The following is a 288358-nucleotide window of genomic DNA, read 5'->3' as shown; positions in this document are numbered from 1 at the left end:
GAACATGAACAATGAACTACTCTAGTTTCTAGTAGTATTCCCAGGCAGAGATACCTTGGTGTTTATACAATAAGTTCCATCTCAATTCAAGCTTGCTTTCTTCCTCCAAACCCTGTCATCCACCAAAAAACTCTTTATTCTAATTTGCCAAGGTAGGTACAGCTTGAGCTTTCTTTCATTTCCAGATGTGCTTCCATATGAGCTGCTATTAGCCTACCTACCCATAGCCATGAATCCTCTAAAGACATTCCCAACAATTTCTTGTTCATCTGTCTTCCAGTCCTGTGAAAACTTCTGCCTCCTCTTCCTTGGAGGTGGACTGGCACTTAATACTACTGTGTTCTGTTCTCAACCCTATCTAGCTTTGCAGATCACCAGGTAATGCTGATTTTGCCAAGCTGAGGGAAGCTACTTGGAAGAGAATAGTGTAAGAACCATGACTTTGGAATATAATTATAATGCCACCACGAGGATATTTTCTTTATCTGGACATTCAAATGACAAGTAACTGGACAATTTCATGAGTCTAATGAGAGTTTGGCTCTCTAGCACAAGCTCACTAGAAGTTCACTGAGGAGCTTCTGGAGCCAAAAAAAATGGCCCCACCTTTGGAGCCATTAGGGGAAAGCTGGTTCTACAGCAATAAATTATGGACAAATTCCTAAAAGCTCTCCATTGGGCATGTGCTGTGATGCAGCTCCAGAAACTCTAGACATACACCCCAGAGCAAGTGTGGGTGTCACCTGAGGGTAATACGTGAGAGGCAAGTGCAGAGTCACAGGGGACTTTTCCCACAGGAAAAACTCTGGCTCTTTCTGAACCAGAACAGATGGGTATCTTTCACTGTGAGCACCACATGAAAACTGGCAAAATTATTGTTGCTTTTCTTGGGCAGAGGGAGGAGTAAAGCATGAGAGCCTTCCCTGAGGAGAGCTCCAGCGTAATTCTCACCCTGTGACACCTGCATCTAGGCACAGCTGCATTTGGCAAATGCTATAAAAAGAAATAGTACAATGGCAGGGGCCTAGACCATGACTGAGGGGTGATCTGAGGTTGCTGACATACTGAAACACCGAGCACAACTGACTTCCAAATGGGAACTGCCTGGGTGTGGCAGGCAAGTATGCTCTGAGAAACTAAGGAAAACCCTAGATAGGCATCAGATAATTTCTTCTAAATTTGACCATTTTTTGCCTTTTTTCAATTCATTTGTACTAGAATTGGAATTTGTCTGACGCTTTTCCATGGGTCATTTGTAGAAGATTCAACTCAAGCTCAACATAAACAGAGAGCATATGAATATCATGCACGAGTGGTCTGCAAATCATTATAGTAGCTTTTGCTTAAATCAGAGGACACATCCTCTTCCAGATCCTGCTGAGCGGGGAGGTTGGACTAGATAATCTCCAGAGGTCCCTTCCAACCTTACCGATTCTGTGATTCTATGATTCTAAGATACAGTGAAGAGACAAATTAAGGCTGACTAGAAACCTGTACAAATGTAATCAGACCATGCAGAATACTCTCCCTATGTAAGTATAAAAGTCTTTTGACCTTCTGAATCTATGTCTTGACAAAGAGATAGTAATGCAAGCACATATCAGGCAGGGACAAGGAAAGGTAAATGCTGTATAGAAGAAAGAAGAAAGAGGAACACAAAAAGAGAAACATAGAATAAAAATAAAGTATAAAATAAAGAAATAATTCCATAAGGGTGGAATATACCTGAAAGACTTTAAAGAAACTAACAGGAAAAAAGGCCTGTTCATGAGACAACAAAAATAGCTTAAAAGTGCTTTTAAGATTTTTTTTTTTTTTTTTTTTTTTTTTTTTTTTGTGCTTATTTATATTTTCTGGTTTCAAAACACAGCACAAACCTAGACTTACTAATCAGCCTTTTGGAGCCTTGATGGTCAAGGTTACAAGTGCACACTGCACTTCCTTTGTATAACCTGCTCTGGGAAAGTAGGACTGTTTCATTTTTTTAAGTTTATTTTCATTTTGCCTCATATTCTTAAAATCTATCAGAAACTGGATACTGGAGGAAGTTAGGTTTTAAGGAAGCCAGTGGTCATCAGTGTTTTCTGGGCATCCAAACTTCAGTTTTGCCAACAATAGGAAATAAAAATGTCATTTTGTTTCAACTCTTTGGCACTTACGATCACAGCATGTCCAGTTGCTGGCAGAAAGACAGGCAACTGAAAAGCTTTGACATGCTGTAGTACAGGCATCCATCATTATGTCACCTTTTGCTTTCACCTTCTATTAAAAACTAAATTAGAAGACTGACTTAAATGTTACTAAATTTCATCAAAAGCTATCCTCTGGCCACAAATCTTACATGCAAATTTTGAAATACACAGAAAAATATCTAAGGATTTCTTAAGGATAAAGCATGGAAGGTAGGCTTATAATGGAAAACGACTACCTCTCTTTAGTAAGTGTCACTGGTGTGAAGCATTATTAACAGCTCTATTTATACTATAGCAAAAAACAGACCAAAAAGAGAAGGTGCAGGTGTTTAAAATGAAAGCCAAGAGTTGCACAAAGGCTAGCTCACTGAGAAATTTCACTCCAAAATATTGAAAGTCGAAGTCAAACATTGCTGCTAATAGGCATTCTTTTGATATAAGACAGGCTGAGAGAAAAAGATATAAATATAAAATAAATATATATATTTATAAAATATATAAATAATAAAATAAATATTTATATATATAAAATATATATTCAAATTTTCTGGAGCTTACCATGCCAGAGTCTCCTTTCTTGTGACACCAGTTTTCTACTAATTCAGAGACGCACAGCACAAACATTAAAGCCCTAAACACTAGATTGAGTGTACATGACCCCTGTTTCCTTCTCTCCTCGTTGACAGGAGGAAGAAAATGACTCTAGACCACTACTAGTAGCAAGCTTTTGGCTTTTGATATACTTGTTTGGCTGTTCCAGGTAGCACTCTGTAAGTTGAGATAAAATTCTGACTTAAGAGATAGAGCCCTTGCCCCTACCACTGCACTTTCAATACTATCATTAAACTCCATGATCAGCGTCAGTTCAGTAGTTTGGCTCAGGCAGTTTCACAAAGCAGATCAGGAAGAATTAGAATTTTTTTTTACATTATATATTTCCTTACAGGAAAGTCACTGTAAAATAAAATAAAGAGGCACAGAAGCTGGTTCCATCAGTTGATGGTATTTGGTTGGGGGGCAGTGTTTTTCTCCAGTTGGTTGATTTTTTTAATTTATAAAAAAACAAATATTTTATTTCTTAAAATAAAATTAAAATCCACTTTCACCCTTCTTAGGTGTGAGAGAGGAACTGATGGAAGGGAAGCCAGCACATCTTTCTGGAGTGCACAATATTCAACCAAAGGCAGGACAGAGTATCTGCAGATTGTTTGGTTTAGTTGTATTCATGATGTATTTAAACGTGTGTGGTTAACCATCACATTTGACTTTCACATGGGTTAGTTAACCATATTTTTAAACATGAAGTTAGCCATACTTTTAGATGTCATACTCAACCAAGGCCTAACTTTTTGTGCTTTTAAATTAAAGAAGAGTAGGGATAATGTATGCAATGGAGATGACAACCGCTACTCTGTAGCAAAAATCTCTTTAAAGTGCTAGAAGTAGCAGTTAGTAGCAAAGAAAAGAACAATGATCTTCCCACTGATTTGCCCTCCTTTCAAATAATGAAATCTACTTTTTTGAAATAAAAGGACAAAATTATATCCACAATGCACCTACCTCTATTTCTAAGTCCTTACTGGTTTTCCTAAGCCATGAGAAGCATATGAATTTTAATGATCTGTGAAACATCAGGCAGTAGGGAAAATTGACAGAAATCCATGTTGGTTTTCTTTGCTCTTATCTTCTTCAGTGCAACGGACACACTTTATGTGATATAACTAATAGCAACTTTATCTAAGGGTCCTAATAACAGCAAGAGAAAAGGCTTGCTACTGTCAGATCTTACACTACTATATAAAGCTGTTTAATCAATAAGCAACTCCAAAAATGGCATGCTTAAAAGAACTGCTCCTAAAATTTAGTAGCATGTACTATGCCATAGCTCCTGCTCCTGCCTGAAATTCTATGAATCAACTATGAGGCAAAGAGATGTTTTTTTCTAAATCGAAAGTGTGCAGCCACCAAAGTCACTGTAGGCAATCCGTATTGTCTTAATCCTATCACAGAGAGAACACCTTTTTTTTCAGAAAGTTAATGTTCCCTGTAGGGAACATAAAATACAATGAATTGGTACCCTGTAAAATTTTTGATAAATATCTTTTATCAGACCACTTTAGTGGGATAAATCTTATCAGAAATCAGGCTGTGTTCAGAATTGGCTGGACCTATCAGTAACTGACCTCCAACTAGCAAGAAACAGAGTGTGTTTTGTAAAGCATGAAATGTCCATTAGTTTCTCTGTATTTACTATAGATATGAACTGGGCAGTCCACGATGATAGGACTCCAGCCATTATTTCACAAAGAGAAGGGCAAATAGAAGATAAGTTGTCATATGACTGATGACGAAGGGCCTCTGATTTGGCTCACTGCTTGACCTGATGTGTGATAAGCAGCAGCTTCTTGCAGCAGCAATACCTCCAAATCATGTTTCAGGATAGGTTTTTATTGCTAAGAACTGGTCTGTTTTAGCGAATCTATAACATTACTGCTGTCCTGGCACAACTGTGTTGGAAATCACCTCCCTTCCAAAGCGGCTGGCAGCATAGCAACTGTGTCTACATTAGCAAATCTTGTAGACAAATAAGAGCAGAGGAGTGATGGGGACTGGATATCCACAGGGCATGCAAGTCAGGGTTGTTTTATTTTGGTCTTGCTTTAGTCTTGTTTTTGTGGCTGGGCCCCATCTTCCAGTTTCACTTTGTCCACAATCAACTTTTTTTTTTACTGAGGTCACCCCACAATGCGAACTCAGGAAAACAAGCAGAGAGGTCAAGAGATTCACTTTGAAAGTGCACTCCTTGAATGAAAACACTATTGTCAACATGCCCAGGATGGAAAACAGAAGGTGCTTTCCTGCTGGTGTAAATTTACTTCCTACCCAAATGGCATAAAGTCCATTACATTCTTTTCTGCTCATACAAGAGTTGAGATTTTTCATGCACACATTGAAAGCCAACTGGCAAAAGTCTATGTCATAAACCTTGTGTAGGAGTAACATCAAAGGCAAATCAGTACATACAATTCATAGACACAGGGCAAAAATTTCTGCACTACATCCCTTTGGTAAAAATGATAGATTTATTTATCCTGCCATAGACAATCAGAGCTGCTGAATTCATTATCATGATGCAAAATCAGAATTGGCATAAAATATCTATTTGGACATTCAACAGGAAAAATGAATAGAGAGCACAAAGCCTTTGTATGTATGTGTGCTTAGATAACCCTTTAAGCTTACATTGCTTACACATTACAACTATCATTAATTTTAGAAGTCATTCAACAATAATCTTCCACAAAGCTTTCAGAAGTGTAAAGGTGAGTTCACACCTACATGAGAATGATAAATGTTTTCCTCTGGCTCACAGATATTGCTTATATTTACCAGTGCAATGTCTATAATTTTTTATGTAATGCAATGCCTTGTAATGACATCTAGGTAAATAAATACTATAAATAAATAAATAAATAAATAAATAAATCAGAGAACTTCAGGCAAGAACTTACTAGATTTTTTCAATGAAATTTTTATTGTTAAGCAAAGCTCATTTATCAAAGGTTTTTGTGGGTACAATATAAATGATGCTCAGCCTTAATGAGAAACATTTCTAATATCTTATATGCAAATGCTAGAAATGCAGAAGGATAATCAGGCAAAAGAAGCATTTGCAATATAGTCTTTTAGCTACTGGAGATCTTTCACTGTATCACTCACTTAGGAACCCTTCTTTATTATGGTATTTTTCCCTGTGGGTGGTATTTTTCCTGTATCTACATTAATTGTTTATTCGTCCAGAGAGAGAAAAATGTTGTCATGCCTATAAACTAAAGAATAGACCTGTAAGACCTTAGTGCAACTCCCTGATCTGAATCTAAAGGGGCAGGGACTTGAAATTGGTTTCCTACAAAAACCTCTTCCAAAGGGCCTTGATTTCACAGTAATGACAGGTAAGATAGTAGTACCACATTCTTTCTGTATCAATTCTTCTCCCATACCACCAGGAGAAATGCATATTATCATTTCAGTAACTGTCAATCATTCACAAGACAATTCTCTAATTTTCAATTTGAAGAACTGTAATGTCATACCCATATTCAGTAAGACTGCTGTTGTCCCATGGAATGACCAAATAAGAGTTGTCTACCTATACTTCCATAAGAACAGCATCAAAGTTACTATCAAATTATTCTTGATTATCCTGTCACCTCTTATAAATATTCAAATAACTCTCAAACATAGATAATCATTCTTAAATCTGCACACATGAGAGGGTATTCAGTCTTGCTCAAGCTGAGACATAAATGCTTAATGCTCATCTCTAAGTCCCAAACCAAACACCAAGTTCTAAACAACATTTCAGGCTATTTTCTTTACTGGATGCCTGTCTCTGCTTGCCTGGATTCCTAGAGGCTCCATTTTATTCAGCCATGAATGTGCAGAGTGCATCTTCCACAGAGAAATGCACTTCACTTTCCCGTAATGTGCCAATGCACACAGGAAGCCAATCTCTACCCATATTGCAAAGTCTGAAAAACTATTTGCAATCCTCAGTACAACTAATCTTATCTGCTGTGATGGCAGGTTGTGCACTGTTTCTATAATGACTAGCTGTTAGAGAACTCACCTAAGAGTTAGGAAATAGAGCAGCCTCAGCTCACATCCCAGGAGTATGGGACTAACTACCTGGTTTTCCGTTACTGGGAGGTGGGAAGTATACCATCTGCTCTCAGAACTGAGCTGCTGGAAACAGAAAGGAGTCAGAAGGTGGGCCAGGCGAGGCCTGTTGCCTAATGGCTAGAAAATCCAGGGAACAGAAACTTAAGGCTCTGAAAATGGTCTGGAGCCATGACTTGAAAGTCTCTTTTTCACACCAAGTGTTCTGACAACTACAGACAAACTTATACCAGCTGGGTCATCAGCCACGCTGTGGTGCTCCCAGTCCTCACTGCAAAAGAGTTCAGATGCAAGAGAAGGAATGGAAAGTGCATTCATCTGTACTTGAAAAGAAAAAAAAATGTTACTTTTATTCAGCAAATATTGAGTCATGTAACACAAAAATATGAAAAATTACTGAGTTGAAGAGAAACATAACTATAGTTAACTTTTTCACAGATACTTGTGAAATTCTAGGTATGACACAAAGTCACAATTTAATCATAGAGGTAATAACATTAACTTTGGTAATCAATTAACACAATCAATTTTACACTGATGATATAAAATCATTAATATGACTTGTCATTCCGGTGCATCAGCAAGTAGCTAATTTTGTTATAGAGTTATCCTAGTACAGTAACTAACAGAAAGATCATTCCAGTGCTGAATTGTTAATTTGGGGTTCTCACTTCCAAAGGAGTAAATGTTTCCAGGCAGGTACTGAATATTCTGCCTCCCTCTTAGGTATCTAGAATTGCAGAGTGTTAACTCTAAATATAGAAAAATGATACTATTAAAAAAAATGTTTCATATAAGTTCACTTGGCTTTTACAATTATGTTTTCTGAACATTTGGGTAAGCAAAGCTTCATCTAGACAAATGCCCACAGAAAGCTATTTCTGAATCCATAAAAACCATGTATTTTAGCTCAATGCTAAAGCAAGAATTAAGTAGAAGCAGAAGTATTGGAGATAGGATATTTCAGGGGGAATCAGAAGGAGTAGGACAGGTTTTGGCTGACCAATTGTAGCCATATATGAGACTGCAATCATTCTGTTTATGAATTCTTGAAGGAAGAAAACACTCTCCTAGTTCTATACAAAAACTGAAATCTGATCACATGAGATCATCTTTGACAGCTTTGAAATGTAAAATATGATGTTAAAAATCATAGGCATGCACAATGGAAAGTCGTGAATAAACAAACTGTGCCCTGCTTTGCCCTCCCAGTACTCCCAATAATAAATAATTCAGAATCCACTCTCTGCCACAGAATCCTTCTAGAATATTACCGTGCAGAAAGGCCTAGACAAGTATTTTCTCAATAATGATGACTTTGGGTTACCTTTTTTCCCATACCTGACTTGCAGGCCCATGCAGGTATGAGGAGAGATGCCTGATGGCCTGTTATATCACACAGCTCTTTCTATCCTAAAGCACTTGATAAAATTGATAATCACCTCACACAGAGGTAGCACATCAGAGTGTACCAGTATATGCACCAAAGTTTGGGAAAAACATTTGTATATTTTCTATCTACAATATATAGTAACAATTAAGCAATTAACCTCAGTATACTCTTACATATGGATATTTACATAAATTACTTATGCATTTATTGCTTATCCTGCTTTCATAAACTGTTTATTCATTCAATGTAACACATCCATCTTTCACTAGGCACTTATTTTCAGTACATAAAAACTTTCTTCCACTGATGTATGTACGTGTTTTTGCCACAACTGTCTCCATCACTTACCCTGTTCTGTCTCTAATCTTCCATAAGTACTGAAGTTCTGATCCCTTCCTCCCCAGAGGCTATGGGGTAGAGATGAACATACAATTCAGAAATACATTGAAAGCAGAGAGGGATAGCAAGAAAGAAATCAAAAACAGGTAGAGAAAGCTCATGGGAAGGAACAGAGTGCATTAGGATAGGGTCTCAGAGCTAATTGGGCCTTTGTTTTCCTTTATTTCAGAACTAAAAACATGTATCAATTGAATTCACAGTAGCTCTCTCACACTGTATTGCTCAAAATGCATATCTTTCAGGGTAGGAAGTATATCTGCATCTCAGTCTGTGAAGCTCAAAGAAATCCTTGATGTTAGAAAAACAAAAACACTTATTGATACAATAATCTGTAATTATCTCTAGGCATTATTATGATGTCTAGTCTCACTGACCTGAGTAGCAACCTTTACTGAAGAATTGCTCACAATTGTAAACAAATGCACAACCTTTGTTTGTCAAAAGTGAACATGGCGGGAAGAGAGGAAAACAGAGAGAGCAGGCACAAGTAGCAGAACACTTCAGCACTCTCCCAAGCAGAAAGACAGCTGATGACTGGCAGGTCACCTCTGGCCTAGGCTTGAAAAGATCCATGGCCCTGGTACTGGTGACAGTTGTCTAAACATGTTCAAAGACATGTTCTCTAATAGAGCTTCCTCAAATGGTCATGGTTAAAATGCCTCAGAATACTGAAGCTAGAACATGTTCCATGGTATTTCCATTTGTAATGTCAAAGTTACAGACTCAACAAAAATTACATATTTTTCCAGTTCAAAATATTTGTCCAGTAGCAAGCCACAGATCAATAACAGTAACTGGCACTGTGATTTTTTTTCAGATACATTTGGAGAAAAATAAATATATATATTATCTCTATTCTTAAGCTTAGCATAATGGCAGCTACATCAAAAAGTTCACACATCTCTAGCCCAAGGTGCACTATTCTCCAGATAACTGAACCAAATACTACAGAAATGTTTCCAAATAAATATAACTAAGTATTTAAACGCTTACTTACTGGACAGTTTCTTTTTCTTTCCCCAGAATTATTATCTACAGTCTGTTTGTGAAAGCAGTGTCTTTGCTCCAAGTGGTTTTTGCAGTGCTTGCAAATTCTTCAGAAATACATTCCATTAAGAACACAAATAAAACTACATGTTGCTTCACCCAACACCAGGATAGCACTGCCCGAAAATAAAATTAAATCTAGAACTATTATGGCTTGAACACTATCAGTGTCATACTGATAACTGACTATCATCCTTTATGCTTGTGTTTTAGCACCGTCTCAAGCACAGGAGAGATGTTTCCTATTCAAGCTCCAGTCTTGATCCGATAGTTCACATTCAGTTTCAAAACTGTAATTCCCACCCACATTTGTCCCATGAGGCCAGGCTCTATTGTACACTTATGTAATTATCTTACATTTTCTAACCACATTTCCACCTTGTCCCATGTCATGTAGAATTAATTTTCACTGAATATCTGCACGGACTTTCACTGTTCTCCTTCAAGTCACTTGTTGAAACTTTGATTTACAACTAAGAATCCTGTCAGTCATGTTGATCAATATCTCACTGTCTTTTTGCTCATCCATTTCAAACACCCATTCTCTGGTCTTACGCATAGATTGCAGACTGCTTAGGGACTTTTTGTTCTGTGCTTTTATATTACCTGATACACAAATCATGCTTAGCATTTCTATGTGCAATGATAATACAAATCATAAAACACAATAATAAAACTGTTATCTAATTACCATATGGTCAAGAGCCCAGTTTTCTGAGGAACTTCAAGAAGAGAGGCATTCTTAGGAGAACTGTATTTTATAATGCCATATTGAAGCTGTACATCAGTATCTGCCCAGAAAGAAGAATGCTATTCAGTAATTGCTAACTCAAATAATCATTAAAGCATCTAAGAGATTATTTAAAGTAATCATTGACTGAAGCCAGGCAAACCTGAATAATATGTGAAAAAAATGATTAATTTGACTTATGAATGAGCTCTTCATGTTGCAAGTCATTCTAATGATGTAATTGTCATGCATGACTTGCAACATGAAGAGCTCATTTAATGCACTGTTGTTTACAGTGTTTAAAATTTCATGAACTTGTTGTCCACTTACTGAGATCCATGCTAAGTATTCTTCCCTGAAAACAATGGCATACCTACATAAATGAAAATTGTGTGTAGATTGGAGCAAAGTGACAGAAAAGGTTTATCAGAATGATGTGCAGAGCTGATACTGAACAATATTTACACATCTAAATCTGCACTGAAGAAAATACTGATTAAATAACTATAGAGTGTTTTTAAAGTAATTATTAGATAAAATTAATCTATATAAGATAATGGTACCCAAGAGGAACAGGATGTATCACAGTGCTTAATTCCCATGAATCCTAGTTTGCATATATGTTATGCAGTTTATTCTTCAGTAATAATAGATTTCTTGGGTTTTGCATGCAACACTAAGTATAAAGCACTCTTCACAGAAAGCATAAAGTTAAAAAAATATTCGAGAGTAAAATTGGAGAGGAATGTCAATGTGAAAAATTATGTTTTTTCTTTTCTATTTATCATGGTAGCATTTGGGCATCCCACACTTGGACCAGAAAATGCTTGTGCTTGGAACTGTGCAAGAATAAAGCAAAAAAGAAGAAAGCATTGTTGATCCTATAACTGCAGCTTCATCATAACTTGATTTTGATTTTATAACACATAAGTATGCTGAGCTTTGTAGTCAGCTCAGAATGCAAAGTACAGATGAGCTTTGTAGTCAAGCGCAATTGCAATTTTTTTTTTACTTCTTTACTTCATTCAGGCTATAATAAGAAAGGTTTGTTTATATACACAGTGGCTTCTAAAAGGTTTAGATAAAAGCACCTCTCATGTAATTCATGATACTTTTTACATAACAAGATGAAGATGAAAGAAGTTTGCTTCTCAAAATTGGGACAGAATATCAAAAAAACAATTGCTTTTCTGTATATTTGGCTCTATATGCAACCTGAACAAATTTTCAGTTTTAAAGATCATTAACACCTTGAAAATCTCTGATATGTTCAAAACGAGCAAAGTAAGGTAACATTATTTATTTGTAACATTGCATTACAAAAATATCCCGCTGTGATGAACCTTTAACTGTGAGATCACATGAAAAAATATTGAAAAAATAAAGACATGGCACCAACTTCAGGTTATTACTGCCTGTAGATGTGAAACATGTCAAATATGACTAAAATTGCAGTTTGTATGATAGCAAAAATATTTAAAATAAGAAGAGTGTAAACCCGTGAGGTAAATTAGTCATTGTGTTAGACTGAAAAGTCCTCCAGAAATTTCAGCAGGAATGCTATTTGCTAAAACATCTGCTGAAATAAGAGGTTTCATCTCCTTAGAGCTTTGGTTACTATATGGCTGAATGACTCCAGGAAAACAAGATTCTGCATTTAACTATCTCTGAAAGCAGGAAGTATGCAAGAAAGTTATTTTGGTAACCACTCAATAAATATTAATATTCAATTTTGTTGATTTTTTTCATATTCTTAATACTCTGAGGGCAAATACTGCTCAATCTTATGTATCAAATGTCTTCTTTTTTTCTCCGTATAAAATTTATTTTCAGTTTAGCCACAAAGAGGAATGACACTAACTTCAGTAAATAACTTACTTCCAATAAAATAGTGATTTTCAAGAACTTAGCACAGCAAAATTTTGAAACCATAATCCTCTGCAGCTGTCATAACCTGAATCAGAAGAAAAATCACAATATAGATGTATACATCCACACTGAATTTATGACATATTTATCATCATTATTATTATTTCACACATTCAACATAGTAAACTGTACACAGTTCATAGTAAACTGTGCACGGTTGTAAGTTCCCTTCTTGTATGTGATCAGGGAAAACTATAAGCTTGAACTTGTGATTTTATACATCATTTTAATGATCATATTAATGGAGTTACAGTTAGGGCCTTTACTGAACTCAGTACAGTCTGTCTATTTAATTGCTCACCAGTTACTGGAAAAGATAGAAGTAATTGTGGTAAAGAGTATCAAAGATAAAAGAAGAATGCAAAATTACTTTAACATTTTAGAAGTGCCAATAGGCAAACATTATCACTCTTGAGATACTATATTCCAAGAGCACTGTTTGTGATGCATGATGCTGCAATACTCCTTAAGGGTTAGGAGATCTGTAATTATTTTTCTGGCCAAATCAACCAGTCAAGTCTGCAAACAGCAAATCTTTCTTTCTTGCTGTTGGTCTCCCTTGTCACCATGTCTTGGCACACTTCCCTTTCCCTTCCTTGCCAACAGCTATTTGAATAGCATAGCAAGCACCAGTGAAGGTTGTCTTAAATTTTCCTATAGTGTTTCTCGTTTTTCTTTTGTTGATCAGACAAGTTAAATTGCAAAATTGTAATAAACAATTCCAAGTTGAGTTTCATAGATATCTATCATTAACTTCAGGGCCTGTCCAGTAAAACATCAAACAAACCTATCTAATAAGATATACTTCCGCAAAGAATTGTTAATATGTTTCATTTTACACACATAGTGATTGTTGTGGGTGACTCTCTGCTGCAGGGGATGGAGGCACGTATCTGCTGACCTAACCTCTTGTCTAAAGATGTTTGCTGCCTGCCAGGTGCTCAAATACGAGATGTCGTCGAAAAACTGCTACGGCTTGTCCACACATCAGACTATGACCCTCTTCTGCTATTTCACATGGGTGCTAAAGATACCAAGGGTAAATTCAAAAATATCAAACAGGATTTCAGAGCTCTGGAAATGGTGGCCAAAGGTCTGGGAGCCCAGGTGATCTTGTCCTCAATCCGGCCAGTGAGAGAGAAGTATGGGAGAAGAAGTAGATGGATTTTCCAAATTAACAACTGACTGCACCACTGGGGTTGGCAACAGGGTTTTGGTTTCTATGATCATGGGACCCTGTTTGAAGATCAGCAACTGATGGGGAGAAATGGGATTCACCTTACTAAGCGGGGTACAAGTGTCTTTGCCAGCAGGTTGGCCAGTCTGGTAAGGAGGGCTTTAAACTAGAAAAGATGGAAGAAGGGGACAGTTACAGAGAAAGGGTAGTCAACAAAACACAGCTCAAGTCAAGATGCCTCCAGGGGCTTCTTACAGCTGGGGAAGAGCATATGAGACATGGCTATGAAGGATCCTCATCCACCCCTCCTGGGAAACCTGCATGCACAACTACCTCTCTGAAATGCCTGTACACCAATGCACACAGCATAAGGAAAAAACAGGAGGAACTGGAGTTGTATGTGTGGTTGCAGGGCCATGAGCTCATTGCATTTACAAAGACATGTTGGGATAGCTCACATGACTGGAATGCTGTGCTTCAATGGCTTTGTGCTTTTTGGAAAAGACAGGCCAGGAAGGCAAGGTGGTGGTGGTGTTCTTTAGGTGAGAGAGCAACTGGAATGTTGCATTGACAGCCAATAACAGTGACACTGGCTCCCATAACATCCTCAGGTAAGCTCAGGCAGTGTGGGCTAGATGAGTGGGCAGTGAGGTGGACTGAGAACTGGCTGAAAGGCAGAGCTCAGAGGGTTGTCATCAGCAGCTGAGACCAGCTGGCAATCTGTAGCTAGTGGTGTCCTCCAGGGCTCAGTATTGGTCCAGTCTTGTTCAATTTATTCATCAGTGACTTGGATTGAGGGACAGAGTGCCTCCTCAGCAAGTTTGATGATGATCCCAAGCTGGGAGGAGTGGCTGATACACCTGAGGGCTGTGCTGCCATTCAGAGAGACCTGGACAGGCTGGAGAGTTGGGCAGAGAGGAACCTCATGAGGTTCAACAAGGGCAAGTGCAGGGTCCTGCACCTAGGGAGGATTAACGTCATGTACCAGTACAGGCTCGGGGCTGACATACTGAAAGCAGCTCTGCAGAGAAGGACCTGGGAGTCCTGGTGGACAACAAGTTGACCATGAGCCAGCAATGTGTCCTTGTGGCCAAGAAGGCCAATAGTGTCCTGGGATGCATTAGGGAGAGTATTGCCAGCAGGTGGAGGGAAGTGATCCCACTTCTCTACTCAGCCATGGAAAGGCATCATCTCGAGTATTGCATCCAGTTCTGGGCTCCCCAGTACAAGAGAGAGATGGAGCTACTCGAGAGAGTCCAGCATAGGGCTATGAAGATGATAGAGGACTGGAGAATCTCTCCTGTGAGGAAAGGCTGTGAGAGCTGGGCCTGTTTGGCCTGGAGAAGAGAAGACTTCTCAATGTCTACAAATACCTTAATGGTATTTATCAAGAGGGTGAGGCTAGACTTTTTTTAGCGGTGCCAAGTGACAGGACAAGAGGCAACGGGCACAAACTGAAACACAGGAAGTTCCATCTGAATATGAGGAAACTTCATTACTGTGAGGGTGACAGAGCACTGGAACAGGTTGCACAGAGAGGTTGTGGAGTCTCCTTCTATGGAGATCTTCAAAACCTGCCTGGATGCAATCCTATGCAACATGCTCTAGGTGACTATGCTTGAACAGAGGGGTTGGACTAGATGATCTCCAGAAGTCTCTTCCAACCTCAACCATTCTGTGATTCTGTGATTCTATGATAGCGTAAAGCATGTGAGTAAATTTCTTATCGAAAATATTTTCCTGAACAGATGTTTTCTTCTGTAGCACATGCATACTAAAATGTTCACTCAAATACACATTTTCTTTTTCAAAGTCCATAGAAATCTCAGTAGACAATGTTTTCGATTGCTCAAAAAGTACAACTTTGTTTTAATTGCAAATAAAAGGAGTTTTCAAAACAAGTATTTATTTATTTATTAAAATAAAGAAGGCAGACCATATTTAATTTTTCCTTTTTAAAATAAATTGCTTTTAATCCACTACAGAAGCCTCTGAATCACTTAGTTCATGCATTTTATTTAATAATTCTATTTCTATGACTGTGTTGGTTTCTGCTATTTATAAACACCTCTCACTGAAATGTAATAACATTTTTTTTATAGGACTGCCCCCAGGTAAACAACTATAAATAGATTTAAATACCTGTGTGTAAAAAGTACATGGGCAAAATGAATGGCATACATAAATCCGGTGATCAAGGTGTTTTTATCACTATTCACAGACATTTTGTTTTTAAAAATAAAAGAATTCAAAGCCCATGCAGTGTTGAACAAAATGTTTCCAGAGTCAGGATGGGAGAATAATTGGAAAATAAATCAAATACTAACAGTGTGATTAGCTCTGATGCATGGTATTCAAGACAAATGCATTTCTTTCTTCACACTTTGTGGGCCTAATTGGGAATACAGGGGGAAGGATTAAAAGGTCAGTGCTGTTAACCTGGCCAAAATTCTTCCTTTGGAGCAGATCATGAAACTCATAGATACATTCCAATCATCAGCTGGGATGGCTCCCAAGGAATCAGAAACAAGTTTCCAACAGCCCGCAGGTACACTCTGTACCTTGAGGCTGGCTTCATTCCACTAACAAATAGGAGATTGTGTCACATTTTTCTCTGGTAAGAAATCCAATTGAAACTGTGATAGCAGTGGCATTTTGACAAGTTATTTCTCTGGAGCACCTGAAAAGGTAGTTTTTACCTTATGAATGTATTATAGCATCTTTTCCAAAATGAGGTCGTCAGGGCTGGTTGAGAATACCTCCAGCATACATCCCCTGTGCTCCCTTAGGTGCCACAGTCCATGGCAGGAGGAGAAGGCAGGTGCAGGAGAGCAAAATTCTTCTCACCAGGAAAGCTGTCTCTGATGGCTCCCCCTTTGCACATGGATAAATAAAAGCAAAATGGTTAGATCCCTTATAGCTATACACTTAGGTAAAATTATCCAGGTAACAAAGTTGAAGAACAAGCCTTTAAGAATTATGTGAACAATGGTGGTTAATATAGCCTTTTGGATAAATCAAAGCTAAGTTTTCTCTATGATTAAATTGTTCAGTGAGTACAAGCTGAACTAACCAGGATTTTACCTTAAATATACATTTCTCAACTAACCTATCAATATTGAAGAATTTTGTGAATGATTTTATTAAACCTCTTGTGAAAGTATTGCTTCCATTTTTTGGTTACTGCTCCATCACTGATTTACATCTCTTGTAGCCATTAACCAGAATAACCTGTGTATTTTTTAATATTGCAAGGATATTTTAATTCATAATCACCAAAATCTTACCTTCCTTGCATTTTTTGCTGCAAGCCACTAACAGGTATCAACAATCTGTTGTGACATTTACACAGATCTGCACTGATTATTGTATTCACTTGTCCTTTGCTTCTCTGCATTTCAAAGATTAACAAGGAAAAACGTGTTAGGGACAAGAGAAAGGCTCTAGCATATTTATTTCTCTTTGGCTTATGTCAGGATTGGATAGCCAGGAACCAGTGATAAGCATTAGATGGACTGTGGCTGAAAACAGTATTTTTGAAAGCAGATTAAAAAAATCAGCTGAAGATGTGAAGCCTTTGAATGTTTGTGAAAAATCTGACCATACAACGTTTACTAGTACTTGTTTTAATTCTGTTCCTGCTGATGTTATGCTGCTTAGTTCATCCTCCCATGCACAGTCACAGAAAAAAACCTACTCTAGTCCAAGGATGCAGTAAATCTCATGGCTAAAACTCTACTATACAATTGTGAGCAAGTGATAAAGCTACCTACTGGCTCAGATGTAAAAGTATGTGGGAGTGGGTTTTTTCCTTCCCATGGAAGGCTGTGAATAGTGCTGTGATTGCCACCTGTGGAGTTTTATCCCACAGAACAAGATGGTTATGTTGAAGTGCAACATTTCATCAGTATGTCATCATTCTTTATTGACATATAATTATATAAATTTATGTGTCATGACACCTCAGAACTGAGTGGCAACATTCCTTTGAAATACGATGATGTCAGGGAGCCTGACGCTGCTCTAGTTCCTTCCTTTTGAACTGAACGCTCAGTACTGTATGGCCATTTACTTACTTCAGTGGACTTCATGTGAAAGCCTATTGTGCTGCCAGATTTTTAAAAGCTCTAAAAGTGGTCCTCACTCCATTTTCACTTAAGCCAAAAGGACATTTCACCAAAGACAAAAAAGTCAGACTAGTGCTAAGTATCTTTAAATATACCATCCTACACTCTTTTAGAGAGACGGTTTGTAATTGTCAGTCATGACTGTGCAATGATAAAGATTTTACAGACTGGAACCTATATAAATATAAATAATCTGCTGAATTTCATGCAGCACAACTGCATAAAAGTATACGCAGGCCATGGAGAGAGCAATACTCATCATTCAGCAAGGTACCATTTACAAATAAATTAATTTTTACACTGTGAACTGGAGGTTGCTTAGCAGCAGGCAAACACAAGATAATGTAAACTGATATATTGTATTTTGGAGCTTCGGAGAGGCTAATTTTACAAAGCTTAGGAAAATCTGAACACAGACAAATACAACTCGGGACAGTGTTCCAGACGAGGGTCTCACCCTCTGTGCTGTGCACTCTACCATGGAACTGACGTTCACCTTTCTCTACTGGAACTACTTTGTCAGATACATCCTTGGGTTATGAAAGGGCAGGCCCTTTTCACAGACTACTCTTATCATCATACTCTGCGTGACCCAGATCACTCTCCTTTGTTTTCATTTCCAACTGATGAGTCCTCAGCACAGGGCAGAAGTTCTTATTAGTCCCTAAATGCATGACCTGGCACTTTTCATTATTAAATGTAATCCTATTCTATTACTGCAGTCCTTGAGGTCATCCAATTTCTTTTTTGTATTGATAATACTTCCTAAATTTTGTCATCAGCAAATTTCATTACCACATTCCTACTATTTCTGCCAAGATCATTAATTAAACTATTATATGAGATCATTTACAACACCTATCCTTGAGGAGCTCTATAGCCAATCTCTTTCCATCACAGTTCTTCTTTCAACGAACTTGTTGGCATGTTCTCATTAGCTAATTCTCTTCTTAGCTCCTTTTCTATCTATTTTTACCATTCTTCATTTTAACTAATATCTTCCCACATGTATTGAATGCTCAAACAAGGATCAGATAGAATGCACTGAATTTCCATTACATAAAAATCATCTAAGAATTATAAAGAGTTTCACATTGTCAAGGCTCATATTCAGGAGTCTTAAACTGGTTAGCTGGAAAACCCACTGTGATTTATGTTCAATATAACAAACACTAGGATAGTTGGGAAATCTTGGAAGAATAGAAATGTGATCATCTCAGGTAATATCTCTAAAGAAATAAATGTTATAGACATATAAGTAATTAGGTTGGCATCAAATCCAATAAAAATTGTGCAGAAAGTCAGAAATGTTGATAAGAAGCTCCTCCAAAAACTTGAAATAGGATTATAATTAATGTCAGTAATTGCAATTTTATGGGGAACAGATCTCATCAAACAAGATTGATTTCATTCTTTCACAAGACTGATAAATGGAATTATATAGATGTAATATACAGACTTGGAAACCATTTGATGTGTACTACATTCCACTCTGATTAATAAATGAGCCTCACATGGTATCAGTAAAGTGCATGGTTAATAGGTTAAAAGCTAACATGGAGAATGTATACACTGAATCTTAGACTGAAATCCTGAAAGGACATGAGTTGCTCCCTCTGCTCTGTATTATGCATTCTAGCTCCCAGAAAAGCTACCCAAGTTATGAGGTGGTGCTTTTCTTTTATTTTGTGGAGTGGAGTCTTTCTTGTAATCAGTCTGGGGACTACTTCTGTGTTTGTCTCTGTTAATGGGGAAAAGAAACATGAAGTAGGGTGCAAAGATGCCAGAAACCATTGTTATTTGGGAACTTCTAATACTCAAAGCTTGCATACACAAGTGAGCTCAAAATAGTTTTTGACAATGGATGAAGCTATGAAGCAAACAGATTCAGATTCATCCTGGAAATTCCAAAGAGTATCTGAAGTGGGACTGAACCCACCTTGTGATCAGGCTAAAAGACTGGCAGTAAGAAGGTTAAGGACTTGAATCTGAGAGCAACCTTGTAAGGATTCAGTTTTTGATGCTGCTTTACTGAATCACCTTCAAGAACTGTTGTCAATGAAAAGTTTTCCATTGACTGGGAGTGTTTCTCATGTAACCCTAAAGGAACTGGTTCAAGGGCTGATGTTATTCAACATTTTCATCAATGAGCTAGTTAAAAAAAATACTACAGATGACTGTACAGTTAGAAGAGAGAAAAATAATGATGAGGAAAAAGTAGTCATACACTGCAGTCTGTCTCACTTGCTAAATTGGGCTATTTAAATAGAATATAACTTAGTACAGCAAAATGCAAAATCATATTTGTAGAAACCAAGAACAGAGGTAAAACTGACAAGCATGACAATCTGTATTCTGGAAAGCAGCAACTAAAAATCATTTAAGAGTCACAGTAGACTAAATATAAACTCTTGGTGCATTCTATCACATGCGTAAGTAATACAAGATTGCATCCAGATCTGGAGTCTATTTCTAGAAAAAGTTGTTGAAAATTCAGTGGTATAAAAAAGAACACAGAATAATTTGAGGGCTGTAGAAAATGCTTTTCAGTGAGAGATGAAATAGCTCTATCCAGTTTTATCAAAAGATGAAGTGATGGTCTGATTACAGAATATAAGTGCATTTTCAGGCAAAAAACACCAGGAACTAACAAGCTATTTAATCTAGCAGAAGAAAGTAAAGTGGAAAACAGTGGCTTGAAGTTGAATCCACACAAATTCATACAAAAGATAAGTAAGAATGAGAATAAGTAACCATTAGGTTTTCCTATTATTGGCAAAAATATTCAATTAAAGATTTGATCCATTTGTGAAATATGTGCCTTAGAAAAACAAGGCTGAATGCAACGACCTATTATGAGTGACTAGATGATCTAGTAATTCTAGCCTTAAATTGAAAAATACCAAACAAATGACAAGCTATTCTCTCTGTCATCCATGAAGCATTCTATATATTCCTCAGACTTTACCAACGAAGACTTTGTAAATAGTTTTTGTGTTTAAGAAATATTATTAGTGTCACTTTCATCTTTCTTCAGCAGCAAAATAAATCCTCTAATATCAGCAGTATAACTGCAGACATCTAAAGGAGAGCGAAATGATCACTAATACATTTTAGAAATGCAATAATTACATATAAATTGCTTTTTTCACCCAAAATATGACAAGTGTAAGGTCTGATATTTCAGGAATGACATGACTGATAGAAAGTACTGTACATATTCCATTACCTTTCCAATGATCTGCCCTGCCAATTGTATACAGCTCCCATTTCTACACTGATGGATCACAAACTACTGAGTCTTAATCCTGTCACTGGTACATTACAGAATATTGCCTGTCCTGGGCTCCAGGCCATACTGAAAGAAATTCAGCATTTGTGGGGGGAGTAGAGAGAATGAAATATTTCTCTAGCAAGATATGTTTTTCCTTCCATTTCAAGAGAGAAAGAACAACCTGAAACTAATCAGTAGTTTAGAATGTTAAAAGAAATCCCACTAGAACTTTATGGGAAAAATGCTGTGCCACAAATATGTATTATATGAATCTAAATATTACAACCACATCACCATCTCTGGTACATGCCAGGCATAAGAAAGCGTGTGTTTAGGCATTAAAATAAAGCCAGCAATGAGATTTGAAGTGCAGAGGAAGTATAGAATTACTATTCACAGTAATATTTGTTATATGATGTAAAAAAATTACATAGTGTGTGTGGTTTACGTCATGTATGGGATTTAAATTCATATATAATTTATTCAGAAAACATGTGACAGAATGCAACTATATTTTCCACTTTAGGAATAAATATCATTGAATTTAATGAAGTACTACACATAAAGATTATGTCTCAATACAAAATTAACTTACAATTTGGAAAAAGATTTATTTGCACAAATACTATAAGGTAATAATTACTTATTGTAGTAGCACTTAAATAAAACAGTCGAAACACCTATAATGTTAAGAAATTTCAGGACAAAAAAGTTGAAATACATTTCATTTCAAATGTGTTTTTGCAAACCAGTTTCATATTCTTCAAAATTAGGTAGATAAAATAAATATTCATTTTTTCATGTCTCACAATACAGAGCCAAATGCTTATCAGGAGATAAGTGTTAAGTCCAACCAAGCCACATTGATTCAGAGCAGTGCAAAGAAGGGTCCATAACCAGCCAAGGAGGCTAATCTAAAATAAGATTACTTCCTAAAAACTACACCACTGACTTATGTCCAGGCACATAAGGACGTGTCAGAAGCAAGGGTGAGATACAGCAATGATTGAGACAGCACTGCAGAGTTTCTATCCAGAAAGTCAAATCTCTTGCCTTGCCTAGCGGAGCCTTGCCTTCCCTTCCTCTTTTCTTTTTTTTTTTTTCTTTGGTAGGAGGAGAGGGAACAAGGACTCCATCACCGATTATACTCCCATTATGCATAAAATGAGAACTCTTTCTAGAAGAGTCACTCTGACACTTTTAAGAAAATTTTAAGATTATTTTTAAAAACAATCAAGCACTCAGTTGAGATTCTGCTGTGAGAAAATCCAGTGAGGTGCTTAGAAGTGCCCCTTGTAGACAAGTAATGGGATCCACCTGAGTAGGAATTTAGAAGAAAGGAGGGCAGGTGAACTTAACACAAAAGATTGCCTTCCTAACCTTCAAAAATCCTTAGGTCAGCCATCAATGCAGGATAGGTAATGTTTGGAAGCAAACAACATCACTAAACCACAGTTAGTTTGCAAAGTCACTCCAAGGAGCTGGAACTAGTTGTGGAAAGCACATCTCAATGGTTAGAGGTCTTCAGGACTCATGTTCAGTAAAGAATTTATATCAAGTATTAATATTTCACAAAAGACCATATGTGCCTTGAGCATGTGTTGGAATAGATTAAAAGACTTTATGGTATTGCAGAAGCTTATTGATGTACTTTACGTTTCTCATGAAAATTCCCCTTTAATTAAATGTTTTATAATGGATAAAGAAAAGGCTATTTGTCTCTTTTTCTAAAATTAATGTTTTGTTTTTTCTGACAGGTTCACATGCACAAAGATTAGTGAGCAAACAGCATACATTAACAGTAAAAGTCACTTCTGTCAAATACAAAAATAAAAGGAGAGATAGAGGGAGAGAGAAAGGGAAAGCGAAAACTCTCCCCAGCAGTCAATGAGGAAGAGAAGTAATGGGAGTCCCCAGGCAAGTGTCTTCCTTCAGCTAACCAGCAGCTTGGGTGCAAAGTTTGCAGAGCTGCAAGCGAAAGGCAGGCAGAGAATTGGAAATAGAAGGCTAGAGTTTAGAATTACAAAGGCTAAGGTACCCAGAGCACTGTGCAACACAATAAAAATATGCCAACATTAAATTATACAAAATATTTTTGTAATAGTGAGGAGCAATCAGATTTTGATCTCAAAGCTTATTGCTTTTTTATCAATTAATTTAACACCTCAACCATTGGGGAAATAGTGCCTTTTCATTTGACTTCTCAGGTGCTAATCAATTCTTAATTATCTTTAACTGTATCAACCTGCTCCCACTGTTTGTGCCATATAGATCAATGAATGACATTATAAAGAACACAGTATCACACTTGGAAAGCAATGGATTCATGTGTTATTCACTCCATATACTGTTATCTCTTTTTGACCTAAGCAGTTAGCCAAAGTTTGTGGCTGGCAGGTTGCCCGCATAAGCAGATACTGATAATGGAGTAGGAAGTTTCTTTGATATAATCCTGTTTATTTACATCAGCAGTAGGAAAATACAAAATCTTTTTTCTCTGGACACAGAGAGAAATCAATCTCTTAGTTTACAGCTCTAAGGCTGTCCTGGAGGAATTCTCAGTCCCCAAAGCTGCCTTTCTCAGGACCACATTCCCAAGATTGTTCAGGCTGTGCCCGGTGCTCCCTTGGTAGCTTCTCTCTGATCTCCTTTGAGCTTTCTGCCTTTATAGCACAACAACTAGAAAAACCTTTCCAGCCTTCCATTGTTTCTCCTTCATACTCAGAAATACGCACCTACATCTGGGACTGAGGCTACAATCTAGTTCCATGAAGGGACTTAACTGCTTTTTTCCAGTAGTTACATTCCTCCCTCGCAATGGAGAAACAATGCGTTTGGGTGGGGAGTGCTGTCTGAGAGGTCAAAAGAAAGAGTACAAAAGGGATAGTGCTGTTGTGCAGACAGAGTAAGGAAGAGAACAGAAATCACTACAGACAAAGAAAGAAAAAAAAATACAGGCCTCTGGAAAACACAGAAAAGAAAGAGAATAGAATTGAAGAGATGAAACCGAAAATGGAGACTCACTTGAGCACATACCCATGTTTACAAGGCTTCTTTCTCCTTGGTGCCCACTGATATGTGCTGCAAGCTTACAGAAAACAACCCCTCCCAATATTTAAAAAACCAGTAATCCTGGCTTTGTCTGTAATGCTGAGAAAAAGGGGAATATACTGAATATTCAGTAATATATACTGAAAGGATATACTGAATTTGTACTAATTTGTACTTATTTTAACTGAAGATAAAAGCACATTTCTGTTTTCTGCTCTTCTTTTCCTAAGCTAACCTAATTTCTCCTTGTGATTTATTCCAGCTTCTGCCAAATGCCATGGCAGCCAAAAATCTGTCAGAGCCTATCCTCACCTCTTCCACGCTTTGCCAGCTCTACGAGGGCAGCAGGGACAAGTGCTTGGAGATGGGTATTCTGACTTTATGAAGGGAAAAAGCTGAGGTCCATAGGTCACATTTTTTTTCTGCAACTTTAATGGTTTGATAGCAAACAAGAGTCTGGCTTCAGAATTATGATGGATGAGTCCTTTGTCTGACTTGTTGTTCTGGACAGGATTGAGATAAGTGAGAACTGGTCCAGCATTTTAAACTAAGGTCTCTAAAGCAAAGAATCATTTTCTCCATTGATGTACATAAAATAAGAAGAAGATTACATGGAGGTCACACCAGACAGAAGACTCAGTGATACACCTATAAACAGGTACAGAATGAAAATAACCCTTGCCCACAGAAGCCACAAAACACCCTGTCTCACTTTATACTCATTTAGAACCTGTTTTGATGGATGAGGTGGGATTTAAGTGGCTACTTAAACTTGGTGCATATCCTGAGGTCTGCTCTAAAAGTGCAGTTATGTTGGTCCTCCTGGGCAGAGTACAAGTGCCAAAATGGCTTTTGAAGACTGCCAGGTAATAATATCATGCTAGGAAACATGTCACAGATAAACACTGAATTGAAAAAGCACTTGTACTGCCTTGGTATATCAAGCATTGATTCAAGTATTTTTCATGATTTAGAAGTCTGATCCTGAACTCTATACAATTTCAGAATGTAATACTTTGAATAGGAAAAAACCCTTGTCAACTACAGCCTTATTTAAAACCTTGGACTTTTCAAAGAATAGATACATATCTCTGTGTGTGGTGACATGAACAGAGTTAGCACAGTTCACAATCCCTCTGCTGAAACAGAGATTCTATTGCTTATTATGGATTTTCTAATGTTTTAAGTAACTTTAAATATTCTGCACTATACAGTTAATCTCTTTACAGGAACACACATGCTTATATAACTGTCACTGCACTAGGGCCCATATGCTTACTTTACTGAATGGAAGCATGAATGTGCTATTTTAATTCCCTCTTCACCGCTTTTATCTACAGAACAAGATTTTCTCCTTCTGGCCCAAGACTGGGTACGTAACTAGGGTTACTATAACCTAAAGAGAAGTGAAAGCCTGGGGGACAGGCTATCGCCAGGGAAGAGCATACTGGAAGAGGTTCTTGCACTCTGCATATAAGTACAGCATGCGTGTTGGCCTATCCCAAGTACCTCTACACAAATGGATGCAGCATGGGAAACAAACTAGAAGAACTAGATGGTTTTGCATATTTGTAGAGATATGATCTCATTGAGATTACAGCTATGTGGTGGGACAGCTCATATGACTGGAGTGCTGCAATGAATTTCCATTGACTTTTTATATCCAGTCAAGCTTTTCAGGAAAGACAGACTGGAAAAGCAAGGAGGAGCAGCTGTGGTCTATAAAATGGAGAGGATCAAATATACAGAGCTTTTCCTTAGAGCACGAGAAGATCTTATGAGTAAGGATGATTGAACAGACCAACTTGCTTAATACTGGAACAACTGCAACAGATCACCTTATCAAGAATAGGAGACAGATGAAGCCTTCTTTAGAAACTTCACAGGCACTTGTACTTATGGGGGACTTCAACCATCTTGATACCTGCTGGGAGAACATACAGCTGTGTGCAAGCAGCCTGGGCATTTCTGAAATGTATTAACAACTATTAAGTGATGCAGGGCATCAACAAACTGACTAGGGAGATGCTATGCTGGACCTGTTACTCTCAAATAAGTAAGAATTGCTCTAGCACATGGCAGTCAAGTGATCTTGAGACCATTCTGAGAAAAGTGAGCAAGACAAACACTGGAATCACAATCGTAGACTTAAGGAAATCAAATTACAGCTTTTTCAGGGATCTACCTAGCAGGATCTTAGGGGAGACATTTTCAAATGAAAACTGCAAACTTTGGGAAGTAGCTACTTATTTATTTATGTAAATATTTATGTATTTATATAACTTCTACTAGTATATGTCCATACTTTTACTATAGTGACAATAGAACAGAGCAGGAATCACAGAATCATAGAATGGTTGAGGTTGGAAGAAACCTCTGGAGATCATCTAGTCCAACACCCCTGCTCAAGCACAGTCACCTAGAACACTTTGGGCAGGATCATGCCAGGCAAGCCTTGAATATCTCCAGAGAAGGAGACTCTACAACCCGTCTGGGCAACCTGTGCCAGAGCTCTGTCACAGTAAGGAAGTCCTTCCTCATGAGCAGGAGGGTTGGACTAGATGATCTCCAGAGGTCCCTTCCAACCTTACTGATTCTATGATTCTGTGATGATTCTATGTTCAGATAGATCTTCCTGTTTTTCAGTTTGTGCCCATTGCTTGTTGTCCTATCGCTAGGCACCACTAAAAAGAGTCTGGCCCCAACCTCTTGACACTTTCCCTTCAGATACTTATACACACTGATAAGATCCCCCCCTCAGTCTTCTCTTCTCCAGGCTGAACAGGCCTAGGTCTCGCAGCCTATCCTCACACAAGAGACAGTCCAGTCCCTTAATCAGTTTAGTAGCTCTCTGCTGGACTCAGTGCAGTAGCTCCACGTCTCTCTTGTACTGGAGAGCCCAGAACTGGGCACAGTAGATGTGGCCTCACCAGAGCTGAGTAGAGGGAGACGATTACCTCCTGGCAATCCTCTGACTAATGCTGCCCAATATACCATCGGCCTTCTTGGCCACAAGGGCACACTGCTGGCTCATGGTCAACCAGGACTCCCAGATCCTTCTCTGCAGAGCTGCTTTTCAGTAGGTCAGGGATCAAATCACCGCACACTTAATTCTTCAAAAGCGTGGTGTTAAAATTAGAAATAATCCTATAGCAAAGTCTAAATATGAAGACAAAGTATAAGATATGTAATATAGAGACTATAGACAACTATATATAATTTTATATATACACATTTACTAAAGTATTATAATGCACATCTTATATAAATGTCAATTTAAAAAAATCCTTTTGTCAAAATTGGTCCCTAAATCTATATTCAATCATGTACACCAGAATAGGATGACCTTTACAAAGACATCTGTAAATGTTCATCACAGTGAATTCTGAGTTTTCAAGATTTTTGCAAGTTAAAGTATAGATTCAGAAACCTAACATCAGGTACACAGGAATGGACAGAGGGTGGGGCAGGACTAGCTGTGGGTCACAAGACTCTAAGCACATAAGCATGTTTTCTCCAGGCTTTTTGTATAGTCAGTAGAGAGAGAGAATTTTCTCCAGAGGGCACTTCAGAGCAGACTAAACTATGCTCCTACCCTGAAGTATTTCATAAAGGAACTTATATAATCTCTGCAGACAACTGAGGAACCTACGGAAAATTATCCTCCAATGTCTAAAGCTAGTTTTTGTGAATACCCCCTGATGTCCTGCTTTATATTATTTTTTATAAAGGTAGATCAAATAATTGGACTGTCATAAAAATATAGCAAAGCTACAGACAAGGAAGGCTTCTCTGATATAAATTTGAATCTTGAACTTCAGGAGATGCGTGATGATGTTAAATTAAATTGGAAAGAAACCCTATGGTTGGAAAGAAACAGAGATAAAAGCAGGGTATAGATTTTTATTTTATTCTGCCTTTATTTCTCTCTCTTTGACCATTAGTTGGAAATCTAAACTAACAAAAAACCCTAATTTTAATATTGAAATTATAGTTTTCTTACTTAAAAAAGTAGTCATTTTCTTACTTTTATTTACCAATTCCATTTCTGTAGTGTACATTTAGACCCTCGTTCTATGATACTTATACAGACAAAAAAGATTGCTTGAAACCTTTGTAAGTCAGAACAGAAAGCAGTAAAAATAATTTTATTCTAGATTGTAAGGCAAGTTAGACAAATGTCTAATGAAAATTGTTTATACAGCACTATAATAACAAAATTATAGATGTTATCTATATGTATTCTAAGTAGCACGTTATATCACCAATCTGAATCATTTTATGTCACCCTGAATGTCTTTTAGACAACAATTTAAAAGGGTTTTTTTTGCTTATTCAGGATTTTTTTTCTATCTATATGCCTTGAATATGTAGAGGTTAACTTTGAAAGAGGTAATGCATTCCCTTTGCGCTTTCCATATTGGGAAAGATATTTTGGATATGTACCTGTTTTATCCTCATTTAAAAGGAGTTCACAAATACTTTGTTTCATACTTCTCTTCATGATCAAAAGAAAAAAAGGCCTTGATAAGCCATGATCAAAAGAAATTAAAAAAAATCCCATAATAATTCATTTCAGCAAAAATATAAAAATAAATGAAAGTCGGATAAGACTGAACAGATAGATGGCAGATAAAAATCATAAATAAATAACAATAAATTTATGTCTGTGCATAAGACCTTTCATGCACTACAAAGAATCTACAAAGACAAAGTCAGGAACAAATAGTGTTTTTAATCTTTCTATGTAAAATAAAATGTTCTATGTAGAATTGAAAAGATGTTTAATAAAGATACTCTGTTTCTTCAATTTCACATGGACATTTTTGTCACATTACAGCTAGATATGCACAATGATTTTTACAAGGAAAACCATGGGAACAATCTGCATCCCAGCATCCACAGGATAGGAATGTCCATGGATTCATTAATAAAAAAAGCCAGAAAAATGTTTGAATATCAGTATCCTTACTGCAGCATATGATAAAAAAAACACTGAAATTAAAATACTGGTTAAGTTCAGCAACTGATTGAATACAGAGGCTGTGCCTTTGTCTTTAGAAAGTACAACCATAGTATAAAGTACACCAGTAAGTATACTAGAAAGTATACTAGATCTCAAACATGGGACTATTTAGAGATAACTCTTGCAGTGAGTAATATTATTGATGTCCATGGGATTATCAGGATAGAAAAGGTTATTTTGGCCATTATGCATGCTCTAAGGTAATTGCAATACTCTGCCTATTACCTAGCATTGTGATAGACCACTAATCAAGTTAATCAACAGAAGGTGATAAACACATTGTCCACTATTTACTTACCAATTTAAATGATCTCTGATATGCCCTGGTCAGTCATATTATGACATGGAGTTCAGTCAACACCAAACAGCAGATGACTGAATTTTTTAAGAGGTGAAGTAAAAAGCTATGTAAGAAAAATGTATTTGGTTCTTTCTATAATCAATAGAGAAAATAAAGTTCTCCAAGGGAAAAAAACAGAGCAGTTTAATTAGGGTCCAGCTCCAAAACATCTTCTGCAAGAGCCTCTCCTTTTCAATTATCTATAAAGAAAGCCTAGAGAAACTAGAAAAAGATTTATGATTTTATGAACAACCTCCTCTATCAACATAAAATTGGAACCATTGCTGCTGAATGGTTATTACAGCTTATGATGCAAAACATTAAATTAATTATCATTAGGTTTGAAAAAGAGAACAAAAGAAAAACAAAGGTTATAGCCAAATGGATTTCAGTAGGATGGGTAATAAATGCTTACTCAACTCCTCTAGTCTTAAATTGCAAAATTTCACAAGATGTCCCAATGTTTAGAAATACCTCATCCTTTTCCAAAATTAGTATTACCATTGAAACCTGAGGCCACAGTCAAGCTATTCAAGAAACACTGTTCAAACATCTTCATCCCCAGTTAAAAAGTAGGAAAACAACTAACATTAGAGTGGGAGATAGAAGCCTGAAACCAAAAACATGCATATTAAATTACTTCTCTGCATCTGGTAATTTCTTGTATTTTTATAGAGAAGATTAGAGGGGGTTGCTTAGTACTCAGGTTGGCTGATATTTCACATTATAGTATTCTGCTCTTAGTTGCTTATATAATTGCAAAATTTCATCCATTTCAACTGAAACCTTTCCATTATGAGGCCAAACACTTTGGGAAAATTTTTGTTTGAATGATTCAACTCTTTCTAAGGATAAGTATAGACAGAACAAATGATATTGTAAAGTCAAGGAAAAGGTATCCTGAGTTGTATTTGTCCTATGGTCCTATTTGTCCTGAGGTATATTTGCCCTCTGGTACTCACATGCTTTGACTTCAGGCATGTTTCCAAGATGTGCCTTATATAACTCCATGCAAATATTTCTAAAATTATCTGGGCTGGAAAACATAAAACCATTGACATTAGCAAGTGCTCTGTAGAAACCTTTGATCTTAACAGCTTTGCTTCTACGTAGAAGCTTTGCTTGGTGAGCCTCAGTCAGTGCAGAGTAATACTTTCTATGCAGGTACTAGTTTGGATGGCGGGGGGCCAGGAGGCGGCCAGGAGCAAAATCTGTACAAAGAGCGGGAATGCTCTCCTCGCTTTCAGTGAGCACTGAAACCACTGAACTGTGAACATTCAAAACTGGAATGACACAAGCTAAGCCTACAGGGGTACACAAAAGTGAGAGCAAGAAAAAGCTGACGAAGGCAATACACAAATTGGAACTGGAAGTGAGTACTGTGGGTAACAACAATTGTGTAAAAGTAGAAACTGGAAAGTGAAACTGCAACTACGCTGGCAAAGACACAGCAAAGCAGAAAAACAAGGAGCCAGCAGAACAGCTTATTGTTAGGCAGAGAATAAAGGAAGAGGATGAGCAGAGGGGATGGTGAGTGGAATTAGCAGGCAAAGGACTAGAGCTGCAGTTGGGAAGGGAACTGAAAATGGCACGTGTAAGGTAGCAGGACAGGTCTCAGGAGGAGCTGGGGTGCTGCAGGTAACCAGGGCAGGGGCGGCGCTAAGACTGAATGGCGGGCACGGCACGGCGCACAGTGCCGTGGCTGCAGGGGTGCAGGCACTAGAGGAAGAGACAGACTAATTGAGAAGTAAGGAAAGACAAACCTGGGACTAAGCATAGAAGCTGGGGAAAAGACAGGGTATGACTGGGCAAGAAGATTAAAAGTGGGGTAGAGATTGTGGTGGGAAGTCTGGAGTGAGCGGGCAGTCAGATAATACCCTTCTGTACTCTGTCACTGAGGGGTTCTGGATAAAGCTTCTACCAAACAGCTGAACACTTTCCTCAATATTCAGTAAGTTGCTTAATAAAGGAGTAGTTTGTTTGCAAGGTAATGTAGGTAAGGGGCCACGGAAGCAATGCTTCTTATTTAAGTGTTAATTTCAAAGCTCTTGTCATAATACCTCAGACTCTAAACTTGTGAAAAAAAAGATCCTGGAAGAGAACCCCAATGCCAAGTTAGGGTCTGTAAGATTTAAATCCACCTCATTCTCCACTTTTGATAGTGAGAAAAGACCAATTTGGAAAGAAAAGCTTAGATGGTACTCTAAACTAGGGCCACAAAGGGAAAAGGCAATATAATCCCATGGCGGAGTAGTACCAGAAAAAGGGGAGGGGGGTTGTCTTAGTATTATTGTACAAAGCGAGTCTGAGGCTTTATGAGAAATACTACATGCAGTTCTGGCTGCCCAAGGTGGAGGAATTTAAACTGGAACACACACAGAGAAGGGCTATAGGACAATCATGGAAATGGATTCAATTTTACAAGAGAAGCATAAGGCCTTTTTTTTTTTTAATCTGGTAAAAGGAAGGCTCAGAGAGAATATGATGTGTCTACAAAAACATCAGAGGGGTAAGTTTCAGGAAACACAAAGAATTATCTAAGCAATTTTGAACAAGTGCAAAACAGATACTCACTGGCCATGAATAAATGTAAACTGGAGCTTAGAAGAAGGTTTCTAACCAACTGGGAAATGAGGTTCAGCAGCAGTTTTCCATTAGGAGCTGCACAGGCAAGGAAACCTAAAATGGAGTTTGATCTGTTTATGAACATGATTATTTGACAGGGTTACCTGTAAAAAGAGAAAGTAATCTTAGTAGTGGCTTGAAAAATTCTGCATTTCTTCCTTCTGCTTTTAGTAAAATTACATGGATCTATACTTTCCCTTTGGAAAACAGCAAACTTCTCAAGCACATGCAGCAATATAGTAGAAATTCTGCATTCTCCTGTTTTATACTGGGGTTGTATTTTCTTTCAGAATGATAAATAACAAGTTCTATGCATCTCTGCATGTTAAAAGATGACAGACCATAAAAGTGGCAATGCTACTTTATATTACAAGAAAAATAGATACAATATAAGATACTTCAAAGTTGTTTCAGGAACTTTAAATTATATTATTGATACGCAAATAAGTGGTAAAACATGACAAAAATATGGCAATTTTCAGCTATAATATTTATGTAGAATAAATTAGTTTTATATATATGTGAATGAGATGAAGAAGGGGCAAGGCCTCAAAGATCAAACACATTACCATAATTTTCTACAAGCCTGTGATAGCTACACTGGCAACAAAACTTTCGTTCACTCGTTCAAAAGATTTCAGCTTTCTAACAGAACAATCTATACATTCCCAATTTCTTTTTAAGATTTCCTTTCTATCCATTATTAAAGATTTTCTTATCTTTCTAATATGTAAAGAAAGGTACTTAGAAGATCACAAAGAAAATATCATGAATGTCTGGCCCTTTTCACTGCTTCCATCAGTCTGTTTGAATATCCCTGCCTACAGGCTTTTCAGCTTGGCTGTTAATGGTGCTGTTAAATATCGTATCTAGCAAAATTTGAGAAAGTGATTATTCCTACACACATGAAGGAAAGAAATGACACAAATACTTACATGTATAGTCATTAAATGAATTTCATGTAATATGTAATCAGGAGCACATAACAAATTATGAGAAAACAGAGAAAAATACATGTTTTGTTTTCTTACAATGGTCTAGCATTTGAGGAGTTACTTGCAGTTACAGAATTTTAAATCGTAATTATGATTGTCAAGTTAATAATATCTGTTTGAATTTTCTACTTCATTTAAAGATATATACTTTAAGCTACAGGCTTCATTCAGATATTGTCATTGTTGCAGGTCTTCTCAATTTGTGAGTGTCGTTGCAACACGACTTGCTTTTAAAAAAATCATATAATTGTTAACTTGCTAAAAGTTCCCATTATAATTTTTTTAAATGTTTATAATGTAATTTTAAAAGGAATGCTGCCAACTATTACACTTAAGTTACGATACATGTATGTGGGGATAATTAGTCTACTAATTAGTCCACTAATTATCCAATTTACATTATGAAAAAGCTGCCGCGTTTTGCAAAATAATTGTTCCTTCTTTGCTAAATTACAACCCCAACTGTAACTCAGCAAATGTTTCTGGCCATCTTTAACAAGCATTATGAATGGATTGATGCTGATTACATGTTTCTTTCTATAGATTACATCTCCCTTCTCTAGTTCACCTGTCTTGCAGCCCTCACAAATTTCAAAGCTGAGGAGCACCATCTAGTTGTTTCTACACCAAAGCTCCCGCCCTTTTCTTTAAAAATATGTACTGTTTTTGGTAGCATTTGTTTCAGGGACTTATTAACAGTAAGAAGTTAATTTTAACAGCCTTAGGCATACTTAAGCATGAACCCCCTTTGCATTTTTAATATTTGTTTCTACATGCATAAGACAAGACATTCAAATAAGAAAGAAAGAACTTAGCACATTAGAATTTGTTTGGCTTCTTTACATGTGTTTGCAAGCAGGAACTGGGGACTATACAGTGGATATTTCAACATCATGGATCTGCAGGAAGGATCTCAGAAATCCGTTTGCCTTTTCTCAGGGATGTGAGCAAGACCTGCTAGCACATCTAGCCTCAGACAAATTCCTAAGCAAAGAGCAGAGCAGCAGATGTACAAGTTACAGCTTGCTAATATGAGATACAACCCCCCACAGTTCTTGTAGCCCTTCCCAAACTAAATACCTATCACCTAGGGGAGTTTAGCTTTTTCATTTTTAAATTTAACTGTGAATTATTTTTATAGTTTTGGGGGTAAGACAATCAGGATTTTTAGCTCTAATTTTAGCAGCATTCTTCCTACTGAAAACAGGATAGATATTTTATGTTGGCTGCAGAAAAGTGCAGAGTCAGGATCTTTGTTCTAACCAGCTCCCCAGCAGATTAATACTGTAGACTATCCACTAAAAATTAAGAAGGATATTTTTTTCCTTTGAATTACAGAGTTCATCAGCATGCCTCCACATAGTATCTGTATTAGTGCCCTGAAGAAAAGAAGTACTTTGCAAAAACGTAGTACCTGAAGAGCTATATGAGTCTGTCTCTAAAAGAATCTGGCAAGAGTTAAAGAAGGTCATTGTATCATTTTTACAGCTTCCCAAGTGAAAAGTATCTTCATCCTGAAAAACTTCCTAAGGCTGCATATCCAAAGGCACCTGGAGACCTACACTATATTCTAGATACTAATTTAAGAAATCCAAACAGACTTTAATACACAGAAGAAAATAAACTATCCTATCATAGGCATATATCTTTGCCCCAGGGCTGTGAAAAGCAAGAAATTCCAAGTTAAAAACTAAACTACATCAATTGCTAGACTGAGATAAATAAAATCAGCTATGTATTGACCTATTCTCATGCACAGCAGAAGCCAAGAAAACTGAAGGTGGAGAACTGTGCACTAGTCTGCAGACTAAATGAGAAAGTTGCTACGGGTGAACAAGAAAAAGCACAAATTAAGTCTAGATATGTCTTATTTATTATAGTAGAGCCTGCCAAGAATTACTAGTTGAATACAGGGACTAAAAAGTTGGAGAAATAACAATAAGTCATTCAGGGTAGAAGAAATTTGTATAACTTGTTACATAATATACTTCATAAAAGTTAGTACTCTGGGAAACCCATGGATGCTACCAAAAGCTGTTAGAAGTAGCTTTTCATGACTCCTAATGAGGTCAAAGTTTAATATGAAATGTGCTAAAGCAATCCAATATTGGAAAAGGATATTTAAATTTAAAATCCCCAAAATGTATTTTCATGAACTAGAGTTAATGGTTGGGGTGCTGCCCTTCTTGGGCTTTGTTTCTCCAGAAACCACTAAGCTAAGAAGAAGGCTGTAAGAACTGGAAGAAAAAATCCTTTAAAACAGTAGATGCCATCTCATTTTCTGTTAGGACCCTGGAACCCTGCTGAACTTGGATAATCTGGATCCTGCAAATTATCATGGCCAGACTAGACCAAAGGTGAAAAAAATGACATAACCATTATTACAATGTATTCTACGGATAGTGCTGTATATAAGAACCTTCATGTTAAGGCGAGGCAGACATAAATGATGTAATAATAATTAACTATCTGTAATGAATTTATACTTTTTGTAGAAGAGAGAGATTGCAAAACAATCTCTGCTACCACATGATTCTGATCATTCATAGTCTAAGGTGAGGACCTCTTTGAACAAAATGAAAACAATAACTTCTTACTAGTGGATTGCTGTGTGGGCTGTTTGTTGACTGAGCTATTGTGCAATGCATTGGTAACAACATATTAGTATGGTATAAATAAAAATTTGGTCACCAAAGATTTCTGAAAGAGTTTATCTATAAATTATAGCTGATAATTTGTCAAGGGTTCGTTTTCAGTAATTCTCTTCCATACACATTTTTAAATATATCACTGAGGTGCTGACTTCTGCCCACCCATCTAACTAATAGAAAAGTCAAATAAATACTAATAAAAAACAATAATAATAAACAAAAATATAGAAGATCAGGTACCTTCACATTTAGCAAAGTTAAAGTATTCAACACATTTTACAGATCTTTAAGACTACTGTGCCAACACCTACTATACTTCTTAAACCAAAGCTAGTTTACCTTGAAGTAGTTAAAAAGAGCCAGAAAAATAAACAGAAGAAATACTTCAATACGGATATCAGACAGCTACCCCCACTGGAAGTGGAACAGTGTGTCAGAATATTAAAACAAAGTCACTGGCAAATCTCCAAGATAACAGCTGGACCATACCCAGCAAAGTCATACATCATAACACAACATCTGTAGGAACAGATACAATCTAAATAAAACTGAAAATGAGGCTGATTCTCTTCTTCTTGGGAAGATCTGGAAAGTTAGCCAGCATCACACTGCTCCTGATGATGAGTCAAGCCACTATGCTATGTGCTTTCTGCGTCCATGGGGCAAGTCCTTAGAATATTTCACATAAACCTCATTTGCTTTGTCAGCTCCTGTTTATCTGTACTATACAAATAGGTGATCACTGTTGCAGATTCACACTGCCTTTCACCATCCACACTGACCACATTATGTCAAATAATGTTAAAATGTTAAAACAAGAGGCCATTTATGAGACTGGGAAAACTCAAGAAGGGTAGGCATCCCCTCACACCTCTAACTAAAGAAAAGCAAAATCCAGCATGGTAATATCCCTCTTTATCCCACCTCCAGTCTTTATTCACAGTGAAAGGCATGAATTCTGCCGTGCATCTCCAGTGGGATGTTAATGCCACATCCGCTGAGTGGAGAAATGAATATAATCCTTGTTGCAGACAAAAGAATAGAGTAGAGACATCTCAAGCACTCAAAAGTACCACAGATACTAGAACATTCAAGCCCGTTCTTTGGGGGCAGCATGTTGTGGAAGAGATTGCATTTATTCTTCAGAAAGAAGAAGGACAGCTATCACTCCTGAAGAGCTGAGAGAGCAGTAGAGTTAAGTTGTTTCCAGCGCTCCAATTTTCTACCTCAGCTACAGGTACAAATACCACAAGTACCCACTCTCTGTGCTTGTGACATGGTCCACAGAAGCAGCCTGGGAAGGAGAATGAGGGCTCTCAACAAACCTGCTCCGTCCCATGCCTCCACCTCCAATACTTGAGTGAATGGCTGGCCACAAACCCAAGAGGAATCTGCAGAGGAATTGGCACTGCTGCAGCTGCTGTTCCTGGTCCAGAATGAAGCTTCCGGGCTTTTTCTTTTGTTTTCCGGAGGGAAAAAGCAGGACAATGGTGAGGTCAAAAGAGCAGCGAGGGAGGAGTTGTGACCATGTGCTAAAGGAGAGTGCATTCAGCAACCTGGCAACGAGGAACAGCCAGATCTAATCTGTTAGGGAGTAATAAAATACTAAACTTTTTGGTTTATTTCCAGTTTTATTCATGGACTGCACTAATTCTTTTGGAGCCCAGCTTTCTGTTACAGTGTTTAGTTGAGGAAAAACTCAGGCTGGAGATAAAAAAGTCCCTACAGTGAACAGGGACTGACCTTCTTCAGGTAAGGGAGAAGGTAGTGTTGCTGGTGGGCAGAAAGTATTGAGACCCACATTCATGGTGCCATAACATATCCATTTGGCACTATATGTTTGTACACTGCATTTTCAGCATAAAAACAGTATTTTATAGTTTTCATTTCTGGTACTGAGAAAAGTCCATTCACTTCTTTGTGTAAAGTTTAGGAATTTAGATGAGAATCCGTACAGTCAGTATTATTGCTTTATCAGTGCAATCAGCCAATTTGGTAAGTATATTAAATGGCTGATGGTCCCCTTTCCATCTTAGTGAGAAATTTTTTCCTTGAAGTTTTTTTTTTTTAATATTGGTGAACAAATGTGTTAGCCAGTAGCCATTGCCAAAGACTTGTTTCCTTACTAAAAATCTTACCTGGACCTCAGCCATGTTTCTTCCCTGCTACTCTCATTTTTCTGAAACCCTCTTGCTCTCTCAGCTTCCTCTTTCTCTTCTGCAAATACAGCTGACAAGAGAGGAAACCTCTCTCTCTCCTTAAAGAATATGTACAACTCCATCCTGTTTACTCCAGTTCAGATTGACCTCCTGGTCAAAACCACAGAGGTGCATCATTTTATCACAATAAATTATAGCCCCTTTAAACAATGAAACTTGAGTTGAAATGTTTCTGCTCAGTATAAAAGGACATAAGGGCACCTAAAAAAAGCAATAAACAAACATTAACTGATTAATTCTTACAAAATTCCTATGCTACAGGGAAGTAGAAATGATTTAATCAAACTGAGAAAACAGATGCATCTCCTGACATCTTGAAAATACGTCATTTTAGGTATCTCACATTAAAAAAGTAAAGACATTTACATTAACTCCCTCAACCTTGCTGGTAAGTCTTTATATTCAGGAATGAAACCTTTTGGTCATTATCCATGAATCATTTTGTCACCCCTGAATTTAGTAAACAAGATCTTTATCTCTGTTGGTCAGATGGCCTACTTTCAGAGTGGGAAAGCAAGAGCAATGTCCCTATGATGTAAAATAAAACTACTGCAAAAATTGCTAGCTGTGTCCTTTCTAGTTTCTACGTGACTTTTGAAACTCAATTGAGATTGAAAAGTTATGTAAGAATACTTCTGAAAAATGAAGAAACTGCCTTCCCTGAAGCATTTCAGATTAATGGCACTCCTGATTTTCTCTTTGTAACCAGAAGCATTGATCAGCTTTGATTCACGTAAGGATAATCTTCTGGTGTGCTTCTCTCTGTGATGTGATGGATTTAATTTAATTTCCCAAAACTCAGTATGTTTCTTTTGCTAGGAGAAGCTTATTTCTTGATTTTTATTTTCCTCCAAATTATGCACATTTCCTGTGTTCACCAATCAAATAACTTTTGCAGCAATACATGCCACATTCTGGGTTCACAGTCTGTGTGTTGAGATCACGGACAGGTCTGGGACATGGATACAATTTTCTTTTTACTCTCTGACACCAGATGGGAAGAAGGTCCTGAATCATTTTTCTCATACAGCATAGGGTCATAGTCTGGAAAAAGCAAGGATCACCACTGAATAATGTAATGACCAGCGGGTATGTATAACACTGCTGTCAAAAATGAGGCTACAGTTCATAATATGCTGTCTTTAATGATGAAGCGCATTTAAAAATTTCTCATCCCAAACAACTCCTTCTGGCCCCTTCAACTTGTTGTAAATCAGATCACCAAAATGAAATAACACTCTCAGAAAAATGGGGCTTGGAGTGGAAGACAGTACTTCAGAACACAATGATGCATCATGAACATCAAACAATTGTAATGCCACACCGAACAGGCAGCAAACAACAATGGTATTAATGTGCATGCATGGAAGGGGTAATTTCTTAAGCCTATTTCACCTTTCATGATTTTATCGTGGTTGTACTGCCTGAAAAACTGTGTGCCCAAATTCATAAGGTGTCTCATGAAGTTTGAAAATGACTCTGATATTTACTATACTGAGAATTATGATGAGCCCAAGTGGTGGTGACCTTATTAAACTGTTAGAAAGCATACATCATCCACATAAGCTAGTAGTATTTCTCTGTGCTTCTAACAAAACATACACATACTGGATCCAAAGTTCTCCCTTTATAGCAGATTTCTTTAGTGTTAACTTCACCAAAAAAACCAAGACCTCACTCATCCTACTGTTTCTGCTGAGCTTTGGTGCTCCTGGAGTTTCTTTTTGTAAGAAGTCTTTGTCTTTTTCTCAGCCTCAAGAGGCATTCAAATCCTTTTTATAACCCAGTATACTGCCAGTAAGAACTTTTTGTTCCAATAGGAAGGGAAAGAAGATGAATTCTACATCTCTGAGTATGTTCCTAAAGTATAAATCCTTTTACAATCCCCTTTGTGAAAGACTTTATACACTACTTATTAATCAAGCAAGTATAATGATGCAACTTTATTCATGTTTTCATAATATTCATAATTTCATAATAATACATTCACTTGCTTTTTGTCTGATGAAGTTTTGCTGCTGCCCGTAAGTCTTACATGAAAGCATAATAAACGTATTTCTTTGCATTCTGCCATTCTTGAGTGTCTTGTTTTAGAGAAATGTGGACAATATTTTCTAAGATTATCAGCAAGTTACCAAGTTAAAAGAGGTTAGCATAGGGCGTGAACATGTAGTGAATTTGTCATACCACTGTAACTATCTGTGTACATACTTTGCCTCTCACAAATAACATTATCTTGCTAGTCAGCAAGAAAGGATCATCATTTACTTACTTCCAAGAAAGACAGTTAGCAGTAACGACTGAAGCAAAGAAAGTGTTAAGTAACTCTGCCTCCTCTCTATCTTTCATCACCAGGGCCCCCACCACACTCAACAGCAGGCCCACATTTTCCCTAGCCTTGCTCGTTACCAATGTATTTGAAGAAGCCCTTCTTGTTTGTTCTTGATATCCCTTGCCAGATTTAATTCCAAATGGGCCTTAGCCTTCCTCGTCACATCCCTTCATACTCTGACAATGTTCCTATATTCATCCCAAGTGGCCTGTCCCTTCTTCCACCTTATGTACACTTTCTTTTTCTGTTTGAGTTTTGCCACAAACTCCTTGCTCATCCATACATGTCTCCTGCCCCCTTTGCTGGACTTCTTACTCATAGGGATGCACTGCTCTTGAGTTTGGGGGAAGTGATATCAGAACTACATTATGTAAAAGAACATAAAAGCCAAAGTAGCTAGATAATCACATCAAAATAATCTCATTCTTTTCCTCAGGACTTTGTCCAAAATAATCTTTGCTCTAAAATTTTGGGATACCTTATAAAGGTCAAATAATACTCCTGCTATCAGTGAGTGGCTTTCAACAATTTCCAGTCTGTGAATCTGTAGAGCTTTTCCAGTAGATATATGTGTCACTTTAAATTTCCACATCCATGGATTATTGTATAACAAATACTGTTCATATTGCAAATCCCTAGGAAGTGATCTATGCATCTGTAGCCCACAGGGTAAAAGTACTGTCCTAATACATATAATGCATATAAGTATTCTGCAAGCGTTATGTAATACTGATCACTCATCTGGGAATACTCTTTTATCCCATTTCATATGTTTTGGACAGTTTGACAAAGTTGCTTACTTTTCTGAAACGTTTTGTTGCATTCCAATGATCCAAACATATTCCCTCTGTGCCTCACTGAAACAGAAATTTGAATCCAACTTCAAAAAGCAGAAAAGCAAATAGGTTAATCTTTAGCAATCCCAAGAGTGCCATTTACCTTCTTCTCCATAATCCATTTTTACATGATCTTCCACTTAATATTAGATTGGTCAAATTCATTACTGGCTGCAGTAGAAGTACACAAAAGATTTACCTGACCCCTGGATAATTAAATGTATATCATGAGCATTGGAAACAATCAAAACGCATTTGTTCTACTTGATCATAAATTAATGTTCAGCTAACATTTGTCATCTGTTCAGAGCAGCAACTTTTGCTGTTAGTCTATTGTCTGCTTGCGTATGTAACAGTACTGAGAGTTATACCTAATTCTGTCACATTTCTTCTACGTACTTATTTTGATAACAGATCAGGTTAACTAAACATAGTTAGAGGAATGCAAAAACATTTTGTAGTTCTTATTCCATATACTGTTTAGAGGTATTCAAAGAAGAGGGGGGAATGGACAAGCAAGATGAAAAAATACTTTATTCATTTTCCAGACTAATCGTTTTATGACAATGTACAGCATAAAAAGGCATTAGATAATAGGAAATCTGGTTCACTCTGTCAATATTATTGAAAAATATTTATTGTATTAAAAACTAAGTGATTTATAACATTCTGGAAGATGGCAATCTCAATGTTGATGTGTTTTTCTCTAAAAGATCAGATTGTAAGGGGTGGAAGGTAGAAAAATGTTTTTACTCCATCTTTGCAATGTTGGCCTGATATAGAGCACAAGGTGAAAGATGTCATGGATGCAGTTTCTCTACATCTTAAACTTCTTTAATTCAGATCTCCTTCAGCCTCTCCCTCAACCATGTGACCATGCCCCCTGCCTTGCACTTGCAGTGTTGCTCATAAATCATAGGATAATCTCATTCAGAAACTGATCTAGCTGAAAATTCATAGAACGAAAGAATAAATCAGGTTGGATGGGACTTTGGGAGTTCATTCAGTCAGCACTGAATTGAGACCACGTTTGCTTGGGACTCTATTCAGCTAGATCTTGAAAACCTCCAAGAACTGAGATTCTACAAAGTCTCTGGGTAAGCTGTTCCACTGCTTGGCCATCCTCACGGTAAACATTTTTTCCTTATGTGAAGTCAGAACTTCCCAGTAGGGAGGATTCCAGTTCTTACGGTGAAGAAATCTTTTTGTAGATCCAGACAGTATCTGCCCTAAAGCAACTTATGCAGGTTTCCTCCAGTCCTGCTGCTATGCACCTGTGTTACTGTACTGGTAGAAGCTCTTCCTGTGGCCCATGGTGTCCTATTCCAGTCTCAGCTTGAAATCAGCTCAAGCCAGACTCTTGATACATTTACTTGCTTTCCTGAGTAGAGGGATGGACCATTTTTAAACTTGGAAGATGCTGTCTTAAAGACCTACCAGCTTTCTTGAGCTTCTTTGACCTTCTCTGACTTGCTTCCCATGGGATCCCACCTACCAGTCCCCTGAATAAGTCAAAGCCTGCACTCCCGGAGTCTGAAGTCTGTACTCAGCTGCTTGCCTGCCCTCAGGATCTTGAACTCCACTATTTCATAGCTGCTATAGCAAAGACTGCCATTTATTATCATCTTGTTAGCCAGTTTTTCCTTGTTCATGAGTAGTAGATCATTCACTCAGCAAAATGAGTGCCTCTCAGCATTTCTGCCTAATTAAATTCCTTGTTTACAGCATCAAAGCTCTCACAAATTGGAACTTAAGAAACATAAAAATACGTATTCTAGGTGAGAGTTTATCTAATCCAGTAATCTGTTTTAGAGTCTCCACCTATTTATGGCTTCAGGGTGTTACGGAGAGGTCAAATCTGGCAGCTTGATAGAGATGAGGCTGATGCAGCTCCATACCCCAAGTTCCAATCAGTAGCAAGGCTGAGAATGTAGGCACATGCACACATACATACAGTGAATGTACACACACACATATATGTACATGGTCAGCCACACACATTAACAAAGCACTCACACAAACACAAACAGCACCAGGAAAGTCCATATAGATACACACACACATATGTACAGTGTGGATCCCTCTAGTAAGTGGGCTTAGATTTGTATTCACCCAAGAGCTGACTCCTGGATCCCCAGTCTCCCCAGTTTCTGGCACCTGAAAATACAAACCCCCAAGGTCCGCAGTCCCACTCCAGTTGCTGGCACAGACCCCCCCTTCCTCTCCCCACACACATTGAGGATCCCTCCAGTAGTGGTCCTTGGACATGTAGTCCATCCAGTAACTGGTCCTGGATCCTCACTCTCCCCAAGTGTCTCATCCCTAGAGAGAAAGTCTCTCTCTCTCTCTCTCTCTCTCTCTCTCTCTCTCTCCCCCCCCCAGTTGACCACTCCCCTGCCCTGCACCCAGACACTACATTTCCTCTGACAGTTGGCCAGGGTTCCTCTGGTCTCTCCAGTAGCCATATCCTCTTAGTCTCACCCTTAGAGACACACATATACCTGACTCTCAGGTCACTCAATCAACTTGCCAGCTAGTCCAGTTTGATATCCACCAATGATCACACACTGATTTGCATACATTCACTTGCACCAGTTGCTGGCCTTCTGACCCGTGGTCTGACTACAGTTCATGACGCTTTATTTCATTCACTCCAGTGTCTCCAGTTGCTGGCATCACTGCCACAAGTCTCCTATGACCCATGGTAAGAATCCAGTTATGAGCACTGAAACCTCCACACGCATGCATGCACTCAGAATAGAGTTCCTCACCAATGAAAAATAGTTAGAAAAAAATTAGTATGAAGACAGGAGACACACTGTGCTGATCAGGTGCAAAGCATGGCCAGACAAGCTTAGTGACCTGCCCCTTGCTTTTTATCCCTTTATACCTCCAGTTTCCCATGTTTGCTCCTCCTCTAATAATCTAGATTTCTAGCATTCTCCATCTTTAGTTCTTCCCCTAAACATTGCATAATAAATCTTGTGCAATCTCCAAATGCTGTTCCCTTGCATCTCATAATGTGTCCCATACCTGCAGGTAGTAACTCCCTCAGACTGAATCTGTCTCCAGGGACCTGCTTCCATTGACTCTTCTTGCTGGTTTTCACACTTAAGCAATGGGGCCAGGGGTCTCCTGGGACAACTGTGAGAGAAGCCAGACAAGGTGTCTGTTTCTCTGAGCAGGTAATTTGGGTTTCTCACCTGCTACTGTGCCTCTGCCCTCTTCTGAGCTTGTGGAGACAAGTCTGTGTGATGGGCTGAGCACTCTCCTGTGATGGGCCTGGGAGTAGCCAGGACAGAGCATTATTCAGGTTCCCCCACTTGCCATTGTCCCTCAGTGCTCCTTTGTGTGTGTGCAGATAAGCTTCTACCACATAACCTAACACAACGTTTCCCGAACTTAAGTTATAAGTTCAGGAAAGTATTTAAGTTAAACTTAAGTTTTAATACATTTAGTAGCCTCCAGTCTATTTTCCTTCTAGCCTCAATACTATGTCCACTTTTGACATTCACAACATCTGGCTGTTAGGAGTTCCACAGTTTAAGTTCCTCTTGTGTGAAGAACCACATTTTCCTGCTTGTTCTGAATCTGCTTTCTGCTTATTTCTTTTGATGTTCATACTTCTTTAATAGGAGGATAGAGTGAACAGGTACTCCATAAGTTCCCTCTCCAGGCCTCTCATCAATCCACGGCTTTCTAGTATCTCCCCTTAGTTGACTGTTTAACAGACTGAAGAGTTCTAGCCCACTTAATCATACAGAACCTACTCCATATCTTTGATTATTAGTTTCCTATCTCTGAATCTGAGTAGTTCTTCCTATTTAACTAGGGAGATGATCTGTGGCAGGAGACAGGAGGCAGCGAACTCTTAGTTACATACAAAATGATGTTCCTTATTTTGCTGCCTATTCCTAAGAAGATTGAAATAGAGGGTTCTTTTCTCATGCATACCATTTCATTTACAAGGTATGTCAGAAGAGCTAGGTGGAAAGCACCCTAGGTGCCTTCAGATGAATATTTGTCATTCATGGGGGGAGGGGGGATGTAGAAGTTCCTACTTCCTTTCCTTTGTTTTCTTTGCTAAGTGTATTGCTTCAGGAGCTGGGTCAGCACCTCACCTGCCTCAGTTCACAGCCTGAACTCCTAATTTACTCTCCCATCACTTTTACTAACGGAAACGGTGGAGCAGTTCTGGAACAGATAGCAGGAGTGAAGACTTCTTAAATGGCTCTCACATGTATCACCAAGATCTACCTACAGATGCCCAAAGAGAGGGTGTTTTAAATAGTCTCCTTAGGGCTGCTTTTCCAAGTGAGAACAGCAGGATCATGAAACATTTTGGATTCTCTTCTTTAATGATGTCATTCATAGTCCAGATCTGCATCTCCACAAAGAATTGTATGAAAAGCAAGCAACATAAGGTCAGTACTCCAGCTCTGCATTGCTTAGGGATATCATAAACTTCACTGTAGAATTTTACTACAGAGGTCAGATAACCTGGCTTTTCCATCCCTTTACAGCTGCTGTCATAGACAGAACAGCAGGCAGTGAAGGCTCTTTGGAGGACAGATGTGTAAGCTTTCCACACCAGCACGAACAACGCAGACACCTGTTTATTAGCATGTTGTTGAGTCATGCTCTCAATTATATGATGGGCTGTTATTTTTCAGCATGGTGCTCTGTTTTTCTTTATGCTAGGTCTTTTAGGGGCATAGTATGTCAAAGAGATGTCTTGCTGGGTGAGTTTAAACTTACAAGCGTAGGTCTTTATCCTATTATCAGCATTTCACAAACTCAGAATAAAGCTAGTGCTGTGTCAGCAGATTAGGTGTGGAGCTAAAAGGGATGATTTCTTAAATTGCAGGGTAGGAAGAAAAAATAAAATTAGTGTCACTGCCTAAGCTGAAAAAAATGAACAGCAGTTTCCTTTTCTAAAGAAGATCTCATACTTAGTACATGTCATTTTCTTGACTGTGAACATCAGCGTTAGAAAAAGAACAAAGCCATCTCATTGATGAAAATATTTAACAATTTTGTAAGGCTACATGATCCATAATATTCAATTTTCTTTGTGACAAGAAATAAATGTCCTTCATAATTTTTTCCATATACTGTCAAACACAAATAAGTAGTGAGGCTATCAGTAAAGGTTTCTGACAATGATAAATACACATCTATCTGACAAGCTTATGCAACACTTTTTCAATAATGCTCACAAAGATTCTCTTGCTCTGTTAAAAAAACCTCCACATTTTTTAACATAAGATACAGTAAAAGAAAGGGGAAACTATGAGACAAGAAATTCTCCTTGTCTGTTTAGATTGAATTACTCTGTAAAATGGAAAAGCTTTCATTGTTCTGTAGAACAGAAGTGCAAAGCTAAAACATGCTTTTTTAAGCAACAGTCAAATGAGGGAAACAGGAAAACAAACGTTTGGCAATCTCAGGAGGCATTCTGCTTGTGGAGAAGCAATGAGACTAGAATGTCTCTGAGACTATTGATGCATGACTTCTGTATCTTATTTACAACAGTGCAATACAACTATTGCCAGCATGGGCGTCAGATTACTCTTTGTTATGGAAAATGACAGTATCAAAGTATCTTTTCACTAATCTAGCCCTATTTTGTATTAGCACTGCTTTGGGCTGATTTTCTGGTCCACTCTGCATCATCAGAATTCAGTTCTCACCAGCCAGAGGTAGTCATTCCTAGGCTTAAAGATGTCTTTCTTTTGCAAACTGCTCAGGAATGATTCTGCTGACTTTTATATCAACCAGGATAGAAGAAAGAAAAAGGAGTTTGGGAACAAAGCATGACACAAAGGGACAAAAATTCTCAATGGCACGAATTAGGACTCCTGCTATCACTGTAACATAGCACTTCTCTTTGGTAAGGAAATAATTTTTTAGACAAATATAACAACAATTAAATCTATGTTACTTCAATAAAGCATTTGATGTGTGGTAAGTTATCATCTCATAAGAAGACTAAGAAGATAAAGACAAGACAAAGAAGAAAACAGAAGATGAAGACGACAAAGATGAAGAAGATGAAGACGATGAAGAAGCTGAAGAAGAAACAGGAAGAAGAGGGGGGAGGTTTTCTCAATAATTCTTAAGCGGGGAACGTAGATAGGGGTGAGTTGGATTGCAGTAGAAGGAGAAAGAGGTCCTCAATGGGCAGTTAAGATCCAGTCTTAGTTCCAGTTAAGTCTTAGATCCACTTAAGATCCAGTATTAGTTACTATTTCATTATGACTTTGGAAAGAAAGAAAGTGTGTGCTAATGAAATTTGCAGATGACCTGAAACAAGGTTTTATTAAAATAGAGGCAGACCAGAATATAGAAACAATTGGATAAACTCAGAGATTGGAATGGGGTGAAATTAGAAACTAATGAGCAGGCAGCCACAATTTGGAAGCTCATCAGTTGGAAATATTAGTCAATTACGGCATAATTATGTAGCCCTGAAAAAAAGGCACATATGATCCTGGGATGGATATTATAAAGTATATCTAGATATGCAGTACTAATGTGATGGTGCATAACAGCTGGGCCTCTGTGTACAGTTTTGTGTGCTGCTTAAGAAAGTCATTTCCAAACTGAAACAGGCAGAAGCAAGAACTGTTAGGGTTATCAAGAAAATGCAGAGCCTATTTTCTTAGAGGAGACTATGATGGTTGAAGTGGCCAATCAGAGCTATCAGGAGGCTTTCTGCTGCTGCTTCCTCTGTGCAGGTGGGGTGCAGTTTGCACCAAGTGTTTCTTCACATCTCTACATATAGATATGCCAAGTAAAATAGCTACCCTCCCCAAGTATGTTTTGGTGTACAGACATTCAGGTGTTATATACACAGACTGACTGACTGGGAGTCACTTACGAGCTACTTAAGGAGATGTAATGTACCCCAACTTTTTCAGTTTATCTAGGATTCATAGCTCACACTTGGAAATTTAAGAATGAATAAAAATACAAAAGGTTAAAACTGTTGTTTGTTCAAGTTAGAAATAACTCTATCAGAACAAACAAATAAAACGTTGATAATACATGATGCTAGACTATACTTAATAATAACATTCCTTCTTAATTGTTTTGGCTGTCTTTTGCATAGCTCAATGCTATGTCTCAGGGAGTAATTCATATTCCATCATCTGAACTCTGTTTCAGAGAAATTAAACTTGACTCTGTGTTATAGCCTTGCAAAGCACCACCCAAAGGTTCCTTCCAATTTGCCGAGAGGGAATCTTTTGAATTTTCAAATAAATTATTAGGAGTATGATGCTTTTTTAACCTATTTTAGGAAAATTACTGCACTGTAGACTTTTAAAAGCTGTTCAGGGTTGTTTCAATGCTTAGTAAATATTTAGAGATTTTTAGGACTATGTTACCTTTGCTATTCAAAGGATTCTTTGGGATATGGACTGTTCTGTTTGATCAGGAGGACAAACGAAATACAACTTTCACTGGTCCTTCCTTTTTAGACACATATAACCTGTAAAACTCTTCCTTCACAGTGCAGGAACCTATAAACTGTATGTCATATGAGATATTGACTGTAGGGAAACCATGTTATTCTTACAGTTCATGAAATATAGCAAACTAGGGAGTTTTTAGATACTAGAAAATCCACAGTCCTAACAACAAGCCTAGCAAAAGGGCACTTAAATTGACTTCCACTCCATTTGTTGTCATTTTCAGGAGTTCATTACATCACAAAAGCTAAAAGAGTTTGATACGTTCAAACCAGTAATATAATAGTTGCAAAAAGATATTACTGCTTTCTGTAAGTACAGGGCAATGAATGCTAAGCAGGTAGAAGAACTATTCAAACTGAGAGACAATATTGGCACAAGAACAGATAGGTATTAACTACTTATGGAAATCTGAAGTTTTGCCACCAGCAGTGAATGATGTAACGGTAAGCCTTGAGGTAACAGTGAGGTCAAAACTTTAGCAGTTGAAGCTAAACTTAAGCTCTGTAAATTCATGGGATATTTTTGGTATTGTTTATATTTAATAACAAAGGAAGGTGTACCTACTGCAATGTGGCTGTGGATAATCCTAGTCTGTTCTGACAGTGAGTTGTTCCATCCTCTTGTAGCCACTACTCTTCACTGTGTCTACCAGTGGAGAATCAAAGCAAACAGCTTTGATGGTACATTTCAGCATGCTTCCCGTTAAAGTCTATTTTGAACAACTACAAAACCTGCTGACTCATCTGGAAACTATTCATAAAAACATCTAATTTTTGCAGGTATAGTGAAGATAGGATCATCCTTTTCATAAATCAGCTTAAGGCAATTACAAATCATCAAAAGTTTTGCAGTTTCCTGTCCCCAGGCAAATCCACAGAGATGTGGCCAATTTATGAACTAATGTTATTTGCACATACACAGCAGAATTTGATCTGCTTGCTAATTTTCTGAACATCCCAGTTTCATTACATGCATTTTCAAACTCCATTGAAAGGCTCACAGCTATTTACTTATTCTATTCATAAAGACAATCTACTATAGGAATGGTCCTGAATCTAAGGAAATGCTAACTCAACGACAAGATTCTTACTAATTTCAGTGGGACCAGAGTTTCACTTTGAGAGATTAAATGCTACCTCTTCAGTTGTTTCAACTTATCTCTCTGCACTTCAGAACTCTTATCAAGCACGAGCTTATCTCTGATGGTGTTGAGAACAGAATCTCTCTGACATGGTACTTTTAAATCTCCATCACCTCCTCTTCCAGAATTGGTTTCAGACCAATGGTGTATAGCCACTGCATTAAGACTGGACTCCCCTTTCCTTGAGCCAGTGTTGAGAACCTTGGAAATAATATTTCATTACTGCATAACATTTATCTGTGTAACTTACTGACAGAAGTGTAAACTACAACTAAGTACACATATACACATATATATGTGTATACACACACAGACATATGTTCATCAGTCATTTTGTTCACATAGTGAATAGACATGTGAAAGGAAATCTGAAACAGTTTCAGAAGATGAAACTACTAAGAGATTTGCTCCAAACATGTCATAGAGCTAGGGTCATATTTATGTCTTAGAAATCAAACAGATTTTAGCAATGCTAAAACATTATATATTTAGATATCTTTGTTAATATTGATATAGCCATCTACTCAGTAGACTCCTAGGGGACAAGATTTAAGATTTCAGCCTGTCCATGAAAATGAGAATAAGCTTAATGGACCAGATCAAAGCCTATTGAGATAAGCATTCTCTCTCCCACAGCAGATGCCTAAAGAAAGAATGTGCAGCTCTGAGATTTACTTAAGTAGAGGTGGTTTTTGTATTTTTAATAGTCCTAAAATGGATTTAATGAATTTGCTCAATTTGTTGCTAGAACACCATGTTAGCCTTTGAATTTTAAATTCTTGTTTAAAATTCTGGTTTGGTAACATAGTGCACTGTAAGGGGTACGCAGGCTGATCACTGTAAGTCATACCAGGTACCACGACTAATGTGAGTGTGGATAGTACCAGGTACTGTGACTAGTGTGAGTGTGTATAACCTGGGAACCAAAGGGGGACCTGTTGGCTGATAAAGCTGCCCATTGCGAAAGAATAGTAGTCATAGAATCATAGACCTAGCAGTCAAAGACTTGGGTGGTGTGAGTACAGTTCTGAGAGAGAGAGTGAGCAAGTGTGCAGGAGTGTGCAGGAGCATGATCACACTGGCTGCAGGAAGTAATGAAAATTTAAATTCTGGTGTTACTGGAGAAAGGGTATATTGTAAGGAAGTGCACTGCCTGATCAGCATAAGACACACTTTTCAGGAACTCAATATGGGAAATAATATTTCGGCAAAAAAAAGAGGATGCCCTTAGCCAAAATTTTGCAAAACTGGAGTGAGAGTGATGGTACCAAGATCCTAAGAAAAAAAAATTGATCCAACTATGTCAGGAGGATTGGCCGTTCCTGAGCAAGGATGGTAGCCCAGTAGAATGCCCCCGCAGGGAACATTCGATCATCAGGAGTTAACCTTCCTGTGTCACCATTTGGAGGATAGTTTTCCAGACAAACTGATTACTTGTATGCATGGGCTAGGTGAAAAGAAGCACCTAGGTAAGGGGAAAAAATTCCTCTCAAAATACTGTGAGTGTATCATCTGCCAAAATGCTTGTGGCCAACTGAAGCATTCCAGAAACAAGATAACAGCAAAAGGAGGGAACATACTTCAACTCCTCCAGCACCAGCTCTCAGAAAGAGGGAGACAATCCCTTCCTCTCTGAGGGAGAAACTGCAGAGCATTAAAAAAAAAAAAAAAAAAAAAAAAAAAAAGTAATTCTTGGATGGTAATTGGGTCTACCTGTCCAGCAAGTGGAGGCTTATCAGCAGAAAAGTGATAATGGCCCATATCTTTTCATTCCAGTTGGTCAAGGACAATTGCTGAAGTTTTTCACAGATACAGGAGCACTGATTTCAGTACTAACACAACAAAATGCCAAGAAGCCGGGTGTGCAACCTGGACGACAAAGAGTTAAAATTACCGGTGTGAACAGAGCAAGTGTTGTGTGCCAAACTGTCAAGATTAATTTATGGTTCCAGAGCAAGAGGTGCATGTCAACTACTCGCTTTGCAGTTAAAGATCACAGTGAAAATACTACAGGTTTCAAGGTTTAAAATGGACGAACCTGGCACCTGCTGAATGGCAGTGTGTGGTCCTTCCGCTCAAACATCAACCCCAACCCTGGCAGAAAGATGAAGGCTACAGTGCATGTAATTTCCACAGCCCCTGCACTCCCTGATTTAAAAATTACCAACATACTGCAATATCTGATTCCTGCTGCAGCACGAAATGGAATTTCTGAAGTCATAGCTGGTTGAGAAAAACGACAAATTATCTCCAGAACTCGCTCCCCATTTAACTCTCCTGTCTGGCCAGTTCAGAATCCAGACAAGAGGTTTGACAACTGATTATCAGCATCTGAATGCTAATATAGGCCTGCTAACAGCTGCTCTACCAAATATTGCAAACTCAACAGCTATTTTGCAAGCAGCTGGACATCCATGGATGGTGGCACTAGATGTAGAAGATATGTTCTTTATGGTTCCCTTGAAGTAGGAGGATAAAAAGAAGTTTGCCTTTACTTGGAAGGGACAACGATTAACTTGGACTAGACTACCAAAGGGATTTACTGGGTCTCCAACTATTTTTTTTACATATACTTAAAAATGACCTTGCAGATATTGAACTTCCAGGATGTTCAGTATTAATACGTCTATCATTTGTTATTAGCAAGTAAAGATTGTAAGATATTTAAAAGACACTGTTTCTCTATGTAATGCTCTTGCAGAGAAAGGGCACTGAGCATCCCCATTCAAGCTTCAATTGTGTCAATGCGAGGTAAAATATTTGGGTTTATTTTCAAAGAAGGACACAGGTTAATTGATCTAGAACAAGTAAAGACAATTCTTTACATACCTTTACCTATAACAAAAAAGCAACTTAGGAGATTTTTAGGAGCTATAGGATTTTGCCAGCCATGGATTCCTGAGTTGGGAGAACTTACCAAACCTTTGGTCCAGGCAACAAAAAAGAAGGAAAAAGAAATTTGGCTTGGTGTCCAGAAAAAGAGAAAGTTTTCATATCTATAAAAAGGACATTGGTTTTAGCCCAGCCTCTAGGACTACCAGATTATGGTAAGCCATTTGAATTATTCATTCATGAACAATAGGGGGTAGCAAGTGGAGTACTCACTCAAAAACTAGGTTCTCACCATAAGCCAGTGGCTTATTACTCCACCCTGCTAGATGCAGTAACCAAAGGTACTCCAGGTTGCATCAGTGATAGCAGCAACTGCAGCCCTTATTGAAAAAGCACAACCTGTAGTTTTGGGTTACCCAATGACTATGTATGTGTCACATGAAGTAGAACTGTTAATGAAGCAATATGCTACTCAAGCACCATCCCCACAGAGAACCCACCACTATGAACTAATGGTACTATGTGCAGACAATGTGACCTTAAAGAGATGCGATATCATAAAGCTAGTGTCGCTATTGCCCCTATCTGAAGATAGAGAGCCTCATCATTCCTGTGACTGTCAGTCTGAGCAAGTTGTGGGAGGATCTTAAAGATGAATCTTTGGGAAGCTCAGACTTAGTTCTGTTTACAGATGGACTGTCCTATTATTCAGATGGAAGATGCCATTCGGGTTATTCTGTCTCCAACCTCTTTGAGGTATGGGAGGCTAATACTTCATCTCCGTCTGTAAGCGCCCAAGGAGCAGAATTAATAGTATTAACCCATGCAGGAAAGATAGGTAAGAACCAGTGAGTAAATGTATACACAAACTCTAAATACACATTCAGAGTATGGCATGCAATGGGAATGCTGTGGAAAGAACGGAGATTCCTCATATCTGCAAGGAAAGCAATCACTAATGGACAAGAAGTACAGGAATTATTAAAGGCGATAAAATTCCCCAAATAAATTGCAGTTATTTACTGTCCTGCTTATACAGAAGAAGCCTCTGATATAGCTAAAGGAAATGACTTGGCAGACAAGGCAGCTAAAGCTGCTGCTAGATAGCTTTTCCTTGTAGCCACTGCAGATCTGGTATAAAAATGGCCAGATGTATTGAATCTAGCAGAAATTCATGAAGATATCCCACAGAAGAAGAACAAGAAGTGGAAAAAGTGGGAAGTGGTTCAAGATGAAAAAGAAATTTGTATTATTGGGGGTAAGCCCATCCTTCCCTTAAGGTATTTACTTTCTATGGTTAGGTGGACATGGAGGAACATCGACTGTCGCCTCAATATTCTACAAACCTGGGCAGCTCTAGAAGCTTATGTTGTGGTGAAACACATAACAACAACCTGCCCAACTTGCCAAAAATGTAATGATACTCATCCAAAGATTAACAGAGGAGACCACCTATGGACTTATTTTCCATTCTAGCATCTACAAATTGACTATGCTGACATGCCAGCAGCAGGACTTAAACATCTTGTGATAGTTGATCAAGTAAGTGGATGGGTGGAAGCCTCTCCTATCTGCAAAGCAATACAGTTGCAGTGATTAAGGCCTTGTTAAAAGAAATTGTCCCTAGGTATGGAGTATCAGAAATTATACATTTAGATAGGGCTTTTCACTTTTCAGCAGGAATTTTAGGGAAATTATATCAAACGGCAGGAAACCATAGAGCATGACACACACCTTATCATCCCCAGTCTTTAGGGCAAATTGAGAGAATGAATAGAACTATTAAAAAGAAGTTAGCATGGGTATGTGCACAGACAGGTCTCAAATGACCTAACGCCTTAAATTTAGTGCTGTGGGAAATTAAACAACTCCTGGACAACTGGTAGGATTATCCCCAACAGAAGTCTCATTTGAGCATCAGTTGGCTATAGCAGGAACTTATACTCCAGCAAAGACCAGCCTCTTGGATAGAATGAACATTTGATCAAGTATGTACTAGCCTTACACATTTTTGTGATGCTTGGAACCAAGCCCAGTGGTCTCAGGCAGTAACTGTGGGTATTAGGGTCCATCACATCCAACTTGGGGATAAAGTCATGATTAAAGTATATTCTAGAAAGACCCAAAATGGGAGGCCCTTATATGGTATTATTATTTTGCTGTAAAGGTATTGGGAAGAGAGGCCTGGCTCCACAACTCACACACCAAATATCCCTGAATTGATGAGCCATAACAGACCACTAGGACATTACCAACCTATTCTCTGAAGGCTGAAGCCTTGTGAATTTCCAAAAGTTAGGAGAATACCAAGTACCACAATTGCTTCCTTTCCAGGCCTACCTGGACCAGAGAAATTCCAGGTGCATGGCCTAGTAAACCTCGGAGAATTGATAAAAAGCTCATCCTGCCTGGTGTACCCATCATACAATTAACTGTGGAAATTCTTGCTCTAGGGAGAAAGATCTGAGATTCCACTGTAAGGATTGAGTTTGATTGTCTTGTTACTTGTGTTGCCCATGCCACCCACATATCTGTGATTTATGTTTTAGTGGACATTGGAGGAATAATCCCCAGGGCTGGAGTTGGGGCAGTGTAACACCTGGGAAGAAAAAAAAATGAGCAACAACCCCCCTGCCGCCAGCAGAACATATTAATTAATGTTGCAGCTGCTAACTGCATCAAACATTAAGGGTACTTGAAAATCCCCTTGTACAATTTGAAACTGAAGAAAGATGAATTAATTTTACCCTTTTCAGACTGTATCAGAAATACTGATTAGTATGAAGGAGGCTCAAAATCTCTGGTTATGAAATTCAACATTCCAGATAGCGCAGAGTTTGGCACTCACAACAAATTAGTCATTATGCTGGGTATGTACTCATTTACTAGTATCAGTGGATAAAGGGATATCTATATATGCAACCCCACTGCATTTTAATTCCTCATTATCAAACCAACTGAATTTTAGCAAAAGCCCCCCAAGTCTTCCAATCCCTATGCCCATTCATGTTCATCCTATCTATTGAGAAAATCTGACATGTTTACATTTAATAAATAGGACAGCTCAAGGACATTGAGGTCCATATGTTGCAGCTTTGGACAAAGTAACTGACTGCAACAGCTCTATTACTATGCAAACCACAATCCAAGCCATCATCGCTAAGTATGGAAAGTCTCTGAGATTTACTCATCTCGGCCAGTGGCCGGCATCTGCTGGGTTAGGCTGGTATTGGCTTTGTGGGGATAGGGCTTACAGAGTCCTTCTCCCAGGGTGGTGGGGAACCTGTATCACCTCTGCAACAACTGTCCAGGAACACTGGAAACCTTAAGGGTGGTTAAGGCCCCAAACTCTCTTGGTTAGCACAGGCATGAAGTGAACTAATAACCCACTGGTGGAATGTCCTACAGGATTCCACTCCTTTGTTAGGGCAGTATTCCCCTTAGGAGTAGCAGCGTTAGAGAGAGCATATGGTAAACATAGAAATCCTAGAAAATGCCACTGCAGATGCGCTAGAAGGATTACAGGCTGAAATGAATCAAACAGCAAATATAACTATGCAAAACAGGTTAGCCCTAGATATTCTGTTAGCCTCCTAACAAGGGGTATGTGCGCTGATAATCACAGCTGTTGTATATATAAGGACCAGGAACAACATGTAAAACCAGATATAAATAGGATATGGGAGTAAGCTCATTTATTCCACCAAATCTCTCAGGATCAGACTACAGGTGATGGGCTGGAAATAATATTTTCTAAATGGGGAATAACCTCTTGAATAAGCAGTATGTTGAGCACATTAATACAAATCATTATGCCTACTGTATTTATCTTTCTAATTGTTTGTTGTGTTTTAACTTCTGTACAAGAATACCTGCAAAATATAATATGCTTCGTACAAGGCAAGCTTTAACATGGGGATAGTTTAGACCACTTAAACACGCAGGTACGCCAACAAAACAAAAAAGGGGGGATTGCAAAGAGAAATAAGCAGATTAGCATTAATCGGCACCAACAGGAAGATGGACTTTAACTGAGGACACAAATGAAAGAAAGAAAGTAACTACAAGACTGATTCCAGAGAACAAGATAAGGAAGTAAAAGAGCCAGGCCAGGCAACTATGCAGGAAATACGTAACCACAAACACTGGTTCTGAGAGAGTAAAAGAGTCAGCGACAACCATGCAGAAGTGAGGTAAGAAGTAAAGAACACACCTGGAAACTACAGAAAGGACCAACCAGGAGCTAGAAGACCCCAAACTCTAATATTATGATTGGTTCAGAACTACATGGTAGATACTAGACTGGAAGGGTATTTAATTACCCAGGGATTTGTTCAAATATCTCTTTTTGGAGGCACTCAGCTCAAGCTGTAATTACTACATGTGTGCCATTAAAACCTGTTTTGCTTTGATTTGGCTTTGAAACTCTGTCTCAGTGGAAATTTAGGGCTGGACCCTGTTATAGTGGCTGTCGAGCCTAATTTTCCGTAACAGTCTGCTTGTTTCATTCAATGTCTGCTGCTTCTCATATGGAACACAACAGTCCACATTCGCTTTCTCCATACTGCTTCTAATTCGGGCAACCTCTGGGACATCTTCCTTCTGCCATTTCTTTCCCAAGATGAAAAGTCCTTGTGTAAACAGTTACTTCTCACACAAAAACCATGTGATATCTTCATTTTGCTTCTCTATTTTCTTTGCAGTTCTGCTCAGATGAAGAAATGAGAACAGCACATTTAGATTTAGGAACAGCACTGATTTATATAATGGTATAGCAATGTTTTTGGTCTTGTCCTGTGCTTCTGAGTTGTGTAGATCGTGTAACAGTCGCAAAGCATGACTTTGCTTTAAAAAGGTATGTTGATTCTTTCTCATTGTATATCTACTTGTGCTGTCTAATTTATTATAAATTTTATCAATTCTCCTAGGGTAGACAACAAGTTTTCTAGCTTTTAGTTCCCTCCAGGTTTTGCTACACACCAACCTCTAGCACTATAGCTCCTAAAGTGCTTTTACTAAGGGTTAACTTAGATATTCAAGAGTTCAGTTGCCTTCAGGTAATTTTGAACTCTTGGGTAAACACCATCTGGTCTTGCTCATTTGTTAATACTCCTCTTGTTGGCTTGTTTAGTGTTTTTTTTCCCCCTGATACTGCAGTTTGAGCTGCCACAGACTTCAGCAGACAGCAATTAGATTCTCTGATGCACCTTTCTACAAAAAATTTCTTTGGTGAGGCCTCCGGAGGATTCTCCACGGTAAATAGGATCACAAAGTATTAACTTATCATTTACTTTTCAAAACAGTATTTTCAGCAGCATCCAGCTGACCTAAGGCTCTCTCACACGCACAAACTAACTCCACCGGAGCTGGACAAAACAAACACATTTCTAAAAAGGTTATCGGGGAGTGAGAGGTAACTGCTGTTGCTGACTTCGGTATCCGCTAGAGCAGTGATACTTCACCATCGTTCTCCACACCGCCCCCTCAGCGCACCCACCCGCCACCCGCGCCGCCACCGCCCGCCACGGCCGCTCAACGGCCGCAGGCACAGCTGGCCCCGCCTCTCCGCTACGCCGCCGCGGCGCGCACGGGGCCGGGCGCAGTGCGCAGGCGCGGGCGGCGGCGTGCGGGAGGCCGGGCGCAGAGCGCAGGCGCGGGCGGCGGCGTGCGGAGGCGGGTTTGAACAGTGGCGGGTGCGGGCTGCGGAGCGGAGCCGCGCCGCCAATGGAGCCTGTCCTAAAAGGTACCGGCCTGTGCGCCGTGCGCGGGCATGGCCGGCGGCCCGGAGCGCATCCCGGCCGGCCGGCCGGCCGGGCAGAGAGGAAGGGGCCGCCCTTCTCCCGGGCAGCCGCGGCGCTGCAGCGGGCCCGTTTCCCAGCGCCGCCTCGCCCGGTCCCCGGCCGTTCTCTCGCTGTCCCCGGCAGAGAGCGGCCCGGCCGGGCCGGGTCTGCCCCTGGGACCCACCTCGGGGTGGCGGCTCCCCTCCTTCCCCGTCCGGCCCTCTCCCGGCCTCCAGCGCGGGTTTGGTCGCCTCGTGGCTCTGCGGGGCAAGCGGGGGGCGGCCGGAAAGCGGCGGCGGGAGCGCGCCCAGCCCCGTCTGCCGCCACGCGGCCCGGCGCGGCGGTGCTGCGCCCTGGCTGCCCTCGCTTCGTCCCTGCCTCGGGCCCCCGCAGCCTCCTCAGGAGGCCTCCTTAGGTTGCCCTCACTATCACTGCCTTCTTCGAGGCCTCTCAGCATAAGTAGCTCTCTTAAAAGAACCTGGCTCTTCCCTTCCAGAGCTCGGTGTTCTTTTTTTTGTTTGTTAAAAAAAAAAAAAAAAAAAAAAAAAAACTCCCACTCCTTCCAAGCCCCTTTTCATCTTCATTTTTCATCTACTTTACCAGAACTGCAAGGTGTCCTGCCTGTCTTCTGTAGGAGTGGTTCTAATTTGCTAAGCTTGGCTAGTTAGAGTGCAAAATGTGCCTTTTAGCCTTCCTTTTATTCCCTCTTGTTTTTTGTTTTTTATTCTTTTTACCTTTTATACTAGGTATGCGTATTCCTCCAAGTTCCTTCTTAGAACTTTTCTGATATTTTCCAGTCTTTTTCTAGCAGACCTATAACAGTAAGAGTTATAAAAATATTTGATATGAGAAGAAGTTACTGTTTTTCTTTCTTTTTCTAGTATGCATACAACATTTTTTCACAATAGAGCAGCCAAGGAAAGTAAAACAACTCTAAAAGCTGCCTTTGTCCAGTAGTAAAATGAATACAATTAAAAAGGGAGAATTGGTAGTAGACTTGTTCAAAGTTCCCATGTGTATCTGAAGTCACAATGCTGATAATAATGATTTTTTTTTCTCTGGCTAAGACAAGGAAGTGCTCAATGTATCTTGTTTCTCTTATGTGGTAAAATTACCTAGCAATTATAGCAGGCTAATTAATAACATGTTAGTCTTTATAAAAGTACTTCTACTATTTCAGCATTATTCTGTCCTGTATTTAGAAAGGAGGCAGATGATGCTACATCCGTACTTTCAGTTCATTATTAACTAAGATACATAAACAATGTTTGCTGAAGATGATGCTTCAACTGTCACTTTCAATTTTGTTCATTAGTTCTGAGAGTTGTCTGGCCAGCAGTTTATTTAAAGTTATTCGTGGTGCACTAATGGCCTTACAGTTATCTGGAATTATCCTGATGAGTCACTAGTCAAAGAAGAAATTTTTTGACTAGGATAGCTGTACATCTTTTAGTCTACTGCCCATCCTAAATATAGCTAATGAGGGAATTGCTGTGAGTTTAATTTTTTCGTCCCTCCCTGTCAATACATCTGCATTGTTTTTGTAGGGAAAAAAAAAAGTCAAGTTGATTTATTCCTTGAAAAGATTCTGAATCTGATTGTTAAAGGAAGCTGTGTAAATGTACAAAAAAAGTCTTGTAAAACAGCTGACTTAAAACGTTGTTGCAGAACTAGTGAAATTTCACAAGTCAGTTGGGAGTTATTAAGTACTAATTCCATTACTCCAGAACATAATGGGAAAAACTTAACTTGTGTTAAAACTTGACTGATTCAAAGGTTAGCAGTGTTTAAATGATGGTAAAGATAAGCAGACACGTAAAGATACTGTATTGCTTGATTAGCAGGTAACATGTTTTTAAGTTATTTAACAAATATCAAATGTAATAGTTTATTCCATTACAACTAATTTGAGTACTCTTAAAAAGGAATTTTCCTTCTGCTGCTAAGGTATGATACTCAGTTTATTAAAAATTAATTGCTGGGGAATGCAAAAGCAGAACTTTGTTGGCAAGACAGTTGAACCAGTTGCATCTCAATATACTTAAATGGCTGCTTGTAACTTTTCTCTGATGCAGGTATTTCAGCATTTGTAGATGTTTGGTCATCTAACAGAACAGAAAACTACTCAAAAACCTTTGAACAGCAACTTCTTGATATGGGAGCAAAAGTAAGGAAACTATTTAATTTGAAACAAGTGGAATAGGAAGGCTCTTAATTACAAACTGTAGCTTACTTGTTCTCTTTGTCATGTATATTTATTTGTAGTTTGAGTTTATGAAGTGCAGGAAGGAAGATAATTGCAGACCTGAGAACAGATGAAGGTGCCATAGAATTTTGATTAGTGCCAGAATGGGAAATGCATGTAAAGCATATATGTACATATGTGTGTGTATGTATATATATATATATATCTAGAGAGAGAGAGAGAGAGAGAGAAAATAAACTCCTTGTATGTTAGTATGCTATATACCATGATATTTTATTCTCCCTGTCCTGCAAATCTGTTTCAATTACAGAAGGTGCCAGTAAAAACACATCTAAAAGTCTTTATATATATTTGAGTGATTTCTCCTTTTTTTTTTTTTTTTTTTTTTTTTTTTGCAATATCAAATATGCTTGACTTGTAACTGCAAAGGATGTTTAACTGCCAGCTAAAGTCAGACTAGCATCTCCCCTTCTTGCACATTATCACTGGTTAATGGAGATTTTTACAGCTCGCATTAACTGGGAGTTCACATAAATGTTAAAAGTGTAAATGGGCATGTTAGGTGTATTTCAATGTATTAAATTTTGCTTGTGTTCCTGAAGCCCATCTTTCTGTGTAAATTTAGCTGAGACATCATGACAGAATGTAGAAGAACTCTTTTATAAAAGCAAATGCAACTCAATATACTTTTTTTTGAGTAAGAAATATTTCTTGTTACGTTCTTTTAGACTGTTCTAACAGACATGCAGAATTCTGTTTGATGACTTCTGGTTTCTCTCACAGAAAATAATGACAAAACAAAAGATTCAAAAATCCTCTACCTATTTTGAGTTGGTAAGAAAGTAGATGAATGAAATAAAAAGTACAGACAGATGATACAATGAGCTTATTCAGCAGATCATTGTGACTGAAAAGGGGTGATCCTCCTCCTTCATCACTTGATTTCTGGCCAGGTGATCCATTTGCTTTTATTGGGCTGATATTATTATGTAATTCGTAATATTAAACTGAATTGGCTCACTCTAGCAGGAGAGAAAATTTTCTCATGAGATTGGTTGAGTGGTTGAGTCATCTCAGAGTAAGGTCAATTGAGCATCAGAACCTCTGGGGTTAAGGGAGGAGGCAGAAGATGGAAACTGCTGCATGCAGCTTCCCTTACTGTTGATTTTGTGATGAGAGGAAGGCATAAAGTGGTGCTACTCCATAAATCAGAGGCAAAGCCACATCCAAGGATCTGGCCTCTTCAGGACGTTGGCTGTGAGTCTGATGTAGCCTAAGTGACTTAAGAACTTATATCTGGAATAATACTTATTCCAAAAGAGGTTCATTGGTCCTGTATAACAGGATATTTTGAATCTTGTGGTTAGTGTCTTCTGTGAAGAAGTAAATCAGCTTGCAACTAGAAAAATCTTCATAAAAGTCAAACAATTTTTCTTCTCACAGCCAAAAATAGATCCAGTATACTAGGAACCAAATATATACTAGTGCGATTGAGAGTCACAACAGGAAGCTACACAACTACTGCTGTTTGGTTGTGCTGAAAAGATGCTGCTGTAAAATATGAATCGTTGTCATAAGTAGGATCACAACAGCTGATCAAACTATCCTATACATAGGATGTTTAATCCGCACAAAATGAAACTTTGGTTGTGAAGAATGGAGTAGCTAGAATTAAAAAGACTTTCATTTAGCTGTCAACAGAGATATCTGAAGACTTTTGAACAGTTGTGCAACATAATGAAAATGTGTGAGGTATGACACCAGCTATTCTGATTTGGTTTTTATATCTCACTTTTTAAGCTATAAATGTTCCCATATAACATTTTTGTTCATCACGATTCAACCCTTCCATGTGATTCCCTCAAAACTAAGTGATCTTGAATGATGAGAGTTGGCTGAAATGGTGATGTTAGCTTTTCTATTTAGTCCCATGATTTCTTTGCTAGTTAGAGGAGATAAAATGGGGATTTCTTGGGATAATGACAATTGATTCCTATATTAGCTGTTGAGTAAAATCATGTTGGGCTACTTAAAAATATTGAAAATTTAGTGATATAGCTACACTAGAGAGACGAAAAATATAATCTACAGAAAAGAAGCTTGAAATCAAAAGGCTATTCTAGTCTGCCTTGTAGTAGGAGCACCTGTTTCAAGGTATAAACATTTTTTTTTTAAGTAAAAAGGCAATGCATTGGCTTGACTAATGAGACTTGATTGTACTTGCTTCAGATTTTATTGCTGAGATGAGAAAGATCAAAACAGTCCTTGGCGTTATGTTTAGAGAGTGGTTTTATGTTAATTTCTTATGCGGAAAAAATGGAATACTCTATCTAGTTTCATTAGCATTTTCTGATTAGTAGACTGAAGAATGAGCTCTCTGTGTACTTCTGCAGGTTTCAAAAACTTTCAACAAGCACGTGACTCACGTAGTCTTCAAAGAAGGACATCTGGCTACATGGAAAAAAGCACAGAAGACTGGTGTAAAAATAGTTTCAGTACTCTGGGTGGAGAAGTGAGTAGTATTGAATATAATGAATGTGGCTCATTCTAGAGAGAATCTGTTCTAGTATTGTTTTATTTAAGAACTTAAAATACAGTATCTATTTTGGTTTTTTTTATATATCCGAAATAGTGATAAATCTATGGGTAAATGATCACTTTGCTATGATGGTGTTCCTATTGTAAAGCATATTACTTCTGCCAAGAAGGTAGAATGTTCTCTCTTGAAAAATAAATGTTATTAAAGTAGTTGCATAGTTTGTAACCATCAAGTATTTCAATCCTTTGCCCTCAGATGGCATTCATAGGCAAGGCAGTGAAGGCTCAATATTTATGTTGAATAGAATTCCTCCATTTCCCTATGAAAAGGAACATTTCGTCATCGATGAATAGCAGCTCCCCAGATTCAATCAGGGACGAAAATGAAGGAGGTAGTTGTACTGTTTCTGCACTTAATTCGCATAGACAGCGTGCCTGCTAGTAAGTAAGGAAAAAGTTCAGATGTCGTCTGACTTTTCAGAAATGTGGCAGGGTCAGAATGGAACTGCTTGAAAATTCTCAACTAGCATATGGAAAAAGTTTAAATAAAAAAAAAGATCAAATTTGTCTTGCTGCAAGCCTGTGAGAAAACTTGCTTGTAGTCCATGTTTCTTTCCTCAGAGTTTACTAAGTGGTTGTGAAGCTTAACTTGGATTTCAGATAAACTGTAACAATACTGAAAATCTTTAAAAAATGTGCATGTGTTCTACTCAAACACTCCAATGGACGAATTGCTGTGATAATGGAAAGAAAAATACAAGATGCCCTCTCCTATACTGGTGAAGTGCTACATGCACGAAGAAAGATTAACTGCCTAAGTGGAAAAAGAAGGGGGGGAGGGGGAAAAAAAAGCACCAGTATCTGTAGCCACAAAAGAAAATCGGGCAGTTATACTAATAAAAAAAATGTTTCTGTTTATGCATATCAGATGTAGTAGTTGAAGCTGTACAATCCAGCTGGCTTTAACACTGAGAGAAAATGTATTGTAAGCTCTCAAAACTGAGTATGAGCAATATAAAGTGTTGTTTATATGAATATTTCCTTCTGTGATCTGGGGTTACCTGAGTCTGTGTTAGATTAGTAGTAAGTCCAGCAATGAATTTCTGGATATAAAATTAAATATGCTTCTCAGATGGTGTATTTTTGGCTTATTGTGAAATTTGGAGCCTTAGTCAGAGGAACTGTATTCTAGGGCTTGCAAGTGTTATAGTGTTTTTTTTTTGTTTTGCTTTTTAATTCAGATGAGTAGCATCTGCAACTGAAGGATGAGACACTGCAAACGAGTCTCCAAGATGTACTGTCATAATGGGGATAGGGCTTCTGTACAGTAATCAGCTTTATAAAGGAGTCTGCGTAAAACTGAGAAAGTTTGTTAAAAAGAAATCAAGACAGTGAAGGGGAAAAAAATCCTTGCTGGTATCGTGGAGGTTGCTTAAAGCTCATGTCATGTACAATTGCTCTATCAAAACAGATTTTAGAAAGATGTGAAGGAAATTGGCATAGTAGAATAGTTTAAATAAAAGAAAAGAACGGATAAATACAATTGAAGGAAAAGTCAGTGCAGTTTCTGTTTAGGGAAGCTGTGGCCCGTGGCTATGCTAGACACCTTTGAAGGAATCCATAAGGGACTGAACAAAAAAAATCAGATATAATCTATTTGGGCCTATAAAAGGTAGTCAGTATGCCTCTGAAGGACTCTTTAATCAGCCATGTGGTGAAACAATGTCCACAAATGGGTAAATAACTCTTTTAAAAAAATTAAGATGCAGGAATAAATTGTTGGTTTTGCTAGCAGAAGCAGCTCATCAGTGGAGTCTTGCAGGGATGTGTGTTGAGAGTAGTGTGGTCCAACATATTATTAAATTGAGAGGATTAATAGTGAGTTGGAAATGTCTGCTGATGGTAATTTCCTTAAATTAGGACAAAAATATATCTACATGCATTGCTTTGCTTATTTAATTTTTGTGAAGTGTGAAGTGATGTGCATGTCAGGTGGAAGATGGTCTTCACATTATGTTTGATGACAGGCCTAAATTGGTTATTGACAGGGAAAAATAAGATTTTGCATGTTGCAGTGATAATGCTATGAAAAATTTACTGAAGCGGTAGTCAAAATGAAATAAAGTAGAATATAAAACTTTGATTTGCATAATGAGAAGATTGTATTCTGATGCATACAAAACTGGTCTTTCCTTAAAGTTCTGGCCCCTCTCAAAAAGAAAGTAGTAGAAATTTAGTAGGTTCAGAAAATGGCAATAAGGACTGAAAGTATAAAACGATTTTCTGACAAGACAGGATTGAAGGACTGAAGAGACAATTCATCTTTGTGTGAACACAGAGGGTAATAAGGGAATATTGAATAAGGAATGAACCTACATTGTCCTTTCCGGTACGAGAATTAGAGAGCATTAAAGGAATCTGGCAGGAGGCAAGATTAGAGAAAAAAGTAGTTGATGTTTTTAGTGTAATATGTAGTTAAGCTATAGAACTCCTTGTTGCAGAATAATTGCAGATGCCAGAGGTTTAAATGAGTTTGAAAAGATGTGGGAAGAAAATAAAGGAAAAAATTCAATTAATGTTATCAAAGATGTTATTACCTTAGACTGTCCATAAACCAGAAATCTATGGAATATGGAAGAGTAAACTGGGAACATGTAACTGTTTTCATGTTCATACATACTGTAGGGCATTTTAATATTGGAGACAGGATGTGGACTACTTAATCTGGCCTCTTCTCTTAGTTGTTTGGTGGTTGATCTCTGAAACCACTAGACAAGGAAACAAGTCATAAATAATGACTCTAGCATCTCCTGACTTTTCTGCTTTATGCCGCATACTCTCAACCTGACAGCTAATGGGCCCCTATTTTGAAACTGATAGGTGTACACTGGTATTATTTTCCCCTGAGCACTGCTTGTGCCTCTAAGAGGAACATGCCCTACAGTTTGAGAAATGCTGTGATACTTCTGTCCATATAATTTGCACTGTTTTTTCAGAATGCAAAATCATGTTCAATTTTCCTTACTGAATGATATCTTGTTGGACTCTCGGTAGATTTTGAGTGTTCTACCTCCGATGATGTTCCTGAAACTTGTGTTGGAAGCTTCTACCTTTTGGGCAAGCCTCTCTCTATTTGCATGTAAAGTGAATGCAGTTTTACAGTTTAACAAGAAGTAATTTTGTTGAGAGGGAAAGAAAACTCTTACAAATTTATAAAAATGACAATTGAAATTGCATAAGGTTCATAGCTACAAAGAGCAAAGTTAATGTATTAAAACATCTTTCAAAAGTTTTCCATTTTTTTCTAAGAATGGTAGATATGTATCTAAGAACAGTACACAAGAATCATGGACTTGCTGTAAGATTCATTCAAATGATTTGCAAATTTAATTCAAAATGAGTGAAATTTGAGTTGAAGTGCTAAAAATTTTTTCAATGTGCAGTTTAAAAGAAAAAAAAAATGCTACATAAAATAGAACTACTGAAATCTGTGTGTCAAAATTAAGTCCAAGGGGACTTAATGCTTGCAAGTCAAATGTGCAGTTGGGGAACTCTGCCTGTGTTTCCTTAATAAGGTAACTTGTTAGTATCACAAATGATATGCATTTACACTTAGAAGAATTTTTTGCTTTGCAAAAAATCTAAGTTCTTTGATACTTAATTTTTTTTTCTGTTTAGCTTCTATGAGTATCAATTTAAACTTTAATGTAGCCTGCTCCTGTGTAACGTTTATTAACCAGAAGTTAATAGTCCCTGAAGTCCCAAGTTGTTGAGTACCATCTCTATTTGATACTCCAGGGAACTCTACACTTAATTATTTGCCAAATATATGTAGTTATTTGGCTTCTTTTACTCAAAACTGAGTAAGTCTAAACATTAGATTGTAGTTCTAAAAACATGAATTTAAAAGCAGTTAGATCACTAGGTGTCACTAGAATCACAGTTTTATGTGACTTCTAGAGAAATTGTAGTGTAGGTCTGTAAGGTTCCATACTCTTTCTCCTAATCAATTTAATTGGTGAAAAAACTGTTCAAGAATGAAATTATATCTGGCTATTTTGGTCAAAAAACATTAATTTTTATTTTTTTAAGATGTTCTATATTAATAATTTATCTCAACATTATCTACAATGTTCACAACTATGATTGTATCATATCCCAAGGTAACACTTGTTCCAGTGTTCTTAAGTCAGTCTGTGAATGCAAAGAGACAGGAAAATCTAGGAGTAAGGTGTGAGTTCAGTTGGAAAAAATAAGTCTGCATAAGTATAGATTGCCCCTAGACAAAAGGGGGTTGGTGGAAATCAGAAAACTGATAATAATGGATAAATTATAAAAGCCAGGATCGGGTGAGGCCTTCCTTTTCACTTATGTGAATATAAGTATTTCTTTTTTCTTTCTATTTTCATGATATTCTGTAGATTGTAGTTGGGAAATTACTGTCAAAGTGTACATATTAAGGTTAAGTATTTCACTAGCCAGACTAATGCTACAGTCCCCAAAAAATTCAGAGCAAAATTTGACATTCACGCGAATCTGGCCAGAAGAACCAAATAAAGGGAATTTTGAATGCACAGGGAATAATCCACAGCACTGATGCTGTGATTTTAGAGAACATCATTAGGACAGAAAACATTGTATGATATCCTTTATTAGGCATGTATGGTGTAGTTGTGTGTTTTGGGTTTTTTTTAACATGACAGTAGAAATGCTAAAGACAAACTTAGGAAGGTTGGTGCTTCGCGTATAGGACTTGGACAATTTTTTTGCAATCAAGATTCTCATCCTAAAAAGGATATTGACTGTTCTAATTTATTATACAGATGTCGAGAAACTGGAGTGCATGTTGATGAATCTTTATTTCCTGCAGTATGCACTAATGAAGGATTACCCTTGCTGATTAAAAAAGTGAGTATGTTGCTTTAAGAAAAAGGCCCAGTGCAAGCAAACTTTGATTTTTAAACTTTTCTTCCTGGACTTAAGCATTTGAATTTTTGTTTCCAAACATACTGTAAACTGTACCCATTTGAGCAGGGTTTTAAAGGCATGTTATAGCTGTGATGATTTGACATCTTACCTGACGAAAGGGTAATAAAAGTGGAGATTTTTTTTATTTGTGAATAGAGATATGGAAATAAATGTTTAATTTAAAATTTAATGACAATTGGCTATTAAAAAAAATGCCAGAATGACTTCAGTGTGAGTAAAGTTCCATTGAGTTGCAGCAAATCTTAAAATCCTGGTAGTCCAAAAATAAAAAATCCTTTTTAAGCTTTAGCTTTACTGCAAGAAAAAAAAAAAAAGGTGACATAGTTTAGATTTCAGAGAAGTAGACTTAAGTGCTTTCAGTTAGGGCCTTTTCTACTTGGTATTAAAATTAATTTTGGAAAATGTTAACTTCTACAGCTAGCTGTGACTCTCAGAGATGATTATAAGCAGTATAGAACAAGAAACTAATAATATTATGATAAAGTGGTAGGCACGTAAGTACTTTTAGCAGTCTTGTAGTATATTCTTAATAATTTTATATATCTTGTAGCACAAATGTATGCAGCCAAAAGACTTCGTTGAAAAAACTCCAGAAAATGATAGAAAGCTGCAGAGAAGACTGGACCAGATGGCTAAAGAATTAGCTCTACAAAAAACAGCAAGTAATGCTGGTAAGAACTACTTTAGAGTGAGATTCAAATATCTTGAAGTTATTTAAATTGCTTAGAGTAGACTTCTGTATGGCTTTCATGCATTTAACTATAAAAAGGTAACTAAACTCTCTTTTCTGTAAGAGTTGTTTGCAGGGTTGTGGTATTATCAAAGCATCAAGGCACATGTAGTGATATTAGTATGTAGAACTTAAGTTCAATTCTTCAAAAGACTTTTGAAAAAGTTAATATGTACATGCTATGGCAGCCTCAGATTAATGTACAAATTCATTTTCTTTGTGTAGAAACTGATATACCAGTTTTATTATTTGAAGATGATGGTTCGCTTGTATATAGCCCTGTTAATAAGATAAAAGATCAATGCAGTGCAATGGAAAGAAGAATAAAGGAGATGAAGGAAAAGAGAGAAAATCTGTCTCTTACTGGTAAGAAATTAAATTTTATTTATTCATAAACAGGCACAAATGGCTACTATCTTTATTGATGAATTTTGGCACTTTTGTCTTGCTTTGTCCTTTAGGCACACCCCCCCCCCCATACATTACTTATCTTGAAACACTTGCTTACCTTGACTTGAAATGAAATATTTCATTAGAAAGGTGTACATACTTAAACTAGATGTGACTTACTATTCTGTCTACCTTACAAGGATGTTATCTTGAGCTGTTACCGTCAAAGTCAGTTAAGGTTTGTTATTACATGGATAAGCGTTTCTAAAGGCATTAGTCCAGTATTACATCCATAATGCACTAAAACAAAGGCTTGCTAGTTGGAGCTTTGAATCTTTGACCTAGCTAGTGCTAAGGGATGCAGTTGTTGTTCTGACTGTGCTCCTCGTCTAAATGGTATGCGCAGAATAGGTGGTACTTGTTTCCTCCTGCAGTTTAGTATTAGAACTATGCTTCCGCCCATTTGAAGAATTAAATATTTTTTATCTGTTGCTTTGTGTTATGATTTGACTTAAGTGCCTCTTATGTATGATGACTGGACCCAAAAGCCAGTTGTTTGGATTGAACTGAGCTGAACTTCAGTAAGCTCTTGAAGCTGAGCTCTTCTGTGGATTCTATGCCCCTGACCACCTTATCAGTTTGGCTGCACGTTCTTCTTTCCAGTAGATTGAATGTTTTAACTCTTAGTTTCCTTCTATTGCAATGGTATGAGAAGGAGTTATGGAATGCAATTTTTGTAAAAAAGAATTGCTGAACAGTCATAGGACTCTTCAAGAGTACTAATGTATAAATTGGACTTTTTAAACTTGTGATTTGTTCCAACTGTACAGTAAGATTTTCAGTCTTACTTCCCGTTAAGTTTTAGTACTAACACTTTAATGGACAAAGATTTTGATTTTTGCCTAAATGACTTTACAAAATTAAAGTTACAAAGTTTAGATAGTAAGACTGATTCTGTAAAGTACTTCAGTGTGGTGTGCAGTGTTCCGTTGAACTAGTGGGAATACTTAAATACTTAATTGATCAGATATAAACTATTAAAAGCACTGAGACTTAATTACATGTTCCTAAGTTTTATTTTATTGCTCAAGCAGTATTCACTTCAACAAATAATTAGATTTTTCAGTATTTACAAAAGGTTGAGTGCTTCCATGTTCCCAGGCCAACAACTTAAAAGGAGTCCAAAACTGATGAGCTATATGTCTTAAGTAGTGAAAAAGGGGATTTAAAATTAGACTCAGCTGAAGAGATCTAGATGACTTAATACAGATCCTAGTGAATTATATCTGGATTTCAGCTTTCAACTAATTTGAGCACAGATATTTATTTTGTGTTAGCATTTGTGTTACCTTTCAGTAAAAGTATGAATAAGGTCTAAATTTAGTTGTTTAGCATGTGTGTGTGTATTTAAATATAGATCATATTTTATAGTAATATTTGAAGCTTCAAAAAAAAATCTTCTATCTACAGTCTTTTCACATTCTTTCCATAACAATTTAAGTGATGAACCAGTGACATGCGGATGAGGAGTTAAACCTAATTTATTTTAGCATGGCTTGTATTTTGTTTTGTTTTGAAGTGTTAAGGTAATACTTTCAATGTTTTTGAAAAGAATTTCCACTATATCAAGGCATTACTGCTAATTGTGGAATTTGGTAGTTTTTATTAAAAAAATCCTCAGATGACTTAGAAATGTCCTTATACTTAATGCATTGTATTTTGTTTTCAGGAAAAAAATGCTACTGAGTTTTTTTAGAAATCAGCTAAAAATTTTAGACTACCTAATGGCTTTTTTGTTGGTGATACTAATTTTAAATACTGCCTAAGCAGCCTTAAGTATTCATATGCTTATAGTTGGTTGACAAAGCAATCACTTATCTCTTACCATTAAGCTGTTTGAAATATGATTAGAGGCTATGAAAATCTGTCTATTTGCAAATAGGGCTAACTGATCTACTTATTAATTTCTAGCTTCACAGGTATCTCAGATACCTCCATGTAATTCATCAAAAGACTGCCACCTGTCAACTTGTAATTTAACTGATTCAGCAGACTCATTGCCAGGTAACTAACACCATTTTACTTCTGTTTTTACTTTTTATATTTCACTTTAGAATATATGGTGATACAATTATGTGCTGAAATAGAAACTTTGTGTTTGCTGTATTATTTATATTTAAGGCTGAATTATTTTAGTTTTTTTAACTGATAAAGAGTGTAGAACTAAAAATTCAGGGAAAATGGAGCATGAGATATCACTTAGGGTAAATTACTGCTGTGTTGATTATGTTGTTTTCCCTTCTTTCCTTGCCCCGTTCCCCATTAGCTTGTTGTCCTAGCGTTCTATCAGTTCTTTTGTTTTTTTCAGTGATCTGGTATAGAACACCATGTGTATATTCAACAGTATCGCTTGGGAAGCAAAAAAGAATTGAAGACAATTGTTTGACACATTAATGCAGATATTGAAGACAGTGGAAAATTTGAATTTAGAAGAAAACCAAATGTGTTATCCTGCTCAGATTCTCAGAGTGAAGACAAAAGTGCAAATAACAAGAATGAAAATAAATTAATTTTTGATTTTTTTTAATGGTTGCAGATGAATTAAATAGTTCATGTTATCAAGGTTCTTACTCTGATGCTCAGGAAGCTAGGCATTTGTTCATATGCTTTGTTGTGGTAGGACCTAAGGGAGACAGTTACTCTGAACGTGGTTGAGCTACATCAACATGCATCTTTATTCATTTTACTTTTGCTGTTGTATACTTCAGATCTCTTTGCTAATATGGCCAACATGAGACATGAACAGTAATCAAATGCTAGTGATTGACTGCAGCTTTTAGAATTCATTATGAGCAGCCCTTGGATGGCCTGACTTGTTTTCTGTTCTACTATGATAGTAAGCTATAGCTTAAACTTTTTTCGAATATTGTATTTTATTGACAGCATACAGAAATTCTCCCACCGAGTCTTAAGTGAAAATAAGGACAAAAATTATACAAAGCAGGGTTCTGTAGCCTTTATTGAGACTGGCTGGTATTTCTTAATGCAGTGCTGTGGAGAAGTAATAATTCAATTCTGAAAATAGCATAGCTATGCCAACAAACTCTTTGTCTTGGTGAATTAGGCCTGTTCTGATAAGGTTGACATTATTTGAGAGCTTTATCTTGAGTTTGTTCCCCAGTATTTTGATTTCACCATGTGATTTTACATTAAGAAAAAGAGATCCAGCATAGCTTCTTTCTTATGTGTTATGATGATAATCCTTTTGTTTGCACTTGTGAGACATAGGAGACTATATTAGTTAATAATGATTGAAAGAATTGAGGAATCCAGTTCTATCAGAAGAAATAAATTAAGTCTTTTTCAGCTGTCATTTTGGGTGTCTGATCATGTTATGTGAAACCTTTCCATGTCTGTCTTTATTCTGAATTTAGCTAGCTACACTGTATGTTTAAAAATTTTATTTATATTTAGTAAGCAAGACTTCCTCTAAAACCTACAGGAACAATTACAGAGGGAGTTTTGCTGAAGCTGTGCACCCAACAGTACATATTAATATAAATATTTGTTGCAATAAATACTAGAGTGCAGGAGAGCTAGATTTTTAAATACATATTCTAAATAAAGGTTCTAGCCTGTTCCAGAGTATATTTTTGCAAAGAGTTATGTATAGATCGTCACCCACATTTCATTACAAAATTCCTTTATGAAAATAGCTATAAGAAACAATACTTTTTTCCATATTAGAGTAGTTTTAATATATTATTTTGATGTCTGTGGTACAGTAATACCACATTGTATTTAATTTAAATTTAAAGAGAGAGTACAAGGTGGTGGTAAGGCTGTAAACCCCTTTTACAGGGTAGCAAAAATGCTCATTTAATTTCCAGTATTATTTTAGTTAGCTTTATCAATGTAAGTATGCTCTACGTATGCTATTTGCTCCACATAATTAAGAATGACAGTTCCTCTACTGCCTTGTTTTACTGAAGCAGGACAGGATTTGGGGATACTTATTACCGCATAAGAAGATATGCTAGCCAGTGCTATTCTCACTCCTTGCCAGCATAGAACTTGCTTTGTTTCCAGTCCATTTTCTGTTTAATTTTTGTTATCAACTTAGTGACAATTCAGACATATATGACTAAATTCTTGTTTACTTCTCAATAACTTCATATTTGTTTTACTAAGAAATTTTGAACTTTCTGCTATGTTAAATGTTTATATTGTTGCTCTTCATATTTTGCAGAAAAACAGACAGAAGACTGTTTAAACTCAAGTTTTGATGATCTTTGGGGAACTGATAAATTCAAAAGACAGAAAACAGAGGTAGCTGAACACTACTGTGATGCTCAGAGCGATACACATACTTGCGTGAGTGCGTCACTGAATTCTCCCTCGTGTAGCTCTGACCACAAGACCTTAACTCCAAAGCAATCTAGGAGGAGATGCATAGGTAAAAAGCAGATTTTGCAAACTACTTTGGATCATAAATTGTCTTCAGAAAAGAAAGATTGTAAAAAGTTTCAAAACAAAAATCAGATTGCAACTGAAAGATTTATGATATTTTCACCAAACAAAAGTTCACTTCTCCAAATCAAGGACTTGGGTCACGTTACTCCTTCCAGAAAAATAGTCCAGTCAAATACTACTCCTGCTTTGATTGGCAGTGACTCTAATTCACCAGTGAGCACTGAACACTTAAGTAAATGTTCATTTGGTAGACATTTTCCTGTTGACATAAGCGATTGTACTTTTGAAGACAAAAAGAAGAAGAAACCGAAAGAACAATCTAGTTTGAAACTGGCCACCTCGGAACTGTGTTCTAAAAAGGAGTTCTTGCAAGCACTTACTGCATGCAACAAGCCCTTGTGCACTGAGGAAGTGTCTTATGAAGACTACTTTTCATCATCTAATTCAAATGCAAATGAAGTACAGATACGGGTACCAAAGAAATCACAGAGTCCTCCTGAAGTTTGTTGCAATGAGTCTTTTAGAAAAATAGAGTCACTTGATGTGAGTTTCTATAAGCTTCATACTGCTTCTGAGAAAAGTAGGGAAAAATCTGTTCCAGCAAATAATGTTTCATTAGAAAACAACTTCAAACCAATTGAACATCAAGAAAGCATACTATTGAATTGCATGTCAGATAGTGAAAATGCTGAGAATACAGAAGCTCTAGATTCTGACACTGTGAATAGGCATGCTGTCGACAAATCCTACAGAACCAATATGAATTACTGTACTCACACTACTGGTAAGTTGCTACATAGAGCTGGAAAATGAAAAGATATTATCATGCTTCATTAGAACTACTTAGGCAACTAAATTGCAAAATTTTCATTTCCGAGGGAAATATTTCAGAATTACATCAAAAGAAGAAAATGCTGCAGTGGTAACTTTTTTCTGAATAAAATAAGTGAGTGCATGGGAGCCAAAAGGACACCTATTTATTTTCCTATACCTTACAAATATTAAGAAGGCACCAAGAGATAAGGGAACTGGGCTCACAAAATGCAAAAAAGGATGTGAACCTTCTTTTTCCCCTAGTTCCTGATATGTCTGCTGAGTATTTTTTAAAAAACATGGTCTGCTAGTTTTAAATGCTATGGTTTTCTTCTAAATTGATTATCAGTAATTCCTAATCATAGTGTCTCTTGCTTAGATTATTTTTATTTCACAAATTAAAGTGGCAACTTCAAATTAATTGCAATTAAAGACTTAAAAACTCTAGGGAAACCTAATTTTGAATTTAACAGTTTCTAACTTGTGTTATAATGAAGACTGAGTTATAAATTAGAGAGCATGTGCAAGAGTTAAAAACAAACACCTTTTTCAACCAAAACTTTTTATGTGGAACTGATCCTATTTTTTAATAATAATTCAAAGCGTACTTTTGATACTTGAGCATTTTCAAATTGGTTTAGCCTCAGCTATTTGAATATAATTGTAGACTAGAATAGCACATCTCGAAGAACTTCACTGAAGAATGCTCCTAACTTGTATTGTGGTAATTACTTCCAGGTGCTGGTATTTTGATGTCTTTCTGTCAGCCTTTACCTAGGGTTAATTATTTGTAATTATGATTGTGTATTTTAGCTAGATTTTTTTTTCCTAGAAAATTCTGGAACAATGCATTAATAAATTATGGTAAATTTAATACTAGTTTAAAGAGCTTGACAGACTTGGTATCAGACTTACTAAATCATCTGATGGAAAAGTTGAAAGGTAGCTGTACATATATCTGGAATTTAAGTTGCTGTGAACTGTGAGCTGTTATGTCCAGTTCACTATATCTGTATTTTAATAGCTGGGGCACATCATTATACCATAGATTTTAAAAAATTGTTGATGCAGGTGTATGCTCATGCAAGTGTATGTGTACATCCACATATGTATGAACTCACTGTATACATTTTGTGTCATATGGACAAGTGTTAGAAGATGATCCTTAAGTATATTTTTTTAACATCAGAAACAGTTTTTCTTTAAACAATCACAAGAACTAATGAGGAGACTCAATTCAAACTGATTAAAATTTAGTGATTCAATATGAACAGTATTTCAACATGCTACACTTTCATTTCCTCACTGGTCAATGTGCTTAAACCAATGGATTTTGGAGGGGAATTATAAACTTTTGTTTGTTGGATACTCAGATATTTATACTTTTTCTCCTTTTTGATTAGTTAGGAACTTCTGTAAATCCCAAGTTGTCTCTCTAGTGATTTTAATAATGTCATTTTTCAGTGATGGCCATTTTCCTTAAAGGAAAATATAATTTAATCAGCTTTGTGCATGTACTGTGTAGTCAAATAGAACCTAGAGTGTGACAGCTCAAGTCAGCTGTCTTGAAAATGGGAGAGACTGATAACAAAAGGTGAATCTTATTTTACATAACAATAAAGTTCTGTGGGAAAAAATGAAAATCTTGTTTTAAACTTCTAGTTATTTCAATGTTGTCATGTTGAATCATGTTTTATTAATATGAACTTAATATATTTTTTATTTTTATTTTACTTGAATGTAAGTTATTGTCCTTGTTAATGAGTAAATAAATAGTAATTGTGTTGACTTTTTTCCATGTTCTAGGTGATTTGAAGAGTGATAAATACAGTGCATTATTTTTAAGAACTAAAGGGATCTCTGCTTATCATATGGATAGCAGTATTCAGATACACATATAAGATTTAGTTAAATATTTGTATATATTTTAAATATCAAACATTTTTTGCCTGATTTCTTGTGTTTTTAGTCAGTGATGATCTTACCCAATGTCTTTAATAAAAAGCAGTAAGATTTTGATAAGCATTCTGTATATAAACTAACTGCTTTGATTTTAATTTTGATTAGTTTGATTTTAAAACCAACTAATCTTTGATTTAATGTAGAAGTGTAATATGTAGGCTAACCAGAGACTGACTTTTTAAGTCTTAATACTTATGTTGAAGCAAACTTCGCAAGTTCCTTTTTAGGGCACACTCATGGCCATCCATTTTTTCTGGTGAACGGCACAAGCATAAATCTGTCTAATTTTCATCTTGCTCAAGTCATAAATTATGTAGAGATCTGTCACAGATGGAAGAGTTGAAATTAACTAGGAGTTATAAGAACACATAAAAAAAAAAATCTTTCCTACTCAGATACCTTTTTTCACCAGAAATAACCATGTGGAAGAGGAAATGAGTTTTCTATCCTTTTGATTAAAGCAGCCACATTTGATATATTTCAGTGCTCTATAATCAATAACTGTTGTGTAACTGGTTTTTGCATGTCAGTACCAAGATTTTCAGCAATTTCAGGGTGAGAAATGGGTAGGTTTTCTCGATCGTGAATATAAGTTTATGGAAATGCAATAATGCTACTTTCTGTGAAAGTTAAAGATCTTTGTTAGAAGGGATGTCTAAAAATTTGTGTCATTCAAGCTCTGAATTGCATTGCTTCAAAGTCCGGTTCATGTGCTTATCATTTCTTTTGGTAGGGTTGATGGTAAGGTAAGTTGGCACTTGAGCTATGTGGTTTAAAATGCTGACACTTGCTCAGACTTTTGAATTCCTATGTCTCTTCATCTGAGAACACTAATAGTGTTAGGTAAAGGTTGTAAAAGATTACTCCACTTCTAAGATTTTATCGTATAATAATCACTTAGAAACTTGAACCTGGACTTACTATTATTTCTAGTCTCAACAATAAACTTCAGACTCAGTTGAGTGGATTTTAGATATGTATGGTGCATGTTGGAAAGAAAGTATCATCTTATTTGGCAAGAGATGCAAACTAAGATCCATTATAGTCTAGTGGACTTAATTCAAGGTTCAGATGAAGAATCTGGAGTATATTTGTTACTTGTTGCAAAATTGAGCAAGTTTCATTGTGTAGATGAATGAGTTTTACCTGAGATTCTAGGTCTAGAGTTTCAAGATGAGTGCTTAACACTGCTAAAATACTATTTCTTGTAAAACACACATTTGACTCTGCTTAGATTTGATCTGCCTTTTTTTCCCCAGTTTTGGAAGAAGAAAAACTCTCAAAAGTGTTGTATGATATCCCTTACTGACCTTATTAATGTCCTTTACTAAGCAGATAAGGGATGAATACAATTATTTCTTACTTGATTTCTTATTTTGTCTTTGTGAAAAAATTGTAGCTAGTTATTAAAACAGAAAGGACAAGCATTTCAGAACAGAGAAATAGGTTGAGGATTATTTCAGTGTTGTGAGAACAAAGGCTGATGACACTTGTCTTATAGCAGATTACAGACTAGATAGAATTGTTTCCGAACCATTAAGAGGTTCTCTTTGAGAGAGGCATTAAAGATGAAAACCCCCTACTTGTGACCAAGAAGGTGTTCTAAAAAGCTGCAGTTGGGGGGTGGGGGGGGGGCAGGAACAGAAAATAAATAGCTTTTCCATCTTCTAGCTCTAAAGCCTATGAAGTGCTGAGAAATTCTGCTAGACAGAAGAGAGGAAGTAGGATCTGAATTATAAAGAATGGAACTTACGTAATGCGTAACTCAAAAGAGATAATGGATCTGGTCCCGTACTACTGCTTTCCTGTAAATGTAAAGAATCGAAGTAGTGAAACCGAACTGGAAAGAGGCCCAGGCATTTGGGCTTTTGGACAATATCCCCAAGAAGGATAAGAGCTGAGAAGCAAAAGCATTCAGGCCAAGAGTTGCAAAAGGGGTAATTTACACTTTCTGGTCCCCCCCAAAAACAATAGAAACAATGCTTGATCCTTTCACAGTGACTGCAATAATTGTGGGATCCTTACTGGAATTTAACAGATACATGCTTTTCAACAAAGATGTAAATATATTATTCTGCTCAGAGTACAGGAATGCAGTAGATCATTTCTTGATACACTTTGCAGTTCTGTTTTTTTGATTCAAAATGCATCTTTTAATAACAGCTTTTAGACATCCTATTTTTACAAATAAAAGGACTTAAAATTTACTTCTTTTTAGCAATGTTTATTCTCCTTTGGCACATCAGATTATCTTCTCTTCCTCTTGCCATTGGTCTTGCTCTGTGATTAAAGATAAGCCTTCGTGCAATGAGAAATAAAGTTAATACAACTAATTAATCAGTTTTCCATTTGTTAAATGGCACTTTTCATCTAAATACAAGGTTTAAATTAATGACTGTACGTGAAAGCCAGCCAAACATGACAGCTGATTTGTGAGTTCAAGAAGGATTATTCTTTGTGTAGATACATCTGCAGTTTTGGAGCTAACATGCTCTGGTTTTCTTCAGTTACACAAAACTACTGTGATACAGAATATAAACCAATATAAAACTTGGAATTTCAGTGTGAAGAAATGATGAAATCTTGACTAGTTTAAAAGCTTTAGCACATTTTAGGAAATTAGTTGGTATTGGAAAACGTTTGCTGTCTTTTGTGGCATTCTCTTTTTTTTTCTGTCATTTCACGGATTAAGAGTTTAAATAGCTGAGAGGAAGAGAAATAAATCACTCTTGGTGAGCTTATATATGTATCTTTAATTCACTTTGGAGGACTTATGTGACCACATTAAGTGCAGTTAGGTTAGTAAATGTGGATATAGTATCCTTCAGTATTTTCTAAAAATGATCAAAACATCGTATTTGAGAGGAGATGGATTTAGATCACTTAAACTTTAGTAATTAAACTAGTTTTGCATATTTTGAAATTAAAAAAAAAGGAATTTCATAAAGTAGATTTGATTGAATTAAATTTGGGAAAGATTACTTGCTTTAAATCTTCAGTAATTAAAAACTTAATTGATCAAAAGATAGATCAAAGAAGTTTATTCATCTTATGCAAGCAAATTATCTCAGAGGAATCCAGAAGTTTTAGTCTTTATAATAGTCATCCTGACAGCATGGAAGAATTAAAAGTATATATTCACAAAATAGGCAATGAGAGTACATACTGCTTTGTGGTAGCCACATTAGAGTACACTTTAATACATGATGCCTTTTTAAAGGATGAGGCTGATAAGTGTGCATATGCAGTTGTTCCTTACCTGCTAACAGTTTGCTAGATGTGCGTGTAAAATGTCATTTGAAAACATTTGACCTTCCAGTCATTACATTCCAGATGCACATAGTGGGTGCACTGAAAGTGCTGACCTTTCAATAAGAAAGGAAAAATCTAGCCAACAGTGCTTTAAACCCTCAAATATCTGTATTATGTGTTCAGAGAAGTTACAAATTTTGTAATAAATAAAACTAATTAAACTGCTACTTTAGTTCTGACTGATACATAATGTTAAAAATACTGAAAATAGGGAGTTTTGCAACAGGTTTGCTTCCAAGATCAGAAACTGAAATACTAACTTAGATGCTTGAGCGTCATTGTATTTTCCATAATTAAAATAAAATTGAAAAATAATCGGTACAGATTATTAATTTAGATTCTTAATTGTATATAGCTCTACTTAAAATACTTAGTGGCAATTTCATTTTGCGGGATCATATTTTATTTCAAATTTCTAAATCTAATACACTTGGTTTCTAGGTGATGAAAATGAAGTTTCAGTGTGTCATGTTACTGATGGCTCTTGCAAACTTTTTAATGAACGAGAAAATAAGTTCAATGAGGGGTTAAGAAAAACTAGAAGACTTCAAAAGGTCAGTTTAACTAGACATTGTTAAACTCTTTTTCTTGATGAATCATTGAGTGTATTAAAAAGCATTGAGTGTATTAAAAAGCAAAAACCTGCATTCTTTACGCATTATCAATTTAAAAACCTTTTCTGAATCTTATTCTTGAAATACGTGAATTGTGTTTAAAAGCAATGTATACAACCATGTACCTCAGCTTTCTGTGTTAGAAACTTGTATTGGCAGAGTTCTCAAGTTAACATTGTAAAGGAGGTTAGAAGACTGGCTTAGTCCCATCCTATTACCCCCTGGAGGGTATGGGGGGAGGGGGGAACACACATACCTCCCCCCCCCCAAAGAAAAAAAAAAGGGGGGGCACAGTAATGGTATTGCTGCACAAAGAGGGTCCTGAGGTAGACCACAGAATTTGTAGTATGGCTGCGAGTCTCTGACCTGAAAAGAGATTTATCCTTTTTGAGAAATTATTAAATGTATCAGTTTGGAGGGGGGGTGGTGTTATTTTTGGGGGGAAGTTATTTTTTTTCTTTTGTAAATATGAAACTGATCAGGAAAATAAATAGTTCTTTTTATCAATAAGTAGCAAGTACAGTTTAAAGGAGAGTACTGATTTGTCTTGAGAATGGGAGGTCTCAAAGCACTGAAAGAAATATGTAATTTTATGACATAAGTTAGAGTTAAATGTTTCAGTGGTAGCTGTTGGTAGAGTTTCAAAAAGATTAATCAAAGATTTTGATCCTCATGTTAAGGTTCTCAGGATGTGCAATTAGTAGGCAGTTCAACTTTTAAGCTGTTTGAAGGTCGAGTGCCAATCTCTGTGGCCCAGTGATCTGCTCTGGAGTAAGAGTATGATTTGACTTCCTGTCTGTATCTTACTACTAGATACATTTCTTAACTATTTATTTACTCTCTCTAAATATCAACATATATATCGTTTATACAACTAATAACTTTAAGCACTATATAAGGTGGATCTAGAATTGATTTATATATTCTATTTTAGCTACATTAAGGTTGCCTGTCTTTTAAGCTAAAGCATCTGTCCTGAACAGCTTCGTTTCCTGCAGTAGAAATATGACTAAAACTGCTAAACATATTGCATATCCACAGACTCATGCATATCCATGGCTCTTCTTAAGGCTATCTGCAGAAGTAGTGCTTAGATTTGTCAGATTTGATAGTAGTGATTCCTTCTCTTGTGTAATTATGTTACAAGAGCATTTTACAATATTGCTAACTTTTATTTCATTGTTACTAACATAAATGTCCCAGCATAGTTCTTATATAATAAAGAGAAACAAAGAGCAATAAAATGTTCTTACTGTTCCTGGCTTTCAAACTAAGGGCCAAACATTGGTCTTCAAGTGAAAGGTGGTTGTCTGAATGTTGCTCTGTGGTATATATTAATCTTTCTCTTGCTTGTTGCAAAACTTCTTTTGTGAGGTACATGAAGGTAGCAAAAACTAAGTTATAGCTGAAGAAAATTCATATTTACTGCCTTGAGGTATCTTCTTTCATGCATCTGTTCCCTGATGAGGAAACCTGAAGAATACATTCACTCAAGGGATAATATAGATCAATTCAGAACATAGCAGCCCACTTTTTCTCTCAAGTCATGAATGCTTTGTTTTGTCATTTTGAAGGCTTTCTAGCACATTCTGTTTGTACAGTTCTTTTTTTGATTGTAACATTCAAACTTTACAAAAAGATTGTGACATTTAACCAACTAATTTGCACTGATAAGCTTTTAATACATATTTAATACATACTACAGACAATTGGTGGAGGAAGGGAAAATAAATATGAATTAATGTTCATGAATTTGTCTGTTGGAGATCTGTTATCCATGATTTGTATGCAAATATGCATACAAAATTTGTGAAAACCAACAGTGGAGATCCCAGAAAAATTCTTTGTGAAGAAGTTTTTAAGAGGATTTTGTTGGTCAAAATTAGTCTAATTTTGACTAAATTAGACTAAATTTTTGTAAAACATGTCAAAGCTTCTTTGGTTTCAATCAAGATATTTTCATGAAGCTTTTTAAAAAAATGAAGAAAAGGTGTTTTATAAATATGAACACTTTCTTTGAGAGCAACTTAAACATTGCATCATTCTACTAACATTAAACAAGCTGAAGGTGAAGTTAAATTAGAAAGTATTTTTTTCTTTACCTGAAGCAGGAAGTGTGAGAGGATTAAAGGATTAAAACAAATATTAAAATAATATTAAAAATGTGATTGTATTGACTCATAGGATAATCATAGGATTATAAAGAGCATTTTAATGCTTGTTTCATACTTGAAAGGAAGCATATTAGAAAATTATACACATAAATGTCATTTCATAGCTATTTTAATGGAACAATTTTTCCAGTATTATGAATCTCTAAACCTTTTCTTTCTAAAAAACAATGCTTGAAGTAATATTTTAAATTATATTAATTGTCAAATAAATGTGATTTTAGAATCTGAAGTCCTATAGTTGAAAAATATTATATTACTAGTGTTCTAAGAATATTTTAAAGTGAAAGCTGCTATTTTCATTATTTAGCTTTAAGTTTCTCAATCTGGAAAGCCATATAAATTGGCCATTTTTTTTTTATGTTTCCAAGGAAATTACATTGAGCTATTTGCTGAATGTAATTTTTAAAGAATATCCGCATTGAAACTTTACATAGTACTTTTATAACTCCATTCTACAGTGAATATTTGTCAGGTGTTTAGAGTTTGTGATAGTAAAACTCAATTTACAAAGGGCCTACAAATATCTTTAGGAATTAAGGCCAGAGTTAGGTGTTTACATTACTTAATTTCTTTTGATGTGGTTTCTTTATAAATTAAATTGTAGATTTTGTTTTTCTGCAGTCGTGGTGTTATACGTTTATTTTCTTGAAAACCTCATTGAGTTTTAGTTGTTTCGTTTATTTCTGCAGAAATTGAGGTAGAGAATGAATTTGTTTAGGTACATTTATATCAGAATTGTAGATTGCAGGTTGGGGGAAGATAAGTGAGACTTTAAAAAAACCTAAGCATCAGGAACAAGTTTTTTTGTAACAAAATCAAGAGTTTTAAAGTGTTGTACTTATTCATGTTCGCACAGAGGTAGATTTAAAAAAAAAAGCCCTATATGTAAGCATTATTAAATTATGGGTTGTTGTGCCTCAAAACTGAGGACAATTCCAGATTGTTCACATGCAGAGCCTAGTAAGAACAAGTGGTGTGGGTAATACCTATGAGTGTCAGCAGGTGGCTTCCCTGGTCTAGAAATCTAAATTGACAACACTGGTGTTCAGGGATGAAATAAACCCTTTACATACTGTGGTGCATTTTTCAATTATTCCATGGATTAAATACATTGCTCTTGGCTGCTATGCATAAGGATGATTCAGTGATATCACTAAAAACCATAAAGCCAAAAATTTATTCCAATAAACGCATTTCAATAGTGTTAATTTGTTGGTATGAGGTTGAGTGCTCATTTCATTGCTTAATACTACAAAACATTTACATTCATCACCACATGTGTCACATGTGTTCCAAATGTGTACATTTTGCACTTTAAATGGATCGGAAAGACTTATTGTGAATAACCAGTTAACTACCAATTTTTCAACTAAGAAGTTGTTTGGAGTTTTTAAGTGTTATGGATGGTAACAAACTTCTTTTTAAGGACCTAATAGTATCGTGTCACTTAGAAATTCAATTGGAATAAATTTTACATTTGAAATCAACTAAGAAACAACAGTCTTTGAGTGAATAGAGCAAACTGTTCAACCATGTGAGAAAGCAGTTGAGTATCATAAAGGGTAATTAAAACCATATTTTCTCAAAGAAGACAGCATAGACTTAGCTGAAATTCCCTAAGTTTTGTTTTTAAACAGATTCATCTTGGCTCGTATTTCTGTAGCTCTTGGATTTGATACTGATCTTGGATTTTTAACACTGAACTTGTGAGATTTTTGAGACAAACTTTCCTTTTTTTAAAAAAGAAACAAACAAAAAACTCCTACTAAGGAGAAACTGGTGCGAAACAGGCCATCTTTGGATCCCGTTACCAACATACTGCTTTTTGAAAATATTTTGTTCATGGCAAAACAGATTTTAGTGTCCTGAAAAATCTGCAACTATAAAACATGAAGTGTTTGGCCAGAAGTACAAGAAAGCAACTTTACGGCCATAAATACGTACTAACGAAAACAGTTTTTACATCTCAACAACATTTATTTTATGTTTTCCTTCAATTTTGATTTAAGTCACTGAATAGCTAGCTAAGTATTTTAAAAACTGATACTTGAAATGTTACTAACTTCTAGTTGCAAATGAATGTTAAACTACTCTGAATTAGACATGGTGGGAGCGCTCAAGTTCATTTATAGTTAACATTGATGGTGTTGGCACTACCTGTTTGTTTATAGTCTGGGGAAAATGTTTGATTTGATGGGGACAGGTGAACAGACTGGGCAGTGGGCCTGGAGAGTTACTCAGATTGATTGCTTCTGGGAACAGGGTTGAGACAAGTGAGTGAAGCTATGAATTGTAAGAGCGCTTGACTGACTAACCTTAAAGTTAAGTTTTAGAATATTGATTGAATGTCTGATGGTATGATTTTACACGATTCTGATTAGATTCTGGAATGTTTCAAGTTCAGCAAATATCTCATCCTACATGAAGTAATCATGACTGTCTAACCAACATCTAGCTGCAGACAACTGTATAGCTGATTGTTGTTTAACTGTATCGAGCTGACTTAACAGACTGAGTGTTGAGGAAAGGATGGGAAACAAGTTACTGAGCATACTGCATTGTCGGACAATAACTTTGAAAGGTAAAAATGTCTAGTGATAAGAAAGATTAACTATTATACAACTGCAGAAAATGTGCTGCCTTAGAATATCTGAAATAAGCCATTGAATGGGACATTGAAATCCAGCAAGATGGTTTATTTTTACTGGCAAGATGCGGCTTATGTCATTGTTATATTCAAAATACAGATCCAGTCATTTGTTCCAAACCTCTGGACTTCTCTCTCAAATGTTAGTGTTATTATGAAGTCAGTCCCTTCTATAGCAAAAGGCATAACCTTCTCTCAGATGCTGAAGTTGAGTTTTCCTGTCTTGCCAGTGAGACTTGCATCTGCTATCCACACGGTGATTGGATTGCTGTTTGAAACTCTGGAAACATATACCATACCAGTGATGTAGGGGATGATTGACTTTGAACCTTTGATCCAGGGAGCAAATTCGGATTCACCCGAATTCTTACTGAAAGTTATCATTGAATTTCTATCCAGTCAGCAGACTTGCATATTGGATCTCTTAGAATCTTAATCAAGAAATAGTGGCATAAGTATATAGAGGATTTTGATTCTATCTGTATAGAATAAAGAAAAAAATACTTTTCTTGTTGTCTTCTTTTCATAAGATACACAAGTATGGTGATTTTTGGTCCAGAGGCTTGTATGAAGTCAGAACATAATCACTTCATCATAATCCAAGTGGTTTTTGGTTCTCCGTCTTAATTCATATTTGCAAAATAACTACTTAGAGTTTAACATCTGCCTTTACCAACACCTGTGCAATTATGGAAACTTTCAGAGAAACACTGCGTTTTTGGTTTTGTTTTTTTTTTTTTTTCTTTAAGATATTCTAGGTGCTATTCATTAGGAGTCCTTCACTTTAAAGCAAATGGGAGATGGTGTTAGAGCCAATTGTGGTAAAAAGTATGTATGGATAAGCGCAGAAAGAAAACTTGAGATTTTGAAATTATTTGAAGTATATCTACACCCTCTCTGTCCTTTTCTGTAGAAGTCCATAGCATTCTTGAATGTGGTGGTGGAAGAGAGGCTTACGCAGAAGAAATGGATGCAATTCTTTTTCTGGCCCTGTTCATGAGGGGAAACTCTGCATAAGTACTGTAGGAGGTATGAAGGCAAAATATTCTTCATGTTTGAGTACTTCAGACATATGCCTGCCTCACTAGAGAGGGCATGTATGTAGGGTATGACTTAAATCTAGTAAATAATAATTCTCTATTTTCTTGGTGCACTGTTGTATTTAAAGCTCTAGATCATTACTATCATGCCCCAAAACCAAATAATCTACTGTACTGCAGCTGGCTTGGCAATGAATCAGTATAAAACAGCCTATTTTTCCTCTTGGCATCAGAAACCACCAGGAGGAAAAGCAACTGCTGCAAGATCCTCTTGTTTGGGAAATTTAACTCTTGGAAAAATGAACATCCTATGTAAACTTACTGATACCTGGCATGACTCTCTAGGCCGGAAATCCGTTAGTTGACAGAACTGTTCTCTAAGTGATATCCTCACAGCTCTTAAACTGTTGTAAATCAATCTGAACAAAAGACTTCCTAAACTATTTCATTAGCATTTGACGTATCTTTTCATTAATGGATTTTTTTTAGTAAACTAACAAATAACTTCATTCTTTTCTATGTCTAAATCATTTTATGGTTTCTAGGTGTAATCTATGTAGAATTATAGTATGAGCTCACAGAAGTCTGAATGGTACAATAATATTAATATGCAGTCTGTTAAATAACAGAGGTCTTGTACCATATTACTCTTTAATAGTTGTACATCTTTATCCTAAAGAATCAGAAATGCTGAAATCTGTGGCCTTTCATCATGGGAACACACTCCAGGATTTTTTTAAAGGAATTGGCTATGCATGACTAGTTTATCCTTTAGGAAATGAAAATTCCATAATAAGCTTTATTTAGAGAATAAATTGTTAATACAAAATGGATTTAAATAATTTTCATCTTGTTTCTATGCTAAAAATTTTTTCTTTTACTCTTAATACTGCTGCATGTCAAAGCCGTCAATAAGTACAATTCAGTTAAGTTGCTTATCTTATTGTCTAGAAGGCAGTAAGGCTTTAGCTCAGTCTGACTCTCTGACACAGGTGGATTAGTCTTCTTAGCAAGAGCATTTACTGCAGTTTGCCATCTTGTATCCTAACCTAGAGCTAAAATCACTCTGAGGAGAGGGAGGGCTGCAAACTGTGATGGTCAGTATATTAATCTAATTCTGCTTTGCTGCTGCATGATAGGAGATCTTCAGAAGATGTAACAGAATAGTTGAGGTTGGAGGGACTTCTGGAGGTCATCTACTCCAACACCCCTCCACACACACCCCCCCCCCCCACTCAGCGAGCGTCACCTAAAGTGTGTTGCATGGGATTGTGTCCAGGCAGGTTTTGAGTATCTCCAGAGAAGGAGACTCCACAACCTCTCTGGGCAACCTGTTGCTCTGTCACTCTCAGTAAAGAATTTCTTCCTCATGTTTAGGCGGAACTTCCTGTGTTTCAGTTTGTGCCCATTGCCTCTTGCCTGTTGCTTGGCACCATTGAAAAGAGTCTGGCCTCACCCTCTTGACATCATCTCTTAAGGTATTTACAGTTGTTGATAAGATCCCCTCTCAGTCTTCTCTTCTCCAGGCTAAACAGGCCCAGCTCTCACAGCCTTTCCTCATAGGAGAGATGTTCCAGCCCTCTGATCATCCTCGTAGCCCTACGCTGGACTCTCTCCAGTAGCTCCATCTCTCTCTTGTAATGGGGAGCCCAGAACTGGACACAGGACTCGAGATGTGGCCTCAGCAAGGCTGAGTAGAGGGACAAGATCACTTCCCTCGACCTGTTGGTAACACTCTCCCTAATGCACCCCAGGAGACCATTGGCCTTCCTGGCCACAAGGGCACATTGCTGGCTCATGATCAGCTTGTCCATCAGCACTCCCAGATTCCTCTCTGCAGAGCTGTGTCGTACATGGGGTTATTCCTCTCTATGGGCTGGACCCTGCTCTTGACCTTCAGGATGTTCCTTTCCACCCAACTCTCCAGCCTTTCAGGTCTCTCAATGGCAGCGCAGCCCTCAGGTGTATCAGCCACTCCTCCTAGTTTGGTGTCATCAGCAAACTTGCTGAGGAAGCACTCTGTCCTTTCATCCATGTCGTTGATGAATAAGTTGAACAAGATGGGACCCAGTACTGAACCATGGGGGACAACACTAGCTACAGGGCTCCAAGGAGACTCTGGGCTGCTGCTGCTGACCCTCTGAGCTCTACCTTTCACGCTGTTCTCAGTCCCCCTCACTGGCCCCTTATCTAGCCCACACTTCCTGAGCTTCTCTAGGAGGATGATATGGGAGAGAGTGTTGAAAGCCTTCCTGAAGTCAAAGCAGATAGTGTCCACTGCTCTGCCCTCATCTCCTCAGCCAGTTATTCCATAAGCATGATTTCCCCTTGGTGAATCCATGCTGACTACTTCTGACCACATTCTTTTCCTCCATATGTTTGGAGATGACATCCAGGATGAGCTGTTCCATCACCTTTCTAGGGATGGCAGTGAGGCTGACTGGCCTGTAGTTTCCTGGATCCTCCTTCAGAACTCTCCAAATTAACCTCACTTTGTTAATTTAATTTAATTAAAGATGGTTCTTTCCCTCTTATGAGAGTTTTCCTCTTATCTCTACAACCAGTGCAATGGGACTGTCTCTCTTTGTGCCTCGGTCGCTTATGTCCACTGCCGAATCTATCATGAGCTGTGCTATTGAACCCCTGACCTCTGTAAGGAAGTGGCTGAGAGGCAGGGCTGGTTTGCTCTTTTCCATCCTTGATGGGTGGTAACAACTGTTACCAAGACAGAATGGATGGCTGATGAGGGCTTAAAAACCACACCATTAATTTCACTAGAGGTACTCTACTATTGTCCTCTACTTTTGTAAACAGTTTTTTTATCTCACAGTTAGGATGTCTCAGTTGAAGCCATATGGAAATTTTTTTAAGACTTATTTCATTTTTGTCTGAACAAATTGTTCACTTTATCAGATGAAATTATAAAAGTTTAAACCAATTTTAATGTTTAATCAGATGAAACTTTCACTCTTGATTACATTTTTCTTGAAATAATTGATGGAAGAGCACTAATTGTATTTCTGTTAATCTTGGGAAAAGGAGTAAAATTTCATACTGCTTAAGATTTCAGCAGAAAAGAATTAGCTATGCCTGACAGTTGCACAGACTGGAAAGGTGAGTATATCTTGGAAACTAATGATAATTATAGAATTTATTTTTGGTTTACTGCAGTCTTTAACATATTTCTGTTTGTATATATGAATTTTCTCCTTAACCCTGTGTTGCGCTTTAACAACCCTTGTTCCTCTTTCTCCTGCTATGTGACTTTTTGGGTGGTGGACAGGGGGGGAGTCCTTTCATGTGAGCTTTCTTTTTCTATGTCAACTACTTCTTAATTTAGATTCTTTCTTCACCTTTAGCATCCCACTTTTTGAACTTCTCTTTTATCTTACATGGGCAGGCTCTCCTTTGCCTCCTCAAATTTCACATTATAGAGTCTACAGGCAAAACTCTACTAAAAAAAAGGCAACTGAGAACTATGCTGCTTCTTCCTGAGCAGTACCAACCAGGAAACTAAACATTAACCTCTACCTGTTGGAAGGGCTTAGGCTTCAGTCAGAGCTAGAAGCACTCTTGCCTGTGCTTGCTAGAGACTGTAGAAATGGTAATCATTGGCTTTTGGCTTTTTATGTCTTACTGATTGACTTTCACCTTTCTGATTGCAGTCAAAGGAGTGAGAAGGAGCATATTTGTTACTCAGCTCTCTCCTTACTCTTTGTCTGTGCTATAGGAAAAAGACAGTTTCTAGTTTTGCTATTGGTCAGACAGGTACACTGAAGTTGCAGAGGGCTGAGAGCTCTGTCCTTTGCTGCAGAATTTCACCTAGAGTTGATTTTACCCCCCCTGTATTATTGTTTTTAGCCATTATGATGGCACCCTGGCACCTGTCATGTCATTTTTATTTTTCTGTCATGTTATAACCTGCTTTGTTTTTCATCTTTCCCTATAGTAGGATTGATTTGATTAGAGTTGGCACATCTTTCACATCTCTAGGATAAATGCAAAGGTCCTATTTTTGGTAGGGAAGTTAAAGCTGAAATTTACTTCGCAGCCAAAAGAGTCTAGAAAAATAACAATATCAAAAGACTGATAAGGAGAGGGAGGCCAGCCAGAAAGTAAATTATAGCTTTGAGTAATCACTGTGTAAAACTACTGAATGGTAATTATCATTCACTACAGTTACAGATTATTGTCAACTATGATCTGTGGTTACGTGAATAGAATAAGGTAATACAATATAGAGATTTTTTTCTTAGAAACAGGCTTAAAGTTTTGGAACTTCATTATAACTTTTGTAGATAAAAGCTGAGTGAAATTATGTTGATTCCTGAATATTTCCATGCTCCATATAATTCAGTTTTATGGCTCTGGTAATAGTAGGACTAAAGAATGTGGCTTCTGAAGTACAGCTGTAAAGATTAAAAGCAAATATAAAAGCTCTGAATCAGTCTGAGAACCTTCTGATGAAACTACGACAGCCAACAGAAAAAGTGGTCGAAAGAGTGCAAAATGGGTAGGGATAATACTCTTATGTTCTGTCTTACTCTTAATTTGTGCATTTGCATGAGTGCACACACTCGCACACTTTTTCTCCTCTCCCCCAAAGTCGTTGATCCCTGGCATAAGCCAAGGTGCACGGAGTATCTTGTTGAGTCCTAAAGGTGAAGGTCTTTTTACACTGTAAGGGTATATGTCTGATATCCTTTCTTGGAGCAGGGGTAGGAGGAAGAATCAGAGGCCTGGGGCTTTGTTCCAAAGACAAAGTAAGATCTAATTTACTTAGCCAGAAGTTAAGCAGTGACAAATACAAAACATTGATTCCTATCAAGTAAATTCTGATCATGAATGTGTTTTATTTTGAGAATTAGCCTGGAAGGACTTTTTATGGTCAGTTTTTTAGTTCATTTTGTCACACGTGGTATGGAAACAAAACTTGAAGTCACTTTTTTGAAAAGCAGTTTGTACAATTATTTTTGGTTGTTTTTTTTTTTTTTTTTTTTTTTTTTTTTTTTTTTTTTTTGTCCTTCAGCTCCAAGAAACACCTGCTGAAACTTAGCAGTAACAAAGAATGTATTTTGAGGTTGGATGTCTCTTTTGTGGTGTAGGTTAGTTAGCATACAGGAAGTATTGCATTGTGTTTTAAATATTGAGAGGATTTAGAAGTATTGTTTCCTTTGAGGTATTGAAATGCATGTTTTATATTTCATATGACTTGGAAGAATTTGATTCTTGGCAGACTCTGAAAAGAAATATTAATGCAACAGTATTCCTAAGAGATATATAAAGGAAAGATGAAACATATAGACATTCTATAGGTACATAGTTTTATAACAGTCTGCATACCAGACCTAAAAAAATAATTCAGAAAGAAACATGTTATGATTTAGAGTACAAATATGCAGTCTTACTGTAATTTGTAGATTAATTACAAATAAAAAGGGCCATTTAATACCACTTAATACCACCTCTTCCAGTGTTTTATTAATTGTAATCCTGCTGCAAATGTGCCTTAGTATTCACAATGGTGCTCACCATGTCTTTTTGCTAGTCAGAAATGAAAATATTAACTCAAATATTTTGCAATAAAGCAAAATGTAAAATAAAAGAGACACAAGTAGTATAGAAGAAAAAATGTATGGCAAGGGAGGAGAGAAAGCAATTAACCTAAAGGATGTAGAGCTGAAAATAAAAGCATACTTTGGCTAAGTTTTCAAATGAGTAACTAACCATCTTAAAGAAGACTGCTTGTCTTTATTGAAGCAGTAAAACAAAATGTTGTCTGCAAGTGACCTCTAACTTGCTAAAGATACACTATTCAGAAGGAAGATGGAGTAATAGTTTGGAAGAAATTAAATGTACACCAGTCTCTACCTTTTGTATGCATCCTTCTGCATTCTTGAATCTTTGAATGTCTTTAAGAGAGCACTGACAGAGGCGGAGCATAGGAGATATTTGCACAGAGTATTCACTGTACTCCGTGATGTACTCTGTACTCTGTGCTATGTGTTGTCCTAATAAAAGCTGATTTTTTTTCAGGGTAATGTCAGGACAGGCTGTGGGTTTCCCAATCTGTGTGAATCCAGCATATTTACTACTTTGATGATGAGGTATTAAGGAACTACAGGTAACAAACATTTCTGTTCTGAACCTGAGGAAACAGCTGTAGAATCCAAAGCTACTTTGTTGGCTTTTGTTTATAGCAATGCTTTTGTTAACAGAAGTCTTGGCAAAACTAGTGGTCTGATCATTAGTTTAATGTTCTTGATATTTTAGTTGCAAGCGTGGATGCTTTTCTGCACATTCCTCAAACTAAACAGGTGCATCAGGATCTGAATTTGGGGCAGGTGCTATGTAAGGGCCCCAAGGATCTAGTGCAGTTATTTGTGTGGGTTAACTCCAGACTTTTAGCCGAAGAGCTTTATTCAGATGGCAGTCAGGTACCTTCACTTCAAGTACCGAAGGAAGACATCAGGGTCATACTGAAGCAATCTGTAGAATTGAGGTCAGTCCTTCTGCCAGGAGAACCTTTACTGGAGAGAGGTCTTTTTGAGTGACTAATCAAAATGATTAAATTTTGATTAACCACTAAAATTAAAATGCAGAATTGAAACTATGAAGGTCTTGGAGCTTCCAGGAACTATTAAATGTGACTGCTTGTTTAGAGTTGAAAGTAGTGAAGTAGAAAGTCTTTTCGCTAAGAATACAACTGTTTGGATTAGCCTAAGACATCATCAGTATTTCCGGTAATGTTAGGAATTTTGAAACTTACATTTCTAAAATATTATCTGGAATTTCTCCTGAAGAAATATGAGACTTAAGACAACAGGTTTCTAATCTTAAAATTTAATATGAGAAACATCTGTGTATTTTTTGCTGTAGAGCTCAGCTGTAGCTCACTGCTTCTGTATCTTCCTCCCTACCTTACTTAGCTCTCTAATCTTATTTTCACTTTTCTCATTTTTCATTTCTTCATGTGAAGTTCTATTCCATTCTGCAAATATTTTTTACATTTCCACACATTACAACATTTCAGAACTGAAAATATATATAGCTTATGTAATGTTTGCTAAGCATGTATTTATCATGAACTAAAAATTATTTGAAAATGCTATATTATTTTACTTCTAGATTTAAATAGCTTTTATTTTTATGTTCCTCTAATCTGCCCAGCTTCAGGGTGAAATTAGTTTGTGTATGTTAATGAAAATACCTCCCTCCTCCTTACCCCCCAAATCTTACTGGTGCTGTATGATGTTTTCGATTAAAGCATCTTTGGAACAAAGCAAAGCATTGCTGTAAAGCAGAAAATACTAGCATGTATACAGCACTAGTTTTTAATATCTGACTTCTCAAGAGTATCTAAATTGTGTTTGATTTATGCAAAGGTTGTTCATATGGTGAACACCTGTAATAGTCATGGTGCAAACTAAAGGCTGTTAGTCTACAGAGCTAATTCTTAGGAACTCTGTTCTTCTTAAATGTGACAAATTGCTTGAATATTTAATGGAGAATAGTTCTGTACTGATAAGAAAGGAGGGATAGAGTTATATTAGAGTAGGTTCTGTCTTCAATTCTGTGATTCATTACTGAGCAGTTAGTTGCCTCTTGAGTCTGCTTTTGGCCTGTGCTACTAGCTGTAAGTTGATTCAAAATTTTTTTGTGCTTTCTGCTCAATACATGAACTCAAAGGAAACTGAATTTTAGGAGAGGTTCTGGGAGCTTACTATTTGCAGTTGTGGTAATATGCGGAGCATGGGAGAGAAATGGGTAAATATTTGATTCTTATAGAACCATAGATGCCCAGGGAAATAACTTGAAATACAATTTTAAAAATCAATATATGAGTTAGAAAACTGTGAAGCAATGCTTCCTAAAAGTTAATTGATCTACTCTTTCTACAAACTTAAGGTGTTTGCATATGCATACCTGTGCATGCTTATGTACTTATCAGTAATTCTGAGACAAGCTTTTCAAAAACTCTTCTTGCGTAGACTTTTTTGGTGATTGTGTTATGTTTAGTTATTTATTTCTCTGATACAGCTAAAATTCATATTCCATTCTACCTGCCTGCTAGAGGCTTTCATACTCATTGCTGTTCACTAGAGGACACCCCTTTCTCTTCTGACTTATATAATCAAAATGCTGATGTGCCTGTGTGGGACAAAACCTGTTTGCATATAAGCTAAGGTTTCTGTTGGGGAGGGGGGACGCTTCTTAAGGTGTCTCCAAGATGCTGATTTGAGAACTGATACACTCTTTGAGTGTACTTTATGTATTATATTTCTTGATCAGCTTTTTTTCACTAGATGAGATTTAGGAGTGAAACAATATTTGATTAAAAAAACAGATTTACACTACTGAAGTTTCCACACAAAAAAAGCTTCAGCAGCAAAATAAAATTAAAAATATTCAACTTAAATATGTTCTTTTGTTTCTTTAGCATTTCAGACAGTTTTTGCATTTCATTTGAAATAAATTAGAATCACTTTTACTTAAGGATTTTTTTTTGAAGTTGGGCTGCTTTTTCCTTTTTATTTGAGAAGGAAAAGTCAAATATGAAAAAAAAATAAACTCTTTCTGTGGCATCTCTGGCTGGAAAGCCTTTGCTTTGTTTTGATCTCACTGATGAAAACTTCAATTTTTGTTTTTTGCTATGGGATGGTTTGATACCAGCTGTGATGGAGACACTTCCTTCCTTCCTTTTCCTTGAAGTTTAACATTTTTAGTGTGTGTGTTAATTAGTACAGCCTCTGCCTCAGCTGACACAGTAAGTATGAAGTAGTTCAGTCCTTTTAATGAAACACTTTATAATTTAAGTTTTTTCCAGAGAAAACTTTACAGACTTTTGATGTTTTCTTGTCTCTTCTTTTTCACATCTGTAGCCAACAAGGACACTAGTTATGACGAGTATGTCTTCTGAGTAAGTACTAAACATTTTGTCTCCTTAGTCAGCATATAATTTAAACTTGAATATTGTTAGTCTTTTCATATCTGTAAAAAAAAAAATCAAATTTATCTATGCAGCATCTGTTAAAATATTTAATTCTATCTTTTAGCTGAAAACATACACACAAATTTTGTTACTATGTATGCTGTATAGACACTTTTGTGTGTACATGTATGTGTTGTCATGGTATAGATAGAAGTAGTTTTTCGATAGGTGAACTCAACAGGGCTTCAAGGTAATAAAATTAAAAAGAAAAAAAATTAAGCAAACTTTGAATTTTTTCTGAAGGAATCATAAAAAGTGGAGTTTTATACAATAAGTGGTTCAGACTTTCAGCCCAAGAATTAGCTTTTTCTGCATAAGTTTCATTTGTTTTTATAAAAATGTCATTATGATCTGAAACATCAGTTTAAAATGTTTTCTTTCACATAAATAGTTGCAGAGGAAATGTCAGTTTTAGGCTTTTTCACTACTCTAATTGCAAAACATTAGAGGCAGCTGCCACTGCATATTTCGGGAAGAGTTAGTATTTTTCTAGCTTGCTCTTATCATTCTCTTAAAACTCTTTGAAAATAAAGTACATCCAACAAAAACATAATTCTGTATTTCTTACTATGCTTGGTTACAGTTTTTGAATTCTTTTTCAAAACTCAACATATTAGTACAAAATATTTCAAGTTTAAAGAAGTATAATTAAATCATGACAGTTGCATAGATGTAAGCACTAAGAAGGAGCTCTCTGACTGTCTTTTTAGAAATTCTTTGTAAGTGGTTGTCAGTAACTGTTGTCAAGTATACTATACTACAGGTCAGAAACAAAACTGATAATAAATACTTTTTGTTTAATAAGAATTGATACTAATAACACTGATACAGTAAGTGCACTTAGAAACCATGCAATACAGTATCACTGTAAGGGAGCTAAAGATAATGGCTGCAGTGTAGATCAGAGGTGGTGATCTGCATAAAATAAGAGAAAAATCCCAGCAGACCTAGGAAAATAATTTATTGAAAGAATGTTTGATGTGTGGTGATGTTTCTTAATAAATAGTTTTACTTTATTAAATAATTTAAAAGTCTGGTGAAAACAATTGCTATTATTCAGAACTTTTTCATCAAGATCGTGCTTTTGGCTGCCTAGATTTGTAGACATTCATCAACTTGTAAGTGGGTGAAAGGAAAGGAAGTGCTTCTGAAAATTTAAAACCTGAAAACATTTCTCCAAAGAACAAGCCAACAGACAAAAGCCAGTTATGTTCAAATTGGCCAAAAGTAGCCAAAAGCATCTACTAAGTAGTTATAATTATGAAAGTGGTTCATTAAAGTGTGAGTTGGAAGATACATTAGTTCAGTAGTTTAATGGCATAGTGCTTTGAGATTACATTAATTACTGCTCACTGATTCACAACAGTAACTACCTGTTTTACTGAGTAACAAGTTCAATGAAATTTTGCTGTAAATTTGCATGCAACAGTTTCAGCAGCTGACTCAGTTGTGAACTGGTGAGTTTTCACTGTAATATGTAAGGAACATATCTTACATTTAGCTCTTAGTTGTATGATAGGACCTTTTATTTTAAGGAATTTTTTATAAACAAAAAAGAGCTAAGAAAAACTTTGGGTAGTGCATGAAAAATGCATCACCTGAGCAGATCTAGGCAGAGTCAGCTTCTCTATGGGTTTCACTGTGGCAAAAAACTTCACTCATAGGATCTGTCAATTTAAAACACATCAAAAAACAAGGAATAATATATATTCCGGTAATGTTCAATGCTGTATATCCAAAGCCAGAATTCACATTAACTAGTGAGTGAAGTTAGGCAGCTAATTTAGTGGTTTGATTATTGTATGTGAATGTCTCCACGTACAATATCACTTTGACGTCAGTGTGAAGTTAATTTGTGTGAAGCTGTTTGTTTTTGCTATTCATTTTTTGTCTGAAACTTCTTTAAAAAAAAAATGCTGGATTCCCTTTATAGTGTTTGCTTTAGCTAGTGTATTTTTGGAGCTTTTTTAACTGAGTTACTTCATGTGGAGAAAAACATAGCAAATTATCCCAGAGGCTTCAGGAGATGTTCGGAGTGTGCTCATATTATGTCAGTAGTTTCACTTGCTGTTTTACCTGATCACCATTGTTTTAGACATGACTTTGTCAAGGCTGTGCTTAATTACTTGTTCTTGTATAAAATGCTGTAGACCTTTCCAAGAAGTCAGATAGGGAACAGAGAATCCAAGGGAATTGGGATTTCATTCTCAGATATTCAGCAGTAAATTGTTCTCATGCAGCAGCATATTCTCTAGGGATATCAAGATCTCACTGTTTTTGTGATGATATATTTGTATGCTTCAGTATAGATACACAGAGAAGTCACCTTAGAATTCTAGGTAGAGGTGACCATTCCATATATTATATGGCAAGATATATGCTGGGAATTTTTTAAGAGTAAGTGAACTTCACTGAAATACTGGCTCAGATATATAGATAATAAGCCAAAACTTTAAGACATGTTTAAATTTAGATGCATGGAATTTTATGCAGACCTTGAAAATGTGATACTTCCTAATGATACACCCAGAAAGTTTTGTCTAAATGGTTAAGTTTCACAGCAATACTGATTTGATGATAGTACTCTAGAAGCAATTGTGAACGAGGCTCTGTAGTAGCCATTATATACAAACACTATGATAGCTAATTTCTAATTCAAAAGCTTCTGCTTAAGCAGACGAGATAGATGCTGGGGACAAAAGAACTTTACACAGGTAGATACGATTGTATGATGTTAGATACTGTTCAGGTTTTGGGTTAAGACTAATGAATTTAGGGCTAGGAAATGGGTAAAGGCTGCAGGGAGGGAAAAAGATAGAGGTAAGTGAGTAAGGAAGAGAGGTAGAAACAATGTAAGAAAGCTTGAGTTAATCTGTGTTGTATGTGTATGTACTTTTATGTGTATATTCATTCAATATTTTATGCTTTTCCATTTTTCTTCTTTTTAGAAAACAAAATACCATAATTCAGGTAGTGAATAAACTTGGAGACTTTTTGTTCTCAGATGATGTATGCGAAACTACAAGTCATGTAGTTGCAGGGAGTCCTCGTCGCACCCTAAATGTTATGCTGGGAATTGCGCGTGGATGTTGGATTGTCTCTTATGAATGGGTAAGAAATATACTTTGGTTTTACTACAAAATAAAGTAAGTTTATTTTATATAGCTGGAATATCAACTATATAACTGTGTGTGTCCATATTGCATACAGTGGTGCAGTGTTCAGATACTTGGGCTTACCTAAGTAGATAGCTCAGCTAGAGGAAACTTGTCTGTGTGAAGCTCTATGTTACCATGACTGACTGTCTTTTACTACTTAATCTAACCAACATATTCTTATATTGCACTTCAGTGTGCAATTTGGAAATGCCTGAATATCATCTATTGCAGATGGATAAAAAATCATGTCACATGCATTATTTCTGGCCAGACTAATGTTTAGACAAACCATTTCTCCTCAACATTAGCCAAGGTACAAATTGTGAATAGGAATAGTATATCAGGTTGAATTTTTTATGTATTTATTTAATGTATTCTGAAAAATATTTTGGTTAGACATTGATGAAAGTGTAGGGGAATTATTGGATATTTTATTGAGCAGTGGTAAAACGTTCTTTTCACCAAATGTCTGGATCAGATAATCACTGTCCTCAGAATTTCTTGTGGACTACTACATAAAGTTACCAGACTGTTAATGTAAAGACAAGATAATAGTGAATTACTCACTGTCATTATGCAGGTCAGTTGCCAGCCATTCACTCTGATCTTACAGACTGCATTTTCTTTGTTTTCTTCGCGTTTCCAAAGTTATAAAACGTAGCTGTTGAACAGCTGTTTCCATAAAAATTCCATCTTATATGGAAAAAGGTTGTAGAAATAACTTCTTTCATTCATTCTCATAAGTACTTTATGAGAAAATAATTTAGTTATTGATCTGAAAACAAAATAAATATTGTTGCCTTTTTGTCTACAAATTGTCTGTCTGAATCAGTGTGAGAAAGTTGGCCATATATGATATATATGTAAGTTACCTGAAGAAGCTGTTGTGATATCCTTTGAGGTTTTTCTGTCTTTGTACATAGGGCAGCGTTTGGATAATCAGTATTCTGACAATTGGTGTACTGGTCACTGCTTGTTCTATGCACTGCTGTGACTTGTCATTTTTATGAACCAAGCTATGACAAAAACATCAATGTACTCTTTGCTAGATTGGTATTGGCTAGTAGCGAAGCCAAATTCTCTTCTGTTTTAGATTGATTCCTATGGGATGCCATTGGACTCATCATAGAATCAACTTGATCTTTCAAATAATACCAATAAATTAACTAGAACTTTTCCAAAGATTTAACTTGTTCCTATAAGTATTTTTGGATCAAATCTTGAAATTGTCTTCCCTCATTTTTACTGAGCTTTGTCTAGACAAAGTTCTGAAGTTTCTGGGAGAGCTGCATGAGAAGAATCTAGGCGAAAATTTTGATAATTTAGTTCTCTACATTACAAGCTTTTTCATCTATTTATAACTATTCATAACTATTCACTATATAACTATGTGAATATTGAATATTGTGAATAATTTTTGTGGAGCTATACTTGAATCTTTCAGTGAGGCTAGGTAGAACTCCGTTACAAATTTCTAATCTCACTGGTAATTAAAGTAATTATTTCATTGAGACTTTTTAAAAACATCAATTCGAAATCTTAAAAAAAAAAAAAAAAGAAAAAGAAATTTCCTAATCTGCTTAAGCATCTACTTAATACATGCATTTTATTACCTAAGAGCATTCTTGTCTTATTTCTAATTGCCATTGGCGTAATTTTGCCATCTTTTTACCTATATTATGTGATTGAATGCTTTGAGAGAAGAAACCTTACTTAGGACCACAAGGAATTCTGTAGAAAGAGAATCAGGAGAACTGCATTTAATGAAAATAATCTTGCCCTTCTATTAATGCTAAAATATTGAATCCTTTACTTTCTATACTGTAGTTAAGTACTTTCTATGCTGTAGTTAATCCTAGTTAAGTACTCTTAATTGGTGAAATATTTCTAATTGCATACTTAAAATAATCAGTTGGTCTGTTTGGTATTATTAGTACTTCTTAAATAAAACATATTAATTTTGTGTGGTGGTAATTGTTTTGTGGAAGACTTTTCTGAACACTTTAAGAAGCTGAAATGTTCATTATTTGCCTTTGACTTTTAATGTGGGGAGAGAATTTTAAGCTGCATTTTTTTTAAAAAAAAAAAAGACTTAATGTTCCTTTTAAATTTGAGATTTCTCCAACATCAATGTTTATGGTTAAATGTTCAATTTTCATAGAACTCCCTTTACATTTCAAGATTGGTTGTTCTAGTACAAATACCGTATGATGATTCAGTGTGCTAGCTGGATGGATGAGAGGAATGAAATAATGACCAGCTCAGTGGTGTGTTTTCAGGCACCTGAAAACTTTATTTTTTTCCTGTGTAACATGGAGATTAGAACATAGCTGATAGAATATGCATTGAAAACTTCGTACTACTTCTAGCCTTATAACTGTGTAACCTGCAGGATGCTTCTTGAAGCTCCATACCATATGGGTTGTCTGCTACTGAATTAAATAACAAAGCCCATACTTGAGGATGAAATAATAGAATATTGACCAGCATTAGTCTGGAGTCCAAAGCCAAAGGAAACCTTTCTTTAGAGATGATAATAGGTGCCCCAGCAACCCATGTTCTTCCCATTTTCCTCATACCTCACTGTTCACTCCCTCCTTATGTCTTCCATCACCAGAAAAACTCAATTTTAGTAGCAGCCAATATATAGTTAATATCTTAATGTTATCTGCTTTATTCTCCGAAATTCATTGTCTGCCTTGACTTCAGCAAGGCTTTTGACACTGTCTCCCATAATATCCTCCTAGAGAAGCTCGGGAGGTGCAGGTTAGACGAGCGGACAGTGAGGTGGATTGAGAAGTGGCTGAAAGGCAGAGCTCAGAGGGTCGTCATCAGTGGTGTAGAGTCTAGTTGGAGGCCTGTGGCTAGTAGCATCCCCCAGGGCTCAGTACTGGGGGGATGTACTGAGTAGATCCCATCCTGTTCAACTTTTTCATCAATGACCTGGAAGAGGGGACAGAGTGCCTCCTCAGCAAGCCTGCTGATGGTACCAAGCTGGGAGGAGTGGCTGATACACCTGAGGGCTGTGCTGCCACTCAGAGAGACCTGGGCAGGCTGGAGAGCTGGGCGGAGAGGAACCTCCTGAGGTTCAACAAGGGCAAGTGCAGAGTCCTGCACCTAGGGAGAAATAACCCTAGGCACCAGGACAAGCTGGGGGCTGACCTGCTGGAGAGCAGCTCTGCTGAGAAGCACCTGGGAGTGCTGGTGGATGACAGGTTGACCATCAGCCAGCACTGTGCCCTTGTGGCCAAGAAGGCCAATGGTCTCCTGGGGTGCATTAGGAAGAGTGTTGCCAGCAGGTGGAGGGAGGTGATCCTGCCCCTCTACTCATCCCTTGGGAGGCCTCATCTCGAGTGCTGTGTCCAGTCCTGGGCATGGAGCTACTGGAGAGAGTCCAGACATGGAGCTACTGGAGAGAGTCCAGCATAGGGCTACAAAGATGATCAGAGGACTGGAGCATCTGCCCTATGAGGAACGGCTGCGAGAGCTGGGCCTCTTCAGCCTGGGGAAGAGAAGACTGAGGGGGGATCTTGTCAATGTGTACAAGTACCTGAAGGGAGGGTGTCAAGGGGACAGGGACAAAGTCTTTTCAGTTGTCCCGTGTGACAGGACAAGAGGCAATGGGCAGAAATTGAAGCACAGGAAGTTCTGTCTGACCGTGAGGGGCAATTTCTTCCCTGTGCGAATGACAGAGCGCTGGCACAGGTTGCCCAGAGAGGTTGTGGAGTCTCTTTCTCTGGAGATCTTCAAGGCCTGCCTGGATGCCACCCTGTCTAACATGCTGTAGGTGACCCTGCTTGATCAGGGAGGTTGGACTAGATGATCTCCCTTCCCAGAGGTCCCTTCCAACCTGATTCTATGATTCTATGAAATTCTGATATTCTTAATCTAGCATCCATGCTTAATGTATATTGTGCTACTTTATGATTGCATTTTCAGTTAAGTCTTCTCTTGTAACTGTGCAAGCTTGAAAACCTCCGAATAACCCTTCTCAATATTAACACCTCATATATTCTGAAGTGTTATTGCTTTTTCTTTATTTCTTTTTCACATTCTAAAGAACTATTGAATAAGGGGATATTAGAGGCTTAACAAGAAAAAGTAGTTCACTTAAGAATATTGCAGATTGTGCCTTGTTTTGGTCTTACATGATTTTGAAGCTTTTTTTTTAGTGTTGCTGTGAAAATACAGTTTGAATAATTTTCTACTGAAGTCAGAAGCAAGCTTTTCTGTGTTCATGAAAACTTTGTATGTTTTAGTGAGTGATGACCTAATTATTTACTGCAAGACCTGTTTGTGAACTCTGTATCTAATTTCCTTTTAATCTAAGAAAGTAGATACAGTGCCTCTGTACTCAATTCCAGACCCATGATAGACAGACATTAATCCATCTTGTGTTCAGATAAACAAAATTCATTTCTAAACAAGAATCTGTAAATATTACAAGGATTGATAGAGGGTTATTACTGTGAAGTTGGCCTGTAAAATGAAATGAGATTACTTAAACATAACATAATCTTTTGGATTTATGTTTTAATCTACTTGGGTTGTTTGCCAGTTACTTCTGATACGGACATCATTTTGGTTACTCTACGGACATGAGGTATATATTATAGAGCATGGTACATCTGCTCAAGATTTATTTATGAAGAAAAAATTTTCATGGAGCATCTCTCCAGGAGAGAGTTGTTTTAAAAGCTACAATTTTCTTGGTTCTGTGAAAGTTGATTTTCACTCTGAGATTAAAAAGAAATGATTTAGATTAACAAATTTCCCTTTTATTTGCAATAACTGCATAAAGCTTTAAGTGTAGAGCTAACAGATCTCAGTATTCTTATTTAACTTTAAAAGTATAAATAAATACCACCTTAAAATTTGTATGTTAAAATCTTAAATTGTAGTTTTAACTGAATGTTTTTAAGTTACTTTATTTGCCTTAGCTACATACAGCAATGCATTATATGTTTCAAATGCTTTTTTTTGAAGGTCGTATTTATTAATATCCTTAACACTTACTTTTAGATTTGGTATGCTTATAATGACAGACATAGTTTCTCTTTTTGTACAGCTGTTGCATTTTCAAACATTTGGTTGTGTATTTTCTAAAAGTAAACATTCTAGTCTCTAAATTTTTGTAAAAATAAAGTTCAACAATAAGTTTGAAGATGTACTGCTTTTCATTAACAGCAAAAAATAGCTGTTTACTTTCAATAGCCTGCAACACTGCGCGCCTTCCCTCCCCACACAAGTAAAACACCACTTCCTTGGTCACACAAAGCACCAACTTTTGCAGCAGTCTGTGCAGGATTCTTATTTTCCCTGAAAGTCGTCAAGTATAAGCTACTTTTGACCAAAGACTATAGAACTTACTCTTGATAATTATGAGATTGCCTTAAAAATTCAATTTGCAATTTTCTACCTGTAGCAGTAGAATTTGGGCAAAAGAGCTCTTTGTAGAAGGTTGTTAAAAGATGGCTGAATTGTATTTAGGAAAATGAGATTTAAAGTACTGGATTTTAATCATTCTGAAAGTCTAGAATCTTGTTTTGTTAAGTAGTCTGTAATGCTGTACAACTGTAAAGGATAACTCTATCATGTTTAATATCTCTTATGCTATTTTTTGTCCAAGGGGAACATTTTGTAATACTATTCCCAAATTTTATGGGACAGAAATTTTTAGAATTTAAATGATACGAAGTAATAGATAGATTTATATGGCATCTTCTTCAAAAAAAAAATATTATTTATTTTTTATTATTATTTCTAAATCAAGTTTGGAAATAATTTTATGCACGAATGAAGTTTAGCTTGTTTTAAGGTGAATTATGACTTAGTTTAATAGTGCCTGTTTATGCTAACAGTAAGAAACAGACATGATCTATTTGAATGGCTAGAGAACTATTTAGGCAAAAATGTGATTGCCAGAGAAAGAATTATGCAAAACACAGGGATTTACCTTCTAATTCCATATATGCCATTTTGGGAGGTGCACTTCTTTTGCACTGAATGCTACTTACTGCTTAAACCACAGGGTATTGGGGGGGTGGTTTGGGTTTTGAGTACATGAATCAGACTTTCTCATTAGCAGGTAAGAAGAGTTATTTGAATCATATTTAGGGATTGCCAAATGGGTGGGAGCTACAGAAAAGATGTTAGGCAGCTCAAGTATCCCTAAAAGGGGAAAGTTGCTGGATTGTGTGACAGTGAACAATGTGTGCAAAGAATTTGTCAGTCTTTTATTACCTATTTTGGAAACTTTATTGCTCAGCTGACATTGATGAAGCCAATGGGGAGAAAATCAACTCCTCTTCCATTAGAATGTATCTATGTTTCAGAACTTAAACTAGAAATTAGTAGGAAAATTTATAGGCTCAAGGACAACCCTATGATAGGAACTTAAATCTTTTTTCCATTTCCCATAAAGACAGTGTTTTCTACTCCCTAAGGCATTATCTCCGAGAACTCTTAGTAAGATTTTTTAATATTTTAGTCTACCAGCTGCAATTTATAATGATAAATTGCTTTCAAGAAGAATTTAAAAGATCAACACAGGAAAAATCCTGGATGGAGTATTTTTAGAAAGTCTTAGGAAAACACTGTATTTCAGTAATTGAAAATATAACCATTTCAAGTAGCATATAAAATGAGTTAAGATCCCTACAAATGAGATAATAGTTCAACTACCATATTCATTTGTTCATCATATATTGATATGATAGCCATTTCTGTGACAGGCAGAGGGAATGTCTTAATATAGCCTCAATTTTCAATTTGTAGATGAGTAGCCTCTATGGAGAGGAAAAATGTCACTGAATAGTTAAAGTACTTTTTTTTTTTCTTGTTTTTTGCCTATCTCATGATGGCCCTGATAGGAGTCAGAAAAATTAAAGTGTTAGGACTGCTGCTCTTCAAGGATCATGATCATCTAGTGCTGCTTTGAACACAAATGTTCGTGTATTTTCAAGGCAGTTGATGCTCAGCACTTCTAACAATCCCTTTTTGTAATCTAGAATATGTTCTATATATAGAATAGAATATGTGGCATATGTACAGTTGACAGAAGAGGATACAGGAGAGAATGAATTGGAGCTGCTTTTCTTTACAGACTGGCCCACATATGTAATGTGGGTTATATGCAAACAATACGTGCAGAACGCAGTTGCTTGTGGAGTGCCCCAGGGGTTAATACTGTTTAACATCTTCATTAATGACCTGGATGATGGGACAGAATGTTCCCTCCACAAGTTTGTACATAGTGCAAAGCTGGGAGGAGTTGCTGATACACCAGAGGGCTCTGCTGCCATTTTGAGGGACCTCCTTGGGCTGGAGAGATTGGTGGAGGGAAACCTCCTGAAATTCAATGAAGGAAAGTACCAAATCCTGCCTCTAGGCAGTAATAACCTCATGTTATTGTACAGGCTGGGTACAGGCTGTACATGTACAGGCTGGGTGCTAACCTACTGGAAAGCAGCTTTGCAGAGAAGGACCTAGAAATACTATAGGACCATAAGTTCATCACCAGCAATGCATCCTCATGGCAAAGAAGGCCAACAGTGTTGTGAGCTGTTTAGAAGTAAACTTCTATAATATCCTGGCTTCCAAGACTTTTGACAATTACTGTAGCTCCACAAGCAAATATGACTTAGGTATTTTTAATGTTGTTTCAACTGTAAATTTTGTAACTTTCTAATTGCTTGATGTTTTAGCGGGTGGGGAGGAGGGTAAATGAAATATAAAAAACTGTTGTAACTGTGCTGTTAATTCTATTACACATTCACAAAGTTTACTATTTTAGAAGTTACAAGAGTTACACTTACCACTTAATTTATTTTAGGTTCTGTGGTCTTTGGAATTGGGCCATTGGATCTCGGAGGAACCATATGAGCTATCATCCAACTTTCCTGCTGCTCCTGTAAGTTAAATTGCCTTTTATGTTTGTGAACATTCTTTTGTTTCTCTGAAAAATAATGGGCTCTTTAAATAGATTGTGAATAAGAATGCTTATTGGAAAAAATATTAAAGAAAACATGTTTTCTTCTTTTCCACTATTTCAAAGTATGTGCAAAACATTTGGTATATATGAAAAGGGCAACAGACTGATTCACTGATTAACATCTGAATAACTTTATTTAAGTATAAATGTTCTTTAGTTACCTTATGACATAATTTATTTCTGTCTTTATTTATCTTTATTATCTCCAATTTGCTTTGGAGAGGCATGTTATCACATAATGGGAAGGTATGTCAGGTTATAGACTCAATATTTTCAGTCTAGTTACTGCTTATGTTGTTATTTTTTTCCCTTAAATGACTTTGGGAATGTAAAAATCACTGTGGGCTTCTAAAACTGTGAATTGAGTAATATGGAGCATTTTTTCCATGATGAATGCTCATTCTCAAAAAATAAATAGCAAACTGGTACAGAAGTGTATATATGGGGGCATGGTTGTTTTTTGCAGTAGGAGGAGGGAAGTTGCTTTTGTAAACTACTTATAGATGTGGGTTATACCCAAGTGTATCTTCACTCCACTTGTTGTAATTGATTAAACAAGTTTTATTTTGCATTTGAACAAGTAGAATTTTACCAAATTAGTGGTCAATAACTGATAGTTTTGTCAAAAAGACTTCACATTTTTTCATGCACTGTAGCAGCTGCATAAATATATTTTTATCTACTATTTGTTTCTCAAAGTTTCAAAAAATGCTTTGAAGGAATAACACTGGGGTGGGATTGAACTTCCTTTTTACTATAATTTTATTAACTTTCAAGAACTTGTTATTCTTAACATTCCTTCTAAAATTACTATTTATGTAAATTTACAAGTTCAAGATGAAGGCTTTTTTCCTTGATTTAATCTGTATGTTATCAAAGCATGGGGAAAACATAACAGTTATTCTGAAATGAGCCTGAAGAAATTAATCATCTACTATAATGTAGTATTTTTTCTAAAAGGCAGAGGTTTCAGATTAAACTGTTTTTTGTTTTCTATTTCTTCTTGTTTGAGTTTTCTATTTCTTCTCAGACCTCCCTGTCTAATAACTTAGTATGTTATTGGTAACTACATAGTTTTACATACCATTCTTTGGAAGTGATTGCTGCTGGTGTCGTTTTTTTTTAGATTCTGTTTATAATATTTATCTTACAGCAGAAGAAGGAGGGGCTTGAGAGATGGTGAGAAGATAAAATTGAGGGAGGTTTTGATTGTGCTGAGAACTTGCATCCCTTTTGTTTGCTGTGTGCGTCTTCTGTAGAGGGACAAAGTCAATGTCCAAGTGATAATTCCATCACCTTTCCAGTCATTCCATCTTGAGGCATTTTCTTCTTGCTCTAACAGATACTTTATTTTTAAAGTTATGATTATTATTTGAGCATGAGTAAATGTAAAATATTTTGTGTAGTATTTTCTGCATTTCTGAGTAAATGCTGGAAAAAACAGGAAATGAAGTAATCTAGTCTAAGTATTTCAATTAAATGTTACCGAAACAGTAATTTAGATCAGAAGGGACTTCTGGAAGTCTGGTTCAACCTCCTGCTCAAAGCATATCTAATTAAATCAAGTTTTTCAGAGATGTGTAGACAATATAATTAACTGATCATCTTAAATATATTTGAGGGTTTTTTTTACAATTTTTCAGAGGATGACTTAATTTACATTTATAAGGTTTATTTGAAGTCATATCATGAAGTACTAGTAGAAGTGTATTTTTTTTGGTTTTTTTGTTTTTTCTTGTCTCTGCTACCCTTTGGTAACGCTGACATTATACATCTTCACTGAAGAATGGTATTGTTGCAAATGGTAGGGTACTCTTTGACAGCAACTTTAATGACTGAAATGAATGAAATGAAGAGTGTTATTCCACATTTTTGAAAATCATTTAATGCTTTTTAAGATATAATACCTTTTGATAAGTAAGCTGCGAGCAACTTTGTGTCTGAGTTGTTTTTGTTTTCTTCTTTGGTATGAGATGTTCTTATCTTACAGCTAATTTAGTCATGTGTTGAAAATAAAATGTCCAAAATTATTAATTCAAAGCTAACATGAAGCATGCGAATTAAAACCTGAATTTAATTTGGGGAGAAATCTATAAAGAATTATTTTGTGTGGTTTATAAAGAACATCTTCTGAATCTGAACTGCAGTGTACAATGTACATTTTTAAATCATACAGTAAAAAATGTGAAAATCACCCAGTGGTGTCATTTATTGTTTTATACATTGAGGGCCTACCTTCTTCACAGAGAATTTCTAGGAAGAAGTGTTAACCTCACCAGAAAGAAAAACAAAAGACATTAGGTTACTTTCAATTTTTTTCTTCTTTTGTATGTAGGAATTTTTATCTTAAATCATGAGCGTAAATTGAATTGCATCAAAGAACATGCATATAACTTTTTAGATAACTTATTTTTACAAAAATGTATAAATGCTCTACAGCACCAGGTGATAATTGATTGTCATAGACAACTTGACATCTGGTGTTAATGCCATTGTCTCAGTTTATATAGTATTTGTAAATTATTTTACAGTTAAATGACATGAAAAGAAAAGTGCAATCTTCATAAAAATATAAGGAAACACATACTATAATTTGCAGGGATCCTTGTAGCTTAAAGATAGTGACTGTAATAAGTTCAAACTGGAGGAAATGGTGTTTTTTTCCTTTCCTTTTTTTTTTAGCATGATATTTCCCAAGAATGAATGCGAAGTACTTAAATGCTATTTGTCCTTTGTTAAGTAATACAAGCTATTGGGAAAAAAAAAAAAAACAAATGAATAAGTGTAGGAAGTTTAGAGGAGTATAGGGGAAATAATGTATTCTTTAACTATGATATAGAACTAATTACAGGACAGTATAATTTTTATGTACATAAACAGCAAACATGACATAGAGAGATAAATAAATCAAGATCTAGTTAAGTGTTTTATATTAGAGTAATGTTTAAAGTTCAGTGATGAAGCAAAAGGCATATTTCTAAAACTATTTTAGGTATTTTTCACAGTTCCAGTTATTTACTAACACATACATAAATGATCAATAAAACAGAGTCCCTTAAGTAGTCTGACAGTTTCTTGGATGTTCTTTTTATTCAGTCTTTTGGCCAATTCACTGTTATGTCAGGTTTGTGCTTTAGACATGAGTAATACGAGCTTTAGTTGATCGAGGCTATTGCGATTCAAGCATTGGAATGAACTGATCCCTCCAGAATACTAGTGCATGTTTTCTGGGCTTGAAAATGAAACAAATTGCAGATGTGTGCTTATGTGTTCAGCAAATGAAGTCCTTGAAGACTATACAATACATAATTCATGTAAGAATGGAAAAGCATTTAGAAATCTGCTGGTCGAATCATCATAGTTGTAGCTTTGAGAGAGTATCCTGACCCCTTCCAGTAGTACCACTTGATACCGTTAAACTTGTTGTTGTTCTGTCGTAATGGATAATACATTCCATTGAGGTTAGAAGGACCACATGCATCAAACCACCATCCTGCAAGACCAAAAAATATCAGCAGATGAAAATATCAGCACAGATAGTTTTCAAAACTATTTGTGCGTATACAAACATATGTACATACATACATAAAACATAGTCCAGAAATGAGAAAAAAATCTAAAAATTATTTTTCCTACTTTTATATTGACACTTTCAAATAATATATTTGCCTCAAACTCAATAAGAAAATGTATTTATTTATTAACTGAATATTCTTGAAGTCTTTGTAATACAAAGCTAGTCATAGCAGTTGAAAGGGAAGTTGTTAATCAAAGTTAATTCATCATCACTATCAAAGATTAATATTGACAGTATGAGGGCAGAACTTGCCTGAACTTTTGTAGAATCATAGAATCAGTAAGGTTGGGAGGGACCTCTGGAGCTCATCTAGTCCAACCTTCCTGATCAAGCAGGGTCACCTACAGCATGTTAGACAGGATTGCATCCAGGCAGGCCTTGAAGATCTCCAGAGAAGGAGACTCAACAAACTCCCTGGGCAACCTGTTCCAGTGCTCTGTCACTCTCATGGGGAAGAAATTCCCCCTCACGGTCAGACAGAACTTCCTGTGCTTCAATTTCTGCCCATTGCCTCTTGTCCTGTCACACAGGACAACTGAAAAGACTTTGTCCCTGTCCCCTTGACACCCTCCCTTCAGGTACTTGTACACATTGACAAGATCCCCCCTCAGTCTTCTCTTCCCCAGGCTGAAGAGGCCCAGCTCTCGCAGCCGTTCCTCATAGGGCAGATGCTCCAGCCCTCTGATCATCTTCGTGGCCCTGCGCTGGACTCTCTCCAGTTGCTCCATGTCTCTTGTATTGGGGAGCCCAGGACTGGACACAGGACTCGAGATGAGACCTCCCCAGGGCTGAGTAGAGGGGCAGGATCACCTCCCTCGACCTGCTGGCAACACTCTTCCTAATGCTGCCTTTTATCATGCAATTAGTGGTATAGAGAATCAAATCATTGCTTAAGAGGTAACAGGAAGAGAAATCAAATTTGCAAAGCATTTATATTTCAGAATGTGGAGTACTAGAATTCTAGAAAGAATTGTCTGGTTCAAGATTAAGAAAAAAACACCTGAAACTCCAAAAACAAGTGAACAATAGTTAGAAAAATGTAGATGCTTCACATATTATGATGTATCTTAAATGTATGCATTGTCATTTAATACTCTTATTGAAATATATAATTAAATACTTGAACCCTTCTATGACCTGTATAGTAAATGACAGGTGAAGGTTTTTTGGTTTTTTGTTTCTTCAAGAGCCAATATAATGTTTTCTTTGCCTTTGGATAGTTTGATAGATAGGAAGATTTTTGTGCCTAAAGAATCAGGAACCATTTCACTGACCAGCTGAGTTTCTAGGGCAAGTTTTCAGACTTTTTAGGTGTTGTGATCTCTAGGACTATGTTATGTCATTCCTTTGAAGAATAATCTGCTGTCACTCATGCTGGTTCCACAATAACAGATTTTCTAGTACCACAACTTGAGAGACTGGATTTCACGTCCACACCTCCCCGCCAGCACACATGAAGTTTTAACTTCTCTTGTTTTATTTTAACTGACCTTTATCAAATAGTAAAATATATCATTTGAGGTCACCATACCAGTTCTTCTATCTGAGTTATGGTCTACTTCAGTAATTTAAAATTTAGTAAGTCAAAATTACCACTGTTTACCTCAGACAAATTCAGTGCTAATGAAAATAGGAAGACTGAGAAACTAAAAACCATTCCTACCTCCTGTTAGCATTTGTGAACATTTGCAAATACATTTGTCATTGTCTGCATCCTTTGTGCTAAAATCATTTCCTGGTTGGCTTATACTACTTATTTTGCCTGCTGTCCCAGTAAGTCCTTTAAGGTGGATCCTGTAAAAGTGAGGAATGGAAAAACAAATATTAGGTGGAAGTTAATGATAGTTGATCTACAAAATAATGATGAAACATTTTTGCAATAAATATCCTGTTCAAACAGTTGAGTTCTCTTCTGGCCAATGTACTATGTAAACTGTTCTGGAGCTTAATATTTTGATCTGAGCAGAAATAATCACAGTGCTATTATAATGAATAGAGTACTCTACTTACGTAGAGATGGTTGTTTTTTTCAGGTCCTATTAGAATGGACTGAGAGCAGGTAGATTACTCATATTTTTTTTATGTATACCATGCATTTCTTAATACTGTAAATGCATTGTGTGCGGATAATTTTTTTAATTCAATTTTTCCTTCTTTTTTTTAGTTCCTATTTTGTTATTAGTTCAATGTGGCAATGTATCATTGCACCTTTGCAACTATGATGGACAAGAAGATTACCTAGACCACCAATTATAATTGATATTTTGAGATTTTTTCAATATTTCTTTTCCATTTTCCAAATTATTCTTCCTTTTCACATATTTCATCAATATGTAGATCATTACGGGTATTTATCAGTGTACTTCACTTTCCCTAGGAAATTAAACTTTCAGTGAGGCTGCTGCTTTTTGGATCTGCTCATCCAGGTGCAAACGCACCTCTCAATGAGGAGAGATACTGGGCCACTGAACTGGAGAGGCACTTACACAGCTGCTGCTGTTATACGCCACTTAGTGTCCATGTGTCGAATGGGGAGGGCTTGAACCCCCTAGGCCCACTGTAACTCTTTGCCAGTTGTATTTCTGTGGAAAGTAGCTTATCTATCTCAGAGCTGTTCTGTTTTGTTTAAGGAAAAGAACTGACTTTTTGAGATGTAACTTGTCCCCAGGTCTGTCTAGATCTTGCATGTGATTCTGTGCTTATTGTAAAGGTTGTTAGATTGAGAATTTTTACTGTAGGGTAAGTCATCACTATACTGCTATGTATTACCTGAATTCTGTACGATTTTAATTTTTGAGTATCTTCGGTAGTTTAACAGATTATTTTAAACCTTTTTATATATCCCCAGTGAAAATAGTGAATTTTCACTCATTTAGTTTTCAAAACACTAAATCACTACAGACTTTTTCAAAAATTTCTTTAAATGAGTTATAATCTGTTTTTCCAAAATATACTTAGTAGAATTCATGTAAATTCAAAACTATTTTCAAATACTGATCTCTAAAGAAGATAGAACTAAAATTTCCAAATAGAGTTTTATGAGCCTAGGCTTGATTTTCAAATATCACTTTGAAGTCTAATGTAAGTAGAGTATTATGCAAATGACTAGATTTTAAAAGTATAACTTAGTATTACTGTGTAATATTGCCTTAGATTACAATGAGTGTACTGCAGCTTTTTGAAGAATAGCCATTTCCCTGGCTATTCAGTCATAACTTCTCTGTTGGTGATTTGGCTTAGAAGGTTACTCATTTCCCTTCTATACTTTTTTTGAGGAGGATTCATTTAAGAAATGAATTTCCTTCTCAGTTGGTATGTTGTGAACTTGATAATACTTATTCACTGTTTACTGCTCTTACACACACATATCTGTGTGTTTAGGCAAGCGCTGATCTTTTAAGGTATGGCTGAAGACAAGAAAAATTTAAAAAACAATGGAAGCAAGGGAAATCTTAACAGTTACATTGGAGTGTTCCTAAATAAAGATGCAAATGTAGTTAATGATGCAGAAATTGCAGAAGCACTTCTGTTCTATGTTTTGAAAAGGAAGATGATAAACTATCTTTACAAAATTAAGTTTTTCCAATGTAGCAACTTAAGTAATTATTAAATATCATCTGTGCAACGTCAAGAGTCCCAAAAGAGGGAGCATCAGTAGGACAGAAATCTTCTTGGCTATTTTTTACCGTATCAGGCAAAACTGAGAAAATTCCAGAAGGACTCTTAAGACTATTTGAACATGAAAATATTCAAAGGGAGTGAACAGGATGATACACACTATTTCTGAGTATAACAGAAAAACTTTGAGAAATGGTCCTATAAATCTGATATCATTCTTTACCTCTGTTATGGAAATTTTTAATTCTAATTATCCAGTTCTAATACAAGTAGACCTGTGTAAGAGATGTGTGTGTGAGTGCGGGTTGGGAGATTGCTATTTTTTTGGTTTTTTTGTTTTTATTCTTTTAGTATTCAGTGGGTTAAGAACTGACTCACAGATACCAGCAGTCACTGATGGAGTATTTCAGTAGTTGCTGATGGAAGAGTAACTGTAAGGAATAGTTATTGTAGAAAATCACAGGAAAATTTTTGTTGATCTAATCTCAAGACTGGATGCATTTCTACAAATGTTTTACTGAATCCCATGTTCCACATACCTATCTAATGCAAAGATACTTGGTTGAAATGTAATGGCTTGTGACATATCAGACATGCATTATCTGGTTGTCCCTTCTGTTGGGAGCCCTATGAAACTTGTACTAAGTTTTCCTACATATACAGCCTTATTTAAAAGAGTTAAGAAGTGAAAACAGTTTGGATAGTACTTAACATTGGTATGCAGAAACTTAAGATACTTAAAAGCCCTGAAAAGGTAAGAATTAGAATGATGTCCCCTTGTTCAAATAAAAGCAATTCTCCTTGCTATAGAATTCATGTAACTGAGCTGCAGAAGTTGCGATACAACCATGTTACCGTTAACATTGTGTCAGTATATATGAGAAGTAGAATCTAGGTTATCTTACCCTATTCAGACTTGAAATCTAGCGTGAAATATACAGTAGTGCATGGCAAGAAGATGACAGGCAATAGATGTAAATTGAAATGAGAGCTTCTGACTGGATATCAGGAAAAACATTTTCACCATGGTGACAGATGAGCAGTGGAACAGGGTTTACAGCCTCCATCCTTATTGGTTATCAAAACCTGACTTGCCTTAAGCAACTTTTTGTGATCTCTTAGCTGACCCTACTTTGAGCAGTAAGTTGGACTCATCTGATGCCCATTCCAATCTGTTTTTTTCCTATGATTCTATGAAATTTTGTTTTTCTGACCCAACTCATGTTCTTTCCAGCATTCAGAAAATGTATTAATGTTTTTAACATAATGAAAGTTGTTTACTGAATATTTTCTTAGTTTTTCTCTTCCATAATTTTAAATATATTCTTTAAAGCACTGCATTCAATGATGCATTTAATATTTGGTTGCATTTTGAAAGGAAGTATCTATTTACAGACAACCATCTTAGTAATTATTTTTTAATAATGTAGATGGACAAGGGTAATGACCCATTTGCAAAGGTTGCCTTTATAAGTATTTTAATACATTATTTTAAAAATCTCTGCTGTAGATTCTAACTGTTTCCAGATGAAACAAATATTGTCTTTGGAGCTGAGACAACTGTATACTCCTAAGGCACTGAGATCTAGTATTTTGGGGGACAAACATCCTGATAGTTCTGGATTGCTTTGCATATGAGACTTGAGTTGAAGTAACAGCATTGTCTTCCATTTACCTTTTATTATCTTGTGAAAGGGGAAGAATGTACTAGTTTTGTACTAGTTTTGACTGGTACAAAATCTTAATTACACGTAATTAAAGTTATTTTAATAGAATACAGTTCTTAGCAGAATTCAGTTCTCTGAGGTTTCACATTGACCTTCTTTACAATGAATGGTTGTTAGATCTCAGAGAAATTAATTTAAATTTAGGCAACTTTTCTGTCCAGTTGGACAAAGCTCTGTGAATCTGTACAATTCACATAAAGAAATATTCCCAGACCATACAGTAGGCAGATGCCTACTTTCTTATATAGCCAGTCATACAGTATCTACTGCATTTACAGAGAGTCTGGAGTAATAGAATGAAGTATGAACTGCCCATATATTTGAGTAGTGGCTGGACTATTTAAAATGTATAAGCTCTTTCATTTTTTAACCAAATATAAGAAAAAAATATTAAGCTCTATCTCTATATTTTCTAGAATGATGGGAGCGTAAGTGATATAGCCATTAAAATCAGCTGTTAAAAGATGACAGGTTTGTAGAGAGATGGGACCAGACTTCTGCTTTTAACTTCTTTTTCACAGATAGGAGCATTATTCTTCCAGAGTCTGAGACAGTAGTGGAATGTGAAGGTAAAATTACCTCTGTACTCAGTGTGCTGCTTCTGTAAAGTAAAAATCTTCTTGTGGTATTGTCTCTTAGACATCCACCTTCCAAGAATGTATTTATTTCCTGGAATCATGATCATGATCTCTTGTTTTCTTAAAGTAATTTGCAATGTTAATCCAGCAAATTATTCCTTTTTTTTAATGCAAATAACAATGGTGAAAATTATCTTTACAAAGTAAAATTGGCTTAGTATTTTAGTTAAACAGTTAGGAATTGTTACAATTTGATCTTAGTAGAGAAAGATCCAGTTATCTAAACTGTATCATCTAAAGACAAGATCACTTAATTCAGCAATAGAATTTAAGACTTTCTTTAAAATGTGGATAATGCTTAGCCAAATGTATTAGAATGCTGCAAGATACAAAATTCTGTTCAGATCAGAAGAAAAGCACATATAAAAATTCAATTTCGCAAATAGTTCTCTTTGGGAAGCTCAGCTATGATATGAAAAAAAATATCAGAGGTAGGGAAAGCCAGTCATCCCGCTGCTCTGCTGATACTGAACTTTGAGGGTAACCACAATGTATGAATTACATGAATGCATTGTACTTGATAGATGGTTGTTATTACCCTCTGTGTAAAGAGCATAGTGTGGATCTACCTACACAGAGAAGAATGTGAACATGGGGTCACTTTTCTGTTCACTTCTTTTCTGCAGCTGCTGGCATATTCCTATTGCCCTGGAAGTGGTACACGGCCAACTGCTCTATCAGCTTGTGTACTATATTTTCTCTCTTTCTTTGGAACATCTTGTGTAGACTGTTTACTTAGTGTGCACTAGTAAAATGTACATACTGTCTTTTTAAAAAAAAATATTAAAACTAGATAGGCAAGAAGTGAAAATTGGAGCAAGCATTCTTTTTCCTGAGTGGATTTAAAAACCTTTATAATTGATCTGAAATAAAGTAATGCAACTAAATGGTTTAAAATAACTAGCATCAGATTTTTTATTCAGCTCAGGTTTTTCTGCTTACCTGTACTTCAGCTCTTCACCAGATAGATAGAAGTGTTCATACAGTGAATATGCCTCATTGCCTTCCCAATCTTTCAGGTGTATTTTAAGAACATAACGTTTCTGATTAGTCAGTTGAGAAACAAACTCATTTCCCAGCCAGTACTCGCCAGCAGGATCACCAAATCCCTGTAATTCAAGATGTATATTTAAATAACTTTAATTTGTTTTTTCTTTGTCTTTGAAATGATCACGTTACCACTTTTTAAGTATCATAGTTTTTGGTCTGTCAGCTAATAATTTTACTGAGTAAGAGAAGATCATATATCTTTATTATTTCAAAGAGTAGATTTCAACAGAGAAATTCAGAAATCTGAAATAAAGTGAATCAATGCCAATCTAGTAGATTTAGAGCAAGTTGTCAGTAGAAACACAAATATAAGTAACTTTAAAATGTGGGCACATCATGTAATGGTTGATTAAGAGGCAAAAAAAAGCCTGAAGTTTCTCTTCATATTTTCTAAATGAACATGGAAGAAAAAAGATACCTTTTGAAACCTACTTACAATCTGATATTACTATTAATTAATATTACTAATTAATATTCTTTTATTATATTAGATTTAAGATAGTTAATACTAAGGCTTCAGAGAACAGTGTTCTTACTATCTTGTACTCTTTCCATGTCCGGTGAAAATCCACACTGCCATCTTCACGTCTCTGAATAATTGTCCAGCCTCCTCCACCAGTTTCCATGTCACAGTAAGCCTATCAGAGTAAATGTATAACAGTTTAACTGCATGCCGTTATTTCAAAACAAAAACACTGAGCATTTACTTTGCATAATTCTGTATAGTGGCAAGTATTAACACGTGCAAGAGCAGAATATGCGGCTTAACCTAAAAAATTGTGCTGTTTTTCTCAGCTTTCACAGTGTCCACGAATGATGTGATTGCTCAGTTCAACGTTCTTTACTGAACAATTGTTCATTGTTCATCACACTTAAAAGAATACATCTTAAAAATAGCTGATAACCAGTGTTAAAGGGACATCAACTTAAAAATCTAGATTTTTTTTGAGTGAAAAAGTGTTGATTTGGATTCTATACTTGCCTGTCTGTTACACTGATATTTTTGTGAGTTTCCTGATCAAATATTTGTCCTGAAAGATATTTAATTTCTCTAGATGTTTTCTGTGAAATGAACTCAAAATTTCCCATAGTTAGGCAGAGTACACATGTTGATTATTAAATTCAGGCAGTGGGCAATAAAACTTTTTTTTCCACTGTCATTATTTCAATACCTTTGCAGATTATTTGCTCCGCAAAAAATAAATCTAGGTACAGTACAATTATTAGCCGAAAGTAAACCTTCAAGCCATATTGTTAGATAGACTACAGTGGACATCTGATATTCTAGAACATAAAATTAACTGTTATAAAATGTTTTTTCAATTATCCATAAACCATCTTTAAATTTGCCAAGTTATTGGTAAACATTTGAAAGGTTTAACATGTGATAGACATTATAGACAGTTCACTGAACTTGGTCTTAAATTGCCCCGAAAATGCATCCCCAGCACAGAGTAATTCTAATTTATAGGTGAGATACTGAAACGAAGTATTTTGTTCAAAACAGATATCCATATCCAGTCTGAAAGAAGGTTATAAAATAACATACTGCAGATTGAACTAAAAACAACGAACAGTGAATTAAGCACAACACACTTGTGGTCTGATTTCTCTGAAATATGTTTTAAAGGTTATAGGAAAGGACATTGGAATAAAGTAACTATATATATACCATATACACAAAAAACATGGGCTTGTGAATATGTAGAGACTTTACTTTGGCTAAATCCTTAGTCAAAGTTTTTCAATTATATTTTATCTTAAGAAAAAAGTGCTTTTGTTGCTTGGGAAATATATTCCTAGGATTGTTCTAAATAAAAAGATCAAATAATTTGAAATGTAATAACTATATTTTGATGAAGTGGGCATCTCTTGAAACCTCTTTTCAAAAGTGGAGCCAAATTCACATCAGTAACTGTATAAACTACATGTTAGTACTGATACTCAGAAAAAAATCTGAATGCTTTTATGCAAGTGTTCCTGTTCAGTTTAACACTACATACTCTCTCATTTGGAGGTTTTAATAAAACTGTATCACTTTTTGCAAAGATATTGAAGTCTGAGTCTTTTTCAAACTCCTTGAAAAGTTTAAAAATTATAGTTTGAGTATTCAACTGCACTAACTTTTAATCTGAATTCTAGATACTTCATTGATCAAGTGAAGTTCTATCTTCCTTTTTACAATAGTGAAGCAAAGATTTGGCTTCTTACACTTTTGTAGAATATTGCATCTGTACAGATTAGATTTTAAAAAAGAAAAAAAAAAACTAAAAAGCCAACCCCTAGAACTGAGTGTTTCATTTTCAGCCTGGATGTTTCTCCCTTTATTTATTCAAAAAAAACCAGCAGCAAACTCTTGGTGGGGAGGGGGGACTCTTAGGTGATCTTTCTTCTTATGTAATTGTTGCTGTTGTTCGTCATAATATGTCACAATAAATGTCCCAAATCATGTTTGGATAACAATGAAGCTGTGTATCTTCATCCTCTTCTATGGCAGGAGGTCTTGCCATTGTAAGCAGGTTTGAGTTCTTCGAATCATGCTGGAAATTCATTGAATAATATGACTCTAGTCAAGCCAGAGCTTGTTTGTGTGCTGTGGCTGGTTTGTGTGCAACATCATAGAAGAAAAGTGTATTTCTTACATGTTTTCAATACAGTTGGCTATTTCAGTGTGTGTGTGTTTGTATATGTAGTGTGTAATATGCATATATTTATATGTATTTACACACACACATATTTATATATATATATGTATGTATATTTATATAAATTAAACCACTGCTTCATCATATACTGTTCTAAGGCATCAGACTTTTAAAGGGAAGGAAAGCCCTTAGAGCTGCTAAAATGAAATATATTAGTTAGTGTATGAATAGGCTGTAATACATTAGAAATGCAAAGCACATGTTGTGTCATCTAGACTGTTTGTTCAGCATTAGAGAATTATGACATGTCCAGCTGGAGATTTTTTGGCAAGATAAAAGAAAGAAGAAAATGAATTGGATTAGGGTTTATTGGTTAAAGTATATCATGCAAATTGAATTTAATCAAAAGCAGCAACTTTTAATTTTTACCTCTGCATGCAATTCTTATACCTCAAAACCTACTTTTTTGTTTGTTTGTTTTTGCTAATCTCTGTACCCTGTAATATGACTGGTAATGATTTGGTAATAGTTGTTTAAAAATAAATAAAATAATAGTAATAATAATAATAAAAAATAAATTTAAAAAATGCCTTTGAAAGAAAGAGTGGAGTTCTAAAGATGAGGTATTATAAAAGATTATCAATTTCTTTTAAAAAACTAACTCATGCCATGTGTAATGCTTACATAAAATGTAATTGGCACAAGAGGCTATGAAACTGGATACAAGGGATGGACTAAAGAACGTGCTGATAATTTTATTAAGCATTTCTGCAGGTTAAAATGCTGATTTAACAGTTATCAAATGTAATTGGCTATAGAGTAAGTTGTTCATTCCCAAGGTCTGCCCTACTGAAAGTTTAACAATAAGACAAATGCAGAATAGAATGTTTTCACCCTTCTTTGAAACATACTTTAGTTACTTAGAGAGGGGTAGGATGTTAAGTTAGATGGACCACTCATTCAATCTGATGTTGCTGTTTCAAACATCAGAATCAGTAAGGTTGGAAGGGACCTCTGGAGATCATCTAGTCCAACCTCCCTGATCAAGCAGGGTCACATACAGCATGTTAGACAGGGTTGCATCCAGGCGGGCCTTGAAGATCTCCAGAGAAGGAGACTCCACAACCTCTCTGGGCAACCTGTGCCAGTGCTCCGTCACTCACACAGTAAATATGTCATATTTACTGTAGAATTAGGAATTTCAGATTTACATATATGCTTTGTTTTTAATTTGAGTAAGAATAAAGTTGATAAACAATGACAGAAAGGATTAAAGAAATAAATTTGGTGAAATAAGTTGATTAACTATTATTACTTTTTCCTAAAAGTACTTAAATGAATGGTACATATTCATAAATATTTTTAAGGATGAAAATAGGCTGCTTAGTGGAATGAAGATTAAGGAAAAGATTTGCTTAGTTTAAGATAAACACAGTAAATTTGCTATGTCAGTCTGCAGAGAGAAACATTTCTTAATGAACTATGTGATAGATGATAGAAGAGGAAGTATTTATTTAGACTCTTATTTTAAAAAAATCTTTAGTAAAACGATGTGCGTATGAGGTTTTCTCTAACACTTATTACTGGAACAGAGCTCTTCTGATCATCGAGCCCAGCCTAGGTTTTGTATTCAAAAAAAAAGAAATGTAACATTTCATAGAACTAATAAGGATAGATACCAAGATTAGGTAGGCTGCAGGAATCTTCAAGCAGATGCTAAATGGAATAAAGAGATTAGCTTCTCAAATTACAACAAATTGGCAGGGGGTATATTTGATTTATCTTGTAAACTCCTTCACTGCTTACAGTTCGAGCAGCTGTAGCACTGTGGGAGCTAAGGTCAGTTGTTTATGTTTCTCACCTTCAGCTAAGGATGAGTGCTGTATTTTTAAAAATATATTATTAGAAGTAGTAACCTTTCCCAAAGTTTCTAAGTGCGTGAACTGTGAGTTTGATGTCTTCACCATCTAGCAACAGTGCTTCAGAGTAAGTCATTTTTCTTCTTTTTAGATGTATTTTAGATATTCAGGGTCTAAGTGTTTTCAGTTTTACTGTCTGGATGGTAAGACTATGGCTGAGTTCTTGGGATGAAGATTACTACATTTCTTATATCAAAACAAGGAGTGTTGCCACATCTGTGCTGTCTCCATTTGTATCACTTTTGACTATTTGAATGCTCATGAGTAGCTTTTCAGTTATGATGCTCAAAGATTTTATATTTTCCCTTTTTTGGCTCCTAGATATGTGACTAGATGAGAATCTCAGCCTTAGTTTCATTGTTCAGGAAAGAAGTAAATACATACATGATTTACAAAGTAATCTAAGCTAATACCAATTACCAGTTAAATAGCCACATGATGAGACTTAAAATGCACAAAAAGCCTCTTCATCTAATACACAGTTGTATAGCAGAAGCAACACAAATGCCTTTTTTTTAAGCATGTTTTTATACTTTGTGTATTTTAAATCTAACCTCCGTGGCATGGGCTCCTTCTGAAATGAGTAGATAATTCTCTGCATGATCACTTTTCAGAAAACTTTTAAAAAATTATTCTTGTTGCTAAATTCAATCTTGCCCAAATTGTTTTTTGCAAGAAAAGTTAAAGGTTTTTAAAAAGGCCTCTCCTTGAAACATTTCTACTCAAATGGAGGAGGGAGATGAGGAAGAGCTCAGCCACTACTTCAACCAATATTTTAAGATTTGAGGTAATACTTTGCTAAGAGTTGTGGGTAACGGTTTAGCTGACATATTGCCATAATATGGCTTTCAGGGTCATCCAGGCTCAACTGTTCTGTCTGATTAAAACCAAGAAGTTAATTCATTCATGTAACTGTTGTAAACATGAAGTTACTGACTTTTCATGGGTTTACCTCTGCTGTTTTTCCTTGTGTCAGCAGTCTGTTGTTTTTCCTCAGTGTTTTTAAAAGGTCTTAGCTTTTGTCCTGGTGCAGAACAGGAAAGCTTGAAAATATTAATGGAATGAAATAATTGTTTTCCTCTCAGCTCTATTATGCACTGCTTTAATTTTGCATTATGATGGAAGACAAATTAGTGAGGTAGGATCAGTTACGCAGGTTACACAGAAGTTGTTTATAAGCCTGTTGGGAGGTCAGAAGGTGTTACAAGAGGAAAAGATGAAAACATAAACAGTAGTGCAGCACTTTTGGCAAATAGAAAAGGTCATTCTGTTTCCTGGTCTGAGTAGCCATCCACACCATAAACAGCTGATAATGGTGTAACGTGTTGATTATCCTTAAACCTTCACTTCCCTTTACAACTCCTCTTATGCATTTATCTTTCTATAAAAACTTGCATGAGATTAAAAACTTTTTAGTCTTTTTCTTCCACTTCATATAGTATGTAAAACTTTCACTAGCTGTCTCTTTCAGGATCTTTTTTTTTTTTCATTCTGTTTGCAGTGAGCACAATAAAATTAATATTATTAAATAGAACTATTTTGTTTGAATGTAGTAAATAATACTGCTTTCAAAATGTTTTTTCTCCTAAGTGTTTTAGGCCTCTGTGTTCAAATGTAAAGCATTTAATGTTTTACAGTCTAGTAAATTTGCGATTGTAGTTTTGTCTTAGGGATAGAGTATTTTGGTAAATAGTTTAAATACTGAGTTCAGTAGTCTGTCAGACAGAATCAAAGAGTCACAGAATGGAAGAGTTTGGAAGGGACCTCTGGAGATCATCTAGTCCAACCCTCCTGCTCAAACAGGGTCAACTAGAGCATGCTGGACAGGATAGCATCCAGATGGGTTTTAAATATCTCCAGAGAAGGAGACTCCACAACCTCTCTGGGCAACCTGTTCCAGTGCTCTGCCACCCTCACAGTAAATAAGATTTTCCTTATATTCAGGTGGAACTTCCCGTGGTTAATTTTGTGCCTGTTGCCTCTTGTCCTGTTGCTTGGCACCACTGAAAAGAGTCCAGCCCCACCCTCTTGACATCGTCTCTTAAGGTATTTATAGACACTAATAAGATCCCCTCTCAGTCTTCTCTTCTCCACGCTAAACAGGCCCAGCTCTCACAGCCTTTCCTCACAGAAGAGATGCTCCAGCCCTCTGATCATCTTCGTAGTCCTACGCTGGACTCTCTCAAGTAGCTCCATCTCTCTCTTGTAGTGGGGAGCCCAGAACTGGACACAGCACTCCAGATGTGGCCTCCCAAGGGATGAGCAGAAGGGCAGGATCACCTCCCTCAACCTGCTGGCAACATTCTTTCTAATGCACCCCAGGATGCCTTTGGCCTTCTTGGCCACAAGGGCACAGTGCTGGCTGATGATCAACCTGTCATCTACCAGCACTCCCAGGTCCTTCTCTGCAGAGCTGCTCTCCAGAAAGTCAGCCCCCAGCCTGTACTGGTGCATGAAGTTAATCCTCCCGAGGTGCAGGACCCTGCACTTGCCCTTGTTGACCCTCAGGAGGTTCCTCTCCGCCCAACTCTCCAGCCTTTCAGGTCTCTCTGAATGGCAGCACAGCCCTCTGGTGTGTCAGCCACTCCGCCCAGCTTGGTATCATCATCAAACTTGCTGAGGAGGCACACTGTCCCTCCATCCATGTCACTAATGAATAAGCTGAACAAGACTGGACCAGCACTGACCCCTGGGGAACTCTACTAGCAACAGATCTCCAACTCTGCGCCACTGATGACAACCCTCTGAGCTCTGCCTTTCAGCCAGTTCTCAGTCCACCTCACTGACCACTCATCTAGCCCACACCTCCTGAGCTTCTCTAGGAGGATGTTGTAGGAGACAGTGTCAAAAGCCTTGCTGAAGTCAAGGTAGACAACATCCACTGTTCTCTCTTCGTCTACCCAGCCAGCCATTCCCTCATAGAAGGCTATCAGATTGGTTAAGCAGGATTTCCCCTTGGTGAATCCATGCTGACTACTCCTGACCACCTTCTTTTGCTCCATATGCTTGGAGATGACATCCAGGATTGCTGGCACTCCTGGTGACCTGAAACACTAGCTTTGACTTTCCTTAATTGACAAATGTGGTGTGATCCTGAGTTTGTGAAGCTGCAAAGGAAGAGTTAATTAAATGTACTATCTAAAGGAGAACTGCATTTTATTAATATCCAATGATAAACTAGCTGTCAAAGCATGGTCAATAGGTGACATGTTTATAACACACTCGAGGCTTGTCTTGGTCACAAGGCAAGAATATCTTCAGAGAAAAGGACTAGTATGCTTGAGGGCTTTCATGCATTTTAGTTGGTTAATGTGATCTATGCCACAGATCATATACAGTGATTGTACTGGAATTCAACAATTGATTAAGAGATAGAAGTATTATGTTGCTTTAATTCTATGTTGATTATGTGGAAACAAAGAATGAAATCCTGGTGGGCTGAAGTGAACAATTAAATGCTTGGCCAAGATTTCATCTGAAGGTCGTCTTCCCCTCTGTGAGGATTCAGATTTGTAAGGGATGAACTACCCGCAAAAAACATGGTAAGTAAATATTGGGTAAAAATGCACGATTAACTAGGTTTTAAAGTAGCATATTTACTAGATCAAATAATTTTCTTAACACGTATGCATAGATAGCTTTTTATAGGCATCCTACCTTCTTCTCTTCTGCGGTGTTAGGGACTGTTAAGGTGTAGATTCCACTTGTTGTGAGGCCAGATTTAAATGCTTCAGCACAATCTTTGAAACTGATTTGCTCCTCTTTAGCAATGAAGTTGTTTTTAGCTGCTAAAAATAACAAAGACGTTGAAGGCATTTAGTGGGAGATGAATAAAAGTTACGAGAGAATAACTAATGACATAGTGAAAAATATGGCTGGTCCTGGAAGAAATGGCAGATTAAGGCTTTAACTATGTGTTACTTTATGGTTGTTCTGATACAAGCATGACTGCTTGATAGGTTCATAAAAGATGATACTTAGTATGTTGAGTAAGAAAACTTAGGATGTAACATCTTATTCAGTTAAGCATGTTCTGCTTCCATTGCCTTTTCTGGTCTCTGCATGCATTATAACCTCATGATTAACTACTATTACAAACATATCTATACAGAAACTGGTTATATTAATAACAACTTTTGGCTAGAATTCTGTAGAGTGGTAAAATCTTATAAGAGAGTTTTGAAATCTTTTATAATACAACTAACTGGAGTAATTGCTCTCAAAAAGTTTTAGTTAGATTTTCCCTTCTATACCGAGCAGCAGTATCAGCAGGGTGTGTATAATGGTGCTTGTGGTAGTTCAGTGCACCCCCACAAGGAATCTTCTTTCTAAAATTCATTTATTAAAAGATACATTTTAATACATCTAAACCACCTTGTTTTACAGAACAATCTAAGGCTCATGTTTTTGTTCAGGTCTTTATTAACTATAGTGGTTGGAGTTTCCTGGCATTTAGCCTGCTGATTGATAGTTTATACCTGACCCTTTGGTTGGTTCTGTGTACTTTCCCTTTTTAATTTAATTTAAGAAACATAGTCAATCAATACAAAGTTTTAGGTACTTCATAAACATATGCTTATATTATTATTGCTTAATACTATGTTCTCTTCAGCTTGCCAATTCATTATTTACCTGTTTACATGCTTTACTTCAAATATAAAAATAACACATTCAGTGTTAATTGATTTTCCATACTCTATTGTTTGTATACTGTCTTAAAAGCTTTCCCTGCTAATTTTGTCTTTTTGGCAAGCATTCATTATTTTTTCCACTCTGGGTTTAATGGTGTTGTAGCGAACATGACTTTGACTTGTTTACTTATTTGTGCACTAGCATAACAGATAAAATCAGTGGGAACATGTACAGCCTTGGTAATGGTATTTAAGGAGATAGTGCCAGATATTAAGAGAAATTTGTTATTTCACTTTGTTTAAAAAGGCCTAGAAGATCATATTATTTAGGGCACTATAGATAGTGCTTGTTAAACACTTTTCTGTGTTTTGATCCAACTGTACTGTAGATAGTCCTCAATAATTTCAAAATGGAGCCAACTGTAAAGCAGCTATGGGGGTCTTGCTTGATTATTCAGGCTGAATGTAATAGAGAAAGATAAAAAAATGAATTTTTTGATCAAAATAATACTTTAGGGAAATATTAAATAAACTTTTGGTGGAATAAAGTTGGTTACTATTTTTATAGTAAAATCACTTCTATCATTCTAAATACATTTGTAATTCATTGGACACTGTCTTCTGGGCTGCAACTTTTAAGACAGGAAAATTTGTATTCCCAAACTATTTATTGAAATTTAAACACATAAGCACATTTTGGTCCTACATGGATTGTTAAAAGTATGAAACTGAGCCTGTCTGTGCTCTTTTCAGTTGCAATGAAAGCTATTTTAAATTCTTCCTAGTATTTCATTTTAAATCCTTTTTAGCTGTCCTATATGCTCTGCATCTTTCCAGCCGTGAGAACTTCAAAGGCCAATATTCTAGATTCTTTACTCTCTTACAGAGTACCTGTAACTTCTAAATTTGTTAAAGTTCCATATGAGACATGAAGCTTAAGATAATAAATTAGCTCACTTCTTAAATTGATGTGTAGCCATAGTCTTCAGCTTATGGTTTGTGTGGTCTTTTATGAAGCATGTGAATCGTATAAACATGGAAGCTATGGTTGGTGGCTATGATTTGTTGCAGGGCTGTCAGGCATATTAGGGATGATATAATATATAAAATTTGCTAAGACAAGTGATTTTTAGGATGAATAGGGAAGCTTCAGTGAAAGACTAGAGGACTTCTGGGAGTACCTGCTGCCCAGGCTGGTACTTTCTGTGGTCTGAATGCTAAGATCTGGGCAAGCACTGATTTCTTTGGCCTTAATGGACACTATTAGTCTTTCTTTATTCAACTCTCTCTATATATAGCAATGCAAGGTGGCAGAGGCTAGTTACAATGCAGACTGCTGCAGGAGTATTTTTTAGCTAGGAAGAAAAACTAGACCTACATCATGTGGTCTGTCATGGATATATGGTTACGGCAATGTGTTACAGTACTGCCAGATGATTGACTGCTATGTGAGATAAATGGTATTTGTTATCCTTGTACTTGGTTGAACTACTGGAGAACTGGGCAGGCATGAGCAAAGATGAACAAAATGTTGAAAACCAATCATGTAAGATTCCCCCCCCCACACACACACACAAAAAAAAAATAAGTCCATTAACTATGTCATAGTATTTAGGGTAAAAACATTTAATTTTTGAGAAGCTGAAATGTGAGGAAACTGGTTGTAAAATATTACAGGTAAGAGTGAACACAAATTAATGAATGTCACTCTAATAATGTAATCTATATTGTAATCTATGTAATGTATATCTGCTTTTACTTACAGTTTGGTGTAGATATCATAGTAAGCAAGTTATGAACGGTCTCCATCAGATCATGTTGCTGCTTTTGCAGAACTGAGTTGTTTACTGTAGCTGTAACTAACTGTTTTTCTAGTTCTTCTATAATAGAATTTTGTTTGGATACTAATACTTGAAGCTGATCTTTTTCATCTTTTATTGACTTTAGCTGAAGTGTGTGCTTGTCTTCCATCTCAAGAACTCTTTTTTCTAGAAAGCTGAATGAAAGATTACAATTAGGTTCTCAAGAAACAATTTTGAGCTGATATAAAGAATATTAAGCCTGCTGAAGAAGTTATTTTTTTCTTTATAAGAACACAGTTCTATTCTTTGATGTTATGCATGCAGTACAAAGCTGAATGAAGCTTATGTTTGATATGCATCTTTATTATGTAACCAAATAGTATATAAATAAATAAGCAACATTTTCTATTATAGCCTCTATCAGACACTTATAAAGTGTAACCATTGGATGTTCTATAATTCAATCTGATGAAAGAAAAGATGTAGTTTATTTTTGTAGTCCTGGGAAAAGGATAATAGTGCTAGAAATACAGAGTTAATTGATATAAAATGGATTTAGACCCAAAGTAACTACTACTTATGACTACGAATCATCTTGAATACCATCTTCCCAGCAGTCTGACATAATAGAGAAGGATTTCATGTTTTGCCCATTTTCACGTTTCAAAGATGAAACTCATTTAAAGATGAACCTATTAATTTTTCAATTCTCCTGTATTACAATATCCTTAACAAAGATAAATGTTAGACTTCAGATAGGGAAACATATGAATAGTTATTCTATGATGTGTTACCCATCTTGAGGTATGGAGCTGGCCCAAGCAGGTGGCTGGCTGGAAGATGATTTAATTGGTAATTGATACATACTCTGAGAAAGCTAATACTAAAAAATAGACAATCAGAAGGAAGAAGTTGACCTAAAATTCTTGACTGTATTATTGAAAAAAAAATCCTGAACCTTATTTTTCAAGCAGATTAACTCAATGTTGGATGTTAGATTTTTTTTTTTTTTAGGTAAGTAATAACGCTTCTGTGTTTATATGGTTTTTATAGGGGTAGTCTGAGGTCTGCTGAGTTCAACAAAAAAAGAGTGATGTTCTAAAATTCAGTATTTACTTTGCCTTCCATTGGATAAGGATGCTTATTTTATTAAACTAGCAGAGAAAATCTTTAGGGAGCATATATAAATACAGTAGAGTAGTGAACACAAATGTCAAAACATATCTCAAGCTTTTTTAAGCTAATGTTTTTTAAAATATAAAGCACTTTGCACATATGGTTCTCATTGAAAAACATGGCTTTGAAGGAGAAAACATACTGTTATTACTGCTTTGAGATTTCTCTGTAAACTGTTTATTGCCAAAAGTAAAATAAGACCCCAGTGATATGAGGCTGAAAAAAGCTGGGAAAAAAGCATGCACCTTTGGCAGTTGGCTGAGTACAGCAATGGATAGGAATAATAGTTGGATATCAATCTGAGTTTCAAAAGATAGAACGGCTAGGAACCTGAAACATAGTAGTCTGACTTTTCTCATAAGGTTAAAAAAAAACATGGTAATGATGTGTTTTGTATTAAGATAGCTATTTAGTAAATGAAAATAGAATTTTAGTTAGATATGTATTTGCACTGCCTTGGTTTGAATCATATCACATAATAGATAATTTCATCTAGATAAGTCTAAAGAAAAATATAAATTGTCTACAATTGAAGTATTGAAGTATTTCAATTTTTAGGCTGAAGTTCCCCATATAAAGCAGGACTTTAGATAATGAAGAACCATATATAACCAGAACATGTCTAGTTATGGCTTTGCTAGGAATAAACAACTGCTGCAGCTGTATCTCACTGAAGGTCTGTGAGATTTAGCTTTCTGATCACTTCAGTTGGGATAGGAGTTTGTTGGCACATTTAAGTACTTAAAGAAGGTTATCTTGCACTATAGAGTAAGTAGTCAGTGCTCCCAGCAGTCACCATTTTGCAATTGAAATGATCACATGGATGCTGTTTAGTGGATGTTTCACAGGGTTGCAGTTGCCTATTTGATATAAGAATAGACCTGCATATTTCTTCTGGCTATAAATAATATATAACCTTTGTAATGAGTATAGATGGGCAGGGAAGGTGAGGGAGATTCTATGCTAGGTCTAATAGTAAGATAAGTGAGGCTTTTTTCGGTTTGCCTTATCTGACAAGATCTGTCTTATCTTCTTGTCCTTTTGCATTTATGAATAATAATCCGAATAAACCTTCAGCCTCTTCCCCTGAAAGAAATGCATTAATGATGTGTGACTACTGTACACTAGAAAGCAATCAATCATGAAAACAAATTCATTTGTATTCATAAAAATAGCTGTCCTGACACAATGATTCTTATTTTCACTCAAATATATTATTATTACTGCAATATACCAAAGTACATTACATGACCTAATTCAAGTGACATATAGAATGGCAAGGAAGACTGACAACACATGGCACATCTTTAGAGAGTATTTCTCTGTTAATAAACTGTCAGGGTTGCTGTGGTGTGTTCTCATCACCTCTCTGTCTTCACAGCAGAGGTATTTGATGCCAGGAAGTAAACTGGTTCAGGGACTTGATCTGCTTGAAAATTGATCTGTTTACCTTAGTGCGGACTCTGTCTGATAGCACTGAAGCTAAGTACAAGACAGACAACCACTAGTCCTATTTTTTAGACCAGCTTAAGTTGTCACGGTGTTATATGTTCAATTCTAAAGAAAGAGCATGAGCTATAGTACATTTATCACCTCATGAACTGTGCTGTTCGTTCTCCTTGTAGAATATAAAAATTATCTGTTTAAGAGATCTTTGAGTAGGTGTAGAAGTCAAATTGAAAAAAGTGCACTTACTAAAGTCTATCTACCTAACGTAATAGAAAGCTAATACTGTTGTATAAAAGGACAGTATAAAAACAAGAATTTACTATAATGCTTATAACTGAGGAATGAGAATTCACAAACAAAATCAGCATTCACACATTCTTGAATGTTCTCATGTTATTGGAATTTCTAAAAACAAGTATTTTGGAAAATGTTAGTAACAATTTCAGTTTAAACAACCAAACTGCAGTGAGGACAATAAACCAATATACTTTAATCAAAAGAAGCAACAGTGGTGTGTTTTATATTTTAGATAGAAAATGTGGGGGACTTCTTGGTGCTTCTCTGACATTTTTGTTTATAAATACATAAAGAACTGAAAACTAGTTTGGCTATTTCTTCACTGAGAAAAGATTTTTGAAGCTGATACAATTGGAGACATATTAGTTTCCTACTTGAATACTTTTGTTTCCAAAGCCATTAGAAGGGCACTTTAGAGAATAATATTTTGCTAGAATGGTAGGCAAGCTTACCTGTTTTTTTCTTGTAGTTTAGTTATCTCGTTCGTCTGATCTGAAATCTGTCTTTCTAATTTGTTTGTTGAAAGAGAATGCTCCAAAAGCTGAAGTTCAAGTCTGGTTGTCTGGTTTAGTACCTAAATAAAATTTTCAAAAAAGTCTTTGAAAACCAAGGTACAGCTTTTTTAACAGAATGTGATTTCATTATACTATGAAGTCATACAAATCTATGTCTACAACTATAATTTGAAAACTGCCTATCTGAACAGTTAATATGGGCACAAATGCCCACAGAATGAGAATGAAAAATGCACCAAGTGGGAATTCTGTTGTTCTGTTGACACTTGTTGTTGGGAACATTTCAGTAATATTTTACATGGTTGAGTTACTGTGTCCTTTAATTTTGCTGTCATAATCTTCCCCTCTGTTTTGATATTGTTATTTCATTGCTAGAACTATTGTGTTTACTATACAGAGAATAATTTAAATTGAGATGTTTTCTTGGTCCAGTGTAGAAAGACACTCAACCTGATGCCAGCCTGTTCTGTATGTCTTCATTAGTTGACATCTTGGCCCAGTCCTCTGAAATCACTAGATATTTCCATTTTAATTACCTAAGAGAATATATCAGAATTTGACACATTGTGCCTAGAAATAAGTATTTTGCTTAATACTAAATTATATTTTAAAATACTTATTCTGTGACAGCATTTTTGACTTTTTCCTTGTGTTTCAGATCTCTCTCTTTATACATATATATCTCAATATAAATACAGTCTATACATTGTTGTTTAAATTTATTTGCAATTTTTATGAAGAAATACTTCTATTAGGAAACATGAAAAATACTTTTTGCTTTGTATTGTATTGCATTACTGAGAGGCCTATTTTCTAGAAATATTTTGCATTGTTTTAGAACAGCTTTTTTAAATTCATCAGAATTTGGCTTTCGTTGGCAGGAAGAATTGATTACTCATGTCCTTCATGTTAAACAGTCATTCAGGATGTGATTTCACACTTAAGTGTAATTGAAAATTATTGCCAAAAGTAAGTGTCCTTGAGAGAGCAGTTGTTTGGTTAATTTCCTTATGTTGTTAATTAAGCCCTTAACCCAGTCACCAGTAATTGCAAGCAGAGAAGGAAAGTTACAGTGATGATATTCTTCCTCTAAGCCAAAAATAATTGAGTAATTTCCATAAAGACATTACTGTGAATGAGTAAATATTTTTTCTCAACGTGTGTAAAATTTTGGACTCAATCAGAAAGTTAAGTTCTGCACACCTCTGAACTATGAGCGATCAGTGTATCGAAGAATGAACAGAGGCTTGTTTAGGTTAAAAACGTTAGAATTCATCAGATGAATTCTACGAATAGTAAAATATCTAGCAAGGATTTTAGTTTTGTGTGTTTTTCAGATTATATAAAACTGAGTGCTGTATACTATATTCAGTATTTGTTCAAGAATTATATATCATAATCTTACTTCTGTGTTAAGAAAACTACAACTACACAGCATTCTACATTAATTGGCTTTGTCCTTATGTTAAAAAGCAGAATATATTAAAAACTTGCATTCTCTTTCGGATAATAGTTATCTTATTTTTTGTGTTTTTCAGTTAAAGCAATAATTAAAAATATCTTCTAATATTTTGTTTGAAATCATTCAGAGACTAACGTTTGCAAGGCAAGTTTACTTCAGCATGAGTTAACTTTTATATTTATATTAAATATAAAAATTCTTTTAATAAAGTAATGGAACAAAAACAGAGTTTGAAGATACTATCCTCATTTTAGATAACATCTGGTAAATGAAGAATGAATAGTAAACAATGGAGAAAACAAATAGGAGTTGTATAAAAGCATACTATTACCCAATTAATGCTTGGATATACACTAGTATTTTAAAATATATTATCTTTAAGGAAGAATGTAACATCTTCCTTACTTCTAGGAAGTTCTCTTCCTAGATGTACATAAATCCTCCTGACCATACTGGGAGTCTTTCAAGTGACAGTGAGCTTGAGATGGGGCTGTACATTACAAGATATTAATGTTGTCTTAAGTAGAGGAGGGCTGTTAATTACAGTGCTTGACTTCTAATTGTTGAATACTTACAGCACTGCTTTTGTAACACTAAGCTGCATTAAGTGTAGTTACAGGCTTTGGGAAGCTTTTTTAGGTTGAAATTCATTACTTACTTGTGCTTCAACATCTGTTAATTTGCGGGTCTGTTCAGCTGTTTGATTTAATAAGTTTGTGCCTATTTCAATCATTACTGCAGTCTGGTTCTGCACTGCAGTTTGCTGGATCTCTACCATTTCTTTCTTCATACTGTCTTGGATGTAATTCTCAAGCTACATGGGAAAGGAAAGAGAGAAGATAGTTGCATTCTTTAAATGTTGGGGGGGGGGGGGGAGTTGAACAGTAAGTATGCTGGCTGACTTGCTAAACAAATTTGTTCTTTGTCCTTGTCTGTTATCCATTTATGTGAGGTTTTTCAGTGTTGCTAACAGAAATCAAACTCTCTCTGTGGTTACCAGTTTTTTCAACTCTGTAATGTATAGATTTGTTCTAGGTGGATAAAAGCGGAGCAGCGAGAATGCCTGCAGGCACTTGAACAATTTTCTGTGTTCCTGCTCCCACCGTTGTTACCACCAGAGGAGCTTCACCAGCTCTGACAGCAATGGGAACATTTTAGAAGACAAAAGCTTAGGAGTTTAGTCATTTTCCTGTATCTAGACTTTAAATATTTTGAAAAGCACTTTTATCACATGACTAGAAGTCACAGAAGAGGTCAGATGTAATGTGACTCTGTTATGTGCACATTTTTATCAGAGACTCTTTCAAATAAATATATGAAACAGTAGGAAACCTATAAATTCTTTATGCACTTAATATTTAGGAATACAAAAACTGTTTTAAATACTTGATTCCATAGCTATTTCTATGGCTAATTGAATAAGGCTTTCTTCTAGTCATTTTATAACAGAGTACATTGAGGAACTAACAAGTAAACAAAATTCAGTTAATTTTTAATGCAGTCCTTTTTTCATATGTCTGAATTATCCAAAAGCAATCTGATTTTTCTCCATGCTTCTTTTAAAATCATGTTCTGAATAACATCTGCAAATATTTGATAGTTCTTTCATGAGTCCTATGCTTATGTTTAAACTCTCTGTTAAAAAAAAAAAAAAAAAAAGCCAGGCCACATAATTTGGGTTTTTTTTCTTTTTTTTTTTCCTCCTCCCCTTGACACAGAAATTCCTAGAATCAGATTTCTGGTTCAAAAATGAATGATTTCACATTTCTGCTGGTACATAAAGTTCAGATTTTACTTACTGATTTCAGTGAAATTCTATATATGCTTAGTTACTTATGTGTACTACTAAATTGTATCTTAAAATGGTTTCAGAAAATGGTAACCATTCACAGGAAAAAGAACTGGATATTTTGTGAGCAAATAATTACTACATTTTTAAGATTTTTCCCTTTTCTAATTCTAAAAATCTATTTCAAAATAAGCCACGGACATGAATTATGTTTTTTTTATGAGTTCAGTTTAAGTCAGGTTTCAGTAATATGAAATTGACACTTTTTAACCATGTCTAGCTAGTTAGCTTTCCAAAATTATAGGTTAAGCTTTAAAATGAAAACTATTGCACTTCTAGAGAATTAGTGAGGTTACTTCAGAATCCAGGGAATGTTTTTAAAAAATATTCTGGGAAGTCTGAACCTACATGCATGTGCCTGTAACTGAAGTCAAAGCTATCTTCAAAAACAATAAATAAATAAGTGCTTGGAGCTTGAGCCACAAGGTTAAAATGAGTCATTTTGAGAAAGAAGTCTACTGAATTGGAATTGAGAACTGTGGAAAACTATCTTTTCAAAATGTGGAAACTAAAAAAAAAAAAAAAAAAAAAAAAAAAAAAAAGGACTGACAAGATGTTGGTTCTGGTAAAAAAAAAAAAAATAAGAAAAGAAAAAAGCTTAAAGACTTTTTAAAATAAGATCATAAGTCAACATTTCCAAATTTCTAGAGCTTAAGCAACTGGAGGCATTTCAAAACAATTAAAAAAAACCTGTTTGTTGAAGGATCACATTTTTGCTGAGGCTTTGGTGCTTTCGGGGAAGTACACAATCTAATAAAGCTAGAGGGCATAATGTAGCAAAACCAAATCTTTGTCTGTTGGATAATCGATTTGTGTTTCTAGCCTCCTGGTAAGAATTTTGCTGTCTGTGCAATGTGTCATTAGAGTTCTTCGGCAGAAATAGGGATGATTGGAGGGAAGACTTAAAACAAAGTCTTCATTTCAGCTTCTGCTTGTCTGATTCTCTACGCTCCCCAAAATGCAAAAGCTTGGTAGCTTACCTGTTCATTCTTTATGAACTGACTGCTTCTTTTCTAGATCATTTCTTGGCGTAATATAGGTACTAGATCTATTTGTGAACTTTTTTTGCTATAGTAGTATTGATTACTAGGATATCTTTTCTGTTATATTTTAATGCAACTGGAAATTATTTTGACTTTAGATGCTATTGTACCAGCAAAAGTAAGTGTTTTGGTTACTAAGAATTTGTAGTGTTTATCCTTCAGGAAAGCCATATAAGCAAAATCACACTAACATTGTTCAGTTTCTCTGTCTTTATCTGCACACTTGGTCTACCTATTTCTTTATATTTACCATCAGGTATTTAAAAACTAATACAGACAGTATCTTTCTAAAACAGAGAATTTGCAGACTTATTGCTACTGAGAGTCTATCAAACATGGATCAGTAGCAGCAGTATATTCAGAAAGTGTTTGGTAACTGGTTCCTAACTTTTTTCATGTACAGAAACAGTCTCTGCAAATTTGCATGCTGTGCAACTAATGATTAGTGAGTCTCTGGCAAGGAGAGGTTTGAGAAGTGCACTGAATAGAGTGCAAAATCAGATTCTTGGAGCAAGAATCTAACCAGGTCTCTGCCAAGGAACTGTAATGCAGTAGATGCCTGCCAGTTATTACTTTCTAGAGTTTTACTAAGGCAACCATCATGTTGCCATAGGTAAGGTGGAGTGAGCCTTGCAGTTGTCTGGGATTCAAGAGAGCAATAACTATAAAGAGGATACTAGCTAATATCTATTACCTAGTATCACTAAGCATAAACTGTAAAACTTCAGCAATTCCTAGTCTAAAGAAAATGATAAAAAAACAGGATAATATATAATTTTTTTTGAGTTAATTTGATAATGCTGTCTTGATATGAATGATGTCTTGCAGGGAGGTGAACCTTAAAGATTATTATATAGCTTATGTTCCATAGCAATAAGGAAAAAGAAGCTTATATTTGAACACTCTATTAAACCTCTGTTCATCTTAAAAATATTAAGCAAGCAAATTAGATAACATAGTATTTTTACTTATTTGAAAGTATGAAATATGACCATCAAAATAGATTTGTTTTAACATTCATAGGCAATTTCATGATCTGGCTTATTCTGTTTTGAAGCAACAGGAAGCAGCAAAATAATACTGACCAGTTAAGTGACTTTGGAGCTTCTTTTTTTTTTTATTTTCCTAAGAATCATATTAAGCATAAAACTTCTGTGTTTTCTTTCATATTTACTAATACTCTTCTACTTTTATCTGTTCTCTGCATATACACATTGTAAAATCTGTTTTTATGAATTGAGCAAATATAAGCACTCAGCGCTTTCTGCTTATATTCCCCTTCCTCCCATCATACAATCCAAAATAGTCAAAAATGAGACTTTATACAACTGCATTTCATAATTTTTTTTTAGTGGCAGGTGCCTACTTCCTTCTTCAAAGATACATGAAAGAAATACTTTTACTCAAAATGCCCATCATGTCCCCTTGATCTTGGAAAGGGCAGAATGTATTTCCATAACGTACTCTTGGGCAGTGAGGCCCTTGTGTTTCTTTGAGAGGGAAAAGGAAGAACTTTTTTTGTCACTGCAGCCTTAGATTAAGGCAGCCATGGCTCAGTGGCACCCGCACCCTAGAGGATAATTTTGAAAGAATGTCATTCCTAGTTGCAGAGTACTGTTAATCAACTTCTGCCAAGAAGACGCCTTCATTTTTAAGCAGTAGCATAATAAGAATTTCTGAAAGGGAAGGATGACTTGAGTCATTTCCAGAAGGGACAGACATGGAAGCGAAATGTTGTAGTTCCCATCTGGGAGTTCTAGAACTTGGCAGTGACTTGTAAAGTATGGTGTTGTCCTCCAAGATGGTCCTCAAATTTGGGAGGTGCGATAGGGGTTGGTGTTTTGCCAGATTACTCCTTTGCTGCGTGACTATTTATGGGAAGGTAATTTTTAATCTTTTTAATTCTATGAATAGCCAATGTAGAAGACTTAAAGGTTCGTATATGTAAACCTTGATTACATGATGGTTATTTTGTACAAAGTAATTGTCAAAACCTAATAGCCGACTGTTAGTGATGCATCTTTAAGTGTGTTATAATTAAGAAACAGTTTGAATTCTCAGATAATTATTTCTGAGAGGCCTAAAAACCTGAGGTGAAAACATGGTATTCTTCATAGATTAATTTCCATTTAAATGTAAGACTTGTCTCAATTCAAGCTCAACCTAACAAGCATTGCTCACTGTTCTATAAAAATGGTTATCAGAAATTCTGTTTTTAAGGGAATAAGTCAGTGAACTGTGTCATAAGAAAACTAGAGGAAGGGAGTTATTAACACCTAGAGATTTGTAAGAAAGTATAGTTCATAGTATTTCTCTGATTTTTGATAGGCTTTCTTATGAAAGAGTCTATTTTTTGTGTAAGACTTAACTGGTTGGTATGTATTCTGGAAAAAAGTAAATATAATAATGAAATCTCAGATGAGAAAAAACAGGTCTTTTAAAGTATGCTTAAAATGCCTCAAAAGAGCAGGTAAGGTTTCAAATAAAATTTAAGGAAATAATTTCAAAATTATGGTTTGTAAAACAGCCATGCATTTTTAGAGGAACCAAATTCTCTATTAGGATATAAATTTTGGGTTGTCATGCCTTATTAATTCAAATCATATTAAATTACAAAATTTGACAACAATTCTTCAGCTAAGTAGCCAAAAGAATGAGGATAGATCAATCATATTTGAACACATTCCAGAACATTGCTTTTATAGCCAAGATTTTGGGCTTTTATTCTTAAACATGCTTTAAGTTGGCAAGAAAGAAAAGACAACATATAGAGTATGCATTAAGAGAAATTTGTTTTCTAACTGTTGGCAGAGGTGATATTAATCATTTACAAAGGGAAATCTGCCAATTTTTATTTAAATGAGGAGCCTTCTATATTCCTGTTGTATAGTTTGTGTCCTTATTATGGAACAATTCTTCCAAAGCATCAGCAAATTATTAGTGCATTTTGGAGGCATTTAAACCTATATTTTTTTAATTTAAAATTATATATGAAGTCTTGCTTTTGTTTTTGCCTGCCAAATGGCTACTCTGTACTAATTAAATGCTCATGTTCTTGGCAGCAATTATAGCTTTATTAATACGTACATTAAAATCTCTTTTTGCCAAATGCTACCCTGTATGAATGACATAAATAGTACTTGCTGATTTCATCATTTATAGGTTTTGTCAGTTACTGGAACAAACAGTCTTTCCAACGAAAGTTTTCATGGTGATTTTTTTAATGAGTTACAATCTCATTCTGTCAACTATAATATTTATTTTCAAAGAGAAGTAATACTGATCATGAATTTCTAAATAGTACTGTTTCCCATAGAAGAAGGAGGTAGATGGCTGGATCTGCATGATCTTCGTATCCATCCCTAAGGTCATAAGAATCTGTCAAGATCTTTGACTCATGGGTGGATTTCAGTTAGTAGTCTTAGCAATTTACTACTTTCAGAAACTTCATCCATCTGAGAAAATACTGACGGTGCATTTTTTAGGTTTTCTCACAACTTGTCTACTGAAATCTGAAGACAATATATGTTACAAATACAGCATTCTTATATTGTACCTACCAGGAGAAATAGTAAAGAGATCAGAAGTTTATCTATAATTTCTATAGCCTTGTATTGAGATCAACAAAGATTGGCCCCATAAACTCAGCAATTGCTATTTGAAGCTCAGTTGCATTTGTTATGTTCACTCTAACAGCTAAATGCTGATATGAGTCCATGCCTCAGCTGTGTGCTCCTGCTCCCTTCCTTGCACTGCCTTTCACAGTTGTGGTTAAACCCTCCACTCAACCTGGAGGAAAAAGGGGCCAATTCTGTCAGGTTTGTGCATTTAATCTAATGTTCTAGCACTAGGAGGGTGAGTTGCTCTCCAAGGGAGCACAGAGGATTGAGAAGATTGGCGAGGAGGAAAAGGGTCTTCCCATGCAGCTGTGATGAGTTTTTCGACTGCCTCCAGTTATAATGTGTGATTTTACAATTTGGATACAATCACAGAAAGAACTGATAAGGCTTCGAGTACATTTGTAAAGATAACCTGGTGGTTAGGGATGCAAACTAGCAAGTTGTGTTTTGGCAGCTCCAATTCTGGGCTCCCCAGTACAACAGAGATATGGAGCTACTGGAGAGAGTCCAGCGCAGGGCTACAAAGATGATCAGAGGGCTGGAGCACCTGCCCTGTGAGGAAAGGCTGCGAGAGCTGGGCCTCTTCAGCCTGGGGAAGAGAAGACTGAGGGGGGATCTGATCAATGTGTACAAGTACCTGAAGGGAGGGTGTCAAGGGGACGGGGACAAACTCTTTTCAGTTGTCCCATGTGACAGGACCAGAGGCAATGGGCAGAAATTGAAGCACAGGAAGTTCCTCCTGACCGTGAGGGGGAATTTCTTCCCTGTGAGAGTGACGGAGCACTGGCACAGGTTGCCCAGGGAGGTTGTGGAGTCTCCTTCTCTGGAGATCTTCAAGGCCTGCCTGGATGCAACCCTGTCTAACATGCTGTAGGTGACCCTGCTTAGCAGGGCAGTTGGACTAGATGATCTCCAGAGGTCCCTTCCAACCTTACCAATTCTATGATTCTATGATTGTCAGCTCCAGTCTTCTAGACAGCAGAAACACAGGAAACGTCATGTTTAGGAGCAAAGCAATACAAACTGCACATACTCCATCAAGGAGAGAGAAAAAGAAACAGAGATCTCAGAGAATAGAACTGTTGCTGATATAACTGTGGCTGTTGATAGCATATAAAAGTTCTTTTTAAAAATACAGCACTTTAAAAGTAAAATTATATGCAAGAGTTTTAAGTATAGACTTTGCCTAATATTCGCCTAGCAGTGATAAGCTTGTGAGGGTCATTATCTTCCTTTAGATAGGAAGGTTGCTGTGACAGCTAATTGTTCTCCTGCCGCTTGTTTAAAGATTCAGGTCCTTCATGTTCTTCGCAGTTTTTTTCTGATAAATGTGGAAAAGTAAAACTAGTAGAAAATTTTCTTCACATTTTCAGGAGAGAAAACCAAAGAACATGACTAAGGATGTCTGGATTCTTCTATATCCATTTTGTTGTCATCACTTCGCAGGCAAAACCTCAGTTTGTAAAACTTAATTTATAACACATTTTAACAGAGAAGAAATATCATCAATGTTACCAATTTCTGATCCCTTTTTTACCTTATTCTTGTTTTTCAGAATTACCATGAATTTTCTCCATGAGAAACAGCTATTGGTAGTCTCAGACCTTGATTGTGGTTAGAAATTTTTTACAGCATAGTTCAAAATAACTCATGGAAGTATTGAACAGTTGGCATTACAACACATATTACATACTAAGTAATCTGTTTTAGGTTTAGAGCAAATTACAGGGCTAATGATATGTCGGCAATTGTTTTCTTAATTAGGAAAATGCGTATATTTGATTCAATTGTGTCTGCAGCATGCAATAATTTTGTAACCATCCACCACAACTGTCGTCTTATTCTATAATTTTTGGTTTCAGTCTCTAAAATAAGATCTACATATAGTCAAAATCCTAGCCACAGAAAATACAACATGACTTTGGGCATTTTTTATAAATATGCATAAAAGCTCCAGTGTTTGACTGACAAATATATTCAGTTGTCAAAAGCTTTATGAATTGCCGTTCTTGTATCCCAACTAAAAAATACCCTATGCTTTATGCAAAACATACCTATGTGAATTCAGACTAAAAGGATCTTAATAGTCTTTCTATACTTCTAGTCATCATCTTGAGATTTTGTTCCCTAAGCAGTGGGATAATTAGTTTATACACAGACTTAGGCAAGACGGAAAATGAACTTAAAGCAGCCATAATCAATTTTTTATCAGATCTAGTGACAGGGCAAAGTAAGGAAGCCTCAAAGAAGAGTTTCTTTAGTTCTTTTTCTGAATACTTTTTCAGAGTATGTACAAGACCTTTCCACTTCTCATACTCCAGATGTCATGAGTTATCTTTAACTCAGCAATGCTTGGTCTTAGTTGCCTGCCCTTGTTTCAGAATGGCAGTGTTCCTTGGATTATAGCCATGTCTGGTTTCTTCATGAGTCATTTAAAGTAGAACTTATCCCATAATTTGAAACATTTTTTGAAGCTCTTTGCAAATAGGCAGCTGTAGCATAGAAGCTCATCTGTGTATGCCTTGGAATCCTCAAATGACTGATTCACAGATACATGTTTTATATTAAGACATAAAATACATTTTGTCAAAGGTTATTTTAATGGACTTTACTTTTAATTAAAACATTAAATATATAAATTGTTTATTCCTAATATAATAAAGTCTGCACATCCAAAATGTTTTGGGGATTAAATTATCTTTTTGCATGCTCTTGAACATGGATAACAGTGAAATGTAATGTAGTTTTGATAAAAAGAAGAAAACAGTGCCATTAAATATATAAACACAACAATTACATCATAGCGGTTCACACAGACAATGTGAAGCAAGCTATTAGCAATCATATGGAGCTTACCTACGTATTTATGCTATATGTACTGTGTAACATGTATGTATGTAATCAATGGAGCCTAATCTAAATATTCTTGCCTGGCTTTCCATGTACACTTATATTTCTCTTCTGTATCACTGCAATTTCTTAGTGTTACTGAGACTCAATGCTATAAAAATTTTAATTTTGCAGACAGTTATATTCTCTTTTAAAGAAAAAAAAGCTCTTCTTACTTGCTTTCAGTCTATCAATGTTGCTATTGCTTACAGTTGGGAAAAAATGGAAGAATCACTATCCCTTCCCAGGTTGATTTATCTTGAGAGACCTATGAGACTTTTTAAAGGTATTGTATTCAATCTATCAATCAAGCTTTAAGCTATTTTAAATTAGCTTTTATTAAAATATTGTATTTTTCTATTTTCTGAAAGTCCATCATCAGTTTTAGTAGCCTGTAACTTTCATAAAAAAGTAGTACACTAAAGAAGAACAAAGTGGTTCTCCTTAGGTCTGGAAAAGAGACATTTTAAATTGGGTTTATTGCCCTTTTTTCAGTTAGGTCAGGAATTCCCCATGCACTGTGGTGTTTCTGAAAGGAGAAAAAAATCTTCTGGGAATGTATATGAGAATGCTTGAGACATCTCTACAGTATTAACTTTTTACATGTCCCATTGAGCATGTCTGCCTTGATTAAGACCTCCAGCTAAGTTTTTTCTCTCTTATCTCATTTTTCTGTCAGCAAACAAAAAGGTGATAGTAGCATTATAAGTGAATACTAGCTGAAAGTGAGCTCTGATTTGTTGAAAGTTATTCAAAGTAGAATTGTGTAATAAAATACTAAAAGGTTAAATACTAACTCTTAGACTAGTAAAATAAAGACTTTAAAGTAAATTGTATGCAGGAGATCGTTCAGTTAAAGCCACTTGTGCACTAAATGAAAACTTATGATGTATTCTCATGTATGATTACATCTCATTTAAAGTAAGCTGTTTGTTTTGCTTTTATAATTTATATTTTTTTCCTAGAAGAACCCTGAAGATCCCCCTTCATTGAGAATAATATACTTGAGTAAAACCTAAATATCTCATTAATATAAAATGAAGCCAAATGTATAAAATGCCTTCTTTTTTCTCCACAAATATTTATAAAGAATAGCTTTCACTCTGTATTCTTGACTGAAAGCATTTTCTTCTGAATACTAAAAGGTATTACAGAGCAGTCATAGTTCCTAATACGTTTTGAGCTAACTACAAAAGTTACAATTGAAATTATTATCTAGAAAAAGCAAAAGAGTGCATAGAAAAATGGAAGAGATTTTTCAGAGCTGAAACCATCCTAAGACTTAGTTAGCTCTCACCTTTCCAGACTTTGTTTTGTACATGCTGTATTGTTCTAATGCTTTTTAGCAGCTAAAATCAATTATTTGATGATTAAGCATTTTCATTATGAATAAAGGTTATTCATTAAGGCAGTAATCTGAGATTCTGAATCACTGTTCTTAAAGATCATAGCTAAGTGATGTTTCTCTTAGAAATCAGGGAAGGAATTCATAAAGTTCCCATTAGTCTAAAAATAAAGAACAAATAAATAAATAAATAGTCTGAGTCATGAATGGCATTTTGCCGAAGTTCAGTAGCAGTAAAGCCAGGAAGACAAGAAGCCAGTGATGCTTCTGCCATTCACTGAAATGAATATAAATGTTCCTCATTCAACAACCAGCTTTCAGTGTTAGGGCTCCCTAGTTATAAACAGCGTAAGAAACATTGCCACTCAGTATTATTTTAAAATTCTAGATTATAGCATTGGGCTCTAATTTGACAAATATTCAAAAATTTCTGGAATCCTATGAATTGTCAGTTACATTTTTACTTTCATGTTACCTTAAGTGAATCAGAATTCTTCCAGATTGGTAAGAATCTCTGAAAAGCAGATAGTTTGAATAAACTCAGTTGCTATCCCAGATCTAGAGTAATCCTTTGCCACTTGTGGGTTTTGTTTTGTTTTGTTTTGTTTTTTTTCCATTACACTGAGCCACTGGCAGCTGAAGTAAACTGGCTATCAGAAATGTTGCTAGTGGTACTTACAGCATTGTTCATAAAAGACATTGGCTACATAGCCTTACAAACTTTATGACATTTTTAGCAAGTTTATATCTGGCACAAAATTTCCTTAGTCTAAAACTGTTTACCTTTTTTATCTCAATTCCCAAATTCAAGTGAAGTGTGTTTTGAATTCATCTTTCAATAAGACAGCCTATTTTACTAATAAGTGATGATATAGCACAGCAAATCATAATTCAATTATTTGGGGAAATATGAAGCAAATCCTTCTTTTCAAAACATGTTGTTAGGGAAGTGAAAGAGAGCATTTACAGTTCGTGCTCAGTACTGCTTTCTAGGGAAGCAGTCATCTTGCATTTCACTTCCAACCAGAAGGAAGAATGATTTCGAGTTCAAGGATCAAACTAGTTAGGAAGCTGTGGAATACAATTAGTCCCTTCTGTAGGCTATAAAACTGGGTGTCTCCTCCTTCAAAGCTGTGTTCTCAGAGCATCTTTCAGCATGAAATATCGTGAGATTTTTCAAGCTTCACAGATAAAGGAAACTGAAAACATTTTGAGTATTTCTTAATCTTTGGAACATACTGGCTTCCAAGTATAGTTTACAGAGTTTTTATAAAATATATTGTTTTTGAAGAAAAATCAACAATGATGCTACTTAAGAGAGACTCAGTCATTTGAGCTGAAAACATGCCAATTTTTGAATGTTTAAGAGTTTGAGGCAGTGCACATGTTGTCAGTTGCTGACCTCAGTTTTGAAGGAATGAATTTCTCTACTAAGAACAGACGCACTAGTTTTCCTGTACATTTGCGCAAAAACAACAAAAAAAAAGTAATCTGATCTCTTAAGTTCTTAAGTGCAGAAGTTCTTTTTTAAGGCATGCTTCATCTTTCTTTCCCATTTCCATTGCTAATACACTGGAGGGCAGGGGAAGTGCTGTTTCTGAAAAGCTGCCTCATATTTCCATCACCAGTCAGAGAATTCCTCACTTTTGATTGACTTTTTTTCTCTGAATATTGCCAGATCAGAGCTGTCAAAGAACTTCGCTAAGGTTTCTAAAACACTGAGGGGAGGAAGGAGGGGGCGGCAAGACCCAAAAACTAAAATGCATTTGACTGACTACAAAAAGCACTTAAATGGCCCTTAAACCAAAGGAAGATCTGATGGTCAACTCTGCTTAGTTCAAAAACTGAACATCCTAGCAGCTTGATATGTTCTTGTCAAATGGTACTTATTTATCTCCCTTTGTTATTCCATTAGCACAGTTAATCTTAAAAGCGAAAGCTTCTGAGGAATTCCATGCTGGAAAGATAAAACAGGAAGCTACTGTGTTGAGTGGACAAATACAAATATTTGGCAAAAGATCAGCACATATAGGCAGCATATTGCAGAAATAAAATGTGTAATTTTAGTATATGATACAGATACTTGAGCAAAAAAAATGTAAATTATATAATCCTAATGGCAAGTACTTTTTCACCTCAAGAACTAGGATTATCCATCTAAAAGCAGGTAGCTCAGTTTATTGGAAAAGCACCAAAAAAATTTTTTTTTCCATCCAGTGTTTCCAAACCCTCCTCTTTTTCTCTGGTGCCCTGCAGAGCACTTGGTTGGTGGTGGAAAGGCAGTGCTCCTGGAAGCCTCCAGCCAGAGAGCTGGCAGTTGGTGCCCTTATGTGGAGAGCAGAAACAGGAGCCAGATCCTCTCAAAACCAAGCAAACAATTCAAGAGGAGGAAATCTGAGCACAAACAATGACCGAGAACCAAAGCTGTGCATTTTAGGATGGATATTTTATGAGACAAAACTGTCTGTCTGTCAAGATCTGATGGTTAGTCCACTGACATGAGAGACTTTTAAATGTAATTTCAAGAGTTCTTAAGAGGCAAGACACTGCTTCCAAGATTAGTAAACATATCTCGCAGTGGCAGAAAGTACCAGGCCATTGGTACTGTATGTAGCTGGCCAAGAAAAGGAGTAAGAAAAAGTCTTAACACTCCATAGAGTATCCAGAGGAATCGAGTTAAAAAAAAAAAAAAAAAAAAAAAGAGGCCCAAAGAACTCAGAATTATGAATGACAAGGTAAGTAGCTAAGGCAAATTCAGACTGGAAAGCCAAGAATCCGAACAGTCTTCAAGAAAGGGGAAAAGAGGAATGAAGCTGGAGCAAAGCAGAAATAGAAAAACTGATGTGTCAGGGATCTGAAAGGGGCTAGGAATTCATAAAGGTGAAGAGCTGCAAAAGGAGATTGGAATACTGATCGTAAAGCTGTCTAAGGATAGGGATTGTCTGGTTGGCTCAAAGTTTAAAAAAATACTGTGAAACTGGAGGGAAGTCCACAGAGGAAAATGATGGGTTTGAAGCAATAGACTGGATCAGACTCTGAGGAGCTTCCTGCTTAGACTTAGGAGAGAAAAGTAAATGATATCTAGTATTTCTGTATTTCCTTGTGATTAAAAAGATCACTGTTTTTTCTATTTCTTCTTCATTAGAAGTGGTCTACATGAGGAAAGGCTTGCAACAAGTTTGTTTTACTGTTTCACTCCATTGTCGTCCTCACATAGTTAAAAAAGCTTCAACTTCCAAGTCAAGTAAGATTTTAAGATGCACCAGATGAAACATCTGTTCATTAAAGTCAGTGGGAATTTTTCTACTTAACTTAAATGGATTTTGTACATTATTCTCAGGACTATTTTAAAATAATGAAGCTTGCTCTAAGGAAGAAGCACAGCTCAAGGCATGGATAGCTTTTCTTTAGATGTTAGTCAAAAACTTGAAAGCTTCATAAAAAAGGGTATCATTAAACTATGTTTAAAATCTCTTCTGTAGCTGATGAAATGTAGTTTAATTATTTTCCCTATCTTATAATGTCAGAATCCTTGATTTTATGTGGTAGAGGTTTCAGCAGAGGTCAGACTGTTTATATTTTGTTGCAGCTTATATCCCTTCTAAGGGCTAGGTTGTTAGTCTTGAGTTTTACCTTCTAGTTATTTATACTTTATTTAATCTCCAAGTAGTTTTCAGAAAGCATTCCAAAAAGGGCTCTGGTAGCAGTGACAAAAGTGTTCTTTATTTGCTATAACTTTAGAGTTAATTATTTTATCTGATAGAGATTCTGGCATCAGGATGAAATTTGACGTAAGATAAAAATATGGGGATAGGTAATACAGTTGAATTTCAAACCTCACATAAGGTGTCTTTCCTCACTTATTCATTTAGTCTTTTGCCTATATTATCTGGCTTTTTTTCAAGTCATATTAAGAAACTGGAAGTTGGTGTTCCCTTCAAATAGTTGAATTACCCTGTTAATAGGAAGACTTACAAATTTGTATTTCTTACATTTCTGAACAGAAAAGCAGAATCAGGGAATTGTTCCATGAAGTCTTCATCAGAGAATTTTCTTGAATATTGAACTGTCTGATAGCATAGGCTATCTATTAATGCAATAAGAAACTGCTGTAAGCATGTTTTGCATTACTACATATCAGTCAATCCTAATCTGCATTTTTTTTAGTGTTTGAATGCTGACTCCCTCCATAGCAGAGATTGCCAGTTGACAGCTGTTAGAGTGGAAAGAGTAGGCTACTGCTACTTTGATTGATTAGTACATTCTCTTTATAGGACAGTTTTGTATTTCTTTTTGAAACTGTAGATTTGAACTAGTATCTTGCAGGTGGTTACACCTTGCAAATGGAAAGTGGAGGAAAATTGTTCCTAACCACAGTTGCACACAAGACAATGTTGTTATAGCTCAAAAGAAAGGTCTCAAGAGAATAAGTTTGTATAGATCACACTCAAATACCTTCTTTGGAGTAAGACAAAAATAAAATCACTTTTGGGCGGCAGCTATCAAAATCAAACCTCTCAGCTGACTCAAATACCTCAGCGTAAGACGACACATCAAGTCCCATGATGAAGGGCAGGCCTCCAGTATACTGACGTCACCTGGCAGGTATGGGGACTGGGGAGCTGCCACTTTGCCCAGGAAACATCCTTCCCATGGAGCTGGGTGTCTCCCCATTCCCACCCCTTGACACAATGGAATAAAAGAGGCTCTTCCTTTCCAGTATCACCCAGGTCAGGTGCAGGCCTGAATCAAAAAGAGACTGTAGTGACGAAGCTGATATTGTGAGCACATGAGACGAATGATGCTTGGCCTTGCAGTGTGAGAATGAACAGGTCTGCACAGCAGCTGTTTGGACTAGGCCTAATAAACATTCAGTCATTTCACACTAGAGATCTGAAGAAGTTCTTATCATTTTTAAAAGGGTACAATTTTTCTTTCTCCAGTGATGAGAGCTTTCAGTTTTTTACTTCGCTAAACAGAGTTCCATTAAATGGTATGATAATTAAAAATAATACATTTGCCTAGTATATTTTCGTATGGTTTTGGCATACAACTTAAAAAGCATGCAAAAGCATTACTTCTTGTAATGTTCAAATGACGACAGTTGTGTACTTGCTGTTCAAGTACATTATGTACTTGAACAGGTTTCTCTAATATGGTAATTCATATTTTATATTTATATTACCATATTATACTAATATGGTAATTCTTACTTTATATTGAGTTACTGTGGTCATCATGTATGCTTTAGCACGGCTTTTGAAATGTATTTCGTTACTTTCAGCATCTTGATGCTGCATTATTAAAAGATACTGCAGAGTTTAAAAATTGAATGTCTGTTCAAGAATTTCAATTGTTACCATTGAGAGAGCTGAGATTGTATCCAGCCATGCTTTTTTACTCCCTCTAGGAAACTTAAATAGTACCATGTCATAGCTAGCTATTCAGAAAAAATAGTCTGCTAATCTCTTAGCCTTGTTACCAGAAAATGCTTATTTTGATCACTGAGTGAAATCAAGGTTGATGCATTGTCCCACAGAGAGTGGAGGTACACTATTTACTCTGTCATGAGGCTTCAATCCTGACCACAAATACAAAACTGGGAAGTTTTTTTTTTTTCTTTTTTCCAACACTATTAAAGGGTAGTTGAGTAAAGTTAAAATACTTCTTTGGGTTAACAGGAATTTCCAGAAACAGCTGGATTGAATGGAAAACCTAACATATCTAAGAACTCTGAAGTATTCACTCATCTAATGAAGAAATATTTCACTCGTAGTTTCTGTGAATAATGTTATTCTGTGAAGAATACTTGGTTTGCATACTTCTGTAAAGAGAGAGACAAGTCAAGTGAAGGTTAGCAGAAAGTATGATGACAGTAGAAAAATACCTGTAGCTTCACTCTCTCTAAACTGTATCATAATGTACTGGAAGCTGGAAAGAGAACAGACAGGTATCTCCTGACCATGCAAATCATGGGATACATTTTCTGAGCTTTGTAAACAACATCTTAAATTTAGGTTTCCATTGTTGCACAAGCCGATGAAAACTAATTCTTTGTGCAGGAAAATGTAGAAAGCATTAAAAAAGTCATTTAAGGAGTATTAATGTATTTTCCTAGGCAGCTGGAAAACTGACAGAATGAGTGTTTGCAGAACTATTTAGGTGTGGAGGGTTTTTTTATACAAAATACGGATCTGGATTTTGTAACTTGAAGAATTCTCTAATATTTCCTCAGTGCCTGGTTAGCTTAGAATGGACTTGAGATTCACCAAAGAGTATTTCATTTGTTCCTAGAGAAATAAGTATGATTCTTTTTTTCTCCATTCTACTTTTTAGAGATATGTCTGTTAAAGGAAATAAAATGATGACAATGTTTCCAGTTGTAAAGCTTTTTTCAATTTTTTTGTGTTTGAGGTTATTTGGCTTAATTTGTTCCACTGTGGAATGTGCCATATCTCTGAGGCATTTCTGAGTATTAACATACACTGTACCATACCTCTGTTTTTTTTTTTTTTTAGATATTTAACCCTATGAAACAGTCTGCTTCTCCTTTTATTTTTTTCACCCATAATTTACATTTTGATGGTACTCTGAGAATTTGGAAATTCCATAGAATAAAATGGTAGACGGAATTATCTGTTCAGCTTATTTCTGAAAATATTCATTCAGCTCTATAGAAACTCACCTTTTTTTGAAGGATATGTTTGTTTTCATAGTCTGACAGTTTTTTTCTCAGCAGTGTAGCTGGTTTTACAAGGGAGAGATTTGTTCTGGTGAATTTGGACTACCAACTTATTTTCTGGTTGTAACATCCTTATTTTATATACTAGTACATGCATGAAACATTCTTCTGTTCAAGAGTCATTTCTCTCATCTTCTCTCAGTGCTTACAAAAATCTGCATTCTATACTGGTATCCTTAAGGCTCCCATCAGTATTCTATTGCTGGTAAGATGCCAGTACTTTTTCTTTGAAATGCAGCTTGCATCTTTTGTTCCAGCTTACATCTTTTGTTGGGGTGTGAGAATAGAGAGACGCTGAGCTCAATGGAAGGGATATTAGTCCTAGTTTGGGCCTTATACCTAAGCTGTTTTAATGAGTGGGAAGCATAATGTAAATATTCATATCTTCAGTAGTGTTATACACTTCTACTTACTGTCTCTTAATTCTGAGGTTTGCAAGCTTCAGTGCCAAAGCTGTGTGCCTCGGTGAGGGCTATGCAGTATGCTAGCCTTTGCAACTTCCTTGGCAGTGCTGGTAAATTTGTATCTTCAAGAGGGATTGCTTTTTCTTCTCCCATTCCTCTGTTTCTCTTTCTTCCATACTGAAAAGATGGACCAAACTTCCTCTAGGGCGCTAATTTAGATAGTCTGAGGTGTGTGATGGCATGCTGGATTTACTAAGCTCTAGAGAAGGATCAGATAGGGCCTCTGTTGTAGGCCCTAATTTAAAGTCTGAAACTGTATCTTCTCAGTCAGTTGGCAGTATTTTACATGCCTAGCCCGTCATGGTAATGGTATCATGATAATGGTGTGTGTCATGATAATGGTGCGGGTCATGATAATGGTGCACAAAGTCTTACTTTGCCCCATCATGGCCTTCAGCTAAAGCTATTTAAAACCCCACAAAACAAGAGATGCAAGAAGACATTCTTGCATCAAAGTATGTAAAGGGTTGTTAAATAAGTATTGTGTTTCACTGAGCTGGCTTGGTTTACTGTAAGAGATATTGTAATTCAGATAATGTATAGTGTGGTATATTTTCAAACCCACCAAATACTGTAGTATGAAAAGCGCAATATTGTAATATGGTCACTGAAACTAGTAAGCTTGATATTAAGATGGTTATAAATGGGTAGCTGTGTATGTTTTAGGCAAATTTCAATGCTAAGTAAAGCATATAGTTTGTTTCTGTTCACTAGAAACCAAGCAAATGTTAGTCTTTTTTCTTGTTAAATTATGGAAAAATACACATTAGTAAATTAACTCATGGTTAACAGCAAAAATGACCAGTAATGAGATGTAAATGAAACAGCACTTCTAAATGAAACTCAATCTGCCAAACATTCTAGAACATTCTAGATATTCTCTTATTTGTTTTACAGTATATTTACGTTAATTGGGTGGGCAGACAAAAAGGACCAGAAGCTATCAGCTCAGGCACCTTCAGGCTCATTTCCTACATGTGCGTTTGAAGGAAGGGACAGGGAGGAAAGCTCTTGATGTGAATAGTGAATGGGGAAAGTCTCCCAATTTGCTGTCTGGACCAGCCAAAGATGATTACTTAATGATCGTGTTAATAAAAACATAAGCAAAGCACATGAAAATATATTTTGAATGCTGGTGACTGCTTCAGTAAAGCAAAAGTCTGTTTACCGTAACTTTTTCTGATCACTTCTCAGAGATGGTGAGTTCTCAGATTCAATTTTGTCTTGTAGATCTGTACAAGAAAAACTCTACTCCTCTTGGTTGATTTTATACAGTTTCCTACTTGTTTCATAAGTTCATTATTTGTGGAACGATGCTCAAACAGTCTTTACAACACAGCTTTTGAACACATGAAACTGTGTAAGTTCAAGTCTTTTCTTAAGAATTTATCTACAGAAGATACAACAACAAACTCCCCAGTCAGATCATTCAATATTCCTTAGGAACTTTACCCAATGTCATGCACCGATCTCAAACAGTATTTTCTTTTGGGTCCTGCTAGTACTCTTTTGCTTAGTAAATATGTATCTGATAGACAGAAACAAGCACTTTTCACATATAAGTGAAAACAGATGCATTACTTAAGAAAGGAATGCAGTTCTTGAGTTAAGAGTCAGAATCATCTCTTACGTACTTCGAAAAGCAACACTGTACAATATCTTTGTCCCTGTGCAGTGTGTACTGATGTTTGTGGATGATGGCATATGAGAATATTCTTCTTCATATTTGAGATAATACATAGGGTTTTATAGAACTTCAGTGCAAGTATTACAAAAATTATTACCATTCATTAATAATTATCAATCAAAAGTATATATTCCCTTCACCTTAAAACATCTCAATTTATGGTACTTGGGGAAGAAAAATGTTTTAACATGACCAAGAATTTTTCGTTTCCAGGAAAAGGTCGAAAAAATAAGGAATCACAGAATCACAGCTCAGAGTATCAAAAAATACCGCTTTTCTATCAGTAAAGGGTCTGTCCCATATTCTGCTGGGCCAGTTCACAATGAAGTTCTGTTCTTAGGTTTAAAGTCTCCTGCTGCCGCATACTTTTATTTGTCTTTCAGCATGTTGATAAACTACAAATAAATTGCCTATATTCCAGATGCTATAATCAATTTGATCATATATTGTTTTCAGCTGTTTCGAACAACAAAGACTAAGAAAATGCAACCCATCTGTTTTGCACAATTGCTTTGGACAGAGATTCATATCTCTCAGAGTCATAGAATATACTGAGAAATAAATTCCAGTCAGCATTTGGTTATCTCAGTGTCTTAATACCTGAAAAATGCAGTTGCTTGAGTAAAATTGCCAAAATTGCCGTGTTCCAAATGGTAAAGGTGCCTTTAATTCAGATGAAGATTTGTTTAGCTGTGGACACACATTTGCCTGTCTTTTAGGAATGTTTGAAAACCTGATTTTTTAATATAAAAATGTCTCAAGGATAGTAGTTAACAGCAGTTAGAAGACTGGCAATTTTAAACTTGGTCATGTATCTCAGTTTTATACCAACCTCCAAATTCCCTCAAATTAACTGAAAATCTTGATAGGTTTGTTTTCCCTGCCCACCCCCCCAAAAAACGTCTTCTACACTTCAACATAAAATAGATCCCAAGGTAAGGAAGGTCAAAAAAGAAAGTTCATTTTCAGGCGCATAACTGCACAATTGGTACAGGGTTTTGGCGTTTGCTCTACAGCATCTACTGCCAAACACTGAGTTAGGTGTAATAGTGATTTGCATGCCGTGTGAATGCTGAAACATAATTTACTTTTGAAAGACATTCCAGCTTTATATATGGTATACAGTAGTGGCATAAGGCATTAACACCCTTCAGAGAAAAGAGTATGTTTTTATAAAGCAATACCCTACTTAATTTGTAGCAATTGTAGACCGAAGTCCTGTATGCTCTGCATACAGGAGTAGATCAAAAAAGAGCCTGGTACTACGTAACTAATTTTCTTCCTATTGTGTTTGTCCATTAACCAGATAAAGTGCACACTTCCCATGCTGTTCCATTCATACAGCCTAGTGTTCATTCAGCAGCATAATGTTTCCTTTAGTTGATGGATTAAAGGCAGGAGTGGGGGGAGGAGTGAAAAAATGTTTTGGGATGTAAAATACTTTTTGAACAAAGTTTAAAGGTTAAGTCACACTAAAAGCTTGTGATAAAATTTTAATTTTTTTTTTACATGGCTTCAAAAGACAACTGGTTCTGACTCATAACTGAGCAAAGTAATTTTTTTCAAAAGCAAGATGTAAGGCAGAGTTCTGTGCAATTGCTATAAACTTAATGCCATGATTTTTTAATCAAGATTCCATTACATTTCAATACAGTATATAAAGTAAGTGAACAGCGTTTTTTGCCAAATCTTTTGTGATCCTCCATTATATTTTGGTTAACTGAATATGAACCTAGCTGTGTGTTTTATTGACTGAAAAAAATAGCAAGTAAACTCAGTAAACAACTTTAAAGGCTATTGTTTCTTTTTCATCTTCACTTAGCAGACCAGGTGTCACTAGCACAGCAAATCTGAGGAAAAGCTACTTTTGCTGGGAGTCTCTTTGTGAACATAAAAAATGACATAAAGGGCAGGTGTTAAAATAGTGAAAAAGGCAAACAGTGGTTATTCTACAGGATGTTTAGTTGTGAAATATAGAAAAAAAAAAAAACAGGCTGTTCTAAAGCATTTTATTTGAAAAGCCTTGCTCAAATGAGAGAAATGCCTCTGTCTTGTAGAACAAAATCTGCCTTTTGATCCCTCCAAAGAATGTGTTAGATATACTTATCCTATTCCTCTTGTAACTGATTTCCCAGAGTCTTGACAGGGAAAGGGGCAGTTTTTACTAAATAAGGATGCTGGAATTTGCCTACTGGTTTTTGTTTACCTGATGTCACTTACGATATTGTGTTTGCCTACTTAACTTGTATTTAGCACTGGAGTCTTGTCTGTGATTTCTACTATTTATGTTAGGAAATTGCTTACCAGCTGGGTAGATTAGACTGTTTTACTTTGTGTGTTTTTTTTTCATCCTGCATTGCACATCTGTTACTGTTACTCTTACCATTACAATCATAAGCATTGCTAAATTAATAAGTAGAGAGATAAATAATTATGTGGAGGTAAGTAAGCTTGCTTGTGAAATAAGAAAAAGAGCTACTGAACTGATGGTTTAGCTAACATTTGAAAGTGTGGGTGTCTGAATTAAGCATCCTAAGCCCATAAAGATAACCAAAGACAGATTTAGGGGCCCACACTGAAGCCTTCATGTGTCTGCATTTTGGATTTAAGCTTCAAAGCTTGTTTTCAGGTGATGAAAGCCCTCTGCTTTCTACTGTGACTGTTCTGCTTTACACACACAAATTTGCTAGATGGTTTCTTAGAATATATTTTAGTAGTTCTGTAACTCCGTAACTGCTGAGAGATGCAAAGCATAATGCAAAATGATTGTTTGATAATCATTTTAACTTAGAATAAAGAAGTGCCTATTCATATTGTAGAGAATTATGAATATTCTCTACAGGCAATAAGTAGTTTTATTTATGAAAGAAAATCTTATGACACCATTATAGCATTTAAAGACTTATTTGTAATTGTTGTGTCAGTTGCTCAGTTCAGTCCTCAAAAGATTTATTGCTTAGAACATAGATATCTTGGTATGAGACACAGGCACAGGATTATAAATTCACTGTGCAGTTAAACTATACTATCACACTTTCTCAGGTAACAGTGAAATAAAAGTTTAATGAATCGAAATACATTATACTATATAACATTTAGAATCAAGTGAGTTTTGGTAAAAATGTGGAATAGTGTTCAAGTTTCTTTTCCACTAATATCAAGATTTTATGTAGTTTAACATTTTCTATTGTTGCAGGTAAAATTTTGTAAGTGTTGCCACTTTGGGAATAAACATGTCAGTGTTTCCCCAATTTTTTCCCTTGAATATTCTATAAGTGAGTGGAAATATTACAGGATGCAAAGGATTTCCGTTAATGAACTTTCTTGAAATTCTGTCACTTCACTAGACTAATTTCACCACAAGTCAGATTTGCAGCCTGTGCTTAGAATATAGGTCTTCATAACTGTTGCTTACGCATGTTATTTTCTTGCACGCAAATTTTAAAATCTTGCTTCAAATGGGAAAAAATGTGCCTCGAATAAAGACATGTTCCATATTGTTTAACTAGAGATAAACTAGGTCTTGTCAGTGAATTGTAAAGTGTCTGGTTCTTTCATGTCAGACTTTTCAGACATGCTTGCAGTCTGCCTGTGTAATTACTATTTGTCCAAGCAGCTTCAATGTAATGATAAAGTATAAAGCCTGAGTTCTGCAGAACAGTGCAATTTTCTGTTCCCTGCTAGTCTGTAAAATTTTGTTTTCAGGCTTCAAAACAGCTTTTGATTGAACACTAATTCAAAAATCTAGTCTAATTCAAAAATTTAGTCTAGATAATGCAATTTGTGAATTTAGAAACTCTTAGAAGAAAAAAAACAACAAAATGAAATAGATAACAAGATCTTGTAAACAAGCTTTTCAGAATAGAAATAATATTGTCCTACCTTCATTAGCCACTGAGTGTTGTTTTCCATGATGTTTTCAAGTAGTTGCAGTCTTTGTACTGAATCGTCGTAATCTAAAGGTGCATCCCTTTGCACTGCGTTGGACACGTAAGAACTGGAAGATCGGCAGTTGTCCGTCTCAGGCAAAAGGAAGGTATAGCTGCATGACCCGTGCTGAACCTGGTACTGCTTCTTGCCTATAGTCTCCATGCTTTTACTGAAGGAGTTGTATCCTGAAGCTAAGAAAAGATTGCAGCTCAAAATAAAGTAAACGCTCAGGCGCATTTTAAGTCCTATGGTAACCCAGCAAATCTAGGCAGCTTCAGTAGGCTATCACGACCCCAGACCTAGTTAACCTGCGCTGGAAGTCAGTGCTGTGCTGCCATGTGTCGCCTGAATGAGGGCTGGGCTCTTGTGCTGTGCGCGCTGCCGCCTGGAAGCGTGCCGTGCTCCCGAGCCGTGCCCGAACTGTCAGATGCGGAAAGCAGAAGCGGTCCCGTTCCCGCTGCGGGAGCGGGGCTCGTGTGAAGGCTGAGCTCTCTTCTGCGCCTCTTTGTCACGATTTCACAGCTTCGGGATCCGAATCAATCACTTTCCTCTCCTTATATGATAAGTTGATAAGAGGAGCCAGACATGTGTAGCCGAGCTGCTCCTCCCTCCTGGCTTATCCAGTATCTTCCTGTAGAGGGAGGTCACTCGCGAGGGAGGAGGGAAGCGGCGCTCGGCGCGGCGCGGCGCGGCGCGCTGCGGAAAGCCTCCGCGAAGGGCGCTCCGTTGCGCGACCCCTGCGAATGCCTGGCGCACAGCTCTAATTAAGAATTTCCTAGACAGAGAAATCAGTTCCGATAGCCTCCAACTATGCTTTCAGGGGGAGCTTGTAAATTATTTGTAGTGGTAATTTTTAAGTACTGCCCCCCCCCCAAAAAAAAGCCCCTGCGTTTGTTTGTTCCTTAAAGAAAACTATTTTAAACTGTAGACCAAGATGAAACTTCATTTGTGTTTAATATATCGTATAATTACAAAGATGCTGTCCTGAGCACACAAAAACAGATTTGGGCATGCCCTCGCAAAGAGAGCAAGGGAGGTTTTTTTAATGAAAAGTCTTCAGTCTAACATGCAGACTTGATGTATTTTACCGTATCTCTGAGCTGAATAACTTTTTTCATGCATGTCTTTCAGGAGTTAAATATTTTCAAGCTTTTTTACAAGTATTTTTGGTCTATATTAACAGGCTAACTCTTAAAAGGAATAAGTTTAAAAGGAGTTACAAATGAAAAATCAGCTGGGACTGGAAGAGGGAATAACTCTACAAACAAACCGGCTATAAGGCATTCCTCAGTAAGCAACATGGGTGCATATTGGTTATTTTATCAGTTTACATTAGCCCAATTCTGGGCCCTCAGAAGTGGGAAATACCTGTAAAAGGTAAGGGGAAATCTAATAAAGGAAATACTTGATTGTATATGTAAGAGTAAGAAAGAACTCTCCCCCACATGCCATGTTCTGTGCAACAGTCAGTGAACTTAAAAAAGCAGAAAATTGTTAAACCGACTTACCAAACCGTGGGAAGGAGTTGATTCCACTAAAATTTTAGAAAAGTTTAGTTTTCTGTTGCAGAAAGGATCTTTTTGATACTAGCATGTTAGGAAACTGATTCCTGAAGCGAAACTGCCTGGGAGTTTTGCTAGATTTGGATCTGGAAGCTATAGATTTTCTTAATTAAAATAAACAAAAGGGAATGCCATGCTAGTCTGACTAACGTGAATCAGAGACCAAAGGTTCTCTTATCCTAGGAAAATCCCAGTGTGCCTCAGGATCTCTTAGGACCTGCACTTTCTTAGACAACTTTCTATATCTAATTTAGTGTATTAATGTGGTTTTTACTTTTTATAATATGAAAGTTGTGTTCGGGGGTTGTCAAAAATAGTTGTAGCAGCCTATATGCGTGCTGTACCTTGTTGGTAGCTGTTGGGATTTCTTTACGTAATACATTCTATTACCTCTCAAAGGAGCAATCTCTAGAGTTTAATTCTGGAGACTCCAAAAGGCTCAAATTATGCTTGGATTGCGACCCATGAAACCAATTTGTCAGATTTGCTTCCTGTGGAAGGTTTATTTGCCATTGTTCATCCTTCCAGTCAGAGGAATGGAGGAATATGTTTGGAACTTGGGATACAATCAAGAATATTTTCTACAAAATGTACGTATTTGAAGGGTTTGGCATATATTTGCTTTCCCCGTCCATTCAGCTTTCTATTGCAGTAACCAAGCTAGTTAATGTGACTGCTACCGCTGATGTTACTGAAACTTCCAAACTGTTCTGCACAGTGATTTCTGCTTTTCAGTATATTGAAATCTTTGAAAGAAAGTTTATATCCATGTGAATAACAATCTTTTGTAAGATATTTGAGGAACCTACCATTACTCAATGAAATCAGCATGTAGGGTTAAATTTGCATACTTGACTGTGGAGCATTTCTAGGTAGCTCACCAGACACTCAAATTCATTAAATATTTTCTTTAATTTTGAATTCTTTCTATAAAAAAATTCTTATTAAACTGTATGAGAATCTGCCTTTATTTCTGTGCTTAAATCTCCTTGTCTTGGTCTGCCCCCTGCTTTGTTTAGAATATAGGACCCCAAATAGAGTAATATTGAAAATAAAAATGCTACAGCTCTGAAAGCATCTCTGTCCTAAAGAGGAAGAAGGGGGAAATAATCTTACTAATTCTCTTAGATTATGTTTTCATGGATTTGTTTATATCATTTAATTATTTATTGAAAGAAAAGGTGAGCCTGACCATCATAGTATTTTGGAAGTTTTCTTTTCAATTACTAGACCTCTGCACAAAGGCTGTACATATCTAAAATTAGGGGAAATTGCTGACTGAGAAATTGTTAGACAGGATTTCCATGAAAGGCTGGATTAGATCAACAGTTTTTTTTAATTGCCATGAAGCTTACATCCGTATGCCACGCTGGTGAGTCAGATCACCGATGTAATCTTCCAGTTCAGTTTTGATGGGTTTTTGAGGAAAATCTAGAGTGTCTCCAAAGGTTTGAAGTAGAATCTCTTTTCCTTTAGGAAAGGCCAGCATGTGACCCTGGAAGGCCCTAGGGCACTAGAGGCGCCAGGAACAGAGCTGGATTTGGAGGCTGCGTGACAGTGCTTGCTGTATCTTGGACCTCCACTAGGGAGAACTGTGGTTGTAGGAATACTGGGAAGAGAAGTTAGTTTACCTTTTACTGTTCCTTTTTTTTTGAATGAATGGCCAGTTGCTATGGCAGCTGTCAGCTGTTCAGGGGAAAAGTATGGGGAGTGTAGGTATTGCTCTGTGAAATGCCAGCGAAGGCCTATGGGAAGACCTGTACCAGCACGGCAGGACCTTTAATTGCATCCTGTGCTGTGCTTGTTGTCCAGCTCCTGGAGTAACACTCTGAGGTTCCCGTGGTAATGCTTTTCCCAACTTTTCTTTGATACTTCCTGGCTGCAATGGCAATAGCTTTGATACTGCCCCCCAACACGCGCGTGCATGCATGCACGCACACCGCTACCTGTGTGAGAATGTTGTTACTTCTCCATCTGTGCCCTTCGGCTTTAATGCAATGCTCTTTCCCACTGCCCAGGAAAGCGAGCGAGCTTCCACCTTACCAGCAAAGTAAATATACATCTCTCTAGCCCTGCACTGCAGGATAGTGCTGTATTTGGTGCATCTTTTGGAACATTTGTTTGTGATCCTTCACCCTTTCTACCCCTTTGGGAGCAGCTTTCCCAGCTGTGGAAGAGGAAGTGGTCTTCTCTGCCTCCCCAGGGAGAAAAAGCCAGTCAGAGTTCAGGGAGGAAGAAAGTAGTAAGAGCTAAATTTAGAAAACTAGTGTGAAAAGTAAAGCAAGTTAAATGCATTTTTGTCCTTGAAAACCGTGGAGGAAGGAAGATGCCTGAATACAACCTTTTTACTGAGCCTCAGAGACATTAGAACAAGTGTTCTTGTAGAGCAGAACTCATTCCAGCAAAGCTGAATGGCAGAGAATATCTGTCTACTGTCAGTTAGGAGAAGGAACATCTCATTGTTAGACATGCTGAAGTAGGAAGGAATGTGAATAATTTGACGTGGAATCTTATATATGCCAGTATGAAATTCAGTAAAAAGTTGTAATTCAGTTGCTTCTTAGTATTTTTTTAATGTTAATTGTGCTGTTCATCTTTTATTTGTGCAGTAGAGATGGAGTAGCATGTCTGCATTCATGATACATTTATTCTGCAAACTGAAGTACTGATGCTTAGTCTGTGATTTCCTGCATGCTTTATAACTGAGTGTATGTAGTATTTGACATAAAATAGCAAATAGTAGCTTGGTGTATTTAAAGTATAAATGAGATCTTTCCGTTTTTAAGAAAGAAGATATTTGCTCTACAGAACTCACCTTATAAGAAAGGCTGAAATGTATATTTTGTCAAAACTAAACATTTAAAACATTTTGCCAGATGTTTCAGGCAATTTCCTTTCCTGGGAAACAGTAATTTCCCTTACTTAGCCAATCCTGTTTTTATTCCATACAGCATATGACTAAGCTGCTTTGAGAGAGATGCCTGAATACCACTAACATTATCTTTCCAATTATCATTTTACTTACAGCTGCACAGCTTCTGTTTGACAGGCTAATACAGAGGCACTTTTGTGAGACCTTTGATAGAAAGGAAGCCTAAGTTTTTGAGGTAATATAGACTAAAGCCAAGACAGCATTTTCTTGTATCTACAGACCTAGCCATCTATAACTTTCGAGATGTTGATTTAGTAGATAAGCCAGTTCTTGTTTCAGCAGTTCTTATGTTTTTGCAGTGAAAAAAAAAACATAATGAAATCTGCAAAATATTGGTATAACAATAAGAACACATATTTTTTAGTGCTGCATTGTTATATAGTTATTTAATATATACAATATATTAGAATTCTGTCATATGAGAATGTGGAACTTCAAAATCAAATCTGAGATGAAAAATTATCTGAAACTTTGCAATAAAATTATTAAAATATTTTGTATATTCTTAGTATTTACATTCCTCACATTTTGACACCCTTATGTTAAGTCCCCACCTTTGGTTCCTAGTACTTTAATATTAGTTTATGGTAGTTCCATTTGCTGGCTCCAGAATGTTTTCTTTCACTGGGAATTTTTGTAGCATGTTTCTCAGGAACAAATGTCAACAAGGACAAGACTTCTGAACTCACAACTTATTAAAAAAAACAGTGAATAGGATCTTGAACCCTACTAGATTTTTAGTCTGCTGAAAATCTTATCTGCTCTGAGATCTTACAATCCCCTTAAGAAAAAAGAATGACAAATTATTATGTTTTCCAATAAGGCAAAATGAATTGTTTTCTTCAAAACACATAATTAGGTCGGTTCCTCAGCTTTTCCAAAATCAATTGTAGTATCTTGCCACTATCATATGCTCATTATATCTTAGTATCTGAATTAATAAGTAAATACACTTACATGAAATCTTCACTATAAATTTGCAAAAAAACCTTACTCCGAAATAAAAAAACAAGCTATTCTTTTTCTACAAACTATCTGTCCTGTGTATCTGTGTATATTTTTTAAAATATAATCACTTTCAGAAATTATTTATTACTGTCTGTGGCAGTAAAAATGAGTGTCAAGGCATTCATTGTATACATTTATAACACTTATTTACAAATCAGAGAGTAATATTTAGTTCATCATTGCCACGATCCCTGTGCCTTCTCTTTTTTATTTTTTTGTTCTTTTTTCCTTTTGTTCCTCTTCTACTTCTTTCCTCCTCTGTAAATGCCTTAATGAAGTCATCAGAAATCTCCTTTCTGATGCTTCTTCCATTCCCTCTCATATTTTTTCCTCTACTGCTAACTTTGTATCTGTTCTCTTCCTCTCTCTCCCCACCATTTACCTATTACCCTTTTCATTCTGTCAAAACTGCTCCAAGTGTCCACTCGCTTTCTCAGCTGCTGCTTTTTTACAATCGTTCAGAACATCTGCTGTAGCATCTTGTGAATTCGTCGCCGCCTTTCTCTTCTGTCTCGGATTGTTCCCTCCACGTCTCTGTTGATAGGCCTTCCTTTCAAGGGAGGGCATTTACCCTGTATTTCTCATCTTGTGCTTTTACTGAAAGGGCAAGAGGTCATTAATCTAATCCACTGAAAATTTCAGTTATCGCTCTGTCTTGGTAACTCAGTTTGTTTGTTCCCATCTTGCTTTGTAACATCTAATCCATCATTTTAGTACACATGATAGTTTTTCCTAGATGCCACACCATTAGTTAAGCCTTATGTGGCCAAAAGTAAACTTTTTATCTTCCCTTGGAAATGCTTGCTAACCCCTTTTCTCTTTCACAGTTGACACTGCCACCATCCTTCAATTCACTTAAACCTATTGTCTGCAAGTTATCTTTAGATCCCTTTGTTCCTTTGGCCAATTCTTGGTATTTTATTTTCTCCCCTTTTTTGGTGCTATCCTTTGATATGTCTCTCAAATTCTTGTGCTAATCCCCACGACCAACACCTTGAATTTTGTAACAGATTCTTTCTGGCTCCTTAATAATATATGAAATGTGACTTGCCTGGGAAGCTCATATCAGTTCTGCCTCAGTGAGTTACATGCGACTTTCTTCTCATAGTCATTGCTATACCAGCATCAGAGCCTCACACAAGTGGGTTTACCTGCTTAAATGCACGTACTTTGTTCCCATTCTTACAAGCTCTAAATTCAGCCTCCTTTTCTTCTACCAAACCTGTCAGCTTCATTGCTTCCTTTGCATTTACACAGGAGTAGCTTTCTTGGAATGTCTTGGCTGCATTTGGAATGTCTTTTCTAAGTTAATTTGACACTTTACATGACTGTATTTTCCAACTGGAGACTTATTCTGATGTCCCGCTTTTGTTATATGGCATCTACTCAACTTCTTTGCTCAAGGCTCTTTGAATGAGGTTATATTAACATGTGTATATGCTGATGATTAGCATGATTTACTTTGAAAAGCACTTAGTATGATATAGGTGCCACTATAACTAAAATATTTTTGGTTATGTTAGTTTAGATTGGAAATTTGCGGTATCTTTTCTTGAGCAACAATGATGACATGAACTTGTGGTTTTTTTTTCTTAATTCCTGTTCTTGGATTGAATTCCACATGAAATCCAAATCAATCCAGCTTTTCAAGGTATATCTAAATTAGAATACACAAATGTCTGTAAAACTCTAATCTACACAAATAATCAATTCAGATGTCTGAGAAGATTCACAAAGGAATAATGAAGTTGCTATTAATAGGACAACTGGTAGTTTCTTCTACTGTGAACGTATTTATTCAATATATGCATATTTAGTCTTGGTTATTGAATTATGTTAAAAAGAAATGAACAAAGATATTCTTACTGTCATTCTCTTGTATGTTTATATGCTCTTTTGAAAGCTGAGTTTTTAACCATAGTTTCATGTATTTGGACTATTTAAACCTCTGAAGGATTTTGACTTGTTGTATTATGATGTGAAAAGGCAGTAGACTCTGAAAGAATCCAGAAGGCTTTGAAAAATGAGAAATCTGCCTTACTGACATCTTAAGGAAAAATGTATATGCTGTTTGTTTAAAGGAATGTATTTTAAAAATGTCTAAGCAGTTGACAGTAATCCAGCCCTCCAAATAACCTTAGTCCTTCTGATTTAAACCTTTCCTCTGGTAAACAGTCCTTCAGGTTAGTGGAAGGTTCTCTCATCTGGTAATAACATACTTAATTGATAACAACAGTATGCCGTACTTACCAAGAACATGTTCAAGTTAAGATTTTGAATTCAAAGATAAACTGATGTCAAAGAGAGAATGAAAAGGAAGTGAGAGACTGTGTAAGAGGAATAAACAAAGCTTTCAGAGAGAAAGAGGACATTTATGGCTACAGTAAGGTACCTAGTTCCTGACATCTGTTTCCCTCAAGAAAAAAATACAGTACATCAACTAACCTCTTTATGGAGAGTGCAAGAAAAATATTTGTAGCATTTTTTTCATGTATTCATGTATTCATATTTGTTGAACTGTATTATGCATATGTAATTTGGAGAGGATAGAGCAATTATAAACTGTTTGCATTTCATAAAGATAATTCTTTGCTTCCTTCAATGCTAATAAACACAGTTCACTAACAGCTTTTAAAAGCAGTGCCTATCCTTTTACTGACTCTGTAGCAAAAAACAGATATTCTTTTTATCATCAGTCTTACTGCTTACAGCAGTACAAGCAAGGAAAGTAAATGCTTTCTGTTGCCCCCCCCCCCCCTTTTTTTTTGTCCCCTGGTTAACATTTCATGGTTAGTGGAAACCTACCCAGGAAAACTTGGGACAGGAGAAAGATTACCTGTCTACTGATAACAAGAGTAGGGTTCCTTTGAGCTTGGACTCCTTGCCTCCTTATGGCCATCTAGTGAAACTCCTATTCTTGTGTATATATTAACATAAGTACCTCCCTGGCTGAATAACAGTCTGTTCTTTATCTCTTCAAATAAACCATTTGCTGGAAAGATAATCCTCTGTCTCCAATGGAATGTGTACAGAAGATCAAATCAGTATCCTATCATTAAAATGGTATATTTTCTTCCCAGCATAAACCAATTAGTCCTTTTGCTGCTCTTTTACTAAATCTGAATTATATATGAGTAGTTTCACTGCACAGAGGAAATCTAAATCTTTGAAAATCTTTTTTTCAGAAATTCAGAAACAATCACTGATGATATCTGTATTGTCAGAAGAAGAATCCCCAGTTCAGGCTAGCCGCAGCCAAACTCTGATCCATATTTAGAAATTTGAACCAATAGTTCACTCTTACCTAGTTAGCTTCAGTTTAAACTTGATTTTAGTAGCTCTTGTAGTTATGTATTCTCATGTGGTTTTAAAGACAGTATCTTCAGTCAAATTGTATGATCAAATTCTATTTTAAATAATCTATAAAGTTTCATCTCATTATAAAGTTATATATTATCAGTTTTTTACTGGATCAAATGTAGCCTGTTCTAGTTTGACTTACTGAAAGAAGTGATGGTCATTCCATTTTTCAAGAATGTCCCATTCTCTCTGCTTTAAGTACCATTACTTAAATACTTAGTATTTTTTCTTTTTTTATACTTTCAGGCTTATTGCATCCCAGCTTTGTTATTTTGATTCTCATCTCTTTCAGTAATGGATTCAGTGGACTATGAATCGATTAAATGTCAGAACACCAAGAAAATCTGGTCAAGAAGGTCTGACTGCATTATTCACTATGGAAGGATATTTCTTCTCTACTGTAGACATAATTCTCAACATGAAGGCACTATATCTTCAGTAAATGGTGTCTTTTCTGGAAGTTCATTACAACCCTCCTATGGATGGCAGAGAAGGATGGACTAAAGAAAGACTGGTGTTTCAGCCAGCTGTAAGGAACTCCAGGCAGGACTACAGCAGGCAGAGAAATAGTTAGGAGTCACATCCTAAACTTTGTTTTAGTTTTATACCAACTGTAAAGAAATATTTTCTGACACTAAGATCTATTAGGCTATAGAAAAGCCTCTCATGAGAAGTGGTGGAATCTCTATTGCATGAGTAATTTAATATAGATGGGCAAAACACTAAAATATGTAAAGAAAAATCCTGTACTGACAGCAATGTGCGTTAGGTGACCTAATAAGCTTTCTCATCTCTAATTTCTCTCATTAAACCCCATCACTTTGCTGATGGAAAGAAAAATGTTTATGTTGGACCTCCATGAGAAAAGTACTTATAGAAAAACTATCCATATGCGGAAGATAAAAATATAATTAATATCTTTGAAATAAATGTTGTATTTTCTCACAGTCATGAAATTAAAACCATCAGCCACAAACTAATATTAATACCTAAAACTGTTAAGCACAATCATTGTAATTTTAATGGCAGTGGTCTTAATATTATAAATTGTAACATTGTTAGATTTCATTGAAATGCTGGAAAAACTGTATTGTATGTTATTAATTATAGCAGTCATATATAAAATAATATAGATAATGCTATTTCTAAGAGCATGAAAGTGAGCCTCTGGTTCATCAACTGTTATGGACCACAAGTGAGCCTGCATGGCTAATTGAGAAATTTACAACTAGACAAATTATTCTCAAGTATCAATAGTTTAATTGCTATTTCTGTTTTCAAAATTTAAAACATTCTTATTTAAACACACTTCCAGTAAGTAATGTAAAAAATGATACTTCACAGAATCAATCCACGTAACAATCCTTCAAAAAGATAGTTTACGTTAAAATCAGAATACTTATTATCTGACTTGAGTCAGATTCTTTTTTGACTGTTAAAATATCTATTTTACAGCACTAATTCTATGTGAAGCAGGCTCCCTTGTACTCATATATTTCACCTTCCACCTGCCACTTCTGCAATAGGGTGGAGAAAAACTGCACTCGCCTATACCTCCTCACCTTCTGGTGCACAACTTTAGTCTGCAGTGCACATGATAAAGAAAAATAACACGTACCTTTTAAGTAGCTATTTCAATAAGCTGATAGTCCGGAGACTTAAGAAAAAAGGGTTGGTTTAAGGGAAGTATGGGAGCATCTTGTTTAGAAGTCTTTTCTAGTATCAGTGTCTAGAGTGGCTTGTAGTCAGAAGCTGCTCAGGCAAACAAAATACTGGTCTGTTCTCCATTAGTATAATTTTCAGACTCCCGGATTCTGCTGACTGGGGATGGCTTAAAGCTTTTTAAGTTGTTAATAACAGGAATGGTGACCAAGAACTGTCTTTGTTGGAAACAAAAGCGTATTTTAAAAGTGAGTCAGAAGAGGGGATCCTCAAGCAATTGCCATTTGCATTAAATTTATTGAGTCAGGATTTTTTTTATTCAGAGATGCAGATTTCTCACCAAACATTCACTGGACTAGTTAAACCGTTGGAAGCATCTTCAAGAGGTATCACCTGAGTTAAGATACTGGCTTTCTTGGTTGGGCCAAATGAGAACCAGATTTTACAGTAAATGAAGCTGGTTTCCTCTTACTGATTTGGCAATATTGTTCATGAATTGTTCATTAAATATGGGAAATTCCATATCTTTGTTGGCTCTTCCTAGTCATAAAGAGGTATCTATTTCCAGAAAATGCGATGGCATATAGCTTGGTTAGGCTTTCCCCTATTACAGCTGGGAGAATGAAGTACTTAAAATGAACAGAAGATGAACAAGAATGAAGGAACTCAGTATTGTAGATAAAGGAAAGAAGATGTCTTGTCTTGCCCTGTTTTTTACCCTCCTTAGTTAATTTTCTCTCATTAAAAGCTAGGGTTGTGAAGTCCTAAATACTAATGTCAAAATCTGAGACAGTTCTGGACAGTGTAACAGCTCATGAACAGCAAATGCACTGTAGTAGGTACTGCATCTGCTATATATGCATGTTTTATCCGTGTATATGCTGTGTCATTTTTCCAGTTATCAGGCAGCTGAAAAGCAGTCTGATGAAAATGTGTGGAAAGCCATCTCCCATATGCTTTTCATATGAGACACAAGACTATGTAATACAGGACATTCCCTGTTATGTGAGACTTCTTCCAATTCCAACTGAAAGAAAAGATACAGGCAAGAGAACAAAACCAGAGGAATAAATCATTACTAAATCCTAATTCAGTTTCTAATGTTTGTATTTTTCTCTAGTCTCAGCTGTTCTAATCCACTTTAAAAATCTCTCTAAGCTAAACTGGTGTTTAAAATGTTTTTAAATTTCATAAGTGATTGTTGGTCAGATTTTAAAGGTAATATTCCATATAGGTCAAAATCTGTTAGGTTTTGAGTCTTCCAAAAATCCTATTAGGCATCCAATTGCATCTTTTAAGTACCTATGAATCTCTGACCCATAAATACATAAGGACCTTTTAATAACTTAAACACCTACATGAGTGCTCCAAGTTGTATTTGAAGCTTAACTGCAGCTGTTATTTTTCACAGTGGTTCTAGGGTTAAAAAATTTTTTCATTTTTGGGGGTATACCAGTGTTGCCAGTGCTTGTGTTACTCAGCTATTTTGGTTTTATTATGTCCTAGATTTTGAACTAATTAGATTAAGAGAAAATCGTAGTTTTAATTTAGGGGAAAAGTCTATTTCTCATGATTGCAGAAGCATGAAAATGTTATTCTGCAAGATGGCAGAGGAATAGGCAAATAATTAAAATCCATAATTATGTTTTTAGCATGATTTTGGAAGCCAGAACTGCGATTTCTGAATATTTCAATTAGCAATCCTGAGCATGTAAAAATTCCACCAAAGCCTTATTGAAATACCTTTATTTCATGTTTTCAAATTTGTTAATGAGAAAACTGATAATATTCTATGTGTTTCACTTTGCTTTTTAGGCTTTTTCTTGAGGGTAAGACAGGAGAATTTGAGAATCTCTTAGTAGGCATCTTCATTAGTGATGCATATGGTGATGAAAACTTTTGGATTAGTTGGAGATATTATAATGAATGTGTTTACAGATAGCATCCTCATTTAGTTTAGAGCTGGAATGAAGGGCAGAGACAAAGAGGAGAAGTAAAATAAACATGCAAGATTTTAATGCCATGAACATAATCTAGATTATTATTTTTCAGCTTTAATTTATTCATTTTATTTACGCTGTCAGAGTTAAATGAAACTTCAGATACAGCCCAAATCACCAGTATACTTGGCAATATTGCAGAGGTGATACTTTAATAATACTTCTATCTCAAATGTATTTGCTGGATAACTTTGTGGATAACAAGTTGTTATCCTTACTTAAAAATATCTATTTACATATCTAATATTCTTCAGCCCCTGTTGCCTGGGTGTATGTGTTTACTATACCTAATGATAAGCAAGTCCTCTCACTACAGCTGTGTCCAAACATGATTTGAAAACTTCAGGTTAAATTGAGTGTTACGGTTACACACAATATGATCCATACTTACACTACAGCTCTGCCACAAGCTTCCTGCTTTAATGAGAATCTTTACCTTCATTTACCGTGTTTTCGGTAATTACTGAGTTAGCCAAAGGAAAAGAGATGGCAGAGACCACTTATCCCACCATGGTTTCAGTTTGAATAGTAGTTCAAAGAACATGTTGTCAGGACATCACTTTCTGCAAGTCACATACTGTTTCTCCATGTAATATTCTGTTGCTCTTATTTTTGCTGTGTCATATATCTGTGATATTCAGAATAATCTCTTTATGTATTGGATAGGTAAGAAAGAAAAGAACTTTCATATACTCAGGATAAGGAATGAAAATTACTATTTTTATTTAATAAAAACAGATGGTTGAGGCTAGCGCTAATTTTATCCTTTATTACCAATTAATACATGAGAACTTGAAGTACATCCTGCTTCTATACCAGGAAAATTGGCTCACATTGAAGGAAGGAAGATATATTGTAGATTTTGTGGACTGAGTCCTTAAATGCCAGTTTACAAAGATACTCTTGAGTCAAAAGGCCAGTTTTGTCCAAAATATGGTTTTAAATCATTTTTAAGAAGCATGTAGCATATTCAGACAAAACAGCCAAGACAGAACAGTTTCAGAAGCCAATTGGACTTTATATATGCAGGAACCCAGCTTTCCAGCTACCTGTATGGCTTATCTGGCTCGTGTACTTGTTTTGTGCATTTGAACACATGATCATGTCCTGTTGTGATTTACAAAGAGCATGTGACACATCAATGAGTTGCTAAAAAAGCTCTAATTTGGCTAACTAGCTAATTTTCCGTGATAAAAATCACTGCGTGTAATTCCTGGGAGAGGTACTTTTTACCACTTTCTGGTCGTGCCTTTCTTACAGCACTGTGGACTTGTAGATCTCACTAATAGAATCCTGATGTCTTGCCACACTTTGGACCTTTCTTTATCACAAAAAAAATTCATGATTTAATCTGTTTGTAGTTTTAATATATACCACTTTTAGTATATGCCACCAGTTTTCTTTCTGCATTTGACTGGTTCGAACTGACATGGCAAGGAAAAATGAGTAAAATAAAGTCTTTGCTAGAGGAAGGACCCAAGTGTTGACAGGATAGCTGATTTCAGCCCAGAATTTTCTCTGCACAGAATACATTTCATAAAGCAAAACTGCAGTTTTTGTTTGTTTGTTTGGGGGTTTTGATCCAAGTTTCTTGAAAGGAGATGATCCTTAAATGAAAGGAAAAACTAGGATGTGTTTCCATAAACTTCTTATGAGACATACTGTGATAACAAGGCACAAAAAGAGCAAGCTAAATCTGGAGCAAATGTGCAGATATTAGAAAGGAACAGAGCTGGTTCCAGTCTTCTTTGCAGCCAATGTTCATTGCTGCAAATAAATTGAGGCTTATATTGTTCTGTTGAGATGGTTTTGATACATTTCTGACTTGCTGTAATCAGTAACACATTCTACTTTTACATTATTGTCTGAACTATAACCTTGCACTTCTAGAAAATCAGAGTTTAGGGAACCTGTATTATCATGTAAAGACACAATCAAAGCTTTATTTTGGTCTTTCTTTCCACAGTTGCAAAAGCCTGGTTGAGATTATGTGCCTTTGTCCATGTGTTGTCTTACGGTGCTGTTACCCTGTGACTGTGATTGTGTTTGCCTGTATGATTCATTACAAGCTTGCTGGCAGATGGTCACGTACACTATGCAATAATGCTTCATACTAATAGTAATCAGCTTTTACCTTTTATCTGATTTTTTCCTGGGGTAAATAGATAGTAGTATAAACATCATCATAATGCCTAGAAAATCATGGTTGTTTTCGGTTAGTTCCATCAATTCTTTTATCCTGTTCAGTAAAAAAGGTTTATCTGATTGTGCTCAGTATTCCGTAAGGGAAAGTAATACTGCATTTTTGGATGGTAGTGACAGAAGAATTAGTGTTCCATGTTTCTTATAAGAACATAAGAAGAAGTTCATGAGAACAGCATATGCTAGAAACCTTTCTGGCTCCTGCGTATGAATGATTTTGCAACAGTTAAACGACTGGAGCCCCATAGGAGCTATATAGCTAAAGCTTCAGAAATCCTGCTTTGTCTCACTTGATCCCCACACTTGTTAGTTAGAAAGAAATTGTTTATGTATGTTTTATTGCATAACAGTAAATCAGGCTTATATGCAATATTTATCTGTCATGGTTAAAATACTGGCAGCCCAAAATATATTCCGTTTATTTAAATTGTGAAAATGTAAAGAACTGCACATAGAACAGTAAAATGTATCTAAAAAGCAATGTTGTTGTATAAGAGAAAAAAATGTGTGAATTATGTGGTCTTATTATAATATGACAGACACATTCTTGGCTCTTTTAATAATGTATATTTAACAGTAGTTTTAGACAGAACAGCTGAAGAAGCCACAATATGGTAGAACTTGAGGGGGGACTATTTATAGCTCTCTTTAATTCCAGAAAGGAAAATATCTAGTCTCACAGTTTTAGTGGAGACAGCTGTTGAGAAGCTCTCGCTGGCTTTTGTTTATCATAATTGTAGTACACTATATCCAGGCAGTAAATCTCACTCCCTTATAACACAACGTCATGTAATGGTTAAATCAAAAGTGAATCTTAGTAGTTTAATTAAAGTTCCCATATTTTTTAACAGATTCCTTGCTCTGTTGTTATTTAATCATAAGCAAAAATCATAATGTTTGTGCCATGATCTTCACAGCATAAGCTCATGGCCTGTAGACCTGATTAGATGTTTTTGTTTCTGAATGTAATTCTTAGTTGTAGGGACAGCAAAGTCTTCTTCATTTTCTGAGGCATTTTAGCTGATACAATTCCTCTTTACAGATTCTTTCATAAATGTGTCTAAGGTATGATCTTTTACTGCTCTATTCTGTCCTACAAGAATAGGGGTTAAAACAATTCATGGCTCAAGATGAAGAAAATGCTACAGGAACCTGTGCCAAATTCTGTCCTGCCAGTCCTGGTTTCACTGGTGTAAAAGTTGTAACAGGCTTCTTTGATTCCTAACTCTCATACCTTTAGTGCAGTCATACACACACAAAGAAACTATCTCCATTTTAAATTTCTTGTAAGATAGTTGCAGAACCAAAGTCCAACTTAAGTTAATTTGTTTTCCATTGTTGCATGTGTGTAGAGACATACTTCTGTTTTTATTCTTACAATATTGTGATTTATTATGTGTTGATGAGATTCTGTTGTAGACTTTGGAGGCTTTTCCAAAGACAAGAAGTTCAATTGTTATATTTTTCTTACAGTGATTTATGTCTTGTATATTGAAATTATTTATCAGAACTATTTAACAGAGCATCTAAACTCATATTTTTTTTAAAAAAAATGTGTTATTTAATATTTGCCTAAGGATGATCCCAAAGGCTGCAATCAAAAAACAGGGCCTCATTTTGCTAGTCATTATATTAGTATTGTAAAGGTACTATTTCTTCTTTTTTTTTTCACTGAACATAAAGCAGGACTCTGCATCATAATGCATTATACAAATCCAGAACAAAAGATAGTGTTAGCCCCAAGGACCTTTTTATCTGCAGAAGACTATTTCCATTCCCCTTTTTTTTTCTTGACTACCTGTACAGCAGATCAGACTTTTCCCACATTCTGTTTTGCCAAATTTATTTATGGCCCTGAAGCACTGTCAACTTTGTTTCAGGAGAAGGAATCCGGTAGTAGCTGATATGAGGGACTTTCACCTGGGAATTGATTCTAGGCAGCCAGATTCTGCCAACCTTCTGCTGACTGTTGTCTTTGCTGCATGAGATGATTGTAGAAAGAGAAGTTTAATTGGAGTATGTTTGCCTGAGGGAGGGGAATTTTATGGGTAGTCTGAAAGGGGTTTAATTAGTTGACTTTTTAACACTATTTGTTAATTAGTATCTTTTAATAATGTATTTTGGAGAATCTAGGACAAAAGAGTAGAAATTCTGATTACTGTTCATTTCCTAAAATCAAAGGAGATAAACATTAACATATTAAAAGGTACAATGCTAGCATGTTAAAACTGCAAAGCTTGTTCTGAAACTTTGAAGGTTTCCAAAAGTTTTGCTTAACCTTAGCCTCAGAGAGTCCAACATGAATTAAGGTAAATGTCAAGTGCCTGAAAGAGCTTCATTTTCAACAGAAAGCCAGGTCAAACTCTGTGGGGTTCATTGAGTTTTATTATTTAAATTCAGGGTTTAATCTAACATGAAGGAGGTAAACAACCGAGTAAATGTTGATAAAAATTTAATGACAAAGTTTTGTACAATGTACAATGTACAAAACTTTGTCATCTGAAACTAATTTGGTTCATTAATGCTAATGAAAAGAACAATAACATACTAGCTTAGATCTTTTAAATTACCAACTTTTTTTTTTTTTTTTTTTTTTTTTTTTTTTTTAACCAGGAGGTGACAGTGGATACAAGTAGACAGTACAGGCACTTAAACTTTTATAGTTGAGTTGATTGTGACTGAGAAGAAAAATTGTAAAATCAGAACATCATGAACTACTGAAAGCTGTTTATTGTCCACTGAGTTTTCAGTTGGCTCAGCACAAGCTTGGGAAAAATATATGTGTTTTCCTGCAGTGGTACCATCTCATACTGTGATCTTGTCATATGCTCTGTGCTGTGTGGATTTGGGCCAGTTGCTGCTTACTTATATAGAAAGACACCTAAAAGAGGTGTGTTGATCTATGATTCTATGATCCATCTGACATATAGTTTAGGTAACATGATAGAGGTATTCTACCTTTTCTGGAGATTGATGAGATCATTTGTCAAATTCAGGATTATTTTCAAGATTAACTGGACTATTTCTGGTTTCTTGCTTTCCTTAAAGAATATGGGAGACTTGGTTTTGGCTATTTGTGTTATCAATTCTCAGCATCCTCTTTTAGCTAGTGTATAGCTCTATGCTAAAGATATCAGTGCATGTTCTTTCAAATGCCTTCTAAAATTGTCTAGTACACAGTTGTAAATGGGTGATAATTAAGATGACAAAGTATTTTGTCATATATTCAAAAAAATGTTTTTATATATTTCTTATATATTCAAAAATACTGCTCTTCACAAAAATAATGTGCAAATGAACACCTTTTAGTAATAGTTAATTTACTTATCCAAAGTAGAATGTGTTGATTAATTATATTAATTATATAAATTATGTTATAATGCCATTTTTTAATTTGGGCTTTTGTCATGGTGAATCAGCACTTCCCGTTCCAGCATAAAATAAATTCAGGAAAGAAACCATCTGTGTTGTATTATATAGATTGTATTGTACTTAACTGAACAAATATGCTATGATGTGTTTGCAGGACTGTTGTTTAACTTTTCTTTGGAAGTTGTCTTTCTCACAATATTTGCAAATGAAGTAAAAAGAGATTTTTTTATCTCTAATCTAAAACATTAGCAAAAACAGTATTAAGGAAAGAGGGCATCATAAAGGATACTTATTACTCTAATTAAGTAGAACATGCTGAGGGAAACACAGGATCGTTTCTGATTTAAATGATTTAAGATGAGTTCTGATAATAAGTAAGATTTGCTGTACAGAATAGTATATTTATTCTAGAATGCTGCAGAATAGTATTTTCTCATTCTAAGAATGCTTTTGACTCAGCTCAGATACACAGATACACAGATACTATTTTTCGTGGTATCAGACTTACTAGGAAGGTTGATTACTATTTTTAATAGTGTTTTCACTAATAGTGTATCATCAAAGCTATTACCTATGTTTCCTCTCAGAGGAATGCATGCCATAGTTTAAGTGCACTTCAAAAACCAAATTAAACTGAATGGAAGAAGTAACCAGTAAGGATGTTCTCGTGAGCATTCATTCTTACCATGGTGAATGATGCTTGCGTTTCTCTTCTTTTTAATTAGAATGTTTCTACATTTGCCAAAGAAAATGTTGGAATGAAGACAAAAACTGAAGTTATAGGAACAGGGCTTGATGTAATAGCTTATTTGTGAAGGAAACACAACTTGTTTGGTATTTTATTGAAACAGGAAGTTCAGAACCTCAGTACACACAAGTACAACAAATTCTCAGGTGCTCGTTGAGTCATCTGTTGTTGGAAGTAGTCTCATAGAAGGCTTCCCCTTGATTTAGTTCTAATCTTCAATTAACAAAGGGAAGGAAATTACATAAAGATTTAGTTTTAGATTATGTGTAAAGCAATATGTGTTGCTTTTTAGTGTTTATGCTGATGTGCATACTTTGTGTGTATATCATTTTCGCACAACTGGAATGTTTCTGAGTTAATATGTTCAGTTTTAATAAGCATAAGAAACTTCATGTGTTTCCTTTTTTTAAAAAAATGTAAAGCTTGCTTAATCAAAATACTGTGATTTTTCCTCCTTCTAGTCAAGTCATACCTGATTTCATTCAGCTTTACTGCTAGCTGGAAAAATAATGATCTGTTATAGGGTGATAACTGATAAAACTACTATTGAAGTTTAATCTAGGTTTATTTATTTTTTAATTGTCATGTTTTTCTATTATAATAAGACTGTTAAACAGCAGAGAAGAACATGGCAAAACCATGTAGTTTTCTCTAGCTGTGAAATCTTTAAAAGACACTTGGGAATTTGTGTGTGTGTGCTCTCTGTAGAAGATTTAGTTTTTCCCTTCCTTCAGAGCTTTGTATGACACTGGCCTTCTTTGAATGAGAATGATTTTATTGAATTCCCTCCAAATTGCATCAGTATTGTTCCTCTGTTTAACCCCAAGAGGACTGTAGTGTTGTACAATGAATTTTCCTTTCACCCACCAACAGTTTGAGCAATGCTGTCTTTGTAGCCCTCCGAGTACTAGTCCATAAGATAAGGATGAGTTCATCAGCACTTTAATCAATAATGTCATTTTAAGAAAAAAATCCATGGGTAACATTAGAACTGTCATGCCAGTTCCTAAATTTTAAGGTTAAAATGTCTTTAAGTTAAAAATAGACAAATGATCCAGTGGGTACACAGGATGTTTATAAATCTTTACCATATGCAGAGTTATGTAGATTCTTTTTTTGAATCTTCTAAGTATTGTATAGAAAAGTATTCTACTTATAAGTATTAGTATAGAAAGTATAGGATATCTAGAGCAGTCTTCTTGTGATGTTATATACAGATATATATATAAATAGTAGTTACATTAGGATAGTTTATATTGTTTTATGGCTAATGCTGTATTCCTGTTATGTCCACCTTTTTCCAGTGATTTTATCTGGAATTCTGAATTGAGATGGAGCAATTTACATTACTGTAAATACAATGTAATACTTGTTTTACAGTCTTGTGCTAGAAAAGTAGTATATTTTTTTCCCACAGGAAGAGAAAAGGGGGGCTCTTATCAATGTGTGTAAGTACCTGAAGGGAGGGTGTCAAGGGGACAGGGACAAACTCTTTTGAGTTGTCCCATGTGACAGGACAAGAGGCAATGGGCAGAAACTGAAGCACAGGAAGTTCCTCCTGACCATGAGGGGGAATTTCTTCCCTGTGAGAGTGACAGAGCACTGGCACAGGTTGCCCAGAGAGGTTGTGGAGTCTCCTTCTCTGGAGATCTTCAAGGCCCGCCTGAATGCGACCCTGTCTAACATGCTGTAGGTGACCCTGCTGAGCAGGGGTGTTGGACTAGATGATCTCCAGAGGTCCCTTCCAACCCTACTGATTCTGTGATTCTATGATTATTGAGTATTTGTATTCTAATTTATCCAGTTGGTTGACTAAAAAGTAACTTTAGTAATTTTGCTTGAAGTCTACGTCTGTGTCTGTGGTTCAGAGTATTAAGCATTGAGCACCTACACTCAGATATCCAGTTGTTCATAGTGTATGTGTAGTACTTGCTAAGTGTCTTTTGGTCTTTGATTTGAAAATGCTTCTTTATGCAATTGACAGCCTCTTGAAAGGTCTTCTACTCCAATGCACTTCAGATAAATTCTAGAGAGGCTAAAAAGTAGTAGTCTTACTGTCCTGCATAGTTCTTAGATGAATAAAAACACCTGATCTACCTAACTCAAAAACATGACTGAAAGAGTAATAGGAATATAGGAAAGAAAGGAATCCAGAGAGGAAGACACGGTCAGCAATTTGACCCTGCAAACTTTGCCCAGCTGCCATGAGAAGTCACTGAAAGTCCACTATGATAATAAGTTAATCATGTTATAGCTGGTCATCTCAAAATAAACAAGTCCTGTGTGTATTTTATAAAAGTATTTCTTGAAAGAAAAGGTAAGAGAATCACCATTGATTATATTTGCAGTAAAAAGAAGTGGACCATCTTCATGCCATTTTAGACCTACACTGTAACAACTTCACCTGTAAAGTCAAATTTTTATCTCATCTTCAGTAAGATAAGGTTCTGTAAGACTGAATACAGATATAAGGTAATTCATATCAATATTGCTTCATTATCTTTGTAACTAAAAAATTGCAAGATCCTATTTAAACTAGAAATAAGTAATAGGAAGCAAAGCAAAAAACATTGCTAACCTTTACAGAGAAAGATTAACACATCTTAAAATATCAACTATATTTGAAATTCTAAGCCATAGTAAGATTATAGTATGAACAAGACTTACAGTCTAAAACGTCTTCCTCTTCTTATGGCAGTGGCAGTGGAGAGCCAAAAGAAAGCACCGAACTGTGAGTTAATAAGTTGCACCTTCTGCTTGGTGTATCAGCTTACAAGCTGAGAGGTGGCAACTCCTTGAAAGTTCTCAAAGAAATAACTTCTTTAAGTTGGTTATTTTTAGAAGGGAGTCATTTGGCACCATTCACAACTAATATTTATGATTTGTGAATTGGTTTTTCACTTTGTTAAAATCGACTTGCTGGCTTACTATCAACTTGAAGAATGCTGTGCTTTAAAAGGAAAAAAGAGAAGAAAATAAATATAGTGTCATGTATTCTGCCTTTTTTGTACCAACTTTTGTGTCATGAAAGTACTCTGTATTCGTAGCATAAATCTTTTTCATTCAGCTTTACAAAAGACCATCACAGATTGCTGTCAAACGTATAGTCAAAGTTTGCTCTTCTGCAATCTTTCATTTATTGTCATGCCAGAAGTTACGAAAGTTCAAGAAAAGAATCTTCAAATAGGAAATGTTAGTAGTGTGCTTTGTTTAGTACTTATGAGGAAAGAGAAAGAAAGAAACTCTTTTCTTGACTTATTGTCATTTAAAAACATGGCTGATAAAAAGTACCTGGTCAAATATTGTTCACTTTAAATACCTTTTTTCTATAAAACATTGTGTACTGGCAGCTCCGTTTGTTGCACTTAGCACAGGAGGTTTAAGTGACTTTACTTTTGATACTTCCTATTGGATCTTTTAACTTGTGACATAGATTAAGTTGAGAAGAAGTGTTATTACACATAAACAAATACCATTGCCAAGGAATACTAACCAGGAAAATTGTTGACCAGAAGTGATTGTGATAGTACTTCTATCAGGAGTTTCTGAAAGTAAACTAAATCTGTTGTTTGCTTATGTGTATATATATATACACATACATGCATACATACATATACATATATTTTTGTAACTATTGGCATTCCATAAGGCTTGCATCCATTTGAATGATGCCAGCTAATCTGTTTGAATAGTTTTCTTTCAGTAGTTCTCAGGCAGTTTTAAAGATTTTTCTATCACTTGAGTGCTAATGCAATTTCAACTGACCCTTTAGTTTGCATTTCAAAAATGAAGCATTCTCTGCTGCTTATCATTGTAATGCATGAGTTTCAATGCAAATATGGAAAATTACATATAAATTTTAGTGCAACACTCAGCGTTTATACTGTGCTAAATCTTTGCTCTGCATCTTTTATAAATGATTTAAAAAAAACAGCCTTTAATCATGCATCCCTTTTTTTCATTATGATGTGATCTGTTGTAGTACTTTGGGTGTTAAACAGAGATATTTTACATTTTTGTGAATGAGAGAATATTTTAGGCTGCCCTACTTAGATGCACCTTTTTTCTCTGCTGAATCTGAAAAAGGCAACTTTTTAAAAGTAATTTGCTGATGCCTCTTTTTAAAGCCAAGCCTTTTTTCTTTGTCTCACTGAAGCATATCAAAAAAAGATTGAGAAAAGTCAATCCTATGAAATTTGGAGGAAAAAGAACTGACTGTGTTCAAGCTTTGACATATTTCATAAAGCTGTTGAAAACCAAACCATGAAAGCCAGATTTATGAGCTTTTTTAAAGTTATTTGTAGATTCCCAAGACAATTGTGTTCCCATCACTTACTGTAGCCTTTAAAACTCAAATGACGCTTAAAAGTATTCATGTTTGGCACACATTGAGTTACTGCTGGGCGTTGCAATGGCACTCAGCTAAACTAAAAGAGTAAAGGGAAGAATATATTCTGCGTTGGCTTAAATCGATTCAGTTTGTTGAGGTAGAGGAAAAGGACTTATATGTTCATATTTTAAAGATAAAACTTGGAATTATTTTTAATGTTAAGGTTACTTTTATGGTGGGTTAATACAATTGTTTGGGGAAAGAGTCTTTAGGGAGCATCTGTGTAACCCTTCACATTTGCCAGGCTTTTCCTTTCAACAAGATCACTGATTTTGTTATTGCTGGAATAGAAAACCCTTTTATTTATTGAAGCGTTATTCATCTATACTTTGCCAGGTATAGCAAATCCGTTGACAGCACTAGATTTATCATTTACAGTTAAAGGCTGATGGAAGGATTCACATTGCCCCAAAACCACCAAAACAAATGTCATTCTTGAAGCTGCTGCACAATATCCTGTGTTGATTGAAAAGAAAGTTGGACTGTCCAAAATGATCCAGTATCTCAAAAGTCTAAGATAGTTAAAATGAAGCTAACCTTTTCAGTGTTTTTTATGCAAATGCTAGACTACCATGTCTAGTATCCTAATTACCTGTAGTCTTTAATATAAGGAACATAAAGCTAACCATCACCTAAAGTAGTAGAATTGTAGGTTGACTCTGTAAGTGGTATTCTACTGCCCAACTTGTCATAGCCAGCTTTGTTGTCTTCACTATTGCAAATTAAAATAAGGTTTAACGTATTCAAAGACAAAACTCTCAATCTACTTTTGAATTGCTACCATTTACATGGCAATTCCTGCCATATTCTATGCTTTTTCTTCTCACCTATTTGCATGTAAAGATGTTCTTTAAAGAACTTTCTTTTCCTTTTCTACAGCAAATAAATACTGCAGAAAAAAACTTTTTTACTAAATTATGTTTGCATGTTGAAGTCTTAGTTCTGCACAGATTTTCATAGCTGCTACTTCTGCACACAAAAATAGTCTCCTTGAGGTCAATGGCATTACTCAGGTGCATAAGGGTAAGACTGGAAGTAAAATGACCTTGATAGATTTAAGAAACGATCAGAAATAAATATGATGGAATTCAATAAGGAAAAGAGCAAAGCAGAGAGAAATAACATACCACAGAAATGAAAAATTAGATTGACAGTATTTCTGTCAAAAAAGCAACTAAGTATTTTAGGGGATCCAAAACAGAGTATGTCACCTATGTCATGTTCTGATGAACAAGGCAGACAGACATACTAGGATGTGTTAACAGGAGGAACACTATACCTAAAATACATTAACTGTTCCCACTGTACGCAGCACCGGTAGGGCCTCAGCTAAAGTATTGTGTCTAGTTTTGGGCACTACACTTAGGAAAGATGTGAATTAGTTGGAGGGAATCCAGGGGAGAATAACAAAGTGATCAGAGGTCTAGAAAACATGACCCATGAGCAAAGATTGAAAGAACTGTTTGTTTAGTCTAGAGAATAGAAGACCGAAGGGAGACATGATAGCAGTCTTCAAATATTCAAAAGGTTGTTGCAAAGAGGAAGAAAATAAATTGTTCTCCATGTCCCTTGGCACTAGAACAAGAAGTAACATGCTCAAAATGCAGCAAAAAAGTTAGGTTAGATATTAAGAAAAGCTTTCTAACTGTAAGAGTATGCAAGCACTGACATAGATTTCTTATGGAGGTTGATAAATTCTATCTTCAAATCTTTTTAGGTTTCTTGAGGTCTTGCCACTGGTAGTAGTACCTCTAGTGGTACATCAGAATGATACATGACACAAGGTGGTATGTGGCACACTTATCATAGAATCATAGAATCAGTAAGGTTGGAAGAGACCCCTGGAGACCATCTAGTCCAACCTCCCTGCTCAGCAGGGTCACCTAAAGTATATTAGACAGGGTTGCATCCAGGCAGGCCTTGATGATCTCCAGAGAAGGAGACTCCACAACCTCCCCGGGCAACTTGTGCAAGTGCTCCGTCACTCACACAGTGAAGAAAGTCCCCCTCACATTCAGGAGGAGCTTGCTATGCTTCAGTTTCTGCCCATTGCCTCTTGTCCTGTCACATGGGACAACTGAAAAGAGTTTGTCCCTGTCCCCTTGACACCCTCTCTTCAGGTACTTGTACACATTGATAAGATCCCCCCTCAGTCTTCTCTTCCCCAGGCTGAAGAGGCCCAGCTCTCACAGCCGTTCCTCATAGGAGATGAGGATGCTCTAGCCCTCAGATCATCTTCGTAGCCTTCCACTGGACTCTCTCCAGTAGCTCCATGTCTCTCTTGTAGTGGGCAGCCCAGGACTGGACACAGGACTCAAGATGAGGCCTCCCAAGGGATGAGTAGAGGGGCAGGATCTTGAACTTGAACTGCTGGCAACACTCTTCCCAATGCACCCCAGGAGACCATTGACCCTCTTGGCCACGAGGGCACATTGCTGGCTCATGGTCAACTTGTCATCCACCAGCACTCCCAGGTCCTTCTCTGCAGAGCTGCTCTCCAGCAGGTCAGCCCCCAGCTTGTACTGGTGCCTAGGGTTATGTTTCCCTAGGTGCAGGACCGTGCACTTGTCCTTGTTGAACCTCATGAGGTTCCTCTCACCAACTCTCCAGCCTGTCCAGGTCTCTCTGAATGGCAGCCAGCACAGCCCTCAGGCTATCACTTCTCTAGACTAGCACTTCAGAGTGATACAAGGGACAGAACTACTATATGCTGGTGAGAAGAAATCCCTTTAAGGACTGTTTGTTATAATTGGTAATTATTTGTAGAATTTAGAGCAATTTGCAACTGCAGTTTGCTGTTTCATCACGGCCTGATACTCAGTTGAATTTAATTCTCTCGAAAGAAGACAAAAACAAAGATGAAGAAGTTGTTGAGGTATTTCTGACAGAAGATTAAAATTTTTTCTTATCCAGAATAATCCTCCTTTAACTAGTTTATAATGAAAGGATTTTTTAATTTCAAAAAGAATTAGTTTGTCTTGAAGCCAAATACGGAAATATTTAGCTCAGAAAGTTTTTGGAATTATAAACAAATAGCCACAATAAAGTGACCGCATCTTACCACTTTAGTAGAGCATTTTAAAGAGATATATATTTAACTATATGTATATATTTATATATAAAATATCCTATTATTCTTTTCCCTAATTATTTTCTATTAATCTATAGGTGAATATGTTGTTATTACATTGTATTTAAAAATAGTTTCAGTTTTGGAAAACAAGTAAATTAAACTAAAAATAAGTAAATTTGTTATCTTTTTTCCTGAAAAAATTTGCTGTGCCGGAAGAAATGGTTCAAACATCTTCAGTATAATTTTGAATATCCGCCAAACAGTAGATTTATTTGCCAAACATTTTCATACAGTATTTCCACTGGGACCCCGTCTTTCAGAGAATAAATTGGTGAAATTAGCTTTTCTTATCAGTCTATGGCATTTGAGATAAGCAAGCTTGTCTGCCAACACATAGCGGAAAGAAACAATATTAGCTAACTTGTCTGCATTTTAGCGTTCTTCCCTTCATCTTGGCCAGGAAATACATGAAGGACTATGGAGAGCAGGGGAAGAAAATGTGTTTTGTAGAAACTTCCAGATAATACAGTCTTTAGTGTATGTTATTTATCCTTATTTAAAATTCCTTTTATTTTTTTTTTCTTTTCCCCAAGAGCAAACATGGGAGGTTTCTTTTCTTCAGGACCAAATTCTCCACTCTGTCTTTTAAACCTTTCGCCTTTTTCTTCTGCCTCCTACCTCAATGCATAAGTACCTTATTGCTAAAATGTATAGTGAGTTTGCCTGTACATTATCTCTGATAATGTGCGTGTGCGGGTGTCATGATGTAGCTTTATCAAGCATTCAAAAAGTTCATTCTCAGTTTTGTCTGTTTGAAGGCTTGCAATTCTCTAATTTGAGAGAGAGCTTGCTTCTATTTTAGCCAAATATTACTAATATCCAATATAAAAATGTTATTTCAATAAATATTCAGAAATACAGGTATAACATAAATAATTTGTGTGAGTGTTGCAAGTTGAGTTATGCTCAGAGAATAAAAACCATCTCTACCAATTATAAATGTATTTCATGCCAAGGATTGGAATGAGATTATTGTTGCTGTTCAGATAAATATGTTCACCCAGTTGCTTTTTACTGAACAGTACTAGTATGATTTAAACCAGTTGGACTCGTGCATCCATGTGATGCCTCATTAATTTAGGCAAGATTTTTCAAAGGAAAAGAGCTATTTCTTTGTGAAACAACTTGCTGAATGACCTTGTGTCCGACTTTCAGCAAGCTCTTTTATCCTGGTGAGCACCCATTTATTTACCTAGTACAGCATTTCACTATAATTTTAAATTAAAGGATTTAGTGAATATTATTTCAACTCTAAAACTGTTAATATATTGAAAAATTAACATAGGAGTGCTAATATATTGAAAAAATAACAGCAGAGTGCTAAAATAAATTGCAAAAAAAACCCTGGAATGGTGAACTGTTAATTTAAGTATAAGTGGTATGTGACAATGTGACACATTGTTACTACAAAAATAGTGTTGGTATTTGATTAGTCATTTCCATTCTTTTAATAAACCTGACATTTAGAAGATGAGAAAGAGAGCGTTTCTTCCTTGTCCTGCGGAACAGCCACGGCACTGTTAGCACAAGCTCCCTTGATCCCTGTAGGGTCCTGCAGATTCTGCAAATTCCTCACTGCAGGATAACTGTACTTTCAGAAGTCTACCCACTGCAGTATGCTCCCCTTTATCAGAAGCAGGCCGATACATCATTTCTGTGCATGTGTGTGAGCCCTTGATCTTCAAATGTACGTGGGGTTCCACATATGTGTTTTTGTTTTAAATTTTTGCTAAGTGACGGACTGTCTGAAAATACACATAACGATGCAAGGGTAATGTTTCCTAACAGTACTGTACTTGTATATCTAGCAGTGTTGTAGCTTTAGGATGTTGCTCTTCTTGAATATGTTGGTCTTTTTACAGAATTATAGTAACTGAAAATATAGTTGTTACTGGCACAATATATTTATCTTTACTGAAATCATATAGGTACTAAAATCTTAAGATTTAGCCAGCAACATTCCCCAGCTATATTAAATGGATATACTATTTTACGTGCATCTTTCTTGTTAAATTCGTAGATTAATGAAGCATAGAGACTTTTTCAGTTTTATCAATTTCATGCTTTTTTGACATTTAATAGTTGCAGAGTGGTTAATTAACCCATAGACATTAATAGTCAGATCCTTTTCTGTTTGATGAAAGTGGATGATATCTCATCAACTTCAAGTGAAATAACACTTGGTCTTTAGATAGATATAAGCTATAAAATATTCAATCTTATCTCTTCAAACTTATCTGTAAATTTTCATCTTCTGCTATTTGCATTTAATAAAATGTATTTGTTATTTTTGCAAATAGAATTAATCAAGATGTAGTTAAAACTTTCCATATGTTTAGCAAATGCTTCATACGAAATATAGTGATAGCCTAAATAGGTATCACTAAGGTTTCCAATACTATATTAACCACTCAGCAAAATAATAACGATAAAATAAATTTTTGAAGTGTATTTTTGTAGGTTTATTTGTTATTAACAGGAATTAAGAATAAAGATTTACCATATAAATGGCTTCATTTTTATATAATATTTTCAAAGCATGTATTTTACATCTTGAGTTCCAGATTACAAATACAATTTCTATTAAATGTAATAATTCGGGACCATATTTTCCATTTATTTCTTGTGAGGAACTATTTTTCTAATTGTGTTTTAGACTGGAAATGTCTTTATGTGCCATTTTCTGGAAGTACACTGGAAGAGCAAATTGTGTGCTGTTCATTGGACATTAGCAGTTTCATTGCTGAAAACATTCCCGTGTACATTGAGAAAAATTACTTTTCTTATGTTGTCTATTGCATGACTTCAAGTTTCTGTTCTGATATATACTTTAGAGGGAGAACTCACATAATTCAAAAAGTAAAAATATTTTTTACTAAAAAGTTTTTTCTCCCTCAGTGTAGCCTAAAGTAACATTTTAAAACAAGTTTATTTTAACTGCCATCCAATACAATATTTTCTTAAAATCTTCAGCAAAAACATGATTTTACTATTCACTTAATGATGACAGACTTTGTATGCCATCCTTTCTTGTTCTTGAGCTTAACCTTTTCACCTAGAATTAAAACCAAAAAATGAGATGGATGGAAAAGAGATTGAGGTCTTGTAAAAATATATATCAGAGTTGACTCGTTTAGTTTCAACATTTCACATGGTGAAAGTAACCTGCAATCAGATGTTTTCCCCTCCTCCTTAGCTGTCCTTTCTGATCATCATCTCTGACCATATTCTCTTGGTGCAGTGATTTGGGTCCTGATTAGAAAAAGAAATAATGCCTTGAGGCCTCATCTTTAGACTTGAGGCTATTTCCTAAGTCTCATTAAAAGGTCACGTCCTTGTTCATATATGGGCTTTTGTATTTGTGCCTGCATCCTGCCCAGTAAGAGCTTATATGTATACATTTTCAGAATATTGTAGTCAAAGTTGTAAAGTTTGTTTAATAAGTTGTGTCTTGATCTGGGGGGATTGAGAACCAGAATCAAAACTGAACAATGTGGAAAGTATTATTTTGTAATGAAGAAAAGTTCTATTTCTTTACCGTAAGTTTTCTGTAAGTTTTATTTCTGTCAAGAGTGAATTTTCCCTTCCAATCTTAGATTCAAAGAAATATCTACATTAACGATACTTTTTAGACAAATACATGCATATACCAAGCAACTTCCTACCAGCCAGCCATCCAGCGTAAGAATGAAGCTAGTGCTTACAGTCTTAACGAAAAGAGTAAAAAGACCCTCTTACAAGAGATTTCATTTTTCTATCCATCTGCTGACAAACATAATTAGAAAGGAAAGTTGCCGTCACTGTCCGATATCATAGCAGACAGCGGTGCCATCTGTAATAATACAGACTGACACAATTGTAACTTTAACTACCAATTGATACAAACACAATTTGTGGAAATAATTGCTTTGGGGGCCTGAAATTTTCCCAGGCTTGTTCTCGGCTGAGGAATTATTTATTTATTTTTAAAGCTTACACAAAATCTGTATGGTTTCAAAGGGCTTGAAGCACTCCTGGAGTGCCATGAACTCTTTGATGTTGCAGAAGCAGCTGAGTCAATTCAATGGTAAGAGCTAGATTATGCTATTTAATCTCAAAACCAAACTCTGTACAGTCAGCTAAATGGTTGTCTCTTCAGCACCTGGCTAGCAGTATTTCTTTCAGATTAGTGGGCCAGAAAGCAAACTTAACCTTTCAGAATATTGCATGAGCTGTGTGAAATTAAACACTACTAATTTTTCCGAGCTCTCAGAAATGAGTGGACCCCAGGTGCTCGAGCAAATCCAAGCACAACCTGCCTGGAAAGCTCTGGTGGTGATTCAGGTGACGGAAAAATAAATAATTCCAAAAAAATAGAAGTCCAAAGCTGAACCTTCTTTGAATGATGTCACACAGATGTCCTGTATACTTTATCTGATCATACTAACAAATGCATTGATAATACCCACAGCTAGGAATTTTAAAGGACATTTGAGAAATCAAGTACCATCCCAATAGCATATGAGCATTTCACTTTCTTGGGCTCTTTTGATCAAAGCTAAATGTAGATTAAAACATGCTATTTGTGTACATCAGCTGATGCAAGTGTTATTTGGTGCTCAAAGTTTGCATTTCCTAATTTGATGATTAGCTGTTTTTTCCTTTAATATTGATTTAATCCAAATATTCTTCCTGTAGAAAGACATACAGTACAAAAGAGTTTTCATTACAGTGACAGCAAATAAGTGCTTTCAGGGAAAATGCATGAGGGAGTGGGAATATAATTAGCTCTTCTAAGTCATATTCCACAAAATGTATGAAATAAGAGGATTGCAGCAAGTTATATTTTGCATCTTTTATCTAACGCAAGTTCTACTTCATTTTTAAAATAACAGTTTCTCAATCCTAATCATTTTCATCTTTGAAATCTTAGAGCTTCAGGCTGACAAAAACAGTGTTAAGTCTCAGAGTTTTATTTTAGATAAACTAACACTGAAGTCTCTTGGTAATTGCTTTTCTTCTTTCGGTTGCTGTTGATTTGTTCAAATAAACAACTGCAGAGATCATCTCTGTGTCAGATCAACTCAGATGGGATTGTAGTTATCAGGAAGCTGTTTAGAGGTTGATGTAAAGGGATTATTATTTTTCATTAGATTATAGTGCATTCTTTAATTTGTTGACCTAGCTTATCACAAGCACTTCTGTAGTTGACTCCTGGTTGCATAGTTTTTCAATATATGAAAATGAATGATTACAATCCGAGCAATACTAAAATCGTGGCGCTGCTTTTTACATCAGAGATTGCAAGTTGTGTTATATTTTTGATCTAGTCCCATTTTAAGACACTGACGATAGCCTCAAAGCCTAAGACTCCCAAGACCCTATCAGCAAGTAGTACACTTACAGATGCCAAATCTGTACAAATAAGACAAACTAAGTACAAACAGTACTTAGTTTTCTATATTTCATGACATCAAGATACCGAGCAGCCAGGTATTTATAGAAGAGCATTCTGTATACTTCCATCTGTACCTCGAGTGGAGGTAAATGATACGTACCTGGTCCAAAATAAGATCTCCTGCACGTGTATGAGATACCATGTGCCAACTTATTTGCAGGAAATACAATCAGATATGTCCACTGCATGACTGATGATGCTCTGCACATGTATCATGTATCTCATTGAGACACAAGGCTGCCCCTCAGGACTGAGTACTTGTCCTCCAAAGTCTGCAATATATAACTCTACTTTGTTGCTGTGCTCAACAAAATTATATAGAAACTCTTTGGCAACAGTGAGGCAGGATTAGGTGTCACTGCATTCACAAACATAAATTCACACAAGAATGAAAAATAGAGGGTGTCTCTTGGATTCCGCTCAAGTCCTTTTGGCGAACTTCGGCCACAGCAGTCTCCGTAACCAGCTGCATTCAGCCTACAAAGAATCAACTTTTAGTGTCAAGAGAGTAGCTGAGGAATTAACAAGCACAGAAAGTTGAATTCTCTGTTGATGGAAGAGATCTCAGAATTCAGGCTAGGATTGACTTGTTTCACAAGTCAATGGCACAGAGACTACCTGAGTTATAACTTGTATTTGCATGGGCTTTATCCTTCACTGGTGTTTCAGCTAGCTCGTTTTTTATGAGTGCTAAGGCAGTTCACTCTCACTATTATCTAAAGATGTGTGAAAATGCTGTAGAACTATGTGACTTCATAAACCCTTGTAAATTGGATGAAGACTGTTTCTCTGGCTGCACATCTTGTGCTAAGCATATATATTTTTGCATTAAAATCTTATCTTCCTGTGGTCTCACAGCAATTTTCTTCCAGAATTGGAGGAGGAACTCAGATATCTATTCAACAAGTAATTTCTTCCACTGCTCCAGTTGCACCTCTTCACTGACTACAGTTCCTTGTTCATCTGTGTTGTGTACATATAAGAGATATATGTAAAGTAGCCTTTTTTCTGCCATGCAGCTTGCTGTTGTGATCATCTGTATAAAAAATTACAAGCATCAAATAAAATGAAATGTTTATTTTTGCTTTCATCTTACTATCAAGTCCAAGCTCATTATAAATTCTCTAAACTTTGACAAGGGATACAGGATCAGAAATACACTTATTTGCCAGATCAAGGTTAACCTCACTGTAAGAAATGCAAGCTTGATTTCTTTTTTATTTTAGTATGAAAACTCTATATTGTTTAACGTGGTTGATGCACTTCTATGCATTGCTTTTGTGCACACTGTAGCTAAAGGAAATGCTTTTAAATGCCAAACCACTATCCTGTGTGGTATAAGCAAAGAAGAAAATTTGCCTCGTATAGATCAAGCAGGTTCATATTTGATAGAGTTACAGGCTGTACGACATTCACAAAGGAGTTCCCTTTTTGCTTTTGTGAGGACGAAAAAGCTTACATGAAGCAATTCGCTTACAGATTCTGCTAGATATGCCACCTAGTTTTGTTGTGTATTTTTACCAGGAGCTGGTTGCTTTAAACTGTCTTCTGTCCCCTTAGACTGTCATCTGGGTCTATCAGAAAGAATTAGGAGTTAAGGCAGGAATTTCCATTAAGTATTTAAACCAACACACAGCAACATTAGAAACAAATAATGTAGAAGAGGGTTATTTCTAGAGGTTTACCTTTGTGTCTTTTACATTTGGCTGATACTCAAATGCAAGGTTAAGTTTAGATGGTTTTTTAAATGTAATTGAGCCAGAAAAGATAGTTAAGCTTTTGGAGGCATAAACCTGTTTCAATATTTGAAATAGAAAAGCAGCAAATTACAAAGCTAAATATAAACTGATTAAATTTCTCTGAGTTTTGTTATTTTTATCACGTAATATGTCTGCAAGAAAAGGCAGCTGGTATCTGTGGAGCACAGCAGGTAGAAATAGCTGCTAAAGTAGTATAAACTCTGAATTATATACATTTGTAAAGTTCACAGGTACAAACTGATGAGCACTATATATTCTAAATTCTTAGAAAATCTCAGTTTGTATTTGTATTGAACAACTATAATTGTTTAGTATATCCTTTAGTGTTTCTTTAAAATAACCAGTGTTATAAATGTAAGCATGTATGATTATGATGAAAGACAATTCTGTCAAAAGAAGTATTATAGGAAAACCATCTAATCTGTAAATGAAATTGTATCAACTCTGGTTTTGGAATTATATCAGTAAGTGCATTGAATATGGGCATTTTAGCTCTTGTATCAAAACAACTGTAGTAATAAAATGCAGCAAATTCATGGTACCGTTTACCCAAGAGATTCTGAATCAGCTGACAAAGTATGACGTATTCATATCCTATAATTCTTTTTCTGAGTTCATGAAAAAAATGATTGATTTTACTTTATTAATTTTCTTGTTTCCTCAAATACAGATCTGCAGACTTCAACGTCATCTATCAACAGGAAAATATCAGCAGAATCTCTTTTCAAGTCAGCCTGTGATGTTTGTATCTCCTACCAGTCAGCCACCCTGCAAAAAGCTGATTGAACTTATACAGCTGTCAGGAGGAAAAATATGTAAAGCCTTACGTCAGGCAAAAATCTGTATAGGAGGATACCCAGGAAAGAAGTACCAGGAAATAAAATACCTATCAGAAAAATGGATATTAGGTAAGAGACTAAATTTCAACCCATATAAAATATTATGGAATATGTATTCAAAAATAAATTGTAAATATATTACTAAACTGAGATTATGGAGAGAAGAGACTGGAACAGACTTTAACAGTTGTTACATTTTTAGGAAGATTGTCTCCATGGTAAGAACTTTCTTTTAAAATTAAGACTGCTTTTTGCTGATCCTAGTACTTACCACTGTAATTTTACCAAGAACAATTTCATCCAAAGTGTTTCAAATTTATATTTGTATGATTGTTTCACTTAGATGTCATGTACATCTGAACAAATTAAATTATGGGAAAACCCCCCTGGGATAATTGCTTTTAAAAAATGGCATGTGTTTCAGTTTTAGATATAAGTAAGAAAGATTTTAAACTAGTATAGTCTGTCATAGCACTACTGAAATACAGTGATTTGTACCCTCTAATAATCTATGTTGAATTATATAGTATACATTTGAAATACAATTTTCTGCAGTCACTATTTCACTTACAACAAATTTCTTCTTAAAATTTCCTGTTTAAGTTTCTGAGAGTTGTTAGTCAACTGCTTTTTCATTATGGACACCACAGTTATAAAGGTTATCTCTTTGCAGGGAATCAGATATAAAACTGTAATATGCTTTCCCTCAAAGAAAAGCTTTTGATAATCTGTTTAGGATTTACAACTTCCAGTTTGACACTTTCCCTCTTTTCAACAAGCTAAGGGGTTTTCTTTCCAAAAAGGGAGAACTCTTGCATACTAGCAAAAAATTAAGATTAATTTGCATCATAAACTAGCTTCACTTTATCTTTGACACTCCTCCAGATAGTATCTCACTCAAACTCTGTTTTTGACTCGGTATTACATGAGCCCAGACAAACAAGTCCTACTCTCTTGACTGTTTATGCTATCTGATCATAATGACTTTAAACCTGAAAGAATCACTGAAGAAAGAGTGAGCGAGCCATAAGGAAAAACTTGTTGCCTAAACGCAAGTGTATTTGATACTTCAACAAAGATAAAATTGGTAAGAGTTGAAAAAGACACACAAGAAGAAGCCGTTGTTTATTGTGCCTTTCTTAAGCTTCGAAGAGCAAATGTGTCCCAAAAAAGTGGCGAGGTGAGGAAATGAGGTTTGTGTGAGACTAAAAATAGGATGTAGTAAATTAAACAAAAATGTTTTTCATAGCAGTATATCAGTCATAACTTTCAGAAAGACAAATGTAATAATCTAGAATGACATGCAATTCATTGTATAATACATGCCCAATGCCTAAAATACATTTAATACCCATCTCCTGCTATTATATAATTTTGGTGAGAATTTTGTTTCTACTTTGTGTATTAAGTCAAGTTTCATTGCATGAGACTGCATGTCTAACTCTTCTGGTTTCACAGAGTTCTGCCTTTCTCCAGCCCCAATTATTGCATGAGCTACATGCAGTTGGATAGGCCAAGCTCAGCCCACCAGTGGATCAAAGGAGCCACTTGTCCCACCTCTCGGAATTTCACACATTAGGAAAGGGATTCTTGGTGCCTTTTTCAAGTTTCTCAGTACATGTTCTTTTGCATTCTGATGATGCCTTTTCTAACTGTTATATTCTGCTCATGAGGCATAATTACGTAGACTCCTGCTAAAGGATTGTAAATGATGAGTACAGACCTTTGAAGTTCTGACCCTTTCTCAGCAACTGTTGACATGTTTACTGTATGAACAGTGGCAACCTGTCCCTACAGATTGATAGGTTAAATAAATCAAATCAAATCTGAAATTGTGTCTAATTTTTGACACTTCTGTGTTACTGTCCAGTTGGTTTGCAGTTATCTGCTTTCTGCTTTTAATACCTACTGCCAATTAATTCAACCAAGGTTGACCACAATAAAAAAAATATAAGTTGATAATTCAATGAAGTAAATGTTGTATTTGCTGTACTGTCATTTGACTGTTTATATTTTTACAGGGTCCTCCTCTCTTTACTCTCAGCTCCATCACACTGTTTTGTATCAAAAATTGCTCTAAAGTACACCGTACTTTATAATGAGCTGCTTGTGCATTTTATCCAAAATAATTCTTCTTTTTATTTCTTTTAGATTCAATCACACTGCATACAATATGTCCTATGGAAAACTACATTTTTCAGCTGTGACCTAACTCAAGAGTTTCCATATGGTTGTAAGGAAACAAGCCTAGTTTGGATTCAACAAGAAACTAAGCTATGAATAAATTTTGTAAGAAAAAGCAAGTAATATAAATACAGTCAAATGTTTTCTACATTTTTATTACCCATGTAAATGATTATTTTGTGAAATCTTTAGCTTTTTGTAATAAAGTACATCCCTAATAAAAGTCATCATGCTTTTATTTATTTGTTGGAGACCTTTGGGCCTAAAAGCTCAATTAATCATTATTCACTGGTAGGAAGCGGGAAGATTTTTGCTAGTGCCTGAGTGAATTTGATCACGTTGCAGTGCAATTAGAAGATGTGCATGCTGTGTGCGTGTGTGTGCCTGAGCTGGCTTTGGTCTAGGTAGCAAGAGTTATGCTACCAATGAAGATGTGTGGATGCTCTAAGCCTCCTCTATTCTGAGTGCATTAACTCACGCTCCTCGTGTAGAATTATACTTCTAAATCCAATTTTCAAAAGTAACTGAAACACAGTCATTATGCTCAGAAGCACAGTTATGATATTACTTTATTTAAATACTTTTATTTGAGTTTCAGGCTGTGTTTACCTCACATGTAAGCTAAAACTATAAGCAAGTACTAACAAATGAATTAAGGCAGCAAATAATTTATTTGCTTAAATCTGTTGAAAATAGAACTTGTAATTGAATTCTTTAGGTATATTTGAAAATTTTATGTTGCTGTAAATATCTTAAATGTTAAAATCCTCTTCAATCTGAGGTTTTGGTTTTAGTGGGTACAAAGCAAGGTTTGTATGTTTGTAAAGTATATTCTGTAATACATATTAAGCTACAAATATACAACTTCCCTTAAAAATTTGCAGGATCCTTCAAAATGATATATCATCACCATTGAGAATAATGTATAATCAAGTAAGTTAATGGCCGTTCATAACTCACACCTTCCAAACTCAGTGCTCCCTTCAGAGAACTGTGAGCATAAATCAGTGGAAACCCTGGACTGAAAATAATGATCTCAAGTGAATACTATGGAACAGTCAAGGTACAGCACTTTAGAAGTGTTGCCATGCAATTGCATTATTCTGAATTCTTGGGTTTTTTAAGAGCACAGGGGTTTGGATGCACAATTTCTTTAAATTCGAGGATTATACAGATGTTTTTCCTCTGAAAAAGGTCAGCAGTATCCAGGCAGTAGGCTGTTTCAGGCACAAATTGCATCCTTAGAGTTGCTCTATAAAATGTGTAACATACTTTTTAAGTTGCATCCTTGCAGTTGCTCTAGAAAATCTGTAAAATACAATTATTTCATAGAGAATTAGATTAACTTTAATTTTCAGAATTACCAAACACTGGTAATTCAAGAGGATTTATTTATCAATAATGTCACAATAAATACAATTAATTGATGTCTTTTGCTGCTAACTTTTCTAACATGTACATTTTTAACAGTATTTTACCTAGGAAAAATAAGTTTAGATACAAAAATTGCTGATCGGGTCTGTTTATAAATTTAACTCTTTTAAATTGATACTATTTACCTACTTACTAAAAGCATTAGTAACATGGTACCATTCTGCACCCTTGGCCTTATGAGCCCCTCTGCTTAGGAGACTGCTTGCCAAGTACTATAAACTAAAATCGAAATACCTAAATAAGCTGTGACATGTGAACATGTGGTTCCCAGTAAATAGCAGAATAATTTGTTTAAATTATATTGCTTAACTTTGAATATTATGACCTCTTACTTTATTTTGTAGTCATTTTTAAGTGTACTACACATAAAAATTTGTCACTACTAATTTATATAATGTAGCATTCCAAATCAATTTCTGCATATATTTTCTTAAGATGAATCTTGGCTATTTAAATTGTAACTTCTTGAGTCAACTTGTTAGTCCTTACTAGACACCCATGAAAAGTCTAATAGACTTCTTTTTAATAAGAATTACAGATAAAACAATGTGTTACTTTAGATAATTTCGGCTTAAATTATGATAGAAATCCCTATCTCTGTTGGCAGTTCTTGCAAAGGTTGTAGTACATAGGTAAATATAGCCAGCAGGAATTTAAATGCCTAATTTTGGTTTCACATTGTTGGTAAGACTGCTATATATCCATGATGACAATTGTACAACTGTAACAAAATTTCATTAAGATGGCTAAAGAATTTTTTAAGTTATCTTAATTTTATTGGGAATATAGAAAAAAATAAATAAATTAGCATTAGAAATCAAAACCAAAATCCTTCTTAAGGTTCACATTGGCTGAGTTAGTTACTTTTTGAAAGTAGTTTAACTCCCAGCACAGGACCCGTTTTAACTCATGACTCTTGCTTAAGTGGTCTAAGTCACATCACTTGATGACTCATGGTTCACCAATATCCTTACCACAATTCCCTCCTTCCTATTCCAGAGATAGAGTTTACCACACTTTGCATAATTTACCAGGGACTCACATTGACAAAAGCAGGATTATAGAGGACAAATAAAGAAATGACCTTGTGTCGCTAAACTTGTGATAGAATGGAAGCAAAATTGGCATCTTGCTCAAAAAGGGCAACCTTAAAAGTAAGGTAAGATCTAAAACTATTTCTTTATAGTTACAGTGGCTAGTAATACGAGATTGGCTAAGGATTGGTTTTAGGCAAGACTGCTGGTAATTACTGAGGTGGATGGATTAGACATCTGGGTTCCCCCTCTCTTCTCTATTTTTGCAATCAGTTTTAGATTATAACTGTATTTGGGGTGTGTGTATCTAGTGAGTAAAAAACCTCTAAATATTCATGATGATCCTGGTATATGAGCCATCTGGTATGGATTTATTAAATACAGATTTGCTGAGCTGCTTTTATGTTTCTGTGTGTGTGTTTTTTTTCATCCAAGGGCAACTTTTGCAGATAGTTACTTATTAAATAAAAATAGCTTGTAAAGACTATTGCACAGCTTAAACTTCTATTTGTAGTTTCTGTGAGAAACCTCTGTATCTTTATTTATCTGTATAGAAGATAATATAGGCATGACTGCATTATGTGGTAAAGTGTTATAAATCTATTCAGAGCTAGGAAGCTGCTAGCACTATATGCATTTCTCTGTGAAGCATGTAAGCAACTTAGGATCTGTGAGGCAGAAATGTTTTAAATGGGTATTTCTGAAGAGGAAGTGTGGCTCTGAGTGGAGCTGTGGCACTTCTAGAGCATGAAATGGAGGTGTCCTACGAACGCTGTCTAGAAAGCAGATTAAATTCTAATCTTTTCCTCAAGAGCAACTCACAACCCTAGAATAAAACAGGAATATTTGCTCAGACTGAAAACTGGAAAGCATGAAAAACTGTATCTGTGCCAGCAGTCTGACTTATTTTATGACAGATCTAATAACAGAAAACCAAATGGCTCTATGCCTTCTTGCATTAAACAGAGATTTTTATTTCTGATCTCCTTTTATTGCAGTATTTCAGAAGTAGCTCTTTGCATGATATGACCATCATGGCCTGGGTTCTGGAAAAGCATTATCTTTACTTCTGCACAGTGCAGCAGCTTGACAATAAGGGGGCACAAAACTGCTGGTAGTAAATAACAGCTGGTGTTCAGGTTATCAGCACAGGTGTCTAGTAAGAGCTCTGGCTGGGAGGAAGCAAACTGGAGTTTTTCTTCTGTTGATACAGATGTGAAGCAGGCCTTTGAACTCGTGCGTAGGGCTGAGGTGTTGATAGGTAGCAGCCAGGTGTAATGCAGGACTGCAAGTTGCTTTGAAATGCTGGAGCCTGGTGATGCGTAGCAGCGCTCCCAGCCCCCGGCACATCTGCACCTCCATCGCCTCGGGGAATCCCAGGCTTATGCTAACCCAACCTTCCTATGCCTTCTACGATTCTGGTTGGTTTAGTTTGCGTAGTAGCTTTTGTTGTCTGGAAAGCACCTGAACTACCATTAGGGACAAACCACCCTACGGAGTTTATTTCTCAGAGAGATTTATCACTGCCCAGAATGACTTGCATGTTGTTCTTGATCAAAAAAAAAAAAAAAAAAAAAAATCTGCAACTGCATGCGAGATGGGGAAAGGATTGTTCTCCAGCTACCAGAGGTTGGTACGGCAGGTCCAGACAGCTTTGGAGGTTGCTTTTTCCCCCTGTTTATGACAGATTTTATGAAACCATATAATTACAGATTTTCAGAGATGTAGAAACTAGATCTTAATGGGAGGAGGGGTAAACAGAGCTGAGTTTGCGATGTTGTCATTGTGACATGATCTTTTAATAACAGACAAAGCAACTGAAGTTGACACTTCAAAATTTCAGTAAGTAAATACTTTATACAATACATGAGTCTCTCTTAAGATCCTGTTTTTTCTAATCTTAGATTCATTAAAGAAATATACTTCCAAATTGCAGAAGGAGACAGCTTTTAAATTGAGAACTGTGAACTTCATTAAGTATCAGATACAGTTGGATGATGTAGAAAAGAGATAACATGGTCTGTTATGCTGCATTAAATTATAATACAGGATATTTACACACAAATATCAAAAGAATGCAGTCTGGAGCACAGTGTAAATAAGGAAGAAATTGCCTTGTCAAAGGTAGAAGAACTTTCTTGATACGGATATCACAAACCTTGCTGCCAGGATGCTAACAGAATGCTACCAGGGATGAAGAACCAGCTGCAGAGGAAAAGAAACAAGCAAATCCTCTTACTCAAATCAAAAAAGTACAATTTTTATATTACACTGTGACCAACCATCATCTTTTCTTCCTTCATATTCCTCCAAAATAACTATTTATTGTATAATGCCTACAGATTCTATTGTGCCATGCCAATCAAATTCATAAAATATGCTCTGTTTTTGACTTAACCCTCCCCTCTACAGCACAAATATTTTCCTTAACCAGGTATCTTGGTTTTCACAGAAACCTCAGGATCTACCCTTTCCTTTCTACCAGAATTGCTGTCCAAGCCCCAAACATATTTCTCATCTTGAAGATGTTAGGAAAGGAAGATGTTATCTTCCTTTCAGTCATCTTGACACTTGCAATATCAGCTCTTTTATTTATCAAACTCGTGTTCCTAAGATCATTTGTGCAGTTCTCTGTTTTGTCCTTGCCATCTTTCCTATTTTAGTCACTAGCTGTTTCCTCAAGTTCAAGAAAAAAAGACTTTTTTCTAAGCTCTCATCAGTTTAGTCTCACCCTTCCTATCAGATGTGACACCTACCTACTTGTTGATTCTTGTATTTCACTAAAGGGTACCAGCCTTGATCACTTAGTCTTGAGGGACTTAATAACTGGTTTTATACTTCTCTTTTCGGACTTCCCTTTTATAAATTATTGTAGCAATCCACCGTGCAGTACTTTATCCACTCAAGTCCTTCTTCAAAGTTTTCTGCTTCTTTACCATGTATGATATACCACAAATACCTGCTTGTGGCTAGGCAAATAGAAAGCTGTACTTTCAACTTTTCATGGGCCAAGAACTGTGTATCTTTTATTTGGATGATGTTACTCCATCTATTCCTCTTCCAGCCCTTTGGTTCATTGCTTGTTGTGTATGTTTCCCAGATGAAGCTTTCCTCCAGCACATTGTCATGTTCAGGAGCGGACAAGTGCCAGGGACCCCAGACTCTGCCTTGCCAGAAACATGGAAGGAGAGTCATAGCAAGAGATTCTCATTGTATTAAGGTAAGACGCTACATATGTACTTTGCACAACCGTATGCCTGTTTTCAACAAACAGTAAATAATGTAACATGTTATCCTGGAAAGGCTGTGTACATTCAGACTGTATACATCATAATATGCTTGAGCCTTAAATCACTTTTCAGAGTTTTTTAGAGTCAGCTAAGGATAATTTTCCTGTAGATCATTTTTATATTGTGGACCTGACTGAAAGCATGGGGAAAAGTAAAGAAAGAGTACTTTCTAGATTTTCTGTTCCAGAGTGAAGTATTCCAGGTCACATTCTTAAGCACAAGAAGTTCAGTCTAAAGAAGTTTTGCTAAGTAATCACTGGGATTCATAGATAAGCCTAAAACTAAGATGATTTTTATGTATGCAGTACTGAAGATGACATGAGATTACATGTTCAGTGTAACCGATAAAAGTTGTATCTGTGTAGCTAACTGATCAGTGTGGCTAACTAAACGTACATCTGAGATTCTGCATCATTTGGGCAAGAGTAAAGGTTTTAATTTAAGAAATGAACGAATGTAGACCTGCTCTGATTATAGCCTAATGTGTCAATTCAGATGAAAAAACAAGTCATTTGGAAAAAATATTACAAGCTTATACATACTTGACCTCTGTGAAGAGCCTGACACATCACTCTGCCACTTTTAATGTGCACTTAAAGAAATCTAGTGCTCCTTCTCCCCCCCACTGATGACTGAATATTTCTGAATAACTTAAAATTCACACCCACTTGAAATGTTGACTTGGGAATACACTTTTTTGGACACATGCTTCATCATATTTCAGCTGTACACAAAGATAAGCATTTTAGAAGTTTGAAGGCAGAGCATTTCCTCCTACAGAAGAGAATTTATATTTTCCCTGACATTGCCCAGGCAACACAGGCTTGAAGAAAAAAATTGACGCTAAAAGCAGAGTTCTCTAGTCTGGGAATCAACACTGTTATTTTATTCCCAGCTACATTCAGTATCCTACTTGACAAAGAGAAGAATGTACTTTATAACTGCAGGGACATTGAACATATTTTGATGACCCATATAAAAACTATTAGAGGGCATGAGGAAGCAAATAAAGGAATCTGGAGTTTTAGAAAGATTCAACATTAGATTCTCCTTGACTTCATCCAGCCTTTTGTCCTTCTGTGCCATTTCTTCTTTTTTTTTCTGTTACTATTAGTGCTATTTTATGTCTCTTAAATTTTAAAAATGTATGAGAGACTGGAACCCATAGTTTGTTCTCACCTAATCACTATCTTAGCCACTAAGCTTTAGAATCAGTTCTGCTCTTCTGCCTTCCCATCTGAAATCTTTCATATGCTTAGAACAGCAATGGTGAGCCACACACAGACTTAGAAATTAGAGAACTCTCAGGGGAGCTATGGGCTTGAATCTTCTCTTGCTCAAAAGGGCTTCGGACCCTTGTCTAATATAGCTAAAGTGACAAGTAACCCAAAATATGTCTACACACTGAATTTAACAAAGGTTCCATGCTTCACGCCAGACTAGCAGCCATCTCCCTTCGCATTTCCACGCATGCAGGCATGTAGTTCTGATCCCCCTGTATCAAAACAGTAAATTTGGAAGAGGCTTAGAGGCAAGAAAGTCAAACTTAGAAAGTGATCTCCATATGAGAAATGATTATTTAGACTGGGATTCTCCTACCTGGAAAAGAGATGGCTAAGATGGAATTGCTGTTCTTCATACAACATATAATTGAGCTATGAAACATGGAGGTTGAAAGTTTATATGGATTTAAAAAGCAACTGGACAAATTCAAATTGAAAACATCTGGCTCAGGAAATTCCTGAACAAGGAATTCTTGGAGGCTGGGCAACACCCTGAATGGCATGCTGACTCCCTTGATCTTGATGGGACCAATTCCAGGTGCATTCTGGCCTTTTTGCCTAGTATAAGCCAGGCAGTTATGCAATATATTGTACACCTTGTAAAACTAGTTGGAAGATATGAGTATGCTAATCTACATTGGTCTGCAGTACTAAGGAGGTACAGCATCCTTCCTGATGACAAACCATCACATCTGGTGAGGGCAGCAGGTAAGATCCATGTTGCATCAATGGACTACAACACAGTCTGAGGAAGCTATGACAGCCAAGTCTCCTGTGATTTCCTTTCTGTCTGTCAGCCTGAGATAGTGTAGGTTGAATCTTACGAATGCTGATCATCTTTGCAACCCTGGAAGCAGAAGTCAGCATCCAAATAACCTTGACAATCTTACCTTGGTGGTCCTGTCATTACTGCGCCAAATAAGAGGAGCCTTCTTTATCTTGAAGTTCTTCTTACATTGGTGGGAGACCATGTCTTTCCCTATCAACAGCACAAACCTGTCACCACTTACCACTCTTCATAGACCAGACACTATGAAATGGCCAAATACTATGAAATGGACATATAACCACAGAAAATGTCTACCAAAGTAGGCAGCCCTGCCTGCTCTAACTCTGCAGAGATGCTACCAGGTGCTTTTTATGGCACGCAGTGACTAGGAAAGCTTGCTTACTGCACAAGGATACTCGATATAGTTGCCAACTATCTCCATGTCTGCAGTAAGAAATGAACCTGTGCTGCTGCTGTAACTACAGCTATCCCAGGCAAAGTTGAAAATTGCATGTCACTCTGGCTGTGCTGAGATGCAAATGGTAGTTCAGCTCAGCAGTGATACGCACTGTACCTTCTACATGACTCCTCCCTGCGGTAGCTGACTTGAGAAACATCCTTTTCACAGGAGCTACCCAAACTTATCCATAATGTGAGCCATTCCACGCACACAGGGTAGACTAGAGGTAAGTTGGGCGCAGCGCAATCTTGGCTACTGCAGGATACAACTAAGATGCATCTGGCTGAAAATCACCCTCAGGTGCTTTTCTAATTTGCTTCTGTCTACTTCAAATGTTTTCCTTACAGCTAAGCCTGTACTCAGGCTCAGGGCCAGTGCTCTAGATCATGAAATCACACCCCTAATGAATTAGTTTTGGAAAGAATAGTATTCTCATATACACTGTTTCTTAGTGTAGAACAAATAACCCTTCCTAGTAATGGCTAGGAATCATTCAGTACTTTAGGTAATTATATTATTACTGTTTGTTTTCCTGGAGCCATTATCTGTGTAGCTAATAGTAGCTACTAATTACTACTAATCCTTGTATCCGAAATAATTCTAGAATTCTTGCAAATTAATCAAAGAGCAGTGTTCCAAGTATCTTTAGGAAGCAAAAATATTTGAAATTGTGAGGAAATAACTGAAGTCACTGTTGTTATTACTTGATCTGAACTTGATAACTTTTTGCAGTTCTGTTTTTGGCAGAATCAGCTTCAGTTAATGAGATAAGAGGGCCTTTACTTTTTGCAAACCAGAAACGAGTGCTCTGCTCCATTCTAGCTAATGAAATTCCCTTACATCAAAGGCTTTATCCTTTCTTATTCTGTCTTAATAGCTGGTTGCTGTTAAACCAGGAATTCACTAAGATGATTAATACCTTACTCCATAGTAAGAAAGTATAAATATTCTTACACCAGCTTCCAAATCCAAACATTCAGCTTCCAAGCAGAGAAAAAAATGGGTCTACAAATGTACAGTCCCAAGTTATACATGGAAAGAGTGCAGACTCAGGGGTCTCTCAGGAAAACTGAATGGTACAAATGGAGTGTGGGAAAATGCTCAGAGCTTCAGGTCATGGCTGACATTTAAACTCAACACCTCTGTTTCTGTGTGGCTATTACTGGTAGTCAGTGACGTAAAACACTGCTTTGCTGTGGGTTTGATATTGAGATAATTTGTACAATCAGCTACTGAGTATGGCTATATTTACAAACTTTATTTAATCTTTCTATAGAATACCAAAATAAGTACCTAAAAGTAATGGGTTTTTTTTAACTAGAAGAGTTATGGGTTTTTGTAGGACCCACTCAGGTAAAGTACTATCTGTCTCTCTAAAAATATGATCTATCACATTATTATTCTTCATGATTCAGGTAATATAGCTAAGTTTTGCATGCAGAAGGACCCAGTGGGTTAGCTTTTCTTTCTCTACACTTTATTTTTTCATCAGCTCTGTTACTCAAAAGAAGAAAAATTACTGCACTGGTGGTCTGAGGTACTTCATCTTTGGCCTTTGCTTGCCATCTTCTTCTTAATAAAGGGAACGATCAACATCTGAACTGGATCAGCACAGGCTCTGTCAATCCACCTGTCCAGCAAGACATCAGTAATGGTGGGCTGGTTTATGGACAGATGATGCTATTTACTTTCCATGTTGTTTTTTAAAAAATGTTGCTGTAAAATATTCTTCTGCTTTTTAAGGGAAGGAGCCCAATTCCCAATGAATTTGTGGTTTGGAAAAAAAATGGAACATTGCATAGAAGAAATAACTTTTTTAAAAACACCCAGCATTGTCTTAGGTAATACTTAAGTAATATGCACATGGCTGCTGCCAAGACTGTAAGTGGCTGCATTAGTGCAAATAAAAGAAGGCATCCAGGTCTGCCTGTTAAAAGGCAGGTTTGTCTGCAGCTTTCTATGTCTGTTTTTCCTACCTTAAGAGGCTGCAGAATCATTAAGAGAATCATAGCAGGGTTAATAACAGCAAATGCCAGTTGTGATAAATCAGATCCTACTCAAGCCACTTCTAGATTGGGCTTTGACTGTGCCAGAACAACTCTACCCCATCTTGCATCTTTTTTCATCAGCCCTTCATATCATGAAAGGTAATAAAAGCACAAGTGCATCAGATAAAGCTCTGATGGCTTTGTTCTTTCAGCAATAGAAGCCAAATTATGACTGAGGGGAGTTATCCTGCATATCACCAGCATGCGATTAAAATGTGGTCTGTTAAGCCTGCTATACCTGAAAGGGGAGTTGGGGAAAAAGAAAAGGAATAGCGCTTTGAAGTTTTTTTCACCCCAGAAAACTTCCTCATTTCCCCCTTTACTGTGGATCATGACAGAAATATATCCAAGTTGGGAGAAGTAGTGAAAAAAAGAGGAAGAACAGGCAACTAGTTTGTACATATGCATATCCACTGGTACAGGTTTTTGGATGAAAAGATACTGCAAGTACAAAGTAAGAAAGTTTAGACACCCAAAGCAAACATCCTTGTCTCAAGGGCTGGAAGGCTCAAAGGGAGCCATTAGCAAGCAGAGAAGTTAAGAAGTTATCACCTACCTGATTGGCATCACCGTGCAGGAGCTCTCTGCTGACCCTAAACCCAGGGCAAACTGCAAACAGTTAAGATTTAAGGACACTTGCACAAATTTCAGCATTATGATTGCATTGCAAGATCAAGCAGAAGAGAAATTTGGCTTAGAGCAGAAATGATAGTAATAACAACCTGGTCCATAGGACATTTTTTTCATGATAGTTGTCAAAGTGTTTAATAAAACCCTTTGCAGTACAACTCTCTGAAAGAGAAAACATGACACAAGATAAACTACCGAAAGTGACAGCTGGATGCGAAGGACAGGTGGAGTCAAACTGATTCACAAATGTGAAGTTTGGGACACTGCACATTATTGTGTCAGTTCCGTGAATGAACCAGTTTGATATTCTGAAAACCAAATCCACCCGCAAACTTAAGGAAAGTAGCAATGCCCAAATTTACTGGTTCACTACGTCTCTCATTTTAAATGAGACATTTAAATCCTCTATTCAAAGAATGAAAAGTGTTTTTTAAGATACTAAAAGATGTCTCTTCCAGTGCTTGAAATTCATTTCTGAACGATACTAACTGAAAGATACCATAGACATGGTAAAAAGTATTGGAGGATAGGGGAGCTTTTTTTTTTTTTAAAAAAAAATGATATTTTACCAGCTATGTTTGGGTTTTGATATTTTTAAAGAGACAAAGTACAGTGACATTATCAGTGAATCACAACAACAAAAAAGGGTATCACTATTTTCATGTTACATATGACGTGTTACACTAGCCAAACACCTCCCCTTAGAAGGTTTAATTGTATCAACATCATTTTATATGACGTTTTTGTTCTAACCAGCTGCATTTCATTGTCTTACTGAGGTCATACAGGACATTTATGTTCAGATGTCAGTTTGCATCTGCTGATTGTGTTCAATTGCCAGCAGCATAGTAAAGAGAACTTTCACTGCTATGTTAGGTGCTATGACAAATTCAGACTTTTCCAATCCATTCTGGATTTTGACAGAAGCAATAAAAGCTTTACAGATTATTTCTTTATAAAATGTTATCAGACACCAGCGAGCTCTGAGGATGGAGTGCCCCATCCAGCCCTGCTGCTCTCCGCCTTCTGCACGTGGGCAGTCCCGGGGGCAGAAGAGTCAGAGGAGAACCTGCATCTCAGCACAACCAGTCACATGCAAACTAATGCACCCAGAGATACACAGCTCCTGCCGATGCTCCAGGCAGTTCGCTAAGGAAAGGGCTCATGGGCAAAGTTCCAAGGACTTAAAGCAGGAAGAGATTCAATACATGAAAACAGGTATGGACAGTAGCTCTAATACAGTTGCAGTCAGTATTCATTTCCTCTACCAATAAGCCTCTGGCAGTGGATGCGCCAATAAAGAGCCAAACTGAAGAGCAAGTATATGGGTCCCGATCGCCCTGCAGCACCCGTGAAATCGGCAGGTGCTCAGAGGGGCAGGCCTCACCCAAGATGGGGCGCTGTGCAGAAGCTGTTTCCTGTTTTCACAATATGAAGTGTGTATTTGCCCTGCTCAACACCATATTAGCGTCTTTGATTTCTCCTAGGTTTCATAAATCTCAGCTAGCCCCATCCCTCACTCTAAAGTACCATATAATGTAACGAGTGGATAAAAAGCATATGTTACTTTTTCAATAAGATTTCTGGCTTCACCCTTTTAACCCAAAGAATAACTATAAATAGTTTATAATGTCTGGGATTTCCACAGCCTAAGTGCAGCTATAAATAGTTCTAAACATTTTCCCACTTCATGCTTTTGAAAAGAACATTCTCCACTTCCTTTCTTGGAGAACCCTTGGGAATAATGCTAGATCACAGCTCAGAAAATATGTATATTAGGAGAGTTTAGCAAAACATAGCTAACAAAGTTGCTAACAGCAGCGCTCAAATTAATTTCACATAAGGAAGGGGTCATGGATCTTTTGTAATAAGTTCATATTCATAATTCACCCCAGAACACTCAAACCAACCATTTGTGGTATGTCTCTATTCACTTGGCCCATAAGGGTACTTTGGGGGTTGTTTGTTTTTGCAAGGAATTCGTTGTTCTCCAGCCTCGCAAGCGATGGCAGGATTTATTTGTATTTACTTGAAGTACGTGCGTGTCCAGCATCTGGTATTTCAAACATGAAAGCAGAACACGTCCTTTCGTCCGATTTTTAAGCGCGACTGTCGTAGCCCCCTGCAGACGCCCGCGCGGCTGGGGCGGCTCGGCCGAGACCCAGCAGAGGCAGGGTACGAGCCGCCGGGCGGGCGGAGGCTTTCCCAGGGCGGCGGCCCCGCGGCGGGGAGCCGCGGCCACGCTCCGCGCCGGCCCCGCGCGGCTCCGCGCCGCGGCGCCCCCTGCTGGCGCGGCGCGGCGCAGGGCGTCACGCGCGGCGCCCCGCACCCGCGTGGGAAGCCCCTTTGCGCCGGGACTGAGGTAGCTTTAAAACGAGCCGTAAGCAGGAAAGCTCGCAATGTAAAGCTCAGCAAAGAGGGGGAAAAAAATAAAGTCTGCAGGCAAATGTGACTCCTTGCCACTGTGTCCTTCATTTATTTTTTTACGTTGCCTTTTTATCTTGCTTTAAATCCCCACAGTCCTTTTCACTTAAAAAGCCTTAAAACCTCCCCTGTTTGTTTTCGCCTTGACTTGGAGATATTTGAAGTTGATGATCAGAAAAGACTGAAATTTATTGTTGCAAAGGACAGTAAAAAATTACTTGCTCAAGGAAAACAGATCCCCTAATGGACAGATATGTGTAGCATTCAGCTATAGGGAATGGCTTCCACACGGCAAATTAAGGATGTTCAGTTCAGTAGAACAGCTTAGTTCCAGAGACCCAGACCATTTACTCTGAGTGGCTCAGAAAAATGTTCATGCGAAAACAGAAAATTCCAGATGCCGCTATATCTTTTCAAAATACAGAGCGGTTTATTGAGAGCATTTCATGCATGGCTTACATGTATACAAAAATCTAGATGAGCAGTAATGAAAGACTAGATTCAAAACAAACATTTTTAAATTGGGCCCAGGAACTGGCAGGGATGTTGAGTTCCTAATATTAGATGGCAATGACTTCTGTAAACAAGGAGCATGAGAAGAGAAAGTCCTAACCCCACAGGACCCCAGCAACTCAGAGAACCTCGGTAGCATAAGGTGTAAAGTATGTGATGGCTAGCATTAAAAGTACAGTGAAATGGTTTACAGAATAGATCAAATCAAGCCGAGATGCCTCCAGGAATTCAAATTTGTTTTCTTTTGATCCTTTAGTTTTAAATGTGTACCTATGCAGTGACAAAGTTGTATACATCATTCATTAAATACAAACTGGCAGTGATGCAATCAAAACCAAGATGCTGATTCCTTAAAAAGAGCCAAAGCTTCCAAAATGATTACTACTGCAGCCTTTTCTCATATTTGTTACATGGTGTGCAACTCTGCATCCACTTCAATACTGAAAGAAATAAGGCTACCACTTCAAAAATTCTCTTTTGCCATTGACTGGATTGTAGTTGCTGTGGAAAAGAGTTGTTGAGATTATGGAAAATTCATCATAACCAAGAAGATCTGATGGTATATGGGAAAAGAGAGCTCTCAGCTTCACCAGCTTGGCTCCCTCTCACACCATTGCTGCAGGCTTTGGAAGGTGTGTGTTCTGAAGGGGACTGAGTTTTGATTCCTTACATCCATTGTAGCCAGAATGTGGGGCACAAAAATACATTGTATCACCGCTGATCAAGCAAGAAGTGGGTGACCAGTGAATGCTCTGTTGTCCATATGAAAAAAAAAAAAAAAAAAAAAAACTCATTACAGATTACATCTATATTAAGCTAACTGTGAGAAAAGAGAAGTAATGGCTGATGACAGAAGACAACGCTGATCTCTTGGTCACGGAGAACAGCTAGTGCCAGCTAGCTAGTCATTCAGAGTGTGCTGAATTAGAACTGAGATGCCTCTACCAGCAGACCAGTAAAATGAGTCTGCTGTTTGGACAGTAGGAACATAAGCTCCTCAAAAAAGCTAGAGAAATGATACAACTTTGATATAACACTTCTTCCTCTAACTTCCAAAGCTTTCCTGAAAATTGAGAATGCACCCAGCAGTATGCTGCATTTACAGTTACCTCTCATAATCTCATATTTGACCCCCCAAAATCAATTGGCATAGTTTATACCATATTGTCACGCAGTAAGTGTTCTTTAAGCATTCATTTTTCTCAGCCCAGTTTCTTTTCCTCCCAATCTTGCTTTTCAAGTGGAACCCCTTTACTACTAAGCATTCATTTAAATAATAATAGTATGAGCCATAGCCCCTCAACTGGCGATTTCACTCACCTCCCATCTGTGCAGTGTGTCCCTAGCTCTATAATAGAGTACAAGCAAAAGTCAACCATCTAGTCTGTGCAGCTCAAACTGCTTCCATCTGACATGGAGCAAGGTCTTACTGAACCCAAAAGCCAAATATATGTTTTCCAAACAGGAGTAATACACTGAGAGAGCTTAATATGCTGAGAGGCCTTAGCTACAAGAGAAGCCTTCACACTATTCCAGATAGACTGTACTGTGCAACTGAATGGGGAAGTAAGTTGAGCTAGGAAAGAGTTAAATGATCAGGCTGAAATGTTATTTAAATATCATGAATTAAAAGCTCCAGACTAGCTGCAAAGAATAAAAAGGGGCACAAGCTTGGCAATGTTCCTAAAGCAGTAAAAGTAATGTTTAGAGAGAAAGACATCTTTGTCTGTATGCAAAAAGGAAACTCAAATTGACAAAATGGAGCAAGGAAAATGTATCTGGGTGATAGCAAACTGACAGAATACAAACATCCCTCAATGCAAGGAGAATCTCCATGAACATTTAAGCACGACCACTGTAAAAGATCTCACCTTGTAATACAGTCAAGGTGAAAATGCAGCAATTCCATCACCTATTTTTAAATGCCTGCGTTTAATTGTAGTTGTTTCTGTCACATCTCACTCTCTGTTTCCCACCATGAGGCAAAAAAAGCTCCATTCCTTCTTGCTCACTCATTTATGTTGTGACAAATGCTGTCTTAGAATTCAGTTTGCTTCCATTGGAGCCATTTGCCAATGATTTAATTAAAACAGGAACACAGAGACCAGCCTCCCTGTAACCCAAACCTCTGGCCTCACCAAACAAAACTGTTCAGCAGAGAAGTGAGATTACACTAATGTGTTGTAACTGCTGACTGACTGTCACTGAAAAGCATGGTCCCCTGCCTCCACCGCAGGGAACCTAATGCAGGATAGCCATGGACTAGGATGGATCCGACTGCTGTTTTGAGGGAACAGTGATCCTTTTTTATTGCTTTAGTGGGTTAGTTTTCAGCTGCTTAATCAAGTTGGACTTGTGGTCACCCAACATTGACGTCACATGTCAGAGAAGTAGTGGGAACACATGGCTGAAGGGAGAGGACCCACTGTGGTCAGAGGCATGGTTGAGTTGCAGCAAATTAGGTATAATGTGAAACGGCCTCTTGAGAAAAGCATGATCAGAAGCCTCAGTGCTTGACCCTAAAGGACAAGGATGAGAGTTTCTACAGGGTGTAATTAATTACATTGCTATGTTAAGTGCTGAGCATTCCTTTTGCTACATTGCAAGCCTGCCATTGAAAACTGTGTGGAAAAAATTAATTAAATTTCTTGGAGGTTGTTATTGCTTCAAAATGCATTCTTTCTCCCATCTTGCTCTTGCAGTGAGAAATTCTTCGCACAAGACTGTGGAGGAGGGAAGAGTGCGGCCCTGGAGCTGCAAGATCCCTTAAACCTGCCAGACAGAGCAGACGAGGCAGGGAGCTGAAGCAGTAATCCTCATGAGCCCTGTCAGCCAGCGTGGTGACTGATGGGGTGATTTCTCCCACGGGAAGGTTGCTCTGTTATATTTTCACCAGGGGTCCACATCAGCATGCCCCGGCCTCAGCACTCTGCTTATAGCACTGCCAGCAGGGCAGGCTGATGGCAGAGCTGCATCCCATCACTTGCAGCAAAAGGGCCGCTCCTCACCCCATGTGCAAACAACCAAAGCATGTCATGGTACTTCTAATGAAGCCCTTTCTATAATGACTGTTGTTTTATATCTGCCTGTAAGGAAACCCCCTAGAATAACTCAGCACACATCTAGTTCAATTCGCTATTGTTGTTACTGCCCCATGCCAAACATATCCAAGAAAACCCCAGTACTTACATAAATTCCTGCAATCATATGAACAAGGAGAAATGTCCTGACTGCACTTGGAGTTTGGCGTACGACACATTAATAGCCTTTGCAGTTTTCTCCTAGGTAGTGTAACTACAGAGGCTCTCTAAACTTGAAATAATTAGGACTTTGGCGATTCCCTAAACAAGTTCCCATGAGAAAAGGATTTGTGGTTAAGTTTTCAGAACTCTAGTAACATGCACAGGCTGGACTATAATGATATTATTTTCTGCAGTGACAGAAGTAAAGAAATCACAAGATAATGCTGAAAGTGGATCCCTTCAACTGGAAATGTGGTACTATATGATTTGCTAATATTATTTTTCTTCTATTCTCAAAGCAAACTTGGATGAATAGAACCTCTCTGTTGTGCTGACACTTATTGATGAAACATTTCAGAAATTTCCTGCTCATGTACCTATCTGCCTATGCAAGAGAGGGATGTAAATTTAACTATATTCAGCACTTTTGCAGCAAGTTTTTTCTTGTGAATCTAACTTTAGTTTTACAGGCCTGGGTTCTGTGAACCTAAGTAGTACACTTGTGCTGCTGCATGGGAAATGTCTTGTTTTTAATGAGTTGCCAGCTTAATGACCTGTGGGATTTCTAAGTTCCTTTTTGGTTTTAAAGGAAATGATTAATATATTTTCTGTCTTTAATTATGGTGCCATAATTGTGTGAAAGGAATTCCATTCATTCATTTCTTCATTTAAATGCTTTACATTTATTAACATTAGACAATGTATACTCTTAAAAGGTCTGTCCATAAAAGAGATGTATAATATTATTCAGTCTCAGACTGAAGATTGATGAAAATAATGGTACTCCTCAGTTTTTTGCCTTACTTAAAAGGATGCACATGTTGTTCAAATGATTGTTTGACTAAAATAAGGTGGATTTATATGGAAATAAATGCTAGGGCTTCAAACATCTATTAATGTAACATATTTTACAACAAAAAATATTTTAAAAAACAGGAAATCTCATGAGTATATTTTTGTTGATACTGTAATTGGCTGCTACTCACTAACAAATGTTCTAGACTAAATTTGGATAATTGAAAGTATATAATATATTTTAGAAAGCAAATCTTGATCCTACTGCTCTGTCTGCATAATTTAAGCATTTCCTAGTTCTGAAAATGATCATGACTTCTTTCTCATTTTTGTGCCCCAAATAATTGGGAGATTAATTTCTTAATTTTCTAAGAGTTTAGATAAAGAGTGCAATGTACAAGTCCCAGCTCTCTGATGTAGATATTTGATCTGTGGATCTCTGGAAATAAACTTTTTGATTTGACTATCCCTTGTACCTAAGAAGGACTTGATTTTGCAAAAACTGCTATGTAGAATGAACTAGATGCCTACTCAGAGCCTCCCTATCTTCAGTAGAGATGTGTGAAGGCAAAAAGCTCTTCAGCTTATTTTAGGTTAGGACTTAAACTGCAAAACAAACCCATTTCTTAGCTCTAGAATCATAAATAAAACTTTTTTCCCCACTCCAGGAAAAACAATCTCCATCTTGGACATTTTGAAAGCTATCTTGTTGGAGTATCTTGGTGGAAGTATCTTTCCAATCCTAATACTTGATTTATTTGTAGATTTGGAAGCATTTCACTTTTTGTTTATTGCTGAAGACATATTTATCTGCCACAGGGATAGAATATAAGGCTTCAATTTAGAAAATCCTTTACTGTGCACAACAAAACCCACACCAATGTAGAGCACCTCTCTCCTACTACTTACCTAGCTTTTCTGACCAAGCACCCCACAAGGTGGCTTCGTGGTACTCATCACCAGGGATCTCCAATTCCCTTTCCCATATTATTTGGCCTAGGGACCAAAAGCCACTCTCTGACATGGGTCACAATGATAACAGATGGAACTTTTGATACTGAAAACCTTTCTTTCACATATGCTCCAAAACTCTGTTTCTTTGGGGTTTTGTGTAGTCCATGGTCCTTTACAAAAAAAGTAATGAAATCTGTATTCCCTAATACAATTTTCAACCTCTTGCTATGTGCCTCTCCACCCTATCAGGGACACCTGGCTCTTTCCTCAGCAGCAGCATCACTGCAAAGCAACACAGACCAGGAAAGATCTACCTGGATCATCAAATCCCAGTTGTCTGTGATCTTAGGACCATTCATATAGTCCATTTGTAAAGTTATCAACCTCCACCTTAAAACTACTTAGGCTTTATTACCCCTCTACACCTACTGGAAAGCTCCCACTTCCAAGAGATGATAAGCTTCTACCTTACAGTAGAAATACTTAGTATTAATGCTTCAGTGCATAGACTTGCATTTTGCAGTATTACAGTTATTTCTCATACACGGGTTAACTTTACTGAGCTGTTCCGCCTTTGCTGAACTGCAGCAGGAAGGATGCAAGTTTAAGGAGTTTTTTGTTCTGTTGATAAACAGAAAATATTCTACTATCACAGGAAGATTACAGTGACCTTGTCTGTACATTCAAAAATGAACATATACATATTCCTTTTGTTAAATTAGACTGCTGGAGTATTCTGCTATAAGTGAAGTACAAAGTTAAATTGCAATAATTAGGGTTATGTAAGGAAGCACTGAGGTAATTTTCACAAATATGATTAACCAATATAATTATTAACTAATAAATTAAGATAGGAATCAGTATGGTTAAGATAAAACTTATAAAAAGAACTGATAAAGCAGGTAATGTAAAAACATAAATAAGGCTAATTTTCTGTAGCTTTCCTCAGCCATGTTTCTGGAAATTATGCCTCTGGCTTAACCATAGACTATGTCAAAATGAAAAAGATATGCAATTTAGAAAAAAAAAAAACTATCTCTATTTCTATTTAAGTAGTTCTGTAGGTTTCATAATAGTTTTATCGTGTTCACACATGAACCTAGCAAAGGAACCAGTGCTCCCTGGGCACTAGGCTAACGCACCATTGCCATTACTAAATGATGCACCAAAGCTCTGCCCTGACCCAGCTACTCTTGTTTTGTGCCATTAGGAAATAACAACAGCACACACCCCTACCTTCTGTGACAAAGTCATTGAAGAAAATACTTAATTATATCAATGCCAAGACCTATTTTTAGTAACTCTGCTTTCAATCACTAGTTCTCTTTTCTTTTTAGCCAGTTCCTCACTTTGCCTACAATTCTAATATTAATCTTCAGTTACCTTATTAAAGAGAGATATCCAGTTTGTATTTCATGAACTACTGTTGGTAAATGCAGTTTGCATTTTATCCTCTTTTACAGTAACTGTAATCTCTTTAATCATTCTTTTCGTCAAAATAGATTTTAAAGTTTGAAGTCTCACTAACAGACTATCCAGATATTCTTTCCTAAATATAGCATCATGTATTGAAAGAATTGAAACCTTGCAACTTGTGGAATCAATGTTAATTGTTTTCTTCAAGCACACAGCCAATTCTGCCTATCCTAGGAGCAGTAATTAAAAAGTGGATGCATTCCTCTGTCTGGCATTTCAAGTAAGATAATGAGAAATTAATAACTTTTATATTTCCCATTGCAGAATTGGATAACTCCACATACTTGCATTTATTCTGGATTATATCACCAATCATTGTTCCACCAATGTTGCAGTTTCCTGTAGGCCCCTATGGAGTAAGAAAAAAAAATCTGCAGCCTATGAAGTTGAGTCACAACTATGTTTATAGCTTTTGTGCTATCTGACACACACTTCAAATGATTATGTCTGATAGCAGGAGCTGGGCATATGGCACAAAGTATAGGTCTATGGCATATTATTCCTTAGTTTTACTGTCCACAGCATATATAGGAGATTATCCTTCCTTATTATATTGCAGCCACCTTTTGCCCCAAGTTTAAGAGAGAACCACACTGCTCCTTCTTTTCTTTTTCATGCGCTGTTCCTTCCAGAATGTCTTCTTAGATGGCATATTAGTGTATCTTGGGTGTTCACTGGAGTTTATTACTTTGATTCTCCCTTTCTAGATGCTTGGTTCTCATCTTCATCAAAGAAGAAGATGTTGTAAAACATGAAACAACCGTTTTGTTCTATTCTCTTTAGGAGGAAGACTTTAAGCTTTGGCTTTAAGAAATACATTGACTGGGGAGAGTGAAGAAAAGCAAGTAAAATGAGAAGAAGTTTAGAAAATGTGGCTTATGAAAAACGGAATGAGTAAATTAGATGTGTTTGCTCCAGAAGACAGAAAACTGAAGAGAATTCTTGGAGGAAGGCTGGTGGTAACCTTCTTAAAAGTAAATGTAGAAAGTAAAGTAAATCTAAAAAAGATGTAAAGGACTATCTAGGTAAGCTTGAGCTTATCTTAATGCAAGAGGCCTGGAGAGATCCTTTCAAGATCTTTCAGTCTTTCATTTCTACACTTTTGTCCCAAGATGGAAAGTCATTACCAATGCCACAGACAAAACATTTTAGGAGTTCTGACCATCAGTACTTTGAGCATTGAGATTTTTTTTTTAATCATATATCTGTATATAAGCTGTTTTATTTTCCTTTTCTCAAGTAGTTCTATACAGGATTCAGAGATAAAGGTGGCCTATAGCCAATGAGGTGGCAAGCCTCCGCGCAGATCTACCTAGTCATTCACAAATTATAGGTGAGCACGGACAGAACAGTGACTTTGCAAGTGTGCATCTTCTAGGAAGTTTTTACTTGTTGTATTTCTCAGGTTATTCTTCTGGAGATGAACACAGATTATTACGTGTATTTCCCTTTTTCTTTGGGCTTTATAATATCAGATAAGGAAATATCACCTTCCTTTCATAAGAAAAGGAGTAGGCACAGTGAAGATCAGCCAACTACTTCCACCTCTGTCCTTACACAAGGTCTCATCAGTAGGTGAATGGCTTGAGAAACATCAGATCTCATGTTTGGAGACTGGAAACTGAAAAAAGTATGGTGGGAAGCAGAGAAGGGAGTAACTGTAACTGCTGTGTCAGTTGTCTTTCTACATTGTTTATCATTTCTTACACAGAGTGCTATGCTTTTCCTTGTCTTATGCAATGTACTAGTATTAATGTGAAAGACAGCCCTGCTCTGAAGAGGTGAGCAGAGAAGGGCAGCTTTGTTTTGCAGAGGACTGTGCTATTTCAGAATATGATTTATTTCTGTCTAGAGCAATCCCCTACTTAGAAAAAAAGGAGTGGAACTGTGGCTCCAAGGAACTGCCTGAGGTGGAGTGCCATGAGCAACAGGGCTCCCCACACAACAGGCTGCCCCACAGCTGTGGACACTGAAAGCTCCAGCTATCAAGGAAAAATGAGCTTGGAAGCCCTGAGAGCCAAGGCTCCCGGCACTTCCCAAATCTCTGCCAAGGAACCAGGTCAGCAGGCTGTCAGGAAGCTGGGTAAGGTTCTCATTGAAATGTTAGATTCTGATGAATCAGCAAATACTCAATTAAAAACATGTCAGAATTTTTCCAACCAGCTCTGCTCACAGTCTAAACAAGTAAAGGGTGTGGGGAGGAAATACTGTCCTTATTTTACACCATAGGGACTGAGGTACAGAAATATGGAGTAACTTATGCCAGGTGCTGCAGAAAGCCTACACTCAGGAGGCAAACTGAGATTCCATACAGTCCCTTAATCACAAGAGTATCCTTCCTCAGAGCTTAAGTAATTTGCCATTACAATGACCTTGTGAGATAAGTATTGCTTTCATTTTTTTAAGTAGGAAACTGAAATAACTTTTACAACAGCAAATGGGAAGCCTGAATCTGAGCCAGGACTTGAACCCAGTATTCTTAAAGCTGCTCAGCTTTAGTAGCAAGCCTAACTTTTTCTTCCTATTTGGAAGGACCTATGGACAAGGAACACAGACAAGATACAGTCAGTCTTGGCGAATAACCTTAATTACATAAGTCTACTAATAGAGGCAATAGTATAGGTTCCTGCAGCAAAATACCTCTATGTTACGGTCTTCTCATACTGAAGGCATATTGTCAATACAGAAAGTTTTACTGTGGCTAAGGCCCTCATACATGGCATTGGAAGAGCACAGAACTAAAAAAAAAAGAGCTGGCAATATGATGTGTAAAGCTGTTTTCAGATAAAAGGAGGTAACCAATGCTTCACTAAAAACTCATGTACAGTTAAACTGGTCTTCCTGGCTCTGCTAAACATCAGCAGCTGCATATACGTAGGCATACCGCATAACCTGTTTTCCCAACTTTCTTTTGGCACGAGGTTTCTCAGGCTTCTGTATGCAAATACTAGCTTAGTCCTTCAGCTGGATTTCCATTTTGAACACAGTGTAGGCATGAACTGTAGTTCACTTGACATTAAAGTCAGCTCATAATTTTTATTAATAAACTCTGATTTCAAATGTTTTTGTTTGTTTTCTTATCTTTGCGCATTTTAAAAGTTTGGGTTGAAATTTCCTAAACTGAGTTCTTTTAGGGAACATAGCTATGGAAAATATGTTATTCTTCTTGTGTTAATATCCCAGTAACCTTTTTCTTTTCTATGAATTTTGGCCTGTGAGGAAGAATTCGAAATGTGATATGGTGGTGGCATCGAAGTAACATAAAGTAAGTGATAAGACATTTGTGCTATGGAGATCTGCTGCTGCTACAGTGAAAATCTGCTCAAATTCAGTAAAGTCACAAACCTTTTCAATCTGTTTTCAAGTGCATAATAGAGACCTTGGAGTTTACCAACAAAAATGCTACAAATTCTCATCTCTTTGAGCATGCTCAAATCCCCTACTTCAGGCTGTGTAGATATTAGCCTTCCTAAGGAACCGAGTGTGCTTCTCCCCTTAGAGAAGCAAGGTCCAGAGGTCAAGGCCTATCTGGAGGTAGGCAGCAGGCTGTGAGAAGGCAATTCTTTTTCCCATTTTCTCATGCTCTCTCTGCTGACACCTGAGTGCTGAAGAGGAAGAAGCCATGCAAGTTGCAAGCAAAAGTAGTGAGAGTTTGAGCAAAGGAGGGGGGAAAGAATAGAACTCTTGGTCGACGGTGAAACTGTGACTGAGAATTGTGGAGGAAAGACTGGACTGGGACCAAGTAGGCAGGAAGTAAAAATTAGAATTGCTTGAGCAAGGAGATTTTGACATACAGAAGATGGGATAACAGGATTAGGAGCTCTCAAGGGAAATGAGGAACAAACTAGGATTCACTAAAAAAAAAACTGACATTGTGTGAGAAATATGAATGGGATGCACAGGAGTCATGGGAGTAGAAGTACTTAGGTTTGCCTGGGAAGGAGACAGTGAAAAAAGCTGTATCTGTAGATCCAGAGTACAGAGTAGAACTGAGAACAAAGGACGGATTTTGGAAGGGAGACTAAGAGTTTAATGGGTGAAGGCTAGAAATAGGGTAAGGAGCCTAACAGGAAGAAGGAAAAAACTTGGAGACAGATGAAAGATGATAAGGTAGAAGAGGTTCAGCTTGATGCAAAAGCGTCTGTGTTCCTTAAAACACACTTTCCTCCAGGGTCTATAAAGAGTCTTGAGAATCACCATTTCTCTAGGTCATCAAGTATGTTTTAGAGCCACTAGCAAAGTGTGTTTCCTCCTCCTTTACTGGTTTGGTTTACTCAATGTGACATGCTACACTAGATCTGTAGCAGAGTTTCTGAAAGTTGTTTTTACAGATAAATTCTATGTCCGTCAATATAATGTCTCACGTAAAATTCTGGAATTTATTTTTGGAGAAAGAAGAATGACTTGCAAAACGATACTTTCAAAGTTAGTGAACACCATAGCTAATGTTTCCTATGTCTGTGAGAGAAAAGATATAGAACAGCTTTCATGGAACAACAGAATAAAAATCAGTCAGGAAAAGGGACAGCCTACAGGGGATAAAATAGAGGTAGAAATCATGAATGGCACAAAAAAGAGAGTGGAAAAGGATTTTCTGTGTCTTTCAATGGAAAACCTAAGGTGCATAAAATGAACCTAATATGAGCCAGGTTCAAAACGAAACAAGATGATTCCACTGCTTGCCAAAGGATGGTGTTGATGCTGAAATCCTGTATGGGTAAAGGAAAGCATGGATAGGTACATGTAAGATAAATCTGTTGATGATTACTGCTATGTAGAAGTGTATCAGGCTCTGGTCCCTGCACCACAAAGAGGAGAGACGTGCAGAAGTCTCAGAAAGCATGAGAGAAGTTTGTCCTGTCCATACTCCTTGGTATCTGCTGCTCTTATTCTCATTTGTGCGGAGGAAAAATAGAGCCAGATCCTCAAGAAGACGTTCTGTAGGAGGCAGAGAAGGATTGAAACCTGTTAATGTACATCTGAACCAGGGTTTCCCTTTCACTGCAAGGGCATAAGTCCGAGGATTTTGTAATCACAGAACACAACCACTGCCACCCAGAGACATAAGATGGAAACTCCTCTTATGGGCCATGGAGTTAGCTCAGAGCCCAAGCAGGTCCACTGTGGTTCCTCACCATTTTCTGATAGTAAGAGACTGGATCTCTGGGCAGGACAGGAGCTGAAGAATGGAATAAGCAGAGCACAGGCACGTAGAAGCATTTCTGAGATGAACTAGCTAGATGTTGTGCAGCATACATGCTGTGTGAGAGGCAGTCAAGAAGTCCCACAGGATAGAGGTAGTTCTGCAAGGCTGGAGTCAGGGGCCACCCTCCCACAAGTCTCACGTAGATAGAAGAGGATTGCAGGATTCAAGGAAGCCTTCATCTCCTACAGCAAATGTTGACAGATAGAGAAGGCTATGGCCACCATTAGAGACAAGGGACAGGGCTAGAGAACCCGTAACCTAACCTAGTGCAGCCATCCTTAAGAGCTGTTTTCATGTTATACTAAGCTATCACCAAGTAAATGCAGCTTTAACATTAGAGATGTCCATTATTACATTGCAGGTCACTCTCTGTGGCGATGGGAAGGTTTGATACCCTCAAGAAACTGAATCCAAGCCTAATCCAGTTCTTTATCCATGCAGGTGGGAGTAGGAGGTGGCACTGGCTTCTTCTCTGGCCTTTTTAAAAGAAGTGTGAGTTCTATGAAACTCTTTCAGAGAACTGTGGGTGGTGGATACCAAGTCAACAGAAGCATTTTTGAAATCCTGAATGATGTCCCGAGAGGCTTAGGATGCAACCCTGTCCTCAGCACTGACTCTATGCAAATACACACTGAGACTGCTAATTTTGAGCAACTTGTTGCTCTGGCAGTTGATTCATTTTACATACTATTCTGTGCTGCTTAGCTCTCTACATGACATGCACTATACAGACAGCCTAGGTCTGAGTCCATCTTTTAAGGTTTAAATTCTAACCTCAAGGCAGTTTGATTTGTATCTAACGTTATCTGACTTTGCTTACTCTAATTGATAATTACAGTGAGTGGGTGACAGACTTATGAAACAACATAATGTGACTAGTGTTATGAAAAAATCCTTTGATGTTCTCAGTGGGTGCTTAGAGGCACAGTTTATGATTCCTTCTACAGGAGACAGTCATGGGCATTTTTCACTATAAGATGAAAGTTTGATATATTTGCAGTGTGTAGGGAGTGTCCAGTTTATAGGTGGTAACCATTGCCAAGGGAACTGAACACACAAATACTTACGTTCACACCAGACAGACTAAATTCTTTAGGCGTGTCAGAGTGACCCTACACCTCAAAATTACAGGCTTATTTCTTAAACCTGTCAAGGCTGTTATGCCAAAGAAAATAATGAAATGCCTTAAAGGTTTGGAGCCTTAATTTCATAACAGAGTGATTTTTTTTTCTCCCAGCTGAAAGCAAAATGGCTATTAATTAAGTCAGCTGATAGACTGACATGTCAGTTAAAGAAGGCATTATTAGGACCTACGCTTTCATAGGATTAAAGACTACAAACTCTGGAAATGATCTACAAACTCTGGAGATGATCAGAACATTTTTTTCTCATTTTGCCTCCGTAGTCTAGAATGTGAAAGACCAGTATTCAAATTCCTGTGGTTTAAATCAGAATGATCTAGGATAAAAAGTACCTGTGAATCCCAAGAAGGAGGACTTGTGTGGCAGTGTTCTGAATCTAATCATTGTGGCAGATGTACATTTCTTGAATTGAAAAGTTAGTTTCATTCACTTGCAGACATTTCAACACCGTATTACTTTTTGGTTAAAATATCTGAAAATTAATGAGAGTTGTAGAAATGCAGAATCAAAACATATAGCAGGAACTCAAAATTTAACATAAAACTTAATGACATCCATCCTCTAAGTAAAAACAATGCATAGCTTCTGAAGCCTTACAAACACAAGGTGATATACTAGCTTAATTTTTATCTCATAAATTTTATAAATAAAACTTCTGGTAGGAACAATCTTATTTCAGTATAAAAGCTTTCATACAGGGAATTATAAAACCACACCATAGCAATACAATCATATTGATATAATTACACTAGAAAATTAAACAAGCCCTAAACCTCAGTACAGGAGACTTTGTACTTTTTGTGCAGCTAAAAACTGAAATGGTACTCCAGTATGTTTGATAATATATGTTATCAATAATAAAGACAGGAAAGTGTATTAAAACAGCCTGGTAAAAATATCAAATGATCAAAAGAGGAAGTGGAAATGAATTGGGAGGGGGCACATGTATGGTATGGGAGTGTGATAGAGAGATTAGGATGGGAAAAAACACCAAATAGAAGAAAAAATATGTGGATCTTAGTATAACAAAAGAAGAGAAAAGAGGGGGCATATTAGAAACATGCAAAATGTAAAATACAGCAAAGAAAAATCAGGCTGTTTACTTATTTACCTGCTGGTAGTATAGGAGAGAAAAAAAAAGGCATTCAAAGGAATTGAATATACATTCTGAAAGTGTAAAGAGAAATCTTTTTGTATATATGCCTAAAGAACTCAAGTATCTCAGTGCTCAATTTTAACTTTGGTGCAAAGGACTGAGCCAGATTCGAGATAGGCAGACCGATTTACATAGAATAGCCATGTATATAAACATATAAACAAAAGGGCCCCACAAATCCTAAACTGAAAGAATATTATTAAGGTTGCAAAGCCAACCACTTAAATTTATCAAGAAATGCCAGATTGTGTCAACTACAAGATTATGTGTAACTTTCCACAAGACTTCTATTGCATTTGCTGCACAGAATGTACATTAGTTTCTTGATGAGCTTGATAAATTACTTTCCTCTTCGTTCACGATGTGTCTTCAATTCTTATTTACTACATGATAGCCAAATAAATCCCTCAGAAGCAGAATTGTTCATTTCCGCAGATTTTGTATTCATCATAAAATCACAGATCTTCAGAATATTAGTGAATTTATGTTCACAATAGTCCGGTAAGGAGAGAATATGATTTTACATATAAGGATCCAGAGGCCTCAAGTTAATTCCTGGATTAACTTGTTTATTGCTTCCACACTCTTTTCTCTGCAACTCATCTTTTCGGGCTATTCACTAGGCCTTTAATCCCGTCTTGTAAAATCTAGCTTTTGCCCAGCCAGCTGTTTTCCCATATTTTTCCATGTTTTCCCAATCCTCAGCCAACTGGCTCCCAATCCCAACTCTTTTTTTTTAATTATTATTATTTTTTATTTTACAGCTAGTTTAAAATTTTCAGTTCTAATCCCGGTTTCTTTAGCCAAACACATCTATTTGCCCCAAATCCTAGTGTCTAGCTGCGGTCTCCTTTGGTAAGCAGAGGGTCCGGATCCTCTCCTCAATCTGTCCTAATGTTCCTGTCACAGTAGAAAGTCACTACTTCTGGCCCGCTACCATGGTGAAGGGCACGGTGCCCACCACCCATCTACCTGTTGGCCTGGGGCACCTGCACACCTGTTTCTATTCTTCTGGCCTCAGCTTTATCTTCTCTGTACTGTGTTGAATTACTTTCTCCTCCCTGCATGGTGTTGAAGAATTACTTTCTCTTCCACGTGGCCATGTGTGCCATAGCATTGGTAGGGCTGGAAGGGACCTCTGGAGGTCATCTAGTCCAACCCTCAAGCGAGTGGCCATACAGGGATCGAACCTGCAACCTTGGCATTATTAGCACCAAACTCTATAATCAGCTGAGCTAAACCTGAACTCCAATGGGCATCACAAAACAGAAGCTTTCCGCTCACTGCTCAGTCTTCTGCTCAGCCAATCTAGGATTGTGCAGCATGGAGCAGAAAACGTCCCTGCTGAATGGGGAAAGTGACTGCACTCCAGCAGTCCTGAGCTCAGGGTACTGTGTTCAGTCACTCAGTGAGGAGAGAGATGCACAAACCGATCTGGGCTGGGAGTCCTTTCCCCTCCTTTTAAGGGAAGGGGACGAAGTACAGAGTAGTCTTGTTAGGGATGCAAAAGCTGTGATGTGTGTCAAACACCAGTTCTTACTGCAGAGCACGGGACCCGTGAGGTGGGTCGAAGACAAGGTTGCCACAATGTCTTTCCCCCGGCCTCGTTTTGCTGAAGTATTCAGGATAAAAGTTTCAACACGCTTTAGAAAACAGTGCAGCACAGGTAAACACCAGCAGTGGGAAACGCCTGTGCCAGCTGAAGTCTCGCAAACAGACATCGTAGCAGAGGGCATCGAGCACCCACTTCTTCTGTAAGTGGATCTGCACAACCCCATCTAGGTGACGGGGTTCAGCAAGAAACTTCCCTCTTTGGGCAGGCTACTGCACAGTGGTTTTCCGCAGGATTTCCTGCACTCTTCTGTAAGAGCAGCTGGTGCATCTGCCTACCGCCGTGACTGCCTCGGGCCCCGAGGCGAGCCCCCGCCGGGCAGGCAGCTGCAAGCCAGCGAAGGGCGGGCGCGGGGGCATCCTACACCCGCACGTACACTCACTCCTGCTTACGCCGTGACACGGCGGGCTAACGCCGCGGCCCGCTCCCGCCCGGCCCGGCACGGCCCGGCGCGGCCCGGCCCGCCCCGGAAGCCCCCGCGCCGCCGCCGCCGCCCGGCGCCGCCCTCCTGCCGCCGTGGCTCCGCCTCCCGCCGGGCAATATGGTGGCGGCGGCGGCGCGGGGGGAGCCGTGAGCCGCTGCCCGCGCGTCCCCGCTCGGGGCGGCCGCCGCCGCCGCCTCCTCCTCCTCCTCCTCCTCCTCCTCCTCCTCACCCCCCACCCCGTGCCCGCCCCGCGGCCTGCGCGGCGCAATGCGGGCGGCGGCGCTGCCCAGGTGCCGCTGAGCGCGGCCGCTGCCCGTGCGCGGGTCCCGGTGAGGCCGGGCGCCGGCGGGACCATGCTGCTGTCGCTGGTGCTGCACACCTACTCCATGCGCTACTTCCTGCCCGCCGCCGTCATGATGGGCACGGCGCCCACCTACGTGCTGGCCTGGGGCGCCTGGCGCCTGCTCTCCGCCCTGCTGCCCGCCCGCTTCTACCGCGAGGTGGACGACCGCCTCTACACCCTCTACCAGAGCATGGTGCTCTTCTTCTTCGAGAACTACGCGGGCGTGCAGGTGAGCCGAGGGGGCGCCGGCCGGCGGGGCTGTCAGCGGCGGGCCCGCCTCGCCTCGCCTCGCCTGGCCGCGGGGCGGGGGAGGGCAGCGCCCGGCCCGGCCCGCGCGGGAGCGCCCGCCGGCGGCGGCGGCAGGTGCGGGCTCCGGCCCTCCGCGCTCTCACGGGGACGGCGGCTCCCTGCGGGGGCCTCTCCTCGGGCCTCTCGTGTTGCTACTCTAATGATGCTTTCTTTTTTTTTTTTTCTTTTTTTTCCCCCCTCACAGTGTTTTGGTGTTATGTTCATTTTGCAAGTTGGAAAAGAGGCAGAGAGAAGTGATGTGACACCAGTCATGCTCTGTCAGCATTTGAGGGGCAGCCGCCTTCGCACATGCGAACCATGTAGCCTGTTTTCCACAGCCCTAGTATCAAACTGGCAGTAGATATTATTGCTAGCTTTAATTAAAGAACATTATCATTACCTATAACTTTATTTAATACATCTGCAAGTTTTAAATAGATTACTTATCCTCTAAACTACTCCAGTTTCTCAGTTTTCAGTTTGTCCACTGTCAGTTTGGCACCCTTAAACTTTGGATCAGGCAAGGAGATGTGATTATTCGTCAGTATCTCAGACACTGAGCTCTCAAGTTTCAAGTTGAGATGTTGGAATTGGAGGCCTCCCTTGTGTTACCAGAGGGATATTTGGGTACAAGTAATAACACTTCATTTACTATTTAGCTTATGAAATGTTAAATGTTTGAAGGAGTTACTTATCAGTTTGCAGCTGAAAAACTAGATATAGAGACTTCTGATTCTACCTAGAAAATAAATAAATAAATGACAGGTACCTGCAGTGCCCCAACCTGACTTCCAAAGTTGCTGAGTATGCAGAAGTGTACCTGAAGTTAGTGTCAGCTGTAGGTGTTCAGGAGTGAAGAATCACAAGTGCTTACATGTTGGTTGGCAAGCTGTAGAGCCAGTATAAATGGGTCCTTCTTCATATTTGTGGCTAAAGTATTCAGCCACTGTGTCATGAAGCGTTTCTTACAAAACTGGGCAAGATCTCCCCAGATTTCCGCTCTTGAGCTGTGACAGTAAGCCTAGCCTAATATTAACTTTGATGGGAAACCCCCAAAGCCAGCTAAAGGGAGAGAGTGGAGTTGTACAGTTTGACGTAAGGGAGAATAGACAGCATATAAAAGGGAAGTGAGATCTTTCAGTGATGGTTAGCTCTTTGATTGACTCAATTTGTGACTCCTCTAACTTCACCCTCTCATCTTGTCTAAGTTAGTTAAACAGGTATGGAAATCATAAAAGAAGTTAAAAAAGAAATAGTTCACAGGTTAAGTACTTACTGTTCATAACTGCTTTCTTAGCATCTTTAATGCAGGTATCTTGATATGTAGTAACAGATCAGGAATTAGCTGCTAAAGTAACTGTAATAGCTTAACTCATTCTAAGGATGAGAACTAGAAATCAAGACATTAATAAAAATACTTCCTATGAATAGTGTGCACAGAGTAGGTGACACTTTGAACTTTTGATAAACACTTTTATCAAAAAAAAAAACTGTCGTATAAAGTTACAGAAAGGAGAATAACAGGGCAGCCATTGTCTGTCTGCCTTTTGTTGCATTGATAAAACTTCGTATCAGGAAAAAATAATACAAGTGATTGTTTAGAACAATATCAAGGTAGAGATACTTTGTCACAGTGCAGCAACCAATGATCTTAGTGGAACGGAAGATAATATAGCCAAAGCCAAAATAGAGGATGATAGAAACAAAGAAGAGAGCCAAAAAACAATATGGTATGTGTCACAGGATAATCAAAATATTAACTTAGACTGAAAGTTAAATAAAAACACTGAAAATGTTATACATATGTAGAGAGGAAAGAGGAAGAATCCTTAAGATTCATGTATCATTTAATTGAAAAATATCCCCCATTTATTTGAGGAGAAACGAGATGGTCTCTAGGGTCTAATCTTGCAAACGCTGAAGTAGTTTCAAGCTAAACTCGCTGTGGAAATCTAAGCATGTGCCTCACTGAGGCTTGGATGGTAACCGAAGAGCTATGATGCATTGGCTGCTTTAAGGCATGTCATAGGCATCCAGTCACTTGTTCCATTAAGCCAAAGTGCATCATCATTAAACTCAGTTAGTGCAAAAAACTGTGTAAAAAATAGCTTTTGTGATTTCATGAAAGCAGCTGTAGAGCCTTACCAAGAGTAAGGCATGATAATAGTTATAGGAGAGAAGAATTTAACATTTTTTCAGGCCTGTTAATTTATTCATTTGATCAGTTGAATTTATTGTTTTTTTTTTTTTCTTGGGGGCAGGGGGAGTTATTTTCTTTTTTACAACAGGATAAATGTGAGGCCAACAATCTCATCCATCAGAAAACTGGAACACAATGAGTAGCCTCACTGAAGTCATTAGGATTAAACAAAAGCTTAAGCGATTTACTAAATCAGAGCCTTAAGTGACTTTTTCTTAGCACTGCCACCATCTTATCCTACGTAACAAAAGTCCGTAAGATGGTGTCCAGTTCAGTAGGCTTTGGCTAATTATACCTGAATTATTCTGGGTTTTCAGTTTGATAACATTAAGGCTACTGTGATTTTCAGTTAGATAATATTGAAGCTACTGTGAAAATTTAGTATCTTTATCTTAAAATCACAATCTTGTAGAAATTGTTGATAATGGTTTTTTTTATATCCTCTGACTTAGATATTTTGGCCAAGTTTATTAAAACTCTACTTCATGCACATGTTTTTGTAAGAAACGCTTTACAGTTGTGAAATGCAATCAAAAAAAGGTAATATGTGCATAAGAGAATCTTGAGAGACTAATAGTTATTGTTCTCTTAAATATTTTAGAGCTGAAATAAGTAGACTTACAGTTGCTGTGAACAATTACTGAATACTTATATTCTAGAGAATGGCTCATGAAATAACTGCACGAGCTTTACTTTCTTTCACAAGGGATGCTTTCCATTTTTAAATTTTGGGTCGGTTCTGTTAATTTTTCCACCAAAAGACTTGTTTTGCAAAGCCTATATAGAATTTGAACTGAAATGGATTTAGATTTATTTAGATTTTCCAGTAACATTAGGGTTCTGTTAATGAATTACTGAAATAGTCCTGTCATTGGTCATCGTGTATGAGTTGACTGTAGAAGACTGAAGAACCCATGCTTAGGGTATAAAAAAGACAACCCAAAACATACCATTTCTATAAGTTGGGAAAATTGGATAAAAACGTGACTATAAAGTGAAATCCTATAAAACTGTGTAAGTTTCTCAGTGTGCAATTGCGGTTTAACAGATATCCATGAATTTTATTATGAATAAGGAGCTGTAAGTATATAGAATTAATCTATACATGGCATTATGACAGCTTGCTCTAGCAATCTCTAGGATTATGAACTCATAGTAAAGAAAATCTGTAGAGGTAGTCCACTGAAAAATGAAACAGAAAATAGTCTGACTTCTTTCCTGTGGCTTTTGATGCAAATGCAATTGTGGTAGTTCCCACCAGTCCTGCTGTAGGCTTCAGAAGTACTACAGTGCTCTTTTCTAGGAAGGATATATTCAAGAGGCTTGAACTCTGTGTAGAGTGAGTAGAAAGCCTTGGAGAGCAAAGGATATTAATATAATCAGTGATGAGCCTAGGCTGTCACTGGCACAAACAGGTGCAATACACGTGTGCTGGAGGACTTGCATTTGCTTGTGCTAAATGTAGATTTGGCCCCAAGCTTCTGAATCATCAAATAACATGTGAACTGTGTGGCTGCCTTGCTGCTTTTTGTCTTTGCTGTGTGACAGAGTTCTGACCCCTATATTTCATACAGCCCATGGCAAATAATAAATAGTTCTATCTTAACATAGACCCCCCTCTCGCCCCCCCTCCCCCCCCCCCCCAAAAAAAAAAGTTGATGAAAGCCAAAATGACTGCAAATATGTATCTGATTAGGACATTTGAAAGGCTGAAAGGGCTTTCAAATGACGATGAATCCTGTCATTTCTCTGTGACCCTCAGAGTCTGATCCCAGTTGCTATCACAGCGATGAAATTAATGCCTATTGTGTTTGTGCACATACTTCAGATCAGATGAGGACTAAATGTTTTTCATTTCTTGTGTGTGTTGTAGTTATGCTTGATATTTTGCATTGAATGGCAGTGAAGGAATGTTAAGGAAATCATCACTTGGACTGCTTCCTTAAGGATCATTTTCCATCTGAAAGATTTTGACAATTGAATAAAATCCATGTCAGAACTAATGTGCATGGATTTTGTTCAGTGCCTGTGTCAGCTCTCTTTCTTTACCCCCACCTCCTTTTGAATAGCAATTGTTGGAAGTAGTGCTTCCATTAAAGGCATTATGATATTATAATTTTCATGGTCATTACAGGACTCCGGAAGGGCCGTGAGAATCAGACGCTACTTCAGTGGTGTTTAGCAGAACTGTGATGTTTCTAATAATTATTTTAAAAAATGTATGAGGTAATTGTTAAACAATACAATGTGTTCTTTGGATTAGTATTGAATCTTGAACTGCTGTGTTTCAACAAGATTGAAAATTACCTAGGATTACAGCAAATTAAAACTTTAGTCAGACACTGTATTGGTGAACTTTTAACTATATCTTCCTGCAGAGCAAAATCCAGGCTGTGTTTAACGTCTTGGCTTCCTAAATCTGTGAGGAGAGTTAAGCAACTGAGGATTGGGATAGATGTTTAGTGACCTAGCCATCAGCCTGTTTATGTTAAAAGTGAGAGTTCAGGTTCTGTGCCCATCATTATTCTCAAGACAACAGCCTAGCTAGACTAAGTCATTTTTATTGCAGGCATTCTCCGTTACTCCTTTTGAAGGTGTTCCACCCAGCAGTGGGTAATTCAGGAAAGCCCTAAGACAGATGTGGGAAGTGAAGTAGGCAGCACAGGTCTAGTGGCAAAGCTGCAGTGTATGCACTTCAGAGAGGTGCTTCTGGTTGCCGTCGGTGAGACGGATTCTCGTTTCTTGGGAGAAGGCTGTACGCGCGTTGTTGCGTGACAGCCCAGCTTCACCAAAGCAGGGTGAAGGTTCACTTTCTAACTACTGTCTGTCCTCAGACCACCCCTCAAGGTGAGGAGCGATTTCATGAACAAGTGCTATAACTGACAAGTTAAAGGAGACAGCACTCCTCAGCCTTCTCCCGTTGTGTTTAGAAAGAAAGTACCAAATAACGGTGTCTTGTCAGGAGCCTGGTTTTATAAATGTGAGCGTGTGTTCTCTGAGCACTCGTTGCAGACTGGACACCTGACTGGGCAGATCAGGAGTGGGCCAGCACTGAGTTGGTACAGAAACCAAGCTAGAAAGCAAAGAGCTGAAGACAAGACAAACCTCCAAGGTTAAGTGGAAACATGAGCAGAGTTGAAGGGCTTGCATTTTGGTAGTCCCAAGTCCTTCAGTGAGTGCAGCTTGTAGGACATTTTGAAAACCATACTAATGGGTGACAGCTACTCTTGTTAGCATTTAACATAGCTTCACAAAAAGGCAATATTACTAAGATTGCAAATAACAGAGAACATCGTTAAGTTAATCTTTATTTTTGTGTGATAAACTTTTGAAAGAAGTCTTGCTTTTCATAATGAAATTTTTCCAGTACAATGCTAACTAAATGAAGGCAGTACGTTGTAGTTTCTGACGCTAAGGCAGTCTGGAAAGAATTTAGTATTATGACATTCTGCATTCACTATTGGTCCTCATTACCCCCTTCAAGCCAATATACAAAGTACCTCATAAATTAAGATTGAGATCTGTTAGTATTTTTAGAAATCAAGTATCAGTTACTACTGTTACTATTCGGATTAATAGATTAGAAGCTTTGTGTGGAGAGTTGCTTAGCATACATTTTTTTTTTAATTGGCAAGTCGCAACTGAATCTGAATTTTCTACTAGCCTTATTTAATACTGTCTGAAATTTAATACTAATATATGTAGCTATTTTTTAAATGTAAACATATATATCTAAGGCAATTCTAAAAAGTCAAGTATGTGTCAGGTGGGAGAAGCTACAGATGGAAGTGGTTGGTTTGAAAGCTCTTTTAAAATCTCATTCAAAGTATTTAGCTAGTAATTTCACGAGCTTGCAGTATTTTTTAAAAAAATCTGTTTAAATATATTAATTTGAATATATTAAGAATTATAGCATATTCAATTTTTAATATAACTTGTCTTAATTTCATATTATTTGCTGCATTCGAAAATGCAAATATTTATCACATTTTAAAAAATTACATATTTTTAATACTACATATAGTAGAAGGTTATTATACTTTTCTATTTTTGCATCTAGCTGTATTTTGGCATATACTAGGCCATGGAGTTCTACAGTGTTCCGCCTTGACCTTTTCTTACTATTACATAATAGATAACCACCTTAACATAAAGGTTATTAATTGAGAAGTTTTTTCCCCTTGGTGCTATACTGTCAGACTCTGTTCTTGCTAAAAGAAAAATCTAATCATAGTTAACATTTGACTCCAATTATTTCAAATTATTTATTTCAGGTTTACAAAGTATTATTCATTTTTCTCAGTTTCTTAGTCATATTAGATAAAGTAGACTCAGATGTCAACGATTTTGACATTACAATTATGAAAAAGCATAACTTTTCAGGAAAAAAAAATCTTTAATCATTGTTCTGTCAAATTGAATTTACGCTATGAAGATGTTTGGGATAAGAAAACAGGGCAATTACTTTCTTTTCTTCATTTCACTTTTGTCACATAGTATTTGTCTTCCCTGTTCCTGCTCAGTCTTCAGTGTAGAAGTAAGAAATCATGCGGCTCATGCTAGTGTAATTTTAAATTTAAAACTAGCTGCTAATGCTTTTGTGGAATCTTTGCATTGGAGCACATATCAAAATGCTAAGAGAAATAATTATTTTGGAAGACACTTAACCGTATTGTGGCATTTTCTATAAGATTTTCCTCTTGAACTTATGCAATGACATGAAAACCTTACCCTGTAGCATTTGCTAAAGCTGCTTAAGAACGTAATGGTACACATGTTTCTGTTATGTAAGCAAACATAGCACAAACTTCCAAGCAATCTGCAGATAGCGGGCTCATTCCCCATGGTGCGCAGATATATTGAGTGGTTCTAAATCAAAGGCTGATTCAGGTTTCCTGTGTTCCAGTCTGGAGCCAGATTTGTTGCAACTGGCTTGGCTATCTTTCTGGATATTCTCTTCTGTGTAATGGTATCCTTGCTTCTTCTTGAAAGTCCATAGGGCTCAAATTCTAAATAGTTGTTGAAAATGGTGTGTAGAGGCACTTTGCGATTATGGAGTAAGATTTTCCAAGTAGAGAACACAGAGGATTCCTAATCTCTTTCCCATGCATAGTGGCTCATTGATAACTTTGCAGCAGTTCGCTTTGTACTTGATAAAAACACGTGCAGGAGTATTGCAGATAAAAAATTTAGTCAACTCCTCCTTGGAGTCCTCGACATTTAGAAGCAAAGTTCCTATCACAAAGAAGTCTAGCTAGTGGAACACAGTAAAAAAGTCACTACTAGAAGGTTTCTTGCTTCTGCCTCATGTGAGGCATGCAAAGGGTAAGACTTTCAGAACGTGCTTAATGGACCAAGGTACTGTAGTTCATTTTTGGGACGTTATATCCCTTTCACTAAGAAAAAGTAACAAAGCAAATAAAAGTTGCATTGAGTGTGGGTCATTTTTCTTCCTCTTTGAGGGGAAATTACACAAATCTGTGAGAAACAATCTTCAGAAGTGCTAAAGGTTCACATAAGGGAGACAATATTACTCTTCTAGTGGAGCAAGTGGAATGCCTTCACTCTTGTGCTGGAAGGCATATTCAGATTTTGCACCTGAATACCAAATCTTCAGAGAACCTTTAGCTGAAATCTCTACTTATAAGTAGAACTCCTTTCACATGTGCTGTGTGTATTTCAAATATGTACAAATACTTGCTAAAAAATGTAATTACTGGCAATTTATGGTAAAAGTTATTTGTTTTTCTGTCACCAACCAGAAAACAGTTAAATTACATTTAAAGGTCTGCCAGATAGCTTTAAATACACAAATTTCTTCGTTGATGCCTTTCCTTCTTAGCTAGGTGCCCAAACTATACATATCCTTAATCAGAATCTAGAAGCAAAGCTCCTGAATGCACTAAGTATTTAATGTCTGCTGGTAGGACTGAAAACCTCAAAAAACAGCTGTGGCTATTATATATATAAAAAAAATGGCAATACCTCTCTTTAAACTCTGCTTTGGGATTTGTCTCTTCAGTTCTCCTTACATGCACCTAACTGCCACCCACTTTGAAAAAGACAGTTCAGGCATGTATTCCTAGAAAAGAGAATCCCATATTCATAAAGTACCCTCTAACTGCTGGAGCAGAGTGTTATGACAGGATAGGGTTTAGGATTCGCATGTGCTTGTAGTGCTTTTTGTAGACTAGCTGCTGGCAGCTTTGTTAAAAGCTGGCAGGCTGCAGGGCGCTGCCCTGCAGCAGCCCAGGTCCGTGTGGCCCCTTCCGCGGCGCTGAGCTCTCCCGGTGCGTGTGCGTGGGATGTCACGGAGTCCTGGTTCTGGAGTGTGTTCCCTGGTTAACTGCTGGAGTGCTTCTGTTGAATCTAGTCTGGGGGACACTAAGTAGTTTTAAGTAAGTGTAAACTAACTGAATTTGCCTGAATTTACTTGTTATTGTGACAATTTTCCCGTCTGTGATATTAGTCTATTTCTCAAATTAGTTATCCCAGATGTTATGAACATTTCCCCAGACTTTTTGCTCTGCCATATCCCCTTCTTGAAACACTAATCACCATCTGAATTATCTCCCGAATTAGAAGTTGCAAAAACATACACTCTGTGGGTAATATTAGACTTATGTGAATTAAGTTTTTTTATAATGTTCTGTTCTAAGTCTCCATTTAAAGCTTTGGGGAGGCCTAAAAAAAAGTTGAGTAATGCTGCAGTAGGGTTAAGTCCTCTGTGTACTGTCTGTGAAAGTTCCAGACAGCTAGGAATTGAAAACAAAAATAGTCCAGTTAAATGATACTGCTCATCTAGCAGCAAGTGTCTGTCTCCTCCTTTTTACAGGATTGCGGGCTTTTTGTTTTTTTTTAGAATTACTCTTATCTTACTGAGAGTATTCAGCATAACAAAATCCAGGAACTGTTTGTACTATTTAGCCTGTTGATACAACTAGATGTTCTAAGTGAATATCTTTTAGCTAACTTTTCTTTATGTTAAACTTAACCATAAGAAACATTTAGCTTTTGTTCTAAAGTAAGTGTACTAACTGCTATTGCTGTTGCTTAATTTCTTTCTGTAAACTTATGGTGGTGAAACTATCAATATTTTTCTTCAGATTGCTAGCAATAGAAATTATTTAATTCATTTCTATAGAAGAACTGTAATTCTAGAAAATTAGGCAATAATTTCCTCTTGCCTAGATACCTGAAAATCTGTATAATGCTCAAATAAAAAAGTAGTCAAATATGCACAGAATAGAATACTCTAAAGCTGTTTTTCTATTGACACTGACAGATACTACTTTATTACAACTGTTAATGTATATTTTCTTTAATTCTCCATTTCTTCTAAAATTTTCTTGATGCTGATTCTTCCAAGAGGAGCTTTCCCTTTGGATGTACTTTAGATTATGGAAGTGGATTGAGAAACTGCAGAGCCTTTGTAGTCAGTGTCAGAACTATACTTCTATATGTGGCAGCTAGTGCCATTGAATAAAACGGAACTGCTCATGTTTGTGTCAGACATCATTCTTGACATCAGATGATGTGATCTAGTCGTACATAACCAGCATATGTTCTAATACAGTCCCTTTACAGGGAGGAAATTGAATAACGATAACTTCTTACTCTGCTGTAAGAATGTTTCTTTTTTGAAGTTACCTGCTTTCCAGTTCAATCAAATGAAGGATTTTTGAACAATAATTTGAGTTACATATATAGAAATCTCAAGAGTTCCCCAGAACTCAACCTATTGGCGGTGGTTTCCTTCCCAGAACCCCAGTAAAATACAGAGCTGCAGAATATTTGACTGAACTGTCTGCTTCAATAAAATGGAATAATAAATAAAATATTCAATAAAATATTCAAAAAAATAAATAAAATATTCAATAAAATATTATAATTTCAAGGTTTGATATTGAGTCTGAGCAGCAAATTTTAAATTTGTGCCATTATATATTGAGCAAATGGTCTCTTTACTAACTAAATAAGTTATGAGATGTAGCAATAATACTACTGATTAAACCATTATGTAAAAACTGTATGTAATCTAAAGGTACTTTTAGGAAAAACAGTATTTAAAGGTAAACTTTTATTTGGTGATTTAGAGAAAAAACAGCTGAACTAAAACACGAACATTCTTTCTCCTTCTTTTCCATTCAGCCTTTCATCCTGGTGCATCACCTTGAGATTAAGTATTGCTTATCAAAAATTTAAGGATAGTAAGTTGATATAAAAGACTGTAATGCTCCTATTCAGTGATTCAGAGGACATTTCTGTTCTTACACTGTATGCAAATAAAGCCTCTGTCTCTTAAATCAGAATAAGAGTACTTCCCTATCTCAATTCTGTAAAGAAAAATAAACACTGTGAAGTGCTTGTAGTAGGGCACCGGAAAACCTGAGGGAAATTTGTCAGCATTGGAGTGTGAGGCTCCCAGTTTCTGTTCTTGAGCCAGCTGCTTGTCAAACAGGTTGTACAGACTCTGTGATATGAGGTACTTTCTTTATAAGCTCAAAGGACTGGTTGTGTCATCAAGCAGGTTTTTAGAAGAAGAGAAAATTTAAACTATTTCCTGCAAGACATCAGTAGCATTACAGTTTAAATACTGTTACAGCAAATCCTTTACCACAGCCACAATGCTGCAGAACTCAGTTTACACAGGTTATGTATTGACTTAAGAAGTCATATCTGGTAGTTGATTTTGAAGGCTTGCTGATGCAAACTCCATCCTTTTACCACAAAATTATTTCCAGACTCTTTAACAAAAAAAGGTACATATTTTTTTTTAATCTTTGAATAGCTTTTGTCCAAAAGAACATGCAATCCAAGTTATAAGTTAATTGTGAGGAAATGGCAAAACAGAGAATTGCACGTTTTGAGAACAGCACAGCTCAAAATACAAAGTTTGTAAGGTTGTTTTCAAGTGAAGCGTTGGTGTCTTGAATATTCTGCTTCTCTTTTCTACCTCCAGGAGAGGAAAGGAAAGTTCTCCTGCTATCACTGTACATTTGCTTTTATCCTTCTTTCAACTTGTTGCCTGTGTGCTTGAAACTGCCATTTTGTTTTTTAGTGTGTACAGATTTTTCTAAAAAAGAAATTGGGGATATCCACCTTATTTCTGTCAAATCTCATGTGGATTTTGAGTTATTCAAGTGTATTGCTTAGCTTTGTAAGCTACCATGTTAGCACAACTGTCATTGAATAAATTGAACTAGTAGAGGCTGAGGAAGTAGAGGCTGTTATGGATGCTGAAGCTAGTGTCACAAGATCACCCTGGAGCTAATTTGCATATCAACTTCAGCCTAATATATTATTAAATTCCTCCTTCAGGAGGAATTCCTGCCTGCGAATCAGAGCTACGTTTTTCCTTGGCACTCTGGGGTATGTGTCTTGCACATGCTGAGCATGCGAGTAGCCTGGTATATGGCATTCAAGGAAGCTGCATACCAGCCTTTCCACAGGCTCACTGTTTCTTTTCTAATTTGTTAGCATCCAAATTTCTGAGGCCTAGCTGAGTTTGACAGCGGTGCTATATAAATAGATGGCAAAGGCCCATATCAACAGTAATTGTATTACCTATTATTGTGAAATGGACTGTGAAACAACCAAAACATGGCTAAAAGCACAAATCTTTGTTCTCTAGCCAGGTTATGTTTGCAGTGTGTTTTCCCCCAATTTTCTGCTTAAGACTTCTGTTTTGACTTGCTGTTTTGCTCTTCCTTTTAGCTCGTTTTCTTTTCTTGACTTCATAGTGGGTAGGTTTTTTGTTTGTTTATTTTAATAAAACAGCACCTATTCCAATAAATAGGTTCCCATTGCTTCATTGTGACAGGTAGTACTTTAATCTCCTCAGTCTTTCAAATTAACACTTTGGTAGGATGTCTGTACACTGTTGTGTTTGTAGAGCTATGCATAAAATGTTTGAAATGCTGTGATGTTAGCATCTTCCTGAAATTGAAAATTCCATCCCAACCAAATCTTGCAACACTTGCGTGTTCCTGGCTGGCTAGGATCCTCTAGGTGGAAAGGGCGTCCCCTCTGGTTCTTTCCAGACTGCTAGAACTGATGAAGATTTTCCTTCTGATGAAGAAGGGTCTCCTAACTACGCTGAGCTCTTAAAAGGGGCAGTCTGAGACTGTGGACACTGTTTCTTCTGTACTGTCCTTGATAAGTCACTCAAGTGCTTGCCTTCGCCATGGTCCTTAGATCTCTTCAGTACTAACAGACTGAAAGGGAGTCAGTTGCTGTTACACGATCTGTTGTGGCAGAGAATTCTGCTATAAGCAGCAGCAGCAAGTCAAAGTTTTCTGGCCACCTTGAAAACAGTATTGCATCACTTCCTTCTGCAGCTATTAACATTACATGTCTGGTTCACCTAAAAGCCTTAAATTGCCAGAAACTGCAGGCATGTACTGAGGGGATTCTTCCCTTGCTTATCCATAAGCTGAGCAATTCTTCAAACATCATATTTATCCTTGTCACAAGTATTCTTAATGTACTATAGCTAAATATCGCTTTTGATAAGTGGAGAATCACACATTTGTTTGGGTATCTGCAGTTGCTGATGTTAGTATGTTTGAAGAACAGTTTTTACGAGTTGCTTTTTAAATCGGTATCCTGGAGCTGAGCTAAGGAGAAGGAGTGACATTTCTGCAGGACCCAAGTGTTCAAACTCTTAGCCCTCTGTTGTGTAAGGTCTATGAAAATTTCCGGAAATGCAACACTAAAACCAAAATGCCTCATTCTTGGGAGGAAAGCTTCATGGCTGAGCACAGAGTACCTATCTCTTCTGGTTCTGTAATATCTTGCAACTGAAATCTGAATAAACCTCTAGAGAATGAAGATAGGAAGTTGCCACTTTTGTTATAATAATAGTGGTATGATACAGTTTCTAGCTCTCAGTTCCTAGCAGTGAATATCTAACATTTGAATAGTTCATTAAAGGCAAAAGAACAGCTGTATAAGTCTTTTGTTGAAATTACTGAAATAGGCAGTGCTGAAATGAATGATGCTGTAGTTAAAGCTGTTACATTCTCTTAGACTGAGCTATCTTGTCCTCAAAACGATGCTAAAGGATTATTGTCTTTGTGGATGAAGAAGGAACAAAACAAACGTTCAGATTTTCTCACCTCTTCCTTCACTTTGAAGTAAAATTTCCTTTCTATCTTTAATGAGAACTCATTAGGAATAGATCTTTCTGGTTTTGTATAACAGCGTGGCTGCATGTTTTATCATGAATAAAAAATTAAAAAATTTTGGTGCAGTACCTGTAGAGATATTTTTGGCAAGCTCCTTTAGTAGCGCTTACGTATCGTGCACAGAATTCTACTTCTGTAGAACACTGAGAAAGTACTTTTCTGGGATAAAAAAGTAACTACCTTAATTGTTAGTTGAAATAAAAGGCAGGAGAGATTTACTGTTATGTTTTGCAGACAATCATACATGCTTTTTTTTTTTTTTTTTTTTTTAAGGGAATCATTCTTTAAATTTGTTTTTACTAATGCAGTAGGCACAAGTGAATGCTCTGGACTGTAGATATGATTACACCAAGATTTTTAACTTTAATATTAGGTAGGAATTAGAAATTAAAATTGTAAATTTATCTCTTTCAAACCCTGTTTTTCTTGTGTAGGATATTACAATGTCAAATGCAGGTCTGTTTTCCTCTGGTTCTTATTTTCTTACCTTTCCTAAAAGCATAGATAGCAATCAATACTTTCTGTACAGTTTTAATGATCTGTTGTACTGGGCTGTTTTCCTTTCTCTAAAATGATACTGGCCAGAAACTGCATAGTAGAGTCACTTACCTGAGATTAAAGAAAACATCATTTACAGACCTACAGAGTATAACTACTAGAAAAATATATCTTGAAAAATCAAGCTTTAACTCCGTGAGTATAGGAAGATTGTTTTTCACTTCAGTGGCATTTCTGTAACTGAACTGCAAAATCATATCCTTTGACTGCTGCTTTGCAGTTAGTAGAATGTGGTATCTGGGGCATCAGCGGTAAGGTTATAAATTTTTACTGAACTTCAATGAGAAAAGTACTCATATAGCTTTTCAAAATCTTGCTGGAATTTCTTGGAAACTGCTTAGAATGTACTTATCAACTGTCTTGTCACAAATAATTTTAGTTAAAACTTTCTGGTTTTGGAAAAAAAATCAAGTAATATTTTCTTCAGTATAAATTGGATGATCTCCCATTCACATATTTACTGAAAATTTCAATTTGTCAATACCTATTTTCTTGTCTTGAATACAAACTTTGACAATGCGGTTCTGTTCCCTAAGAGGGAACAGTGTGAGTGTAAAACATGTGGCTTTTTTGTTGTTTTGCACAACATAACAGTGTAAAAAGTTATCCATTTAGTATAGCACCTAAACTAAGGGGTTGGCAGATTTTTCAGAGAGGTGCTGATAGGGACATTCGCTAAGGATCAGTATGAGACTTAGCATAGTAAACTATTTAAATCAAGACCTGGTAATTAATTATAAATGTTTTCCTGACTAAAATCTGTATATGGTTCAGACTGGGAGTGTGATAAGTGGGTAAGATTTCCAAAATAACTTTCTTTTTTGGTTTCAGTGAATTGAGTCATCTCAAAGGAGGTGTGTTTAACACAGCTAACTCCTAGAAACAAGGAATACAGCGTGTTAGTATTGGGGAAGTGGGGGGAATGCTGCCTGGAAAGGGAAAACTAAGCTGAAATAGCTAAAGGAAGTATTCAACAGTTAGTTTTTATAGATAATTAGGATGCTCCATGAATTCTTCAGTTCGCAATGGAAATGTTTTAATTCACATTTTCATTGTACTTTTGAAATAAAACCTAATTGAATTAATCCACTTTAAAAGCTGATTTGGATTACTGCTTCTGAATCCTGCTTTGCAATTATGCTCTCAGAAGGTTATTTCACTAGTAGACGATTACTTCTGTAGGGGGGAGAATTGCAAGATTATAAAGAATGCTCTAATGTGATGGAGAAAAGCATGACAAAAGCTGCTGTCAGGAAGCTGAAGGCCATTTTAATGACCCTCCCAAAACACGTATGTTTCTGTTCTTGACAATTAAAATTGTGGCAAGTGGTTGAGATACTATTCTTGATCTAATCCAGGAAAATTTAATTTCAGATTTAACTAAGCTAATAATGATTGTCTGGCTAAAGTGTATCTTGCACATTAAATGCATGAAGTTAAATGATGTTTTTATGTGTCTCATGGTCTCTTTTAATTGCATTAATGTAAGTATCTTGTGGGTACAGGTCTACTTCCATGGATCCAGTTATAGGACTTGGACAGAACAGAATTACTTACGCCCTAATTAATATTTACTACCTTGTTGATAAGTAGATTGTGTGCATGATGGGTGCGGATATAGTGATAGAGTGTTTTTTTTATTGATGGTTGGCAGCTTTCCTGATAAATAGCTATTTACCTTGTTGAATCCCATTACTGAATATTGCAATGAGTGTAAATAATAAAGTAATACTACGTTTCTTTTTTTAGGTAATAATCTATGGGGATTTGCCAAAAAATAAAGAAAATGTAATATATTTATCAAATCATCAGTGTACAGGTCTGTATTTTTTTTTTTTTTTTTTTTTTTGCTTATACACTTACAGATTAAAAACCAGCTTTGATTATGGATATTTCAGCCCACTCCACGGTTATGAACTAAGAGGGGAAATAGCTGCTATGTTTTAGGTTCATCTCTGTAATAATTATTTAATAGGAGTTTGGTTTTGGCTATTTTTTTTTACCGCATTTGTAGTGAAATGCATGTTAAATGCCAAAAGACTAGAAATGTTAGAGCTTTGTCTGTATGAGTCAAAGCTAAGAATGCTTAAAAATCTTTTTATTGTTAACAGAAATGTAGTACCTACAGCTGTAGTAGTCAGATGTGGTCAAGATCATTGTAATGTTTTGTAACGACTTATTTTTTAAATGTGATAATGTTTGTTTAGGACTTGTGCTAGGTCAGTGAGTACAGAGAGACCCAAATATGATACATATGTCTGAAAGCATTCATAAAGATTGGACCTATTTCTGTAGTGTGTCTTACCATCAGCTTTCAGTACTGCAGGTAGACTTGGCTCCTTTTGTACCAAATGCAAGCTCTAAAGAACTTCTGGATTTAGTCAAGACTTACCTATCTTTCCCATCTCCATATTTAGCTAAAGTTCAGAACAACATTTGAAATTACTTCCCCTTCTTAAATATCTGTTGTTCCTTAAATTTCTGTGATTTTTACTGAAAGCCTACACCACCGAGAATCATACTTGTGACTGGATTGAATTTAATGAATTTAATCTACTGCAATTTTTGAAGGAATAGAGGAAGAGGTATTTTATGTAACAATCTCGATTCTGAAGGCTTTATGTAGAGAATAAGTAATGGTTTTCTGTGCCTTTTCTCAACTGAGTTCAGTGTAAAAAAAATACACAAAAAACTTTGATGGTAAATGATGGCTAAGGAACTTGCAAAAATAAATAGTAAATATTTAGCTGTGCAGTGTTTTTTGGCGGGGGGGAGGGGGGGGGGCTGATGATGCAACATCTTGATCCAAAAAAGTGGGCAAGAATAGGAGCTCTCTGTGTTAATTTGAACCAGAAGATGGATGGGGGGGGGGGGAGAGAGAGAGAGAAGAAAAACTCTCCACAACAGAGTTCCTGTGCTACACTCATAAAGTTAGTTGACATTACCTATAGTTCATACTGGCGGCGACTCTTAAACCAGATAGTGTCTCCAAAGTGTCCCAATTAGGCTGAAGGTAGCCTGCCAGTGTGCGGGAAGACTAGGCAAATGCAGCAGCCAGGCCTGTCTGGTAGGTGTAATTTCCATTTGTAGGATTTCAAAGGCACCTCTCGCTCTCCATTAACTCCACAGGGAACATTGTAATTTACCTTAAGGGCATTTCACCAGGTGCCTGAAATTAATTATGAGTTAGACTGTGGATAGGTCTTTCCAAAGTGAAGGAAATTAGTGGCAGTCTCTATGGACTGGTTGATTATGTACCCAGATGAAACTTTTAATACATCAAGCAAACTGGAAACCAGATTCTGTGATATTTAACTTGTTAAAATGAGATTATCCCTGTGAGCTGTCATTCCACATTTTGTGTTATTTGAGGAAGCATTGACAGGAAAATAAATACTGAAGCACCATTTTAACAAAATGTAAAACTTCCATGATGCCTTGCTGAGTTAAGAATGACTGTTTCAAACATCTCATGCAAAATTTCAGCAATAAAATAAAGTGAAGCAGTATTTAAAGCTGCGTTAAAATGCTTTGGCTTTTGGAATTTAATGTATCTAATTAGACATGAGCAATGTACACAGAGAAAAGTGTAATCATTTAGTATGCCCATATAAAGAATAGCAAGGTTGGAAACAAAATAACGTCTTTTAAAATCTGTCCTATAGGTTCCTTGTGGTTCCTAAAGCTTTTAATGGGAAAGCTAGTATTTCAGCATTTAAAATTGTGACTAAATAGGAGTTATTTGTATAAAGAAATTGGCAAAGTACTAATCAATTTGATTTAGGAAGGTTCTTTTCCTTTGTTTTTCCTTTTACTCTTGCACGTTCTTGGCAATCGGTTTGTCAGTTTACTGAGTCTCTTCTAGCATTGCCCTAATGAGCTTTCCATCAGATCTTTCCATTCAGAAGCCTTTAGTGATATTTGTATGTACAAAATGTGTTTTTTATTTTATTTGTGGCAGTTGAAAACTGGTTTAACTAAACATTTTGGGCTTTTGTCTTTGCAGTTGATTGGATTATTGCAGACATGTTGGCAATTAGACAGAATGCTCTTGGGCACGTCCGGTACGTTTTGAAAGATGGGTTAAAATGGCTTCCATTGTATGGGTGGTATTTTTCACAGGTAAGTCTGTCTGGTTTTTTCTAACTGTTTGCATGTCATGTATATATAATTATAAATGCAAGGAAAGTATATAAATATTTTCAAGATATAGTTCTGAAATGAAACTTGTTTACTTCCACATGAAAACTGCTTGTTTCACTCAGTGTAATTAGATGCATATTTTTAAGTTGAGAGACACTTATTGAAGAATCAGTTTACTTTTCTAAAGTAGTAATTTATTTGAGCAGAATGTCTATTACTAGAATTGGAACTGCAGAATCTATGTTAAAAGCCATTTTAGAATATTCTAATACTTCATTCTTTTTAGAGTTCAAGTGGCCCCTTTTAGAGGAAAGGATAACCAGACCTTTTTCCCTGTGTATTTTTTTTTTTTTTTTTTTGGTCACACTATAAACTAGGAATAGATTCACACTGCTCTAGTGCACTTCTTAATTTTTCAGTTAGTACTTTTTAGCACAAAATAAAAAGAGGAAAATTGGACCTTAGTGTGGAGGAGAAGCAGTAGAATCCCAGTCTCCACAAAAGTGCTGATGATTTTGCTTTGGACTTCAATTAAACCAGAACGCTGTAAACCTAAATGGGTCTAATCATATTCCTATTGCTACCTTTTGCTTTCTCTTCTTTCTGCGTTATGCTCCTCTTGCTCCTTGTAGTCTGAGAGCACAACCTGACGTGACTCAGAATTATACAATTACAGAAGAAACAGTGGGCCATGTTCATTGTACAGGCGATGTACTGGGTGGATGTGATCTTTGATCCCCTGGTGATGGTGGAGAGCAGTGTAAATGACATGTATTTATTACCTCTCTAAAATCCTCTCTGAATTTGTCAAACCTATTCTTTGCTTTCTCTTCAAGCAGGACTGCTTCTATACACAAATGATTTTAGATGTGTAAATGGAATGTTTTCGTGACTATTGGTATATCTTGTCAGGTGATCAGAAATGGCTTCACAGTATTTATCTCAAGATTTACGTAGATCCTTGGTTATTAGAGTAGAAATAGATTAAGTTTTTGGTAACTATTTCAAAGTGCCTGTTTGATAAGATTCTTTTCCTTTAGCTTCTGTCCTTGGTTTTCACCTGTTCCCTGAATTTTGTTGTTTTCTAGAACAAAAAGACCTTCCTGCCTCCCCAACAAAAAAACCTTAAAAATTATTTCTTGTGGACTCAAAGTTTGACTGAATTGGCTTTCAGCCCTATCAAGGAGGATGGGGGATATTGGGAGGAAAACTACACAGAGTATGATCGGAACTATATATTAATATGTAAAATATGTGAAACTTATCTCTTCTTATTCAGAGTAGATCTAAAGTGGAACCACAGCCCTGAGTTAGGTCCACAAATTCCTTTGAGTCATATGGTAAGAATTAACAGCCCAGCCTTGTAGTTTTATTATTGACTTGAGATGAACTTATTGCAGTCTTACATCAGAAAAAGAGGCTGTAACTCTCCCTCCACCACGGCTACATGTTCCTCTATCTCACCACTTGCGCTCTTACAGCCACAAGACAAGGTAGATTAGCTGATTGCTAGGACCAGCAAAAGAGGGAAGAAGTTTGGGCATAAGATCCCTGGTGAGAAGGGTGAAGGAGACAAGATAGCCCTATTCTTGCAGTAGACTACAACTATATTATTTGACTTTGAAACTGCGCTTTACAAATGGGATTCCAAGAAGCTAACCTAAGTTAGATTACATTCGGAGAGCTTGGAGGTGGTTTGTCACACATCTATGAGCTGTCTAATTCAATATGCTAAAAAATAGGAAGTGCCATAAATAATGGCCTTTCCCTGCAATGAGATTTTGCTTTTTAGCTTGAAAATACATGCCTAAATTGAATTGAGGTGCAGAGCTTTGAGTGGTCTCACTTAAACTGTCCACCTCTAGGGAGTGAAGCGTCTCACTTTTATTTTAAACGATAGGTGTACAGGTGTTCTGTACAGTATGGAAGTGGGTAGAGTGTTCTCCAGGATACTGGGAGATCCAGATTCAATGTGAATTTCAGCCTGAGGGTTGAAAATGTTTACCATCTTTTGAGAGAGTGTCCTAGCCAGCAGGCAATAAAACTAGGCTGGTGTATGGGTGCTTGCCATCCTTTCTTCTGAAACTGCAACATTATCTCCTGGATTTAGAAAGGAATGTGCCATAGAGAAAATGAGAAAACCACTGATGCTCTCTTTGTTTCTTGGTGGGTGATTGCTCTCTCAGTCCCCTAAGTAAGTACAGAGTGCGAACCTTGCCATACCTCAGTGAGTGTGTCCATTAGGGAGCAATGGACTTTTCTCTTCTGTTGTCTAATGCCCCATTAATGACTGTTTCTCTACATTTGTCTTCCACAAAAGAGAAGGTGACCAGTGTGATGCTTGGAAATAATCTTGCTGTTTTTCCTTGCCTGTAGTCATTAAATTGGTGGTACTTTAAGTCTTCTTTAATTAAAATACAGACAGGATATCTATTCCATCCGCTATCGCTAGGTGTCCAAAATTATTTTTTTCAAGATTTTGGAAAATTACTATTGCTATCTGGAATATCCGGTGCTTAGTTTCCTGCCTGCTAAATTGACTGTTAAAAGAAGGTTCCTGTGGAAATTAATCTGAATGTAGGCTATGTTTTAAAATGAAATGCATTTGTTAAATAAGACCTGTTCAGCTTTGGGTTCCTGAAAACGTAATACTGCTATAGGAAGTAGTGGAGAATAAATATGAAAACGAATGAATGAATATATAAATATATATGTGTGTGTGTGTGTGTGTGTGAGTGAATAATTCAGTGACACAAATGAAAGGCAACTTACTGACAATGGTGATGTGTATGTGCTTAAATTACCGAGACGGGATGCAGCAGGGCTGTAGCGCAAGCTAATAGGTATTTTTATTGTTTTTATCACACCAAACAGTGCAAAAACATAAAACACTTCCTGCCCTTCCTGTTGATGTTCTGTCAGTGATGTCACTTACACTCCACTAAAAGTTTCCAGTGCCACGTAATTACGGCATGCTCACGGAATTCATATTCCCTGCCTCAGGTAAACATCCTGTTTGGAAATAAACGTAGTCTGGATGTCCAGGAGAGCGAAATTCAGGCACAAAGGAAGTATATTTGTAAACATAATCCATTGTTGACTAAGAGAGAGGCTTTTAAAGTACAACGGAAAAAATGTAAAAACTTAAAAACAATACTTCCAGAAATCTGTTTTGAAAAGCATTCATATATTTGATCTCTTACTGAAAAGGAAATGCAGTACAAATTTGGGAATTTGAGCTATATACAGTTGCATAACTAACATTTTTCTTTGGAAGCAGCTCTCTAATGGTAAAAAGGAAAAGAGCCACTTGAATTAACCTATTATGTTCCAGATTTATTAGCCAAAAATATTTCTCTTCATAAAACTGGCTGTATTATTTTTGGGTGGACCTGAATTTTGTTTTGCCCTATCTTTCTCTACCAAAGTGCCACTAGCTCCTATTGATCTTATACCACCTGGTGAGGCTGTGACATAATTTTGGAAAATATTTTTGATATCCCAAACTTTGCTTGACTTTTTAATGTAGGAAATCTATCTATGTGTTTTCAGTTATTCAGCTTCAGCTTGCGTACCCTTTTGGTTGTTGCTGAATTTTAGCCAATTATTTAGCTAATGTGGCATCTTTCCCCTCTTTAGCTTTGCATTCCTGTGCGTTTTGGGAGCTGACATTATATATTTGGTTTTTATACAGTGACTGGTGATCTTTTAACACACACTGTCTGTTCTTGTGTTAAGTGTCAGTTTTCCTGTTTGCTTGAGAAGTAGAGGTCTTTTTCTAAGCTTAAAGCCTGAGGTGGAGACACCAAAACTGTCTGTGGTGTCATGCTGTCCCCAAGTAAACTGTACAACGCTAACTGTGATTCCCCATGTTCATGGATGAAAAAAGGAAAAGGTGGTTCAGCACCTTCCCAGTTTGCTGCAGCTGTTTGGTAAATAAAGGGTGATCAAATTCAAAGCTTGGCCTAGTTGAGTATGCACAAAATGATGGCTTACAAATTATATCAAGTCTTGTATAGAAGATATTATTTTCCATACTAAACTAATTTTGACCTTTCTGGAGGCAGCTGTGATGAGTGTCACTTTGCAGAGTAAAATTTCTACTTCCCTTTAATGGTGTCAGATCTTAAAACCAGCCTTACTTGTGAAGTACATAGATAATGTGCAGCTGTTTGCTGCACGGCTGTTGCAAGCTTTTTCTGCTCATGCTGTTATCTACCCAGGACTGGTAAATGCATGTGATGGTGCTGATACGATGCACCAGCTTACCAAGGCCAAGCTAGATGGATTGGGGGGTTCTTTCTCCACTCACTTTTTGTCCTTGCCAGCCATAACTGCCCAGCTGAGCACCGCAGCTGGCTCCTTCACCTTAGAAGGGAATCGTAGGCAGAGTATTAAGGGAGACTATTTAATGTACCATTGGCTTCGTGTTTCTTTTCACTGCAGCTTCTGGAGAACAACTTAAAAATTATGTCAAATACATTAGCTAAGCATCTACATGACCATCTTTCCACCCAGTAAAAGGGAAGGAGAGAAAAGATAGTACGTAGCTCCTTTTTCATCTGCCTTCTTCTGTGAAACTTAGTTCCCGTGCATACCGAGCGAATGAGGTACTATCTCTCTTCATGCACGTGCATGCACTGTAACACCCATGTTTCTATAATGTACTGTATCTTTTCCGAAGATAAGAGTGAGTACTGGTTTTAATGTTGTCAGTTTTCCGTTTAAAGCATATAAAATCACAAATGGACAGAAATTATCTGACCAACCTAATGCTATAACAGGACGGAGGGGCAGAAAAGAGTATTACTGGAAATAAGTTAGGGAATCCCTGAAAATGAGGACCTTTAAAAGGGAAATTCTGTTATTTGGAAGCTGTGGGGTTTTTTTCTTTACTGTTTTCAGAGTTCATTGTGTCAGTACTTCATCTTGTTCATCAGAATGTTTATCCCATTGCAAGTACACTGCAGATGAAACAAAGTGATGGAAGAAAGATCTATGATAAGGCAAATTTTATTTCTTTATAAAGAAATGTGTACTTTGCCATAATACTTCTATGAGATTTTTGTGATTAAATTGTGTGGAACAATGTATAAAATGAGTCTTTCCAGAAAATGATTCAATTTTTGTAGTATTTTTCAACAGAAGTCGTATGAAATCTTTTACCTTCTAAAGGGTTTATGTTTCTGTATCTTGGTATTTAACTTCTCTATATTAAATATTTGATTATTTAAAAAAGTGTATGAAATTGTTTGCATAACCTGTGCTAATTACTTTTGTGCTACTCATAAGGTTTGTATATGTAGGTGCAGTACATACAATTCCAGTATTTGCATTAGTCACTACTTAAGAATAAGCACATAAAATGGAAATGTTGAGCTGTAAATACTTTTATGTAGGTAACTTCACTGGTGTAAATTCTCTTGTTCTACAAGCGGTACAGTGGAGAAGCTAAGCTATGTTTGTGTTTTCAGGAATAGATTCCTGGGGTTGGTTCCAATGCCATTTTACAGCTAAATAATTAACACCTTTAAACAAGACACTCAGATGTCTTCTGATATTTGTTTTGTAGATATTATCTTTATATAAACAGATCTTGTGAATTTATACACATGCAGATATAAAATTAGTTTTAAGTGCTTTTATCCTGGCATAAAATGTCTTGCAGGAAATTGGGAGCATCAGTCGTAAACATCTCTTGTCACTGTAGTTCTGTTTGTTCTTTTATCAAATATTCTGTGTTTAAAATGTTCCTTTTTTTTTTTTTTTTTTTTTTTTTTTTTTTTAGCATGGAGGAGTCTATGTAAAAAGAAGTGCCAAATTCAATGAAAAAGAAATGAGAGAGAAGTTGCGGGCCCAGGTGAAAGCTGAGACTCCGGTAAGATTATACATTTCTTTTTCCTCCCCTCTTTGTTTCATTGAGCTTTTTAATGGCAGAGGCTTGTTTGGGTAAATGAGTTGTGCTGCATATCTGCAAACTACAAGACAGCAATCATGAATTTTATTTTCTTTCTGTATTTTTGCAACTATTTTTTATAATTAGAATATCTTTAATTAAACTGTTAGAATTTTGACTAGTCTTTTTTTATGAATAATATGAACTTCATTATTCTGTCTGTAGAGGGCAGGGGAATGTGGACTAAATCTTAGAACATGAGTTATGGTAATGTCCTTGAGCAACCAATTTCACTATTCCTTGTATTTCATTTTGACTACTGTAATAATGCTTGTCAGATTGGTATTTTTGTGAGAAGTCTTCCGGAAGTCCAGATCATTCTTACAAAATGTTAACTAGTCATTCCAAAGATCAGTCATTTTAATGAAAGTGACATCTTAGAACTAAGTAACATTGTCTGCTACTCTTGAAGGAGGAAAAAAAAAAACTCTTGATAATTTTCTGTTTGAAGAATGACTGCTAGTGCCAAGTGACTTTTCTCATGACTCTTAGTATGGTTTGTGGCTCAGTGGATGAAATTACTATGTCTCACTTCCATTACTTGTTGTACATTAAAATGTCTTCTGTCTTTTTGGCTTGACTTAGGAAAACCAATGCAGTAACCCTTGATATAGAGCAGTTATGCTTTTATTTAATTTAAAATGATGTGATTAGGACTCACCATTCCACATACTAATAGTGGCACACCTCTTAAAAGCTGAAGCTTGGGTTAATGGAATATATATGTCATTTTGACCTTCGTAGCAGTCTTGAGTATGTGTGTGCTCAAAAAATGAGCTGGCCCTTTTTTGGGTGATTGATGTATATGCATATAAAGGCACATAGTTCTGACACTTACTGGAAAGCCTTAAATCAGTAAATCATCCTTCTTAAGACAGTACTCAAACTCATTCTGTCATGAACTGAGATTTAGTATGGACGGGCTATTACATTATTTGTTTGTTTGTTTGTTTGTTAAGATAAATAGTAAGTGTATCTATTTCCTGTTTTTAAAGTACCAGCTATGATGGCCCAAAATACATTATAACAACTAAATTTTTGCTTTGAAATTTTGGCTGATGTGAAATGACATTATGCTGCAGAATTCCACTTGTCTTGTGGGACTATTCTCTGATATGCTAATAAATAATGTTCATTACTGTTAGCATGGGAGAAAGCAAATCAGTTGAATTTTGGCAGCTGCTACTTCTGTGGCCTATAAGGATGTCTTAATTCTGTATTCTTGTGCACATACGTGCATTTTGGTTTTTTTGTGCCAAGTTCTGTCTTTGTATGCACAAAATGTATTCTTCATTAGATTACATCTCTGTCACATTGCACTCTATATTTAATAAATACTTTTGAAGTTCTTAGTATCTTAAAATTATTTCAGCTAGTGGAAAACACTAGTTTAGGACACAACATTGTTTAACCATTTTTATATATTTTAGCATTAAAGTGATATTGTACTGACTATACGTTATATCTTCATGAAGCTCTCTTAAATCAGATAAATGACAGACCATTTATATGTGCAATTTGTATTTGTTTTGTGGTATCAGTATACCACAGTACATTATCTTGGGCTATGTTAGTTTGGGACTATCTCCCTGGAAAGTTATCTAATAACTTCTGTTGTAGAATTTAACAATTAACTTGGCTTATAAGAAACTTGGTTGTATCTAAGACCTCTCCATCTAATAATAATCATAGTGAGAAAGTGGCCATATTTGATAAGGATAACTTCTCCTCGTATTGCCAAGGAGAGCCATTTTATCCAGAATGTGGAAGGATTGCATTACATTGTTATTTTCTCTGAGTAAGTGCCAACGATTCTTTCTGTAAAATATACAGCATAATTCAATAAGCAAAGATGCACACTGCAGTATGTGTGAAAGCATGTATTTGGAGCCATCTCTCTATTTTTCTAAGCTAAAAGTTGCTAATTTGAGCTGTCAAACTTTTGTCTTAAGCATGTTAAAATACAAGTCACTAAAATCTGAGTCTTGGTCTCAGTCTTTCTTTGCTGATGCTGGGAGTGAAGTTGAATTTATTCCACCATTTAAATTAAATGCCTTAAGATCTTTTTAAGTAGTGCAGAAGAGCCTAGTGCTTCTGATACACTTTAAAAAGTGCTGCACGACTAGTGATGAGCTATGAAAGGTATCAACCCTAGCTGATTGCTTTTGTTGAAATAACTATTAAGTAGTGTAGAACCATGGGAGTAGGTTGCAGTGATTTTAAACTTACAAAAGTGGGCTTAGGAAAAACAAAGTTGAAAAGCCCCTGTGTAGGATCGCCCGTACTCCAGGTAGGCTGGCGCACTGTGCAGCCACTCGTTTACTGAATGGGGACAGTCGCGCAGCATTTGATCGGCCGCTCCAGTGGCTTCCTGATTTCTGTCCCTCGGAAATTGCTGCTGAGGAGTATTCAGTTCAAGGTGGTGGCACGGGATTTAAAGCTCTGCTGTATCTTCCTAGGCAGTCGCTCCTGCTGCAGAGTGCTGGTAATTTGCTGTGGTTAGCGCGGGTGAGAGCATCTGGGCAGCATGTTTTCCCGCATAAACCCGTTGATTTCCCACTAGCCAAAAAGGTTGCAGGTTGGGCTTGGCTTTCTGGCTTCCCTCTCCTCTCCCCACCCCATAATCACCTCAGAACACTTTTTTTTTTTTTTTTTTTTTTTTTTTCCCCTCCATTATTACTATGGTTTGGCATTGATCATGATAACAGGATTCTTGGTTCGAACCCTGCATTAAATCAGTCTGTTCTGTAGAAACATCTGGATGTTTTTTAGTGCAGTTATAGGAGCGTGTGCCCAGAACTGCATCTAATTCTATGTCTGTTTGAAAACCTGCAAATAAGTGTTTCCACATTTGCTTTAGTATTAAAATGCGCATTAGCCTGTTGAGTAAATTTATAAGACCAGTTGGAATATAAGAGAAGGTTTAAGCTTAAAGCGTGTGTTTAAAGCTATATTCACTGTGTGTTCTGCTTTTCATGATGGATTTTTGCATCTGATTCATAGATTAAATAAATCCAGAAGGAGGTTGGGTTGGGTTTGGTTTTGCTTCTGGCATCTTCCTTCTCCTTCCACTTCAGGTGGGTCCGTATTCAAAACCCATACCTAAGCTAAGCCAAATGAATACAGGATCGCTTTGGCGAGGTAGCGTTCTGGTGTAGGTTGTGGGGTCGGAACTGCGCACCGAAACCGAATCTGCCTCCGAGACAGATGCTGCCATGTTCTTCATGTTACCTTGGGTCGCAGGGCAGAAGTGAGTTAAGTGCAAGTGAGGTGAAAATGGAAGTATGCTGTTTTAAATCTTTCAGTCAGACTGTACAGGGAGAGACACTGAAGCTTGCAAAACTGAAATGAAGTTGTCAAAACCTGTTCACTAAGACGAATGTTTGTATCTGCTGGGGTAGAAGACAGACCATTGAGTTGTCATCTGAGGGGAGACTAAACTTTCCATAATCCACTTTTCTGAGAATTGTTTAAATATAGATGCTGTAAATGCCCTTTAACCTACAAGTTACTGCTGAGAGAAGAACATGATAACTTGTGTCCTTAATGCATTATTCATGAAGAAGCTTTGCAGTTCTGTAATTTAACGTGGCATTCATAAGCAATCATAGTAATTTGAAGACGCTTTAATCAGCAAGGCAGGTGCACCCTAAACTCACTGAAACAGGAATAAATTGCTGCAGGCTTCATTTGAAAACAGCGAGGGTGCCGCTCTGGAATCGCTGGCGAGGTCTGGGTGGCGCGGTGCAGAGCAGGCCTCCTCGCGGTTCGGGGAGCAGCCCCTTCGTTTGTGTGCGTGCGGCGGAGAGCCCCCTTCTCCTCCTCAGCCCAGCGCTGGAGAAAGGTCTGCCTGACAGCTGCTGAGGAGAGAATTACGTGCCGATAGCGAGACGGAAGGGAATCCGCGTTGAGGGTCGCTTTGTTATTTACAGTTTCTCTCCGCATACAGTTTAAACCAAAGAATCCAAATGATTAACGTTCAGCTTGTCGGGAGCCCTCCCCGTTCCCATTGAGAAACCTAAGGCTTAAAGGAAGGCAGAGCCTCTAACTCGAGTGAGCGTAACAGGCTCTTTCGCTATTTAACTGCCCCATGTCATTTGGTTCTTTCTCTGTTGTTTTTTGTTTGTTTGTTTTCCCTAATGAGAAGTAAATTAGAGATTGAAGACAAACAGGAAGAAAAGGCTGCCTCTTGGCCCCTTCAGCTCGGCGTAAAATCAGATGAGGGCTCGGGTATGCCTGACGCTGTTGGGATAACGCATGGCATGGAATTGCCTTCTAGCCCTGTTTTAGGACTTGCCTGCTTTAAAGCTCCTTTCCGCTTTGCAGTGCGGCCGAAGTCCAGCTCTTGGGTGTGCGCAACGCTCTGGTGGCAGGCTGCTCTTCCTGTAGTTTCTTAGTGGAATTGGAGCTTTTGAACTACTACGTTTTCCATTTCTTTCTTGAAATTGTTTCTCAAATCACCATTTTAACTCCGTACTCATGGCTCAGTGTCGAGTCTTTCTAATTGACAATACTTAATTGAAACAGTGTGATTTTGTTTATGTAAAATCTTATTGTGAACAGATTTTAATCTTATGTCTTGTTGTAAAAGCTGAGACCATCACACAATTTGAAGAATGCTTTTGTGTTAACATTTTCTAATGTAGGCCATAACAAGGTTCAGTGGTTTCTCACTGTACCAGTATAACCAAGTGGCATTGATATACTCAATCTCCTGGTTTTATAAAGAAAACAAACTCTCCTGAACTGCAGACTGTTCCATTTCTTACCTGCAAATACAACCTGTGCTTTTCTTTATCACTGATCAACAGTAGGAAATCTGCATGCTAATATGTGGTATTAACCCAGTACAGCCAATATTGAGATGCTTACTTATGTTTTGCTTCTGCGATTCATTCACTAACAGAATAAATCTTAGTTATACCAAGCAAAGTGAATCGGATACCAGAAACGTGAAGAGGACAGATGCATTAATACAACTGCTGTAAGACTTAATCTAATTAGTTTGTCATGGAGTCACTAAATTGCAAATCCCTGACAAGTTCTCTATAAATCCTGAATGTCCTTGTTTGCTTTCCTCATATCGCCCGTTGTATTTTGTTCTGATTAAATCAGATGTGCTTTCCCATCCTCGTGTCTTTTTAGCTATTGATCTGGGTGTTAATGTTTCTCATTCAGTTCTCCAGAAGCAAATCTTTTAGACAGAGGTCTAAACTGGTTCATATCTGAATTTGTCTACTTCTCAGGATGTGATAATTAAAATAATAATAAAATTAAGCAAATATGTTGTTTAATATGATTCTTGAAGTTTGTAAATAGAAGTACTTTACTGGATACTGTATCCAGTAAATACAGGATATCTTTAGTTGGTAGTTACCACTTCCTGATGCCTCATGTTCTACAGAATAGCAGCTACTTTATCCTGGGACACCTTCCAAAGACCTATCCTCAGTCAGCTTTTCTCTTTATTGCCTCTTGCTGCACATTTGTGGTATCTGGGCTGGCTTTGCTCTGGAGTCTAGGGGCACCTTGTGTTTCTTCATGCCCTTTTCCCCAACCATAAACATAGGAACTCTCTGTTCTGTCTCAAGGGCTTCCTAAGCCACCCTACTCTCCGCTCTGTAAGCACTGCCCCTCTCTGTACAACTGCTATTTCTTTTTGCCTAGGAGACCTTGACATCACTGGGGAAATGAATGGTGTTACTACTATATGCGTGTAAACATACACCCATATATGATGCTCATATATGATCCATTTGTTTAACCCATATATTAAGTGAGTACGTTCACTAATTTTATACTAGGGCATCTGCATTGTAACCCTGCCATTTTCTATTTTTCCAACTCTAACCAAAATCAGTAAGATTCTACTATCCGATTCCTAGTCCACACCTTAGTTTTGAAGTGATCAGATATAGTATATTGACATCTATCCATTACACAGAAACCGTTATGAAAGTTCCAGTTAGCTGAACATAGCGACCTATTCTATTTTGGCTAAATTTGGATTATCACTGAAACAGTGATAATAAAGAACTCGGTATATTGTTTGGAACATGAACACTGTATTTGCATTCACTGAGAATGCGTATAGCTTCTGCATGGCTAATTACGTGGCCCTAAATGAAAGAGTCTGTAAGCAAAAACTGTCTTAGCTACAGCTAGTCTTCCTAGGCAATTAAAATATTCCTGCAGTTCAGCAATTCAGAATCCAAGTTCAGGGAAGCTTATTTAGTAATTAAAATCTTAAAAATTTATAGTTTTTATAATCTTTTGGAAATGATGCTTAAGGGTTTAGTTTCTGCTGCCCATGTCGGGAGATGAGAATAGCCAGTCATGCAAGTAGATTTGATAGGCTGAATTGCACTGGTAGAATATTTTTGTCTTGGGCAGGACTGTCCATGAGTGTGTGTAGACATCTTTACCTGAGTAAAATTCAGGAATGTAAATAAAATGTAAATTCAGGAATGTAAATGGGAGCCATAATAAGCAGCATATTATGTTTATATACACTGCATGTAAAGCAAAGACTGCTTCTCCATCTTGTCAGTATGCTTTTAATTAAGAAATATTCAGATTTTGGTCAGCAAACTTGTTCAGCTGCTGGAGTTTGAGGTTTACAAGAATAATTAAAATACAACTTGTACCCTTGCTTTATGTTACTTATCTAGGACAGGAGTAAGTAAATACTGTGCTCTTTCGTGTAATCAGCTTTCAGTGACTGATTATCTACTTTGAAGGGTAAAGGATGGTAATGTTGTTCAATGTTTTTTAACTCCTGATCTTTCTACCAAGAATGATTTTCCTGTGCTGTATGTTTCACTATCATGCTTAACAATTATAGCCACTATAATATACTTTGGAGCTGAGCATTCATTCTTTAGTGATGGAGAAAAGTATCTTCATCTTGGACTACCATTTTAAAGGTATGATCCAAATTACATGGTTTGAATATTAACACATTTATGAAAAATGTATCTGGGATTGAATATTGTACCTTTTCCAGCTAACTCTGAATATTTCTATTTAGTCACTTAAATATCTCGACTGTGGACTTCATAGACGAAATGTGTGTATGACTAGATGAAAGTGTGGACTGCAGCTGAGTCTAAGTTATGCTTATGCTACTGTCTTGTTAGAAAAAAGTAAGCACTTTGCCTCTTAAATGCAAATTTATTTGATTTCTTTCACCCTACCCAGCTCTTCCCTCCCCCCCCCAAAAAAAAAAGAAAAAAAAAATCTGTGTGTCTTAGTTTTCTGCTCGTCCTTTAAAATCCACCATCAGTTGGACTTTACCTGCTTTTTCAGTTTCTGCATGGTCTTCCTCCTCAAACATGCTATTACATGTACAGCCTTTCCTGTAGCTCCATTCTGAATGTCTTGTGGTTTTTCTGTTTGTTCAACTCTGCTGACACTTATTTTTACTATTCTTGATTTTTCCCCACCTCTCCTTCCCCTTGGCCAGACTCTAGGCTGCTTAGTCAGTTTTCCTTGTTCTTGATCTATCTGATGATTTTGACACTGTCAGTGCCACAGTCTTAAGATCATTGCTGGCTTCTCCAGTTGGCTCATTTTCTAGATTACTCTCCTTCTCTGCATTTTAGTGTATCTTTCAGTCTTCTCCCCAGAACCATCACATAGGGGGGGTTCAGCTGTTGGATCCTGTCTTTCTGCTTTAAACCCTTTCTCTGGCTGTTCTGCAGTCAGCAAGTGCAGATACCAGCATGTGTTGCCAGAAGCACAAGGTTATATTTCTGTGTTTTTTCTTTTGAACTTTTATTTTAGTTTGCGCTGTGGATGTGTCCTCCCACTTGTCAACATCTTCCTGTACTCACTGATAATCTTCCTTGGGCTGTCTTGTAAATTCACTGTCTTTTTTACTTTCAAATATTTCTTGAGACTCATTTCTGCAAAGATTTAAAAAAATAGTGTAAACACAGCAGGCGTGATTTCACTATGGATGTTAATTCATGTTCAGCTGCATGCTAGTTGACATCTGTGGCAATAGCTTTTTCTACTGCAAATGAGCCTCCAGTATGACATTTTCACTATATAAGTAGTGCTTTGTATCAACTTTGTATGTTGGAAAATTGGGAAGATTATGCAAGATTTTTTTAAAAAAAGTGGGAAAGGAAACCTCTATTCTGTTTTTGGAAACAAACTGAAAGTTCATCAGATCTGATTCCTTCTGAGTACATCATTTTACGCTCAGTTATGCAAATATGCTTATACTTGGGCAAACAGTACATATGTAATGATTTGAGAATCCATAAATATAATTGTTGCCAAATAGGTAAGCAGACTAATTTACTTGCAAAATCTAACCTCACGTGTACGGATGCTTAAAGGAATGTGGCTTTAAAGTTCAAATTGTGCTAAACTATCAGTTTATATTCATAGTATATTTAACATCTAATACAGTGAGATGCATAAAACATCTGGGACATAGGATAGCTGATCTAATATAATCTGAATAGTATTTCTGGTTATGAATGGAATTTCAGTATAAGGAAAGATAAGATGCAAAATTGGTATTAAAGCAAAAACTATATAGTTTAGGTCCTCTGTGACATGTCAAGGGGAAGAAGCTTTTGACTTGAATATTACTTCGAGGCCTTCAATTGTTAGCTTGCCTCTTTAAAATCTCCTCTTATCCCACTTAACAAAAACAATGCTATTGTTGATATCAGATGTTCCTGACTTCTTTTTTTGTTGCCTTGCGCTATTTACCTTCATAAATCACCTAGTTAACTTTCTGTGGGGGACAGATAACAGAAAATTATTTTGAACCTTAAAAAGTAAGTTTCCTGAGGCTGAGAAGTTTTTAGCTCAAATGTTCTGATTTTCTTTGGATCCTTACAGCAATAGGCAGTGTGAAATAAATACCATGGACCTTTCAAGTAATGCTACCTTCTGCAAAAGAAATCAACTGCATTTATTCTAAGAACTTGTATCTGTTTTTTATCCCACAGATGTATTTAGTAATTTTTCCAGAGGGGACTCGTTACAATCCAGAAATACCAAAAGTCATTGCAGATAGTCAGTCATTTGCTGAAAAGGAAGGTAAGCAAAAAAGCTTTTGAAATCATTCGTTACAATGTTAACCAATAATTTTGTATAACATATGTTATGTGACATGAAGATGGTATCACCTTAACTGGACTATTAAGACTGACCATTTTATACTTAATACTTCAGAAAGCCAGTGTTACTCTTACTAATCCATCCTCCTCCCCCTTTCTTTTCAGCTAGAGCTAGTTTGTGCACAAACGTTTCATGTATTTCATATTGTACAAGAGTACTAATTTTCAAGAAAGTTCTCTTTAATTTTTAATCTATATTTATGTATTTATGGACACTTCTTTTCCTGCTTCTTCTGGGGCATGGAAATTGCCTACACTGAATCAGGCCACTGATCTACCTAAATGCATGCTGTACTTGCAGTTACAGTTGATAATTGTTACAAAGGCCATTTTACAGCGGAAATGCTATGCCTTAAAAACATAGCATTTCCTATTATTACTTACTATGGGTTCTACCATGGCGTTTTGGTTTTGTTCCTCGTTCATTTTCTGTTCTCACTCTCGTTGGTTGAACGTTATTGTGGAGTTGCTTTAATGAAGACTTGCACTATTTATATCGCCTTAGATGAAATTATTTCAATTTTGGAATGGCTTGGAGAAAATCTGAGGGTCTAATTTTTTTTTAATTTTTCTCACATCATATATACAAAACATCTAGACTTCTCACTTGAACAATTCAGTGAACGTATTTCCTGGTTTTGTTTTTTTCATGTTGACCAAAAGTGAAATAATTCATTCTGAAGGTAAACAAAGAATAACAAATGGGTCTGGTAAATTCATTTCTGTGACACACTGAAATGAATTCAGAAGTCTGTGAATCAACTTGTTGATATCATCAAGCTATTAAGTGTATTGTTAGTTTTTGTCCAAAAGGATATATGCTTTTCTTGGGAAGAATGGAATTTGTGTGCGTGTGTGTGTGTATGTGCACAAGAGAGCTTAAGTTATAATGTATTCATCGCTTCAGTTTCCTGTCGGAAATGAAAATCAAATGTTTCATTTAGTTTGGTGGTTCTTTGAGAGTTCAGAGCGGGGAGCTTGGGATTATTTTTTTCCCCTCTGTCCTCTATCTACAGAGAGAGGGAAGGGCTCTTTGACATTTTATTATTATTTTAATGAACTTCTTAATTATATCTCAATAGACTGTAAAACAACAAACACTGCTTTGTGCTTTTAGAGTACTTGTTCATTTTTCTCAGATGTTGGTGTGTTTTTATAAAACTAAGGGTCACTCCTTTCAAAAACTTTTCAATATAAATATTTATTAAATGGATAGCGTCTTCTATCCTAGCGTAGAATCCTTGTGATCTGCTTTTTGCATTTCCTTTTTTCTTTTTTTTCTCTCATAAGTTTCTCTTGAGTTTTATCTCTCAAAATTTAGTATGGAGAGAATGGGAAGTGGACCCTGTATTAGCAAGTTAATGGTAAGATTCATTCAGCAGTCTGTATTGTCAAGTTAATGGAAAAGTTGACACTCACTTGAATTAGAGCATCTCTCACGTAAACATACCAGTGAAGCAGAGATGGCCAGCCTGCCTGACACTGAAAACCGCATACCAAAATACTCTGTCGGCCAAGAGCCACAGGGCACTTACCGCGTGCTTCAGGAAACTGAGGATAGGAAACTCCAAGAGTGGCCGCTGGCAGGAGATGACGACAGCTCCCCAGAGTGCCCCCCGACTCCACTGCACAGCAATACTGACCTAGACTTGCAGTGCAAGTCCTTTAGCAGCCCCAGTGCCACCATGATCCCAGCAACTGGCTGTGTGCTGGTGCTCCAGCATGGGAGCCCCATTTTAACTTCTCGCCAGTCAGTCACATGCAGATCAAGTGCTGGCTGTGCTTTTAAGCGTACTAGGTTGCTATGGAATTCTGCACAACTGAACTAAAAAAGTGCAATTGCATTATTGTCTAGAAGATCCTTTCTGACTTCTTGCAGTTTTATGAAAGGTAGTAATGCCCCATACTTACAGTCAGAGGAATAAGGGCATATTGTAACTTAATGCCTAAAACTAGTACTTCATTCATCTTGGGGAAATAAATAGGTCTGATGATTTAATCTTGTCATTTTAGTGTAATTGATACCAGAGCATTAATTAAATCTATCTGTCCACGAATAGTAAAAAAGGATACCAGACACCAAAAGAATTTAAAGGTGACTGAGGTCCTCCTTGAAAGAGAGGAACCTTTTTTTTTTAATTTGAAAATATTTCATGTTACAGTTTGTTTTGCTGTAGGACTTGGATTCTACAAAAGATCTTTTCTCCTAGCAAGAGTAGATGAATTTCCTTTTTCTGAAACACAGGCAAATCAGACACACAGAGTGGATCCAATTTGAGTATGAAGAAGTTGAGACTGAAAACTATAAACCATTGAGAAACTTCTCAGGATGGAATAGGGCTAGATGCTTTCTCTCTATTCTTAGAAAGCAATAAAGGATACTGTACAGTAAAAAATGAGTTTCATGAACTGGACTTGAATATTTGTCGTCCAAGCCAAGTTCTAGGTTTAGTGTATTGCCAGTTCTTTGTTAGGAACATTAATGTGCCTGGTTTCTTGAAGACTAGCATATGCAGAGTAAAATTCATTGCTGCTAAATTTGACACAGAAACTGTATTCTAATTCATTTGAATGCTGTTATAAGTTCTATGCCTTATAGTCAGTGGGATACAAAAACTTACCTACCTACCTCTGAGGGTACTGATTTTTATGGTGAGACATGAGACTGTTCTCAGTTTATCATGATGGTAGTACTCTCAAACTGAAAATTATTTACTTTACAAATGGCAGAAAATTCCAGTCTACCTTTCAGGTTTTTAGCCAGAATGGGACAGGCAACATTTCAGTCTCAAAATACATTGTTTGATTGCATTAGGAAGAGAAAAACATGCATCCAAAAGTTCAATAACAAAAGCAAAAAGTACCTCTCAAGTTGTTTAATTATTTGTGGTAGAATTAATGCAGCAACCATTCGTAGAATAAGTAAAATTTTGGACAGTTGAGAAAATTATTCCAGTATTTATCTATTTTGACCGCAGTTACCGTTCACTGGAATTTCATAGCCACAGCAAACCACGAAAGCAGTGTTGCCAGAATGTCAGATGAAGATATCTGTCTGATCTTCACTTTTCTGTCAGAGGCAGATAAGACACCCCACCGCCAAGGCAAAGTGGGTGCGTGCCACATAGCTGAATTTGAACCATTACTCCTTGTCCTTTTCTGATGGCAAGTATGTGGCTCTGAGATGAGTTCATCAGTTGCTCCCAGGACTGTCTCTTCTGTGAATTTCAGACTGGTTGTCACTTGTGTTTCTAATGTGACATCTCTTAAGATTCTGATGATCAAGGGAAATATCTTTTTCTCTCCTTCTGTATTCAAGGTCTACTAATGGGAAGATAACATGTTTTGTGCCATGTCTCCTGAGTTCACCTGTGCTTTTGCCTTCCAACTTCTGCTATTCAAGTACATAGTCAGTGATCTTAGATTAGAATTTGCTTTAGTTTTCCACTACAAGGAAGAAGTCAGTTAATGTGATTGCTGTCTTCAAAATGTGGTGCAGTCATTCGGTTAACTTAGGTAATGGATCACAGCCTAAACAGGGCCACTAATATTTAAGCATCTTAAGTGCAGTGATTCTTCCACACTAGTAAGTGGGCTTGGATCTGTTGAGTCTGAGGAATTACATTATATAGATGGTATTCATATTTTCCTAAGGATTTAACTTTAATTTTTTCATAATGTTAGAAGTGGTTATTTTTATTTTATGTATAATAAACTGTACATCTTTTAAGGCATATTGTTGGTACTGAACTGTAGAATAATTTCTGTAAAGCTTATAAAAATACATATCTTTTTAGTATCAGCTTTTAGTGTAAAATCTGTTTTATTTCTCTTTCCAAAATATGTATGTGTAGATATCTGATTGTTTTCTAGGGATTAGGCTTGCATCCTGTAGACATAGACCTATAGACCTGTTCCAAACAACCATAAATTTCTTAGATTTAGTATATTATGATCTTTGCCATTTGGATGCCAGAATTTGGAAAAAGACTAGAAAATGAGAAAATCCAACACCTTCCTACTCCTAATGTTGTTAACTTCTGAAAAGTTAAAGAGAACATGATAAAAAGCTGCTTAAATTTAACTTGGCTTGCTGTTGTTGAACACAGACAAAACAGTCTTCCCTGGTGAAAGGCATCTAATGGAATTTTGTATTTATGTTTGATTTCTCACATAGGTTGTTTAATCAAGCAAATATTTCAGGTATTCATTTATTATCTTTTTTTGTTTTGAGGCAGAAAAGTTGCAAATATAAATGTTTTCTAATTCAAAGTTTATCTTGACGAGTATCATGGTTTCTACTAAGATGTTTGTGTGTGCAGGATATGCTTTATCTCAAAATTGCTTTTACAGGTCATGTAAAAAAAGTGGTTTTTCAACTGAGCTAATTGAAAATGTTTCCCTTCTAGATCTTGGCATTAGTTTTAGACTGTATTTTTAACCAATCTGAAATATTCAATATCAAGAAATGTTTATTTGGAACTGTCTCTCAAAAATAGCTTTTGGTGATAATCTTTTTTCCATACACTTTCATGTAAGCAAGCTTGATATAAAAGTGCACAGTGAAATGTGGAGAGGAGAATATAATTAAAAAATGTGTGTATGTGGAGGGAACTTGAATAGCATTTGAGACACAGAGAAGCCCCTTTCTCAGTCTAATCTCTCTAATCTGCCCAGGCTGTGAGAGCTGGGCCTCTTCAGCCTGGGGAAGAGAAGACTGCAGGGGGATCTTATCAGTGTGTACAAGTACCTGAAGGGAGGGTGTCAAGGGGACGGGGACAAACTCTTTTCAGTTGTCCCATGTGACAGGACAAGAGGCAGTGGGCAGAAATTGAAGCACAGGAAGTTCCGCCTGACCGTGAGGGGGAATTTCCTCCCTGTGAGAGTGACGGAGCCCTGGCACAGGTTGCCCAGAGAGGTTGTGGAGTCTCCTTCTCTGGAGATCTTCAAGGCCTGCCTGGATGCAACCCTGTCTAACATGCTCAAGGTGACCCTGCTTGAGCAGGGGGCTTGGACTAGATGATCTCCAGAGGTCCTTTCCAATCTTACTCGTTCTGTGATTTTATTACTAAATGTCATTCTTGAGGGAATAAGGTTTAGGAGGGTAAAAAGCTACTTTGCATTAAGAGCTTTTTTTGGAGATACCTATTGTGGAACAAAGGGTACCAAAGTGTGATGTCTCCTGTGGCATGGTCTTAGCTTCTTGAACGACATTATTTACATTTCTTGTTCATGACAAGAGAAAGCATCTTTTTTCAAGAGCATATAACTTCTTAATATTATCATCAGCCAAGTCCTTTTTATATAAGTCAATGGAAAATAGCATGCAAATAGTTTTCTCCTTATGTTCCTGTAGGACTTTCAATGTTGAATATCACAAAGGATATTAAAGTTATAAAAAATAAATTTTAAAATGACAAGGGTGGGATTTTTACTCATCCACAAACATAACCACAGACTAAATTGCTTACTAGCTATATTTGTATTCCTACATTGATAATCTATTTTTTTTCAAAGAGGTCGAACAGCATTGTTTTTCATTTGACTTATTTTTTTAATAAAGCTTACTGTCTAAGTGCACACAAATGTTTATGACCAGTTTTTCTCCATCTCTCCAACTTTCTTGCCCTCCTATATTTCTCCCTTTTTTTCTCAGCTCTTTATTCCATGAGTCTGTGTGTTTATGCATGCCTCCCTTCACTACTCCGCTGTTCTGGGGTCTTAGAACCATAGAATTAGTAAGGTTGGAAGGGACCTCTGGAGATCATCTAGTCCAACCCCCCTGCTCAAGCGGGGTCACCTACAGCGTGTGAAACAGGGTTGCATCCAGGCAGGCCTTGAAGATCTCCAGAGAAGGAGACTCCACAACCTCCCTGGGCAACCTGTGCCAGTGCTCCGTCACTCTCACAGGGAAGAAATTCCCCCTCACGGTCAGGCGGAACTTCCTGTGCTTCAGTTTCTGCCCATTGCCTCTTGTCCTGTCACACGGGACAACTGAAAAGAGTTTGTGCCTGTCTCCTTGACACCCTCCCTTCAGGTACTTGTACACATTGATAAGATCCCCCCGCAGTCTTCTCTTCCCCAGGCTGAAGAGGCCCAGCTCTCGCAGCTGTTTCTCAAAGGGCAGGTGCTCCAGCCCTCAGATCATCCTCGTAGCCTTGCACTGGACTCTCTCCAGTAGCTCTATGTCTCTCTTGTCCTGTGGAGCCCAGAACTGTACACAGTACTTGAGATGAGGCCTCCTCAGGGCTGAGTAGAGGGGCAGGATCACCTCCCTCCACCTGCTGGCAACATTCTCCCTAATGCACCCCAGGAGACCATTGGCCTTCTTGGCCACAGGGGCACATTGCTGGCTCAGGGTCAACCTGTCATCCACCAGCACTCCCAGGTGCTTCTCTGCAGAGCTGCTCTCCAGCAGGTCAGCCCCCAGCTTGTCCTGGTGCCTAGGGTTATTTTTCCCTAGGTGCAGGACTCTGCACTTGCCCTTGTTGAACCTCAGGAGGTTCCTCTCCGCCCAGCTCTCCAGCCTGTCCAGTCTTGCACACTTATGTTATTGGAGCTGTTCTTTACATTGTGGCCTGATCAGAGTTTTGATCTGCGTAGGTAGCCAGACTGTACCTGAAAATATTGGACAGATAATTGAAATTTGCTCCTGTACAGCTAGCTTTTTGGTGGGGAAAAAGATGCGAAGTTTTATAACTTTCATTTCAGCAGATTGCTTCTACAGCTTTCTTGGCAGAATTCCTTAAAATTATTCTATTAAAGAGGGAGGATAGGAATCTAGTAATATTTGTAGCTTGGGAAGAGGGAGCTCCCACACAAACATTCCTGTTAAGCTAGAGCCTTTTCTCCCACCATATGTGACTTTATGTGTCTTTCTGGACTCTGGTTGGTTTCAGTAAGTAACCCTTAGATCACAGGGGAAATTCCAGAAGGCTGGTAGGAAGTTAATGTTGGGTGAGTATTTAGGACACACCAGAAAACTACAAAGCTTTCAGTTTAACATTAGTCTTGCACCAAAAATAAATAAATAAATAAAACTGAAAGATCTAATGGATCCTGAATTTGATGAATTGTTTTTCATCCTTCTTTTAATTTTTATATTAATGCTAAATAACATAGAAATATTGGGGGGGGGGGGACTTCTCAGACTAATGCCACATGCACTTTCAGTGAGAGCATGGCTTCTGTTGATTAAACATGATAGTGCTAATGTAATATTTTAATTTAGAAGTGACTTTTTATACTGTTTTCATTTCAAAATATATGTTGTGTGCGTATGTCAGGGGTTAAAATAGTATTAATGGACCAATCTGAAACTAGCTGGCCTGCTTGCACTAAACAATTATCTCTGTAAATTTTTGGCCCAGAGGAGAGGAAGAGCAAGAGAGATCTTCTCCATAGAATTGTACTTGGCTATCATGTAATCTCACTCTGAGAGATTTGATAAGTGGTGGGTTTGTTTATTTTCTGTTCTCTTCAGTTTACATGAAAAATTCAGTTCTAGAGATACTGATGATTTGGGCCTTCGTGCTTCCCAAACTAAAACCTTACCTTTATTTCATTCAATTTCATTGTAGACTTTTTCTGATGCAATTCTGTGTCTTGTTATGGTCTGGTAAACAGGATGTTATTTGAAGTACCACTGCTGTCTTTATTTCTCCAGATTTTAATGTTATTTTAAGGACTTCAGAAGCCCTTGATAGGATTTTCTTAAGAGCCAGCGTTGAGATATTATATTATTTCGTATCTTCCTATCACTTAAAAAATAGCTAATACCAAAAAATAAAACTGTAGCATTATAAAGTAGAGTATCACATTATTGGACTTTTAGCTTGTTTTCTTTGGCAACTAAAGTAAAATCTCATGACCTCAAATACTTTGACAGAGAGTCCTTAACTTAGTATTGCACAACATTTAAAAACAGTTTAAGCACAATGTTTTGTGAATTGGATACAGGCAGCTTGCCAAGGTGACTATAGCATAGAGAGTTGAGTTTAAATTCTGTTATGCTGATTTTAGCAAAGATCATCAAGTAACTGTAAACATTTGTAAAACATATTATTTAAAAAAATGTGTTGACTTGTTATTGTTGCATGTCTGTCAGGCATTGGAGATTTCTTAACTAACGGATAATGAACGTTCTTTATTGATTTCAACTGGAGGCATGCTTCTTTTGTACTTAAATCTTCAAGAGTGCAGCAGTAACCAGTGGAATAGGAGAGGCTTGTGCTACTATTGCACTTCACAGATTTTCACTGACCACCTTCACCAACAAAATAGGCTGTGGTTTCAGAAACTTCTCAGCACTGAATGGCCTTGGATACATAAATTGATTTGTCCAGAGGACTCTGTCCTTATTGAAGCCTGAAATTCCCCTTTGCCTCTCCAAAGTAGTAGTTGACAAGGGAGGAATGATGATTTTTTAGGGCAAAATGAATATGTTTGGGAATGTGGGTCAGCAAGAGGTGTGTTGGATGGAATGTCCACACTAATCTCATCATTGACACAACACTAGAATATGCCGTGCTTCACTTGGTGAGTAAACATTTGGAAACATAACATAATTAGCTGTGTTTGATGTAGCAGTTCACAAGCTTTTTTAAAAAAACCAACAAACTACCACTGTGTTATGCTTCAAAATATTTACAGGATCCATGTAACATTTTGCGCAGACAGTTATCACTACTGCCAGTAGAACTTAGAACAATGACTTCAGAAAGAGTGCCAGTAAATAACCTTTTATCTCCTTGTTTGAACAAAGAGGTCCTTAGCAAATGTTAAGAAATCAGGATAATGATAATGATTTATACTGAAATGTTCAGCTATAAAAATCCTAGCACTATTTAGAAACTGATGTTACTTTACAGTGTTCAGTCAACATTTTCATAATTCTAAAACAAAGTATGCTTTATGCAACAGAAAGGAAGGAAAGCTCAGTCAAAGTCAGAGCATAATATAATGTCTTCTGTATTAGTTTTGTTAATTAATTAAAGGTTAAAAATTTTCTAAAGGAAAGTATACTGCTGTATACTCTGTTGCACTTTTGTATTAATGGCTGTTTTTTTAAAAGTGTACTGAAGAGCAAAACAGATGGAAAATACGGCTTGAAAGGAATAATCTCAATCATATTCTAATGCTTTTCTTTGAGAAAGGTACACATTTAACAGTATTAACTGAAATTTCTCAATTAATTTACTTCTTTTTTTCTACAAAAGCTCTTTCAAATAAGTTTAGAAGAGCTATGTTCACATCATGAAAATTTTGTCTTAGTTTTATATTGAAATACTGGAAGTAGAATATAGTTTATGCTGTCAAGCCCAGTATGTTCTTGAGTGTGCTCTAGGTGCTCTAGGTCAGAGGAAGCAAGGAGTGATATGAACTACTGTTATTAATACTTGAAGGTAGCTGTTAAACTTGACCTTTTTTTGTCCTTGACATACCAATCTCTGTGTTTTGGCCTGGACTGGTAGAGAAGATTTCTGTGACTGCAGTTTTGTAGTAGTAAAGTGAGTCTAGTAGATAGCCTAACTGCTCTCTGTCATCTTTCTGCAAATTAAGGACCATCAGAGTAACCACATCTAAGGTACTAGTATGTGACATTAGTGAGAGGGAAGCAAAAGTATGGGAAACCAGACTTCAAAGTAGAAAAATGACAAATGTTGAAATTTTTGTTAACTTGTTGGCTTTGGAGAAGTGCAGTATCCTGCTTTAGCATGGGTAATTTAATATGACTGCTATTTTATTGTCACAGTGCAGGAATAGGATTCAGTATGTTGATAGAATTGTTTTAACCCATTGGAAGTACAATGCTGAGTGAGCATTAAAAATCCTTGAATTTATATGTACTGATATCTCAACTTCCAAATTGATTTCTGATAAGGAATTTCAGGAGACTGTTCTATGTGCTTAGTATTTCTCAGTTAATTCATCTCATTTTTTTAACTTGGACAGAAACAATAAGGAGGAACATCTTTTCTTAGGTTATGAGCCATATCAGAATGTTCTGGAGCAGAAGGCATAGCAAGGATTGTTTGGTTGAGCAGCCTGCCTTTCACTAAATTCCCATAAAATTTCTCTTTTATCTTCTACAGTTGCTCAGTAGAAGAAATATAATGTGCTTGTGCTCGCACTTTCTCTTTAAACACTTGAAAAACAGCAGCTTTTCTGGCCACAGATTATAAATTGAGAACTTAGATTTAAAAAGCTTTTTGGGGATTTTGAGCTGGGGGTACTGTGGTGTCTTGGCATGATGTTTATTTTCTGGGTGAAGTCCAGTTCACTTTCAGAACTGATTTTGTTTTCTTTTCCTCTCCCTAGGACTTGCTGTATTAAAACATGTGCTGACACCACGTGTGAAGGCAACTCATGTAGCCATCGACACAATGAAAGACTATCTGGATGCAGTTTATGATGTGACCGTAGCTTATGAAGGTACTGTGGACCACAAAGGGCAAAGAAAACTGGCACCATCTATGACAGGTGAGTTTCTATTGATTAAATGTGCTACAGTCACATGGTTTTGCACATACAGAGCCAACTTCAGGTACCTTGTGATGCTCTGAAGATAAAACAATCTTCAAAACGCTTGGGGATTCAGCTGTCTTTTTAGCCCTTAGTAGGGCATACTAATGCTTTTTGGAGTTAAAATGACCTTGAGGCCATTGGCATCAGGTGACATTTACCTTCCTGTTTCTTCTAGGACCAGAATTTGGGGTGATTTTTCTCTCTCTCCTCCTCTGTGGTATATGTACACAGATGTTGTTGCTGAAATTCCCTATATTTTAAAGGAATGTGTAGTAATGCATTTTATTTGTATTTTTTTTTAATTGCTAAACATATCCAGTAAGGTTACAAATGCTTAAAAAGCACTTTATGCAAATAGCCTTCACTTGCTGTAGTGTTTTAAGTGAATATACTACCTTAAGAGATTGGGCTGTATTAGTTGTACCAGCTTACTACATCAGTAAACTACCCAAAAATAAGTTTTGGGGTTTCTATTGGGAGAACTTCTGGGAGAGAGAGGTTGCTTTTTGCTGCTGTTACTGTTTGCTGGGGAGTTGGGGGTTTTTAGCTCTTCTATTATTTTATTTTTTCCCAAGTAATTCATTTACTGGTACCATTACTGGAGGGACAAATGTTATCTTTCTTTCCAATTATAGTTGATGCAGCTCAGCCATATTTGTCCATCACTGTCTTTAGCCATCTTAGCAGTAGGCGATACTTTTGAATCTTCTGCCATACTGATACCAAGAAAAAGAAATTCCGCAATAGTTCCATAGAACTATTCAACCTTTTGGGCAAGGAATCAATATTGCTTGAGGGGCCTGCAGGTGACTTCTTAGTTAAGAAGTTGGTTACTCCTCAGTTACTCTTCAGCTGGTCTCGTGTCACCGTGGGCCTGGGACTTGATCTTTCAGCTGATAAAAGCAGCTCATGGTGCAGCTGTTCACGTCTCATTAAAAGGTGTATCTTGTTGAGGTGATGCATGCACTTCACATGAATTCCTTTCAGATACTATGTTCTGAATTTTTAAATTTTCACCCTATTTAAAAATTCTTCTGAATAGATAACCAACAGAACTGTTAACACTGTATTTTAACAACATTTTTGTTGTCCTGTAAGTTCTTAAGATGACTTTTTTATATGTACTTGTTTCCATTTGGGTTTTTGGTGATATATTGAAAATGCTTTTTTATATTATACTACTTTTACTTTTAATCCCCTTTAGATTTGCATTTTGCAGATTTTACAATTTCTTTGTTGTTTGGGGTGTCTTTTAATACTTTGTGACCCTCTTACAGAGTCCCTTGAAGACTGGCACCCTCCCTTTTATCCTGCCAGCCAGTCACATTCAAGAGTCTGTTCAAAACAAATAGGGTTATTTCCTCTTCCCTGTAGCATCTTGTTTTGTGACTTAATTAGTAGCCAGTTTCAGCCATTTTCATGCTGGACTCTTGACTGCCTGATGGTTAATTAAACTGTTAAAATGTCATTACCTAATGATAAGATGGCAAATGTTCAAATTCCTTCCAAGACCTCTTCACCCATTGAACCTTACAGTCTGTATAAAACATGATATAATTATGTAAACGGAACTAACAAACTGGATTTCCCTGCTGGCTCTTTTTGCGTCTGGTGTCAAGTGCTAATCAAATGATTTGGGGTGACTGCTCAGCAGCCAGCCTTTTCAGGACTCCACAGCAGTGACTCACTCTCTGGGTCTATCTTTCAGCTGCCCTTGCTGTTAACGCTGGGATGTTTGCTGTCTTGATCTTCGGTAACAATAAAGCTAGTAATGCAAAACAAAGGGCAGCCAACCAGTTGTTATCCATTACAGAGTAGATAAACGAAATATCCATCCAAGACATTCCAGATTATTGTGGTAGTCGCATATATTCCATATAGTGTAAATTATGTAGATTAAAGACACTTTACAAATTACAGAGGAACACATATTTGTCATTCTTTAGGCCCTCCAGACCCAAAGTGGAAGAAAAATAATTTCTGTTCTAAAAGGTCAAGATCATCTCACCGTTTGTTCTGCAACAGTCCAACACTTGGTCTGCTCAAGAATATGATATAACAAGAATTGAATTATGAATTATTATGCATTTGAGATACAAGAGATGCATTTCAGTTATAAAATGACATTTTCATCTGTGCATTTCATATGAGCATCTCATCTGTGTCAATGATGAATGAGAATTTTGTTTTTCATTCTCACCAGAACAAAATGGCAATACAATCCTGGTAATTTTTAAAAGATAAGGTTGACATGTCTTTTTCAATCTGATTGAAATTTATTGCATGGAAAACAAATTTCTGATAAACACAGTTTTGAGGACTGTGTTTCCCATAGTATGACATTTCCCATGTGAATGAAATCTAAATTCCACGCAGATAAAATGTGTTCTCAAGAAACACATTATAGTTTCAAATCTATAAATCTCTATTCCTCAGAAGAGCCTGTGCCACTCCTGAAAAGCCACATATTTATCCAGAGATATGGTTGGCTCTTGATCACTGCACTCAGTGGTAGGCAGAGGAGGTTAAAAAGAACATTTTAGTGATTGATTAGTCCTACCACACTTCATTTGAGAAATTATGTTAATAAACTTTAACTGAAGAATTTTTTTTCTGAAGAAAAAAATATTTTAAATATAATTTAAATTTGAAATAGATTCTACTCTGTAAGAGTTCTATATCTTAAGATAGAATCTATCTTAAAACTGTTTTTTTTTCACTACAGCAATCTGAAATAACATTTACTTGTTCAGCAAGATTAAAACAAAACAGAGTATGCTAGCATCTGGAAAAAAGATACTTGCAATACCTTCTACATGAGTGCTTTGAGTACAGCACAGAATGCCAGGAACATCTGTTAACATGGTGCCAGAGCAAATTGTTACAATAGATCCTTTCAAATATGTTTTACTTCTTTTTACTATTTATGCATTTTAATGTTTTGTTGGCACTTCCCAACTGCAAGCTCTGTTTTAGAAATCGTCAAATTTGATTAGTAATTTTGGACAAGAATGTCACTTCTAGTTATTGCTTCACATCCAAGTGCGATGACTAATGGTTGCAACTTGTTTTCTACTATTTATTGGTTATTCATTCCTTTTTGTTCCAACAAGTTTGGATCTTGGTACATTACCAGTGAAAGTTTGTCTGCATTATAATTGTCCTGCACATGGCAGCCTTTCCAAACAAAAACAATTTCCTGTAGATTTCTCCCCTCAAGATGTTTTGTCCAAGTCACTAATGACAAAATATGATGGTTCTGCTTAGGGAAGGTTATGCTGCTATATTGTTTTTATTTGTGATCATTAGACTGAGATTCATATTAATCCATATGATCCATATTAATCCATATAATTACACTGGCACTACAACACAGCTTACGTGTAATTCAGGCACTCAATTTTGAAAAAACTGCTTAGAAGTGACAAGAAAAGAATTGTTTTCTACTGGATCTGTTGATCTACTTTTACTACACTGCCATCGAATAAAAAGCAGAAATAAGCTTGGGAAGAAAGAATGAGAACCTGGTGTTCCCTCTTCAAATTAATGCCCTAAGTGTTCGCATCTAGCCTTGCCTGGTGTTAAGATCTCATGAAATGTGGGAAATGTCATTCTTGCACCTAAAAGAACATTATGTTCGCATTTACATCTTTATTATTCTGCCTGAAGGTTTTAACATAACTAGATGGTATTTATCTGGCTATTATGGATGAAAAGGAGTGTGAAATAGCAGCATGTGACAATGATAAACATTGAATAAAAATAGCAAGTACATATAGACTCTGTCTTAAAGAAGTCCGAGGAATTCCTGAGAATTGCCTCTGTTGTATATCAGTTCTAGAACAAACAGTTTGAAAGCATGTGTATGTGTGCATTTCTGAAAATCAGTACATCACTTTGATCAGTATAATTTGAGGTCAGAATGGTTTAACTTCCCTGGGGGAAATTATGCTTTTCCAAATGCTTATATTTTTGTTAGGACCCAATTAGACAGTATAGTACAGAACAATAGAAAAGAAACTGGAGCAATAGAAACCAGTCGTAGTCTGGACTGTGGCCCAGATTTGATCATATCCTTTGTCTTTTAAGGTCCAAATAAAAAATAACAAGACATGGTTACAAATACGTTGAAAGAACCTGATGGAGAGTAGTATGATTATAAAACAGTAAAAGTAAGATTTATAGTGATGAAGTGACTATTAATCTGTGTGCTAATTGTAATGTTCTTATTACATGAAAAATACCGAAAAGTTAATGGCAATTAATTTAAAGCATCTGAAGAAAGGATATAGATTAGAACTGAATTTGAACATCAGCACTGATAATACTTGAGTCAAGTTTTTGAATGTAGAGTAAATCTCATGTCATGGACTTGTGTTTCATGAGTTCAAGCAAAATTTAAATAACTACCTCTTATATTTCATAAAGTAAATTTTACATTTAAAATTTGGAGGATTTTTGATAATAATAGTTGGCAACACAGTTTTAATGATATTCTGTCTTACAGTTTTACGTATCTGAAAATCTTCTAAAATTAGTCTGAGCAACATGAAAAGCTTATCTGGTAATTTGTAGATGGCTTATTTGAAGTGGCACTTTAAGCATAAATTTGTACATGTACATCAATATTTCAGATTATAATATGAATATATTATGTAATGCAAAATATTTTAATACCATAGCAATTAAACATTGTACTTCAGTGAAATATCATTATTTTCAAATAGAAGAGTAGCATCAATTTGTGGGAACATATATAGGTCTGTAGTTCTTTATTTATTCCTTTTTTATTTATATTTATTTGTATATAAAGGTCTGTTTGAGCTTGAGTGTAGCTGAATAGGTAGCACCTCTGTTTCTTTGTGTGCTGTACGTATTTGTTCTTCAAGAATGCAAAGACTATTTTGGTGAACTAAGCTCTGTAAGCGCTGTGGGTTTTTATCGAACGCCATCTTGTTTCGGCAAGACAGCTTACAATGACACTGCCTGCCTGCTCTCCAGCGCTAATACCAGTATGGGCAACTACAGGTGCTGCTTCACAATTGAGTAGATGGTTTCAGAGAGTGGTCACTGATGACTCCAGAGTTTTAACCACTAGTTCCAAGTTAAGGATCATGTAGTCATGGTTTAGATTATTTCCCTAGATTTATTTATGCTGGGGTTCAACTGTTACCTTTCCCTCTCTGATCGTTCAGCGTTGAGGTCCTCACTGTCAGCCAGCATTTGACTACACAAAAGAGCGTAGTATGTCCTGAAGCTGGAGACTTGGCTCTTTGCCCCCTTCTTTCAGTCACTGATGGTGGTGAATAAAACCAGTCCCAGCATCAATCCCTGGAGGACCCTAGCTGCTGTAACCTCTCCACCCTGAAAAGTGACCATTAAGTCCCTGCATTTGCTTCCTATCCTTAATCAGCTTTTAGTCTATAAAACATCATTTTCTATAATCCTATGGCAGCTTAATTTCTTTAATAGCCTTCAGTGCAGAATCCTCTCAGAGGCTTTATGAAAATTCAAATATATCATGTCCACTGAATGCCCTTTATCTGCCTGCTCCTTGACACTGTTGTAGAAATCCAGCAAATTGGTGAACAGGATTTTCCTTCACAGAATCCATGCCAGCTCTTTCCCAGCAGACTGTAATCATCTCTGTGCTCAGTGATTTTACAGGTTCTGCTTCTTACTGTTTTCAAGTTCCATTTTAGTCCTCTTAATTTTGTGTTTACATTTGACTTGAGGTATTCTGTACATTTATTTTTTCCCTCACTTGTACAAACTTTCCATTTCTCAAAGAGGAGGTTGGGATATAGTGATATCCCCTTTAATTTTTCCAGTAAACCATACAGTGGATGGGTTTTAACCTACTTATTTTTCTGTGCTGTTGCACATGTTTTACCTGAGTTTCTAACACAAGTTTTTTTGGTTTTTTTTGTTGGTTTTTTTTTTCCTTCTTAACAGCCCTTAGGCTGCCCTTTAGGCTACTAGGCTACCTCCCTTTTGGACTGTACCTTTTAGACTTTTTGCTAGCATCATTTCCTTGACTATATATTGGTGTGCTGGATTTATTTAGCCTGTGCTAAATACGATACTAAACTGCTATCTTTGTAATGCTAAACTTAATTGTATTGTGATTGTAGAGCACCTCTCACTAATACTATGCACACTCAAGACCACCTAAGGAATGGCATTTTTTCCTGTGGGTGCTCCAAGCAGTTGTTCCAGCAAACACCCCCCCACACACACCTCATTGGTGTGTAAATACTGGTAAAATACTGATGCAGTCTCTATAAAGGTAGCTGGAATCTCCCCCTCCTGCTGCTGTGCCTGAAGCTGTTGTCTGGCTTAACGTTTTCTCAGCGCTGTCATCCAACAGATCAGGAAGTCATCTAATATATGTTTTATTAGAGTCTGAGATTTCCATACACAAGGATTTCAGAGTGCCTCTCCCTGTACTATTTTTATGCTATTACACTTCTATATAATTCTTAATACGTACTGCCATTCCCTCGCTATACAGCCTGTTCGGTCATTTCTATAAAGCTGGTAGTCTGGTGATATTGTACCCACTGCTGGGGTCACTGGGGGGCCTGTTTTATAGGGGTAGTCATCTGGTGCTACACATTCTAGTTCTGCCTTCCTATTTAGGCATATACTATTGGTATAGAAACACTTTTAAGTTTTGCCTTCACCCTGTTGTTTAATACTGCCTGTGCTAGCCAACTGGCATTGTAGACAGTTTGATTTCCTCTTGTCATTTATTGTGTCATACTTTCTGTTTCCCTCCTCACTGTTTTTGAGGTATATTGAATTTTAGTCACATCCACTTCATATATTATGCAGTATTTCTGAGGATGTTATTCTTCATGTCCCAGACTTGTCTCCTCACTAGAAGCTTGAACTTAACATTGAGAACATCTCTTTTGTGCTTCCCCACACCCATGGTACCAGCAGTACTAGTGCTACAAGCACCCCAGTTGCATCCTCATGTTGCCTGTTAAAACAATCTTCACTGTACCCTGGATGTCTACTTTCCTATCTAGTGTTGTTTTGCTATACCACCACTCTATTTTGTTAGTGCAAGCAAAGAAATAGTTTCTTGTCAGCTAAACTCGAGGTGATTATAGATGTGAGGCTGAGGAAACACTGCAGCTCTTTAGTATTAATTTTGCTAAATAATTGTTATTTGGAATACTGCATAAATGAAAGCAGTGAGATTTCTTTCTTTGAGGAGGAAATAATTTACCGTGTCTGTGATTGAACATGTAAACCTAGGCTAATGATTTTACAAATTTTAAAATCAAAGAGGAGAAAGCATCTATAGTTCATGGAGGAGTGTGCCTTTGCTATCATATTTTGCATGTAAAACTATGCACACCAGTACACACAATGTTCTGCTACTGAACAGATATATTGTTACACAATTGAAATACTAATTATTTTTAATAAAAATGCATTATTCAGATTTCAGTTCCTTGTGATACCACTTTCACTTTATTGCAAACATTGCTGATGTCTGTTAAAATGGGAGAGAATGGGAGCTGTTTTATGTGCGGACATGATTATATCAGGCTTCAGTTTGCCTGTTTTTAATTTTGAAGAACTTAGGCAATATTTATGTCACAGTAAAAGAGATGACATAGAAGGCTGAAATCTGAGTTACTTTTTTGCTGTTGTATCTAAAATGCATTTTAAAATAGTTTTTTTTTTTTTGTAAGTGAAAATATCTATTTAAGGTAACATCACTGTTACAACTTTTTAAAGAGGTAAAACAAGTAATTTGGAGTGGTACGATCAACTTTTGTGATAGCATTAAGGGAAGGCTGTTTTAAAGCCATTTATGTATCCTTTTGGGGATGCAGGTATGCCTGTGTTTTGGGGCATCTCTTGTTTTCTTAGCTTCCCCAGTTATGCTGATAATTCCAAATAGAATTAATTGGGTTTTTTTGAAGGTTAGGAATAAAAAACTGATACAATTTGTCAAAGTCTGAGCTAGCAAAAGACTGCATGCAAGGTATTTGTTCACAATTAAAAATTCTGGGGATCTGATTTCTTCCTTGGAGGCGATAGCATTATTTTCCATTAATCTAAATTCTTTCAGTACTGTGTTAGTGTGAATTCTTTTCCCATAAATGAAAGGCTGGGATTTCACAGTTTAAGAACAAAAACATTAGATCTACTATATTAAGTTCCTGACTTTTACTGTGACTGGTGCTTAGAATTATAAACATTTTGCACACATGTGTTATTTAGCCAGAAAAATATAATGTTTTATTACTGAATTATCTCCCACATGAAAAAGCATCCACTTAGCTCCCATGTAAGTTGTTAATGTTCATTTAACCCAAATCATACTTGGTTCTTGACTGACTAACATTGACCCTAATATAAGATTTGATTATAATACATGGTTTGTACTTATGCTTTGTCTTTTGAAGGAAAGCTCAGGCTTGTTTGTTCCTCCTGTTAATTATAACAAATTATGGCAAGTTTAGGGATCTTAGAAGCCTATCAGATGCTGGCCTTAAGGGACAGTGTCCCTGAAATTGATGTAATTTGCACATAATAAATGCCTTCAATAAGATTTTGTTTCTTAGCTTAATTGCCTAAGTCTTTGGGGAGTTAAGCTGATGTGAAATTAAGAATCATGGGACCACCACAAACCGTTAGAGATTGTGGTGGTAAAATCCATCTGTTTTTTTTCAAAAACAACCATTGAATAAATCGTCTTTATCTACTAGTGTTCTTAAGTGATTGCAGTAACATTGTTAATCTAAAAAAAGGGGGGAGGGGAATTAGTCGCATTAAACACTGAAATGAACTCCATAATTAAAGACTAGTCAGATTCCCTGACCAGCTTGATTGCATGTATTATAACATCATCTGCAGATGTACTGGATGTCTGAACTTTGGACAAAATGGCCCTAAATTGATAGGTGGTAACCTTCATTCTCTGCAAGTGGAGTACCGGCTAGCTGCAGGTAACAGCCCTCGCGATGCTGTACCCTAACTGCAAGGGAGGGTAAGGCAGTGAAGGATGATACTGGATTTTACATAGGTGGGAAACAAATAGGAAATTTTATGCTCTTCACCTAAGTGGATTAAATTTAGACTGATTTAAGAAAATAGTATGGAGAGTAGTAAGAATAAACTTGGATTGGGGCATCAGTATAAGGTAGAAAACCAGCAGCAGTGCTTAGATATTTGTGGAGTTTTTGTTTACTTTCTAAGCATATTGGTAAAATTGCTGAATTTCAGACTCTGACGGGGGAAAGTGTTTCCTTTGAAATATCTATACCTCATTCCTTTCTTGTTAACTGGAGCACATCGGTGATAATGTACTCTATTGCTATTTTTAAATGAGCGAATATCAATATTTTTAAAGAGTGTATCAGTAGTTTTTAAAATGCCATATAACTATTAACAATGCTGTCATCCGAAATAGTTTTTTACTTCTGTTTTGTGATTTTCTTTAATAATTTATGACTGGAATTATAAATAATATTAGGAAAGAGCTGTTTGTTCCTATTCAAAACAAACTATAACATGAAGCATAGAAACATATATTGTACAATACATAGAATAATATTTTAAGTATGTTTTAAAGCTAGATTTTCAGCCCTTGTGGAGCATGCCTAGCATTGTAAAAATGAAGTGATATATATATACACATATACATATATATATATATATATGTATATATATACTTACACAGCTGTCTTCTGTAGCAATATCTAGTACAAAGAAGACCTTATAATCCAGCTTCCAGGCATTTGTTTTCTACAATACATTTTTGCATATTTTTAGAATGTTCCACTTAATAGGTAATACCACTCAAAAGAGGATTTGTACATCAGTGTGCATTTCAGTCATTTAAAACATGGTTAATACATCTGTAATTTTAAAATACTCAGTGTGCTTTTAGGTGCTCATATAGTGAATGACCTTCATATGTTGAAGGAAGGGCTTAGTTTAAGAATCCTATCAGATTGTGCCCTCTGAGAAACAGACCTGGGGAATCCTTTCTTTCTATTAAATATAAGAGGAAAAGCCTGCTATCTGATGCATGAACACTATTTATGAGTTGGTTAGCAGAAATACTGCACATAAACCTGAAAACAGACTCCTCTGCATATAGTAATTCTGGTCCTCCAAATACTTAACTTGCCCAGCATCTAACAGCAGCAGCTTCCTAGCTGTAGCTAGGAGACTGCTTGGCCACAAAACTTTAAAAAGTAGCATAGTTAGTGACGGTTCTGTTTGCTACTCTACAGCTAAGAGGTGGACCTGTTTAATTAGAGCCGTCCATTTCTGGAGTTAATGGTGTGTGGGCCGCCTTCTTTTGATGCTAAGACACTGTTCAGTGAAGGAGTCTCTCTGCCTAAGGACTGGACAAACTTGCGTATTTGTCATATAAATGTCTGCACCAAATTGTCACAAGACTTTGCTGATCTCTTTATCTCATCTGCTTCCCTCCCTCTCTACAAGCACACAAACACATTTGCACGAACTAGCTTTTAAAATTCTTCAAGAGAATTTCTAGTATAGGATAAGGATTGCTTTTACAGCAGAGTCCTTAAAAATGAATGATCCTGTCAGGAAGAAAAACAAATGGGAGGATGTCTGCTTTGGCAGACAGTAATAAAGATGTACAGGCAGTGACAATTATTTTGCAGAGTCATTCTTCAAGATACCCCTAACAGCTGTGGGTTAAACTCTTCTGTACAGCTGTGTTGCTGTCCAAAGAAAACATCAATATCCCCTAAAGGGACCACTCAGTATGTGTTACTTTTGTTGCCCATCTATATTGTAGGAAGGCACTTCTAACCTCTTTCCAAAATATGAAGATTGTCCAAATATCAAAGTGCTTCCATCCTCCCATCATGCATGTTTTTGTACAAGGATACTGTGGTTACAGTGTTAAACTAGTATATTCCTTGCTATTGATAGATGCAAATTATTATTAATACACAAAACCTGCTTCTTTTTTTTTAACCCCCATATAGAGTAATGGTATCACTTCTTAGTTGTAAGAAATCTCACAAGGTTATTTGAGTGATGGAGTTTTGCTTGTAACTGGCTTACTGCTTACTTAAGAACAAACTTGAGGAGCTGAGAAAGGGGAGTTGCAGCAGGCTTATTGTTAGCTTTCTAATTCTGTACATGACAACAAAAAATGAAGGAATGCAAAATGAAATGCAGCATTTTGTTCTGAGAATATTATTTGCCCTATTACACATTTTAATTATAGGTTATGACTTAAACTGAGACCTACTTCCTCCTGGAGGTGCTTGGGGAAACCACTGTAATTCAGAGTCTGTCATCAACAAGCAGCAAAGTTTAGACTTTTTAAAGAGGATTACTAACTTCAATCAAAATTGCCCGGCTGGTAACTTTCTGGCATAGAAGTTACAGCATTCCATGTTAAAGAGTGGGTAGATTGCTACTGGGGTAGCAGGTAGAAAAGCATAACATTTTCAAGCACAGCATTTTATACTTAGGGGGCTGCATTTTGGGGCAATTTTTCATGCTGTAGCTGACAGTGGGCCACATTGCAAAAGCATGAAGGTCAGAGAGCTTCCGTTCAGCAAAGTGCTGAGGACCCAGACATAAAGAAGAAAGGCCTTTGAAAACAGAAGTTAGGCTTCCTAGTCGTTTACAGCTGCAAGGTCAGAACTTCAGAGTATTTTAGATGAATGAATGCTCTGCACTGTTTCTGTGACTCAGTTCTGTTGTTTTGCTCTCTTTTTAGAGTTTCTTTGCAAGGAATGCCCAAGAGTTCATATTTTCATTGATCGAATAGAACTGAAGGACATTCCAGAAGAACAGATGTATATGAGAAGGTGGCTTCATGAACGTTTTGAAATAAAGGATAAGTAAGTAGCAATATTCAGAACTTTTGCTTTCAAGAAGCTTGCTTATTTCTTTTATATTAACAGAACACAATCTAAGATGTTCTAAGTTCATTTCTGTGGTCGCGGTTGTCCACTGTAGTAAAAACATCAGGGAGATGGAACGAATTACAAACTGTTTTCCCCATTCAGGTGATTGTAGAATCCCCCTGGTGGCAAGTGAGTATGGTTCCTTGATTAAAGTGTCCTCAAAACATGACATTCTTAGGGAATCTGTGAGCTGTGCTAATACCTGATAAACGTGTATCTGGTTAGGGCTTTCAAGGGTCCTGTCCAGGTCCTTTCCACTTGATTCAATTGTCCCTTTCTAGGCTTGCTTCTCTTGGCAGATCCTCCTAAGAATGAAAAGCTAGTGAAGCTGGTGATAGATGGGTTACATTCACCACACCCAACTCTATACCTTTGACTGTGTTATCAGTTGCAGAAGCTAAAGAGCTCTCTGAAGGCCTCTATTTAGCTATTCAGAAAGTTAGTAGCTTTGTCCATTGATCATACAGGGCACTAAGGCAGGCCCAGTGTGCTTTAAGTCATGCGTTTGTTAATTGGGGAGGTGCCAGTATCAGTCAATGGGAAGCACTAAGCACAGAGAAGTGAATGGTAACACCTGACTCTGGGCTTTGTGGCTGACCCTTCTTTGCTCTCTGACTTCAGACTGCTGATCACTCTTTTGGTTAGAGTTGGAGAGATGACGGTGGTGGTTCTGTAGATGTTTTGTACAATAACCTCGTGAGTAAAGCTTTTGCTCGGGAGGTTGAGATTTCTGGGTTTTAGGCCCTTCTTAGCCAAAAAGAAAAAAAAAGAAAGAAAGAAAAAAAAAAAAAAAAAAGCTGTGAATCCACTTTCCAGGAGAGACTCCATTCGTCTGAATACTTTCCATTTATCTTCTTGAAGGCGAGTCATGCTCAACCAGGAGTGTAACCCTCCTGGGGCAGGCAAGCAAGCAAAAAGGAGTTTGATTCTAGCCTAATAATATGTTGAGTTAGAAAGGAACAGGTCTATTATGCCAAAGTATTTCTGCATCTTCCATCAGAGAGTGACCGGATAAAAACAAATGTGACCCAGAGATCCCTAGCTTCACTGGGGAAAATTAGGTGAAGCAGAAGTTTTGTCTGTCCACCTCTGAATCATGGCAGAACTTACTTGCCTGGTTCCATCCAGCATCACCATATAAGGTCACTAGTGAGCATTTGTGACAGGTTCTAGAGTCTTTGTGCTCCAAAAGGGGAGAGTCTGCTGTTTGTTTCTTTTTCGATGTGCCTGTGGGATTTAAGTAGTATTTGATGATAGTTTAATTTTCCTTGCCTGAAGCCCAGAATTAGGGAGCTGAATCTGCATGCCTTCTAAATCTCTGAATGCATGTATAAGTAACAGATTTGCCAGTTCTTTAGGTATGTTCTCTTTTAAAATTGCACTGTTGCCACTTGGATGAAGTGGATGGAGAATGAATTCGACCCATAATGTTTGAATCCATGTAAAAGTTGCCTGTCTGTAAACATGGCACTATTACCAAAATGTCTTAGCAGTTTAGGATAGCTATTTTCTATTTTCCTCACTTCTGAGAGCCACGAAAGTCTTAATTTAATTTTATAGACAAGGAGGTGATACTAAAATAAGTGGTTAGTCCAGTGTCCCACAGGAATTCTTCTGGTGCAGACTAGCAAATTTGAACCCTGATCATGTATGTTTCATTGTAGATTCCTGTTGATTGGAACATCCAAATCAGCCTATCAGGGTACCAAAGCAGACTGTCACATGAATTTAGAGATATTTGAAACAAAAAAACACATTTTTTTTAAATCTATTTACTACTGCTTTTCAAATACAAGAGGAAAAAAACATTACTAAGCCTATGGTTTAGCATTTTACTCTTGCATTACTGATTTCCAAAATATTTGGAGTATTATGAGTTCTCGTTATGTTTATTGGTTTGTATCATGTATCACTTTTTTTTTTCTCCTTTGGTTTTCAGTGATTAACTGTGTGGTTATGCTGTTGACCATTACTGTGGGCTTATTTGCTAAGTGCTGAAAGAAAATGATTCTTTAGAACTTTTGTATTCAATGTTAAAATTATTCCCATATGAAAAAGCTGCTTTTATTGCTGATTTTGTATTCTTATAACACATTTGTTGTTTAGATAATGTGTGATTAGAAACAACTATTAAATGAAAGAAAATGGCTTAAAACATCTTACACTGAGGCATAAATTGACCATCTACTTTTGTCTGCCTATAGGTTATTAATAGAGTTTTATGATGCAAAGGATTCCAAAAGAAGAAATAAGTTCCCTGGAAAAGGTGTTCATTCCAAATTAAGCCTCAAGAAAACTTTGCCATCTTTGCTGTTTTTAGGTGGCCTGACTGCTAGTATGCTTCTGACAGAATCTGGAAGGAAACTTTATGTAAAAACATGGATATATGGGACTTTAATTGGTTGCCTCTGGGTTAGCATTAAACCATAAGCAGATGTTAGTCTCCAATCAGTAAAATGTGCTGTCTTTTCTTGCACATTGCACCAAACTTTCTCCTGAATTCACAGTAAAACAAGTGTAAATAAAGCCTTATTGACTGAATATTAGAAATAATAGAATTTGTGACTTAAGCCTCTGTGTGGTTGGTCTGGGGAAAATATATGTAGTTTTTCAAAATTGGTAGTGATTTTTTGCTGGAAGAATGACAGATAAACCAAGTTACGTGACAAATTTGTTTTCCCCATGAACTAACAACTCTATCTGCAGAAGACTGATGAAGTATGAGTTATGCGTAAGGGTGTCTTAAGTGGACCTGTGAATGTATTTACAGAGATTAATTTAGGGTATATATTTATTCTTCTGATATTCATGTTGAATTTTTGTTACTCTTTGGTGCATTGCAGCAGCTCGGTTGCATCTATCTCAACTGTATTGCAACTAAATCCAAACTTTTTTTTTTTTTTTTTTTTTTTTTTTTTTAGAAATTTGCTTTTTCACTTTTAGATGCTTTGTTCTTTAAAAGGGACTATGTAAACTGGCAAATCATGAGATGTTAAGTGAGTCAAAATAACATGTTCCTGAGAACGGCTGTTCACGGGGAAGAAGTTTTGTTTATCTGGTGCATGATCTTTTGATTATGTTACAGAATTAGCTGATTATTTTACATATGCATACCATTAAATTTTACTGAGCAAACAGCTTATTTTGCGCACCCTATATTTGTGCATAAAATGCAGTATAATGAAATGTTAAGTTTTTAAATGCGGCCTAACCAGACTGTAACCTGCCTTGTGTCTGAGTTGTCAATAGCTTGTTGAAAGTTTCAGCTAAGCTAATAGAACTGTAGTGTGTCTATGCCGTAAGTAGCAGCGAACACTCCGAAGTTTCCTGTTACCTCACAATTATCTGGAAACAAGCTTAGCTAGTTTGGTTAATGTATAGAATTACTACAGCTTCAAGAGTATAGGTTATGGTAACAAGGAACATCCAGAGTTCCTGCTAAATCTGAAGCATGTGCCTTTTCCTACTAACCTGATTTAGCCTAATGTTTCATAATCTGGAAATCATCTTAGTGTTGTAATACCACACTGGATTTTCAAATCATTGTAGATGATGTAGACTTCACTTGGACTGAAGTTATGGGGTTGATATCTATGACTTGCACTACAGACTAATAGTGAAAGAAATGCATATCCTATCAGTATTTCACTTGCTTGAAAATATATTTTAAAAAAACAAAATCAGTAAACCCTTATTATCAGAAGGTCTGTGATTCCCATGGCTGATATATTTGTTGGGGAAATGCAATTTCCTTATATCAAGGAAATAGTCAATATATACAGCAGTGGGGTGGGAAAGAGAGTGTATTTTATCTCATTTCACCAGAGAATCACTCTCTGTATGAAAATGAAAGAACTAGAGAATATTTTTATATTGCACTTCTAAGCTTTAAATGTGCATCTCTTTCTAACTTCAGTGGGATTTGTCTTGCACTAGAGCCCGCTATGAGTTACAATTATGTGTCTAAAAATTGAAACCATTTTTCATATACCATTATTGCCAGTTAAAGATATTGCTTTTACTGTGGTTTTTTTCATAGAATTTTATAGTATAATTACAGTTCCACCTTAAAAATCATTTAGTACAACTTTCAGTTTGCAGATCTGTGTCCTTCCATAATAGACTTTGTCACTGGAGTTATTTATATCAGTGATTGATTCAGGATATGTTGATGAACTATGTTAAAAACAATGACTGGGAACAATGTTGAAAAACAGTATTGTTATGAGGCTGTGAAATCAGGAAAAAAAAAGCCATTTTATGTAACAGCCAAATGTGCTCCCATATAATTCTTTCTATTCTCAGCTGAATGTTTCCAGTGAGTATGACCAGAATGCAATGTTTCTACATTAGTTTGATTTTTGAATCATGGAATGAAATTTAACTCTGAAATAATTAAATTTCTGTGTAACAGTTAAGAGTAACATTTAATCATACATCAAAAATAAATGCAAACTGCTTAACTCATTTGTAGAAAAATAACTGCTGTTTGGGAGAGCCTACTTACCACAAAATGTTTACTGTTTTAACTACTGGGAATATAATTGACATAATGCAACAAACCAACAGGATGTTTATTTTGAACTTTATTCTCCATATTAATCATAACAATTTTGGGGTTTTTTTTTGCAATTAATTTATAAATTTTTGAAACTGTAATTTGCTAATGTATTTGATGTTGGGAGTATCACATGCTATTTCTAATAGGCACTGATATTAACTTGAAATATTTCTTAATTAAAATGAGAAGAGACAGTGCTCATTCAACTTTTCTGTCTTGTCTACTTGTCCAATATTTTTCTGCATTTTTATGTCTGTAACTTGGTTAACAGGAACTGTCTACAAAAAGGCTACATATGTGGCTTTAAGACCTTGATGGAATGAATTGTGTGAGAAGCAATCATTGAAGAGAACACCTTTGTCCTTTTTTTTGTGCAGCTAGAATATTTTAGAATTTTGATACATGCTATAAAACCAAATGCATCATACAGTCAAGCTGGTCAGGTTGGAATGGCTTCTCAGCTGTAAATAACTGCACCACTTGTTGCTTATTTATAATGTTTGCTAATGTGTAGTAGCAACAGGGCTGACCAAGCATCAGACTCTGTTGTGCTGGGCCGTGTACAGACAACACTGACAGGTAGTGTGAACAGACCGGACAGACCCCAGGGATGGGAAGAGTATTGCAAACAAATATGTGAAGAAGATCATAGCAGCCAGTCACCTAAGTTTCCTTGACATGTTACATCCAAGGAATGATTGCATGCTCAAAAGCTTGTCTTATTTTTGCAGCTGTATCAGTGCACCTAATAAAGAGATTTCCCTCCACATAAGTTATTGCTTTGTTTGTGTGCATAATCTGTATGTAAACCTTTTATATTCAGCAACACCAACACTGTATGCTAATTCCACAATCTTATATGTGTTTATTTTTGTGGAAAGATTTGGGTTAGTAAGGAAGGGATAACTTGCTTAACAGACAACAAAAAAAAAAGAGAAAACTAAAGTGTGAACAGCCACACACATTGAAATGTATGAGTTGTATATCTGAGAAGATGACTGTAGAAAGAACGGAAAGACCAGTCAAAATCAGAAAGTTCTCTGAAGTTCCTTGCTTAGTCTGTTTTTGTAGCTACCCCACCCTGCTGCAGTCTTCTGCTAACTCCTCTGGAGCATTTTCATATTGTGCTGCTAAATACTTTGCTTTTCTCCCTTCAGGTAAATATAGCATACCTATAAAGCTGTTTGTGTCTTTTTTTTTTTTTTTTTTTTTTTTTTTTTTTTTTTTTAGTGCTTAAAAATTGAGCCATGATTATTTTGGCATTTTAGAGTGTCTAGAACAGAATCTAGTTTTCAGACAGAGAGAGGTAACTGTTTCAGGAATGCACCTCTCTGGCTTAGTATTGTCAAAGGTGATGAAAGAGACTTCTCCCCTCTCTCTTCTCCAAATAAAAGATTCTCTTCATTGCAGAAATTTTGGGTTAACCATACCCTGAAAGTTGATAGAAAAGTGCTTGCTTAATATGTTTAGGATCTTCTCACCTTCTTTATAAAACCTTTAAAAAGGTTTTACCATTATAAATATGGAGACCACAATTTAGTCCTAACCGGTAGTTCTAGGTCACCATTAAGAAATTGGCTCTGATGACAGGGCTTTAAGTGAACATGATGGGGTTTCTCTTGTCCTCAATTTTTATCTCATGTTTTTGTCCATTTTGTTAGTTTGGAGCTCTGTGGTCCTGGTGAAAGAGACCTTGGCATCCTACATAATAATTTGCTAAGCATAAGACAAAAATAAATGTTATTTTGAGTTTGTAGAATGGCAAAAGTTACGCAACTAAAAAAAATATACAGCAATCTAGTAAGTGAAAAGCAGTGCTAATCTAATACCAAAAGATTAGAAGTATCAGCCTTCATCAGGTCTAATTACGCTTGATTAATTCCAGGGAAGATCAGTCTTTCGTGTAAGGGCAAATTTCCCTGTCAGCGTGGTGCGTATTTCTCCTTTCCTTTCTTCTTTCACTCCTAGATCTTGATCCTTGATTCTCCGATCTACTCTTTTCTTAATGAATCCTTCATCACCTATGCCTGCTTTTTTCAGACATTGGTGTGAATCTCACATTTCCTTCCTTCTCCATAGCACAGAGTATTTTCTTACCTATATTCAACTAAATAAACTGCTAATAGATCATTGACACTTACCTTCATGCAACATTTTCTCCTTTTGAGGATTGGTGAGCAAAGCCTGTCCTGCTTATTAAGAGACTGAAATCTATTGCTAATAAACTATGAAATAGATTTTGCTGTTCAGATCCAGGTTCCTGGTAAGTTTATATTAAATATACGTATGTTCCAGCAGGAAAAGAGGGGACTCTACTGATGTTCCATTGATTGAGAGTTTGCTCAGCTGTAAGTAAAATAAAGACCAGAACCTACCCATAAAGTAATTGTTTCTGGTTCATATTTGTAATATGAAAAATTTATTAGGTATGCTTGTACAGACTGTGTATTTTGCAGCTGTTGTTTCTCTTTTATCTTGTATGGGAATTCAGTTTTCAATTGAAATTATGATGCCTTCTGTTTGTTCTGTGCATGACTAAATCAAAACAGAATTATTTTAACCTATTTGCCTGATAATGAAGCAAGCTCAAAGATAATACATAGGACACAGATGTTTAAAGGCAAAAGCTGCTTTTGCTTGCCTGGCCTATGAAAAACAAGTGGCATCCAGACCTGCGGTTCTGAGCACTAGGTCCGTGACAAAGGAAGTGCAAGGCCCTCATATCTCAATCTCAAAAGTGTAATACTGAAACAACTCACCTAGAGCTGCGGTATGAAGTGTTTAGGAGAGGCACATCCTTCTCTAAAGCCACTTCTCTCTGGAGTTCAGATGAGCCAGGGTCACAGATGATGCTTATTTGCAAAGTATCCAGAAGTCAAGACTTCTGTCCAGAAGTTCCAGCTTTTACTATTCTCCTTCCAAAAGTAGGCCAGGGCTCATTCTTATTTTGAAGCATAGCTGGATGAGGAATTGCAGGGTGATGAATACTTCATCTGTAGAAGTTTAGTCACTGGAGCAGGAAATAGGAGATACGGCTACAATCCTCTCCTGACCTGAGGAAGATCAAAGCTGCAGCACTTTTCCGTTACCACCGCCGCCTTTGCTGAGGGAGGCTCTACCAGGCTATTCTGAGTAGACATGCTTTTCATCTCTTTTGGGTGCTCTGACAAAGACCAGAAAAAAATTCAAGATTCATAGGGCTATCATGATTGTAATTAGTAACTAATGCATTGGCTGGGTATAGGGAGTTCTGCGTTCAATACTGCTCATGGCTATTTCTTTAGCCCAAAACACCCTAGGAACAAAGTAGAACCAAAGATGCCTGCCACCCCCATGCTCACTGCTGTGGCAGCAGTTGTGTCCTGAAGTCTGCAGCCACCGCATGAGGAGAAAGAGAAAGCTTGTGCTCTAGCACATCACACTCTTGCAGTAGCTTGCTTTGTTTGGAATGAGCCTCCAGTTGATGTACTAGCAAACACTATCCTCTACCCCTATGCCTGTACCAAGACTTTCCTTCCCCCACCTTTTTAGAGACTCCCATGAAAGCTGAAACTACTAAAGTAATTTTGAATTTCTGGACACTGCAAGCCTCTGGCCTTCCCAGCTGTGCAACTATTTCATCCAACTGAGACCACAGGGGAAACTGAGCTAGGGAGAATTTAATCTGCGATTGGCCAAGATGCAAGAGTTAACACTGTAATGGTCATAATAAGTACCAAATGCTGTACAACATCATTAGACACAAATAAAAGAATATGCAGAGTTCCCAAGGCTGAAACATGAACTTAAAACCTTAAGTTAATTACCTCCTGTGCTGTATGCGTAATAGTCCCTGATTAAGGCTTTTGCTTCTGTTTTAGCAGGCATTTACATTTGTTGTAGTCTAATTTTTCATTCTTAGTAGGATCACTATTGACCCAGAAAATCACAAAATCACAGAATGATTGAGGTTGGAAGGGACCTCTGGAGATATCTAGTCCAACCCCCTGCTCAAACAGGGCCACCTAGAGCATGTTGGACAGGATTGTATTCAGGCAGTTTTGAATATCTCCAGAGAAGGAGACTCCACAACCTCTCTGGGCAACCCGTGTTCTGTCACTCTCACAGTAGAGAAGTTCTTCCTCATGTTCAGATGGAACTTCTTGTGTTTCAGTTAGATTTCAGCTAGAGGCCCATTGCCTCTTGTCCTGTCGCTTGGCCCTACTGAAAAGAGTCCAGCCCCATCCTCTTGCCACCCTCTCTTCAGGTATTTATAGACATTGATAAGATCCCCCCCCCCAGTCTTTTCTTCCCCAGGCTGAATAGGCCCAGCTCTCACAGCCATTCCTCATAGGAGAGATGCTGCAGTGCTCTGATCATCCTTGTAGCCCTCCACTGGACTCTCTCCAGTAGCTCCATGTCTCTCTCTGAATGGCAGCACAGCCCTCTGGGGCATCAGCCACTCCTCCCAGCTTGGTATCCTCTTGCTGAGGAGGCACTCTGTCCCGTCATCCAGGTCATTGAGGAATAGGTTGAACAAGATTGGAGCCAGTAGTGACCCTTTGGGAACACCACATCTATAAACCTCCAGCTAGACCCTGCACTGCTGATCATAACCCTCTGAGCTCTGCCATTCAGCCAGTTCTCAATCCACCTCACTGTGCACTCATCTAACCCAATGTCATTGCATTTAT

At 36.6% G+C, this 288358-nt stretch overlaps 3 protein-coding genes across 4 annotated transcripts; 2 read left to right on the top strand and 1 right to left on the bottom strand.

The window, feature by feature from the left end:
- Positions 1-58153: 58153 nt before the first annotated feature.
- MCPH1 (microcephalin 1) lies at positions 58154-193104 on the top strand. The gene is made up of 14 exons (XM_062571120.1): positions 58154-58217; positions 60330-60421; positions 62854-62972; positions 67822-67906; positions 68538-68658; positions 68943-69083; positions 71079-71171; positions 73357-73563; positions 80109-80221; positions 95025-95062; positions 98083-98245; positions 106127-106204; positions 190597-190834; positions 192917-193104. The coding sequence occupies exons 1-14, from the start codon at positions 58199-58201 to the stop codon at positions 192970-192972; spliced, it is 1563 nt and encodes a 520-aa protein (XP_062427104.1). The 5' UTR covers positions 58154-58198; the 3' UTR covers positions 192973-193104.
- ANGPT2 (angiopoietin 2) lies at positions 108588-156965 on the bottom strand. 2 transcript variants are annotated; one of them, XM_062572964.1, is made up of 9 exons: positions 156313-156965; positions 133450-133605; positions 131267-131388; positions 127854-128086; positions 125117-125247; positions 117432-117533; positions 116788-116954; positions 111526-111656; positions 108588-109778 (listed from the first exon to the last, which is right to left on the bottom strand). In XM_062572964.1, the coding sequence occupies exons 1-9, from the start codon at positions 156595-156597 to the stop codon at positions 109618-109620; spliced, it is 1488 nt and encodes a 495-aa protein (XP_062428948.1). In that variant the 5' UTR covers positions 156598-156965; the 3' UTR covers positions 108588-109617. The 2 variants fall into 2 exon arrangements, with proteins under 2 accessions (XP_062428948.1, XP_062428949.1); XM_062572965.1 differs by lacking the exon at positions 133450-133605.
- A 29873-nt stretch (positions 193105-222977) lies between the features above and the next one.
- On the top strand, positions 222978-284457 carry AGPAT5 (1-acylglycerol-3-phosphate O-acyltransferase 5). Its single transcript, XM_062572963.1, has 8 exons — positions 222978-223413; positions 239169-239238; positions 241426-241541; positions 247351-247440; positions 256491-256581; positions 266982-267143; positions 278935-279058; positions 281329-284457. The coding sequence occupies exons 1-8, from the start codon at positions 223195-223197 to the stop codon at positions 281552-281554; spliced, it is 1098 nt and encodes a 365-aa protein (XP_062428947.1). The 5' UTR covers positions 222978-223194; the 3' UTR covers positions 281555-284457.
- Positions 284458-288358: the final 3901 nt, after the last annotated feature.

Source organism: Rhea pennata, chromosome 3 (genome assembly GCF_028389875.1).
Source record: "Rhea pennata isolate bPtePen1 chromosome 3, bPtePen1.pri, whole genome shotgun sequence".
NCBI lineage: Eukaryota > Metazoa > Chordata > Aves > Rheiformes > Rheidae > Rhea > Rhea pennata.
This window is presented reverse-complemented; position numbering and strand designations above follow the sequence as displayed.

Coding starts and splice junctions, on each gene's coding strand:
- ANGPT2 (XM_062572964.1), bottom strand. CDS start 156,597: ATGCGCCTGAGCGTTTACTTTATTTTGAGCTGCAATCTTTTCTTAGCT. Junction 133,606..156,312: donor ACACTCAGTGGCTAATGAAG/GTAGGACAATAT, acceptor TTTCCCATGTAG/CTTGAGAATTACATCCAAGA. Junction 117,534..125,116: donor ACACCGCAGAAGAGAAGAAG/GTAGGATGCCTA, acceptor TTACTCTGATAG/GCTTACTGTGACATGGAAAC.
- MCPH1 (XM_062571120.1), top strand. Junction 71,172..73,356: donor TTCAGCAGACTCATTGCCAG/GTAACTAACACC, acceptor CATATTTTGCAG/AAAAACAGACAGAAGACTGT. Junction 95,063..98,082: donor ATGACGAGTATGTCTTCTGA/GTAAGTACTAAA, acceptor TCTTCTTTTTAG/AAAACAAAATACCATAATTC.
- AGPAT5 (XM_062572963.1), top strand. CDS start 223,195: ATGCTGCTGTCGCTGGTGCTGCACACCTACTCCATGCGCTACTTCCTG. Junction 256,582..266,981: donor GTCATTTGCTGAAAAGGAAG/GTAAGCAAAAAA, acceptor TCCTCTCCCTAG/GACTTGCTGTATTAAAACAT. Junction 279,059..281,328: donor CGTTTTGAAATAAAGGATAA/GTAAGTAGCAAT, acceptor GTCTGCCTATAG/GTTATTAATAGAGTTTTATG.